The 288,358-nt window shown below is 39.9% G+C and overlaps 8 protein-coding genes, 3 long non-coding RNA genes and 1 other non-coding gene across 19 annotated transcripts in view; 8 read left to right on the plus strand and 4 right to left on the minus strand.

The window, feature by feature from the left end:
- The window catches only part of nr4a3 (nuclear receptor subfamily 4, group A, member 3), a 26,679-nt gene extending 21,506 nt beyond the window's left edge, over positions 1-5,173 (minus strand). Inside the window, exons 1-3 of one of the 3 annotated variants that reach the window (XM_008432624.3) lie at positions 4,743-5,173; positions 1,777-1,947; positions 1,072-1,153 (exon numbers count right to left, since the gene is read on the minus strand). In XM_008432624.3, the coding sequence (XP_008430846.2) occupies positions 1,072-1,135 (64 nt within the window). In that variant the 5' untranslated portion in view covers positions 1,136-1,153; positions 1,777-1,947; positions 4,743-5,173. Of the gene's footprint in view, positions 1-1,071; positions 1,154-1,776; positions 1,948-2,663; positions 2,841-4,742 lie in introns of those variants that run through there. The other 2 variants (XM_081617089.1, XM_008432625.3) reach the window with 2 other exon arrangements.
- Positions 5,174-8,170: 2,997 nt separating this feature from the next.
- LOC145547593 (uncharacterized) lies at positions 8,171-77,317 on the plus strand. Of its 3 annotated transcripts, XR_014083885.1 has the most exons (6): positions 8,171-8,406; positions 20,831-20,926; positions 28,133-28,183; positions 61,252-61,329; positions 69,644-69,820; positions 76,590-77,317. It is a non-coding gene; the product is annotated as an uncharacterized LOC145547593 (long non-coding RNA). The 3 variants fall into 3 exon arrangements; XR_014083884.1 differs by lacking the exon at positions 69,644-69,820; XR_014083886.1 differs by lacking the exons at positions 69,644-69,820; positions 76,590-77,317 and adding an exon at positions 63,756-66,207.
- Positions 77,318-79,839: 2,522 nt separating this feature from the next.
- Positions 79,840-85,102, minus strand: sec61b (SEC61 translocon subunit beta). Its single transcript, XM_008432623.2, has 4 exons — positions 84,943-85,102; positions 84,024-84,121; positions 81,079-81,183; positions 79,840-80,317 (listed from the first exon to the last, which is right to left on the minus strand). Exons 1-4 carry the CDS (start codon positions 84,943-84,945, stop codon positions 80,230-80,232), a joined length of 294 nt encoding a protein of 97 aa, XP_008430845.1. The 5' UTR covers positions 84,946-85,102; the 3' UTR covers positions 79,840-80,229.
- alg2 (ALG2 alpha-1,3/1,6-mannosyltransferase) lies at positions 81,671-88,963 on the plus strand. 2 transcript variants are annotated; one of them, XM_081597372.1, is made up of 5 exons: positions 81,671-81,934; positions 85,969-86,140; positions 86,835-86,972; positions 87,098-87,265; positions 87,738-88,963. In XM_081597372.1, exons 2-5 carry the CDS (start codon positions 85,970-85,972, stop codon positions 88,476-88,478), a joined length of 1,218 nt encoding a protein of 405 aa, XP_081453498.1. In that variant the 5' UTR covers positions 81,671-81,934; position 85,969; the 3' UTR covers positions 88,479-88,963. The 2 variants fall into 2 exon arrangements, with proteins under 2 accessions (XP_081453498.1, XP_008430844.1); XM_008432622.3 differs by lacking the exon at positions 81,671-81,934 and adding an exon at positions 85,277-85,513.
- Positions 88,964-105,218: 16,255 nt separating this feature from the next.
- frrs1l (ferric-chelate reductase 1-like) lies at positions 105,219-109,237 on the plus strand. Its single transcript, XM_008432618.3, has 5 exons — positions 105,219-105,771; positions 106,034-106,118; positions 107,031-107,169; positions 108,077-108,323; positions 108,403-109,237. Exons 1-5 carry the CDS (start codon positions 105,567-105,569, stop codon positions 108,573-108,575), a joined length of 849 nt encoding a protein of 282 aa, XP_008430840.1. The 5' UTR covers positions 105,219-105,566; the 3' UTR covers positions 108,576-109,237.
- Positions 109,238-109,602: 365 nt separating this feature from the next.
- Positions 109,603-122,176, plus strand: tmem245 (transmembrane protein 245). 3 transcript variants are annotated; one of them, XM_008432619.2, is made up of 18 exons: positions 109,603-110,299; positions 111,479-111,596; positions 112,035-112,130; positions 112,663-112,770; positions 113,274-113,453; positions 113,540-113,709; positions 115,594-115,617; positions 117,818-117,922; positions 118,010-118,092; positions 118,191-118,281; positions 118,370-118,468; positions 118,545-118,676; positions 118,968-119,090; positions 119,690-119,835; positions 119,912-120,012; positions 120,098-120,272; positions 120,780-120,974; positions 121,096-122,176. In XM_008432619.2, exons 1-18 carry the CDS (start codon positions 109,604-109,606, stop codon positions 121,148-121,150), a joined length of 2,697 nt encoding a protein of 898 aa, XP_008430841.2. In that variant the 5' UTR covers position 109,603; the 3' UTR covers positions 121,151-122,176. The 3 variants fall into 3 exon arrangements, with proteins under 3 accessions (XP_008430841.2, XP_008430843.2, XP_017164997.2); XM_008432621.2 differs by having other exon boundaries at positions 113,277-113,453; XM_017309508.2 differs by lacking the exon at positions 115,594-115,617 and having other exon boundaries at positions 109,604-110,299.
- A 2,935-nt stretch (positions 122,177-125,111) lies between these two features.
- Positions 125,112-183,512, minus strand: galnt1 (UDP-N-acetyl-alpha-D-galactosamine:polypeptide N-acetylgalactosaminyltransferase 1). The gene is made up of 14 exons (XM_081597647.1): positions 183,142-183,512; positions 160,612-160,724; positions 148,196-148,335; positions 147,936-148,104; positions 141,139-141,305; positions 140,495-140,622; positions 139,412-139,491; positions 138,931-139,101; positions 136,442-136,559; positions 135,587-135,767; positions 131,498-131,637; positions 131,305-131,403; positions 129,494-129,628; positions 125,112-128,398 (listed from the first exon to the last, which is right to left on the minus strand). The coding sequence occupies exons 3-14, from the start codon at positions 148,332-148,334 to the stop codon at positions 128,252-128,254; spliced, it is 1,674 nt and encodes a 557-aa protein (XP_081453773.1). The 5' UTR covers position 148,335; positions 160,612-160,724; positions 183,142-183,512; the 3' UTR covers positions 125,112-128,251.
- A 71-nt stretch (positions 183,513-183,583) lies between these two features.
- LOC145547744 (uncharacterized) lies at positions 183,584-189,082 on the plus strand. The gene is made up of 2 exons (XR_014084053.1): positions 183,584-184,518; positions 184,681-189,082. It is a non-coding gene; the product is annotated as an uncharacterized LOC145547744 (long non-coding RNA).
- A 7,652-nt stretch (positions 189,083-196,734) lies between these two features.
- ino80c (INO80 complex subunit C) lies at positions 196,735-199,828 on the plus strand. Its single transcript, XM_008432617.3, has 5 exons — positions 196,735-197,054; positions 198,041-198,154; positions 198,254-198,365; positions 198,482-198,549; positions 198,638-199,828. The coding sequence occupies exons 1-5, from the start codon at positions 196,866-196,868 to the stop codon at positions 198,767-198,769; spliced, it is 615 nt and encodes a 204-aa protein (XP_008430839.1). The 5' UTR covers positions 196,735-196,865; the 3' UTR covers positions 198,770-199,828.
- A 2,586-nt stretch (positions 199,829-202,414) lies between these two features.
- Positions 202,415-217,643, minus strand: LOC108167018 (uncharacterized). The gene is made up of 3 exons (XR_001777409.2): positions 213,443-217,643; positions 203,805-203,942; positions 202,415-202,929 (listed from the first exon to the last, which is right to left on the minus strand). It is a non-coding gene; the product is annotated as an uncharacterized LOC108167018 (long non-coding RNA).
- A 4,967-nt stretch (positions 217,644-222,610) lies between these two features.
- On the plus strand, positions 222,611-222,682 carry trnaq-cug (transfer RNA glutamine (anticodon CUG)). The gene has a single exon. It is a non-coding gene; the product is annotated as a tRNA-Gln (tRNA).
- A 34,462-nt stretch (positions 222,683-257,144) lies between these two features.
- On the plus strand, positions 257,145-271,043 carry LOC103478642 (transcriptional repressor scratch 1-like). The gene is made up of 2 exons (XM_008432616.3): positions 257,145-258,967; positions 266,305-271,043. Exons 1-2 carry the CDS (start codon positions 258,853-258,855, stop codon positions 267,030-267,032), a joined length of 843 nt encoding a protein of 280 aa, XP_008430838.1. The 5' UTR covers positions 257,145-258,852; the 3' UTR covers positions 267,033-271,043.
- Positions 271,044-288,358: the final 17,315 nt, after the last annotated feature.

A 288,358-nucleotide genomic window follows, 5' to 3' on the forward strand; every position in this document is an offset into this window, starting at 1 on the left:
ATTCGAATATTTAACATTATTTTACATTTCTTTTTTAAAAAATGTTTTATTTTAAGTAATTTAGGTATCTACACACAAAGCGCTAAGGCAAGCCTATAAACCAATATAACAGGCTTTTTTCTTTTCTTTTTTTTTTTTTAACATATATTCAGGATATGAGTCAAGCTCTATGCCTACGTGTCCCTGACGTCATCTTTTTTTTTCTTCTACACTAGAGTGACCATCTCCACAACCCACGTGGAAAAACACGCATGGAGCAATAAGGGCGTCATGGGGCCTTTCAGTGCAAAACCTAAATAGTTTTATTTCTTTCTACTGCATCAGAGGAAGAGGACGAGAGGAGAGTGCGGCGGTGGTAAAGTTTGAGGCTGTGCTGTGTCAGTAGGTCAAACCCCAGATAAGTATTAGTGTGAGTGCAAGTGTGTGTAAAAGACTCCCAGCACCTGCCATGTCCTGACACACCTCGCAGCAGCTCATTAGGCTGTCAGGAGAGTTTAAGTTTAAAGGTTTTTTGAGGCTGACTTTGCCTCAGGTGAGTTCAAGAAGAAGTGAGAAATATTAAAGATGAAACATTTTCACGTTGGTCTCTGGGAGTCAGATTAGTAGCTAATGCTTTTGAGGAGCAATTGTTACTATTATTATTATTATTTTTTTTTTTTAAATAAAAGCATGCACACACATTTTTTTTTTCTCTCCACCATTGACGTCCGGGATGTCAACAAGTATCTGTGTGAGCTCATTGTGCTAATAACATGTGCCCTCATCCTGAGGAGAACCTGTAGAACCACTTCTTGTCAAGTCTCAACCCTCACCAACACACACCCAGCTTCACAGATTCAGATCCTCCTCCAGACATGTAAGATTTCTTCACAGGTGAAATTCTGGTTTTCCGTAGACTCCAGCACCAACATTAAAATCTCCCTACACTTCATAAAATACAACCGTGTGTTTGTGTGCATGTGTGTGTGTGTGTGTGTGTATGTATGCAAGCAAAAGGACAGACAACCCAAGCAGAGTCAGACAAAAGGGGGGGTGCAGCGTACAGTGAGGCAAAGGGAAACAGTCTCTAACCTCGAGATGTGCATTTCAACTGGACAAACTGCAGCTGTTCCAATAACTGAGCGCGCCTGTTCATTGTCAGAATGCCATAGATCTAACAAATAAAAACATGAAGTTGCACACATCAATTAGAAAGCATTTTTCTTTCTTAATACTGTCAAATAAATACAAAAACAAAATCAAAATTCAGAGGCCTCTTTACACACATGAAGAATAAAGTTACAGATATGTGGTGAAAATACACAAAAGCAGACAGATGCATGTACATGACAAAACCTTCAGTTTGAGGGGCTCACTGTGAAGTACTGAAACGAAAGTGTGTGAGGTTCTCAAAAGAATACTGAAACACCCCACCCAGCACCAATCTCTTATCTTAATGACTGAAATGTCACTGACACCAACACTCCTACGCACACACATACTCACAAATCATACAACTCTTAATTCTTTTATTTGAACGGGAAAAAAACCTGGAGAAATTACTCAATTCGTGTTTGATTAAATTCAGATTTAAATTATGATGTAGCTTCTGACATATGAAATTCACTATCTGCCATCAAACACACCGCAAAAAAGGGCGCAGAGAGAGACAGAGAGCTGTCACTGCAGAAAGCATCAACTGAAAGAGAGAAAGAAAGAAAAAGAAAGAGAGAGAGAGAAAGAAAGAAAGAAGGATAAAGAGAGAAACAGAAAGAAAGACGAGTCTCAGCTGTGTACCTGGTGAAAGAGCTTCGCGCTGAATGGTGCTGGGTGTCCGGGGTTTAGGGGTGTCGTGGCTGCGGCCGGGGCAGGGCTCCTGGAGCGGGGAGGACTCGGCGGACGTGGCACAGGAGGGATCCGATCGCCGGGGCTCCGAGCTCGGCTGGGCGCGCTCTTCCGAACCTGTGCCTGCAGAACCACATGTGTGGGTTAGAAGAAGGGAACTGAAAGAAAAGGTGGGTGATGACTCCCCTGTGCAAGCAGCGATCATCAAAATCCAAATACACACACACACACATACGCACACACGCACAAAACAAGGAGCAAGTTTTGATATTATTATAGCCACATTTTTTGTAAACTTGCAAAACTCTGTTTAGCAAATTCCAAGAGTCGAAAAACATAATTAACGCTCTTAAAATGTAAACTAGGAAAATCTGCATATCAAAAATTATAATAATAAAAAAATCAACTCAGTTAATACTTGAATACGAAATTTTTTTATGAAAAATCAATTTCAACAGATAAAGTGCAACAAATCCCCTAAAATGACGCGAAGAGACATAATAGAGCATGAAAGGAGATGTCGGTAATAAAGCAATAAATTACAACCTGAATCCATGCAAATCTCCTTGGATATCATGGCAGACAAATATTCACATCCCATTATCAAACCCTGATTGATTTTAAGACTAAAATCTATGCTGCAAAGTAAATATTAGGAACCACAACTAAGGTCTATCGGTTCATTTCAGAAGTTGCACTTACGTGGGCGACAGGTTTCATTCTAACGCAAAAAAAGAAAAAAAAGAAAAAGCCCTCAAGAGTTATTATAAGATAACCAGAATGCGCGCACCAAAGAATTAATTCGACAAGAACAAGTTGTAAAATAAATATCTACACACCTATAAAGGTGAATATTTTTTAAAAATAGCGCGTCCGGGCCACCAGTTCTCCTGCCTCTGATCGCGGCCGTGCCAGTCCGCTCAAGGTTCATCCAGAGCGGCAGACTTAATAAACTGGAAGTGCTGGGAGAGTCGGACCCGAAACCTTTCAACCAGCGGGGCTCCTGTGTGCTGTGCGCCTCCAGCTCACTGTCAACTGCAAGAGGACGCTCAGATGCTGCCGGATTTCAAGACCCAGAGCGCCCCCTTTCTGTCGAACACTGTTTCTCATTCTCTCTCTTTCTCTCTCTCTCCTTCCTCTCGCTCTCTCTTTACAAGCAGAGAAAATCAGTGATACGGTTTAAGTTGTAAGACCACTAACTGTCATCTAGCGGGTTTATTTGCGTAAGTCACAACAATCATGACCATCATTTGGGCATTAGTGTCAACAATATTAATAATCTCCGCGACAGCCGTTGATTATTATTTTTTTAATTACCACTTTCTCCCAAACCAATCCCAGGTTTTAGAGAAAACCTTACAACTTTGCAACTATTTTTGTGCTTCTGTTGATCAAGATGTTCTTTTTATAGTCTAGAAACCTGATGCATCGTATCAAATGATACGGAAACAAACACAAATAGTTGTATAACATTTATTTGATTAGAGCTAATTTGGAACAATTAAATCATTATTCAATTAGGCGTATAGCCATTTGAGTGGGCTTTGGTGGAAAAAAGAGAGGAAAACACTCATGTTTGATAAGAGCATAGCAGGGAAAAGATGCTGCTGTTCTTACATAACTTCTCGAGGTAAAAAATGGAAACGTGCGTAATTGCGCTGTTATCTCCGCTTTTAAATGTTTATTAGCACATTTTCCACCTCAAAACTAAGACAGGGTCTGTTTCTCAAACTAGTCTCCACTCGCTTGTGCTTCGTCCTCAAAAGAACACCCCGAAGGAGGGGACCTGGCCCCAATAACGCGCTCACCCACCAGTAACCAAGAGAACGACACAAGAGCCGCAAAACACGCGCCCCGGAGCGCCGGTGTAGGCCCCGGTAGCCCCTCACACCAATAACCCCGGACAGACAGGGGGCAAGAGAAGGCTTCCAGCAAACAGAGGGAATATAAAGGCGAGAGAGAGAGAGAAGAGAAATATATGAGTACTGTAAATCAGCCCTGAGAGGGGAGGCTGTCAGAAGTGGCTGCCTCTGTGCGTAAAGTGTGCTCAAGCTTGGTGAGTTTTCCCCAGAAATGGCCCAAAGCGCAAAAGATATAGATTACAACGTGCTGTCAACATATGTCTTCAAGGGAAATTACTTTAGGTGCAAGAAATGTGGAAAAGCCAGTGACTGTGTGTGTGTGTGTGTGTGCTTTTTTTTTTTTTTACTCTTAGACCATATGGAATAATGTGACTGACCACTATAACCATTTGACCTAATTAGAAAGTCTTAATGTTTTTCCATGTACATAGATAAAAGGGACGTTTTAAGTTAATGGAAATACAGTCCTAGCATTTTCCATAAGAAACCAGCAAACAATCGCATCCAATCACACTACTGCCAGATTAATAATAATAATAATAAAAAAACACCATTAGCGACACATTTCCTTCATAAAACCCTAAGAGCCTAATATAAAAATGGAAACCAAAGAGTATTAAGTCTACTCTCCCAGACCCTGCATGAATGTAGGCTGGACTATTCTCCACTCAGACCCATTTGTGCGTCTGACTCCCCTCTTCATTGTGCCAGTGAGTGAGAGGCATCTCATTTCCATGACAACCAGAAAGGATATGATACCTTCCCGGCGCAAATTAAAATCGAATTCAGCCTCACTTGGAAACAACACACAAAGAAAGAGCCTGGCTGGCAGTGGAACACGTTCATATAGCAACAGGTCATATTCACACACACACACACAAAAGTTGAGAAAAAGCACAACAGGATGCCGGGGTTTAAGTTTAGCATGACATGTGGTTGAGTTAAAGCGAACGCAAACACGCACAGCTGATGGGGGTTTGTTATCTGTCAGCCTAATAGTCCATAGAAGTCAGAATACGAGCGATTCATTGATTCATTCATTCAGAGTTTACTTACTGGTTTGCTGTAGCGGTTCCGTCTTTACATGTGGTTATAGCCTCGCATGAAGTATCCCCGCTCCCATCCAGAATAATCACAAGTAATTGTTATAATAAAGAGGGGAAAAGTAGGTTTAAAAAAAAATATTCAGGAGAGACGCGAAGTCATCGGAGGTGAACTTTCGCGATCGTCTCAATTTTCTGAAGCACGCAAAAGAAGTTTGTTCTAAAAAAAAAACAAAAAAAAAAACAAATACAAAAATACAAAAATGATAATAATAATAATAATAAAAAAAAGCCCCAGAATCAATAAAAAATAAATAAAGAAAAGCTCAAACTCTTGCGTCCGCTCCTGGCAGCTGAGTGTTGTCAGAGCTGCTGGGTGCTTTTCGGAGTTGTAACGCGGCTTTGTTTATGTGCGCCGTCTGAGAGGGAGAAAGTCAAATACTGCATTTATGAGCGCTCTGCCTCCACATTAGAGCTCCTGGTATGCGCTACGTCAATGTGACGCCATGGGAGAGGTGACGTCACTCCCTCTCGCGCTCTCTGTACTGTACGAGACACATAAGCCCCGAGCGCGTGTGCCAGAGAGAGAGAGAGAGAAGAGAGAGAGGGTGGAGAGAGGATCAGTCAGACAGAGAGAGAGCTACACAGAGGCGCTGTTGGTTTGATGGTTAGAGGACAGGAAGCTGAGGGGGATCCGCTGGGTGAGCTGGTGTCTCAGCACTGTGCTGCTTCCACCATGCTCTTTTAAATATATAAACACTTTTTTTTTTTTGCTTTTTTGAAATATGAAAAAAAGAATTGTTGAAAGGTCACCTTGAATCTTCCAAACAACCACGACTTTCAGCTAATTATACTGTTACACTTTAAGATGGTTGCTCATGTTTCCCTTTTGCCACATAAGAGAGGTTAAGAGAGGTCAGCTCAGACTGGGTCTATCTGTGGAAACCAGTGAGAGCCCTGGCTGTAGGAGCAACTTCAAATATAAAATAAATACTTTCATTTTAAATGAAGGCATTTAAAAAGATTAAGTAAATGAACATAAAGTAAAACTTTCAAAAATGTTCAAAAGTTCATTATTTAAGAAGTTTACGAACCAGAATGAATGAAGAAAAGTTACTAAAACCATAAAAACGAGGCTCAAAGGAAACAGAAATATCTCAAATATGCTGCTACTCATGAATACCATCAAAAAAGAGGGTCATGTGTTGATTCATCATGATAGTTTTTCAGCTAAGCTCTTTGCTTTTTCTTCTGAGAATCGAGGCAAGCAATGGACCATATGGTCTATTTAATAACTCACAGTGTGTGTGCTAGAATATGACAGAGATAAATAACCTTTGAGGTGTTATGATAGTGTTTTAACTTAACAAACAGTAGAGATGTATTGAAACATCTGGGAGGTTGCATAAATAATGTTTGCATATGTTATGTCACACCACCAAGGCAGATGAATCAAACTGAACTGAAATTTTACAGTAAGTAAATGTGGTTTTGGCTTAATCACTTACTAAAAACTGTATTCTAATAACTAAATAATAGAATTACATGTTGAAAGTAAGGACGTTGGGCAGCTATTTAACACAAAGCAACCACAAGGGGATTTTAATCAAGATAAAGCGCAGAACTTTCTGCTTTATCTTTTTTTTTTTTTTTTTTTTTTGCAATCTGTTGAGTAAAGGAACATCAGTGGTGGAAGAAGCATTTAGATCACAGATGTGAAACAACGGGCCCCCATTGGCACAGACGTGCAGAGGGGCCCCCCGCCCACAGAGGAACAAGACAGACAAACTGAAAGAGACTCGACGCAACCGCAAACCAGGCAGCTACCATTCTCTTTGTTTTGTGCTTATTATTGGGGCAGCTCACAGTTTTACAGCTTCAACGTTTCGGTGTCGTCACTTGTCGTCTTTCTACGAGTTTCCCTTTCTATTGTTGCAAATTTCTGCAACTTTCTGTAATGAAATGTGTATAAGAGGCAGTATTTTGTCTGCAGCGATGGGTCAGTGTCAGTTTTTTATCTGATTAATATTAGGTATAAATGTTGCCATCCATAAAGTAGCGTAATATAAAGTACACAACATATTTAGCTGTTCGGAAAAGAATTTTGAAAAGATTTTCTGCATTTAAACGTTGCTGTCTGCCTTATCTCAGCATCTTGAATCTTTAAATATTTAACATTTAGATTCGGTTTTCTTCACAATTGTGTTAACACGTCACTTTGTAATGTTTTTTCCATGATCCGAAATGATCCGAATAGATTTTCTGCTATAAAACTCCTCACAATAGGATAATCTTCTGGAATCAGGCTGCAGCGTACACAACCTCACTGTGCCAAAGCACGTGCCAAATTAAAATTCTTAAAATTATGAAACAGCTTTAGGAGAAAAAGGGATTATCTAGAGTTGATTTTAGAAACACTGACGTTTAAATCGGATGATGGCTCAGCCCCGACATTTCTCATGATTTAAATATAGCATTTACTAAATTCTCACAAGTTTAATACCGTTCTAATACTCTTTGGATGCTGGTTACCTGGTCAGAGTGCCAAGACATCAAAAAGGAGGACCAGGCTAATTTTAACTTGGTGAAAATGACCTCAGTTGGGATTACATTTAAAAAACATAACTTATTTTATTGATTTAAATAAATATATGACTTAAAAAAAAATTTGATTCAGAAAAAAATAATTTTGTAATATATTTTCAATTTTTTAAAAATTGTTTTTAAAATCTTATTTATGAGTTAATTTTATTACTTTTAAAAACCAATTTTTTATATTTTTGCTACATTTTTCGGAATAAATGTGTTTTTAAACAGATTCATGGCATTATTTTCATTTCAGTTTCTGAACAATTTTATGATATTCTAAATGCATTTTTAAAGTTGATTTGGGACTTTGGTTTCACTTATATGTTTGAATACATAATTATCGCTATTACATTTTCCATCTTAATCGTTTTTGACACTGATTTTAATTGTTTTTATTTGCTTAAACATGTTTAATATTCTACGGCTGGGCCACATGTTCAGAAGTTGCCACTAATTTGATGACCGATATGAAGAGATGCATTGTCAGACAGCGTGCTCAACAACCACAAAATTAAAACAATCCTCCGGAGTAGCTCAACTGTAATTTTCAATCGCCAATCACGAGGCGCGTATTCTCGGGTCAACGTCCTCATTCCGACCAATGATGAGCCCCCAGGGGCGGGGCGGTTCTTGACGCACTGAGGTTCCTGATTGACGCAGGCCTAGTTGCTAATTTTAGCCGCTGCCTGTCCGACGGAGGCAGGGTGAGACTGCAGAGAGCCTATTCATTGTACCGGGGCGGGACCAACTATTTTAACGCCGCGATTGTGATCCTGCCAAGCCAAATATAGTCGTAGACAGGTATTTTTAGGCACAGAGTGTGTCCCCGTTTTCTCATCTGGCAAAGTCTGAAATGAGCCGCGGCTCTGAAAGTGTAAAGCTGTTTTTCGGCTGGATAGTTTTACAGTCAGCTGATAGCAGCCATACCCCAGAGAGAGAGGGAGGGAGAGAGGGGGTGGGAGACTAGCTGACAGGGGTAAATCCCAGTAACCACACAGGTTTCCCCTCACTCCGGGGGGAATCGGTGGAAAAGAGCGTAGATCCGAAGATAAATAGCCGGCACGTCTTCACACAGACACAGTCAACAGGTTTGTAAATGTGACGGCTTGCAGCTTCGCATAGCACCGCTGCTTCTCCACACTGCCAGGGGGTTAAAGTAGCCACTCTGCACCGCTGCTGCAGGAGAAGCTGCTTGCTCTAACAGACTTTAACGCACTTTGCCAAATTCTTTTTTTCCCTCCCCGTCTTCTGATGTTCCATAAAAAAAAAAGCATGTTTCTAAGTCTTAGTCACAGCTCTGATATCTGAGATATTAACGACTTCACCAAATAGTCGTTTTATTTCCATTTTTAAGATGTTGCTTCACTTAAATAAAAAGACAAAGTGTTCATTATCTCCATGAAAATGGATCCTTTTAGAGATCTCCACCGGCTCTGTCTGTAGCAGATAGAAACACACACACTGCCTGTTGGCTAACCCTCTTGTACTGCCTTTTTCTGCTTGCGAATACAATATTCTTGCAAATGAATATCTATGCTGTTAGTTTTTCTCACCTCACCTTATCAACATTTTATTTCGGAGATCAGTAGATAAATAATGATGGGGCAGTCCCACAGCATAATGCCACCATCACCGCTTTTGAACCTCAGAGGTAAAAGTTACAGTGGGTTTTACTTAATGGTTTATTAGTAAAGGAACAGGTGTGTATTAATGCAACCGTTTTTTGGGGGGTGGGGGAAATGCAGAAAACGATGTATAGTTGTCCTTAGCTGGGTCTGTCTTTTCTCAATCAGATGTCTCCATCTCCCAATTGACTGTATAAAAAACAATTGAAAATTTGCTTCGGGAACAATTGGATAGCTGCTCATATGCCCCAGGTCAAAAACAGCTACTGATGGCATGGTATGTTACACTGTAAACAACCCAACCAAATATTTGCAGAAACAAATACTCCATACAAGCATCTAAGCACCCACACTGACCCACATGCCTCCACCTGCCTAGTGCCGCGGCTGCCATGAAACGTGCAAGGAAATCCTACATTCCTCTTCTTTAGCCAAGTTTGTTTGTGATACGGTCACAGGGTGCAGGGATTAATATGCTGGCCAGCAACAGCCATTCATCCACATTGTGCCATAATTAGCCCCTGGGCGTGCAGATCACATGCAGCCAGACGTCAGGTATCCAGAGGGCTCGTTTCAGTTATGATTAAAGTTTAACCCCCTTTGCTGCCTCCCACGTTACTCTAAACTTGATTTCACCTCAGTTTGCAGAAATGTCTCCTCTGGTCACGGCTGGCTTGGATGTTAAACGGGGGCCGGGGTAGTGTTGCTCCTGTGGCGGATCCATGTTTTCAAGCTCTGATCTTGGTGCAGTCTTTATCACTAAAGTCTTCAGTAAATTATACATTGACCTAATTTCATCAGCATGATTTATAGAGCAGAATGTATCCTATAGGCATAGATCACAAGTTCCTCTGCATGTCCCATGTCCACCCTCAGTCCTCCCAGAATTATAAACTGATGCTTTGGTCATCAAAGGGCGAACTCTGGCTTATTTACAAAAGGGTCCTTCATTTGTTGCATTCCTGCTTTTGAATAGTAGTTCCCGTTTTTCCTTATCTTGTCATGATCTAAGAGTTTGCAAACAGACAATTCATCTCGCAGAGGTCTTTATTGGGCTTATCGTCCGTTTCCTGGTCATCCCCTCCATGTTTCGGTTTGTTTTCACCTGGCTTCTTCCTGCCCCTCTCCGGTCAGTTGGCCCGTTTGTGACTTCACCACGGTGACGTGTAATCCAGATTAACCTGCTCTCTTATTCCGCCAGACATGGAAGTGATTACAGATTATGACCGCGTCGCTTTTATTAGATTCTGATGTGTTGGTAATCAGCTGCGTCCGCAGGCATCACGTGTCAGGTGACTCACTCGCACAACTCTCCCTTTTCACACAAACAGCCACTTTATTTCTGCCTGATCTGGAGGACGAGGCATTGATTTGCATTAATTCCCTGAAAAGTCAGCGCACTCTTAAAATAATGCGGGCTTATCCACAAGATTAACTGGAGCTAAGTCCAAAGTTATGAACTTACAATAGAAATGTTTACTTTGGAGAAGCTGGTCTTTATTTTCTGATTATCTGAACAACAAAAAAAGAGGAAATATAAGCCTTAAAACTCATCTGTTGTTGTGGAAAGGCTTTCGCGCTCTGCTGCAAATCAGTGTCTTTTTCATGGGGATTTATTTATTTAAAAATCTCACCTTTTCCTGGAATCACATCTCTGCTCCCTCATCACTACAATTTAGATCGGAGCAAGAAAATCTTGATTTCACGGTGGAAAAATATTGCTTTCATTTGCAGCTTTTGTACTCACTCAATGCACTTTGTGTCGCGGTATTCCCATTCTGCTTTCTGGATCATCTTCTCTTTGTATCTGTGTGTCAGACCGTTCTGCTATTAAGAGTAAAACACCACCAGAGTGAAATCCTGCAGCTTCTGTGGAGAACTGTTTAATATATGCAGGCTTGTCATTGTTGTCTGATTAATGACAGAGGAAGTTGATCTTTTGTTTAAAGCCTGGGTCAGGTGGTGCATGTTAAACTTGTTTGTTTATCTGCAGTAATGCACCTCTACAGTCCCTTGCAAAAATACCATCACAAAATATAGCACAGTTTTGAAGAGGAGGGAAAATAATATATGGAGTGTGAGATGTTTTACAAATAAAGCACAGCATCCATAGATGTTCATAGATGGAGATTGAGTTAGCCCATAAAACAAAACAATATGCTCAGAGTTATACATTTTCCAATCTGTCATCTCTGAATGAAAAGAGAATTGCACAACTGCAAAGCTACCAAAGCGTGGCTGCACACCTAAACCGGCAGGCCGGGCAAAAGGGGGATTTATCAGAGAGGCAGAATCGATTGTGTTTCTGGAGGAGCTGCAGAGTTCATAGTTCAGGTGAGAGATGTCAAAAAGGCGAAGCAAATAAGAAGGTGCTTCGGGCAGATGAAGCAGAAATTTCCCTTAGTGCTTCTGTGTGCAACTCGCATTGTGCGGTGGAAACACCATTCTCACAGTAAAACATGGTGATGGTAGCATCATGCTGTGGTGGCTCTTTGACAGGACAGGAAAGCTGCTGAGAGTTGAAGGAAGAAGAATCTGTTAGAAGAGAGATTACAGCTGCAGTTCTTGATGGCTTTCGTCCTACAACCTTTACATGCTCCCTGCTCGATCAAATCTCTAATTTACCATTTTTTCAAAAATAATTCTGCAGCCAATTATTTTTTTTTTTTAGATTTTTTTCGGCACAAATGGAGTTTAGTTCACAGCAATCTAACAGGAAGTGGGGGAAGACATGCAACAAAGAAGCTTAGGATGAGAGTCAAACTCAGCCTGTTTGAGGTTTATATCCTCTGTATAGGGGGGCGCTCGCTCTGACCACTTCGCTACGCGACGCCCTGCCAATCATTTGACTTAGGTGTCTTGTGGAAGGTATGAATATGAAAATTGCAGAATAGCAGATATTGAGGACTAGAGTTGGAGTAACTGTAATTCAGACTGTGAAATAGTTGGGATTGGGGCCTTCCAGCATCATGGTGACCTGAAACGTGTAGCCAGATGTACTGCAGGATGAGAAGTGAGAGATCTGTCAAGACATGAAGATTGATATCCAGAGAAAATGCTTCCCATGCAGTCAGAATGAGCCTCAGCTATTCCGCAAAAATAGTCTCTAGAAATGCAAAATTGTCAAAAGTCTTGCTATGCAAATTGCAGTAAATGGTGATTCTACAACTTTTCAAAGAATTGGGTAAACATTTTGAAACCAACGCATCATTTTCCATCTACTTTGAGATCACGCACTGCTTTGCGTTGCTCTATCAGAAAACGTCTGTCTGTGACGTGAAAAAATGTAAAGAAGTCGACGAGCACCGAACAGTTTTTGCAAGGCGCGGTCTCACATGCAGGGCTCCTGGTGGAAATGTTGCACCAAGACACTGTGAACTCTTGTCTTGTCCCCAAGCAGCAGCAAAAAGTGATTGTGTCAGTTTGAATGAGGCCTCTATGTCTGCGGCCGAGGCACCGGCACTAAAGCACTCTGGTGACACTGGAGAAAGAGGAAGCACAGAAACAGTGGAAGGCTTTTATCTTTGTGTCACCAAATCTGCTCCAACTGTACGTCAGAGTGCAAGCGCGGATGGGGAGGAGGTGTGGGTGCGGGGGAGAGGCTTGCTGGCGCAATGGCAAGGCGCTTCAATGGTGGCATTCTTCCTTTTTTTTTTTGTGGCGACGTGCACACTCGTACACACGGATACACAAAGCTTCGCCAGGGGATTCCCCCCAGGAGTAATACGACCCATCACTACCTTATCACACCAGTGCCCAAAGACAGGAGAGGCGAGTGTAGCGAAGGAGGTTGCTAAAAGACTTTGGGTAGGAAGCGAAAATGCAACTCTCTGTGTGTTTATTTATTTATTTATTTTTGTATATTTTTTTTGGCTTTGAATTAATTTGAGTTTGTTTATTTGAATGTCTGCAACTGGGGACATTTTTTAGCATTTATGTGCATTCTGTCACTGTAAAATCTGAGCAAACAGATTCAGTGGGATGACTGTAAATACTAACTCTGACAGCAAAATTACCGCGGTGGCAGCATGAGAGGAAGTGGAGACAGTGGTGGGGTTTCAAAGGGTCCGTGACAAGACTCGGCCAGATTATCCCATCAAATCAGTTCTGATGTCTCTCCTCAAGCATGCAGGCTTCCTTTAAACGCCATGTTGATGGATCACACACTTATTACACATGCACTGATGAGTAGCAGGCAGGTGTCAGGCAGGATCTAGCGTGCCGTGACACATGAGGGTGTATTTTGTATCAAAACTGCTTAAACAGCCACTTGTATCTATAATGCTGACTCAGAATCTTGTGTTTGGATTTAAGACACAGATGTGCCGATATTTTTGAAGTAAAATAAGGTGAGGGGTATAAAAAAAGTACCATTTAGTTCTGCTACCTTTAGAGGCACATTATTGAGCTTGCAAATACAGTATGCCGTATCATGCTCTTCCTTTTGCGCACACATTGTTTATGTCTTTACGACAGAAATGATGAAACTGTGCAAGGAAAAGAATGATGGGGGAAATACTGGTAATCATTTGATGTCACAGTGACAGTCAAGCATACGATCCCAGTTTTATATTAATCTAACTCCGTTCAACCCCAGTCCTCCCAAGTCCCAGGCATCAGCCCTCACCTGTGAGCCCCCCACCAGGCCTTGCACTAGGAAGATATCCCAGTCTCTCTAGTAAGATTCACTTTTACCCTGTGGTCTTCCTGCATCAAGATCCCTGGATTTACCAAAATTGGATCTTCATCCAAAGTCAATTTGACTTGGAAGATCCTACCCTGAAGCCAGACAACATGTTTTTCAAAGTGAGAGGAATACTATTAATGGTTTTCATTTTTGTCCAGTCCATTGAAGTTGAATTCTGACCTTAACAGGGAGTAGTGGCTTCTTGTGTGACCTCTTGGATGAGTCGTTGATGATCCGTTGGAGCAATTTGATCCATTTCTGGTGTTGTTCACCACTGTCTCGTGCTTTTTCATTTGTGAATAATGGCTTTCTCTGTGGTTTGCTGGATTAACCACAGTCTTAGAAGTCTTAGAAAGGACTTTGTAACCTTTTGCTGACTGATGAATATCGGTGACCTTTTCTAATCTGCTTGTTAATTTCTCTAGATTGAGGTGTGGTGTGTTAGCTTTTGAGATTTTTCAACCTTCTTCATGTTATCAAACAGGTTATATTTGAATGATTTCACGTGTCTGGTAATGATTAGGACCAACTTATAAAAGTGTGCTTAAATACAGTTAATTTATGATTCAACAAGGAGGACAATTATTTTTCTCATACTCACCCTTTAATCTGGATAGTTGTTTTTCCCCTGATAAATGAAATGATAATTTGAAAACATATTTTTGCATTTAGGCAGATTATCTTTGTCTGGTATGAAAATTTGTTTGGTGATCTGAAAGATATGTGACAAAAATGTAAAAAAAAAAAAAAGCCCACAGAAGTAATCTTTGAAAACCAAATACTTAGTAATATAGAATTAAAAACTCTGATGTTTCAGAGATTTTGAAACATAAACATAGATAAATGACGCCTGACGGTATGAAACGTTTGGTTTATCGATGCACATAGTTTTATTATTAAATAATCAGCTTTTCTGTTCTGGTTCAGCCCCTGATATAATCTATGTTTCAAACCAAAACATGACCAGTCACTTCCTGTTGATCTGGACTTGTTCAACCACCAGTCAGACAATTACTGCGTTCCTGTGCCATGTACCAAAATGACAAAAAAACAAACATCATTGCTGTTGTCATTAAGTGTACAACCTGACGGTGGCGATTTTTAGGGTGCGTGGGAGTAATTTGTAAGATAGAGTCTGGAAATATGTGAACATTGGGCGTATGAGTCAGCTGGCGTAGGCAGTTATTTAAAAAGACATTTTCTTGAAGATTTGCAGAAACAGGAACATACATTTGTATCTATATATGTATTCGACTAGCACGGCTCCAGTGATGTGGTTTTGTCATTAGAGTTGAAACGCTGCAGGACTCCCCCTCTGAGGGACTTTTTTAGATCTGCAGATCAGATAAAGTGGCTGACAGAATCCCTGCCTGTCTCAGACACAGTCCTTGTCCACCTGAAAGCAGACAGCAGTGAAGACAATGACTAAGGAGAAGACGCTTGCTTGAAGTCAGTAGATAATTCTTACTGGTGGCTTTTTGAACTGTGTGCAGCTTTGGTTGCATATTTGTTCTTGTGAGAATCACTGGCTCTTCAAATCATCCATCCATCCAAATGCTCTTGCACACCTTTGTTAGTTTCACCTGTACTCTGTCCCTCTCTCTCCACACCCGCTCCATCAGCCCAGGTATCCGCTTTGTGTTCTTCTTCTGTCTCAGCATGAAACTATGTAGTGGCCAACTGGTGCTTCGCTTGCTCTCATCACTCAGACCAATGTCAATCTAGGTCACACATTGACCACGTGGGCTTGTATACGGGCAAACAGACAGTCTCGCACACAGCAGAGATAAACAAGTGGTTGCATTTCTGCGTGAGTCACAGCAGTCGTGGGCAGAGGTGGAAAGTTTCCTTGTTTGGGCTAATCCCCCTGCTGACACTTTTGATACTATTATTGAGTGTGTCATGTGTTTTTGGTCCCATGTCAGCTTTGTAGCTTCATCTTGAGCTGATAAAAAGGATGCAACTTAAGATAAATGCTGTGTAGCTATTTCTATGTCCATGTTCTGAACCGCGCAGCACTGTCTGGATAAAATGCATGCGCAGTTCTAGTCAGAGTTTTACCAACAGTAATTAAGGAAATTTGTGTTTTATTCATTTGAGCCATTATGTAATTCATTAGGAACTTTTTTCCTCCCGTCTGCAATGATATTTGCATTTTCAATACTTTGGTGCACAAATCAGAATACTTTTTTTTTTTTAAATACTCTCTCATCCACATGAAGATTGTTACACATGGGGCTAGATATAAACTAACCCCCTTATAATATTTGGCTAAATGTCCCTCAGCTGGTTTCACCTCAGTCTCATGCTTTTTGTAGCCTTGCACAAATTTCTAAGGTAAATTCTCCAGCTTTAACTCCAGAGTGTGTCAAATTTTTCATTCGTTTACCAGTTTATATCAGCAGCCAAACCACCATGCTTCATGGTGCAGCATTCTTCAGATCTCAGGGGTTAAAATTTACACCTCAACTCCTCCAAACTGTTGAAGTCAAAAAGCTCAATTTGTGACTGTGCACGGTCTGCAGTTCAATACTTAACATTTCCCAGTTGCTATTAACAGCATGCACTGTGTTTGTGATGTCAGGACAACTTGCAGCACTTACATATTCTTCGTGTCTTGTTTGTCACTCCATTGCCATTTATTATTACTACTGGAAACACTGCCCAACAAAAAAAACTGAAGAGTAGACGGGGCCCCGTCTTCTATTACCTCTTCACCAGGAGAAGCCATGATGACAGGAAGTGGCTAGTGTTTGCGAGATAGCAGCAACCTGAACAAAAAACATTGTAATGTTTCATGATCTTGAGATTTAGTACAATTAGAACTTGATAGACTCCAAGTAAATAACTTACCAACCCCAAATAGTCTTATAAAAAATGTTCAGAGGCTTTAAGGAGATGTGATAAACTTTACTTTATTTGAGCTAAAAATCTTGGAAACAGCAGTTGTTAAGAAACGGCTCTAGAAGGTTTTCCTAACTTAAATACATCTACAATTTTCCATTTGTAGAGCTACTGTACTTTGAATTTCTGATCTTCTGATCATTGGTCAATCCAGTCAGTACTGCTAAACCTTGTTTTTTTATGTTGGTAGAAAGAAAATAAAAGATTGAGATACTATTAATAATTTAATATAATTTGGCTGCTTTAAATTTGAAAATATGCTTGTTTATATTTGAGGAAGTACTTTTGCTTCTGTCGTCTCACTGCTTTTGTAATATAATTACAACCTAGAACAACAACTGGTCAAATAAACCACTTAAACTCTAGAGATAGAATAGCATTCATATCCATCGTGAGTGTATGCAACTAAACTATTAGTAAACTGAACAAACTGAACTAAAATCCTTTCATCTATTTGTGTTGCAGAAGAAGTCTGTTAGCATTTATTTATTCATTCTGCTATCCTCTTTTTATAATTAATGCTGGAGCAGACTCCAAAAAAAAAAAATCTTATTATTCAAGTTCTCTGTAGTTGTGAGCCATTTGTACAAATACACAGCAGAAAGAAATACCACTAATAAGATGGGTAACTGTGCGCTTTGTATCTAATAAGACTTAGTCTTCTGTTTTATAATCGCTTAGCTTAATTTGTGGATCAAAAGGAAATTCAAATGTAGTTATTTTGGCTGCAACAGTAGTAGTTGAGAGCATGTTTACACATTTAAATGACTTTCTCTTCTGGATTTTGGTGATGTCATTTTGGTTTAGGTGAAAGTTTGGCATTTTGCTGAAAGGATGAGAAAATTAACTAGAACATCATTGCAAAGGTTACTTGAAATTGAGAATGCTTACATGTTTAGCTCTTGATGAGATAAATCTATAAGCTAGTTCACTTTACATACAGAGATGACTTCATGCAGTGCTTAGCTGCAGCTGTTTAGATCAGATAGCTCAGACTGCGGTTGTTTTTGTGAAGAAACTGCATTTAAAGCAGTTTTTCTTTCCTTCTGTATGGCACATTTCTGATACAAACTACAGTTTTCAGTCCTGCTCACAGAAAACCACATGTTTGCTAATTTATAATGTAGCAGGAGCCAACAAGGAAGTCTGAAGAGTCTTCAAAACATCATCAAGAGACAATGTTGGATAATTTTATCAGGCAAAACAGCTACTGTACTGGGGTTACTTTTGCTTGATTTACATTTGTTTTACATCTGAGATTATAGAGTTAATGGCAGTTCTACACATGTGAAACGTAATTTGCATGTTGCATAATAGAGTGGCATTTAGTGCAAGCTGGTAAAGAATCTTCTTTGGGTTTTTCCAGCAAAGCTGAAGGCAGTTCTCCAACACAAATCACATTGTTAATGTCTTTTTCTGCAAATCCTATTCAAAGTTTATTCATTAATGCACTTTAAATACAACAGAAGTTTCCCATTGTGCTACATGATTATATAAAAACTGCTTTCTCTTATCTCAACCTGCATTTCTGGTTTCTGAACTGCATGTATGCGGATCAAAACTGACATATCACACGCTTCACATTATATAAGCATAGTTTTGTCTGAAATTTGCCATTTTAAAGGTGAAACTAACTCAGGATTTGAAAGAAAAACTGCATGTATTTCTTAACATTTTAATTCTTCATTCTCGCCTCTTGAACTAAGCAGTTCTTTCCACTGGCCCAGCAGTGACTTGGTACTTTGGAGGTTAAACATATAGAACTGGTATTGCTAGTATCGGTTTAGCAATGAAACCAGCAATGAAACCAGCTTGGTGAAAAAGAAAAAAAAAAATCCCCTGTGACAGAATTAAAAATAAGTTCATCAGATTAGCAAAGACGTCTTCAATTTAGGATTTACTGGGAATCAAGTCAACTTGAGAAAGAAGCTGAGTGTAAAAGAAAAACAAAAACATTAGACAATGCATGTTGAAATTGCAAAAAAGTTTGACATATGCAATTTTTCTAAAATTGTTTTATTTTGTGATTTACGATGCAGATAAAGTTTCAGATTTACTAATGGAAGCACCACAATATTAATCAGAAGATAAAACACTTTGATAAAACAATTGTAATTCGTTTAATCTAAATCTAAGTTTTACTAACGGCAGCATTCAAGGAGATCCAACCCCAAAGCAGCAGATAGCGTTCAAACTTATCATATTTCTGGTTCAGTTACGAATCCAATCATAATTAAGCTGGATGACATGTTTGACTGTAGGCAGCACTTTGTCTAAACGATGCACAATATGTCTATGTTGCATCAGCATCAGGTCTGAACAGTTTAGCTTACAGAGGAGGAACAGCAAATATGTTTTTGGAAAGAAACGTCTGATCACGAGTCGGCATGTGGCCGTCTATAATTACACAGTCACACTGTAGTCTGTATGTGGATGCTTTTTATTTTTACATGTAGATTCATTTTATTTGTAAGTTGACTCATTACAGGTCAGAATCACACTTCCCTCTGACATACTGGGTGTTCAGAAGAGGCACTTTCAAGTCTTGTTAACAGAACAGCTGACTGACTTTTTCCTTCTGTCAGACTTGATGTCAAAAGGTTTGACTGTTTCAAACTAACAAAAAAAAAATGTTTTTAAAAATATAGTTTTTAGAAACGTCTGTGTAGATCCCAATACTTATTGATGCAGTGCGGGTTAGAGGGCGGCTTACACTCACAAGGGCCATGACAGTAAAGTAAAAATTAAACATTTGAATACATTTCAATAGCAAGAACCACATGCACTTTTTAATTTTGTTTGACAGTCTTCACGCCCCATTAGTGGGGAATGGGTCAGCGTCAAACATTGCCTGAAACTGTGCACGAAAAATGCTCTGCTAAATCTGAAACAATCTGCTGCGTATGGCGACTGTGAGGGGATCTGCAAGAGGGTTCACACTTGGTGGGGGAAAAAAGAAGCAACTCATTGGAATAAAACAGGATTTTGGGAACCAAAAGTTGCTTCTCTTTTTGGACAATCTTGCTGTTGCTTTGCACATATCATTTCCAGGAAGACCTAATTGCTGGAGAAATATCTTTCTTATGAATAATCAATATGTGGTTTTTTTGGTCTTCTAGTACACTTGAAACAAGACAAAACGAACTTATAAGTAACTTTTCAGTAAGATATGCAGTTGTTTTAAGTAAATAATTCCTGAATATTGATGAAAAAGTGCTCGTTCCACTGGCATATATTTGAGCTTTTTCCTGAAATTTTAACATTTCACCGTTTCATTAAACACCACATGTTTAGTTTGGTTTGAACCATAATAGTTGGAACATATTTTATATGAATTGGTGATTTCGATGATCTATTGTTTACTTTTTTCTCAATTGGTGATTATATGTTTTATGCCTTTTTTTATTTTTGTGTTTCGAGATAAAGCACTTTGAACTGCCTTGTTGCTGAAATATGCTTAATTGATTGATCGATCATCTGCCAGTGGAACTAGGGCTTTTTCATCAATATTACAGAACTGCGGATTTAAAACAAGCTCCTCTATCGTGATGGAAAGTTACTTGTAAGTTAGTTTTGCATTATTTCAAATGCACTAAGGTATTTTTATTAGAAACTAGACAAACAGTGGTAACCTTTGTGTTTTTGCAGCTGTAGTGGAAAATCCAGTTCTTGTATGGCCCTCTAGTTAGCCTAGTTCTTCTTCTTTTTTGTTTTTGTTTTACAGAGCTGTTAACCGTTTATGATTCACCGCATTCAAACTTCATCTCCTCACATTCGACACCTGGTGTTAAACACAAACCAAGGTGCGGGAATATCTGCATCTCGGCACGCTACGGCTGCCATGTAGGTGCCAGTTCAACCATTGTTATTCTCTCAGCAGCCCTCCTCTCTGTGTGCGGGGTGAGGCACTCCCATTCATTTTTACATGAAAGATTTCCTGCAGTGAGAGGGAAACGTTGGGACACCAACTGTGACGTTCACTGAGCTGCATAGCGGAGGAGCAAGTATGTGCGCTTGCTGTTCCTCGTAACTGGAATTGCTGACTTGGTGAGTGAGAAATTAAGCCTGAAAGTGTTGACACAACTCGGCGCTGATGTAAGACGTCTAAAGGGTGTCACTGAGTCACGCATTATCTTCTCGAAGGTTGCAAATCAGAGTACGTTTTTACGTTTTTTTTTAAATTTGTGTGTGTGTGTGTGTGTTGGGCACGGTGGCTTGAATTGTTACAAAAAAGGTATCAAACCAAGCATGCTGTGCTTGTTGAGTGTGTTTTTTTTTGTTTCTGTCCTCCCACAGACGCTTGAAAATAACCACATTACAGAGCACCAGCTGCACTTCAGCTTTCTGAGCCTCATGGCAAGTGTGAAGGGGAAAAGGAAGAAGATAAATAAGGTAATTATTCCTGGAAACATTTAAAGAAGAAGCTCAATTATATTTTTGAATTTAGAAAAAAGCGAAAGGCGCTAACTAATGCTAACACAGTTAGCTCTGTTCTGTCTGACGTGCAAACAAACGCTACTATAGACCTGTGTCGATATTTAGTTGTATTAGATGTGTTTTTCTGCAGTAATTTCTTTTTGAGAAACTTAGATTTTTCATGCTGCAGTTGAATTTATGTCCAACTTGTTACATTTAGGTGCTTGATAACGCAGCATATTAAAGTGCAGTTTATAATTTGTTTATTACGGCTTAGCATTTTAATATCTTTAGGATTTCATGTTTTCCACATATTAATTAACAATCCAACTGTGATTTCTGTTTATCAGACGAAGGTTTTAAATTATTTTCTTTGTTTTTTGTTGTTGCTATCTATAAGAAACTTATTTGAGTTACTTGATTTACATTTTTGTTGGAATTTTGTTTTACAAATTAATTTAGCGTGATTTGTCTATCTTTTCCTAAATTTACTAAACAAGTCAGCAGTTTCCAATACACATGTGAGGAAAATGAGGGTATAAAATCCGACTACCTTTTGATTTTATACTGAACAAGAAATACCTGCCTCTGTACTTGTGCCAGTCTTTCATTTCTTCACTATAATAGCCGACTGTATCTTCAGACTATGGTAAAGAGGCTGCACTCTACTGCAACCAATGTCAATTTGATTTTTGATCAAATGTAAAGATCAAAACAAAATTGTAACGAATGGAGTGGTAAACATTTAGTTGACAGTCATACCAAAAAGGCAACATTTGCATTTTAACAATTGTTTATTATTATTTGCACTTCTTCCATCCACTCAACTTTCTATGAATATGCTTAGATACAGTACCCTGTGAACAACCAGCTACCTTTTCTGGCTTGCTGCCAGCTAGGAGGATGTCATTGACTATTTCTGAAAATTTGTCAAGTTAGTTGTTACATTATGCCATTAATATGTCCATTAGATAACAATTTTAGATTAAAATTCATATCATTTGATTGCCGTTATTTTGGGTTTTCATTATCTCTCAGCTGTAATCTTAAAAAATAGAATAAATTTCATTTTATTTGTTATAAATCTATGAGTTTCAATTTCTGAAACGAGTGACAAAAAAATGTTAAACTTTTTCACAATACTCAGATGTTTTCATATCTACCTGTATCCAATAATTAGTACACAATTATTAGCCAAGTCTTATTCTTGAGGATTATTTTTATTAATCATCAACTATGCAACGTTTTTGTGACTGTGTCCACGTAAAGGGCTTTGTGAAATCTGTTGACTCTTAAGATAAAAATGATTCAGACATATATAGGTTCCTTTTTTTAACTTTATCCTTTCTTGAAAAACACTTGCCTGTATTGCCTTGATATTTTAGACACAAGCTGTTCCACCACACCGTTATTTATGGCTAAACTCCTTTTAAAGCAGCAGCAGCAGCAGCAGCGCTTCAGGGAGCTGCACCTTGCTGCTCCCCATTGCTTCCAAGTGTACTTGTGAAGTTTCAGCGCTCATGATTGTACGCTATTGATCCTGTGGTGATAGTGGGAGTGAAAATTAGAGCAGCTTTGGCTCTGTCACTGGGCCGATGAAGACAGCACTCCTCCCCTCCCTTCCCAGCTGAATAATCTTCTTACTCACCGGATGTGATTCACCTATCTCACTCTGTTGGAAGAGCGCTGTGTTGTCTAAATGTTTGCTTGATAACGTTGTGTAGTGTTTGGAAAGTTCTGTGCCTGCTGGATAAATAACTTCTTCTGAGTTTCAGCCTTCTGTGCCGTCCTGGCTGAATGTGAGCAGAAATATGTTGGCCGGGGAAGTTTATGACTTTTGAGGTCAAACAGCTCAAACTAGACTAATAGCTAATTTGTTAAAGTTCATTTTATGCATCTCAGGACTTGTCTACTAAATTTTTATGTTGGAGTGATTAGTTGAAATAAATGAATACATAATTTTGGCTCTAAAGAATGGTTTCCTTTTACTCATATGAAAGTACTGCAACATTATCACAGGACTCATCATTAGTGAAATAATTCAGTGTTCTTTAAATTTTACTTCAATTTTACAGATGAGAAAAAATTAGTAACTCTTTAGAAATATTCACACATTGATGCCTAAAGCGAAAATGATTATATAGTGTTTAAAAACTGACTGAAAATGCGGCTTGAATTTCAGAAGTAAAAATCACTGCAGTTTGGAGAGTTTTGCACATATTTTTTCATACTTTTAAGACACATTGAGTGGATTGCATTGAAGTTCACTGACACAACATGCTAGTTTCATCAGAATTGGTAACGTTTGAACATTGAGAAAAACTGATAAGGCCTCAACTCTGACGTATTTCACCCTTCGGCGCGTTTGATTCACGTTGTTTTACTTATGCTCTCGTTCAGGTCGCTGATTCTCCATTTTTTAAAAACAAACTGTTCATGACCTGATCTGTTTTGGAAAAGTTACATGATATTAATTGAAAATGTTAAGACGCATGTCTCATGAAGCTTTAAAACGACCAAAGTGAAGTTATTGTCTTTTATTAGGTTGTGATTGGCTGTAAGGGTTGAATGTGGCTGATTCTCTTCAGAGCGTTTTAGCCAATATTTTGTGTTTTGCTGAACAATGATATTCAAACCAAACAGGAAGTGAAGCCTTAATAGTGACCACTACTGAGGCAACAGTAAGTTTTCCAGTTTGCCGTTTTCTCTGTGTACTTCATGTGTCCCACTGATGCAGAGAGGCTTTCTGAGCAGGCTTTGTTTAGCGAGGGACGATGGGCTTACACTAACCCACTTAGCCGATGTTTGGAGCCCCCCCTTCCACATCACGGTTTCTGTTCCACTCTTTACTCTTCATTCTTCTCATGCTGCCTTGATGTCACTGGTAAATTATCCTCTCCCTCTGCTGCCCTCTCTTCAAACTCCCCCGCTCATATCTTCCCTTGCTCTCTCTTTTCCCTCTTCACGCTCCTTCGCTCCATGAGAGGGGAACTTCCATTCTAGCTTTTACCCAGGAACAGGCTTTCACTGTGGAAAAACAGCCACATTATATGACCGGGACGGGATGTCTCTTCAAAAATAGTCCAAGTAAAAGGATATTTTTCTTTTTTAAAGGGGCAGCGTTATGTAATATGGATTTTTTTTTTTGGCTTTACATCATGTAATGTTATTCCCTCATCAAGAACATACGTACCTGGAGTGTTGCTTTGGCTCTTTGGATTTGTAAAACGCTTGAGGGAACCAAGCGCTGCCTTCGAGGACAAAGCTCCACCTCGGAGCTCCATTTTCGGAGCTGAGCCCCTCTTCCCTGCGACTCCCCCACTCAGCTCCTTCAGACTAGCGGCAGCAGCAGTTAGCAAACAGCTGGTGGAACTGCGCCTCTGCTGAGCTCATTATACGAGCTACTTCTCAGTCCAGTGCTCTGACGAACGTTTGTAAACGTTTGATAGAGGAATGATGAAAAGAGTGTCAAAAGGGCCTCTGCCTTCTTAAAGAGACAGACGCCCAATTACAAAGTCAAATTTCTTTTCAGTGATGTTTTACATTTATAGCATTTTTATAACAACTAAACTTAAGGCAGCACAAATACTTGATTGTGCTATAAAATGATAAACACATAGTATCGTCCCTTTAAGTAAAGTTTTTAGCGATGTATGCTGCATTTTTCAGCTTGCATGGGATTTTTTTTGACTACCAATAGTGGTGTTAATTTACCTAAAACCTTTCCACAGCGCAGCGCGTCTATTTTTAAACGTAATTTCCAAATACATTTAAAATGATCATTTCCTACAGTCAGGCACCCACATTCGACGGTCCATATAAATGTCTCCAACACGGAAAGCAAATGTGCATATTGGTCCGACTCTTCCTCTCATCTGCTCCTGAAAGACGGCAGCTATAATTGGCCACCTATCAGCCTTAATGGACAGACAACACACGTAGGCTGGAGCTCAGTCACACGCTTGAATACACTCGCACACACTCTCAGGAAACACAGCACGAGTCATCATATTCAAAGCAGATAGAAATAGACCCAGACTACATGAGGTAACCACAGTGGCGTAAGCAATACCATTACCTCAACAAAGATCTTGACCAGTAACCTACCATTGTGTGTGTGGCTGTGGGAGCCTCCGTGAAGGGCCAAAGATGTTCTTTTTTTCCAGGAAACGGACTCAGGCTTTTCATGAGGTATGCCTGGAACTTACACAATCCTTGCAGAGTCCTTCCTCTCCTCCTTTTTGTGTGTGTCTGTGTATCTGGAAGTCTTGAGGAGTTTTATGTATCTCCGTGAAAACTTGGGAGCGCTCCTGGCCGCAGCTGTGGAAATGCTTCGCTGGCCTACTCCACACAGTGGGGATAGCGGTGGAGACCCTGCGTAAATGAGTGTTTGGGTGGAGGGCCCAAACGGTTTAACTGAGAAAAAATGAGTAAAAAAAAAAAAAGCAGAAAGTGGGATTGCTTAATCTTAATGCAAGCTGTTATTTCTACTCCCTTTAGTTCAATGTATGCTTTCCTGGTCAAAATGTTCGTATGTGGTGCTGATGGATCACAATTAGTTGGCAGAGCTGCAAAATGCAGAAAGAAGAAACAAGAGCGAGTGGGAAATAAAGTATGCAAATTGTTGAAAACTGCATTCAAAATCAGGCGAGCTGTTAAACAGCCGGGCAAAAGTTTAAGGCCGTAGTCTTAAACTTTAAAGTTCTGAATCTGTGCAGAAATGTGTCTTTCCTGACATTTTTCATGCTTTCTACCTTTGAAACGGGCAAGATTGTTGAGATGCACAAGCAAGGCCTCTCGCCGGGCGCTTTCACAGAAAAGGTTGGACTAGTTTCCAACAATATCTTTAGAGCGACCAAAAAGGAAAGAAAAAAAAGTCCTGTACACGATTCCAATCAATTAGGTTCATGAAGATGCAAGAAGATCCTCGATCCAAATGCCAAAACACTGAAGATTGAAGAAATTGAAATCGATGTGTGGTTGTGAATAATTTTCGTACAACCTGGATACCAACCAGCATCACAAGAAACCAGTACTTGTAATTTTCTTCCCAGTTTAAAAATTTTGATGAGCACAGTAAAATCAGTGAGAGTGATTCAAGTTTTAAACTCTCGTTACTCAAGTTGCTAAACCATATGTGGCAGACTTATCTCTTGCTCTGAAGTCGCACCATTTTACAGAAGCAACATTCACACAGCAGGTGAATGCGACGCAAATCAGATTTTTCTCTTCTTTTTTTTTTTTTGCCCATAAGCGACCCATATCATAACAGTCTGAATGGCCCAATTCAGATCTTTTCACTCCCCCCCCAAAAAATCAGATTTGTGCCACTTCCATTTGCGGTACTGAAGTGGACACACATCCAATTGTTTTCCAAGTCTCCGCTGTCTGAACGTTCATGTCACATTTTATCTGATTTATGTCAATGACGCAAGACATGCATTGTAATTCTGCATCAGAAGAAGCCAGGCAGAAAATTTAGACATAAACAAAGGCTGAAAATGATGAAATCAAGACAGAAGTTTGTGTCAGTCAAGCTCATCACAATCCAAACAGACTTCTCCGCAGAAGTTGCAGTCGATGCTCCAAAAAGGCAGTTGCTGTTGTGTTTTTATTTTATTTTATTTTTATTTACTTCCTTCCTTCATGTTGTTACAGTCTTGTGGGTGTCGGCTCCCATTGATGAATGCATTTAAAATAGATTCACAAACGGCTGCAACCATTTCTGTAAACGTTGCATCAAGACCTTTTACATTGTTACTGTAATTTCTGGACTATTGAGAGCACCTAAATATAAGCTGCATCCACTAGCTTTGAAAATAAATAAAATATGGTGTCCAGATATTTACAAATAAAGATTTATTTTTTATTTTTAATGAAATATGTACTGGTAGCATACATAAACGTGTAACATAAATGCTTTTCCGAAAAGTGCCTACCAGGAAAAGTCATCATTTGCTATCTTTACCTTCCTCCTGCACATTAAAGCCACTAAACTCATCTTCTTCAGCGTTGGGATCGAACAGCCTTACACAGACACACACACTTCTTCAGGGTCTCTTTAGGGGTTGTTTTCCTCAAATTCGCTCTTGAACTTGAGCCGTCGTCTTCGCCAGGCAGCAGTCCAGCCTTTTGAAACCCACCGTATATTGGCTGCATCACAGTGTTCAAAGCTTGTGGAAAAAGTAGCGTCCTGTAGTCTGGAAATTATGGTAACTAATAATAAAACATTGCAAGCCATTAAATGAATAAACATGTCAGACTGGTTTTGAAAAACTTGACTGTCCTCAATGTGTTTTGTTCAATTTACTTCTCGAACCAGTGTGACAGGAACAGCGCGAGAAAGAACAAAACTGTGGGAATATTTTGTCCTGAGAGACGAATTATGACATCAGCCATTGATCTGAACAATGTGCAGCTTAGGAAATTGATAAATCAGAAATCCTGGTCTGTGTTCTCAAGCCGGTTTGCCAAGCGCTCTCAAAAGATCTTTTCAGTAGAAATGTCCTGCGAATACAAACCAATCTTTAAAGTTTCCAGTCTCTGCCTCTCAGGAAGCAACCAGTCGATTACCTCAGCGAAAATCAGCCCAATCATCTGGTCTTGAATTACATCACACAAAGTTGGTGTGAGTGTTGGAAGCTCAGTGGTCTTGTTATTAATCATGTTATAATGCTTCCAGGATTTTTATTTTTTTTGCAGGAACACGGTCAATAAAACCTGGATTGATTTAGTCATTAAGTTTTGCGAAGTGGAACTGGGAAATTCAACAAAAGCCACTTTTTACTTTATGAGCCAGCATTCAGAAAAATCTGAGTGTGATTTACTTTCAAGCTTTTACCATATTATATTTTTTAGAGAGTTTGTGGTTGTTGTGTAATATTTAGACTGTTCCCACAAAACATGACACATTATGAGAAGACAGACAATAGGGCACAACTCACTGTTTCGGTGTTTTGTTTTTAGATCGGCACAGAATTTGCATTGAATCTTGTGACAAATCATGTGCCACAAACCCACTAAAATTCAAATTTTTTTTCTTTTGAACTTTAAATTTCTCCTTTTGCTTTACGAAGCGTGAAACCTTTGAAGTTTACAAGCTTACTTTCAGAAGAAGCAGCTCGTACATTTGGATATGCCAACATGCAGATCTAATTTTTCTTTTTTCTCGCGTGCTGACAGGGACTGTCCTTACTTTGCATCATGGGAAGCCCCGTTTGGAGCAGTGTCCTGGTGAGGATTTGCATGCTGAGTGCTGACTGCAGGCTGTGGTAACTGTTCTCTGTAACAGCCCGCCTGATTTAACTCTGATCTGCCACTCTTCTTGACACTAATGCTCTAATAGGTGATTAGCTGTCAGAAGCTCTTGTGTTCTGCTTTTGATTCCCATGGTACATTGGAAAAGCATGCACCCCATGAGGCCGCATGCGTTTGCGTGCACAGATGTGTGTTTTACTTGTAGTAGGAACTGTTTGGGATTCTGTGCCGTGGAATGTCTGGGCAAGAACTCCCTGTTTTCCCCAGCGGAGCAGGCCATTCACATGCAGCTATCGGTACGCAGACTGAACACCCAGTGCTGCGGGCCTGGAAATATGTGTCCACTTCCATCTTCCATGAACTAAAAGCGGCTCCATGAGATCTTAGCTCATCAGTTTAACATCTGATCAACAGGAAGCGACCAAATCAGATCAGGTGTGCCTCTTCCCTGTATACTCAGGGAAGAGGCACTGATTTCTGTGTTCTTTGCTCTCGTTTTCTCTTTTTCTTTTCTTTTTTTCTCCCTCTTCCTTCTCACTGTAACTCCAGTTTGACCCCGTGACTCATCTCTCCCACACTGACCACACCAGTGCTGTCTATCTTACAGAGACGCAGCGCTAACCTAGACCCTCATAGGCACACTCCCACACTTTCACGCACACTCACGCCATTGCGTCACTCTCCTGTGGTGTGGCAAGTTACTACAGCGCAGCTGTTTCTCCTTAACTGCGCTGGATGTCAGAGCTTTGTTGTGTGTGATTGACTGACGTCTGGCAGCATTTCACATATGTGGGTAATGTTGTGCAGGGCCTCGTTACTCTTTGTGTTGAGGACAGTCATAATCGGAGTCGTCAGATGTGACCTCTTACCCTTCCATGACACACTGACCAGAAGGTTACAAATTAAAAAAGAAAAACAAGCACAACATTGCATTTAAATATGGCCAGTGTACGCCACACATTGCGTACACTGGCACTGATTCTGCAAATCTTTAGTGTTTTACTGGAAAGAGGCAGCATGATTACCTCAAAAAGATTTTCACTATTTGTCGCCATTGTGATATGGTGACAGAGAAGCTTCAATAGCCTACTCTGACTCAGTGGATCTGTGCTTATGGATGCTTTCTTAGAACAAGAAGGCGCTGGATCCAAACCCTGGAGGCCACAGACTGTGAAGTTTCTTTGCTCTTCTCCCCACAAGCATAGGATTTTTCCAGGTGCTTGAGTATGAAAACAGGTTAGGGTAAAGTAGCATGTGATTGAATAGTTGTGTGTCTTTGATGGACTGGTGACCTGTTCCAGTCGAACCCCGCCTACTGCTCCCTGACTGCAGGACAAATGCGCCAACGCGAGCTCCTCCCATTAACTCTGCACTGGAGAAAATGGTTACAGAAAATTACTGAGTAGATGTAGGTTTAGTTTGATCCCTGTTACCTAAAAAGAATAAAACAAGCACAAATATATTCATTAAAATAAGACGACGCCTTAAAAGAGAAGTCACTATTGAAACGAGACGCTTACAAGGTTATGAAACGCAATAAGTGAATAAGTGGCATTCATTGTTTCTGTATGTTTTTAACTGAAGAACCTTGTTCTGCTGAGGGATTTCAACACTCACATGGGTGGTGAGAGCTGGAGGGGTGTGGTTGAGAGGAAGAGCCACCCTGATCTAAACCGGAGTGGTGTTCTGTTATAGGATTTGTGTCCTCATCATGGATTGTCCATAATGAACATCTTGTTCAAGCACGGTATCCATATGTGCTCTTGGCACCAGGACAACCTGGCCACAGTTCTACTTTGTTTTCCTCTCCTCTGATCTGTGGCCGCATGTCTTGGGCTCTTGGGTGAAGAGAGGGGCAGAGCTGTCCACCATGACTTCAACGTACTACTGGAGGGGCGAGGTGAAGCACATCCTTGGCAGTGGCTGAGGCTCGGGTAGGTGGGTGGGTCTCATGCAGCCCCCTGACGAGATGCCGCCCTGGACAGTTGGAGCTGCAGGTTGCAGATCCTGTCCTAAACCTTGATGCATTTGTTGTCCTGCTCGAAGATGATCCTGTGACTCAGTCTCAACTCTTTTGCAACCTATAGCTGGTTTTCTACCAGCTATTCTGCATTTAGCTCCATCAGTCTGTCCAGAAACTCTGACCAGCATTTCTCTCCCTGTTGAAGAAAACAATTGTGATCATGTTACAGAATTATTCTCTGCACTCTGCCTAGCTTGTTTGTCCCATCTTCTGAATGTCATGTCAAACTCTAAATGGGATTTTTTTATGGATTTCTTTTTGTCACCCTTTCACAAAGAAGGCCATATTTGTGGCATGAATGACTAATAGTTGTCCTGTCAACAGATTCATGATGCTGTGCCGGGCGATCAAAGCCATTTGAGTCCAGTTTGATATAGTCTGAGTTTCAATGTACTGTATTCTTATGCAAACCTAAAACAACGTATTTATTAAACTCTTTTAAGAACCTAAATTTGGTTCTTAGGATGCTTAAAATCCTAAATTAATATTACAAGAAATGTTTTAAAAGTTGGCAGTAAAAACTTTTTTCATAAAAAAAAATATATATATCAGGCAGAAGTAAACTCATGTAAGAAATAAATGAATAAAAATAATACTTGACAAATTTGTCTAACTTAACTTGGAAATTTTTCTTTACCCAGGATTAAAATTTTCCCTAGTTTGTGTGTGTGTGTGTGTGTCCAGTCATGGTCACCATGGAGAAGTCCTACTAAGAATCGTCATGACAACTCCAGCCATCGACAACTGTGTTATAAGCCAAAACACGTAACCGTCTCCTACGCATCAGCACCGTTCACACATACGCTGATCCACACACACAACAGACGCCCACGCGCACGACGACGTATATGACAGATTTTAAACCCGAGTGTCAAAATAGTTACTTGTTTATGAGATAAAATTAGGAGAGTGTTTATCTTGCACAGATGGATGGTAAAGATGACAAGTCCTGAAGTGCTGCTACTTTTAAATCTGTCAAAGTTTTGTCTGATTGGAAAAGAGGAATAAAGATTTGTTTCCATCTCAAAAAGATGCTGAAAAATGAATTTCTTGTGAGCAGGTATTTTAAAAAATATTGAGTCTCAACATCAAAACATGCCTTGTTGAAATAAAAGTGCCAGCAGCAAGAGTCTGCGTCTGATAAAGCCTCCGGGATTCTCGCCACCAGCTCACAGCTCGCCCTGATCACCTCTTACAACAAACACACACGCACACACACTGCACAACCACAACCTAATGGTCAAGAAAGAAGGAACCTCCTCCGCTCCTGTTTCTGACCCATTTTCATGTGCAGGCTGCTGTCGAACAGCCCTGCCGCGCAGCCCTCCTTGTTTCCACTGAGGTGGAAAATGCTGGTGAAGTGGAGAGGAGAAGGGTGTGGGAAGGCAGGGGCCGCGGCAGATGAGCTTCAGGGTGGAGGAAAGTATCAGGATGAGTGAGTGCGTCCATTAACTCCCCCAGAGGTGCGCCGCAGGGGGGCTGAGGGATTTGCCCCTGCACTTGTGCTAAGTGTGTTTGCTTACGAGTGTGTTTGGTCATGTGTTAGTGGAAAGGTGGAGTTCTGGTTAAGAAACATCCGATCTCACTTTCCATCTCGTCTCCAGTGTCCAAAACATCAGAAAACTCTTCCAGTGAACCTCTTCCTTTTCTTTTCTGAAGCTACTCGGAGAGATACCGACTCTCCAGTTTGCTTATTGAAAGTGTTTTAAGTTTTTTAGCTCTGGTTGTAATTTTGTGGAAAAGTTGATCATTTTTGAAGTGAGGTTGAGTTAAAAGTTTATTCGTCACTTTAGTTTTTGTTTTTCAGTTGATATTTCTGTTTTTCAGCACATTTAAAATACTGCAAATCCTGGTTACTCTGTTTTTCTGTCTGTGGTTCATGTGTCCTCCTCTACTCTTATTTCCTCTGCAGCTATTTCCTGTTGCTACAAGTCAAGATTTTGTTCATTAAAAGGCAGATTAAATACAATCCTTACTTGTAAAAATCTACTAGTCTCCTTTATAGATTTCTTTGGCTCTTTTTTGTCAATCTTAACTGTTTCCTATTATTAAATGAATTTTGATATCAGAAAAATCTAACCAAAGTATATTCAAATAGAAAGGAGAAAACATGAAACAGTGATGCAGGTTTCACAGAGCAGTGGGCCTAACAAAATTACTCCAGGAGAGTAAATGTTCTTAAGTAAATTTACTTTACAACTAATAATAGTACAGCTAGAAAAAGACTTCAGAAAATGGCATTTATGGGAGTTACATGGTGAAAAGTTCCTGCTCCCATTTAAAGGCCTTTACATATCCAACTTTTAGCACTTAGTTGAATCACTACATGTCCCATAATGCATCAGGATAGTTCAGATTGTTGGACCCTTCAAACCTAAAAACATTTAGTAACCATTGCTTTTTCACTGAACGTTTTGCTGAAAAGTACAGTGCCTACGGATCAATTTTCCAGCTCTTCTAAGTTTGTGGCGCTGTTAAAAATAGCAAGTCATTTTCCAGAGTCAGAGTGAGATAGCTGCTTCATTTAGTCAGAGTTTAATCATCATGGAGATATGCAGCTCGGAAATGGAGCTGTTTGGAAAACTCCTCATTTGTTGATGCGTTCAAAGTGCTTGTGGGGAACTCCGGTCACTTGAGAAAAACCAAACTGCCGCCTAAAACTCTCGATGTGTGTGACGTACTTGCTATTTTTAAAACGTGTTTCCTAATTCAGCTGGTTTTGATTTTTTTGGTATTACTCATAGTGTGTGGGGTTGGAGAGGGTGTGGAGTGTCTTCTGGCAGTGACCGAAGGAGAGACCCAATCCAAGTACTTATTAGACCAACCCTGTCCAGGATTACGAAGGCATGTGGAAAATAAATGAATGGGTGCATATAGTTATACTTTGTAACACAGAATCCCTTCTTGCAAACAAATATATCAAATTTTACTTAAAAAAACCCTACATTTAAAATCAGTGACCTTGTAGTTACTACGGTGCTTTGCAAAAGTATTCACATACATGTTTTTTGACATTACAGCCACAAGCTTCAGTGTATTATAGATGATACATCACCACAGATGTGAGGACCTCATGAAATGCCGCGTTCAGTGTACATTGATATTCAGTCCCCCTTAACTCAGATGCTCCTAAATCAAATCCACAGCAAAGGATAATAAAGTTATTCTGGTTAGATTTGGCATAATTTGACATGCTATGCAGTATTTCCAGTGTTTTGCTATATTTAGCGCTGAACATCATCCTGAACACACCATTTCTGTGGTGAAACATGGAGGTGGCAGCATAATGCTTTGGGGATGCTTTTCTACAACAGGACTGTGGAAGCTAGTCAAAGTTGATAAGAAGATGAATGCAGCTAAATAGACGACAACACTGGAAGAAATCCTGATAAAAACTGTGGAGGTCGTTTACTTCCAGCAGGAAAACAACTCTGAACATACACTGAAAGTACTCAAGTGTAGAATGGCCCAGTCAAAGCCTAGACCTAAATTCAATTGAGAATCCACAAAACTGATTTCCACAAACGCTCAATTACTCAATTTGATTGAGTGCAACTTAGCAGAGCCAAGAAAATGCTTAAAAACTTTAATTATCTTGATGTACAAAGCTGTGATAGATTTACCCCCAGAGGCTTTCGGCTGCAATTGCAGCAAAAAAACCGGATGCTTCTGCAAACTTATTGGCCTGAACACAAATGCTCATAACCCTTTCCTCCCACAACTAACTACTGCTTTGTGTTGGTCTGCTACATAAAATCCACATAAAACACTATGCAGTGTGTGGTTACAATGTGACAAAACATAAAAAAGGAAGAGCTGTGACTGAGGCACAGCAGGACTTCCAGCTAATAGCTCAACGGTGAGAAATGAGCAAATGAATTTGAAATTTCTCGTGGCTTCTTTCAAATGCACATTCATAATATGACATGGAGCTTTAATTGTTCAGTGGTGGTTTGTGGTGATTTCGGTCAGTTTTCTGTGAAAATGAAGCAGGACAACTCACTGGGGTGCAACACCTGCATGGTGTTTCTCCATGTTTCACGAGAAAGAGGCCAGCTCTGTCGATACTCACTCAGTCCTGTGGGAACTGAGGTTGGAACTACAGGCCTGGGATCCGCAGCAAATCTCGCCACCTTTTCCTCTGAACCCTCTGGTCACAGAGTCAGCGGATTTGTGGTCCACTGATCAAGGTAGCGACACCACCCACTTGAGTCTCACTTGCCGGTTTCGTCCTGCTACCATGTGATGTAAATGGAAGTGAAAAAGGACACCCACTCACCTCTTTAGTGCCATGACAATCATATGACATCAGTTTTGCAATGACAAAGCGCTATTATCACCTGTGCAGTTCTGCTGGGCATTTCACACCACAGTCAGATGGGCTGATTGAGGCGGGAGGTGATGTGTTTTTTTCTTTTTTTTTTGAAAGTTGGTGTGGGAGCGTGCGTGTGCAGATAAAGTCAGAGCGATAATGTTGTCACACTCGCTTGTCTACCGGAACCAAAATTTGTCGTTCCACCACATGAGTGGAAACCAGTGGAAGCTCGTCGGCTGCACCCCTCGCCGCGTTTTTTCGAGATCCGCAAAGAGTCGTCTTGAGCTTCGTTTGCGCGTTGCATCACATCCACAACTGGAAGACGGCGTGGGCGCTTGTGGCAAGGAAGTGTGCACTTTCACTGGCTCCTCTGGTGTGCAAAAGTGTGTGAATGTTGTCAGTGTACTAATCCTGGAAAGAGAAGTGAGGCACTTCTGCTGTTTGCTAAGAATAGTCTGCAGTTTGCATCACTTCCTTTTTCTGATACATCATACATGCACACACACAAGGTTGAACAATTTCCTTATCTGGCTTGATGTGCAAGCATGTTCTAGGTGTATGTGTGTATCTGTATGTGTGTGCGTGTGTGTGTGTGTGTGGAAAGCAGCTTAATGTAATGGTACAACGTGTGGGCTGGGAAACAGCTGGCGACTCTAGTTAACGCACATGGCTTCATAAAGTGCAGCGATGAGGCTTACTGTACGTCCGTCCTGTCGTACTCTGCTCAGCCATAGATGCATGTGCAAGTGCGTGTGTGTGTGTGTGTGTGTGTGTTTGTGTGTCAATGTATGTGCGAGTTACAGAGAAAGAGTGAGAGTTGGAAAGAGATGCCTCACCACGTGACGCAAGTCTCTGGTGTTTTCCAAACCAAGGAAGTGGAACCAGCAGTGACGAGGATGTGATGTCATTATCAGGCTCTCTTTCTAAATCAACCTCGTGTTTCAAGATGCTTTTTTATTTCTTTTATTTTACTCACTTTCCTTTTGTCTGTTTTCATGTTTCCGTCGGTCTTTGTGTTAGTCCCTGTGTGTCTTTGCACATGTCCGCTCTCCTTCTGCTATCGCTCTTCATCTATTGCTTCTCTTCATGTTACGCTGCAGGAGAGTGGGCGTTTGCTGCTCTTTTTTTTTTATGAATGGGCCGTGTTGTTTACTCTCTGACAAAGCTATTTCTGTCAGCTCTGATGATGAACACATACAGTGTGACCACACCAACTTCCTCTTCGTTTACTCTCCGTCCGCTGGTTGGCTGAGCCTCTCCTCTCAATGGCAACGGTTTTGAGGTTGAGAGAGTGTGTGTTTTTTAGTTGTGCATGCGTATGCGCATGTGGGCCAGAGTGTTGAGGGGTCTCTGTGGGCTTCCTTTTTAGTGATAACTGATAAAAACATCCTGTTTCCAAGAGAGAGGCAATCTTCGTTCTGTTTTTTTTTTCTTTTTCCAAATGATGTCAGCACAGCCCACGCCGTAAAGGACAAATTTATATTTCAGAGTGTGACTGAAGAGGTGTCGCAGCTGTCAGTGCAATGCTTTTGTGTGAGAAGGGAACTGATATCTCCATCTAAATAACTAAGAAGACATTAGTGAACAAACTTTGTTTTACCTTAACAAATTTTAACAAATTCTTTTTTTTTTGTTTAAAAATTTTATTTATTAAAGATTGTTTTGAGCTGGAAAAGTTAAACCTTTCCTAAACATAAACCCTCATTCATGACTCTTCCTCGGTTTTTGTATTTTTATGAAATTTTCTTTTAAGCAACCTTTGCTTTCTTGATTTGTACCCCAAAAAAGAGATGCTTTTATTTCTAGCTTGAAAGTGAGAATAAAAATTACTACAGTACAAAATATTTTCCAGCAAAGACATGAGGCCATTTTTGATGGCAAAACCCAAAATGCAATATTTAATTTTTTTTGGTTAAAATAAACAAACAAAAACATGTTTTTGTCACAAATCTTGTATACAGCCAGTCTAAATACAAAATGCACTTTTAAAAAGCTAATTTACTTTTTCAATGGCTTGTTCCAAACCAACATTGCCTTATGTGAAATTATAATTGGCCTCCTTATTGAATCATGAATTTAAATTTACACAGTTTTGGTTCAGTTTCCATATATAGTCAAGAAATAACTTAAATACAACACGAAGTAGGCAAAGAGATCTGAAAAGCAACATGTAAATCTCCAATCTAAAAAAATCCTGAAAAATAAACAAAGCATTGCAGGGTTCAGTGAAGGTCAGTGTTCATGACTGAATGTTAGAGAGGACAAGAACTGAATCTGAAGTTTGCAAAAAATGGCTTAGTGATCCTTAAGACTAAAATATGCTGCAGATGGTGAAACAAAAGTAGAATATCAACAGTCAAACATGGTTCTGATGATTCTGCTTTGCTGCTTCAGAACCTGGAAACTTGACTCAACCGGAGCAACAGTGAGTTTTTCTCTCTAGCAGAATATTCTGAAGGATCTGATTAAGACATTGTAAGCGGACAACAATGTGAAACACTCAGTCAATTATTGCAGATGCTCAAGAAAGGCACAAATAATAAGGCAGCTTTACTTTGTCACAAAAATCCGAGGTTGATCTGAATTGGGTTTTTTTTCTCCTGATGAAAGAAATTATTGTAATTCTGATTTTTGTACATAGTCAGATTAGATTTGTCTGATATTACAATTTGTTTGAATTTTGTTACAAAAAAGGATAGAAAGAGGTAATCTGTTGGGGAAATAAATATGTTTTTGCTGTAACTTGCTTAAGGCTGAGCTGAGGTTTTGCGTTGTGCAGCTCTTACCTGGGGATGTTTGTGGCGGTGGTCGAGACGGGCTGAGGTTAATGTGTGAAAACCTGGGGCCTCTCAGATATTACAGGGTGAGTATTTTAGAAGTTGCGGTGAAGCTCCCATCAAATGAGACTGATAAAAGGTAACTGTTGAAATATTTTGGCATCATCCTCACCGTTTTATGGTTTTATAAGACTGACATATATGGTCTGTGGTGACGAGCAACATGCTTTCTAAACGACATAATCACACACACTTTATGAACAACTGATCCTTCCCAAAACACATTTAAAACGGCTTTATTTCCTAAATTTAATAATTAAATCAAACAAACTATAGTTTCATAATCTTTTCAAATAAACCCTCTAGTTCTGTTTCTCGCAGGGTTCACTCATTTCTTTTGCTGAATTTCAGTATTGACGTCTTCGTCCAGCCTCTCCGCGCGTTTGTATTTTTACGCAAATCTGAATTTGTGCGTTTGAACCGCGCCGAGGACATCCAGTTTGAGTGCTTCTCCTCCACTGCTCTTTCCGGTTGAGGAACAGAAGTTTTTCTGTCGATGGGGCTTATGGATCGGCACATTCAGCGGCTCTAACCCTCCTCCCCACACCACTCTCTCGCCCACACATGCAAACGCAGGAACAAAGTACTGTAGATCCAGACTTTTTTGTTTCATAGTCAGATGACAGAAAGGAGGCCTTTTACTTTTAAAAAAATTTAGAAGCAATTAAGAAAAAATCCTAATGTTAACAGCAACGTCTTGTGTTCTTTCACCTCAGAGAACACACAGAACCATAAAACACATTAATCTTTAGTATTTAAAGACTGGCACTGCTTTGGGCAGGAGACACTTTTAAAACCGTCTTCTATGCAAAGTTTTATGGCTTTTTAAAATTTCTGCCATTAAATGCTTATAATTTATTGTGTAGAATAAGTGCAGAATTTCACACTGGACGCTTTCATGTCTGAAAACGTCAGTTTACTGTGAGCTGAATAAAACTGCGGGCTTCAGATGCAAATGTGAAAACAGTTTATGGATTCAATGCTAAAACCAATTATCACTGTGCTTCATCACATGATGTAGGTTTTTGGAGAAATTTATTTGGACATAATGAACAAGTTTTGAAACTTTTCGTAAGATTGAAACTCTTTGTAAAGCAGGTCATATTTATAATAAATTAAGACTCACCCACATTCCTTCACACATGAAATTGCACAGAGGTGTTTCACATCCGGTGCAGACAAGGAGATGATCCTTACTCAGCGTTTTTGAGGAGGTTTGCAGCATTTAAACCTCAGACATTTTCTTTGCTGTACCCCTGACTGTTGAAGTGAGACTGAACACTATGGTGAGAAAGGAAGAGCTGATTATTTCTCAATAAGAATAACTTAATATTTACTGGGTTCTCCTAAATTTTCTAAATTTCTGCTTTTCACTTCACGCCTGTTTAATTAGTTCTAGCTTTTCTCGTTTGATTCAGTTGGAGAAGATCTTGAGATTTGCGTGAGTTTCAGACAATAACCTGAAGGACGATGAAAAGCAGAACCTCAACATGCTTTTAAAATTACTCTCAGTTACGCCAGCCTGCAGAGAAAACCTGCTCACAAGTTTGAAAACATGTGGAATATAAATACACAACTTATGCAAAATCCGAAAGATGGCACAGATAAAAGCGAAAGTGTTTCCGGACACAATTGCTGGAAAAAGTCAAACATGAAAACAACAGGAACGTGGCTGTTTATGTTCCTGGAGACACATAAACACGGTTTCCATTTTTACATGTGTTACTGCGCAAACAACTATTTGCATCTTTTTTGGCTGTTTTTACTCCATGTGTTGTTAAATTTATGACACCTTTTTATAACTCAAAAGTTTTTTTTTAGCTCATAGCATTGTTGTCTATTTGCATGTTTTTCTATTTCAGTATGTTGAGCTATTTTTTTTTACCGACACGGCTTTGAGTTTTAAATTTATACCAGCAAAATCTTTTTCCTGAATGGAGAATCAAATATTTGTTCCACCAGGACGGCAACAGAAAGTGTTTGCGGTTTGTAATTATTTATTCATAAAACCAATGTAGTTCTCATGATAAACTGTAGGCTTTGCTGCTAAGAAAAACAACTGCGCAACAGAATGAAACTGTAAAAACATATTTGCTCTCATTAATTTCCTCTGTTTTTCCCTTGTTTCTCTTGAAGTTTTCGGATCAACAGACAATTGCTTAAAGTAGATAACCTGAATAAATTCATATTTTCCTGGCAAAAATAATGCGGTCCAAACGAAGCAGGCCTTAGCGGAAAGTAAAATTGACCCTGTTGTTAAATCTTACATGAAGTGTGATTAACAATCCTTTTTAGTTCAGTTTGGTTCCCACAGAAAGTTCTCATTACTGACAGACCTATCAAATAAACAAACCAGGCTAATGCAGTTCAAAAAGCAGCACTTAATGTTAAATTACATAAAATTTAACATAAAGTCAAACATGATGGCGGTATAATCTGCTGTACAATAGTGATGTACCCTTTAATCCTGCTCTCAAAATCCTGAAGTACAAAATCCGGCCTTCAGTTTATGACCTTTAAGTTCTGCAGCAGGACAATGACACTAGCAAGTTCACCTCTAAATAACTAAAAATAACCCAAAGCAAGCAAATCAAAGTTGCTGAGTGACTTAGTCAAAGTTTGGATATGATTGAAGATGCTGCAGCTTAGTCTTAATCTAGCAACGTCACTCAATTAAAATATATAATATGTTTGCCAAAATGTATCCGCAGCCATGGAAGATACTTTGTACTTTTGGCTTATAGTTTGCAAATTTGTGCACATCAACAAACCTGATGATAAATTTTCTTCAGTTGGGGATAAATCGAATCATCTATTCCAATGCGTAAAAGCAACAACAAAGATGGCTCCCAAAGTCATAACTCTGACTGGGAAAATGGGAGTTCTTCCAGAAAAAAATCAGAGTTCAGGATCCAGTATTACTCTGTTCATAAACTGCAAAAACACAAAATCTTACCCAGTATTTTTTGTCTAATTTCTAGTGCAAATATCGTAGTACACTTGAGTTAAAACTAACTTACAAGTAACTTTTTAGCAAGATATAGGAGCTTGATTTAAGTCAATAATCCTTGAATTTTGATGAAAAATTACTGGCTCCACTGACAGATCATTTCACTTATAACTTGGGAAAATATCTTGTCGTAAGTCAAATAATCCTTTTAGGTTAGTTTTGTCTTACGTTTTTGCAGCTTAACTATAAGCTAAACACTCACATCTTATTAAACCAGCAGCACTTGTTCTTGGTGAAACAGGTCTTTCTTTCCCTGTGTCTTTGCTCCAGGCATGCAGTAATGTCGTGTGTGTGTGTGTGTGTGTGTGTGTGCATACGCGTGCGTGTGTGTGTGTTGCTGATGGAATCCTCTGCTCCATGCTGCCGTGCGAGAAGGAAAATGCCAGTCATCAGCTCACAATGACGAGCAGAGGACTGTCTCTGAGAGTGACGTCACAAATGCGTCCAACTCCGGCAGCTTTACTGTTCACACCTGGGTCACTGTAATCCAGGGAAACCCTCTCCTTCCCTCCCTCGCACACACACATTGCCACAATCGCTAATCCAATTAGGACAGTAGTTAGTGGCTGCCTGGCTCAGGCCTCCGCAGACGCACGTTGATCCAATTATCACCGGATGGATTGGCTGGGCAATCCCTGTGCTTCCCAGCTCAAAGGTGCTTAAATGGCACTGTGCCACCGCATCAGGAGGACACCACATACGCACAAAGGATTCCCCCTGCTATTTTCACAGACGTACATGCCAGTCGTGCAGTGAGTCAACAAAAGAAGAGGAAGAAGCCACGAGGTGACCTCCGCTCAGTCAGCAGGGCTTCAGAGATTGAACAGAAATAGCAGAGCTCAGCTGTAGTTGGAGGTTTTCCCCCACAATGACAAGCCAGGAACGGTCCAAGACAAACGCAGACGAATGGAAATCATCGAGAGGAATTAAAAAAACAAAACAAAACAAAACAAAAAAACAAGGTTGGACGACCTTGAGCTGTTGCGTATCTGCTGCATATTAGGCTCGGAGCAAGCACTCATTTTTAAAGTGCTAGAAGAGCATTGATATGATTTGTGGTGGGCGAGTGAGTGTGTATGTGTGTCTTTCATGAGAGCCTCTTCATTAAACAACAACCCAGAACGAGGCGCACTCCAAGCGAGGCCACAAGTCCGTTCAGAGGCTCTTACGTGGCCGTGTAGCGACGCTCTGCAGCGCTGTTACGTTCTCCTTTATCCTCTCCTCTGCACACAAACACACACTCACCCACTGCTCACTGTGGCAGCACAATGGCCGATCCTCTCCTGGTGTGACGAACCGTGCTGCCATGCTAAAGTCACACACTCACATGCATACTTCATGCAAACAGACAAAACAAAAAAAGAGGAAAGAAAAGGCTTTGGTGAGAGGAAGCTCATGAAAAGGTGATTGAGCGAAAGGGGAGTTAGTTGTGTCTGTCATGTGTCATGTCAGGCCCTCCTTTATGCTAATGTACTATTCATCTGTGTCATAGAACAATAATGACTCTCTGCGCAGCGAGCCTCATTGATGCACTCAGACCAGAGTGAAGCTCTACTGTCCACTTCACCGTTTCTGTCTTCACAGCTCCATCTGTCTATTTTTGTTCTTTTTCATCATGTTTTCTCTCCTCCTCGTACCTCTTTTCCCCCTGATTTGTGTCTCGATGCATTCGGTATTTCGGTCTTGGCTCCTTTGTCAGCTCTTGTCTGTATTTATTGTTAGCAGCAGTTAACAGTCCAGCTGCTATAACTTGACTCCTCTGATCAGGAGAACAGTCCATAAAGAAACCTTGACGTTTAAATCACAATATTACTTGGAAGATATACAATTTTTTATGTCTAACGTAGTTTGTTTTAAGGAGCTTGAGTATTTGTCAGAAAAGGACAAGCACATTGTTCTACTACTTCACAGCACTTTATTTAGTTTCCCTTTCAGATCAGTAAAGTATTTCTGAATTTAATATTTGACTTTATTTCACTTTAGCATCTTCTTGACCCTCTTCAGGCACCTTGGGAATCGTTAAAGTTGTGCCAGAAACATTTTGGATTCCTCCTCATTCAAGGCAGCGTTTTCAACCCTGGTCCTCGGATCCACTGTCCTTCACGTTTCAGATATTTCTCTGCTCCAGCACACCTGGATGACCTCCTCAGCATGGCATGAAGTGCTGCGGAAGACTGTTAATCACCCATTTATTAAAGCGTGGAGTCAAAGAAACTTCTGAAACATGTAGGACATTCTTTCCTGAGGACCAGGATTTAAAAACGTATTGGTTAAGGATAGTCATGGTTGTCACTCCAGGATTCAACATGTCTTCTTGGTTACTATGTCCAATACTGTCTGGTTGTTAGAAGTGTGAAGCTTCACTTTTACAAAGCCAGATGTGCCATCCACAGCTCTGGGCTGATCATCTGGATCCAGTATTTAACAAAGAAAACCCTTCTAGTTTGCATTCATGTCATACAGTGAAGTTTTTTATTGCTTATATTCAGTTTTATTCTGATTTTATGTCCAGTTTTGACTGTATTTTAGCTTGAATATGCTAATTTTTTATTTTTATTAATCCACCATGGAGTTGTTGCACATGAAAAGTTTTAATGACAAGGATAACCTGTTGAAGTGTGTGTGTGTGTGTGTGTGTGCGTGTGTGTGTGTGTGTGTGTGTGTGTGTGTGTGTGTGTGTGTGTGTGTGTGTGTGCGTGTGTGTGTGTGTGTGTGTGTGTATCTCGAGGCGGCCTATCAGCTGCCAAACACGGAAAAAAGATACAGGATCCAAACGGCATCCAGTGATGGAAGAATGGATGCACAGATGGATGGAAGGAGGCCGAAACCAGGCCAGGAGGAATTATGTGGTTCATGGAAAGAGATCAACATTAACAACAGGAAGGCAGTGGTGAAACCTCTGCCTGCACCTGCGAGTCCTGCACGCTGCTGCATGGTCACAGGTGGTCTGAGAGAAAGTTGGAAGTGACTGAATGAGTGAATTCATTCAGCTGCAGCTTCATTCTGCTGCTTGTGTGTGCTGGAAAGTCAAACTCATCTTGAGATTTCTGCCCACTAACAACAAAATCGAAGTGCGAAACTTCCCCTGAATTTAATTGCCAGGGCACGAATAAACAAGAACATGCTGTTATAAAAACATGATCAATTAAAACATTCACATAAAAATGTTTAACTTCAAACCTGCTGATCGTAAAAGCGGATGTCTTAAAACCTGGGACTTTGATGTTTGAAGAACTGACCCTTGTCATCAAGTTCTGTTTTATTCTGTTTTATTCTGTTTTTGAAGGGATTGGATAGCTGTGCCTTATGCCTGAAAGTAACCGTTTGAAAGCAGTAAAAGTTGGATTTGCAAGTTGAAAAAGTGCTTTTTTTTGTTAAGAGAGCTTTGTCCAAAATCATAACCCAGCAGCTTGCTGGCAGCCAGTACGACTTTTCTCAATACAACCTAATATTATAATATAAAGTGTTAAAACGCTCTCTACAAAAATATTTGATGTTCTCCACTCTGAGATACCGTATTCTTTACTCTAAGAGTCTGCATGAACCCTTGTTGATATCTGATTAGGCGCTTATGCATTAAAGCTGTTCTTTCAGATATTTTTATTTTGATACTTTCCTTCATCCTTATTATTGAGTTGTACTATCAAATGAAATATGTGTAACTCAGGTGCATTATACAATCCTTCCCTCTAGGGCCAGAGTTAAAGCTTTCAGGAGTGTTTTTGAAGTACAAAATCAAAGAATTTAGATTTTCTATTTCTAAAATAGAGTGAAAAGTATTGAACTACAGTATATGTGGATGTCATCGGTATTGAAAATATGTCTTGCTGTAAATCTCCGTTCTTTGACGGCTCGCGGTGTTTCTGAAGCCATTGTTCAGCGTGAGTGAACGGCCCATCTAACATTGAGAAGCTGAGGTTTCTGCTTATGGAGACGGGGGGATAGCACATAGCCCTGGGGAGGTTCAACGACGTAAAATGTGTGTGCGTGTGTGTGTGTGCCTAAGGGGAACTCGGGATGTTGATGCTGATCCATTCTGATGGACTCGCACACAAACAGAGTCAGTCTGTGACTCAGAGACGAGACGCCTGGATCCCCTGTGGGACAGCCTAGGGAAGACTCCCTCTCACACACACAGACAGGCGGACACACACATATACATATGCTTGCCAGGTTAGATATCTGCCGGAGTCACTCATGGACCTTGTTCATGCAGGAAAGAGGAATTAGCATGAACAAGGGAGTGTAGGATCATTGAGACGTTTGACTGCAATTCTTCAGAGACCGGAGCTGCACTCGAAGCATTTTATTGTGCTTGATTCATTTTTTTTTTTTTTTTTTACTGCAGAGTGTATCTCTGTGATATTACATTTGGACTTCTTGGGGGGCTTCTCGCTCACCTCTGGCTCACCCTTACACTGGCTTAACTGCATGTAAGCACAATGCTGTGTTCTGTTACTTCCTACAGCGTGGGCCATGAATGGTCCGTATTGAGCAGCTGTGGGAGTGCGAGGGTGCACGGCTGACTTCTCACAGGGCTCCGACAGCAGAGGTTCAGGACAAGACCAGAGGGTTCAGGGTTGATGGAGATGGATGATGAGGCTAGATGAGAAAAATGAGCTGGCGCTCAACTCATAGCTCTGAGCTAAAAAAACTTTGCCTCGTTGTTTCCCAGACTTACTGCTTTTAATCAGTCATTAAGACATGAGTGAAGCACATTACTTTAACGTGAACGAGGGTGCCCGCTGAGATGCGTGTGCACGCCGGGGTTAAAACACACAAACTCACACAAGGACAAAGAATAAGCAGGAAAGAGCCAAGGGGTTAATATGAGCTGTATGTGACGCCAACCGTATGCTCGTTATAATAGAGCTGCGAGCCTATAAGTGACAGATATTACACACACAATGGATTATCACTGGGCCGTTTTGAGATCAAAGCATTCTTTACAAGCCACTGCCCATTTGCAAGGAAAAAAGCTAAAGTGACCTCAATATTGGAGCTGTTTTCTAAGACAGCCGTTTGCGTCTTGGTGGACACGATTCTTTGAATTTCGCCGAATGAAATGTTCTGAGAAGCTGCGTGTGGCCACAGTGTTGTGCGTTTGAAATACGCAGAGATTTGAGGCAGTGTTTGTACACATATTCCTGCAATTGTTTTGTCAGTGGAAAACAAGACACAGAGCCTGAAGCCCGAGGCAGAAGTGACTGGAGGTTCCTGTGTGACTGAGGATTTATAGCTCGGTGTTTGCCACAATAGAGTGTCTTTTCACACTGTTCACAAGTTTTCAGTGGGCTGCAATCTGTTCGCACTTGAATTCATCTATTGTTGCTCTCACAGTGCTGTAGGTGAGGAATGGGAGCTGCTGACGGGGGGATTCTTTCCAGTTAAGTCTAAGTCTTTACCTCACTGCTTTAATGAGAGAAAGCAGTGACGTGTAGTATTGAAAAAATAAGACAAAATCAAAATTCAAATGTACACTCTTAGGACTGAAAATGAGGATAAATGTGAGCGATTTTTAGTTAGTTATAGTACTAGAGATGAACAGTGTATAGTACTGAGATGCTCAATTTGATCAGTTTCCAGCACTGCATAAATAAAATAGAATGTTTCCTCGTAACTATATGGCCCTTTAACTTAAAAAAAAAAACAAAACAAAGAGCGATGTAAGAGTTACCACACACCTCAATGGCATTTGATACTGCTAAATATAGCACAAGTACGTCTATTGTAATTGCCTTGAGAGTCTAAAACTAAACTCTTGGCTTCGGTAGTTGAGAAAAAGAAGGGGGCAAATTTATTCAGAAGAATCTGCATATGCAAATGTGGATAATAAAAGTTGTATAGATTGTGTTGGGGACGTCCCGATCGTGGCGTTTTTAAATAATCGGTTCCTGACGGAGTTCATGTCATGATACCTGTTGGTGGTGTGATTATGTCAGCCACATCCAGAGCAAGGCTTCAACAACACATTTTTAACATTTGATTTCTGTATAAAGATCTATTTAGCACTATACGGTAGTCATTTCATCAAATCTCGCCTTTCATCAACAACCAAAGTGTGTTTCAGCATTTACAAAGACGTTTGCACTGTAGGCGAGACTGTGATGGCTGCTGCAGTTTCCTGTCTGCACTACTAACAAGTATCCATAAACAGCTCTCCGTGTGAAAGCAAAGAACTCACAGAGCACAGCTGAAACATTGTCATTAACTTTTAGGTATCTGAAATACAAACTCCCCTTTTTTCAGTATCTTGTCAATTAGCTGGAGCTGCACTAACATATGAGTCAACGTGCTGGACTGAGTCAGATCGAGTCAGATTAAAACAGAGAGTGCTCTGCATAAAACACTTGCAGCTGAAAGTAATGAGAGTTTATTGAGTTCTGTTGAATCTAATCTCTTATGAAACCAAGCCTGATTTAAGTGGTGTATTGTCAAGGTATTAAGAGTAGTTTTCTTAAACAATTTAACCGTGTGTTTAAGCAGAATATTGATTCTGCACTGCAGAAACCTCTGTTAAGAATAAAATGATGTTTTCAAGAATATTAATTATAGGAGGAAGAGCAGGAGAAAGTGGAGTGTGTAGCCTCTTTAATGTGTTTTATAGCTGCTATATTGTCAAGCATGTTCATGAGATTGATTTAATTAATTGTATTACAGCATCAGGCTGGGCCTGTGAGTAGGTGGCTGTTGATGTTTTTTCTAAAATATTTAAAATAATTAAAGGTGACCAATTGTGCTCCCTTGACCAGGTTAGGTTAGGTCTATACAAAACATGCTCATTATATTTTTTGCACAAAAAATTATTCTTAGAAAATAGGATTTTCGTCTGGTCAGTTCTGCCTATTTTGACCTCCTTCGACCTCCTATTTTGACCTGGCCTTTTGTCAGTTAAATTCAAACATGCTGCTGCTGGCCACGCCCCCCAACTCAAAGGGGAAATAGCTGCAAACAGATGTGCATTTGCACAACTTTACATCTTTGAAAAGCAGAAGTAGAACCTCCTGCACAATTTACAAGAATGCATTAAGTGGTTTCTGAATGTAAAGTCAACAACAAAGCAAAGCACTTGTCTTTTCCAGCAGCCATTGTAGATGGCACGTGTGGTGGTAAAACCAGCTGACCAAACATACTGGAGTTCAGCTTGGGTTGCTAGGTAACGGGCTGGGCTTGGCCCGTTGCTAGGTAACGGGCAACGGGCTTGTGAGGGGAAGCCCGTTGCCTGGTGAGGTGAGGGGAGGGGAGAGGAGGGGGTGGTGAGGGGAAGTGCCTGCTGATGATTAATTTTCCAAACACCAAAAAATATTTAATACTGACTGGGTGGAGTTTTTTTAAGCTCCTGGCCTGTTTTCAGAAGCAGCAGAGACCCAATAAAAAGAGACCCAGATAAAAATATCTGCAATTATCTCAATTTTTCCATAAAAAGATTTTCACAATCTTACAATAACTAGGTCTGGATTAACTCTTTACATTTTAAAATGGGCTAATCAGAGTTTATTTGTCACTAAATTGCAATTTTTGTGACATCTGAGGAGGTCATGGTCAGGATCAGGTTCACCAGGCAGACACAAACTGCTATCTAAATGATGCCAGATGGCACAGTGACCCACCTCCTGGGACGTTTAAGTGGTTAAGAGAGTAAGAACATGGCATGCATACCTCACACCTCTCCCTGTCACACACACACACACACACACACACACACGCAAACACAAACACACACACAAAGCCTGTGGGATATGAACCAGGATGCAGGTGAAGCTACTTATGTTTATTTCTACAGCAAGCTGAGATGGACTCTCTCTCCCCCCACACAGAAATACACATAGTTACAGTAACCACTTATCTAAGCAATGCTTAAATTGTTGCTTTTACAACTTGTTGGCTGCGAGGCGGCATTCCAGGTCTTTCAGCTGGAACGTGAACCTGGGAATGACATCACATCTAACTTAATGGTGTTCCAGTCGCAAGCTGGAACACCAGAAGGATTCCCTCATTGTTGTGCTCAGCTATTATTAGCAGCACCAGTGGATAATAGAATATTACTCTTCACTTTATTTATTTAAGCAGTGGAGCGTCATCTTCACCATAACGAGGTTGTCCAGCACTGTGTTACTGGCTTAAGGGGACGCAGACGGACAAAAATTGTAAATCATTCCTGCGACATATGCAACTGTGTTTTATGAAGTTATTTTAATTTTGAGGTTGAGTTTAGACCAAACCTGGACTTGGGTGTCAAAGACTGAAAACTTGACTTGGACCTGGCCCTCAAAGACTTGATTCTTGGTTTGCTTTAAAGACTTGACCTGGATTACTGAAATGATTAAAGCTTGACTTCAACTTAGAATTGAAGACCCAGGAGTAAACCTCAGTTTGTTCATTATATATTTCGGACAACTCAATCTTGGCGCTCAAAGGTCTCAGGTTTGACTTGGATTTGCCCATGCAAGGCTTGAAATGTAACCTGGCACAAGACTTAAGATTTGACTTAGAATGGCCCTTAAAGACTGGGGACTTACACGTAGCCACCAAAGGATGACATTTGGCCTGCACTACCCATTACAGACTTGAGAAAGGATTGTGAACCTTCACTGAAATATGAAATGAGACTTGATTTAGCTTTCAATAACTTGAAACTTTATTTGGACTTGTTAATGTTTCTCCAATGTTGGTTTTAAGTGTTTAGGTTTAGCCCTGTTGGGGTTTTTGAACATGAACAGCCTCTGTAAGGTCAAGCATCAGCATCTCTAAATCTAGAACTTGTCTAGGTCTTCTGCTGTGCCAATCTGATATTTTGTTAATATTAGTGCTTAATAAGTACTGCTGTCACAACTTTAAATCAAAAGAGTGAAACTATTATAAAAATAGTATTGCTTTGCCCATCCAAACATGTCCACTTGAATCATGAATTGACAAAATAACAATTGTTTGGACAGCTGAATGATTTCACCAGCTGAACATCCAGAATCAAGATCACTTTAACAATGAACTTACCTGCAGTAGGCAAGAGAACATTTAAAAAACAAAGCATATATTCTGATCTGATCTAAAGAAATTTGAGCATCAAAGAGCTTTAGTAAGAAAATCCTTTGACTTTTAACATGGAATAGAATAGAATAGAATAGAATATACTTTATTGATCCCAATAGCTTATTCCATCCAAAGTGTTAAATATTAGTAAATACAAATGTAACCATGACATATAAAAGTTATAAGATATATATAGTTATAAAATATATATACGTAAGTGTGATATTGCAAGTAATTTATATATGACTATATACAAAAACATCTCAGTTCTCAGTTAGACGTGGGGGGAGTGTGTTAGCGCTGTCAGTCATGCTCATGTACTTGCTGCTCAATGTGCTATTGGCAGAGAACTTCATTATCTGCCATCATCTGTGGCTATAACAACAAGCCTGAGCATTCATGCAGGCTCCTCATGAACGCCTAGCAGATAACAAGGGTGACGGTGAGCAGCACATACACAAGAGTGATTGACATCACTAAGACCCTCCTCATGGCTCTGATTATTTGTTTCTGATTCAGCTGTGTGTTGCTGTCTTTAGCACTGGTAGAAGAAGGAGGAGCTTGAGTTTTTCACAGCTTCTCTGTGTCACATTATATTCTCAGGACTTAGTAACAGCTTTAACAAATATGTAATTTGTTAAATATGTTAAATTTGTTAACATATTTAACAAATATGTTATATATATATATATATATATATATATATATATATATATATATATATACACACATTTATAAGTTACCCACTGCCACAAGTGAGACTTCCAGAGTTTTAGATGTTGTTCTGAGTTTTTTTTGACATCCCGGATCAGTTTTTAATCCCCTCTTAAGAGTCGTTTTTTGTAAGCCGGCCACTCCTGAGACGGTTCACTGCTGCTCCGTGTTTTCGTTGTGTGTTGGATAACACCTCTAAACCGTAGTTTATTGTAGCCAGGAAGCCTTGGAAATGGTTCTGAAAGCGCTCTTGTTCTTGGATTTCTTTAGATTAAAGCGTGCTGGATCACTTTCTGAGATCTTTTATGGTACTTTGAGCAGGATCTCTGTTGAGGGGATTTCCACAGCTCTGGCAGTCTGCTACTGCATTTTAGTTTTCATTCAGGAAACTTTATCTGATATATAACACATATTTGATTAACCGAGACATTTAAGCTGACAAAATAGCAAAAGATAGAAGTAACCTGTAAAGGAGACGCCATGTCTAAATAACTTTGTAAAGCTACTAAACATCTTTAAGGCTAGCCAAGTAAAAACTCTCACATGAGACAAATCATCCAGTGGTGAAATAGAAGCATATTGAAGAGAATAAATCACACATCTGGACTGAAACGGACTACCAGAATTTAACTATGGGTGGACCTTCCCAAAATATGTAAAAGAAGAAAAAACACAGCCATTTATTGTAAATACGTAAAATTTTATTTGTTTACTGTATAACACCTTTCATGGTAAAAATAAAAAAAATCACAAAGTGCTCCACAAGACGTGTAGGAACATAACATCAAATTAAATTAAAAGCCTGCCTGTACAAATAGGCTTTTTTTGCAGCATTTTAAAATAATAAATGGAATAGACATGACGTGACAGCAATGGCAGAGGATTCAACAATCAAGGGGCAACAGCTTGAAACGACCAATCCTGACGGGATTTAAACCGAAAATGTGAGGCTAACAAAAGACTCAAAAATCAGACCCAGACTTCAGAGGTTGGACTGATCAGAGTATCCTGTGAAACTAATGTTTCATCAGGATCTTTTCATCAGGTGAAGTGATCAATGTTTCAGATTTGTTGGGATTTTGCTGCAACCATTTACATTAAACTATTCTTAATCTCAACCAAACAATTATTAATTGTTTAATTATTTAAACATGTCTTTACGGCTCGATGAAAAATGATTTACGTTAGCGAATCGGCATCAGACTATAAACATAGATCACATTCAAAATACCCATTGTTTATGCTTACATTCCCATGTGTAGCCCTGTTACCGACACAGTCAAACCTCCGTTGTCAGAGGCATAAAAACTAAACTCGGTAATCACTGTTGCTGCTTTCATCTGTTTTAAGCTCAGTTCTCGTCTTTCTCTTCACCTTTTCTCCGCATTCCTTTAATATGTGAACTTGTTTCTTTTTCCTGCTACATGACTTCACGAGTGTCATGGACTTTATTTTACTGCATCCCGGTTTACCATTAGGTAATTGTCTGCAGCTCTCGTCTGGAGCGAGGAACAAACCTGACCACTTAGGTATCCTAGGAATCCACTGCATCATCACATTCTGCTCCGATAACGCTGGAACTGCCCGATTCCTATCGCTGTGGATGTTGCAGCTGTCTTCTTCTCTGTAAGTGTTTGCCGGGATGTTTTGGTGTGTGGGAGTGAGATGTGTTGTGTCCTCATACCATAATAGGCCTCCCTGTGTAAGTGTCCCATAATTCTAGTCTCGTGAGTATAAACAACTCTAAAAGGAAGCGAAAGAGGAGGAGGTTTTCGCTCTAACTCATTCGGCTCGAGGTTTACACACAAAGTGGACCCTGATTCACCCTTGATGTCAGACGGCGAGGTTTCCGGAAGGAATTTTAGGCATCCCAGGAAACATCTTCCCAATTCCTACAGGCTTAGTATTAGACTTATCTTGTTCAGATCGTGAGCCAAGAAACTCTCTTTCCTTCACGTGGCGGCCAGAACGCTCTGATAGCCAGATGAAAAAAGCCTAATTCACGTTGTGACTGAGCAGCTGGGAATGCTGCCGTAATCCTGGCCGTGCCGAGCCACGAGCGACGGATTCCATCGATGAGGCTGAGGCGGCACGCACTCTCAGGAAAACCACAGAGGTAACAGGATATGTACAGGATGTTGTGCAGGGATGAGAGAAGGAAAGCGACTGATTTAACTCAAAGACGTGCTTTAGAGCTGTAAGCTGGATGGCGGCCTTCATGCGTGTTCGCCTGCTCGCACCAGCCTGTCGCGTAATTTTTCCACTGTGAGGGTAAAGTGAGGGTCCGCTCTCGGCCGTGTTTAAGCAACACAACACAAGCTGGTAAAGACAGAATAAACAGCGCAGGCTGTCCTTCGATGCGGGTGGCGGTTCATCGCACGGCCAGAGGAGAAAGCATCAATGAAGCCTCAGGCACTTGTTGCTTATCAAAACCAAAACAAACACAGACTTTTAACACGCGGCAAAGCAGTAGCAAGGTAGTTTGTTCTTTTTTTTCCCCCCTATAAATGTATGTATTTGATAAATGCGATCGGTAACAGAAGTACTCACTTTACTGAAGTAAAAGTGTATAAAAAGTGTCGTTTTAACAAAAGTAAAAAAAAAAGAATTACAATCAATGACAATAGGATGTTACATGATGTTTTTAGAAAATATCTTACAATTAAACTTTTAGGCTTTTGTGGACTTATTTTTTTAAAATCCTCAAAAATACGTGACTATAAAGAGATGCCCAGTGGTGAGTGGCTACAAAATGAGAGTACGAAAGCTGAAGATGAACTGACCCAAAGCCTAAAGCTATGAGATAAGAGCGCAAAAATAAAACGGGACGTTACCTCTCTCGTTTTATTTTTATTATTTTCAGATGAGGGCATGCTCAATTTGGTGCTCGTTCTGAGCTTATTTCTTGTTAATTAAAATTATTAAGTGTTTTATTTGTTCACTATGCTAATATTTGCTGTTCGAAGGACTCTGCTCTGCCTTCTTCAGTGCTAATAAAGAGAAAAGAGGAATCAACAACACTCGTCGTGGAAGATTTCAGAATATCCCAAGGAGAATCGAAGATGTTTGGGGAAAATTTATGGAAAGTAAATAATCAAACATCAAAGCAAGCAAATTAATGTTCTTATTGTCTATTATGCCAGCAGTTTATGTCTGCCAGTAACAATTCTGATCGTGTTGTGACAACTGAGTTTCGGTGTTTAGACTAAAGAGCCGTCTGAATATAATTTGAAAGATTTTACACTCATGTCTGATTTCCCGCTCGCCTGTTCACTCGATTTCGAGATCTCACCCTCCACAGTGAACGACGGGTGAGTGAGTGCTTTGGAGTGTGCGGCTCGTGGAGTGCTGCGCCCATGAAAGACTCTTCTACTCCCACTCAGTGGGAAGAGAAGAGTGGGCTGCTGTGGAATTGAGAACCCTCTCCGCCCCTCGCAGCGCTGGGTGAGAGCCACCGGGTCCTCGCTAAGTGCTGCCGGCCACTATTACTGTGAAAAGGACCCCTCTCTGGGGTGTCCTTTCAAGTGTGTGCTTAACGGGACACTGCTGAGAGCCTCGGCCAGCCAGCGTGATTGGATGTGTGTGTGCATGTGTGTGCTTGTGTGTCTGCGGCTGCATGTGTGGGCCTTTGCGTTTGCTTGTATAATGTGTTGCTGGGAAGGTTTGTACTGCTGAAACCAGATCAGGTATGTGTGACAGCCACTGCGTGAGCGTGCATTTATAGAGCGGCAAGTGTGTGCCAGGTTACAGTATTAATAGAAGGCAGTGTGTTTGTACAAGACACTAATAGCTGCGAGGCTGATATTGCTGGATCAGTTTCCATCACACTGTGTGGCGTAGAAGCGCCTGATTCAGCAGGTGTCTCCCCCTGAAACGTCCTCGATGTTCCCTGGCTCCTCGAATAGAGCCGCGGTGTTCTGAGCGGGACTCGGCCTTATGATGCGGCTTAGCTGCCAATCTAGCTGGCTATTAAATATGATCACATATTACACAATCGGAGGGATAGAAAAGGCCCAAACGGAGGAGGTCAAGCAAGCAAATCCTTACCCAGTAAGTGTTTTTAGATTTAAGGTAATCTTTGAATTTGATTGTGTTTCTTCTGACTGGAGGAAATGCTAACATTTTGGAGCGGCTCTGTCAAAGCCCTGAATTGAATCTGAGAGAGAATCTCTGGAGCGAAAAATTAGGGTGATGGCGAGGAGGCCTTCCAGCCGTTAACACTTGAGGCTCATTATCAAAGAGCAATTGTTAAAACATTTATTCCTTTTAAAAATGCTTATACACGGGCCAAGGCAATATATTTATATTTATTTGTAGGCTTAGACCAAATCTAGCCTGAGGACCAGACCGATAAAGCCCAAAAAACAATAAATCTCTTTTTTCCTCCAGGAAATGTAACCAAGACTAACATTAAATGAAAAGATTTAAGAAAACGAGGAAATAGTGTGGCACTCATGTATATCTTCCTGTTTCTCATTATCAAAGAATAATTGTCAAAATATGCAAAGAAAGCTGGTTGGGTTGATATGATGTCTGATTATTTAAAGACTGTGAAAACACTTCAGATGCCTATTTTTTATGAAAATGTAAATAAAAACTTTTTTTCTTAAAACGTAGTGCTCCTTTTTCATTTTTTTTGCTATCTTTGGAGAGATTACTACATTGTTTCTCATCAGAAACTTCTTACTTGAAAGAAAATGAATTGAAATCTAGGTCTGTCAGGTGTGTGAAAAAGCTTGGCTTTAACAATATTAACAATACACTTCTAAATCAGAATTATTACAATTTATTTTCCCAACTGACACTGAGATTTTTTGCCTTAAAAAATGAGAAAATGACAGAAATATTATAAAATAAAGGCAAATGATGCGCTACTGTAAAATATACCTGAATACACAAAGTATCATAAGCTATATGCCTATTTTCACCACGGTTTTTCAGTGTTGCACTGTTCTATTAAATACTAATTACTTTTTTAAAAGACTTTCTGCCTTTGAGAAGGTCTGTGAAGCCACCTCGATCGCCATTCTCCCTCCACAGAGCAGAAGACATGTCAGTCGACACTCTAGGAGTTGGAGGAAAACAAGAGGAAATACAGATTCACTTGTGATCACGAGGTGATCATGTAACAGAACCAAATTTGTCTTACATCTAAATAAAACAAATTCAATGCAAATGTAAGTAAAATGAGTAGAAAATGAATCATACTTCACACAGTCCGTTGTTCATCATTAGTCTAAGCCTCTGGGGCCTCGTGGTGAAGCTTTGCTCGCGGACCTGTGAGAGCTCTCAGTGGGTATCGTCTGCGCGGGTTTGGCAACGTTTACCCTCGAAACCTTTTGGATGGCAGCGATTCAGCTGCGGCTGAGCTGTTTTTGGAGTGCAACTTAATGGAGAGGGAAAGGGGATCCTGGAGTAAGTAGACAAAGCTGATTAAGTGAGTCTTGGGTTTCTCAACTGGTAAACCGTGGCACAGTGAGGGGTTTGAAATACCACAGAGGGTGCATGGAAGTATCCCTGCTGTTAATTTGGACGAATGTTTTGCCAGATGGTGAACCAGTATACAAAACCCGGTGAGGTTCATCGTTGGCATAAGTGGCATGTTAATTTGTGATTTATTTAACTGATACTTTTCCAGGGTGATAAAACGATCAGCTTCAGATGTTTTTAAAAAACATGAAGCTGCAAGGTGAAGCAGTAGGTAGCACAGTTGCCTGGCAGCAAGAAGGTCCAATGTTCAAATCCTGGCCTTTCTGGATGATGTCGGCACGTTCTCCTCATGTCTGTGTGGCTTTTCTCTGGGTACTCCAACTTCTTCCTAGATTGCAAAAACATGAGGGTTGATTGAAACGTCCTTGAGAGTGAATTGAGTGCATAACCTTAACTTCATGGTGTCCTTTCTTTTATCCACACATAGCCAAGATTATGCATACAGGCATAAGTATTAACACGCAAGTCCTAGTTATACGACTCCATTTCAAAACGAGATTTGATGCTTTTAGTTCTAATAGAAATAAAGATTTCAACCATCTGACCCAAGCTGTTTCTCTCAGAGGAAAGGACATTTTTTCAAATGATCAGAACCATCACTAGTAACCACTGCAGATCAAGCTAATCATGGACTGGAAGATGCTGAATCAGCTAACTACAAATGAATCCCCATTTCAAAGTCGCTGTCTTTACAAAAGAATCAAATTCGCAGGTTTCATCATGTTGGAGGACCTCTTGGTGAGGCTTTTTAAACCTAAGAGCCCAGTGCCAACGTTCAAGCATGGTGATGGAAGCATCATGCTGTGGGGCTGTTCTGCTGCCGTCTATACTGATCTATTGAATCCAGCAGAGGATTGAAGATACTGTGACTTTTTTCTACCTCTTTAACATCATCATCATCACCAGCAGCAGAGAAACACTAGGAAACTTTGATGAAGAGTTAAGAAAAATGCTGCTCTTCCTTCCACCATCACTCCCAGTAAGAGTTTTTGAACTGAAGAAACAGCAGAAGCTTTACGAATACAGTATTTTCACATTTTTTCTCCTGGCCTTGAATTAGGACTTTCTGTTTAAAAGGCTTCAAATACTTTTTGTCAGGCCTGTATCTGAAAAAAGGGAGACTTTGCACAGGTTGCCTCCTTCACATGGAGTGATGTCTTTTTATTGTGTGCAGGAAAGCAGATTGGGGTTTCCCTTCTGAAACAGAGGGCCTTCACCGAAATGAAGATGAAATCATCTTGATGCCAGCACCTGTTGCTGAAAAGCATATTTATGTTGTTTAGCTTCAAGAGGCTTTCACAGATGGTGGCGTCTGAACTGTGACCTGTCGACAGGCAACATGTTTCTCTTCTCTTTCCCCTGGAGGATTCTGTATCTTTCATTTCCTAAAAGGATTTTCAGGTTTTGATTCATCAGCGCATAGGAAAGTTGTCCGTTCACGAACTCTAGACGATGTGGTCGGTCGCAGAGTTCTGCACTTATTTCCATAATATTTTATTTTATTTTTCTGGTTTAATCTTTATCATGCTAAAGATTTTTGTTTTAATTTCTTGATGTAGGTAATTTGATTATTACACATTTTGTTCTTTTTTTACCTTCTAAACTTGATCTCAGAAGTGAATATTTTATATTTTATAAAGCATAACTCCTAAAGTAAAGCAATCCAGTCCTGCTTAATTTCCCCAAACATTTTTTTAATTTAATCTAAAAATTTTAAAGAATTGAGCTCTCTGATTTCTGCCATATTTATAGGAATATTTAGGGGCTTTTGTAGGGTCAACAGGTAATATGGTAAGATCAGGAGGTGTAAGAAGCTTCAAACTGATTGAGAGGGCCGCTGAGTTTTTCAGGTGGATCGTGTTGCCATGTGCCGCCGTGAAATGACAGGTGGTGTGAGCCAGTTGGAGGCTCGTGCGAGATCTCACACACGCACACACACACACACACACACACGCGCACACACACACACGCATACACACACACACACACGCACACACATCTGGGTGTTACACAAGCCTGTAATTACAACTTCAGGAGGAGGCCGAGTGGAATTGTGCTCACTTGAATACAGTATGGCGGCGGCACACATACGTGAACACTCTCACTTCACTTTACACACCATCATGAGCTGGCAGTTGTTTCATTTTCCACCTCAGGTCAGGCTTAGTTCATGCAAAGTGAGTGCGTGTGTGTGTGTGTGTGTGTGTGTGTGTGTGCGCGCGTGTGTGTGCGGGTGTGCGCGCGTGTGTACGTTGTAATCCTGCTCCAGTTTTATTTTTAAAGCAAGCTCAGACAAAGGCCTCTAGTCAGACCGCTCTGAGAACAGGACCTTGGGAACATGACCAGTGGCTGTTGCGTCATAGTGTGTGTGAGTGTGTTTATGTGTGTGACATGGGGAGCAAAAAAAGGGGGGAATCTGAGTTTTCTCCCGTAAAGAAGTTGCTTGTTAAAGCTGCTAAGGAACAAACAAGGAGAAAACGCTCCTAGAGATGGTCTGCCAGATGTGAAAGAGAGCGCACAGCTGCGGAAAAACACATCACAGCTTCTCCTGGCGAAGTGGATATTTGAATGTCAAAAGACGTCATGATTTGATGTCATAGGAAGGATTTTATTTGCTATAGGAGCAAGTGGAAGCAAAAAAACAAAAACAAAACAATAACCACACCCAGAAATATGTTCCCTACACTGGGTTAGTGAGGGGTAGAGAAAATGGAAAGGTAAAGTTAAAGAATGAAGTCCAGACAGGTGGATAAAAGACTGTAAATGCAGAGATTTTGATTAAATGACTAAATGACCGACTTAGGAGTCCATAGAAATATAAAATCGGTATATGAAAACTAACTGTTTGTGAAACCTGAGTGTGAAAACCACAAAGCCTGTTTCAAACTCCATGTTCTGATTTAATTTGAAAACTTCATCCAGATTGCTCTCTTGCATTTTGCAGCTTTTGCTGAAAATATTAACATAATCCTAAAGAAAGAACAAATATACAGGTGCATCTCAATAAATTATAATACAATCCAGGACTTTTTTTTTTTTAATTTCAGTAAGTGATTCAAAAGGTTTAACTCAGATGCTAAATGCATAACACAGAGGAAAAAATAATGGTTTTCAGAAAATCTCCAAAGATTTGAATGCAACATGAGAACAGTAAAATAAATAAATAAATAATGCTAAAATATTGTGGCCACTGATAGCCACTGACTCACTCCACTAGGCAGGTAATCCACAAGAAGTAATTGTTAAAGACTGGCTGTATACAAGCAAATTAGTGGAAAGTTAAGTGGAGGGAAAAACTACAATATGAAACAACGTGTAGGCAATAGGGATTGCTACAGCATTGAGCGAATTGTAAAGTAAAACCCATTCAGGAGTTTGGGGGAGATTCACAAGGCGTGAACAACAGTCTGAGTCGATCCTTAAAGAATCACCACAGGAGATCCAGGACTGATGTTTCTGCTGTTTGATTCCTGTTTTCATTACTCTTAACCAAAAACCACTTTACCTGGGCTGAGGAGACAATTTAAATGCTCTTGTTTTCTAATTTTTAACAGTTACCCAGAAAGATCAAAATTAATAAGTTATACTTGAACATTTGAAATAAGTTGATCTGCATGTTGAATCTGGAAAATAAAAGAGTTTCAATCTTGGAAACTGAATTACTAAGACAAAATCACTGTTGGATGATATTCAGATTGACACAAATCTGTAATAGTTGTTACTGAATACTGAAACCGTGTGATTGTTACCTTAAGTGTTCAGTAATAAGTTTGGTTGTCTTTACGGCTACAGCTGCGTCTGTTCATGCCCGAATGCAGTCTGGATTTGAAGGACATGAATAATAAAAATCTGCCCTTGGTATGAGTTTTTCTTGCAAATATACAATGGATATTTGTACTGAGGGATAAAAAAAAATTGGAGCTTTTAAATGGAAATTCTGATGAGAGAGGAAAGGAAAGAAGTAGGGTGAGGAAAGCTGAATTTGTAGGGCAAAAAAACAGGAGCTGCAGGAGGAGAAGAAAGAAGAGACACAGAACCGCTTCTTCTACATTTGTCTTTTCTCTTGATCTTTGGAAGCTTCCCAGACCTGGAGACACCGGAGTACCTGGGGAAGCCTGGCCTCACTTACATTACATCACAAACACACACACACACACACACGCACACACACACACGCACCCACGCACACAAACACACAGAACTAGAGTGTAATCTGTCCCATAGCTCTGCTGCCAACCCCCGTCTTTCCTTTCTTTCTTCCTCCTTTTCTTCTCATCTTTTTTTTTTTTCCAGCGTTCATGACGCACTCAGGCATAATGAAACTGTTAAGAAAAGTCCGGTCTGGGGCTGAGACCCAGAGCGGAGAGGGTGCGGAGGGAGGGGGGTGTAAAGTGACACTATGCCAAAGCACTATTTACAATGCGCCTCTTTAACACACGGCCTATTTATAGCTGCCAAATCTTTTCTCAGCGTCCGCCACACACTGTTGCACCGTCACAAGCTCAGGCATCAAATGGCACCGGTGGACTGGCTCGACGCCACGCTGCCGGAGAGAACACGCCTTATCCTCCAGCATGTTCCTCCGTGAGGCCCGGCCTCGCTGCGCTCCAACCGCCTTCAGCCCTCCACGCTCTGCCATTCAGGATCAGGACATTCCCCTTTCCTCCATTCACCGAGTGCGCTCAGCTTTTTTCATTCCTGCTCTCTCATTGGTCCGTTCATCGGATGAAAGGAGAGAAGAGGGACTTAAGTTTCTGTCATGACTTGTCTCTGTGTTTAAAAAAAGAAAAACAAAGAAAACGGGGCAGGAAGGCAGGAAGAGCAGGTGAGGTAAAGACAGGTGATTTACTCCTGAAACCCTGTGTGCTGTTACGTAAGAGCGACTCTTCAGTGGAGAGGAAGCAAAGAAATATTAAACATTTGAGCGATGTTTTTCAAAAAGTGTGCTATTGGTTCTGTTTGTGATTTTATTTTATTTTTATGTTATAAACTAAAATTTTGGGGTCTTGTGCTCATTTTGTTGTCAGACTCTTTTCTAAATTGTAATAGTGGAAATTTTACAGCGTGACTGTTTCCAATGAGATCACAAAAACAAACCAGATGTGAGCAACAAAAAAATCGCATATGAAATAACAACAGATGTATTTTTCTTCGTATTATTATCAATATTATTTAAACATAATCAATAGACTAGACCACATGTCTCAAACTCAAGGCTTAACGGCCAAATCTGGTCCGCCATAGCTTTTTGTGTGGCCATCCAGACTCCAGATGGCCACATACAATTGTTGTGTGTTTAAACATTTTATCAATCAAATCAGTGCAGTTTTGATCTATATACAGCTTTGGAAAAAAATTAATAGACCACTTAAAATGATCAGTTTCTCTAGTTCATATTCATTTAGAAACAACACCACCAGTGTTTTCAGTGGATTTCAGAACAGTGGAGTCTCTTGATGTTTTCCGGAGCTATAGTGCCAAATTACATAAATGAGATAATATGGTCTTACCCTGTTTCTACAAAAATCTACCATCATCTTCTTTGTTTTGTTCACATTAAAGTTGAGATGATTGTTCCCATGCGATGACACAAACTAACTCTCTGTCCGTCTCTGATGCACCCAGCAGCTGCAGACTCGCCTGAATGTTTCTGTAGAAGACAGGAGTTGGACTCGTGCTGCTCGTCTGAAGTGAAAAGGAAAGGTGAGAGTACTGTGCCCTGTGGTGCTCTTGTGCTAATGGCTACAGTCGTAGATCCAGGTGACTGTTGGATCTATGACACAGGTTGAGGAGTTTCTGACAAGGAAAATCAGGCTCAATTGTGTTAAAACCTGACATCTAGAACTGGCAGAGTGAGAAAAATGAAAATGTACTTGAGAGTTAAAAGGTTCAGAGTTGTTTTTTAAGCACACATGTAAATATGCTGCTGGCCTTTTAGGTTTCTGAACCAGAAGATTGTCTGCCCTATTCTTGCCCTGACCCAAATTTCAGTTGCATAAGAACCAATAAACCCATCTACGCAAATAATCACATTTATTAGCTGAAAACACGCACGCAAGTGAAAAGGATTCCTTGAAATTTTCTGTACACCAATGAAGACACCACACTTTGCCCAGAGACATGCTTTCACATTGTGACCACCTCCAAAACCGTTCAGTTTATGCCAGCTTGGGGGCAACGCTTGGTGTCTGCTGATCAAAACTTTGGCCATTACAAAATATATTATGTGCTTTGTGAGTGTTTTTTGTTCAGAACTTTTTGTTAAAAAGATGTTTTCATGATCACCATTTTGTGGTTTCCCTGCCCTCGCCTGCAGCACATTGCCTCTATTGATGTATTTTGACCTATTTTCATGTCAGATCTAGATGATGCAAAACAGATTACTAGATTACTTTATTTGGGTGGATTCTCTGTACTTTTGAAGGAAAGTGAAAATTAATTGTAGACCTTAGCTTCAACTTGAAAATGGCTTCAAAGTTTTTTGCCTCCTTGAGGGATTTTGGCCCAAGCTACATGTATTTACTACCCATGTATTTAGCCATTGTGTATCTGTTTATATTAGTTCATGCGTGAACAAAGTCGGGTACATTCAAAATAGCATAAGTATGAAAGTTAATTATTAAATTGTAAATTTTTAGGAGAACATGCAATAAGTATGATACAATTTTTCAATGAGGTTTTTTTTTTAGCTGCAGAATATATCAAATTGTGGCATTTCAGTACCCATATCTGCAATGTCACTACCCCAAAGGATTGTTTTTATGCAATATATTCATACTAAACTTGAGGACTTAAAGAGTGATGAGGATTGGTGTTATAAAAATAAATGTAGCTGAAATGAGAACATGAAGGGGAAAAAGTAAGAAAAAACGGACAAACAATATAATCCCAATAATCAGCAACAGTATCACAATGACAGGTTGCACAGACCTGGTCACCACTGCTTTCCTTCAGGATCTTGGCTTTTATAATCTAGATAAATAGCGTTGAACGTTGTGCTTGTCATGAAGATTGTGAACACACCTCACTTGAAAATATTCTGGTCTATGAAACATTTTTCTACTCCAACATGGCTTAGAGAAATGTAATAATCATTGGAACTTGTAAGGTATTAGGTATCAGCTAAGCAGAAATCTGCAAAATATAGCCAAGCAGGCCAAAAACTTATTTTGATAAAAAAGGGAAGGGCTAAGCAGGGATCAGCTGTAAATCCCACGCAGAATCATCAAACCAGCTAATAAGCTTATTTATCATAAGTGTGTCTAGTTGTCATGAGTCTAGATATTATCTATCAAAACGTAGTCATTTGTGCAGAAAATGCTGACAGATGATTTAATTATTACCTACAAATTAAAATTCTACATGTGAATGTAGGACCGAACATCCTGTATGAAATCTTATTTCGTAGCTCTTTGGCGTTACGTTTTCTGTGCCATCTGTTTCTGTCCCTGCGGAGTGTGACGACAAGGCGGGCTGACAGTCGAGGGGCCTTTAAACCATAATACAGGCGTGCGTTGCGTGTGCGGTTGAACCGCAATGCTGCTGCTCTGAACCCTGAACTGGCGCTGCTTCCCGGGCTCGATGACGCTCGCCTGAGCGTTGGTGTCATATGCGGCGGCGCTGGTGTAAGTTTGCTCGTGTGTTTACTCAACAGGGTGTTAACGTCAGTTGAGTAAATTAATGTTTATCCTCACGCGTGTCAGGAGAGAAGCAAGTCAGCGTGCCTACACCGCTTTGCTTTGCCACCATCTCTCAATGTCCACAAACACACAGATAGTTAAAGTGTCCTGAGTCAGCCCTTGTTGCGCCCCTGCGAGTCAATGTATGTACTAGTTGCCCAGCATAACCACAGCGCAGGGTTTTGGTAGTTTTCCATGCGTGTGGCGCAGGCCAGAGGGGGCGTACAGTTGCTCACTTGCTTTGGCTTTCCATTGTAATATCTATGGTGGGCGGTGTGAGAGCGTCACCACTGCTTCCTGTGCGCAATGCTTTACACGGTCAATCACACAGACTCGAGAAGATTTTACTGACTGTGAACAGTAAAAAAAAAAAGAGGAGAGCTTCATCACAATACATCCACTAATAACATGCCGCCCTCTGGGTCGTCCCTTCTCTGTTCCTTGCCGAAGCCTTTTGGGAGGAGACTTGCAGCCTTTTTCTCAGCTCTCCCCCGGGACTCTGGTCCAGCTGCCCCAGCATTCCCAAACCTCAGCCTGACTTCACTGCCCAGGGCCTGCACACTGACATCATCATCATCCAGACGTCCACGCACAGGAAACTCAGATCAGCGCACACGCTCCAGAGCGGGGACGTCACCGCTCGAGACGACTCACACACAGACACGCTGATGCCACTCTGCAGAAGATAAAGTTCCCATGACTTCTGGGCTGCGCAACCACTATGGATTTCACTTGGAGTCCATAGTGAAAAAAAAAAAATGCATCTGTGAACATTTATCGGGATAACCAGCCGGCCGAGTCCGATGCTAGCAGTTCGCAAACTGCAAACTAATACCCAAGGGAATGCGGTGCTGAAGAAGCAGGGAAAACTACAGAGCTCAGTTTATCACCAGCAGAATGGACTTCATACTGGTTTTGAGAACAAATCCATATTAAATACTGTACGGGGGCTGTGATTTTAGCTTTAGATGGAAATGATTCTTTGTCTCACGGAGTCTTTCATTCTCTGCATTAAACGCAAAGTGCTTCTCCGTCTCCGATGAACGAAGCGTCACGTAACGCACACATAGCACATCAAGAAATGTGTTGAACTGAAAAGTTAATGTGCTGCATGGAAGAATGCTATCCAGCACCTTTTTTTTACTGTGTCTTCTGCGCATCTTTACTTCGACACCTGTGGAGTCTCTCACAACTCTGTAACACCTGGTTTCAAAAAGTCCCTTCTAGATCACTGGAGACGTGTGAACGAACAGCTGGATAGCAACAGAAATGCTTTGGTTTCACTGGAAACTGGCCCAGTGTAAATGGGGCGTCTAGTTAAAGCCACTGTTTTCGTAATAAGTAAATGGACTTCTACGGGGTGTCATTCAGTGTGATTATAAATCCAGCTGTTTCACTTAAGCCCTCAGAGGTTCGTGAGAGAACAAAACTGAAAACATGGAGAAATTAACAGTAGGAGTTGGTTATAAAACTACATCCCAAGTTTTAAGCAACTCATGGAGCATTGTTTGATTCATCGTCTGAAAAGCCTGACTCAACTGCCAACCTTTTGAGACATGACCATCCGCTTATCCAGAGTCGGGTCGCGGGGCCAGCGGCCAGACCCCAGACTTCCCTCTCCTCAGCCGCTTCGGCTTCTCCTCCAGGGGGAATCACTAGGCGTTCCCAGGGCAGATGAGAAACGTAGTCCCTCCTGTCGGTCTTGGGTCTTCCTCTGACGTCCAGGAGACGTCCTGACCAGACGGCACATCAACTGGCTCCTCTTGAAGTGGCAAAGCAGCGGCTCTTCCCTAACTCTCCCTAACTCAGTGCAGATGCTGCATCACCAAGAGGTGAATTGTAATCAGAGTAGAGCCACAGCTCAGGTGGAAGAGTGGCAAGAACGAAGTTATTGTTAAAACCCACACTGTGCATCACCCTGAACACACTTTCTCCTGGTAGCAGTATCATGCTGTGGGAATGCTTTCTGACAGCACCATCAAATAGGCTGGTTATGTTTCATGAAAAGACTGATTGTTCTAAATACAGGAAGAATACATGTTAGAGGATGAAATAAGAGTTTCAAGAAATACTCTTGAAACTGGAAAGACCTTCCAACGAGGACAATGGTCATAAACATACACCCAGAGGTACAATAGAATGATCTAAGAACATTTATGTTTGAATGGCCTAGTCAAATTCAGGCAAAAATGTGGTGCAATCTATGAAATGTTGAAAAAAAATTTTTTTTGGTCAACTCTTATCTTATTTGTTTGTGTGTCGCTGTTTGTGTAGAAACGTTGATGACAAGCAATGCGGCTCGGGAATATTATGTTTAATGCAATCCATCCATCCATCCATCCATCCATCCATCCATCCATCCATCCATCCATCCATCCATCCATCCATCCATCCATCCATCCATCCATCCATCCATCCATCCATCCATCCATCCATCCATCCATCCATCCATCCATCCATCCATCCATCCATCCATCCATCCATCCATCCATCCATTTTCTTTACACTCTTGTCCCTCAGTGGGGTCGGGAGGGTTGCTGGTGCCCATCTCCAGCTAACGTTCCGGGCGAGAGGCGGAGTTCACCCTGGACAGGTCGCCAGTCTGTCGCAGATGTTTAATGCAATTCAAAATGTAAATGTAATTTCCATTGATCACTATATGATATATTGATAAAGTTATTGTAAGTGTGTTTTTAATGTAACATTGTTTTTGAGTATTTTGCTTTTAAGTTAATGCTGTTTCATTATTATCTGTTTTTTGTATCATGTATTTCCATAATGTTATTTTCCGTAATGGCTCATGTTTATCATATTGTGGCATGCTGAAACGTACTTTGCAAACTTTAAAATCCTTGTAAACGCCAAATAATTGTTATTATGATAAAAAAAAACTATTTGAGGATGAATTTTCTTTCTGTCTTTTTTGAATGTTGTGACTGAACCTGATGTGATTTCTGACTGTGCTGTTGCAGGAGATGTTGAATGAGTGAAAAACGAGGCCCAAAGTTCAGTCTTGCTTGGTCATCCTTCAAAGTGTGAGACTTACTCACCTCTGCAACCTTACATTATATCACCCAGATCCTCTCACTATTTACACATTTCCCTTCCACTGTTTTGCCTCCAGCCTTAAAGCCCTGCAAGTCAAGGTGTTAGAGGCACCTCGCTGTCTCTCGCTGGCTGCCATCCCTCAAGGTGAACGCTCTCCCTTTTCGTGTTCACAACCTTCACGAGTCAAACTCAACAGAGAGCAGGTAGGGGAAAATAATCTGCAGAGGGAAAAAGGTTGGATTCAAGAGATGGAGAGGAAGAATCAAAATAGGACTGGTAGGCTGAATGGCATCAGGCCTGATTGAATCCCATCATTGATCTCATGAATAATAGAGCTTCGGTCGCCATATGATTATATTAGACATGACATCCAATGACAAGCTATGATTTCAAGCTGTGCACAATCACAAGCGGATACGCTCTCACATGTGTGCATCTCCGTAGATAACCCTGACTAACCCAATATAAGATGTCGCACTGAGGGACGTCAAAGTTAAGCATAAACATTGGAAACCACTGGACTTTAAAAAAAAAGTCCAGATGATGAAGGCGGTGGGAGCAAAGTTTCTCAATTCAGCCACATTGTGGTTGATATCTGGACATCAGACTGTTGATGAACTATCCATTTCTTCCTTTGCTTTGTCGAAACTGGATCGTTGTGGCTTCACTTTCATGCAGCGGTGAAGGCAGCAGATCCAGAATCAGTTCTGGATCCAGTAGATTATCACACTGAACATATAAGAAAGCTCAATATTTCTGTCAAGTTTTGTTAGGTTTGCTTCACTGTGTGATTCCCCACTTGAAAGGGACAGTCTCTACGAGGAACTTTTAACTGGATTTCACTCAAACAGCCTTCGATTTAGCTGATCCACCTTTATTTTTGTATGATGGTCACCATAGTGAGTTAGCCTTTCAGCCACATAGGTGAAAAACCTCAAAAGAAACAGAAACGCATCTATTACATTCTAAAATTAACAACATAAATACATCGTGAAATAATCAGATTATTCCAAAAGTATAATAAATAGCAAATATTTTATAGTAAAAGTCAACACCAATAAATAAATTAGCATATTTATCAACATTTTGCTCAATATATTTTATATCTAGAAGATCAGGGTTTGAATTTCAGCATGAGGAGGCGGAGGTGATCTGGTCAGATGTCGAGTCCTCTCACGTCATTGAAGTATTTGTGTTAATTTGAAGTATTTGTGTTAATTTGAAGTATTTGTGTTAAATGTCTGTCCAGCTCAGAACAGTATGTGTAAACTGGGGCTGCGTTATTACTAGGTATGTTACTTGTTTCCTTCTTTAATATATTTTTTCTATTCAAGGATCAGCTCAACATTTGTGGCTTAAATCTTAAATCTGAGTTTCCCAACTGATCAGATAGTTGTCAGCTAAGTTAATCAGGCAATGAGAGACACCATCAGCTGATTATTGATTAATCAATAGTAATACAGCCACATTCTGTCGATTTCTGCTTGAGAATTTACTTGTTCATCCCGAAACATTTGCGTTCCTTTTGTGTACTGTAGTGTTGGAAATGTTGTTTCTTTTAATTACCATTTAATTAAGTCAGTTTAACCGCGATACGCACGTTTACATCTAGATGACACTAAATTCTTTACATGAATTCTTTCAGTGTTTTATTGGAAGCTTTGTGAAAGTTGTTGCTTAGTTTCTGTAGCACAAAAGTTAAATCAAAGTTGTTTCTTTTTGGAATAAAAATTGCTTACAACAGATTCATCAATATGAAAGAGCTTCATGAAATAATAAGAGGTTGTCTGCTAAACAAAGAAAGCTCCAGTGTTTTATTGTATTTTGCAGATTATCAATAATATATAAAGCAACGGTTAAAGTCCGATGCCGTGGCCAACTTACACACACACACATATGCTTCTTCTGCCATGTTTATTCGTGTTTACAGCCTGTCCCTTCTCATCAGCCATTCAGCGTGTCAAATCTATGTGAGAACAATGTGCAAGTCGGCTGTTTTTCTCCCCTAGTCGATTGTATCTTTGTGCTGCTTTCACCTGTTCTTCCTTTCATCCATGTATGCATGCAATCAGCTGATGAGAATTGGGACGAACAGGAGCCCAGAGCAGGTGAACTGGGGGAGCAGGAAAGAGGAAAAATGTCCACAACATGGACTCTTTTTCAAACTTTATTCAGACCGTCTAGGGCAGGATACTGCAGTTTTCATGCGCTCAACATTGACACGAATGTCAAAATTGAAATTAGGATTTGTACTAAAAACAACAAAAACACCGCCACAAGTCTTTTTACAAGTTTAAATAATCCTGTTTTGTATTTTACGCTGGATCATCATTGTATCTACGGGTTCAGTGACATGCCCACGCTGAGTGAGTGTGGGTTTTATGGGCAGCTGCCCAGGGTGGCATATCACTAATATGTTTTGTTTTTCATCTAAAAAAAACAAAACATATTAGTGAGCTGTGCCCTGAACACATTTTCTATTGTTTTTATGAATTTACAGTAATTTACCTCTACTTACTGCTAAGAATGACAAAGTTGAGATTTGTGCTTTGTGCAGAACTGCATTGCATTTTTTATTTTTATGTCACATCTGAGAGAATTTTCTGTACTTTGATTGGTTAGGAAGTTGCAGTTAGTATAGTTTATTCAAAGTTGGTTGGTTTCTCAGCAGGAACCCAGTATTTGAGCACTGCAAAGGTTTTTAAACTACTTCTGTTTTTGTTGTAATGTATTTTTCAAAGAGGCACTTTCACGATGCTCTTGTGTAAGTCTTGTTTTCTTGGTTTATTTAAATCTTTGCATATATATTTTCTTATAATCTCAGATATTTTTATGTTACGTATAATCTATAAATTACTTACGAGCACAGACAGGTAAAAGCATTGATATTTAACCGAATGGTACTTCTCGGTCCTCTTTCAGGTTTTGTTGGATTTTTTTCCCAGCCCCTTTCTAAATTGTTAGTTCTCACTCTTTTGTTGCTCTCCACTTTTTGCTTTAGTCACTTTTAATGTCATCTCAATACGTTACATAATAAATAACTGGATCAGAAATATCTTGCAATAGCTATTATTGGCAATGCAGAAGAAAGAAATCAGCTTCTTTTTTGATATTTTAGCAGCTAGTTGCATGTTTCTAATATTGAAGTTTTTATTCTATCTTCTAGAGCTTAAGGGATATCAAAACACATCCAGGCTTGCAGCAGGAAATACAGTAGAATCCAAAGCACCAGAGAAAGCAGCAAAAAAAACTGGCTAAACAGACAAATATATATATATTTCCTGTGACAGAAGATCCCAACAAACCCACACCTCACCCTGAAGCTACCTGAAGATTATGGCTTGAGGAAGGGGCCATTATCCATTCATCCTGACATGCCTGGGCTCAAATGTCTGCAAGCCCTGAAGTGGTTATCCTGATTACTGCCGGAGCATTAAGAGGGAACTCCCTACTGGGAAACGCAGCAGGTAGGCAGCTGTGAGAGAGCGATCAGATAATTATGACAGCTTTAATGTGTAACACAGGATTTATTCATACAGGTCAAAAGAGCATGGAGGAATAACAAATCTACACAATACAAAGCATGGCGTTAGTAGTTTATGTAATCTACTGTGTTGTTCAGGGCAACTGCAGCCTGCTGGCTCCCGGTGACACAATAAATGGAAGTTCTGAGGCTTGCTGACATAGTTTGTGGGAAACTTATGAATAAAATTACAGTTTCTTAAGTGGTGTGGACTAGCGGCCTACGGGCCCATTGAAACGGCAGGAACACTTGTAGGATGCAAACAGTTATGAAATCATGAGATTCATCCACAAATAAAGATGTTGGTCATGGTCAGGATCAAACTGCTGGGGGTGAAAAACGGATTCAGTCGATGGGCCCACAACTGAAGCGTTTAGGTTTCATAATTCACCACACCATACACAGGCAGTAACATGCTTTGACAGACGTGACTGAGTGAAAGAAATCACTTTTTAAAGAGTGTGTTGGAAATTATTTAGCTGTAATATGCAAATCAAAAATCTGGCGGCAGCAGCCGCTGAAGAGGAAGAGGTCATCAGGCAGATCATGAGGCTTTTAGGCTGAGCTAAAATGTATTGGTTCAGCAGTTAGACATAGACAATGATGTCTGAGCACTGAATTAGTCATTAATGTACACAGATGTACTTTTAAAAAGTTGCAGTCTTTTTTTTTCCCATCAACATCTTACACATTGTTTGTAAATCGCCTACAGAAGGAAAGAGCGTCTCTAGGCTGAAGAGCTTTTTTAGGTCAATAAACCCAAAGGTTTCCAACTTCTGCAAATGAATATTCATACAGAGGGCTGGTAAATGCAAGATTTTTGAGAGGTAATGAAATGTGATTTTGAGTGAAATCACATTTCACTCAAAATCTTGCATTTTAACATTTTTAAAAAATTTTTTAATAAAAAAAATGTTAAAATGAAATATGTGTCTTATTAAGTTATATAAGTATTCAGAGGATTGATAGTTTATTGAACTCTTTGATTCAATTTCTGGATTCAGTCTTTGTCTGAAGAAATGTCTTACTTTTTCCACGCAGCCCAATGAAATTCTTCCAACCAATCAGATTGTGAAGACAACTCAATACAGCTCTTTAAATGAGCCCACAGTTTTCTGATTAATCCTTTAGACTTTGGCTTCCAAGACTTACATTTTTCTCTCATGGAATCACACTGTTTTTAATAATTTAGCTGTATATTTGGACGCCGCTCTTCATCTTCACATTTTCCTTGTACAACTGAAGGCTTTTGGACGTTTGTAGATCTGTCCGTATCTTCATCGACTTCATGCAGCCACTCTCATCTTTGTTCAGAAATTTTTCCTGCAAGCAGAAGCCACTAAAAAAACACCGCCTGCAGCCGACAAACCTGCTTGTGTGAATCAGAGACAGATGCAGTATAAATACCGTGCATCTTTAGCATGCACACAAGTTTCGCACTTGGAAGTATGCCATGTATAGATGGGCCTGTTACAAATCCTGGCTCAGATACATTGTGTTTTACTGCAGTAGCAATAAAGATAAACATCGTTTTTAGTTTCCTACCCTGAGGGGAATTGACAAAGTTTGAATAAAACAGGATTTTTATTATTATTATTACACAAGAGCCAGGTGATCCCTGGGTACACCGTCTCTCTTACTCCCCCACCCCCCTTGTCTCACCTCTCTCCTCATTCTCTGGCCTGCAGCGCTGCACAAGGAGTGGAAAATCGACTAAAAATACCCCGCTCATAAACAACTCACAGACACACTCACACCCAGGCCAGGGATCTTTAATATTAGAAAGCACAAGGCTGACACCGGAGATGCTCCGCTCGGTGGGTTTGTCCTGTCCTTAAATTAGTCCAGTGACCACGCTGTCCCCAGCGGTCCGACATGATGGGTGAGAGGGGCCGGGTCTGTAAGGAGGGCTGCACACATGCTCATTACATCATGGCCCAGCTGGCGTAGCCCGCGTTCCTGCTGCGGTCACACGGGGCATCACCAGACCTGACGCAGCCTTATAGGAGAGAAAGTGTGTGAAACGACAGCAGGGATCAGTTTGTATTGAGACTACTGGGGATTCACCTCACTGTCAACCCCCCGCCCCAAAAAAAAACTGTTTACACAAAACAGCTTAAGGGAACTCAGTTTGATATGCTACAGAATGGATTTGCAAATAACTTATAATAGAATTATACAGTTGGTTTCTGTCTAATGCTGTCTTCTTTTCACAAAGACATACATTTCCTCCTCTGCTCCTTTAAAGTTTTCTCCAGCTCTCATCTGCGTGTTCGCCTGAGCCTCCACATTGTTCCATCCTGTTAAAGTCCTTTCATGCATCACAACATACCTGTTAATTTTCTTCTGGTTTTCTCCCACCGTCGACCGTCTCTGCTTGTTTCCATCTTCCTGCCGTTATTCGTAACTCTCTCCAAGCGACTCAGGTGTCTCTCTTCGTCTCTTTTCTACCTCTTTTCCTTTTGAAGTGTCTGTGTAATTGACTCCTTTTTCCTTTGTGCTTTTATCTTTGGCAGTTGAGGCTGTATCATAAAGTAATCTCAACTTCCCTTTTCAATTTTTCTTGTCTTGCTATTTTTAGACAATCTATTTCCTCACTTTTACATTATTTCTGTGCATCTTCCCCTGCCTTTTTTCACATTTTGTCACACTACAACCACTAAACTTCAAAGCGCCTTTTGCACTACATTGAGATTTTATGTCATAGACCCACATAATGTTGAGAAGAGAGAAAATGTTAGTTTTTTAGGGGGGATGGCTTCATAACTCTGACACTCCTAAATAAAATCCAGTGGAACCGGTTACTCATATGGATTTAATCAGTAAATAGAGTCCAAGCAAAAAGCGATAAGAGCTTTTCTTCTTCTTCTGGATGCACAGAGACTTGCAAAGGATAAACTTAAGGAGATGAATACTAGAAAATGTTTTTAGAGTTTTGTTTGTAAGACTGTATAATTTTTGAAAAACATTTGCTGTCCACTTCACAGTTCAGCACTAAGTTGTGTTGCTCTTTCATATAGAATCCATATAAAATGTATTTCAGCCTGTAGCAGGACAAAATGTGAAAAAGGTCAAAGATGAACACAGCGAACTGTAAACGTTCACATCTGAACATAAACACATGCACCATAATGTCTCATATGGCAAGAAAATCAACCATTTTCCCTCAAAGATATCAAAAGGCGCTTTTAAATGTTTATAAATATACGTATAGGTGGGTTGCCCCCTCTGGGTTTTGAGTCAATCTCTACTTCTGCAGTACCGAGTCCACTGCTCTGGTCGAGAACGAGTCGAGCCAAGTACAAAGCTCTCGATTTACCAGTCCGTCATCAAGGGGAAGCTCAAATTAAGAGCCACTGCTTCTCCGCATCAAGAAGAGTCGGTTGAGGTGGTTCTGGTCAGGATGTCCCCAGGGGAAATCCCTTTGGAGGTTTTCCCACTGGGATCAGAACCCAGGAAGACCCAGAATCCACAGACGGGCCTGTGAGTCCCAGGGAACGCCTTGGGCTTCCCCAGAGTGACCTGGAGGATGGACCTGTTGCCCCCACAGCCATATTTCATATGTAGGTGGAAGACATTGGAAGGATGTCTTTCCATGTATTCTCTCCATTTTCTTTAAATCCATGTGGCACTTTTATTTAGCAGCAAGTCAGGGTACGCTGCTGGACCTGCAGACTTTTAGGTTTATAAACGAGATAACTGAAATCCTCCTTATGAATGTCTAATGTTTGTTAAAATGCATGTGTGTGAAGCTGTGGAAAATGATTGATTACAATCACTGACAACAGCTGGAAATAGCTTTTTAAAATTGGTGCTAGAAATGTCTGTACCCTGAAATGAAACAAGGACTGTTGGGTTGCGGTTTATCTATTTTACTCTTGGGAAAATTAAATAAACTTTAATATCGTTCAATTGAAAATTAACTTCAGTTTCTTCCATACTGCGTACACCGAGTGGATGGGGAGCAAATTGAACTTTGGTGATGACTCTGGGAGAGGAGTTTCTGAATGGAGCAGACTCACGTCGACTCCGACTATTTCTGTCCGACGGAGCAGAGAATCCTCATCCGGAACGGCCTGCAAGCGTCCAGCACACGCTGTACACACATTCACAAATTCTCACTTGGCTGTGACCCACATACAGTTCATATGACAGCAGCCATGTGGCCCGGATCGCAGAATATGGAGTCAGATTACTTTACAGTGAGCAAGTTCTCGCCTCTCAGCAGATCAGACTAAGCTGCTGATGGCTGAGAGGTGACACCCGCAGGATAACAGTTTACTGCCAGGCTGCAGGTCTTGTGATCGCAGCAGCTGGACATATAAGATACATGGTTCTTAGAACCATTGTAAGAATGGTTCTAATTAATAATAGTCTGTTTGTGTGTTGTTGGTGGGAGCTGTAGCTTGGAGACAGCAAGACAGAAAAGGAAAAGAAACATCATCTCATTTCTTACTTTTCTCACATCAAATCAGACCTGAGTGAAGTCGGCCCGCCCCACGATCTTCAAAATCAGACAAAAATGGTGTCAGACATTTGTGCCGGTTTGTGAAGCAAAAATTTCCGTTTGTCCGCTATCATTTTAAAGATATTAAGAAATGGTTTCAGAGGGCATGAAAGGTCAACCAGCCAACTTCTTCAAATCAGACAACATTGGTGTCAATCGACTCGACTACGTTTGTGCTGGTTTGTGTAGCAATTTTTTTTTCTTTGTCCTCAGCACAAACATATTACCAACGTTTGACACCATTTTTGTCTGATTTGAAGGTGGGCCAACTTCACTCAGGTTCAACTTGGTGCTTTGTGACGGACCAAAGAAAGATGTCCCCTCAACACCATGCTGCCCTCCTCATAGGTCAGATTTGCCAAGGTGTTGTTAGGCTTTGACGTTTTCCCCTTTATCATTGAAATGTAGCCCTCGCCTTTACTATTTTAAGATTTTTCTTTCCAACTAGAATTGATCAAAGTAGCTGAAAAACGATGTAAAAACTTTCTGCGCTTTCATCTTTGGACAGGTCTCTGTGCTGGTTTCTGCTTTTGGGCATCAAACACGGATCAATTTCAGCCGAATGTCCATCCATTCCATGCTTTACCAACCAGGTGATCTGTTTAAAAACATATACATCACAGTTTGCACACATGCTAGACATAACTGCATGCAACAGTGGAGATCTGCTCAGCCTTTAAAGGAAACTTTCAAATCTCAAAACGTCTGCATCTGATGTTCTTCTACAGGACTGAGATCAGGTTGTTTTTTAATGAGAGACAGAGAAACATTGGTTCTCAAGAAACTACTAATAGTTTTATGTTTTACCCTCCGGTGACAGCCTGAGATGGTAGAGAGCCCAAAAACTGTACTCAGGTAGGAGTAGCACCACTTCAACATATTTTTGCTCAAGTAAAAGTGAAAAATAGTCATATAAGAAATTACTGAAGAGTAAAAAAAAAAAGTATTTGGTCAAAAAGTTGTTGAAGTATTGAGAAACTGATCAAAACCTTGATCATTTAATATAGAAAAAAAAATCTATAATCAAATGCAAATATAAAGTTATGTGGAAATTTTGGTGTTGTAAAGACCAGAATTAAAATAATTCATATAAATAACATAAATACAAAATAACAAATTCAGATTCAAACTTTTTTTTTTCAAATCAATTTATTTAAATATAAAATTTATGAAACCTTAACAAAAACTGCAGGTGTGTGTTTTTTTTGTGTGAAAACAAGCTTGTTCTTCATTCAATCAACTTACTCACTGCAGGAAAAGTTTTTGGAAATTATACTCAAGTAAGAGCAGTGATACTTCATAATAAAAAATACTCAAGGTAAAAAGTACAGCGTAATACTCCAAAAGTAATTACCCCCCCCGAAAATGTACTCAAGTAAATGTAACTGATTTAATGTAACTAGTTACTACCCAACTCTGGTGCCAGGTATGATTGGTATGAACGCGTTTCTACGTCAGGAACAATCCTTTTTAAAAAGCATGTGGTTTCCTCACAGGATATGGGTTTCTGGTGAAGAGACTCGGAGCGGCGGTGCTTTAAAGAACTGCATCCTCTCTTTTTTTATCTTTTCCTCCTCCTGTCTCTCACTCCTCTCCTTTTTTTTTTCCACAAGCGAAACGTCATCTCAACATGTATGCATTCAGGAGGATTTATATAGACGAATGTGATTGTCGGTGCATGACTGGTATTCATTGATCTCTTTAGTCTTTGATGAAGTGGAAAATTATATTTTTATACACAGAAATAAGAGAGCGGATGATTCTTAGGATCTCTACAAAATAAGCTAGAGAGTGAGGGAAAACTTAATTTTGTTCTTGTTTGCTATGTTATTTTACTTGAATGATTAAAAAATTAGAACGATCTCAATAAAAGAGACTTTGTCAACTATGATTTATTAAAACAAAGACATATTCAGTTGTACTATATTTGCCAACATATGCTTTAAATTTTATAGAATCTTTTCTTATTTTTTCTTGATAGAAAATTGTAGAAATTTCCCCACAAGCGCCTTCCGTCATTCCTTCCTACACCCATCCATCCATTTGTCCACCCTGTCTACAAAGGCCTGTCATAGAAAATTGAGATCCAACACAATCAGGCAAAACATTATAACCACAGTTTGTAGAACTGCAGCTCAAACCCTAAGTAAAGATTGACATTTCTTCATTTTTGTGACTGTCTCATGTTGAATCAATCTCTTAACAGAAGAACAGCTCATAGAAAACCGTTCGACCCTTCATGTAGACACGGCAAGAAAATGCCCTCCACTCAAACTGGCCACGAATCAGCCAAAAAGGCCCATGGTCCGCCAGGAGGAGCTGCAGAGATCCACAGCTCAGGTGGGAGAATCTGCTGATTAAAATCATACATTTCCTCCTGCATATCACCTTGAACACACCATCAGCATTGTGAAACGTGGTGGCAGCATTATGCAGCTGTGTTCGGCTCCGTCTGTCTTCAGTGGGGCTGAAAACAAGCACGTGCTTCACTTTTCATATTTTTACAGCAAAAAAAAAAAAGAAAGATGCAAAATCCATGCTTCCTTTTCCTTTCTCTTCCCACATTTGCAACTTCCTGTTGCTTTAACACACAAAATTTGAACAAAATGCAAGTTTATAGTTGCAACAATAAGAAGCATGACAAAGAATAAGGAAAGCTTTCCTCACTGCTCGACCGCTGAAGGAAACATCAAGTTGACGGGTGAAGATGCTGCCAGGAGGAGTTAGAAACTACAGGTTGCAGCAACAGGGGCGGCCGCGGTTCTCCACACTCTGCCTGCGCCTGTTTGACTCCTGATCTCAGAGGGGGCAGCTCAGCAGCGGCTGCTTCATATTTAATTGTTTTCGTTGAATTATTCTGGCCCACTGCCGTGTTGTGCCACCGTGAATTGGGCCACGGAGTCTGTCGGCGCATCTCAGTGTGTGTGTGTGTGTGTGTGTGTGTGTGTGTGCGCGTGTGTGTGTGTGCGTGCGTGTGTGCGTGCGTGTGCGTGTGTGTGTGTGTGTGTTTTCTGTGCGGACGACAGGGAGAGGGATGCCACGAACGATGGGAGCCTCGCGGAAAGCAGGGCCATAGCAACAGGATGAATTAGTGAACAGGCATGAAATGCTACGTTTAACACAAAGCTCCGGAGCCACGGCAGCTGGAGGTTTCATATTCAACACGGATAGCCTGGCGATGCAGGTTGGACCAAAAACACCCCAGCAGCTGCAACATATGAAGCTACGAAGAGTCCACAAGGTTTACACTGATAAATAAAATAGCGTTTTTGATCATGTCACTTCAGAAGTAAATTATAGAGGACACTTAAAAGTTCAGCATGGCTGTAGAAACAGTTTATGCTGCGCAATGTTCAATAATAATCATTTTTAAGAGTCACACATAGTGTAAAAGTGGAAATACCTTTTCCTGAGCGATGACAGTTTCATGCTGTAGTTGGTAAATGCTGACTCAGGACGGGTTGGTAAAATGGTCTGCAGCGCCCCCCTCAGGACAGACAAGACAGGCAGAGGCAACGTGCAGATGAACCAACCTGAATATTGCAACGCTACCGCCAAATAAAGTGCTGCTTAAATGTAAATTAAAGCACAATAATGTCAGTGTGGGGGACATCTGATGAAATTTACATATCAGGCCATTTTTAGGGGAATAAAAGAAAGAGAAATATACAGACAAGTTGTGGTGCAGCCTGTTGTTACACACCATGTCCATCCCAGCACACAAAGCTCAAATCACCTCAAACTGGTTTTTTGGACTTCGGTGGACCCCACAGTTACCAGATCTTATTCCAAAAAAATACCTTTAACAGATGGTGAAAAGGGAGAGTCATATGGATGTTCAGACGACAAATCTGCATCACCTGCATGATGTGATCACATAAATACGGACACAGATCTCTGGGAATTGTTTCTAAATCCTTGCTGAATCAATGCTGGAGTTTGATGAATTGATGCAGTTCTGAAGGTAAACAGAGCTCCAACTCGGTACTATCTAGTTGTACCTAATAACTTGGTACAACTTAGTAGTTGTTGTGTCTGAATCAGAAGAATGCATGGCCCGAAGGTGAATTTTATGATGATTTAAGCAAAAAGCAGAAAACTTTCATTAATTTGAAATAAAAAGATTTGGCAGACAGAAAATGAAACCAAAAATCTATCCCAATCAGTCTTTACATTGTGTTTTAGACAGGAAGTAAATTACTTTTAAAACTTAGGCAAAAAAAAACTAAACAAAAAAACATTTAGTCGCTTTTATCCATATATGGATAACGTCAAGAAGCCTGTCACACCCAATGGGACTGAGCAAAAAACAACTTTCTTGACCAATAGAAATCTTGTTTAAGGCAAACAACAACCTAAAGTTGAGAGAAGACAGCTCAGTTTGTGGCGCACCCAGCAGAGACAGCCCAGAGACCAAGGAGTCGTTTGTGAGCATAAACTTTGTCAGGTTAGGAAAAGTTGCTCTTTTACAGCAGTTTACTTTTCAATCACCCTCTAACAGTAAAAAAAATTAAAACTCCAAAGAAATATCTGCTTAGGTTTGCAAATTGCATGGTTAAATAAATCTAAATGTTGCTTCTGCTTTTTCCATCTGGATGAACTTCAGCAGCAATGGTTTCTTTTTTTGAGTGTCTGAGCAAAATGAGGACAACATAAGAATGCAGCTGCATTCTTTGTATTTTACCTTCTCTTCTGTCAAAAACGTTTGAAGCTTTAATTTAAAGCGAGATTTTAGGATAGAAGATATACCATACAACAGACATGCAGTGAGTGGCGTGACTGCGTGTCCAAGATGGGACTTTGACAGGGAAATTACTGCATTACTGTTAACCTCACATGTCAAACATGGGCAGAAGGAGAAAAGTAAGACTTGCACAATAACCTGGTGGGTAATACTTGTCCGTACCAGAGTACAAATAGTGAGCTGAACCAAAGCATAAATTATTTTTAACCAGGATTTTTGTCTTTGGAAGTACCTAATGTCACAATGGTCATTTGAAATGCAGACAGACTGGACTTGCCACAGAGAGCTTTTAAATTACACCATCAGATGCCTGTTTGTTAGATCTCCAAGCTGCTGCACTCAGACATTTTTCCTGACTTCTTTCTCCTCATTAAACACTATATAAAGAGTGGCACTCCAAAGCTAATCTCACTCTTCTGCACATTTCAGCTTTATTCTTTGCTGCCATGTGTTTGTTCTTTTCTTTCATGACTGAATAAGTCTTTAATTTATGGATCCAAGAATGAATATGACCATCATAAGATACAAGTTTGAACAAAATTGAAAAGCTTTGATAAATACTCCTTAAATCCTGGATAAAATGTCTATAAAAACATGCATTTTATTGGAAGTATAGTTCTAAAGTAACTCCGAGTCATCTGTTAGAAATATATGAAAATACATTTTGACAAAATGTTTGATCTTCTAGAAATTTGAAATAACCAACTCAAACTTTATTTTATTTTTTTTATTGTACAACTTTACAATCAATTTTTGTACAAATGCTGTTAACAAAAAAATGAAGCTCAGGCTATGAGGAAAAATGTTTACAGGGGGCCTGAAAACACAAATGTCCTCCATGCAGCAGGAGCAGGAAAACGTGCTGCTCCCGACTTCTGAAGTCTTGAGGTGCGTCCTCAACGCTTCGTCCCTCTGACCTCGGGAGTAAAAGCTGCATTCTGGTTACCATAGTCTGATCCAGATTCAGATGGTGAACTAATATGGCCACAAAAGTCCAATTTGAGAGTTGTAGTGATGGCAAAGGAGGAAACGTGTTCGTTTGTTGTTTGGTCCAGGTCCAAAGAATTAAGAAGCCGAGATGTCGGATGTCTTCAGGTGGAGCTTAGGAGCGGGTGTACTTCCCCCAGATGTGGAGCATGAAGACTGAAGCAATAAACAAGAGGCTCATCACCAGCACAGGTACAGGGCCGCTGTCAAAACAACGAGACACTGATTAAAACCCAGATTAACACACAAATCCCATCACTTGCAGTTGCTCCAACCAGGGGTGAGCATCTGATTTTATTGATGAGGTTTGGAAACGAGGAGGGGTTCTCATCTCTGAGAGCGAGGAGGGGAGGGGCGGAGGAGTGCATTGCTAAGTAGCAGCATTGCCATGCCAACCTCTGCCTGCGCTGCCCCTCCTCCTCTCCCACCGCCCCCCTCCCGTCAGAAGGCTGTAATTGAGTTGACCTTTCAGAGTGGATCCTTTAATGAAGCTTTGAGGCTGGCGTCTAATGCAGGAACAAACACGCACTCGATATACACCACTGTATGGCCGGCCTGCCCTCCTTCGACTGCTGGAGAGACGCACTCAATAACGACCACGGCACCATTGATCAGCCGCGACTGTTTATGGCCAGGAGACGGGATGTCTTCGCTAATATCAGAGCCGAGGATTCAGCAGAACATAAGTTGGAGGATCAGAGTTCTCCCAGCATGCACTGCGCCACCAAATAACTGCGCGCACGTGAAGAAGGTCCCAAACTCGGAGGCATCAATTGTTTTAGCAGAGAGTCACGTCTGCCCAATTTCCTGTCACTTAACGTCCCAAGAGTCGGAAATACTGAAGATTAGCACCTCTAAGTGAAGCATGTCAAAATGTCAGACTCGATATGCGAGTTTATAGGAGCGATTCTTCTATAGAGGGTGTTTTTATTTTATTATAAATTTTTTTATAAGTGGTACTCACACTTTAAGGCCTGGTGAGTCTTCAGTGTAGAAGCGCCACATGCCGCCGGTGCCGGCAGATCCTGTAGTCCTGGCTCCGCTGCGTGCGCCGCTGCTGGTAGCTTTTCTAAAAGGAGACATAAATGAAAAACAACTTCAATCCACCTACTATAAAAACATGTTACAAAACACATTTCATAACCAGCAAGAAAACTAGTTAAAAAAAAACAGATCTGTAAACGATAGTTGTACAAGCTACACTCCTGCTATCATTGGCATTTAAAAACCATTAACAGTAAATAAAAAAATATATATATTCAGAATTTAATCTTAATATAACTAGGAAGCAGACTGATTCATGGCTGCTTTGCTTGTGGACAGATTAAACAGAGGTTAATGAGGTAATGAAGAGGATTGGTGGTAATGGGTAATAATGAGAGAGAAGCTGCAGCGAGCCTTTTGATTACACTTTGATTAAGTCTACATGACAACATCCATCTACTTTAATCGATGAGGGGGGGGGGGGGGGAGGGGCACACAAGAACTAACCACCTGAAACCCGATGCATTTAATAAAAAAAAAAAAAAAACGGCTGGAAAGTAAGCAGTAGGAGCAGGGCTTTTTACTTTCACTTTTTCATGCAAAAACAAGAGTCAAAATGAAAATGTCATCAGAAAGAATTAAAATAATAATATAACATCTATGCATTTGAGAGAAAAAATAAATAAAAGTCAATATTTTGATGGAAATGAAGGATAACTGTCCAACAATCTGTTACAGGTGGCAACTTTCAATTTCAGAGTAAGAAGACCCAACCATCAAAGACGTCCTCCACTTTGACGTTTGGATTGTGAGAAGCGACACAAATTTGACTTCAAGTAATTTTCCATTTTCCACAATGATAACATTTTATATTATAACTGGTTTAAAAGCAGCAGGATAATCAAAAATTTAATTTTTTCCAGATTTTCAAATAAAGCTCCCATGTCTTATTCCAGATTTACCCTGTTATTGAAATGTTGATTTGAATACTAATTTGCAGATTAGAAAGAAGGTACAAACGAGTTATACCTTCTTTATATGTTAAAACTTCAACTTGAGACTTTGGACTAGGGCTCCACAAGATCTCAATCATCATCATCTTAACTAGCAACATCATTAAAGAAAACCAAACAGGATAGAGTTTCTTAGAAGAAATTGTTTTGCAAAATTATATAATCATTACATAAAAAAAAAACTTTATTTGAATGCATTAAAATGCAACTATATTTGAATGTACACCGTTGGATTTGAGTTGAACAGATATGACTGTATTGGAATGAATTGATATAAACTTAATTTAATGCTTATATAATTACACAAATTGAATCTTGTAAAGAACGTCGAAATGATTTGGTGTGAACTGGCAAGATTAAGCGTTAGTGTGAGCATTATTAATATCACCAAAGATTGACTGGAATTCACTATTTACTGGAGATCACATTAAAAGTAACATGAATTTAAGAATTTATTCAGACAGTTGGACAAGGAACAGCACCAGACACAGACGATTAAGTCCAATATACTAAAAGTCCTGTAGCATCATAATGACACATAAGATGAGTGAGAAAAACATTGACATATGGCGCAATATTAGAGATGCACAAATATAAAAATTTCAGCCGATATTAACATTGCTGTTATAGCTGGTAGCCGATATCCATCTATTTCCCTTCCTCTCTACACAGTGAAGAAATAACGAAACAGCTGACACCGATTCTCTACTTAAGTTAAACACTCCACAATACTTCACTGGATCACCATCCCTGTCAAACACGACTACCTGGCGAACCAAACTCCCCACAAACGGCAACAAGATGCAAACAAACATCAGTTGTTACCATGGAGTCTCTACCTGCCTCCAGTATTTACTTATAGATGTCAATGCAGATTTATCATGAATACCTACAACATATTGCCAAAATATTCAATAATACACATCAGTGTAATATAAAGTGCATCATCCAACTGTAATTTTGACACTTAGCAACTCTGTAAATAATACTGTAAACCTAAAACTAGTGCTAGTAACGTAGCACCAGTTTTGGCCCAAAGTAAAGTGGGAATCAGATGTTCTACTGAAGCCTTTGTCTAAACCACCCAATAAATTCCCAACCCAGCATCGGCCAGTTACTGGTATCAAGTACGACCCATAATTGAGGGTTACTGGAGAAAGTGCCTGAGGGAGCAGAGTTTTCTCCAGCTGTTTGGTGGATTTAAGGTATTTTCATTCCCTCACAAGATAAAAAAAAAAAACAAAAAAAAAAAACTCAGCAGCTTAAAAAAATTTGGTTTGTAAAAAGAAAACCAAACAGTTATTGAGTGGAGACTAAAGAAGCACCAACACCATTTTAAAGCTACAGTTGCCAATCTATGGCCGATACGCCTCAAAGCAGCCAACTACAAGCCGACTTCCTGAGCAGATAGCCCAGCTAATAAACCCTCTAAAATGAGCTTGCTCTACTTTTCTTACTCCATTAAGACCAAAACCATCACATGGTAGGATCATGTTCTCCATTTAGTTGGTGTTAATTTGATATCACAAACAGGTCATTTTACAATATTGATCAGCCATAGTTTGGATGGACATACTTTATTAAACAGCAAAACAATTCTTTGTTTTGGCGTAAATTACAGAGGAGCCAGTAATGTGAAAAGATTGTAGCAAGAACAGAAGTTATTCTGTTATTATTAATTGTATAAATTCAAGATTAGACGCTAACAAATGAGCCCTTTTTTTTACCTATGTAGTCCAAAGAAAAACCCTGTTTTCTTTTAAATCCCGGAGTTAAACAATAATGTAGACATGGATTGTTATACCTTACACTAGCCTTTGCTGAAACATGTCCCCATACAGAGAAGAGAAAGGAAAGTTTCTTGCATAAAAATTCATATTTTAGACATAACTGTAAAGTTTAGACTACATACCTTTGCCTGACTGTAGAGCCTGCAGCCCGGGGAGCCACTGTTTTACTGGGGGAACGGCTAGACGCCCCGACGTTGGTTGCACTTGCGGCTGGTCCAGGCTATAACAAAAAAAAAAAAAAGATAAATATGAGTGAGGTGAAATAAATGTGCTTTCCAAAAATTTCTTTAGTCAATTACTGTTTCAGTATCTCAAAGCCATACCTTTTAAACAACAATATTAGAGGGTTCAAAACGTGTATGATGATTTTTTAAAAATAATATTCTAACACAAGATTTCATAAAAGTAAAAAAGTGCAATATTACAGACCAGTGACGTACCAACAAACAACATTAACCAGAGTAATGATCGCAAAAATATTAATTTGGTCCCAAATATAATGTTACAGAAGAGGATTACATGTGTACTGAATGAGTAAATATTGGTTTATTTATACTTTCATAATGTTGAAGACTAAAGGCTAGATTACAAATTAAGTCATTCTGGAAATCCAGTATTTGTGAGAAAGTATAGTTTTGGGAATCTAGCATAAGCTGTCTAATCCCCGTATTAAATGACAGAAAAATAAAATCTATCCACCTGTACACATGCCTAATGGGGCAAACCAGACATATTCAATTATAATAAATCATAATAAAATTTAAAGCACATGCCTTCACTAGAACAGGTTTAGTTTTAAGCCGTAGCACTGTGATTACAATTTAACCCTCAACAGCAATTGTAGTCTTGTGATTGGTTATATAATTAATGTTAATAAATTAAGTATTATATAAGGAAATCGTATAAAAATTGTATGAATCTCTAAAGAATGGCCACGTCCACAGCTAACCTGCTAACTACAAAACGACCACTGGCACTAAATGAATGTAACTAGGCTAGCTAGTTAAAATACACATTTTTAGATGGAAATAAGAAAATTACCATTTTGTTTTATATTTCTTGATGCAGGTCTAAAGCGGGAGCCTCCTTTGAATCTGATATCCACGTCAGAAAAAACGCAGATTGTGAGCAAATTGGTCAAAACTTCTGAAGAGAGCTCACAAAGCTGACGTACGTCTAAAAAGGGACACGAAAGCTAAATTCAGGACCAGTGAGGGCGACCGAGTAGAAGCCTGACTGACTGAATAGATCCAACACAAAAAGACAAGAAAAAAAATAAATTACACAGCTTTATGTTTTTTATTTTTAATGATAAAAAATTAACTAAAACTTTTTCTTAATTTAGAAAAAAATATGCACATAATAAACTACCAATTGTTGAAAGGCAAATGACTGTTTCTCCTTGATTATGAGAGAGACGTGTCTCACAAGGGTCCACTGTAGGAAACTGACGCCATTGCGGTTCAAATGGGGAACTCAAATGAGTTTAAAGCAACAGTGAATCGGAACCAAAATGGCGGCTCACTGTCAGTTCTTCATCATAGTGGTGGCTGATCAGGCGAGCTTAATCGATGGTTTCTAAAACTGAGCAAGGTAGTGGAGAAATTGAAAGGTAAACATTTACGTATTTCATGTTTTGTTGAATGTTGCTTGGACTTTTGGTTGCAACAGCTCTCGTCAGGTTATGTGAATTTAGCAAAACAGTTTTGAGCCAGTGTCAATAATAGCACATATGTAAAAACGCCAAACTTTGGCTGAAGCAACCCTTTCATCCGTCAGTGCATTTTTACTTTAACCTATAATTAAAGACAAGCTAACTCTGCACGAGTTTATATGACGTGTTAAATGTCTGAGGTTTGCTTCTTGTTTTAAGTTAGGATTTTATTTTAAATAGCTCGTTTGTATATTTCAGTTCTGATTACACAAAAGTCGTAAGATTGACATTCTCTTATTTCTTTTTATGTAGTGGGGTTTTGTTTATTTAACAGAAAACATAACTTTAACTTTGTAAAACAGTGTTTTAACAAAATGCATACTCTAAATTCACTATGTTATTATTATGTACAGAATGGCTCGGGTGGTGTTTCTCCATCCGGATCTTGGTATTGGAGGTGCAGAGCGACTGGTGGTTGATGCTGCTGTTGCCCTAAAGTCTCAAGGATGCAGTGTTCAGATTTGGACCGCCCATTATGATCCAAAACACTGCTTCTCGGAGACCCTAGACCCAGATCTTCCTGTGGTATGTTAAAACTTATCTTGGTGTGTTTTTAAAAATAAATAAATACAAGAAACGGTACTGCTTAGGCTTACATGCACTCGTCATCTGCTGGAAAATCTTAGATATTTTTTGAACTTTTCCAGAGTTCGGTGATGATGCAACATAAAACACCAATTCGCTTTAAAAATGCATTGGTGCACAAGTTTTAATTTAATTTTAATGTAGATTTTCTCCAACAAGCTGAAAATAACACATTAGGGTAAAAAGCTATGCATTCTCATTATAGTTTGACTTTAAAATGTCTGCTTGCAAGTTAAACTTCAGTCACACTCTTTGAATCTTTCAACAAGCTTTTGGAATCATTTTGTCTGCTTATTTTGCCCTTTTCTCATAATAATTGGTAGGACTCATTTAATGCACTTGGTTTATTTGGCTTTTCAGCATCAGGTATCACTTTTTTCAGTAGTGTTAGATCAGAGCCATTCCATAAGTGCAGTATTGGCTTGCTTTATCTCCTCCAAAACATGTTTGGATGTGTGTTTGTGATCAATGTCTTGTTTTAGCAGCTGATTCTGGCCATGTTTTAGCTCCATTCCTGTTTTCAAATACTCTGAACAGATTTTGTTCTTCCTAAAAATACATCCACGTGTTTAAAAGTAAATATTCAAGACTTTCAATGGTCCAAATTTCTTTCTTAAATGTAATTGTATTAAAGGTGTGTGCTGGCGACTGGTTACCCACCAGCGTGTTCGGCTACCTGCACGCTCTGTGTGCGTACCTCCGTATGATTTATGTGGCCTTCTACCTGGTCTTTCTGAGCGGTGTGGAGTATGACGTCATCTTTTGTGACCAGGTGAGTTTATTTAAGCCGCCAGTGTCAGATCACTAAAACTCAGAGGTTTCAGCAGTGACGTCTTCTGTTTTGCATCAAATCCTATGGCTTAACACAAGTGTACATTTATTTACTTTTTTCTGTAGGTGTCGGTGTGTATACCGGTGCTGCGGTTCTCCCGACGCAGGAAGAAAGTTCTGTTCTACTGTCACTTTCCGGACCAGCTGCTGACCCAGAGGAAGTCAGCCCTGAAGAAGCTCTACAGAGCTCCTATTGATTGGTTGGAAGAACGCACCACTGGCATGGCTGACATGGTAATTAAGATTTAAAAAATTGCTTCCTTCCATAGGACTCTGATTTAAACCTCTGACAAACCTTAGGATGCACTTCATGTTAAAACCACACATAGTCTTTTTTATCTAATTGTAGCATAAAATATTATCAAGTATAGCCAAGCAGAAGCCAAAAACTAAACTCAGTCCTAGAAGGTTCCAGCCGTAGTTTTTTCAGGTGATTTACTAACCGCTAAGGTGAGTCCTCACATCTTGTCTCACCCCTTGTGGGAACCCCTTAAAGCTGAGAGACTGCAAACAGAGACCCCAGGATGTCTTTATGGAGTGATGAAGTCAATGGAGTGGTCATTTATTAGAAAGTTATTGCACTGGATTTTATTTTCAGGTATCACAGTGAAAGGAGGGTGAAGATTAATGCACAAATGAAGGTCTTCAAGCTTTCATTTGTAAAGACAAAAATGTATTTGAATGTATTTTTTATTTCTATTTTCAGATTCTAGTGAACAGCCAGTTCACTGCAGGCGTCTTCAGGGAGACATTCTGCAGTCTAAACCGCGTCCAGCCCGACGTCCTCTACCCGTCCCTCAACACTAACGCGTTCGATCAGATGTCCACGGAAGCACAGGGCCTGCAGGGTCTGCTTCCTGAGGGAGTGTCCCACCTGTTTCTGTCTCTGAACCGATACGAGAGAAAGAAGAACCTGGGCCTCGCTCTGGAGGCTCTGGCGGTCCTGAGATGCAGCCTCACGCCCCCTCAGAGAGCGGGTGTTCACCTGGTGGTCGCCGGGGGCTACGATGACCGAGTTACCGAGAACGTCCAGCACTACAACGAGCTGACTGAACTGGCCGAGCAGCTCCACTTGCGTGACTGCGTCACCTTTATGCGCTCTCCCTCTGACTCCGTGAAGGTGGTGCTGCTGCAGACCGCCACCGCAGTGCTGTACACGCCCAGCAGAGAACACTTTGGGATCGTCCCTGTAGAGGCCATGTACTGCAGCTGTCCTGTTATCGCCGTGAACTCCGGGGGGCCCCTGGAGAGCATAGCTGACGAGGAGACGGGCTTCCTGTGCGAGCCCACGGCCGAGGCCTTCTCTAAGGCCATGGAGAGGCTTATCAGAGACGCACGCCTACGCAGGGACATGGGACAAGCTGGGAGGAGGAGGGTGGAGGAGAGGTTCTCTCTTCAGGCTTTCTCAAACCAGCTCTATGGGTATATCGTCCAGCTGAGCAAGTGATGGGGAAGGAGGACGAAAACTGAAAATGTGGAGCTGAACAACATCTCAAAAACAAAAAAAAAATCTTACTGTTTTCGGTGTAGACTCATCAAGAAATGGAAGTCAATAATTCATTAATATTGATAACAATTACTAGTGATGGGAAAAAATATTCTGGCAGATTATTATGGGAAAATGTCTTTCTCCTCTGGCAGATGATTTCACTTATAACTAGTACTTTTTTGTTAATTTTAAGCAGTTATTGACTTAAAACAAGCTCCTATCTGGTGCTGAAAAGTTAATTATGAGTCAGTTTTGTCTTGTTTCAGGTGTATTCAAATATTTGTACTAGAAACTAGACCAAAAACATTAAGATTTTGTGTGTTTTTGTCATGTGAATGTTACTGCGCTTAACTTTTGCTTTGTTTTAATTTCCAGGATCCTTAAGTGTATTTTTTGTGTGTTTTTTTTTTTTTTACACATAAAATTATGTTGAGCAAGATTTCTTTAAACTTCCAGTGGTCTTTCTTAGAATATGAATTTAAAGCTTTTCCACTCATTTGAGTCCAGTATGTGTCGTGGTCATGACTGGACAGAAAATGAGCATTAAAATGAACCAAAGTCCAAAAAACAACAATGAAAGACCTCCAGAAAGGATGAAGAAGTCAGTACCAGTTTGAAGGATTACAAGAATGTCTGCCTCACTGAAAACGCAATATAAAGAGCGGCTGGAAACTTTTGCACAGGTCTGTATGTGAACTGAGCTGGGTGTGTATTATTAGTACTTCAAGGACAATTAATCAGCCTTCCCCATGAGAGGTTGCTGCGAGGCGCGAAAGCGATGGAATCCGTGTACCAATTAAGAAATGAGAAATTAGTTTACCTGTCCTGTTGCCGGAAAAAAATACCGCCTTTGAAGGTGTCTGTGTGTCTGGAACTGTGGAAAAAGTGCCGCAGCGTGGCAACCGAGAGCCTGGGAAATGAGTCTCCAACGAGGATTGATTATTGCGTGAAATGTTTTGCACTGTTTGTGTGTATTATTATTATTTTTTTTTTCCTCCCCCTTCCACGCACATTTTGTTTTTGTGTCTTTTTGAAGAGGAGCAGCGCAGTCATCACCGCATGCCATCGGGCAGCGCACAATCTCAGATCGATAGGTGGATGCTTTTCTGCTGTCCGTCCACAGCTTTGTTCCCCTTCCTGTATTCAGAGGACGCTGGTCTGTTCGTGACTCCTGCGGCTGCAAAAAAGGGCTATTAGCAGATGATGGAGAGTTGGGCTTTATTAGATGGGCAGTGAGCCTGTGTCTGGGTCATTATCAACGAGGAGAATAGCAGAAGGTCATTGTGTCTCCGCGATGGCCTCCTCTGGCTTCCTACTGTATAGAAATGCTCCTATTGGCATTCTTGAGGTCTTAATAAACAAGAAGACACATAGTTTCCCCATCTCCAGAGTCCCACTTCTGCTGGTGCATTTGTTGGCCTTTAATAGACTTCTGTAAGGATTTTGTGGGGGAGTAAGCAGGGACAGATACATTGTTAATGCTGTAAATAAAACATTCCAAAAAAAAAAAAAATGCCATCAAGGAAGTTTCATTTTGCTCTCATTTAATCACTGAGGGACAAAACACAGAGGATCTTAACTTTGTGCTTCCATTCGCTGTTGCATTATCATTTGGAGAGTCTGAGTTGTTTCTGAATGAGCTTCATTCTTATTTTTGAAGGGGATCTGTTGGGAAAAACACAGTGAAATTAAGATGTTTTTAGTGTTGCTTAAACAAATGCATGTTATTTTCCTGTGATTTTTACACAGATCTCAAAACTAAAAAGCAGTCAAAAAAAGTGGCATTTCTTACTCAGCAGTTGCATAACATTGAAAACATCTATTTTCTTATTAACTGTATGGAGAATCAAAAGTGCCACAATTTATGTGCTTCATTAGTTTTGTTAAAAAAGACCAATATAAAATACAAAAGAAATGTCATTGTTACACCTTTCATAAACTCATTAATCAGTTTGCAGCGTATCATAATTATTATTTTTTTAAATCCTGCATTAAATGCAATGAGGGGTTCCCCACAATAATCTAGATGATTGGCATGAAGTGGACTTCCTATGCAGATTAACCAATCAGATTAGAGCAGACTGATGGACTGCATTCATCATTGCTTTATGGTTCACAGTGACAAATTAACCATGATTTGAATTCAACAAGCTTAACAAATATTGCATTTAATTATTCAATCAAGTAATTAATTGCAATAATGATATAGTTGGGCTTTAGTTTATGGAATACATTTACTTCTAGTTTTATTTAAATTTAATTATAATATTTAATTTTGGCATATTTGACCCCTCATTCGTTGGAGACAACGTATTTTTGACTTTTTTTTTCCTTTTTTTTTAACCAACTATTAGAACCACATCAAGTATTTTACCAACCTGCTTGCTCACAGCGTGCCCATATTGGACAAATGTGGCAAAATGCTTGCTGTTGAAGTTGACCAGATCGTACTTGAACTCTTGATGCAGGAAAGTCTCGCAGCGACGCCAGACTGTCTCCGGTGGAGATGCAGTCAGGTTGTGTTTGTGGTTGTTGACCCTGATGCGAGTCCCTGCAGGGACTCGGATCTCTGGATCTCTGCTGATTCTGGTTTCCTTCAGGACCCGACCGCCTTTAGATTTAGGAGCCATCTGCTGAAGGAAGCTGCGGCAGGCCTGCTGCGTCATGTTTTCATCTGAAATTGAGACAAATATTTTTCACTAAAGCAAATTTACCATATGACGAGAGGTAAGAACAAATATCTTTTTTTTAAATAGTTCAAATAAAATGTGGAATCATTTAATATTTAAAGTATCTTACCTCCCACCCCAAAGTGGATGACATAACCTTCTCCAGTACTTGCAGTAGACACACCCCGATCAACCTGAAAAGAAAAATAACTCTGAGAGAAATCACAGCTTTTCTGTCACTTTTATTGTGGCACATTGTCTTTTGCCTTCAAAATTATAGCCAGTTTTTTCAAGACTTCCTCTTAGCTCATGAAGAAAGCAGCATTTTTTAAAAATGTTTTGCATGTTAAAAAAATATCTAACCTCTCGTGTTGCGATTTGGGAAAAACTGCTGCTCCAGTTTCCTAAGCGGTGCATAGCTGCAGGCTTGATGTCATCTGGTCGACTGTTTTCCTGTGAGTGGGTTGTGTATCATCTGACACGCGTTCTTTAGCACCAGATACCCTCAGTTGTAAATGCTTCAGGATGATATTGGGCCTAATAATTAACTTTTAAACAGCAATGTGCTCTATTTGTGTTTATTCTACCAGGTGGACACAAACAGCCTCAATGTAAAAAATGTCTTTCTCTTGCAGATCTCGCTGGTTTTAAGTAATTCGTTAAGTTTTCAGTCCTCACGTCTCGAATTGATTCAGACGTTCCTTCACAGTCAATTTCAAAAGCTGGGAGGCGCTGAAGCCGACGTTGTGGCCACTTGTTTTCCACAGCTAACAGGTATTATTTGTCCCCGTTGGTCCAATTAGTACCGCTGACTATGATTTAATTTAAAATAAATACCAAGATCCACCATGTGGAATATTTCAGATCAATTAATTTATATGAGCCTGGCGGGTTCAGATTGCTAATGTTTTCTGTTTTAATAATCAGCTGAGGTTTATTGTAGGAAAAGTAAAATCCCACTTTCACACCACTGATATTTGCTTTGAGGGTATTTAGACCGATCCTATCTGGTAATCAGTCAGGTAATTAAATATTATGTTAATTGAAATAATTTCAGTTATTAAGCAGTTCCTGTTAAAACAAAGCATTACATCGCCAGCCTAATTAAAAATAAAGTTAATATTCTTCAGGTGCTCCTTGTAAAAAAAAAAAAAAGGAATCAATGTAAGTATTGTGTTTGTAATAATTTTTCATTGAAAAGAAAAATAAATATTTAAGTATTTAACTTTTTGTTAAGGTGATAAAAAAAAAAAAAACTGGTTTTAAAAACATGCAACGTCCAGTTGTCTAGAACGGGAATGTCAGACTCTTCTACTGCTAGATTTTCAGGACGTGCATTGTCAAATGCTCCTGTACGCTTGTATTCAGCCCCCTTTACTCTGATACCCTTAAATAAATTCCGCTTTCTTCAGGAATACTTCAGTAATCTGTGAGTTCATTAGTAAATATGGAAAGAGTTTGGTCAAACTCCAAAACTACCGAGACATTATCATGGGTCTAGACTGAGCAAGGAGGGCATGAATCGAAGAAACAGCAAGAGGCCCACGGTTTCTCTGGAGGAGCTCCAGAGATCCAAAGCTCAGGTGGGAGATTTTGTTTACATTTAACAAATCTGGGCTTTTTGAAAGAGTGGCAGCTTTCTGTTAGCCATATCAAGCACAAGGAAGAAGACTGTCTGTTCGAATAAGACCAAAACGAATCTTTTTGTCCTACATGGTGGAAAACTGAGACAACGTATGATCATAAACATCTCAACGGTCTGCTATGATGTTTGATGAAACCTCCCAAATTCTGTCATCTCATATTTCTACTTTTACTTATTGTCGGTCAGTTTACTTGTCTTTTTTTTTTAAACGTATTTTTATTCTTTTTTTCAGAGATCATCTTAAAGGATTAATAAATGTGAATGTAAAAATAACTGATTACATTTGATGAAATTATAGTGTTACTAAAATATTTAAACTTTCCAAAGATCTGTCTGCAAAGATGTCACATTCCAGCACTGAAAACAATCATTTTATCAGTAATTACAGAGATAGAATTGCTTCAATAAGTTTGTAACATTCAGTACAGTTTTATACAGAAACAATAAAAAAGCAAAATTGTTGAAAGACAATGATTTGCCAGACTTTTGGGAAATGTCTCACCAATCCTTCACCAATCACCAAACGTTTCACATCCCAACTTTTTAGGCCTCATTGGTTCATGGAAATGGAGGCCTAAGGAAAAGCGATTGGACATTCAAAAGCTGCAGGCAAGTGGTGTGGGGAGAAGAGTGGATTATTTGCATATTTATAGGTATGCATAACTCAAATGAGGGGAAGGTATGGAATCACATCCAAGACATGTCTGAGCACGAGGGGATTACACGATATAAAAGAAAGATCTAAATCAAACATTTTTTGTTTCAAATAGTTTAATCACTGCACCAATGAGAATCTTAAATACTGACTGATATGCAGGCTAACTTGACATTTTTAACGAGCCGTTTGAATTACAGGCGCTGATGTAACTTAGTGAATAAGGAGAATTTAAAATGTTTTTAAATATAAACTAATGTTATAAATGCAAAATGCTTATTGGTCAGGATTTAAAGTGCATGTGTGTGAGTTCTTGCCTTGCGTGAGCAGAGGTATTTGTAAATCACGAGGAGAGCAGGGCTGCAGTGATTTAAGGCCCTCGTCGGGTTACATCCAAGCAAGACCACAACAAAAAGAGGCAAACACAAACAAAACCACACAGTTTCGCCCGCTGTGTGTTTTTCTTACGAGACATGAAGATGTGGTCTGCAGTTGCTTCCTCGCGCTTTAAAGACATGCTCTTTACATTTAAGTTGTGGACCGCCTCTCCGGCCCCTCCTCCACTCTGACTGCCCTGTGGTGAGGTGGTTATTAAGATCACGGTGCGTCTGAGTGGCAGTGATAACCGGCACCCAGGTGCCACTGGCACATGGTGTTTAATTAATTTATGAGACCGCGGGGTTGGTTTTCTAATTCCATGCAGCCGGAACCGAGGTGTGGCGTGGAGATAGCTGTGAAGAGTTTAGGTCTGGGTTTTCAGGCAAAGGCGAGGTGTGTGCATGCGTGCATGTGCGTGTGTGTGCGTGTGTGTGTTATGGTCGTATATCTATTTTGCTGGCAGTTTGGGAGCTGACCTCCTTGTTAGTGGAACATTAAACATGTACGGAATATTTTTACCCTGACTTTTAATCACGCCTTGTGATTGTAAGTTAATCATAGGCTAAATGAAGCTGATAATGAGAGAGGCTCCATAAGTGTTAATATATCAGCGTGAACTCCTCCTGCACCCTAACCAGGTCATGGACTGGGAGCAATGAAAACAGAGGAAAACATGTAAGACACAAGGAGAAACCAGCGGGAAAGTTTGACATTTTTCCGCTTCTTCTTTTTTTAATGAATCGATGCTGAAATTGTTTCATTTTATGCTAATAAAACAAGCACTTTTTAATCTTATGCAGTACCTTTTCTGCTTAGTCGTGCAGAAATCCTGGTTTGAGGATGAACATTCGTAACTTAATGTACCTTATAATTAATTGTCATGACTTTTGGTGTAGATAACAAAGCCTACGTAGGTGTTTGTAAACTTTAAACCTTGAGTATCCTTTAAATTTGTTATTTGGTTTAGAAAAAAAATGCAAATTGCATCAGTGTAAAATTGTTAGATGCAACTTGAGACTCTTACTAAACATACATTATACATTTTCTATACAGATGTATTCACCAATAATCTGATTAAAATTACTATGGCAACAATTATCAGGTGTGATAACTGGGATTAAGTGTCTTACACCCCTTTAACTACTACTGTGGTTGTTTAATTTCAGCCACACTAGAAGGTTTTTGAGACTTCATGAACATCAAGTCATAACCTCACATTCACACTTAAAAAATCTGTCCTGTCTTGGCATTTCAGGCACATCGTGTAAAGAAATTACTTGTCTACATTTGCCATTGCAGATTATGCTTATATGAAATGCAATTTTAGATTTTAGAGAAAAATCATCTAAAATACATTTAAAGTCAAGGCTTTGAATGACCTCAAGGAAGCTTGGAGATCTACTTATCAAGCCCTTTTTAGAGGATAACAGAAAATGTGTCAGTTTGAAAGAAAAATATTTATTGATTGACTCAAATGTCTGCATATTAAATGAGCATTAAATTTACTGTCCAGCCCATCAATAAAAAACCCCACACCAGATTAAATCAATAGTTACATAAAATAATCCTCATTTTCTCAAAGAATCAGTAGTACATAATGAAGCCGCCCTGGCCTGGTTTGAGCTCCAGATAATTTAGCATTTTTCTCTCAGCAGCTGCAGGATCTTTACTGAGCTGCTCTACATCTGTATTCAGGGCTCATCTTTAAAATCGCTTTTACACAGTATACATATGAGGGAATTATGTATTTCAGCCTTTACTGCTTCCATAAACTACTCTCATATATTAGCTTACACACCATAAATGTTAACACTACATGAGTCTTCACTGCACATCGGCAAACAGCCTCACCAGCTGATACCACAATGGAAACGAGTGATTTATTGAAGCTTCATATAACTTCTGTCTCTGTGGGAGTTCACAGTAAAAGGACTATAATCTCTGCTAGTCAAATGTTACAGATAGACTCTATAAAATAGGCTTTTACGGCCCAGGAACAGGAAGCATTATGACTTCCTCAGTCCTACGTGTTGAGGTCTGACACGTCTGAAGGCAGTAAAAACAGTAGAACAAAGATTTTTAGGCACAAATCTATAAAATATTAATATCTTATTCTCCTGACAAATATTTGGGAGTGACATTATAATAAAATTCAATAAAATCACAGTTTCCATCAAGTTGTTATTTTCCTCTCGTGAGCAGTGACATGTTAAAAAGTGAAAGATGTCTACATAATGCCTGAATGTGGTTTACAAGTTGTTGCGATGGATCGAGTGGCTTGGCAAAGCTGGACTTTCAGGCTAGTTTAGGTTTAATTTAAATTTAGCTTCAGCTTGTGTCTTTGTATGCTAAATAAATACAGGAACTGGCTCACCTGAGACACCACTTAAAGAAGAAACTCAAGAATCTAGTTTGAATTAAGAAAAAGAAAAACATAGAGTGACAAAAGCAGTCTAGAATTTAAAATAATTTGTGTTAGCTGTGATTTATAGAAAGAATGTCCTGTGGTGTGGTACTACTAGAAGAGTTATTTTCAATGAGCGTTTCACTTAATAGTTAAAAACACTGATGCTAAAAAAGAAAACTGGAATCAAAATAAGCATTACAAGACAGATTTTGTGACCATAAGCGTACAAATGTAATTGTTCTGCAGGCGTCAGGACAGTTTTTTATGCATAGAAGTCCAAATATTTCCACCAAATTAGTTTTCTAAAATGCAAACTTATTAGGTTGTTTTATGTCGTGTTTAATAAATTTGACTCTATAAGAGTCAGGAACAAAATATAACCAAATACAAGCTTGAGAAAGAAATTTAGTGCCAGTCTTAATGACTGAAGTGGAGCAGAATGACGATGGGGTTTAATTATCAGACACAAACTAATTATCACCTCTTGGTTCCAGCTTCATAATTAATGCACAAACATATCAGAGGCATTGATGTTTCTCTTCTCCAATGGGTTGAAGTATTCCTAACAGGCCATCAAATGTTGTCAACATCCTGAATCTTACCCAATTCAATCAATAGCCGCACAATCTATTCAGGGTAATCCGTCACAAAGATTTCAATCTATAATTTAGAGAGTTGGCGCTCTGCTTTTCGATTCATCTTTGATGTTAAATTCATGTCCCAGCTAGGCCTAAGTCTTAATTCGCTCAGATATCCTGACTCCCAGGCGGCTCTTCCTGGAGCAGCAGGGAGATGCAGAAGGAGGAGAAGGAGCGAGGGGGAGAGAAGACGGGGAGGAGAGAGGAAGAGGCACCAGGAGGACAGACCTCCCGCTGAACTTGGCCCGCTTCCAGCTCTCATTCAGCTAAGTAATCAGCTGCAAGCCGTTCAGTCACACCGGCTTTGAACAAACATATTAACATTTGGGTGCTCATCATGCCCAGGAACATGCCATCATTACATTAGCCATGCAGATGAAGGAGATGTATGTCTTCCCGACAGCCTGCATGGAGGAGCGTTTGTTCCTGTTAGCCAGGAGGCGAAGCTTGGTGGAGCCCTGCTGGGAACTGGTTTGAGGAAGGAGTCTGGTAAAGACTTAATGACCAGCGGAAAGTTGGGATTGTACCTTACGTTGTGGCAGGCTGATGTTCCATGTTAGACTATTTTTGATCAAATGAATTATTTAGATCATAATCAGTAGCTGAAACTGTCAAATCTATCAAAATCAGTTCTAAGAGACAAATCTTTTGATTTTTACTTAAAAAAGACAGTTATTTAGGAGAACTGAAAATAGTTGATCAATCAAAATGATTTCATGTCACATAATTTCTTATTTACCAGTTATTCATTTATGGAAAATAAGCATATACTGTAAAGCTACAGCATATACACGAGGATAATTAACACTGCAAAGACCCACCTCCTCCTGACTCTGATTGGTTGTTTTTGACCAGGAGCGGTGCATTTCTCCAGAAGGCAATAGTTGCACTTGGGGGTCATGGAGAAGTTTTTTTGTTTTTGTTTTTTTTGGCAGATTATGTCTCATATTTACACTGTTAGGACATGGGCAACAGTTTTAACAAATATGTAGACAACATTTCCTTTTAAATAAAAGTTACCGTACTTTAAGGACAGTCGGTGCAGCTCAAACAGATGTTGATACGGATAGCAGATCGTGGTGCTCCCTGATCAAAGGGTACCATCTCCCACATCCAGCCCAGGAGGAGCTCTCGGCCTGCGGGTCTGACGCCTCAGAGGTGCACAGCAGCAGCAAGCAGAGCCCCATGCAGCTGGGCTGGGATAACCTCCTGTGATTACACCCACAGGGGTGAATGTCAATCACGCCGTCTGCCTGGATGTGTGTATCAACCTGCAGGTGTGTGAGAGACAATGCCCGCGATGGCTTGATACACTCCTTGCATCCTCAGACGGCGTGTTGGTGCGTCGGAGTGTCTGTATGCCCGCTGCCCAGCGATGGCTCGCTAGATTGAGCTGTCAGTCGGCAGGCAGCAGATGAAGATTAATGGAGCGAGCAAACAATAAGAGGCTGGCAATGATCATAAATATGCTAATGGCCATTATCAATACACGCTCACCGACATGCATAAAAGAGAAAGACAGTGTGCGTGTGTCTGCGTGTGTGTACAGTGTTCATGCAGCAGAGATTTGGGATAGAAGGTGACTCAGGTTACTGAGTTAAAATCATCCCCCCTTCCCTCGGGAAGTTGCACAAACACACGCGCGCGCGCACACTCATTTTTAGACAGGCAGCGTGTTAGCTGCCTGATGGACGGGCGAGCCAAGCCTCCCATGTGTTATGTTTGAGCTACAGAAAGGGGAGATTGGGGCTTATTGAGGAGATGACATGATTGGTGTTGCATTAAAACGTGTTTATTTAGTGAGGTTTTTTTTTTTTTTTGCGGCGTGCGTGTGGGAAGGGCAGCGGATAGCAGGGATGTCGGTGCCAAGCCTCTGATTAAGACTACAGGATCAACTAATGGCACAATGAGAGGCTGATTAGGAGTGGAGAAAAAAAAAAAGAGAAAGCAGAGGGAGATAAAAAGCCATAGATGGACAGATCTATTCACTAAAACGATGATGGAGGCTCTTTGTTGTCTCATCCCATTCTGTTGCTCTCTGGGGTCCTTCCTGTCTCTGCAGCATACACTCATTTTTTAAATGAAAACCCTCTTCCTTTATCTGTCCTGCAGCCTCCCCTCCTCCCTCACCACCCATCTGGGTCACCCGGCACAAAAAGCAGCAAAAACACTGAGTTCAAACTAAATCCTGGTCATCCACTTCATCACTTGATAACCCACTTATTTTGCTACTTTTCACCCCACTTTGAATAGTCCATAGGGAAACAAGGGGTCTCTCGGGACCCTCTGACCTTCTCCGTCCTTTAACCACGCCCGCATTCCCGCTGTTAAACCGCGGCACACGTTCACTCTTTGCCCGATTCTGTTAAAGGGTGTAGGGTAGTGTCGATGGATGGAGCGTGCAAAGCAAACATGGAGAAGTGGTTATGATTGGGGCTAATGAGCTCACATGGGACACAGGGATGGAGAAGTCAAGCCTAGTTTAGCCCCCCCATCCCCTAGAGGTTCACTGGGACCCCTTAAGTCATGTGTGGTTTTATTTATGTGTATGGTTATTATGCACCTGTTCTGCTGAGGCAGTAGATAAGCATTCATGGAGCGCCTTGTAAAAGTGTTCGTACCCATTAAACTTTTTCACGTTTTGTCACTTAAAACCACAAACTTCAGTGTGTGTCTTATTTTGAGATTTTTACATGAAAAACCAATGTAAAAGCACTGCATAACCAAGGAGTTAAAGTTATTGGATAGATGGTTTTCAAAATATGTTTTACACATGAAAAATCTTAACGTGAGTAGGTATTTAACCCCTTTAACTCTGAAACTACCCAACTAAAATCCAGTGAAACGTTGTCCAATTGTGTGTCATTAAAACTCAGGGATAAATTCAGTATTTAAATTAAGGCCTCAGAGGTTTGTTACAGAACGTTATAGAACAAGAACCATCATCAGGGCCAGATGGAGAAGGTTGTTGGGAAGCGTAAATCAAGGAGACGTAGCGAAACAATATCCCAAATTGTGAACATCTACAAAGTATGACACAACTTCAAACTAAAGAATGACACTTTAACCGGTAGGCAAGAAGAGAAGCAAGTAAGAGTCTGGTATCTAAGATTTTTATTTGTTAAAAAGAAAACCTTTCTTTTTCTTAGCTTTCATATGAAATCCCAATAAAAAGTCTGAAATTTGTAATATGATGAAGTCCAAGAAAGTTCAAGGGATGTCAAATAACACCAAGCATTACCATAAAGCCATTGCTGGCTGATTGTTGCTGAAACTGAGCTGGAGGAACTCGAGACCGACAGATGATTGCCAACACTTCCTCTGTGTGGGTGTGTGACCAGGTGTGTGTCTCATTACCATGCATAGTGTGTCAGTGTTGTCCAGGAGCCTGAGCCTCCTCGTTTACTCCGGGGGGAAGTTATAGATTACTAGCTGCAGCAGACGGGGGGCCACCGGAGAGCCACCAGAGCCCACAACCCAGTACTGCAGGCTGGGCACAGCTCTCAGCTCATCAGCCTGTCTCTGGAGGCTGCGGAGCTTAACCTGGAGCAAGGCTCTGATTAACCAGACTAATGACAGTAAGGCCCCAGGCTCCCACTGCCCAGCACTATAATCACTTCTTAAGGCCCTGACCAGTCGGTGTGTCTATACAGAGAGAGAGCAGCAGTGCAGCTTAATGGATAACTCCACCGACAACAAGCATTTTAAGTCAGCTGTCAATACAAGCTTTGAGAGCCGCTCACACAGGAGGAGAGTGACGTACGAGAGGCTGCAAATTCAGGTTTTGTAAATGCGTGTTTCCATGTTTGTCATCTGAATATGAATGTGTGTCACCGCAGTCGGCGATGTTTAATGAGCGCCGATCAATGCCTCATCTGCGCCTCCTTATCGGTAAAGCAAACATTTCACCAGCACAGCGGACCCCTCCACCCTTTGGTACACACTGAGATCCCTACAGTCAAACAGCACAAACCAAACCTTGTGTGCAAACAGGACAAAGATGCTCCTGCCCCTGTCCCACTAATACGGAGGATTACTCTGTGAGTGTAATAAGTGTTCACTGGTAGGGACGGTTGTGAGGGCAGGAGGGGAGGGAGGTCTAGAGGGGAGAACATGCCAATAGTGCTTACTGTGAGCAGAGTGATTTCTGACAAGTCTTAAATGAATCCCTGTGGGTGGGCATCCCAAACCTGCTTTATGACTGTTTGTGTGTGAGACACAGAGACAGCGGCGGTAATAGCCTGGTGTTATAAGCAGGGTGAAGTCGATAAGTGATCTCACCTCTGCCTGAAAGAGAAAGAGAGAAGAGAGTTTAAAGTGCCAAGACAGCAGCTTGTCTGTTTCTGTTATTGTAGGGAATAACATAAACTGATTATCTAAAGATAATCCAGCATGAATCACCTAGTAGTGAAAGGGGCAGAGGATGAGAAACGGTTAGCTTCACTTTATTAAATATTTCCTTATAATGATCTTCTTAACATTTCTTTTGAAGTTAAATTTGGTCTTTCTTTAAAACTAAATCTAGAGAGTTACATTAATTTATTAAAAAAAGGCTAACAGTACTCTCATTTGGCAGAAAACAGGCAGGGGATAACCTGAAGTAATAGTGCCTTGAGTGAGCGCCTCCTTTTTTTTTTTTACTTTAGCAAACAGATTAAACATTTGACCAATTTTTAAGTTTGCTGTAATGAATGCAAAATGGATGTAGGATAATTTTGTTCAGGTCTGACTTGTCTTAGAATTGAGTTTTTAATGTTAAAAACTAAATCCAAAGAAGTCGTATTTCCACAAATGTGTAGTCATTGTGTAAAGCTCCCACTAACCACTCAAACAAATGATTGGCCATCTTTGGGGGATTAAAAAAAGAAAAAAAGGGCTTCACTGGAGAGAAAATACTTTTTTAGAACAATTCTTTGGTGTGATAAAATAAAATCCAGCTTTGATCAGGTAAACCTTTCCGGACCATCAATTTGTACTGAAGAAAAAAAGCTGTTGTAGTGAAGATACAAGCCTGCAGGGTCTCCTATTGACTGACAGCTCTCACTAAGCCATCCACCCTCCTGCTGATCTCCAGCAGCATCCCGGACTCACCTGCCGTGTGCATGCTCAGAACAGTGCGAGGCACAAACCATGTGTGCTCTGAGCTGCAGCTTCCCATGTGCAGGACAGACAAACCCATGCATGCTCTCACAGCAGCTGTGTTTCTGAATGGACCCAGCAGACATTGTTCTGCTGTCACTGACTCGTCTCATGGGCCCAGGAGACACACTGCTGACATTTACTACCTCTTTTGCACTCCCCCACAGCACACACACACACACACACACACACACACACGCACGCACACGCACGCACGCACGCACGCACACTCACACTCTGACTCTTTCCTTTCTCATTCTTTCCTTCTTTACACCATCCCCATCAAGCTCCTCAATCTCTCTCCCTGTGCCATGATATACGGGTATGGAGGTGAGGATATGTGTGTGTTAATGAGTGGCCCTTTAAGGCTATTAGGCTAAGATTGGTACGCCCAGAGTCCCTCATTACCCAGCAAGCATTGCCCCCCACACGGAATGGTAATTGGTACGCAGAGAGGGAGGGTCGAGGTAACCGTAGAAATAATAGGAGGATAAACACGGGATAATTGGGCGGATCGAGACCGAGAGGAGCGATTGATCAGGATGATTTGTGTCAGCGCAAGGGAGAGAGAGTGTGCGCAGAGAGCAGGGAGGTTAAAGGTCACAGTGTTGCATGTGTGCACATGTATGTAGACTTGTAGCGTCACCTCAGGGTGAAACGCCTTTATGTGCTCAAAGAAATGTGCAGAATTAAAATGTTCTAGTTGGCTAATTCATTTCAATGAAGTGGCTGTTTTTCTTGCAGGCAATGTGGCTCACAACCCAGGGCGCCAACGTCTTAGGGAGCAGCTCAGGAATTAAAAAAAAAAAAAAAAGTTATGCTACTTGCTTATTTGCTTGTCCATTGGAGAGTGGATCACATTGTGTTCAAAGCAGGAAATAATAAAACCTAATGTAAACATTCAACACCACTCTAAGACCAAACAGGAAGTTACAGCCGAACATCATGAAACCCCCTTCAGTTCATGTCTAATGCTCTGTTCAGATGGTATGGAAGCAAAATTCCGTTTAGTTTCTTTTCCAGATTAACTGCACAGAGGATGATGAAGAAAATAGAAAAAAAAATTATTAAGAATTTTTGTGTTAGAGGTTGAAGTTAGTGGAATGAGTCAGGTTTAAGTCTCGGACATTACTCAGTATCAGAGCGACAGCATGGAAGCAAATATTTATGAACTGGAAGCTGACTGAGAAAGAAAAAATGCAGCTGTAAACTTTTGATTGTGTCTGATTGGAGGATTACACCTCAGCACTGCTTAAATGGCTTTTTCTATGTTGTTAAATTAATCTGATATGCATTTGCTAATCTTAAATTTAAAAAAATGAAGATTCATACTTTCTCAAAAATATTGTCGAAACTTACTTTGGTATAGCAACAACGTGTAGCAACTGCATTTGACAGACTTGTCAACTTTTGCTTAATGTTTTCCTAAATGCACCGTTTGTAATTATTGAAATGTTTTCTCCATTTCTGAATTGATAAAAAAAAGTGGAGGTTCTTATTCATTTATTTTATTTATTCATTTTTTACACAAGACGATTTAAGAATTTGATGTTGACTTCATTTTAAAAGGCAGTCAGACTTCATGGTAGTTTCTCCACACAGTGTAACATCAGCATCACCTGCAGGATCCTTATATGAACAGCAAAGTTTACCATCTTTCTGTCATTGTTGAGATTTATTTTCAGCTTTCTTTCTTATTAATTTCTTAACACTCCTTATTTTCAACAAAATAAAAAAAAATGCTTAAAAATAAACTTATTTTAAAAAAACAAAAACTAAATATTTAATTTGAACTTATAATTTTTTATTTTTGGTCATTTCATTGAGGTTGGCATCGGCAGATTTTGTATCCAATTTGTAGTTTGAAATTGCTGAATGTGGTCGTTTCTAATTCTAAAATACCTAGAGTGAGATTAATTTTAGATGAATAACATTGATCTTTTCAATTCAAAGTTAAATGTATTTGTAATTTATTAATGTTCATTCTCAGTGGAACCCATAAAATTAAATGCAACAATTCTAGTTTGTCTTGTTCTCTTCAAAGTTTCGTATTTAAAACAAAAATCTTTAATTTACCTGAATATGGAAGGAACCTGAGAGCAAAGTTTAAACGGTGGGTTAATGTCGCCCTCAAGTGATCACAGCTGACATTGCAACAGCAATTTGTCTTTTTGCTTTCATGTGATTTTGAAATGTTAAAATCCAATAAAAAAGGTTTAGAACTTTTTTTTTGCTATGTTCTGTTAAGAAATAGTGGAAATATTGTCTAGTGTAATTTATAAAATTAAATATTGAAACATTTTTACAGCATTACACTACTTATATGATGCCACATTGAAAACAGCGATCAATATTTAGGGGGAAAATAAAGTGGGACTAAACACTGATGAAAACCATTCCAATTCTCAAAATACAAAAGAGGAATATTAGATTTTTCAGCATAACCTAACTCAAATAAATGTGGGAAGATGGTCTTTGTGGTTTTTCATTAAAAAATTCTTTCTTTCCTGTGTGTGGCATGTTTTTGAGTCATTTCTGTTTTTATGTAACATACGAGTATGTAACAGTACCAGAAGTAGACCTACAATGCCTGACAACATTCAGCATTTTTTGTCATGCTACAACCACCTTCACTGTATTTTAGTGGGATTTTATGTACTAGATCAGCTGAAAAAAATAGAAGTGAAGTAGAAGAAAAATTAAACATGGATGAAGAAGGTTTTCCACAAATAAAAATCTGAAAAGTGTGGCACACACATGTATTTAGTCTTCTAAATAAAAGAAATAAAAAAAAAAGCGTTTTGGCAAGTTTTGAAAATTTGAAAATCAATACGAAGTGCCTGCCTTTGGGCAGAAATTGAGTTTTTAGGTGTAAAGCGGGTATGGATATTAAAATTAGAAAACAATGTATCACATTCCTTCTACTTAAACAGCGAACTAGTTCGTGTCACTCTGTCAAATAAAGTCCAAATGCCCTGAAGTGATATACATGCAGAATAAAAAATAAGGTGTGTATTTATATATAAAAAAGGAAAAAAAAATTGGTTTGATCTGATCTGAACCAAAATGGTTCGCATTTTGTGTCTGCTGGGATTGTTGCGGAAACAAGAACCCTTATTGATCGGCCCTGATGACAGCACGTCGCGGCTGCTTATTGGCTGATACATGAGGACGGAACCATTCATCAAGCTGAGAGATATGACGGATTAAATCCAACCAGAAAGAATTAGGTTTTGGGGTTTCACTGCGGATTAGGGCCACGTTCCTCTGTTACGTGATTGGATTACAAATCTAGGTAATTTTACGAGAAATTAGCCTGATAATCTCACAGAGTGAGCGACGCCGCATCCCGTCCCATCTCTGTGAAAACAGAGACAAACGGCATCAGAAGATGACTGCGTGACGCCGCCATGGATGAATCCGCAACCATTAACACATTCAAACAGAAATGAGGACCAGCCTCGACCCTTCTTCCGTTTAGTGTTCGCGTATCACCTCCTGCTTCATTGTTAGTCATGGTTTGGTTGCGGAGCTTCGTGCGGCTGACGATAATGCTATGCCAGAGCGGATGGTGGGGAGTCGCGTCGAGCCCCACCGACGAAGGGGCGCTTCGCACCGGCCACGGCGACCACGGAGAGCCGGGCCATCAGGAGCATCACAAGGATTCCTACAGCACATTCGCCTCCGAGTTCCTGGAGTCCAGATATTTGTCTGATGATGGTAAGGATCTGGTTCTCTTTGGATGAAATCCAGGAGGGTATACGTGAAGAAAAATGTCAGCCTGCGGGGCCTAGTAAGAAAAACAAAAAGGGGAAACGTGCTTTGTGTTGAGTGTAAAGGCTGTTCAGCACCTAGGCCAGCTCCCTGCTGATCCAGTCTCCTCCTCACACACACCTACCGCACACAGCAGATGGCCTCTCCTCATTTGGTCCAGTTTATCATTAGAAACAGATGATTGCTGTTTTGTTTACGTATCTTGCAGGTTATCCATTCCCCACAGCTCCACCAGTGGATCCTTTTGCCAAGATCAAAGTCGGCGACTGCGGAGTTACCAAAGGCTGCATAAGGTCAGAAACATCACAGCCATTCATCCTCTGTTTCTAAATTGATGTGCTGCTGCATTTTATGGACGTCCTCTTATCCGAGCTATAGGGTGCCTTGCTATAAGATCCACTCTCCTTAAATCCTTCCCACATTTGGTGAAATTACGATCACGTGCATTTTGTTAAGATTTTGTGAGCTAGATCAACTCAAAGCAGAGTTAAAATTATACACGGTTTATTTTTCTTTTTAAATAAATAAGATGTCAAAAAGTGAGTCCAACGTTTGCATCAAGTCCTGAGGCAAATCTTTGTACTACTGCTTTTTGCTGGTACTGCTGCTGCAGCCGTGGGGGTTGGTTAGGGGAGGAGGATTTCTCTTTCAACTTGTACGATAAAGATTAGAATTTATCCCATTTTTATAAATACTTCAAGGTCAGTCTGACTGGATGAAGAGTGTCTGTGAAAAGCACCTTTCAAGTCGTTCCACAAATTGTCAAGTAGATTGAGGTCTGAGCTTTGACTGGTTCGTTTTAACACTGACTATGTTTATATCTGAACCTTTTCAGATATAAATGAAATATCTGGTTGTGTGTTTTGGGTTGCTGTCCTGCTGGAAGATAAACCTGCGCCCCAGTCTTATATGTTTTTATGATGTACTTTGTGTTTGTCTGCCATATCAAACCCTGCTAAAATTTAATTTGTGTTTGTAAAGTGACAAAATGTGAAGAAGTCCAATGAGCACCAACACTTTTCTAAGAAACTGTAAACCTAAAAATTCCTCATAGACTATTACTATGAATCTGAATAGGACGTATTCATTCATTCAACAAAATGCCAGAGTTTATGTCAACCTGATCTCTGACAATGCAAAGCCTTTATTGCAGAAGGTTTTGAATGTGTCTTTCCTGTTGACTGACGCGTCCTGTACACGTGCAGGTACGGGAAGCCGGGGTGCGATGCAGAGACGTGTGACTACTTTCTGAGCTATCGCCGCATCGGTACAGATGTGGAGTATGAGATGAGTGCGGACACAGACGGCTGGGTCGCTGTGGGTTTCTCCTCTGACAAGAAAATGGTGAGAATCTGTGCAACACCCGCAATCGCTTCTCCTGTTTGTAAATGTTCATATTCATATTTGCTATACTAATCAAAACATGCATTTTCTTTCTAAAGTAACGTGTCAGAAAATAAATAGTTTGCTGTTTGATTGACCAGGTTTGTATTGACTGTATGATAATGAAAAGATTGAGAAACAGCAAACATGAAGCGACTTTAACAGTCAGAATGTGTTACTCACTTACTTTTAGACAAGTTAAGAAAGGTTTTTTTTTTTTATCTTAGACATGTTTTTGTTTAAACATTTATTTAACAAACAAAAGTACAAGATATATGATTAATAGAGCCTCTTTCTGGGACTTTCTCTCTCAAACACAGTTTGAGAGAGAAACACAGTTTGAGAGAGAAAGTATTGTTGGAAGAGCTCAGTGCCTAAAGGCAGAGACTGGACTTCTACTGGATACACATCATTTTCAAGTCGTCTGATGGTGCAGCATGAATAAACACATGAGCAACATCTTTGGATACAACTTTTGTCGCTCCACACCGTCTGTCACTTCATCCACAAGTACTACATGACGCTGTTTGTTGCTACTCCAGTCAGAAACTATGGTGACTATGAAATATGCTTAGAAACTATTTACAAAATACTTACACATATTATTGTAATGTATTTATTCTGAGATTCGGTAAGGCTTCCTGAAATAAGCACGTATATTTTTAAATACTGTGTATATTTTTTCCTTGTAAAATGCCTTGAGACAATATTTGTGGCGAATCGGCACTACAACAATACGCAGGTTAAATATGTTGATATAGGTTTTAAAGAATAATTGGCATCAGCTAAACCAGCATCACCAGTATCCTCAAATTACATCACCACTAAACAAACTCTTTTCTTCTCTCGACGAACCTTTCTGACGCAGGGTGGAGACGATGTGATGGGGTGCGTTCATGATGACAATGGACGTGTGAGAATCCACCATTTTTACAACGTCGGCCAATGGGCCAAGGAGATCAAGAGGAACCCAGCTCGGGATGAAGAAGGAATCTTCGAGAACAATCGGGTGACCTGCCGTTTCAAACGACCGTTGTATGTCCCAAGAGAGGAAACGCTGGTGGACTTACATCTTTCCTGGTATTACCTGTTTGCATGGGGACCTGCCATTCAAGGTACGTAAGAAGACCAAAACATCAGTCTGACTTCTTTACAAGAAATTGCAGCATAACATAGTCCCCACTGCACCAACAGGTTCCATCACAAGGCACGACATTGACAATCCTCCGGTCAGTGACCGCATGATCAGCATCTATAAGTATGAAGACATCTTCATGCCCTCCACAGCCTATCAGACCTTCAATTCTCCAATCTGCTTGCTGCTCATAGTAGCTCTCACCTTCTATTTGCTCATGGGGACGCCATAATCAAGCACAGCCAATCACACTGTTTAGGAAGGAGTTGGTTGTTCAGCAATAAAAAAAACAAAAATGTTGGTTGCCATAATGAAATGTGTACTTTGCATAGATAAGGACTATCTTAGATGTATGGAACATGTTAGATTATAGAAGCATCACTCATCTTGACAAATGAATAAACATGTTATGGAGGAGAAATGTGCTTCAGATATCTGATAATACAGTAGTTTCAAATTAAACAGACTTTTTCAGCATCTTTTGATTTAGAAGACAGTGTTTACACAAGCCAATGGAAAATCTGGTAGTCATTTCAGGATCCTGCTGTTTGCTGGCAACTTGTGTGGAAACTTCCTGGAATGCGAAGAGGGAAGAAAAATTACACAAAAGAACGTCCTTCCTGTTCCCTCACAGTGTTTGTGTGGGAACAAGCCAACATCCTCCTCAACCACAGCAGTGACTTGCTTATAAAAGCAGAGAAAACACAACTGGCGATATTGTCTTACATAAGCAATATTTTATTGAACTGGTAATACTTTATTTCTGCATCATGCTGTTTATGTAGCATTTTAATCACACATTGAAATTCCAAAAAAAATGTAAATGTTCAGGACAGAAAATAAAAAAGAAAATTTAAGTATAAAATATAAAATAAAATCTTTTCTCTGTTTGAATCTATTGCCTTTTTTCCTCACACAGTACATGTCTTTGTAATAATTAAATGTACTCATAACAATGTGTGTTTAGCATTACGGACTGCTTGAAACACAATAGTTACACATCAACTTCTTCTTTCTATTTCTACCTTTATAACATTTTTTAGCAGCTGTTCAAAAAATTGCTCAGTAATTTATTCATTTATTTTTTTATAAAGTCAGGTTGTTTAATCGTAAACTTAATTTCTTCTGATGTGGAAAACTGTTTTGTTTTTGTGTGTCTGCTAAAATAGTTCTTTAGATAAACAGACAAAGAACGATAACAAAAAAATTATGAGGAAATACTGAAGATTCCAGGGCATGTTTCACTTTCCTACATTTCCCATGTTTCCCTGGAACAGTCGCTATTTCTACGTCATATGTTTTCCTCCGTCACGCGGCAGAGCCGTTGGAAGGACTACCCGGAGCAGCAGCGCTGTCATGGCAGATGAAGAGGAGTCGGCGCCGGAGCCCGCCGCTGTCTCTCCCCCGGGCAGCCCTCACAGGGGCCGGCCTCTCTCCGTCTCTTTCTCCGAGAGCGTCCAGCCGGCCGTCGGGATGATGAGCCAACTGCTGTCCCAGCCGTCCTCCCTGAAGTTCGACAAAAACATCAAGCAGGCCTTCTACAACACCGGGGCGATGATCTTCGTGGCTATCTGCTGCGGGGCGGCTGTCCTGGTGTACTTCATCCTGGAGGCCTTCCTCCGCCCACTGCTCTGGGCAGTGCTCTGCGGCACCTTCCTCCACCCTTTCAAGCACTCCCTGGCTCGGCTCGGCCGCTCGTGGCTCAGCGGCCTGCAGGACACCGGGACGCCCATCGTCGTGGGGACCCTGCTGGTCCCGGTGTGGTGCGTCAACTACGGGGTGGAGGAAATGGGCAAGCTGGTACTAAAGAGGCTGACGGTGCTGCTGGTGATCGGGGCGGGGGCGCCGCTGGCTTACTTCCTCTACCTCTTCTGGAGTGTCATCGGCATGCAGGTGATCCTCGGACATGTCTGCTGGGTCATCGGGGTGCTGCTGGACTGCTTCCACGTTGTGTGGGTGAGTTAATGCGCAGAGTCATCGGAGCAGTTCCTCCCGTCACGGTTCAGACAGAAAGCCTGTTGTCAGTCAGGGTGAACAAGTTCAGCTTCATCAGCTGAGCTCAAACTATGCCAAGAAATTCAAGTTTCTCCTCCAACTTGGTCAAAAACAGTGAACAAACACTTTATTATTACTTTATTAATCCCAGAGGATAGTTATAATGGGCAGAAATATAAAACAGTTATGTACAGCATCTTAGTTTTATATCAGAAAAAATACAAAAAGGGCCATAAGTTACTATTTGGGTACATTTAATTATAAAATATTCGCACTGAAAAATAAACATGTGATTTTTAAAAGTGTATTTGTTTTAGTGAGATTCTTAAAACATGGTACCCTTGAGCAAAAATACAACCGAATTACTGTAATTAGTGTACTAAAACGTTTTTACCATAATCTAAGTGCTTTTATGTAAAGTCGGAACAAATTGACTTTCTTACTCCTGTTAAGATAAAAGATTGCATATTACAATGTGACAGTTAACTTTTCTGCTAATATTTCAGTAGAGAAAACACGAAGATGTGGAAATAGTAACTAAATGAAGTAATATATTGGTTTTAGCTTCTTCTGTGCTGTGCTCTTTTAATTTACCTGGCCCTGCTTAGTACAATAACACACATATAAGCTTTTAGCATTTAGTTCATACGTAATACTGTAAGTAAAAGGTTTTAGATCAGCCTCACTTCAGACTTAATGACCATCATAAATTACATAAAATATGACTCAATTAAGCTCAGATCAGAAAGTAGGTTTCTTGGAAAACATGATTTAATTTTCTTGCTGCCTGATCTAATTTTCTGTATTTTCAGTGTCTAATTGATCAAAAATCTTATTATTCCAAACCTGCCCTAAAGAATAAACCCTGCATCCCCACAAACAAATCCAAATTAGATTAAATGTTCCTTAGGCTCTGTGGTGAGTTTGAATATGTCTGCTCATGGATAGAAAGTGGAACACCGGTGCTGCGAAAAAGTATTTATAGCAACAAACTTTGATAGATATGTTTAAGTTTATATAGAGAAAATCTATTAAGGCTAATAACTAGATGGAATAATAGAACTTGAAGCCTTATAGTGAACTTAAGGGAGGCAAGAAATCTCAAAATGTCTTGTTTGTTTTATTGTTGTGCTCCTTTAGGTGTGCAGTGTCGTGTTTGGCTACTTGCTGGCCGTCTGTCTCAAGTGGAGTCCCCAGACTGAGTGCTACCTGAGGGCCCTGGCGCTTCCCGTCTGGGCTATTCTGCTCTTCTACATCGGTGAGTCTGGACCTGCTCAGGCACATTTTCACATTTTTTCCACAGACTGCCTCTTTTTCCCTCTGCGGTTTGGCGGTATGAGGGGAGTTGAATCTCCCATATCTCACCCGAGTGCAAGAGGCGTAAGAGAATGTCTTGTCCCCACACGTCCCCTGGACTGAGCACGTGCGGAGTCGCATAGTAAGATGAGGAAGTCTGGCTGTATTTTTAGCACACTTCTAAGGTTAGAAAGCACCGCTGACCTTCAAGTGAGAAATATTAAAAGAGACTACAAGCTTTCCAGAAGTGGTAGCAACATTATTGTAGTGTTGCCAGCTCAAACAGAGCAAAACAACTGCCTGAAAACTCACATTTTTTAAAATCAAACTTATGACTGAAACATGGTTCTCTGTGTTTTGATACATCGTCATCACTCACATTTCTCCTGTCTGATTTCAGTGTCTCTGACCGGGTCGTGGAGGGTGCCGATATTTATGGTGGTGGTGGCGCTCCTCATTGTGGGCTCCCTGGAGAAACCCCCTGTTCCAGGAAAAGGTAAAGTCGTATGTGCTCAAATATACTTCCAAATATGGCAAACAAGAGGAAGGAAGTCATTTAAATACAGAAAACCGTCTGAGAAAAATGTGTTGATTTGATGATTATCAGAGATAAGTCAGGGCGTTCTTCACTTTCTGTCTTTTCAACTCACATACACTTCTTCTTCTTCTTTAGTGATAACAGTACTATTAACTATTACAGAAATAAATGTGTTCTTGAAAAACATGCAGATGCTCACTTGGAAAGAATCGTTTTGACTAGCTTTGTGACAGTGAAAAGGTCTCGTACTAAAATAACTCGGTATGAATTTGTCCTCCCGGTTTGTCAAGCACAGCCAGACCTCAGATTACGTTACAGCAGCTAGATACTTGGCCCACAGCGAGGTTTTGTGAAAGCAAACGAAAGGAGGCAGTTTGGACAATTGACCTCAGTGACGATGTAAAATCCTATTAAAAAACTGCACCGAAAATATTCACAGCTTGGTTTTCAGTGATCTCTGCCTGTGCTTGTTCCTTTTCTCGCTCCACAGGAGAGCTGCCGGGACAGATGCTCTCTCTGGCTGCCAACACGATTTTCATGGCCATTTCCTGCAGCAACCTGCAGCCAAAAGCAGAGTCCAGTGAGGCTTCCAGCACAGGTGGGGAAGCTCCTCTCCATCCTCTTGGGCTGGAGTTGAAAAACTGGTAGCATTGGGAATGATTCATTGTAGTTAGAGGAAGTACAGGAACTCCTTACAACTGTAAGATGTACTCCGTTACTTAAATAATTGTTTACAAAAGCGCCCAAGTTGTTTTATCACCTAAACTTGCTTTAAATAGTGCTTTGTTTATTAATTTTTAATAATAATTAGGTAACCATAGAAGGAAATTAGTTGCCTCTGATTTTATTTAGTGGCATCAGAGTAAAATTGGCTGGAAACTTTTCTCGCTTTATTTTTCTTCCACCTACCCATCATGCACTTCTCTTTGCTGGTTTCTCACATAAAATCACATTAACATAATCTGTACGTTTGTGGTTTTTACATGGGAAAAAAAATACAGTGAAGACTCGACATTGTACTTGTGTGTTTTCTTTTTACTTTTTTTTTTTTTAATTAGTTTTTTTCTCCCTTCCTTCCTCTCCACGACGGGGTGCCATCAGTAGGTCCCTTGCCCCTCACGCCGGGCTTCCCTGGCCCCCTAAAGTCCAGCCTCCAGCTGAAAGAAAAAAGCAGTCGGAAATCCAGCGACATCTACTTCATCTTGCTGGTCTGGGCCATCGTGCTGGTCCAGATGTGGCTCAACTTCTGGATCCTCCAGCTGCTGCCCATCCCTGTGGCTGGTAACACGTAGACCGCTCTCATCTGCCATCACTTTCACATGAAAAGATCCCCCGTAGTTACGTATTTTGCTACTCTGTTGCTTCAGTTTGGGTGTTGAAGAAGCTGATGGTCCGCTTTGGTGTGAAGAGCTTCGCAGAGCAGACTCTGAGCTTGTGGTGGGCCGTGTTGGAGAAGTTCGTACGGGAGCGCGAAGAGGCCTTGTTGCCTGGACCAATCAAAGGCCTCGCTCAGTTCCTGCTGCGCAGTGACACCAAGGTAATGCATTCTGGTGGTATGTAGTTACTTTGTATTCTGTATTTTATTTTCGCACTACCTGAAATTATCACAAAGTGAAACGTTATATTGCACCGGCACACATTTTGATTTTTCAAACTGTTTAGTGGTCACTTTATCCACAGAAGGTCTTCAGTGGTTAATAAATCAAAAATATGCTGGGTATCTGTGAAAACAGTTGCCCATTTAACCCTCGTTCTTAGATTGGAGCCTTATCACGGGCCTCTTAAAAGTTTAACAAAGCAAGTACGTAAGAAACTCACAATAGGCATGTTTAATACGTTAGATATTGTCCATAACTGCATTCTGGTTTCTAATTGGTTTCAGAGTTAAACACCTCAAAACATATGAGCCTAATGCAATGCTTTTTTTCTTTCTTTCTAGAATTGGCACATTTTGTAGACTGTAAACGACCAGTTCATATTTGTAGAAGTCTAAAATCTGTTGATTCACATTAAACAGAACACAGAGCATTTTAAATTACTTTTAGAATTAGAAAACTGTAGTAGGAATTTTCAAGCATTAATTGTCCTGTGCATGCTTAAAGACTTTTCAGTTTTAAGAAACAGCAAAGTTTTAGACTACATTTCATCAGTTTTACACCTTCACAAATGACATCGATGACACTGTGGTATCTGTTTCTCTTGACAACAGATATTTAGTCTAAACAGATGTCTCTTCAATACAACCTTTTGTTTCCATGCATCAATCAGACTCGACACACAGAGCTACAGTCTGCTGCAAAGTAACATGCTGCTCCTGCTGGCAATGTTTCCTTGCTGTTCAGTTTCCTCAATTGCTGGGCTAATGTTAGCATAGCATGCTTCCTCTCTTTTTTGTGGTAGAACTTGTTAATTCAGCTGGCAATACGCTAATGGGGTTCTAGGTAATGGTGTAGGGACAAAATGTGTTTATTGTGAGTTTACTTTCCTACCTCAACAGCTACATGCTTTGCTTTGAACTTTCATGAATTTGTTGACTAGCGTTTCAGCTCATTTTTGCAAAGCATGTGATAGTTTTGCAAAACATGCACTCAAAAATAGATCGTGATTTGAAAACCCAATCAAGCAAATTGAAGCCACATGAGTTTCCGTAGTCAATGAGTTGAGTTTAGTAAGGGAACTCTGATCCAGTCAAATAAGGACATCCCGAAAAATAGACTTGAGCTTTATTTTTATGAGTCCAGTCGTAACTGAAGACTGAAAAACCTGGGTTACGACCACTGATACTCATCTTTAATGCAGCCAGTTTCATTGTCAGGCTGTACAAGCGAGTTTACCTTGATTGAAACCTTTATAGATAACTTCACACTCAGTGTTGCCTTGTAGCTACTGATTTGCTATTAAGGCTCAGTTTCAGACTCTCATCAGAGTTATTTCCAGCAGCCGCTGGTGTGCAAAGTTTTAATTCACAGACTGTGGATGAACCAGCCAGCGCCAACTGGAGGAGACGGTGAAGTTAGACCTAAGAATAAGAGCTGAATGGGGAGCAAAGTTTGGCAGAATGCTGATTAAATGACCAGAAACGGTTTAAGTTGAGATCGTCACGCTTGCTGGTTGTTTTCTTTGCACTGTCGGATTGTATTACCGGTAATGTTTGGTGTCTCCTACAGCATTAGAACGAACACTGTAGACGTTTTATCACAGATCACTTTTGGATGCGGCTGTGTGTTTGCACCCGACCCTCTGTGTACAGCCTTTTATGAGATCCTGCCTGCTGCAGTGTGTCCACTCACTGCTTGTACCCAAACAGAGGATGTCTTCTTGTCTTAGGGGTGGGGGTTCAGGGGGGGGGGGCATGAGGCGACTGTTGCACATATCTCTCCAATAACAATCTTCCCAATGTCTCTTTGTCTCCTCCCCCAAGCTCTGGCATTGGCTTAACAAGCAGGTAATAAGTGCTTGTGTGTGAGAGTAAAGAATTAACCTCCGTCTTCATGTTGGTGTGTGTGAAGGAGTGAACACACCTGTTAGCTGCTCGGACTGGCTTCTTTTTTTTATCCTGCTCCATCCACTGTCATCTCCCTCTCATCTTTGTTTGATACATCGCTGCTTTCCTGCTTCCTGTGTTTTTTTTTTTTGTTTTTTTTTTTTGCAGGGAGCTGCAGTGGGGAGGTGGAGGTGGTACTTGTTGCCCCCCCCTCCCCTCATATCCTCCCCGCCCCCTTTCCACCATCTGTATCTTCCCTGCTTTGATCCAGCTGGCAGATTTGTTTTGAGAGACTGTGTGAGCTGCATGGAGACATGGCTGATGTAAAGAGGGAGGAGAGGGGTGTTTTTGATCTGCGGGTTCAGAAAGATGATGTTTTAATCATTATGAAGCTTCACTCTGAGAAGCTCTGTGAGAGTTTAAGCTTTAAAGCGCATGCAGTAAATTGTGTGATGGTCAAAAGCTCCTGTTACCATCCGAATAAATTCATTTTGTAACGGAGATAATAACTTTTACTCAAGACATGACTGCCTATCTGAAACATAGAGCTGTTTCAGATCATTTTGTTTGAGGCAGACGAAGATTAAGATTGATTGATTGATTGTTAACTGGAATGTACAGACTCAAAATAGGGAATTTGCTGAAAGGCCAACTTGCTCAGAGCAGTAATTAGGCAAAAACTGTATAAGAATATATACATTTTGCATTTAAGATACAACAAAAAAACACCTTAATCTGTGAATCTGTTACCCAGAATCCCTGTAGTGTAAGTTTTAGATTCAGATTCTGTAAAAGAAAAAAGCAATCACATGTTAGCTCCTTTTCTATCCAGTTATTCACCAGTTTATCTAAAAATAGTCAACAGATTAACTGTTTTGATGTTTATTGATATTTTACGTAGGTTTTTTTTCTGCCCTGAATGAAAATGTTTGTAAATTGTTCAATGTGTGAATATGCTACTGCAATAAACTAATAATTTATCTCTACCAGAGAAGCTTCGAAATATGTGAAAGGTGCTGTAAATACTCTTGTTTCTGTATCAATTCTTCAGTTGATTCAAGTTAAGCGTCAGTTTCTTCTAACAGGAACACAACTTGCTTAAAACTGTGATCTAATTTAAACCGTTAGTGGCTTTATGTATTCTGAGTCAGACATCTACTAAGAGTCTGTTTCTCTGAATATAGTATCACTACTGTAGCACTTTAAATTTGCACTAGATTTATAAGCGATTAGAAGAAATTTATATCATTAGGAACTTAATTTACTGCTTTAATCCTTTTTCATATGTGGTGAGTTTGTCCTTTTTGTAATAAAAATTGGTTATTGGGTTTAATTCACCTCAGTTTGCCAGATAAAGGTTTACACCTAAGGTGTCTCTAAATTTGCAGCTGTAGTGCAGCAGCTCCTGTACTGACCGCTGCATCATTAACCGTTCATGTAACATCAATGCACTGATGCGTCAGGACATCTAACAGCTTCCTCCACTCATTTGCTGTGGACTTCAATAAGTTTAATGCTTTCTGAGAGGAAATGTGATCATCAAAGGAAACACCTGAGAAACCTGAGTTTAAAACCCCACAAATCTGGAAAATAAATGAACCCTTGTTTCTGAAGTAATTTTTATTTATTTTTTTACACGCGTGCTGTGTGGGGTGTAAAATGGAGAGACCGACAGCTTCAAGATAAAGAGTTGTTAGATTTGGATCTGAGAGTCTAATGGGGTAATCGAACAAAAACAAAACGTTAAAATATAGTTTTTTGTCCTGAGTGATCTCATTACAGGATCTCTCCACAGTTGGGGACGTTTCCATAAGATCTTCATGATTCTGGGCTAAAGTCACAGCTATTTACTAACTCCTGAATCAGATTAAAAGTACGATCCATTTGATTTAGTCCTTCCCGGCTGGAATAACACACAGCTGATAAAACGTGGTTGAACCAACTGTTTTTTAAAACAGAAATCAGCTGAATCTGAAGATTGTAACTTGAGTTTAAGAGCATGAATTTTATGTTTCCAGACCTGCACACTGCAGGTTTAATAAATCGGCCACCTTTTACCTTTGGGTTTAAAATCTGAAATGGGGAAGACGCAGGTTTCTCCATGTGTCTGGTCACTGTGGTGTTGAACTCTGCTACAGTATCTTCTCTGTCTCCTTGCCAGATGATCGTGTGGCTGGAGCGATCGCTGGACAAAATCATCAGCATCTTCATCATCTTCCTCCTGGTCACAGGAACTCTGCTCATGGCTCTTCTGCTCACTGTTATGGTCAGTTTTTGTTCTGTATTTAACTTTCACACGTATCACGTCCAAACGTCTCCCTGGATACCAAAGCAGCTTCATCTTACGCCTTAGGTTCATCACGAAAGCGCTCACATCGTCGAAGTTGCCAGTAACCTCATCAACGAGACTCTTTCCAACCATCCAGAATGGGCCAAGTAAGGCATTTTTTAATCCTCTATCTTTGCTTTTTTTTTATAAAAACAATTTCTACATTTAATGATTGTTTTTTTCGTTCTTATGTTTCCTCCTCTAGTTTGCTTCCAGAAGCTCGTGTCGTGCAGAAGGCTCTGAATTCAGCTGCTACTAATGTTTATCAGCATGGGAGAGAATGGATAACACAGAAGGTTAGAAGGTTTGGTTTATGCTAAATGTAGAAAAAAAAGAAAAAAAAAAGGTCTGACAGGCTCAAGACAACTTTCGCTTTGCGTTTAGCTTCAAAAGATGTTGGGGGATAAGGTGAACAACACAGCGATGATCGAGAAGCAGGTGTTGGAGCTTTGGGATCGACTTTACCACTCCTGGTTCGTGAAGGTGTGTGACACCAGCCGCCTGTTAGTCTGCATGTTTTCGATTCGTATGTGGAAATATCATCCGCTCGTTGCTGCAGAACGTGACCCACAGCGGGCGGCACCGCGTGCAGAAGAACATGCCTCACAGACAGAACAGTTGGCTGGGGGACATCCTGGACTGGAAGGACATCGCCTCTTTCCTGCAGGAAAACATCGAGACGCTGCTGTCTGTAAGACCAGAATTTGTATGAATTTACAGATTTATAATGTATTCAGATTAAACACAGCCTCCTCCTGCAGGAATTTGTCTCAAGACGTTTGACGCATTTTCAACGTGCATCTATAAACCTAAAAAAAAAAAATGAAACAACGGATGAGCATGTAGAAGAACACTCTTTAAAATACCTGGACATTTAAAAAGGAAACTTGATCCGTACAGCTCTAATTTAACAGAGACTATTTGGAAATCCGGTTTCCCTCTGGATGTTGGTGTTTACCTTCTTCTTCTTGTTGTTCTGTAGATCCTGGAGTCTCTGTGGGTGGTGATGAGCCGGAACGTCGGCCTCCTCTTCTCCACCACCACCACCCTCTTCACCGTGTTGTTTCACAGCGGCACGGCGCTGCTCAACTTTGCGCTGAGTCTGGTATGAATCACTGGGTGAACCAGCTCAAAAACACTCAGGGGAGCTTTTCCTCCTTTGATCTGCTGCCGGTGTTGGGCTGATGAAAGATGTTCCCTCATTGGAAGCATCTCAGCTCACACCTTCCCTCGATAACTAGACTTATTCCGACATAATCCGAAAGATTTACACACTGCAAAAACACAAAATCTTACAAAGTGCTATTGGTCTAGTTTCTAGTTCAAATGCGTTAGCATGTTTGAAATAAGACAAAACTTAAAAGTAACTTTTTAGCAACATATAGGGGCTTGTTTTAAGTCAATAATTCCTTGATATCAGTGGAAAAAAAAATACTAGTTCCAATGGTGGATTATTTCATTTAGAACATGGGAAAATATGTTATTGTAAGTGAAATAATCTGCCAATGAAACTAGTATTACTTCCATCAATATTAAGGTACTAAGTGTACTAAGATATTTGTATCATAAACTAACCCAAAAATGCTAATTTAAATATTTCTTTGGTCTATTTAATAGATAATAAGTTAGTTTTTGCAGTGTTGGCCCCATTAGCAGGTTTTTATTCAGCTCCGGTGCTGATGTGTGGCCTCTGCTGCCATGCAGGTGATTTTCCTCACCACTCTGTTCTACCTGCTGAGCTCCAGCGGCGAATACTACAAACCCGTCAAATGGGTCATCAACCTGACGCCGCTCTCGCAGCCCGGACCCTCCTCCAACATCATCGGCCAGTCCGTAGAAGAGGCCATCAGGTTTGCGTCGCGGCTACGAATAATAATGAAACACGAAAGACCTTCCTTCACGTGACGGTCGATGTTTGCGTTACAGAGGGGTGTTCGACGCCTCCTTAAAAATGGCGGGCTTCTACGGCCTCTACACCTGGCTCACTCACACCATCTTCGGCATCAACATCGTCTTCATTCCCTCCGGTGAGTCCGTGTGTTTGCAGCAGATTGCGGTGTTGTTATTGCCAAACGCTCAGTGCTGAGTGGCTCTTTCGTTGCCGGCCCGCAGCTCTGGCCGCCATCTTGGGTGCCGTGCCTTTCCTGGGGACGTACTGGGCGGCGGTGCCAGCTGTGTGCGACCTGTGGCTGGCTCAGGGCGAAGGCGTCAAGGCCGCGCTGCTGCTCATCTGCCATCTGCTCCCGACGTATTTCGTGGACACGGCCATCTATTCGGATATTTCGGGGTATGTTCGCATGCACGGCTCTGAAAAAACAACAACCTGATAAACAAATCCAGATCTGGAACTTTATGGCTTTAAAATGCAAATATTGCAGCAGGTGTTTAACAAAGTTTTTTTTAATTTGAATGGGACTTTCCTAATTAAATAAAGGTCAAACTAAAAATGTATTTGTTTACATTTTTACATAAACTGCTGCTTGAGAGAGTCCTAAAAAATAGTGTCTTGCAGAAAAGTGTTGACACGCTTCAGTTTATTTACATTTGGTCACGTTGCATATTTAGGTATGTAAATTAACCTAAACATAAGAATAGTTGTCCTCTTCCTGGGTTTAAAGGTTTGTTCGAAAACATTAATGAACAAACAGCATTTGAAGACCAGGGAGAGCAGACAGACAGAGGAAAAACAAAACTAAACAAAAACAGACATTCATTCTCCAAATTGTTCAAAATGAATTACAACCTGCTTAAGTACATTATACATTTTTATAATGTATAATGTTCCTTTTCTCAGGGGCGGCCATCCGTACCTCACAGGCCTGGCGGTCGCAGGTGGAGCGTACTATCTTGGCCTGGAGGGGGCGATAATCGGCCCCATCCTGCTCTGCATCCTGGTGGTGGCAGCAAACATCTACAGCGCCATGCTGATGAGTCCCAGCTCCGCACTCCCCACACCAGTCCAGCCAAACTGGCCCACACACCCCATGAGGTACACACACACACACACACACACGCACACACACACACACACCCACACACACACACACCTACAGCTGATTAAACCATCCCAATTTAACCGGTTCTTCATTCATTGTCCTCTCGTCTTGAAGGACCTTTGCAGAATCCACTCCCTCCGTGCTGAAGACGACCTCTGACTCAAAGTGAGGGTGTGTATCCCCTGCAGAACGTCACACGGGTCAGGGACTCGCTTCCCGCCTGGCAGGCTCCAGAAGCTCGACCCGGACCAAGACGAAGGAGAGGAGGAGGTGCTGCGATTGCCAGCGCTGTCCTAGAGCGTCCCAGAGCCAGCAGACATCCTGATCCCAAACCCGGAGCAACGCCAGCACTCTGCGTTTCCGATGAGAAGCCAATTTCCATCATCTTTCAGAACTCGGTGCCTAATTTATTTTGTAATATTGAACAAACAAAAAAAAAAACTAAAATCTTACGGTGGTTCCTTGTAAGATGATATATTTTGTCTCCAAAGCCCCAGATTGGCTTTGTTTTGCTGCTGTGGCTGCGCAGCGTTTTGAACTCCCTACCTCTTCTCTCAGGGAGTCTGAAGGTCCAACCAGGACCAAGAAAATGAGCTTTGATGGTTTATTTCCTTCTTAATTTAACGAGCTACTCAAGTTCCAGTGATTCTAGCTGTACTTTATTGATAGCAGAGCTGTAACAGGACCCGGCTCAGTCTGCTGCGTTTAGTTTAATCATCTCCAGTGACTAGAGGTCCTATTTTCAGACACTGTACATCACAGAAATGTAGGTTGTTTTTTAACACTTTATTTATTTATTGAAGCTTAATGTTTTCAGCACATGCATGACCAAGCTTTAACCCTAAACCTGAGGCACGGTTACCTCATCCTCCACCACTTCCACACACTCTGCTAGGTTTCGGCAACTCTTGTCAGGTTTTGTATTTCAAACACTTTACTGAGAATTTCAGCACTTTAAAAAAAAAAAAAAAGTTGTTTACATCATTAGAGGCTTCAATAAGCAGGCAGTGTTGTGTTTGTACAGTGAGGTTAAACATTGATCATTCAGCTACTGTGTTAGCTATGTGAGGGAGGGAAGGAGTTGGACTAAAACTAACGGGCACAGAGTTTAACTCAAATACTGTGTTTGTTTCTTTGCTACCGTTGCTGTGTTTTTTATTAATTACATGCACTGAATAAACAGAATCTAAACCAATTTAAATTTAAACACAAAGTGTCATTTTCTTTTTCAAAATGGAACCCTGTTCTATAAAACCTTAAGTCAAATTGGTTTAAAAATTGTCATCAATTTTGAAACCTTTCCCACGGATTTTCAACTGTATTTAGGTCTGGACTTTGATTAGGCCATTCTGACTGACTAATGTAATTTGAGCTAAGCTAAGCTATCATCTTATCAGAGCTTGCCAGTGTTAAAGAAAAGCACCCCCACAGCATTATGCAGCCACTATTATGTTTCATTCTGGGCATGGTTGGCTCCTTCCTACCTGAGCTGTGAATCTCTGCAGCTCCTCCATGCTGAACCGCTTTGATCAATATTCTCCCTCCCCTGCATTTCAGCAGACCTCTGCTTTTAACTTTTTTTTAATTTGTAAAGAAAAAGTGTGCAAATTGACTTAAATCATTAAAAATATGTTAAAGAACTGAGCACAAAGTTTCAAACCCATTCAGAAAGAAAGTTCAAAACATTTAAACTATTTGAACAATAAGAGGAGCAGAGCTGAAACAATGCAAGTCTCCACGGGATTTCAATGCGGACTTTGATTAGGCCATTCCAATACATTTGATCTGAACAACTATTTGTCTATTCAGTTAAACTCTGACCTTCTTCCTTGTTTCAGCTCAAGAAGCACATCCCCATGGCATGATGCTGCCATCACTGCGCTGCGTGGTTTGTTTGCAGTGTCACGTTTTCACCACCCAGTTTTTTAATCACACTTGAGCTCCTTCTTCCACATGTTTGCTGGATCTTCTACATTGTAACAAACTTTAAAAGAGCCGATTCTCTGATTGATGTTCAGTTTATCAGATCTGATGGTTTAAGTGGGCGGCCATTTCCTGGTAGGTTTGCAAACCCTTTACTTGTGACTTGTTTTTCTAAAAGTGGCAGCTTGTCATCGCAGACCACAATTCTGACTTCTCAAGACATTTCGTTAGAGTTGATCAGAAGCTGTAAAGCACGTGACCAACCCAACTCTTTTTTTTTTTTTTCTTAGACGACCAGAGTCTGAACTTCCCTCTGTGTTTGAGGGAGCTGAGTCAGACTGTGTCATCTGTTCTGCAAAGGCTTTACAGATTGTCGATGCGTCAGCGCAGCTCCAGACAGATGGACAGAATAAATATCAAATCTGTGAAATGCTCCAACAGAGGCTGCTGCTGAAGTCACACATCCTTCCAGAAGAAAAACAAAATAGCCGGATGATTTACTCACTGCTGTCCCTGTCCTCGTAAAATTAATTAAGATTTGCTGTAAATGTTTAAATGAAGTGGGGAAATTATATAAAGCAGCATCCTGATGATCTCTGAGCCTCCTGAAGGGAACCACAGAGTCAGATGGGGCCTGGGTGAGCGACTGAGATCTTTAAAGCAAGGAGGGAAAGGGGCAGAAAGCTGTACCATGTCTTTACTTCAGTTCTGACTTCCTGTTTCATACCAACCTTCATCATCCCAGGAGGTAACTTTTATTTTGCTTCTAATTTGTAGTAGGTATATTTAAGTACATTTCTGAACCGATTCTAATGAGTTTATGTGATTCAAGTACAACGAAGTTGAGATTTAAGACCTGGAAGCCTCTGATTTTTTTTTTTTTTCTTCTTCTTCGGCAGACTGTTGTCATGTTCTCATGTGTCATGATCTGATATCCTCTTATCTCCAGTTGAAAATAAGTAGTAAAAAAGTGTTGAAATAGTCAACAAGTGTTTCCAAATACATGAACAAATAAGGAGACCGAAAGCATCTGAACTGAGAAGCTAGTTTCCAACAACACAAATCAACAACATCTGAAGGCCTCGACTCAAAGTAAACAAATTCACCCGGCTGCTCTGATCAAACTTTGGTATTCTGACTTTTCTCAAGAGTTTCCCCTCCAGGAAACGCAGCTACGAGGCATTTCTGCGCATCGTTCTGCTGAAGTCTGTGGCACAAAACCAGATCACAGATCTAAATCTCTTCAGTAGCAGAGTCATTAGTTTCATTTGCTCTTAGAGAGCCGGCGCTTCCTGTTTGCTTTCACTTAATGGTGGTGCCGAGCTGGAGCGGTGTAAATGTGTCATGCATGCATCCACCAGATGCTGCCTGGAAATAAACGCACAAGCATCGACACGTTTCGCAGGCCGCAGCGCTAAAAGCTGTTGTCTAATATGTCTTCCTGATGGCTCTCGTTGGACCCAAATCCTTTCAGATGAATAATTCATGAGGAGTTTGAATAATCCACTCTGCATCAAACGCTCAAGTCTGCGGCCCGGCTTCCTCTCCCTCTTCCCCCCCTTTCACACTGGACCTTCATGTTTATTAATAGGGCGGAGAACAGTCCCATCAGACTTCTCGGGTTTCAGCGCAAGCTCATTTCTCATGCGGCCGCTCGTTTCTCACTGTGGCGGAGATGAGAGATTTGTCTAGTCAACGTGCAAAAAAGGCTTACAGCGGCGGCCATGTTTCACACCGTCTGACCATGTAATTCTCAGGTTTTATTACGGCACTCTTTCAGTCACAAGGTAACTAAAGAGTAGCTGATCAAAGGAGTGCCTGATGAACGCTCCAGTAATATCCTGACACAACACTAAATGATGGAGGAAATTATGAGAGAAACGAGACCTGGGTCAAAGTGTTAATCCAGAAATTTAAAGGGGCAAGTTGTTGTTTACTAAATAAAAATGGCCAAGCATGGGTCATTCCTGCAGAGAACTGAAACTTGGAAAAATGAGCCAAATACAATACAAGGCTTTGGGAACTAATAAAGCAGGCAAATATTATGCTTAGAAAAAGTCAAATATCCAGAAAGAATCAGGAAAAATGTGTGGCTGCAGAGCACTTGGCTGGAAAACCATTTATTTAAACATCAGTTGGACTTTATGTATGTATTTCAGCTTACATCTGTAACAGTGACTCTATTGATTCAAGAAAAGCCCAATAAGTTTCACTTGTGCACCCAATTCTTGTTTTTCGGGTTTGGCGACCTTTATTCTGTCAGTTGCCAGAGACGACAGGTTACAGAGAGAGAACAGGAAGACGCACAGCGGACAGCCTGAGATGATCATCACAACCTGGAAGAGTAAAATGAATCATTAAACCCAAACGTTTAATCTGACATTCCTGCTGTTAATGACGACACGTTTCTGACTGGAGCTGCAGATTTTGGCATAAGTGGGAGAAAAGAGTTGGCAGAGATGAACTGCGATTATTGGGAAAAATAAATGCAAATGCAAAAAATCAACACACTCCTCGAGTTCTTCTGTAAACCTTTTCACCTTTATTTTCTACATTTGGATCAGCTCAGTGTGGAAGCCTGGACATGTCAGTTCTTTTTAACCCCGCTCTCTCTTCCCTGCCCCCCCGCCCTCTCCCACATGGGAACAAATGATACACTCCCTCGGTCTCACTATCAAAAACATCGTCACAGTCACTCGCTCAGATATGAAAGTCCAGTCGATGGCCTCCTCTCTCTCTCTCTCTCTCTGCCGTGTAAACCCTTCCTCCACTGGAGGAAGCTGAAATGTTTCAAACCTTTACAAAACGACTCCAGCTCTGACGTACAGCAGCAGGAGTGACAACACAACAAAAACAACAACAAAAAAAACACAGTATGATGGTTGAAATGATAATGACATGGTTCAGTTCTCTGAAATATGAACGTAGAAATACTGCCGGTAAACTTGCAAAAGAAAGAAAAAAAAAAAGACATGATTATGAATTCAGATATATCATCTGCTCCTTCTCGTCGCTCCACTCTCATCTTCTCACCGCTTAATTTTCCTAAAACACCAAGTAAACGCTGCTGATGAATCCTAACGGCAGCTGCAGAAATGAATACGCGCACACGAGACGTGCTGATCCTCGATCAGCTGTATGGGTTCTTCCAAAAACAAAAACAAAAATCACGTTTGACCTAGTAAACATGGAGCTGACAAACCGGGAGAAGAGCTGAAGAGAAGCACATTCACACCCGCACAGATGCATCCAACACACTCCGCGGCAGAACAGAGGCTCTCGGAGTGTATTTTCCGAAAAAGGTCGATGGGGCGAAAAGCGTTTGCGTCTCAGCAAACGAGATTCACCAATAAATAGTCGATTTATTTCAGTAACTCAAACTTTGTTGCACACAGTGATTCTTACTTTTTATTTTAACGATTACGGTGTCCAGCTAATGAAACCCCCCCGCCCCCCAAAAAAAATTCAGCTTCCCAAAAGATTTAAATATTACGTCAAACCAACAACAACAACAACACAGGGAAGATCGCTGACTGGATTGTTGTCTAGCAGAGCGACGCTGACAGCCTCCATGTGGATATGCCACAAAAGCTCATTGCTACAACCAAGCTGGCTGTTCAGAGATATGTATCCAAACATATAAATGGAAAGTTTAGTGGAAGGAAAAAAGTGTCAGAAAGACGAGGATAATCTCTGAGGTGTGGACCAAAGCCCTCTTCTCAGATTAAATAAAAGTTTGGATTTCATTTAGGAATCAGGTTCCCGGAGTGATGAGAATAAAAGTTGCTCCTTTGGGAAGTTTCCCCAGTCAGCAGTGATTTGGGAATCTACTGTCGTCTGCTGGTGTTAGTCCATTATTCCAAGTCTAAAGTCAGCACAGCTGTCTCTTAGAGCCCATCATGCTTCCCATTGAAAAGCTTTACTTCATTTACCAGCAGGACATGTTCATAAACAATCTGTGGAGAGTTATTAAGAGGATGAGAAACACCAACGTAGGCGAGATGAGAGCTGCCAGCCTGTTGCAGCCTCCGTGCTACGCTGCAAACGTTCTGCTGCAAAAATCTGCTTTTTTTGGTTCAACATAATATTTTAATTTCCAGAGACTTTGGGGTTTTATTAGCTGTAAGCCTGAAGTATCAAAAATAATATTTGATTTAAATCAACATGGTAAAGGAATCTACGCTAACGTAGTTTTGTTTTTAAAACTGAATTAGTGAAATATGTTTGATGATATTCTTATTTACTGCGATGCACCTGTATGAACTGCCTTTAGGAGAGAGCGTGTGGCGTTGTAGTGTTTCGTAGGAGAGTTTCAGACGGTTAAACACTACGGTAGGCAGAAGGTATCAGATAAATATTAAGTAGCTTGTTGATGTGTTTTTTCGCGAGTGCGTTGGCTGTACGTTGAACATCCTTAAAGAAAAACTAAAAATTACTGAAACGGTAGAAACAGACAAGGCATGTAAAAACCGGACATAGAAATCTGAAGATATCACAAACATATTTCTATATCTCTACATTTCTGCTGTTGGCAGACGTCGGGTTGAGTTTTCTCTCTCTTTTTTTTTTTTGTTTATATTACGTTCCCTCCCTCCTCAGCTTGGATGCTTCAGTCTATAAGATGAGATACCGAGACGCAACACCAGAGGGGGACATACACTGCTGCAAGACTGCAGGGAGGGGCTTTGACACGTCCACACGCACAAGACGTAATCTCTCTCTCACACACACACACACACACACACACGCAGTCAAACATGCATCCTTCTTCATAAGAGTTCACGTTCAATGTCCGTTATAAAATTAAATAAAAAACAAACAAACAGGAACTTAAGGAAAATAAAAATAAAATGTTCAGGCCGCCCCCTTCTAAAAGCATACATTCATCTCGGGTCAAACAGAAGATAAGTGCACGCACACACACACACACACAGACACACACGCACACACGCACACACACACTGATCGCAGGCAGTCAGTAAACGTTAAGTGATGAGCTGAGGGGAAGCTGTGTGCAGAACCTCCACTCCACGGTTCTAGAGCCAGTCACTCTTAAAATCTCTTCTTAAAAAAAAAACAAAAACAAAACAAATGTAAAACAACAGATATGGTCTCTTAGAGGGAGTCTCTACAGTCCTCTCTGTTCGCTCTGAGGAAGCTTAAAGACTCTCCGTCCTCTGGTCTCTGGCAGAGGTAGTACCGTCCCATCCGTCCTCCTGAATCCCCTCCGGGGAAGTCTCTGTCCTCGTGCCCGAGTTGAATAAAACATGCCCGCTCGTCTGACCGGTCGCTCTGGGCCGCTGTGTGTGTGTGTGGGAGTGTACGCCTGGGAGTGTGCGGAGTGCGGTCAGAAGACCTCGGGTAGTGTGACGTTGCGCAGCAGCCACTGTTGGGAGCGCGAGTGTGTGCAGTCTCTGACACTGGGCACCTGGCTGTCCTCCTCGCTGGCCTTGTCCAGGCACTGGTTGCTGTTGACGTGGACCAGAGTCAGCTTCTGCACAGACAGAGGGCGGTAGAGGAGCACATGTGATCCAGCTACAGAATAATTAAATTTTTTTTAAAATTAGGGACGCAAACAATTAATTGACTTGTGACTGATTGTCGATTAATGGCTTATTGGGTTAAAGTTTGTTCCAGTCGATTAACTAATAACATCCGCTTAGACCTCGTTTTAGTATTGTAGTTTGGCTGCCATCCAGAAGAGGCGCTGCAGGTGATTCCCAACCAGAGCTATTGATACAGAAATAAAAATGGCGGAGCCATTACCAGAACGGGAAAGAGAAATGGTCCAGAGTTCAGTGTGGGACTAAAAACGACCTCTATGGGATTCTGAAATATGAATACTCAACAAACTCCTTAAAGTGAAACTAACCCTCAAATAAACTGTGTCTAAACAGGTTATTTCAGGTTCTATCTTTACGTTTCTGTGCGAGTCTTCACGCAATTAGTTCAGTTCAGCATTATTTTGCTTAAAAGTTGCAAATGAGCGCTTCTTTTGCTCTGATTCCCCCTTGATGGAAAAAAACATGATGCTAATAAACAGGACTGATATTGATGGCGAGTTAATGAGAACTTGGTGGAAAGTTCTGATATTTCTACAAGAACAAACACAGGCTGTACTTCTGCATGGGCGTCTCTGTTAATGGGGAATTAAGTGTTTCACAAGTTTCATCTTTTATTTTTATGTTCAGCAACATAAGAGGCTCATGTTTGCTAGATGAGCCATATTTTATCAATATGTCTAAATTTAATGTTAAAAAAACATTTTCTGTTTATTCCGTCAGTATTTACTACAGCTGACAAAATGTTAACATTTCATTATGTTCCCCCCACCCCGCAATTCAGCGTATTAAGACGATCGATTCATTTAACACAAGAAAACTCTCAGGTTTTTAAGAAAACTGACACGCTAGTCAATCAATAAGATCTACCAGCTTTAGATTGATTGTCTTCATTAATCAAAAACTTGCATCCTGAGTTTGAATCCGCAAAATTAAGTGCATAAATCTTAATCTGAATGTTGCACAGCATCCAAATTCCAGTCTCTCAGTCAAGTTGAGCAACGTGTCAGAAATCCCTCCCCACTCACCACAGGATCGTATTCCCACAGCTGGTTGCCTTTAAGGTGATGACACTTGAGCATCATGACGGGTCCGTTCAGTTTGGAGACGTCTAAACACAAGTCATCTGTCCGGATCTCCTTGTTGGCTGTGTAGGAGAAAACCTGCGGGTCACACACACACACACGCACACCGGTGTTTTAAGGAGCTTATTTTAAGCTCATTTACGGGTTCAGCACCACAGTTTGAGCTCATAGGGTTAAACAGGAAACATCAGGTTTACTGTGACATCATGCAAGCATCTGTCTGATTTTAGCTTTAGTTTCATTGATGTTTCACTCCTAACGGCTCTCGGCTCAGAACGTCCTGAAGAAGCTTCAGGAAGATCGGACGCAGTCCTGGAGCTTACAGGAGTCATTTCACGTGAAATAACTCAAATTTCTGCTCTATAAATCACGCTGCTGTTTTATAGAGCAAGAGTCACAAATAAAGCCTAGCAAAAGCCTTCATACCTGTTGAACTTGTTCACATCAACAACCAGTAACAGCGGTCAGTCTGCTTTGCGTCATTGTCCATTTGAACGAGCCCAAGCTTTAACGTCCTGCCTGATGTTGCTTCGATATTTACAGATAATGTTCTTTCCTCATTGTGTCATCTATTTTATAAAAGGCACCAGTTCGTCCTGTTGAAAAACAGCCCCACAACATGATACCGTCACCACCGTACTTCACAGATGGGACGGCGTTTCCAGGCTTGCATCAGAGCCTCTTGTCTCCGCCGTGTTCCTACAAAGATGAAAGTCTTTGTTTCTGTGTGCATTTGCAAACTGCAATCTATCTTTTTACTGTTTCTTTTGGAGTAATGGCTTCTACCTCGTTGAGTGTCCCCTTCGGTCCCTGTCGGTACAGGACATGTTTCACTGTGGTTAATGACATTGCCTCACCAGTTCCAGCAGCGTCTTCACAATGTCTTTGGCTTTTCTTCTGGGATTGATTTGCACATTTTGGACCAAAGCACGTTAATCTCTGGGACACAGAACCTGTCTCCTTCCTAAGCTGAGTGATGGTTGGACATTCCCTATCGTGTTTATAGCTAAGTACTGTATGATTCTTTGGAAAGGTTAACGCAGCACCTTAAAGTATCTTTAAGTATTTTACTGAGGCTGAACTGGACTTGTGAAACTCCACAATTCTCTTCCTGATATTTTGGCTGATTTTTCCGACTTTCCCATGATGTTACACAAGGAAGCAGTGTGTACAACATACGGCTGTTTATGTCAAATACATAAACAGATGTGCCTCCAATTAATTAAAATGTGTCTGGAAACTTCTGATAGGTTAACTAAGACATGGCATCATCATCTAGGCTTTCCCTCATTGTTTAATGGAACAGCAATTATTTTGCTGAACGCAAACTTCTGAGTTTTAAGACATCAACAGATAAATCACGGACGTATACTCTCATTACTGTGGCAATTAGCAAATAGAAATTATTTTAATGATTCCAACAGAAGTTTAGTCTAATTTAACTTCAGACAATGAGGAAAAAAATGCTGTTTGTATCTTTCTTTTGGTTGTATGTAAACTTCTGGTTTCAACTGCACCTCACAGACAAACACAAAGTTTGTTGTCATGAAGCAGAAGCGGAAGAACACGGAGTCGGTATTTAACAGAACCACCCGTTGCCACAGTTACAGCTGCAAGATGCTGCGGGATCTTCAGTCTGGTAATTATGTTGTTAATAATCGCTGCAAAATGTTTCTGGTTTCCATAATAAACCTTGTACACATTTATTTTCAGGACATTTTGTTTTTTGCTGCAGCAGGAACGGCTTAACTCACCTGGTTGCCTCCCATGCCGTGGCAGTTGAAAATGCCAACCTTCTCATTTTCCTTGCGGGCCATGTTGTCCAGGCACTGGTTGGTCTCCACGTTACGGATCTGAGGCAAACCCACACAGATCAAAGTGAGGATCGGTTACTAAAGCAGTGTGGACAGTGGCGCGGTCTGTGTGCGCGCGTGTGGGTGAGCGTACCTCTCCCAGCGAGTAATAGTGCCGGGGGATCTGGGAGTCAGGGTAGACGTTCTCCAAATACCAGCTGAAGGGTTTACACTGGAGCTTTTGTCTCAGAGCAGAGCGAGTTGAGATGTCACCGTAGTCCACCTTGGTCACGCCTGGAGACGCAAACACAGACACCCACGCATTAACGTGGAGAACTGCCTGAAGGCGGTCAAGACTGCTGAAATGTTACTTTGCATGAAAAGTTTTGCTTGTAAACAAAAACACATGATGTGTTCCTAATAAATCTCGTCAGCCAAGCACAGTTAAATGCAGTCATGAATTTTGCTAACTCCATAGACTGAGCACACAATCCCCACAGTGAAACATGGTGGTGGCAGCATCATGAACCACGAAGCTGAAGATGGATGTGGCTAAATACAGAGCTACAGAACTTAAGGCTGGACAATGATCAAAAATATAGGCCTGAAGTGGCAATGGAATGGTTTACATCAAATCACATTCATGTGTAACTGAACGGTCCAGTCAAAGTCCAGACCTAAATCCATTTGAGAATCCGAAGAAAAGCTTTTAATAAAGGTTCGAAGACGCTCCCAATTAAATCTGACTGAGTTTGTGCTATTAGGCATAAGGAAGTGACAAAAACGTCAGACTCCAGATCTGCAAAGCTGGTAGAAACATTCTCCTAAAAACTTGCAGAAAAAGCAGGTTTGAAAAGAACTGAATTAGTCGGCAGATTAAAAATGCACGACGCGCTTTTTCGATTTCCCCGTCTTAATAATTTTTTTTAACCCAGATAATTCTTCTCTTCCCTTCATGTCACATTTATGCATAATGTTGTGTTATTTGTCCCATAAAAACCCAAAGAAACACAAGCGGGTTTGCGGCTGTGACAAATGTGAATATGTTTATGAGTCACTGTGTTTTAGCAGGCATTCAGCAAAAGTCCTGTGTGTTTAAGCAAGAAATTTAGTAATCAAAATAATGAGAAACCTTTTTACCATAATTTTTTATGTTTAATGTCACGTCAAAAGCAACAACATTCAACACCTGGTTTCCAGCATTCCTGCTTTTCATGACTTTATTTGGACGAGTGAGAGTGACGGGAGTCCTGGCGCCTCCGGCGAGGTGTAATCCATGAGGTCAGAGCTTTCTTTCTTTATTCTGTCATGTTTCCATGACAGCATGGATTAGTCTGACAGACCTGCCATGTTTGCGTAAGAAAACATAAGCAACAGAAAAAGAAATACAGAAGTGCGTTTGCGGAGGGTGTAAAAGCGGAGATGTAGTAATGAAAAGCAATGCATCTACAGCACCTCGTGCCGCCTCAGAATTACAGAGGAAGACGTTCTTTATTAAGTTTTCTGAGCACAAATCTTTTGGCAAATGTCTGCTGTCCACTAAGGTAAGTGCAAGCAGTTCAGAATTCATGCCACGATGAAACTATGCAAATATCAGATGACCTGGGGAGAACGCTCTTCCCTTGAAGTGATTGGCTGCGTTCCTTTCTGCAGGTCTCTCTGTCAGTCAGGCGGATGGACGAGCCTAAGCTCCCGTCCATCCCTCGGGATATCAGGACTTCCTTAACTTCAGCTCCTCTCTTCCACATTTCCCTCCTGTCTCGCTTGTTAAAATACTGGTACATTAATAATCAGTAATAAAATATTAACAGTCCAATGAGCCTTTTCACTGTTGACCGTAAAGCTGTCGGCTGACCGCAGGAACAGCTTCCTGTGGTTCTCGGCAGCATTCCATGCCAGCTGACGCTGGAAATCCATCCTCGGGTTTGTTTCCCAGCCGCCGTGCCAATCAGGAAGAGGAAATGTTTTTGTTTCTGTTTGCATATCTGTGCGTGTGTGTGTGTGTAAGAGTGTGTGTGCTTGGTAAGTTTTTAACCAAGTGCATTTAACAAAAATGCAATCAAAGATGCACGTGTGTCATTACTTGTTATTTTAATGAGCCTGGGTTTCCACAGATGGCATCGTGTAGTTCAGAGCTAAAATCTGGAGAGTTACCAGGCTGCTGGGCCGGTTCAAAGGTCTGAGCCAACGGCGGTGATGTAATGTTCTTGCTTTGCATTAAACATGATTTTTTTTAGACATAAAGCATACAAACCCCCATCTCCTTAAAACACAATCTGAAATAAATCTAATAGCCTCTGTAGTAGAGGTGGGTAACCAGTACATTATTGCCAACAATATTGTATTATTATAATCCCATGATAATAAAAATAAACTCTGATAAACCGACCATATTGCTGTGAGGGTTCAAATAATTCTTGCACTGTTGGTTGCACCGTCAACGTAGCATCACTGATACCATGTTTATGTTTTAAAGTAATTACTGCGCTCGTTTCAGGTAGCACCAGTCGGTGCAGAGAAGCAGCCTATTTGACCGTTCATCGGGTCAAGCAGCACCTTGTACCTCAGTGGGGTCAGGAGGGGTGCTGGTGCCTCTCCAGCTAACGTTCCGGGCGAGAGGTGTGGTCACCCTGGACAGGTCACCAGTCTGTCGCAGGGCAACACAGAGACACGCAGGACACACAACCATCCACACACACACACACTCACACCTAGGGACAATTTGGAGAGGCCAATTAACCTGACAGTCATGTTTTTGGACTGTGGGAGGAAACCGGAGTACCCGGAGAAAACCCACGCATGCACAGGGAGAACATGCAAACTCCATGCAGAAAGACCCCAGGCCGGGAATCGAACCCAGAACCTTCTTGCTGCAAGGCAACAGCTCTACCAACTGCGACACTGTGCAGCCTGTTATTGGTTTGCTTCTAAAAAAATTATTTTCCACAAGAACAACTTATACAATAAAAAGAATTTGTATGTCACATGGAAACATTAAATGTCTTCACAGCCTGCAGCACAAATGGATTATCTATAGCTGAGTAACTGACTACATAATCTCTTGATTGAATATTTTGAATTTATTATCAGTGACTCTGTCTGATCAGCAGGATCAGCTTAACGGCCTAATCAAAGCCTTTCTGACCACATTTAGCTCCCAGTATCTGTGCTGATCCTTCTGGTTTTGGGTCTGTGTCGGATCCACCCAGCACCGCTGTTGGAACTGCTTGTGATGGAGAACAACAACTAGTGCTGCCAACCTCCCCGTGGACTGAAACCATTTTAAAACACAAATTGAAAGCACTAACAAACCTAACAGTTTCTCTATTCCTCAAGGTCAAAGTTCGCATTTTTCATATCAAAATTTCACACTTACAGCCACTTTTTTAGACTCGTATTTTCTCAGGTCTCAACCCACTTTTATCAAAAATTTGTAAAGCATGTGAAGGACTTCTGGTAGGTATTTCTACAGTGGACAGGCTATAAATATGTAGTAAGAACCACAGACAGGAAGGAAGAGAGGAAAGAAAGACAGGATGGATGGAAAAACAGATTCATGAACGGCTCGACAAAACTGTTAGCTGATAGGATTGGGAACAAAATGTGAAAATATGAATTTTTCCAAACTTTTTCTTTTCCCAAACATCTCGAAAGCTGGAAAATGAAAGATCGTAGAAACCCAGAAAGGAATACGCAAACATAGCAGCAAGTTTACTCAGCTAACGCTTCTCGTGTTGGAGCCTCAGAGAAGAAGACGGATGCTGAAGGACTTCAAGGTTGTATGGATTTTAATATCTTCTGTACAAGTTTCTGGCTGAGTCTGGCGCGGTAAATATTTGATTTTAAACGACTCGAATCAGAATCGGAGACAAAAACTTTCGATCAGGTCATCCTGGCCACAACATATTATATACCATTATAGAACCAGTAGTACACTAGAGAACCAGTCTAAAAATGACAAAACACAGTTTTCTGTCATTTCACTTTTGGGCTGCCTCCCCATTTTCTGTGTGTGTTTGTGTGTGTTCAGGTAAATAGATCCTCTGTAGCATGAAATTACTTGCCGCCACACATCTTGAGCCGCCCTCCACCCCCACCCACCACCACCGCCACCGCCGCAGTATCACACCGTCACCAGGTTAATGGATTGATCACACCTCCCACAGAGATTAACCTCCACACACGAGTTCCTGCGTGCATATCTTAACGAACACAGAGACACACGCATCGCCGCCCGACTCACCAGGAGAGATGATGTAGAAGAAGTTCTTGAACTCATCCATCCAGACCTCTGCCAGGCGGCGGTTGTTCTTGTTGATGATCTGCCCCGTTCCTCCGGGGAACGTGTAGGGCGTCGCCTTTCTGAACACGTGGCCCACGTGAGAGCATGTGACGATCTCCAGAGTCCCTCCACACTGCCAGATCTGTGAGGGGGGAAAGTTTGGGAAAATGCTGTGAACCACGTTAAGGCTGCAGGAATCAATTAATCTGTTAATTGTTCTGATGATTAATTGGAAAAAAAAAAAAAAAAAAAAGACATGGCACATTCTACAGGTATTAACCATTTAAAATCCACAAGCCTTTTTTTATACAATATTAGGAATACATTAAAATACGTAATTAAATAAAACATCTAATAAATTACATAAGAAATGTTTTATTTTTTTCCCTAAAATTAATTCTTTAGTAAATTTGAGTCGCGTGCAGATTAAACATATTTACATAAAAAGGTGTTTTTTATCTTAAGTGCAAAATGTATGTGTATATATATATATATATATATATATATATATATATATATATATATATATATATATTTGTACAATTTAGGCTTAATTACTGCTCAGAATATGTTTCTTTTTTTCACTAAATGTTTTTTTTTGTCTCATACTCCAGTTAGTGACTAATCGATTACCAAATTAGTTGACTGAATTGTTTCAGCCCTGCGCTACATGTGCCGACTGTGGAAACGTTGGAGTCTGTGCCGTCTGTGCTATAACTGAGTCTGAGGTCCAGTCAGGATGACACCGTGAACCGTTCAGAAGTTGTGCCAGAACACTGAAAAACAGAGTCATGCCACTTGGCTGCGTTCGCTCACTCTGAAAGAGATTTCCAGGTTTTCTCCGCCCCAGATGTCCATGCCTGCGTCATACGTGCCGATCACCTGAAAATAATCCCTGTCTATGGAGAACAAGCCGCCCGCCATGGTGGGAGTCCTGGAGAGAGGAATAAATTAAGGAGTGAGGCTGGTTCGTGTCACTTCATTCCCCAGCAGCCTGTTTTCTAAAGGTCACTCGGTGTCTACAGATCCCATCAGAGCTTTATATTCCAGCCCCTGTTCTTTACTGTCTTCCTGTTATTTTCCATTTCTCTTCTTTCTTCTGCTGCGGCCTCTGGTGTTGTGATGGCTGTGTCAATGTTTAATGGCCTCAGTTCTCTTCCCCTTCACAACCCCGTAACACAATAGCTTCCTTTTTTTTTTTTTTTTTCTTTTAATAGAAGAGACCTGTTTTCGCCTTTCAGTTAACATCCTAAATTCAGCTGCAAAACAAAAAAACAGTAACAATACATCCCACAGAAATAAACCCAAATGAAATGGCTGGAGAATAAAAAGCGGGTAAAGAAAAAGATTAAAGAAGATTTTGATGTTAAAGAAGCAACTGTGGGATTGTAAAGAGGTGAAGACAGTATAATGAAGGGCTTCCTTTCAGCAGATGACACATCAAAGTTCTGCAAACTCTTCAGTGCAAAATTAAATCAGAGTTAGTTTTTTTTTTTCATGAGATTCAAACACACAACAGTAAAACAAACAACAGGCACTAAATTAAAGGGGAGCTCTGATCCTGAATGAAGCCGTTTATCCAAACAGAGTCTGTCACGTTCATAAAAGCGGCTTTTACAGCCCTCCGCTTATCAAAACACTGATGTCCACAAATGCTGGCAGCATAAGACGGCCACAAAAACTCCAGTCAGAGACGAAGCCTGTCGCAGTGTGAACTGAAATAGATTCTTATTCTTGTCTGGAGGAGTTACAGCAGTACCACACTAATATTTCCTGTATTAGAAAGCCTCAAAGTCATTTTTCTTTTCCATGCTGCTGTAAACAATTGTGACTTTAGTTGCTGAGATTTAGACTTTTATGATGCTCGTCACACCGCAACAGCAAAAACAAAAGGCTACGGTTTTCTGTGGGTTAGCTACTGGTAAGAAGATCCGTTCAGCTTCTAACTAACACACTCTACATTATTATTGCTTTATGAATCCCACCGTTGTTCTTGCAGAATTGCTTTACTTCTGATTTATGGCAACAGAAATGAACATATTTTTACTTTTGTAGTTGAAAGGTGGCGGTAACAGCATCCATTAATGATCAGGTTTACAAAAATGACTTAACAGTAAAAGGTCAATATTCGAAAGCCACAACTTGCTAGTTTTTCAACAGGAAATTCTCCCGCTGATGCCGTTTTCTTTCAGCTGCATCATGAAAGCTGAGCTTATCTGAGCAGACGCAGACTGCGGTGCTTTAGATGTTCTGGATGAGTCGGACTCTCCTGGGAAGGTTCACCGTTCCGTGGTTTTTCTATTCGTGGATAATCATTTCTTTAGTGGTGCGGGAGTCTGTGACAATTTTACATTTTAAGGATTTTTTGGAAGTTGAACAAATTACAGACAGAAGAATGCGATGCTTAAAAATAGTCATCAAACCTCAGAAATTCATAGTTTAAATGTTTGCTTAGCAACTTTTCAATTTTATGGGATTACATGGAAGTTATAAACCTTTTTAATAATCAAAGTGAGACATTTCAGTTTCATCAGAGGTATTTCTTTGGTTAATGTCGTCTCATTTTAACAAAAAAAAACCAAACAAAGCAGTTTTAAGTAACAAAGCCTCACTGCTGCGTGACAGAATGGGGTTCGTCTCCTAACGCAAAATAATCTTCTCTGCCCTGACACCACGACCCATTTTTCTACATTTTAGGCCACTTACGAGACACACTTAGGAAAATTCTGCTAAGTAGAACGGTGGAAAACAAGCAAAAACAAGGGCGCTGTGCAAGTTACATAAGATACATTATCTGAGTGACCTTGAAAAGTGGCGTCAAGCAAGCTTAGAAACAAGAGCAGGAAGCGCAGATGACAGACAGCAAGGAATAAACTCTTGATTTCTGCTTCAAGGTCTAAAGTGTGAGAGGCAGAGCAACAGGAATCATAAAGCGACGCAGAGTTCAGCTGCAAAACAAAGTTCAGCGTGTTCATCCAGTGCTGCTGCCCCGAAAGCATCTCATGATTAAGCATGTCCAATTGATTCGTTATATACAACTGCTTCACACAACTGCGAATGCCTGTCAGCAGCATTAAAGCTTACAGGGTGTGTTACTCCAAATAGCTGATGAATGGAGCGCGAGAAGGATTTGAAGTGTTTGACTATTTCATTTGGTCTCTTAGGGAAAATCTTTTCACACATGATTCAGCAAGAGAGAGAGGTCAGACTCAGCTGCACAGAAAGCAGAACAAACAGCCTGATAATCCTGCAGAAATGAGCTGGGAATCTACTGGAGGGGCTGTGGCGTGTAACGGCTCCCCCACCTGACGGGTAGCGTGCGGTCTCCTTTGCGGCGGTCCATCTCCCTCTGGGGCACGGGGTACCAGCGGAAGTTGAGCTTCCAGTTGAAGCCTCCGTACGTCATGTCGGACCCCGCCATGTACTCGAACGTGTCGTCGCTGATGACGTCGATGATGGGGCACACAACAGTTTTCCTGGAGGAGCGATCGGACAGACAAAAACAGGTCGACGTTCAAACACACGACACACGCAGAGAATGGAGATGCAAAATGCAAAGATCGAATAATGGGATTTCTAAATTTCTAACAAAAAAAAAAAAGTAAACCTTAGATCTGTAGATGTTTGTGAGCTCTTGGCAAGCAGTAAACAACGGTTTAGAACTGCAGACAACGATGAACTAAACACAAGGACAAGCCCCCTGCAGGCTCAGCAGCAGCAGCAGCTTACAGATTCTTTATAACACTTGGCACTAGTGTCCATGCGTCTGTTGTAATTTGGCCTTACTTGTCCTGTTTGATGCGGGCCAGCAGAGGCTCTAGCCACCCTGTGGTGCATTCACAATGAGCGTCCAGGAAGGTGATGACCTGAAAACCCAGCAGAAAAACATTAGACGGTCATCAGATGCAGGTCAGCGTATAATTAAAATCACAAACACCATCTTGGAAAAAACAGACATTGCTCTTAAACTTTTCCATGTTTTGTCTTGCTAAAGCCACAAAATGATCAATTTTAACTGCATGTTATGTGTAACCATGCTGGGGTTGATAGGTGAACCAAATTGGGAAGTAAAAGGAAAATGATTAGTGGTTTTGTAAATTTTGTACCTGGAAGAAAAATCTCAAAAGTCATGTTGCTTTTGTATTCAGCCCCTCTGAGTACCACCATTACAGAACCACTGTTTGTACTTTGACTGGACCATTCCAATGCTATGATTTAGATCATTTCACTGTACATCAGGCTCCATGTTCATGTTCATTGTCTCACTAAAAGAGGAACACCTGCTCCAGCCTCTACTAGCTGTTCTCATGGGGTTTCTTCATCAATAATTTGTGTTTCTTGTCACTCAAAAAAAAAGATCAGATTTGTGGAGTAAACAGTCTGTCCCACCTGAGCTGAGGATCTCTGCACATCCTCCAGAGTTACCATAGTCCTCTGTGCCATTTTACAGGTAAACGTATCGTTTACTGGGCCTGTCAATTTATTTTGTTTCCTAACAGACCTTTGATGTAGTAGCAGAACAGTTTTAGAATAAAAAAGAAATGCATGGCTTTCACATTTTATTTGTCAGAAATGTAAAAAATGTTGTATGCTTTTTCCCTCCTAATTAAGACACTACAATGTGTTGGTCAATCAAATAACAGCCCCAATAAGTTTGTAGTTACAGCATGACACAACATGGAGCAATGGCTGACCATACGTGCACACGCACACGCACGCAGGCATGCGCGCTTTCACACACACACACACACACACACACACGCACACACGCACACACACACACACACACACACACACACACACACACACACACACACACACACACACACACACACACACACACACACACACACACACACACACACACACCTGGCCGGTAGAGATGGAAGCCCCTTTGAGGCGAGCGCGGATGAGTCCGGACCGCTGCTCCATCCTCACCACTCTGACAGGCACTTCTAACTTTCTGACGTACTGCTCCAGCGGCCGTTTCAGAAAATCTAACACAAACACACCGAATACAGAAAATATGCAAACATGAAACAAACTCCTAAGCATTTGGATTACAAGCTGAGCTCTTTGTAGCACCAGAGATCAAAGGAAACTATGTGATTATGTTATGTGCTGCTGGTGTGTGTGTGTGTCTTGGCATGGATGTCTACAACCCTTCTACCTGCACAAACACTCCCCCCTCGTTCCACAGCATTCAACTCGAGGTCTCATAAGGTGCATCGTTGCTATGGTTGCAGCTGGGGTGGTGGGGTGGGGGGGAATGGTGGGTTATAACAGTGTAATCCCTGTGGCTGGCAAATTAAAGACCTAATCTCCCCCAAACAGGGATTACCAGCATGGCCCAGTGAGGGTTGGCACACACAGCCCTACGCAGACATGTAAATGTTGACTAGTTACACAAACACACACTTCAGAAAGCATGTACAGTAAAGCTAAATAAAAATAGGCTAAGCCTGAAACAGGAGACACTGTAGGAATCATCTGCAGTGTGGGTATGAGTTTACCTCTCTCGCTGGCATCGTCCACCAGGACAATCTCCTCCAGCAGTGTGTGCGGAGACCGATCAATAACCGAGTGGACGGTTCGCAGCAGTGTACTCCAAGCTTCATTGTGAAATACGATCACCACGCTGGTGCGAGGAAGATTATCGGGGTATAGCTTGTTCTTGCACCTTTGAAGGGTGAATTAAACAAAAAGAAGAGAATTTGTAAATCAACTGAACTGTTTTTTTTTTTACTGCGGCAATAATTATCAGGTACTTCAGAGATCTGAACAGGAAAAACTGGTCAGGAGAACTTCAACAATCCAGCCTCCCACGAGAGCAGAAATGAAAGATGGTCTGCGCCGCAGCTCAGCTTACTCGTATGAAGACGTCATTAAACCAATCAGAGCGTCTTCGGGTCCTGACCCTGTTAAAAGTTTATTCCCATCAAAGAAAACTAGAGATGAATAATGAGGTGGAAGCTAAACAGATATTCCCAACACCGGAGAGTGATGCAGGACAGATTGCAAGTCTGCAGGATGGCAGTTGATTAATGTTCCTAATTAGATCTCGTGTCATTATCATCGCAGAGAGGAGCTCACAGTTCTCCTTCTATGAGAGGGAAAATAATGAAATACCTACGAGAGAACAAGAAACGGATCAAACTGAGGAAAAAAAAAAAAAAAAATCTGGGAAAGTTTCAGTCAGAAGGTTACATCCGCCTATCATGAGGACAAATGTCCTTAATAGCAGACAATGAATGATGCTTATAAAGCGTTTTTTCCCCCCAAAAGTGGAACAATTACACTGCAAAGACGATTAATACATTTTTAATAGCTGTGGCTACAATGTAGCTTAGCAGCATCAGTGTGCCGCATTGATGCACACTGATGTTTAGAGTTGTCTTTGATTCATATCAACTGGAAGATAGATCAATATGTTTGATGGGTATTTGCTTGAAAATTTGATGATGGCTTTGAGAGAATGTTTATTAATGTTTCATAATTGGTTACTGTATCATGTTTCTTGTTGCTGAAATGTGCTACACAAATAAACTTAACCTGACTCATGCATCCTAGATGGATTTTAAATACATTTGAATCGAGTGCTTTAGGAAGGTTTAATGTTAGCCCGACTCATCCATTCCAAAACCAGTTTTGATTTGTGCTTGCAGATAATTGCTGAATGGAAAAACCAAACTGAGACCAAGCACTGACCGCCTGAGCCACAGGTTGCCCTTAATAACTTGGGCTAAAGTTCCAACTTAAAACAAATGCAAGTTTTAGCAGTTTCCTTAAAGCTTTACAGCTTTTTCCATATAAATTAACATCCCTTAGAAGATAACATATCTATCCTCTTTTTGTAAAAGTTTTGTTTTTCTTTATTTAAAAACCTTCAAGCATAAATAACATGGTGGATCTATAACATATTATTCTGTTGTAGGTATTTGTCAAATTGACTTTTTTTTTTTAAAAAAAAGGTTATGCAACATTTGCTGCTCTAGATGAGTTGTACTTATCTTGACTGAAGGGAAGAAATGTTTGTTGAGGTTGCAGACCACTGATCTAACCTCACGCTGTCATTCTTGAATAAAAATAAACTCTATGTCACCGACATCATCACGTAATATCTTCTGGAGAAGAGTTGCAAGATCCAAGGTGCACACTGAATTATTCGGCCATAACAGCAAAAAGTAAATCTGAATTATTTCAATCAAATATTCTTGCTCATGACTAGTGAGTGAAATCCGGTATATCTATAGAAATATCTGTTAACAGTATTCTCTGGGGAGCATTTTGAAGCCAAACACTGACACTAGTCAGTAACATTGTTTAAAGGCTATAAAGTTCTCATAAAACAACTGAGTGAATGTCCTTTGGTTGCTCATGTTTAGGTGTTTCCTGAGGGGAGGCCTAACTTCCTGCCTAGTTTTTGTTTTGAGTCCAAAGAAAAATACACTAGAGGGGCTTAAAAACAAAGACTGGATTTCACCGACAACAAAAGATATATTTCAGCCTTAACCCTGGGATTTTTTATTGGTTCTTATTAGAAGTGTAGATATACCGTTTAGAATAGCTCCAAAACAGGCAACATGCACCGATAAATAACAATGACATTAATGCGTATAAGCCTCATTGTCTGAATTCATTTGTTTATAAAAAACTTGGTGAATACTAAAACAATCTAATTAGTACAAGTATCAACTGTTAATAATGCTAATACTCTTCCTCACTTTAATCCTTCGCCTGTTTTACATCCTCTCTCCGGTGGACCTGGTATGTCAACAATGAATTTCACCATAATCATTTTTCCAATCGCCCTCGACCGCATTTCTGGGAATATTTAAAGAGTTTTAAGGTAAATTCTAAATTTTGAGGCAGTAACATTAGACTGCTAGATATTAATATCCAAACATTGCTTGGAGGTTTTGCCTCATCAGCTATTCTGGCCCTGCTGGCAAACATGCGCTTTAATTGAGTCAACAATACTCTGCAAAAAGCCAGCAGTGTAGTCGTGGGATCTATTAAAAGACAGAAAGAGAAGAATGAAATTAGAATATATTTTAAAAAGACAAAAAGGGTCAAGAGTCCAGGACTGGGAACAGCCCTCATTGCTTCAGATCAAATATGTTGTTTGCAGAAAACATGGGATTGACAGATTCTGAACAGGATTTCTAGTAAGTTGAACTTACATTTTGTTTTTCTTCTAAAAGTTAAAAACTAAATATAATAAAATGCGTTATCTTTAAAAGAAGTTGAACTGGATTCTGGTTGTACTTGAAAATCCTTAAAAGTGGTTCTATCACACAAAGTTAATTCAAATTCAGTTCTACCAGAGGACAAGCAAAGGCATCTGAGAAACACAGTTTGGGTCTCAGTTCTCTGAGCAGCGGGAGCGCAGAGATGGAGGCACAGAACCCAGGTGAAACTGTTGTTTTTCCTTGATATGCTGAACTCAGTAATAATAAGCAGCCCTCCCCCACCAACGAGATGTAGAGATGCATTGTTTTCAAATGATCTCCATTTAGCAGCAACTTTACCAAATTACGGTACATTGACAATGATAACCATTGTTTATGGTAGTTAATAAGGGTACAAGAAAAACAGAAGTCATGCAAAAACAAAAGTTATGCTAGCAAGTTTAACATACCTTCTGTTTCAGCAGCAACTTCTGTTGTGGCTTTTTCAATTTTATTGACCTTTCTAGGACACCATACAATCAAATAGGTTACACAAACTGCGACATGAAGGCAGACACCTGGGCGCTGCAGAGGACGGAGGGAGAGCTGAAAGTACGGGTATAGACTATGGGAAAATCAAGAGATGAAAATATCATTAATGTTATGAAAATGATATCGGTTGCAATAAATCCACATTTTCCTCTCGCCTCCTTTCCCTATCTGGCATTTTAATGCCACCATCTGCCTCTATGACCTTTAGCATCGATGTCATCTCCTTAGACTTGACACTTGGAAGATAACACCCAACATATATTGCATTTCAGACAATCGTTTGAGATATGAAGACCGATATTGTTCTAACAATAAACTTGAGACACACTGTGCATCCATACAGCCGAAAGGGTCATCGGTGTGTTTCCACCCTCTGTCCGTGAACGGAGGAATGATGCATGCTCTCTGATATGCAACCGTCTATATGTTACTTTGTCAAATCTCTATACGCAGCTCATTCATCAGCAGACGGCAGAAGTGATACCACCCCAGTGGCTTCCATCCACTGACAAATTCAGCTCTTTCAACAGCCGAATGGAATATGATCTCCCTTCCTCCATCTTCATAACTCCCCCTCCTCCTTGTGATCATCCCGGGCGCTGAAGTGCTTCCTCTGCCTGTGCTGCTGATTATGACAGAAGGAATGTAACAGCAACAGAGAGGAGGTCAAGAGTATACTTATTCTGCAGCTGCCTCAGGAGAATGTTAAATAAGACAAAAATTCTCAGCCGTTGCTGCGCGCATGAGTGTGTGCGCCCTAATATTCTCCAACGGAGAGAGGCTGATGAGTGTAGTAGATGATTCATAGCAGAACAGGGGAGTGTTGGGGCCTTTCAGCCTTCCTCCAGCCGATAAAGATGTTTTTTGTTTGCATGTTTCTTTCACACGTGAGGCCCACTCATTTATCACAGTTTTATTTGTGAATCGGCAAAAAAGGTGACATAACATGCCGAGGATTTAGAACAACAAATCCTTGCTGGGTGTGATGCACATCCGAACAGGCAGGGTGACAGAAAATTGGCTGCAGAGACGCAGAGACGCAGGGTAATGAGTTGAGGGTTGTTCCTCCAACCAGAGGATTGTGGGAATATTTGGGATGGGCGTGCAAACTGGTTTTAATTAGGCAGGATTGCTCTTGCACCGTTACACACCCCAATATGTCCACGACACTGAAATCAGTGTGAATAAAAGGGAAAGTTCTCCAAAAGGTGTGGTCATGGAAAGTGTTTTTCCTAAACTGGAGATCCACCCAGACACACTCCATCGAGATGGACTGGGCTCTGTAAAATGCTCATTTTAACGTTTGAGTGGCATCGATGTGAAGCTTCTTCACTGCTATGGTTTAATTTCCACTTATTTTCAGTAAACAAGCTGATCCACAAGGGTACACACAGACACACCCACACACATACATCCATAAATAATATGCACCAATATATGCATGCTTATACACAGCTAGGTGCACATTCCTTCTCTTGATATTGACTCCGTTTTATCTCCTAATTGGAAAAGTAGATAGACGAAAGGAAAGAAGAGTGGAAACACACCTGGTAATCAGCTCTCACTCAAAGACTGAAACCCATTTCATGGATCAATGTCCTCTGTCTTTCCCGTCTGCTCTGGTATGCGCATGCCTCTGCCTGACAGTCATATATGTCTCTCTCTCTCTCTTGCTCTGCAAAGCCCAATTACTGACCTATGTATGTTCCTCTGCACAATCAAAAAGAGACTGAAGGGAAAAGGAGAGGCGAGTTGTAACCGACTGCCAGAACCAAGCGTGACGTTTCTTTCATGACTCTGTCTGGACACATGCTGCTCTGCTGAATCTTGCAAAAGACAGAATGACCTGCAGCAAACAGGAACTAATGCAAACTTTGCATATGTAGCTACATTTATGGGCTTGAGTATTATATTAGTTTCCCTGGAAATTAATTATTATTATGTCATTCATCAGGTAATGAGGCATTTCCCTTAAAAGCCATGCAGACAAAACCTTCCTGTTCACTGGGGAACCTGTGGAGGACAAAGTGTTACTGCACTTCTGTGGGATGTTTTGTAGCAACAACACACAAGCCCGGACTTCCCTCTCCTGGTATCTCATCTGGTTTTACCATCTTCATTTTTGTGCACGCTCCAATTTCTACCTGATTTTTTCTTTTTTTTTTTTTTGCTTCAGGCATTTTAATCCAACAACAGCGACTTAAAACCGACACGGTGCCATTAACAGCATAAAGGCAAGAGGTAGCAAAATGAGAGTATTAGACCAAAAAGTTTGGACTGAATCAAAAAACATAACAAATAAAAATGAATTGCGTGGAAAATACTAAATTACGTGGAATCCAGGTGCGACTTAATTAGTCGGTGTTATCTGTGACTGTCCATGTGTTTTGCTTTGTTGTTTTTACAGTGATCTTCACAGAGAACGTGACATCACATCAGCTGCTGCAGCTTCCTGTTTGTCTGATGCGACTGAGAGGCTCAGCTCTCAGTCAAACTGCTTCACATCAGCAGACGCTCTGCGGACTCCAGCAGCGTCGGCCGAGTCAGACAGTCGCTAAGAAATAAATGATAAATGTCTTAGATGCCGTTGTTAGAACATTATAAAATATTGAGCTCATATCTTGCTCAGTTGAGGGAAGGACTGTGTCTATGCTTTGAGATGAAACACATACTGTTCATGCTACTGTTAAAATTGACTAAACATGTCTATTCATGACTGGCATAATCTTTGTGAAGATGTACAAAAATAGGAGTTAAATTAATCACCTTAAATTTGGGTTGTTTAGTGTTGAGATGTTTCACGTTAACTGATTAAATATGCTATCGGTGAAAGAATGAGTCAATTCTGTAAAACACACAATTTTTAAACAAATGGAAAATAGAAATAAGGAAGAAAAAAATCTATTTGTAAAGACAGAAATGACATGTGACCATTGATGTTCTCTGCTCTAGGCACAGACTGGTACTTGAGACACCTGCATGGTGCGAAAACCACATTAAATATCAAAATTATCAATAAAAATTACACTAAAGACCACACTAATTGTGACTAATCAACTTTTTCCTCACTGTTTTTTTTCCCATCATCATGTTGAGCCCAAATATTTTGCCTAAATGTGATCACTGTCAACGATGTGTTCAACAAAATCTCCAAGTTAACGTACCATTCAGATGAACCAGGTGAACAAAACAGATATTTGCCTGAAAACACTGTCTTTGTTTTTAATATGCATAATTACTGATGGCTTATATCAGACAGGCTGGAAAAATGCAGCTTGAATCAAAATGCAAGAATTTAAGAGCAGCTTATGAGCAACATATGATCTGCTTGAGTCCTAATATGTTCAAAAGGACTGAGCAGTGTAAGCACACAATTACCAAGTTTCATTAAACCTGACAATTCGTGGACATGTCTTTATTACCATGGTGATATTTTATTAACCTGCTGCCCTTCACATTTCATAATCGACTCAGTGGTTTGTGTGCGTGTTCCCTTTTTGTTTTTGCAATGTAACCTTGGGCACCGTCTGATAACAACTTCCAGTGAAACGCCACCGCATGTGACCCGTTTCTGAAAGCCAGCTCACCCCTCCAGACGAACATCAGGCAGTGAGCGGTTGAGCGCGATCATCTCAGAGGCCATGAGGTTGAACTGGTTGATCTTGAACATTTCCTTCATTTTCTCCTGGTTCTCTTTAGGGATCACCACCGGCTTCCCGCCTTCACCAGGCCCGTCCCGCGGTCTGGACAGGCCATCTACGATTCACAATCAAACAGATTTGATTTTTTAGAAATACCATTATATCACGCAGACCGTCAAAGAGTAAATGTGGGTTTAAGCACCTACCATCTCTCCCGGGCAGTCCTCTCTCCTTTTTGTCATCGCACTTGTTGCACTCGCTGAAGTAGAGCAGAATGAACATGTCCAGCATCACCCAGACCAGAGAGGTGGCTAAAACCACCTTACAGTAGGCAAACTTTCGCATCCTAAAAATGAAAGGACAAAGAATTGAAAAACATGATGGGGGGAAGATTTATTTTACTTAAACCACATTTTCTGTTTATGCCTGCTCTTTAAATGTAACTTGCAAAAAATGTATATCTGTCCCAATTACTGAGTTGATTCAAACATGCCTTAGAGGGTTGATGTTTATTGTGAAAGCGATGGTGGAGCAGAAATGGAAGCAGGAATGTATCCATCTGCATAAATCTCACTTTCTCTGCAGAGTGAGTTGTTGAGAATCCAAAGTATGGAGGTGGACTTATGGTGCCCGCCTTCATAAACCCAACAATGAAAAGTCAGCAACAGCCAAATAAAAAAAATCCCAACAACCAATTCTATAAAAGACAGACAAAAAAAACACGGCAAACCGAACAGACGCTGCAGAGCTGGGCTGACTCCTTTACAACAGTGAGAACATTGACATATCAGCTGGCACATCAGGTTTAAACAGTCATTACTAATTTTCTAACATTCTGCACTCATCGCAGCGTTGATTATTACAGTACTATAATGTTTACCGCGGAGTCGTGTTTCTCTCCGAGTCTGCAGTCAGGGCACAGTGGGGAGGATTGCTGTTTGTTTTAACGAGGTTGCTGGGAATATTACAGAGAGCTTTGATTACTGGAAGGTAAATATAAACCCTAAAGCGTACGTACATGATTGTGTACTGATGAGGAGTGATTTTTAAGACTTATAGAGTCTATTTACATTAAAAAAAAAAAACTTGACTTAGAAAGTTTACTTGAATACAAGTTTGAACTGTTGATCAGCATCCTTTTAGATTTTAATGTGAATAAAATAATAACCTCTGTCTACATCCTGGATGGTAAATGTATTTTGGTCCATAGTTCAGAGCTATTTATTCCTGATTTATTCAGAAAACCTCATGGGCTCCAAAAAGAACGAGCTCTGCTGCAAAACGACACGAATGGCGACACTGATTGGTGGAATCAGCCAGATATGATAGGAGTCCATAGCACAAAACAGAATGGGTCTCCATAAACCTGCCAAAAGAGATCTATGAGATGCACACACATAATAATTTCCCCTTTAGTATGTTGTAGGCTGAGTTGTCTGGATTATTTCAGAAAGAAAAAGACATTTAATCTGAGATGATGCTTTTCATGTTTTGCCTAAAGAGGCTAGAATGATTTTGTTTCCATATTGCAGGGGTGAAGCAATCCATTAATAATACATGGATTGTATTATTAATGGATAATACAATCCATTAATTGTATGGATTAATGGATTGTATTCAGAAAACGATCAGAAAACTCTGGTTTTCTGATCGTCCATGAAACGCAGCTTCTCAGCCATTTTGCTGCCGAAGAAAGAACAAGGCAGTGGAAATAAATTTCAGCCACCGAGAGTCCAGGCAGTTTCTTTAGAGACTTGTTTTTGCTACATGCAAGGAAATGAGGATATCATATTTTTTCTGTGACTTAAAGTCCAGAAAATATGGCACAGCACCTTTTCTGTTCATACAAATGCCACAGTGAATGCTGGGTGCCTCATGTGTTCAAACTGGACACTGTAAAGTTGTGACCTCATTTATTAAAATGGCCACTGAAGAATTTACAGATGTTGTCAATCACTGCTTAAAAGTACAGCTAAACGTAATATTAATGCCAAATTTACCATAAGTGACCCACTGGAGCGAATCAGACAGTTATTCAGATGAGAGTGTAATACTAGTGGATCAGCAGAGCTGTTGGAAATTTTGTGATGATTTCTAAATGTGAAAATATATTATATTGCCCAATTTTCACTTGTGGTGGACCTGTGTCTCTTTCACATGTTATTTTGAAATTTCATCATATTTAAAAAAAAATATTTGCACATTTGTATGATCCTCAGCCCAGTTTTGTGTTTTTTTTTTGGTTTCACTCTCTTTAAATATTTTTTTTTTCCAATATAGAAACATGACAATATTATTAACGGTACAAAATCATGATATGAAAAAATTGCATCATTACACCCCAACTAAACTTTACAATATAATTTGCCTTTTACATTTTTAAAACAAAGATCAAAGGAACATTAACATTTTTATAATACTACGCCTTAGTTTTACCGCAATATTTCTATCTGTTTTTTTCTATCAGCCATGTTTATGGGTCTTGCTTCAAATGCTACATCCTTACAGAGCCTCACACTGAGCGCTGTGCAAAGCAAACCGTTTTGTCCATCAGTCCAGAGCAGAAAAATGAGGCCTTTTTCTGTTTTAAAGGTTAACATCCCCGTAGGCAAAGTGAACACTGACGGCCGCATTACAGAGTGATGCTTTCAAGGTTTCTTAGAAACTTTAGTGTTCAGAAAAGTTGCAAAGCAGAAACTAAAGTGTTTCTATGAACCCGACAGAGTGTACGTCTACCCTTTATACGGCCAACGTACAAAATCGTTGTGTGCTCAGTGCAGTCACACACAGACTCACAGGTAAGCACACACAGCGCAGGGAGAGTGGCTGTGATAGTAATTGCTTTCTTTTGGTGGGCAGTGAAAAGACAAGACAGCCACATTAAAATTCCACTGCTCCTCTTTCCCTCTCTCCACCAGCACCATCTTTGCCTCTTTCTGACTGATTCTCTGCCTCAATGATCCCTCAGGTTGCTGCTGCACAAGCAGAGGGAAGAAAATTAACTTGGCCACAGTTATTTCTCTCATGCCCCTGGGAGGGGGGGGGGGGAGAAAAAAAAGTGTTTGTGCATAGCTAGCTTAGCTTAGCTTAGTTAAGCTTTGCTTAGGCAGCTTGGGAGGGAGGAAAACTGCAGAGCAGCATTTCTAAATTCCGGCTGATGGGATTCTGGTGACACAAAAAGGTGTGCGCAGCAGAAAACTACAGCAAAGACTTAGCTCCTTTGTCCAAGTTTGTTCCTCCTCACAAGCTCGTGGCAGCGAGCGAAACAGATTCAGTGAAATAACAATGCAGCACTCTGACCAATTGTGATGTCAGCCTCAGGGATTTGCTGTTTTTAATTAGATCTCCTCCTTCTACCAGTGGAACACAGTTCAAACAATATCCAGAGAGTAACAATCAATTTATATCACGTATTGATTAGATGATTAAAGCTCCATTGAAGATAAATATTGATCCATATCTCCAAGTTTAAGATACTTCTTTATTTTGAAATAATTTTTTTTCAATGCTGTTTGCCCTTAAGAACTTAGGAAAATAGCCAAATAATTTTGACCATTTGTCATTTTGTGAGTTGATTTTGATTTGTAAATTATTTATGAAGTGAATCAAAATCGTAACATGATGTATGATATTGTCATCCAAACAAATTGATATAATATTAGGTCGTAATAAGCAGGTGATTTACAGCCCACCTTCAGACTAAGAATCAGGCATGTTTAGGTCCACAGATAAACAGATAAACCTCTAAAAGAGGAGAAAGTGGCTTTTTCAATGCACAAACATCAACTAGCCAACAAAAAAATGAATTAAACAGTATAAAACATATCAATCAACACTTAAGTAGCATAGGCTTGACTATTATATAAACATACTGCAGCTAAACAACAAAGTCTTTATTAGCAATCCTTGAAAATGGATTTTATTTACTATTAATCTGATCGTGTTTTGGTTCAAAATCACAATTAAAATTTTTAGCTTACTGCTGAAGTCCACCAGATTTTTATTAACTTTTATTGTAATTTTTAATTGTCCCTGGTGTTACATTCATTAAAAAGAAAGGGCCCACAGCATCACAGATCTTCACCATACCTAAAACTGAGCATGACACGTTTTTCCATATATTTGTGATTGTTTCACCCCATAGATCTTTATTTAAATCTATGACCACCCTCGATGGTACAAAAGTTACAAAAATGGGGCTAATTAAAAAAAAAAAAAAAGAAAAACAAGACACTCTAATAGACTTAAAAGATTTTTAAGTGAATTTATTTCAATCATCTAATAACATGGACGTTTTCCCACTGAGTAAATTTACCCAAACCGAAATGTGATCATTCAAAAGATTCGTTTTCTTAACAGCTTTTAGGAAGACAATGCATTAGTCTGAGTTTGTATGTCACAGAACATGTTAGATTTAAAAATCTTGGCTGAAAGTTTGCAGATTTTGCACCAATTTAAGCCTTATGTGTGAAAAGTACAGGGTCTGCACTAACCATTGTAAATGGCGGTTTAACATAATCATTTAGTCTTTAATTTCACTACGACTGATATTTCCATTTTACTGTAGCTGGGACAGAAACTTTCATTAGAAATAAACACTGCACAAAAGACAGGTGTTATTCTGAGGACAGTATGTACCGACGGTGCGGTATTGGCTCAAAACGATGACAAATTGCCAGGCCAAGGGAATGCTATCAGATCTCCACACTGCTCCTGACCTTGCAGCTTTTCTAAATTTAATGTTTTTGTGTAAGCCACAGAAAAACACAAAAAAGTTTTTCAATCTGGCAGCATCTCCCAGACAATCCCTAAAACACAGAAAACTAGCAGTCTGGCTGCATCTAGAGATGTGTTCAGAGATGTTTTGGGGAAACGGTTCAGAAATCTTCTTGTAGAGCAGCTGCTTGGAAAATCCCCCATTCCTTATAAAAAATATAGGAGTATCAAATTGCTTCGCTCACTGTTACCCTCTAAAAAAAAATACTTCAAATTCCAGGATAATGGAAAGGCTGAAATTCAGTCCTCACCCTCCTATCCTCGTCTGACCGCCGCTGAACATTACTCTCTTCACCTTTCCTGCTAGACAAGGCGAGCACACTCTGCCAAACGTACAGCACTTCTCTTAGAAAACCAATGCTAAAAGCTAGCAATCCATCACAGAGCAACAACTGAATTATTTTGCTCAGAGTTTTTCTTTAAAGACCAGCGAAAAACACCTTTTGAAATCTGCTTTCGATTTGGCCTTGTGAATTTTTTTTCAATTCTCTATTAAAGCACTTCGGGTGCTGTATAAGCAAAGTTTTACTTGCTTACTACATTGTAAATGTGTTTTTCCTGAGTGTTATTTGACCTCATTGAATGGTAAAGAAGTGCTCCAGGAGCGGCAGAGAAGATGTAGATATACATTGAATAAAGTCACACACCTACACACATTCCCACTGCAGCGTCTGCATGCCTCTACGCAGCCTCGATTTGTAATCGTGCATGACAGAGGACACCTCAGGTCTCCTATGTGCTCTAGGCAGCCTCAGGCCTTGTTTCTATGTGTGTGTGTGTGTGTGTGTGTGTGTGGGCGTGTGTGTGCGTGTGTGTGTGCGTGTGCATGTGTGTGTGCTGCATGTGTGAGTGTGTTTCGGTTAAGTTTACGTCGAGTGCCCGTCTCTTTGAAGCTGCTCTTTAAAACAGACTGGCTCCCTCTGTCATTAAACAGACACAGAACTCTCCATCCCTCCGTCACCACATGCTCCCTGATTTATTAACATATCACGTTCCCGCTATCCTTCTCCTCCATCTCCAGGCTGGGCATCTTGTAGGACCTTTCCCAGCCACCATCAACCCCTTCCCTCCCCTCTTCCCTTTTCCTCTCTTGGTGATGTTGTCTTTCAAGAGTGGTTGCCATCACTACTTCCCTACAAGAACAATTTCCCCCTTCACATCCTTCTCCGTGTCGCTTTTCATTTTCCCCTCCTCTTCTCTAAAGGCTTAATCCGCCTTTAGAGATTGCACAACCGCGGTTTCTCACAGGCACTTGGGAAAAACTCAGCAAGAAGAATCGGCGCTTCTCTTGCATCACAATTTATGTCTGAATCTGAGGAGCCTCCCTTTTGAGGACTTTATGTTTATATGATTTAAACAAATGGGGCTGGGGGGGGGGCTTTATGAAGCAAGAATTGCCACAGATTTTTAATGTAGGAATTTATTTTTACAGACTCAGTTTCCCAGTTCTTAGTTCTTTACAAGAATTTAAGTTAGGAAGAAGGGAATGAGGGAGGAATGGAAGAAATGAAACAAAGGAGAAAAGAGAGGAAGGACAAGAAGAAGGAAGAGAGGTAGGCCATTATGAAGGAAAGAAAGAAGGAAAAGACAAGAAAGAAAGGGCTCAAAGGAGTGAAAAAGGAAGAATAGGAGCAAGTAAAGAAGGAAGGACACAGGGGAAGAAAACTGAAGGATAAAAGTGAGAGATGGGAAGGACAAAAGAAAGGAAAAGAGGGATAAAAAGGACAAAATGAAGAGTCAATAAATGAAAGAAATTAAGTAAAGCAAAGTAGAAAAGAAAAGAAAGGGCAGAAAGAAGGACACAGGAAGAAAAGGTCAAACAGACAGAGGTAGAACACAATGATCAAAGCACAGGCAGAAGAAAGGAACGGACAGAACAAAAAATAAAGAAGGGACAACGAATAAAAGAATGAAGAAAATGAGGGAAAAGGAAAGAAAAAAAAGAGGCCATAAATATGGAAGGGAGAAAGCAAGGATAAGGATGTATATTAACAAGCAGGAGAAAACAAAAGAATGAACTGCAGCCGAGACTTTTTGAGAACAGGATTAGAACAAAAATAAACACTTAGTTCCTAGTTTTATTTTAATCCAGACCTGCAAAATTCCAGACTTTTTCAGACTGCGGAGGAACCCTGAAAATTCACATGCTGCTGCTTCTAATTTCTAAGATAAATACAGCTGGCTCACTCACTCGCCATGATGAAAGCTTAGATTGCACTTCACAAACCAAATGCATGTAATTTTAAATCACCTCATTCAAAACTGACGACTATTCCTAAAAAAAAAAAAAAAAAGTGCATCTGTCTGAAGCATCTTCAGCGAATAAGAACCTGCAGTCAGGCTGTTCCCGTCTGCGAGCCGTCCTTGGGTCACACGAGCTTGATAAGCTCAATAGTTTCCAAGACAACAGTGATCTGAGCGCTGATTATCTGAGCAGCGGTAATGTCCCTCAACTGGAGCAGAACAAGGCGCAGGCTAATATTAGGGATGCAAAGCGGAACAAGGTGGCCTTCAGCTCCTTGTCTGTGGCTCCATGCGGAGGAACAGATACACGGCCGCCGACATATGGTGACCCGTCTCAGGTCATTTCATATCAGATCATAACCACGAACCGAGGAACGCAGAAAGGCTTCAGAGGACGAAGAAAAACAACGCCAAGATCGAGGCAGGATGGAGAGGGAGAGAGACGGGATACAGCGGTTCGGCTATGTTTATAATAGTTATGTAGAAGCGCATCTTGGTGTATTTCGGTTATCTGTAATAATTTTGGCTTAAATCCAACAGAAATACAAACTTCCATTTTTCAGAAAATGTGAATATAACATAAGATCAACGCAAAAATTATTTTAAATTAATACAGAACTTTGTTGGTCTTCACAGTCAGAGGATTGATGACTTGGCAACTTGCCAAGTCACAGACTGAAACCGTCCATAAAGAGAGCAGGCCAAAGACGATGGCTGTTCACAGAGCTCTGTTCCCAAACATATTATTAGAAAGTTGATCCGATGGATACATGCTTGTTTACTGCTTACGGCTGTTTTTAATCGCCTCCAATCTAAACACGGCTAAATAAAACAAAAAAGAAAAAAGCTAATCTCATATTCTCACCCAATACTTCAAGGTCCCATTTGTATAATTTAGGAGAACCTTTTCCCAAATTCCTATTTTAGCTACAAATGTTGACACATGGCCACTAAAAAAAAAAAACATACCAATTCAACTCTGCTAGGGCAAAGAGCAGAAACGTTTTTAGAAATAACCAGCTGCGAGTTATTCTGCTGCTTTTACATCGTCAGTCAATAAATCATGAGTTGGATTTTGGGGTCTAGATTTTGCTTCCACCATTAAAAGACGTGGCAGGTGTGTAAAACCAAAGCCAACTGTTCCGAGTCAATACTACTGACAGATTTATTAGCATGATAATGAGTGTTATGGTAATGCGATGCTGTTGGGACACGCATGTTTACTGGAGACCCTAATCAATAATCAATACCAGAGGCAGGGCTCTACTCTGTAAGCGCAGCTGCAATTTATCCTTTGAAGAAATTGTTCGATGAAATATTCAGTGTTGTTTTTCTAAGCATTTTCGATAGGTTACGCTCTGACACGAAAAGGTTTAAGATGCACTTTTCTGCATTTATATAATATTTCACAAAGGCAGACAATGTTTATTTTAATAAAAAAAAATATGATTTTTTTTGTTGTCATATTCTTGTCTTTATTTTGAGAAGAGTCATGGATGCATTAAAAGCTGTATAAAAGGTTAGGGTGACTTGCGGGACTTCTGCAACATTTCTAAAAGTAATAATAAGAAAAAGAAGTGAAATAAATTGACAAGTGAAGTTGTAGATTTGTGGGTTAAATAGTTTTGATCTCTGTTGCAGTGACTCCTGCTTTGCATGCAAAGGCAAAAAAGTGCAAGTAAAGTGTATTTGCCCCTTAGTGCAAGCACATTTTATTCCAATTCTTTACTGCAAGAAGAAAGTACATCCAGCTAACGCAGCTGGAAAAAGGAAAAGTGTTGGACTTTCTCCTGAGCTCTCAGTGTTTTCTTGCAGAGCCAGCCCAGCACCCCTGGCGGTAACCCCCACTGCATTGACTGTAGGATTTGCAATAATTAGTTGCGTCGGTGTAAAACAATTATTCAGTTATTTCTGTCCCAAAGTAATGTAACGGCTCAACAGTCGATAAGCACCGTTTGTTTTGGTGAAACATACCAAAAGAGTTCAACAGAGAGAAGAGCCAACCACAGCACAAAAGTCCCTGCTGAAATCGATTACCGATGCAAAACTTGGCTCCGGAGCAAAGTGGAATTGCACACTTCAATCTCCAATCACTGAGGCATTTTTGGCCAGAATCAATACACATTACTTTCACAGCTGGTGTTCTCTTAATGATTACAGAGAGCACCGCTGCGTGTCCCCAACAAAAAAAAAAAAAAAAAAAGAAAGGCGGACATGCTCAAAGACACACACTGAATGCATTAAAAAGAAATTGCGGCCGACAAAAGGCCCCACAAACCACTTTATCACGCCTTGCTGGTCAGATTGACGCCAGTCCGCTTCAGCTGCTCTTTTATTAAGAACTTCATTTTTTATTTATCTACTTCAATCTGATTTCTTTATTTACACAAATAATAAATCTGACACCATCAACCCACTGTGAAGGCGTCTCTTAAGTACTATTAGCACAAGCTCACACAGGCTGATCAAACCCCAACACATACAGCCTAAACTGTTTTTGCCCAGGAGAGTTTCGTGCCAGACATTACATGTTTGACTGTTGTTCCACTCTATTACTATAACAGCTCACAACAAGCAGGCAAGGCTTGAAAGGCTAAAGGCACCACAACAACATTTTCTTTCCTCCAGAAATGAGGAAAGAAAAAAGATTTTATTTATCAAGGGGGCAAAAGCTATCCTAACCAACCTGGTCCAGTGTGGAAAAGCAATTGCTCACATAACCTAATAACTGGGTGTGCCGCCAACAATCCCAATAAAGTGTGTGTGATAACTGGCATTGATGTGTGGGAATTTTGCCCCACGGCTCTTTGTTTAGTCATGTTGGAGGGATTTTTAGAATGACTGGCCGGTTAAGGTCTTACCACATCATCTCAGCTGGATTTAAGACCTTGTTTGTGTGGGTGCCACCTTTCCTAGTCTCCCCTGAAAATGATATTGTTAATCCCAGCGGGACTTCCTGGTTAAATACAGGTAACGTGAGGTTACAGAACAACAGCCAGGCATTCTCATTTGGGATTTTCTGAGCGGGATCCATGGCTCCATCAACCGAGGCGAGTCTCCAAGGTTCAGAAGCTCAAACGTGTCCCCGACCATCACACTACCACCATCACACTGACTTTTCACATGAGACATAATGTGAAAAATAACTATCCCAAAAGATGCACTTTAGTCTCACGAGTGCTCAGAATGTTTCCCCTCAGGGTTTTTAGGTAAATGTAGGATGGGCCTTTTCCACTGATGATCGTTCTTATTGAGCCGAGGGAGACCAGCAGTTCTCTATGTTGTTCTGGGATCTTTTTGTGACTTTTAGGATATGCATGGGATTATTTTGGTAGATGGACCATTTCAGAGAGGGTTTATTCTTTTTCCACTTAAAGAAAGTTTACTCAAGTTATCTTTACCTGATGTTATAATTAGTTTTACGAACTGAAATACTGAAAAATGACGACAGGATTTTCTTATTTGTTTAAATACCAATGAAAATGCATAAGAATCCAAACGATAGCACACTTAACGTTTGCTTTGGAGCTCATTAGTAAAATCACTAGGAGCACTGACTCAGAATAAGGTTTTTATTGCTGGGTGCAACAAAAGGATAGGCAGGTACTTTAAAGAGATCAACACATGGAAAGAGGTAGTTCAAATGTTTCACCCAAATTAGATGTAAATTACAGAGCAGAGAACTGTCTAAGTGTTGACAACAGGAAGATGGCAGGACCACATCTGACAGCTTTAATAACACTGTTAGCTCATAACTACAGTTTGTTCAGAAAGTCCAAAACACCCCGGTCCTATGACATCAGTGCTATGAGTAGGCAAATTAACAGCATTACTCATAACTCTTGATGCGGGAACAAGTTCCAACACAGAGCCGTCCAAAGATACCTTCATGTTTACTGTCACAGTTTCTTTCCCTCGTCGGGATTATCCAATCAAAAACTCAAAAGGTGTTTACCATGGCATAACATGCAGCCAGGCAATACTTAATGCTAACAAAGGTTGTAACGCTTCATAAAATACAGATGTTAGGAGCAAAATTTTAATTATCTGACGTTTGTAAGCCAGTTTGGTCGTTACTGCAGAGTAAAGAAAATAGAAAGAACAGCTAGTAATGCTTTATCTGCCTTGAGAAATATTTCCAAAGTGTCTTGAGATTTTCTCCAAATTTCTTAAACACAGTTTTATTAAACTAAACTATTGTTAGCCTACAGACAGCGCTGATCAGCAGTATGCTCCAGACGGAGGTAATAACAGTAATCTGATCACCCAGTGTTTAATCAATCATGCAGTGGTTTCACGACAGCAGAAAACGGGACTTGGAATTACATTTCATAATAAAACAGGATAATTTACATAAAGCCTTGGTGGCGTTGCTAAAGCCAACTTACTGCTCAACTGTGTTTGACTTTATTTTGTTATCTGTTAGGCAAAGATGTCAAAAAGGGGGTAAATGTCAAGAATTAGGATTAATTAAAGCTTTTAGAAACAAAAAAAGCAATAAATAGAAAAAAAGTTTACATCTTTGGAGTGTTTTTGTCTAGAAAGAACTGTTAAGTGAAAATCTAAACAATATTACCACTTCCAGGTTATTGTGAAATTGAAGTTGTTTGCCAACTGTGTCAAACAGTTTTACACCTAATATAACTATGTTGAACACCTAGTCTATTAAGTTTACTTCAGATGTGCTGATGACCAGTAACAGCCAAATACCAAAACCAGTTTCAAGCCGTGGCTAAATACTTGCTCCTCCATGGCAAAAGAGCTGTTAAGATAATAAAATAACCTAAATGTTTTGATTTAATTTGCCAAAACATCCACAAAGCGAGTTTCAGGAGGAAAAATGTTTTGTAGGTTTGTGTGGAAAGTTGAATTTAACTGGGTTTATTGCTTCCCTGCAATAAAGGGATTGTAGTTTTGTCAGTGTAATACCTCTTAAACTCCTCTCCCAGAACTACCAATGAACAGAGCAAATGAATGTCACAGGGGCATTCCTCAAAAAAAAAAAAAAACAGAAAAAAGATAGGAGAAGCAATGAATGAACAAAAGCACAGATTTAATTTAAGACCTACAGTTTAAAATGGGAGTCTCTAAAAGGCCTTGCAGAAACCTCGCAACATGAAGCACATTTTTAACAGAGTTTTCCCTTTATATAAAGAATTGTAGCATCAGTACATACGTAAGAATAGTATGAATATTTATGAGGTCCAATAATAGAAAGACAAAATGCTCATTAGCTACATCTGATCTTTAAAGTACCTCATTGGTAAAATTGAGAATTTTATATACTTTTCCTTTATTTATTTATTTTTTACAGTTTTTAACTGCAGAGACTTTTATTTTGTATGCACAAAAATAACAAAACGCAAAAATAATAGCTAATATTTCATTAAATTTGTGGAATTTCCTTTCTAATATATATGTCTGAGCAAACATCCTCTATAATACTAAGACGGTTATCTAATTATCTCATTATCTGATTCTGAGTAATTTAATTTTAATCATTACTTTTAGCCTGTCACTGCATACAACCACAAATTTATGCTTCACCACAGTAGAGAAATTTGAATTTGATCCCATTGTTCAGTTGTTGTGAAACTCCTACCTGTCCTAGTGACTCGAGGGCCTCTGGCCAGATGTGCAGGGCGCTCCACCGGCAGAGAGGGCCGGAGCCTCAGGGATCCCACTTCCTCCTTTACGTGTCACTCAAACATGCTCCTTAAACAGACAAAAGAGAGCCAGACAGAAAAATAAACATTTGTTTCACCGAGGATGTTAGGAAATAGCAGATATGCTGTGAAGGAAAAATGTTAACACTCTTGTAATCTCTAAGTCGTACAGGGAGGAAATATTTCTTAAATAGTAACAAACAGTTCATGGCAAGAGGCGCTGTGTAAAGTGTTTCACACATACAGTGCACCAAACCACAATCTTCACCTCAAAAAAAAAAAAAAGAAAACACAGAGTTCCTCACTGTGCACAACCTATAACAACCCTTAGTCACTCACTCATGGTGAAACTAGTCTTAATGTATCCGACTACGTTTCCATATATCAGCTCTTCCGACTTTGCTGCATCGTCTTCCACTCAAAAATGTCTAAATACTGACTTTGAAAAGTCATACATTGCTAATTAAACTCAGGGTCATCTCATAAATGCATCATCCTAAATCGTTCTACAACCATCCAAAGGTCAAACCAAGCTGGAGACATTTGGACGGCCTTAAAAAGGAAAAGAAAAAATGCACATTGAATGTCAAAAGGAGGTAGTGGTGGACAGAAATATGGGTAGACTGTTGATAAATTCCCAGAGCTGCTCACTTCACCGGATTAATCTGCTATTTTGGTAAAATCCACCGAGATGAGATGAGAGTGAGAATAATTCAACATGGGTTTATGTGTGTGTGCATCTCTGTAGCCTTAATTCTGGCCTCTGGCCTACTTTAAAGCCAAGTCTTCATCCTGGTCCACTGGGACTTGATGCTGCCTGTCTGCGTACAGTAAGAGTGTATTAGCTTTATGTTGCAAGAGCAGCCATAGCATAAATCTCTTCCTGCCAGCCTACACACTCCTGCAATAGTGGCAGTAAGAAGGATGTGCTGCAGTGCAGGTTTGCATCAGCTCATGAAGGATTCTGACCACTGAAGGTGTCGGTCTCTTTCACCCTGGGTGACTCATCACTCCTTATCTAACTTTGTCTTCTTCTCAATCATGCTTCTAAAGTCGTCTTTCTTTCCAACCCTCTACTAAACCTTCCCAAAACCACAGTGAAACGTAATCCATCTGCAAATTGGAAGAAAAACGAGTAAAAGGCTTCTAGAAATACTCTTGAAATTCCCAAGACAGACACAAAGTAAACCTACAGAGCCATACCCAACACTGCAGCGCGAATGGCAAATCATCTGTGTCTTTGCTTTGTCTGCACTGTAAACCTCTTCCTGTCCTCATTTCTAACTTATCTCATGCTGTAGGAGTGTGAAATGTCACCACAGGCACAAAGACTAAGAGCAGACAAGAAGAAACACATACGGTTCCACAGCTCTTTGCTTGAGCTACCGTTAAGGAAATGAAACTTTAAATTAAATTCATTCTTAATAACAATAGACGTTTTTTCCGCCTGTGTTTAATTAAGTTTCTATCCAGCAGTGCAGCAAAGGCATAAATTTCCAATCAAAGATGCATCATACATGAAATATTACCCTATACTGCATCCAAGCAGTCAGTTGTGATATATTATGTATTTCCACTCCTATACTAAAGCACCAATCAGAAGCTTCAGATTGGATACCAACTTCATCGTCACGTGGAAAAACTTTCTCAGTCACTTTAAATTTTTTTAACAAGTATCCAAAATACTACTACAGACAGGTTGAAAACCTGGCCTTCCACTTAAACTACTGACTCAGACAAAACAATGGACAAGCTCATGAACAATAGGCTCCATAAGATCATGAGATATAGATATAGTGTATAATAAAAATCACATTTAAACACAAAACGTTATTGGACTAAAATGATCTCTTTTGGTCTTTATTTTTCAGTACTATACTTTTATAACATCCTCACTTCACAGCTGTTCAGCTATACACTAAGAACGAACACATGTAAATCAAAAGGGTGGCTCTAACCACCTCCTACTGTTGCTTCAATCTCGGTTTTACGTAACGGTCCCTGTTAATAATCCAAAAGTCCAACAGTCTCCTCTTCTTCTCAGCCCTCTTTTCATTCACTCTGGGTCCACGTAGTTCCTGTCATGAATCCAAGAGGCCAACGACTGAGGCAGAAAAACAAATGCAGTAATAAGGAGGGGTTCGCTGGCAGACAAATGAAAAAGAAAATCATTCCTTTCTCTATGCAAAAAAAAAGAAGAAAAAAACCACACAACCACCCTGGACAAAAATTTAAGCACGCTTTACTATTAGCACCAAAACTGCCTTGTAAATGCAGAGGTGCTACAAAGCCTGTCTGAGTCTGAACACGGTTAGAAGACTTTGTTCTGGACCGTCTGAAAGGTAGCGTGGGCAGAACTAAACCCAAACAAGTAGTCAAATTAATCTTTCCCAATTCGCCGAGCTCAGAGCGAACCCTCTGAGCAATCAGTCGAGTCCAAGGCTTTATCCAAACTGTTTCACGGAAAAAGCCACAGGGGAGATATATTAAAGCTTTACATTCTCTGAGCAATGAACCGCTTGCAACGTGTGAGTGTTTGGTTCCCAGCCAGGATCTCTGTACGTGTTATGTGACTCTGTTTCTAGCTTATGTTGTAACAGAGGGAGTCCAAAGATGGCATCTTTTGTATTCGCAACAACAAACAGCGCTGCGCCAACCTTGGTCCAACTGGTTCGTCTTTTCTTTCAGTCAACCTCCTGCTCTGAAAAAGCCCTCCCTGAATACAGTTCTGGAGTAAAGGAAGGTGATGCACAGGCTGTTGCACTACACACACACACACACACACACACACACACACACACACACACACACACACACACACACACACACACACACACACACACACACACACACACACACACACACAAGTGAAATTCATGCAAAACAGACATTGGAGGAAAAGCAACAAAAGATGACAACAACACTATTACAGGCCACTGCAGTCATAGCTCACCATTTCTGACAGATTTCCAGGGGAAGCCCGAGTAGAAAAACAGGAATACCAGGAATAGAGTGTATAGAAAACACACATGAAGCAGCTGCTTGTGTCTCAATGGACACTCCATAATAGACTTTTGTTTTTAAAAAGATGCAAGCAAGGCAGGTTGGGGTTTAGAAAACCCTTTAAAAGCAAAGCAAACACTTTTATGAGCTAGCCAGAGGGTAGTTTCTGTTTTGCAAACGATCCTCAGCCACATAAAAGCATTTAGCAAAATCCCATCTGACCTGGCAGGATATTACTCACAAACTGTTTCTGGACACTGTTGGCTCATGTGACTGATTGACTGACTTTCATGTGATACATATTTATATGCATCACATGAGACTGACATCCTCATATGATACGGTCTCACACATTTGCCCAGAGGTAAAAATATATCTGGAGATGGGGTAAAATAACAACACAAAAAGCATCAACTAACTGCTATTTCATGCATGTGTAACTTCAGTCTTAAACTCTTGTAAGGGTTAAAAGTGGGGATGCAACAAGAAGCAACTCCTGACCGATACCGACTTTGGGTTTCTTTGAGCTCTAACCGGCTGATATTGATTTATCAAGTCAAGTCCATTTGCATAGCAACACGGCAGTTCAAAGTACTTTATGCAATAAAAACATAATACTGTAACAAATTATGAAACAAGCAATAAACATTACATTTAGTCAAATGCCATCATAAAAATCATCAAATAAATTTGCATTTATCTACTGAGTTCTCGTTTTTTTTATTAAACTCAAACAATATAAAGTACCTGCAGTTGTTTAATGTGTTTATAGTCTGATTATCAAATGTTTTCACCAGCAGATCACTGATCAGATCCAATTAATAATTGAAAGTTAGTTTGAGCTGTTTTTTTTAAAGAGAATAAATCAAATTACCCATTGACTTGAAGCCAGACATAATATGCACACAAACTCACACACACACACACCTAGACAGACCTTCACTGCTCTCGCTGCCCACACAGAATTTAGATTATAGTAGTTGAGATGCTAAAGCGCAGAGAGTGTTACAATGACAGAAGAGAAACAGAAAAGGGAGGAAAATGTGAGTTTTATCACAACAGATACAGTCATTGCAGTAGTCAGCAATAATCGGCATGCTTCTCTAATACCGTGCAGTCCTACTTTGCATGGTAAAACATTTACTGTGTGCTTGTGGGTCTGCAGATTTACAATATGCAGAAGAAAATGGAGGCAGCAGAGGAAGTGGAAGAATTAGGGAACAAAGGACATACAGGGGATAGATGAAAGGACAGAGTGACAGACAGAAAGACAGAGATCTAGTTCCTGTTTACAGAGAGCAGGGAACACAGGAAACAGAGCTGCAGGCCACTAGACCACTACGTGTGTAACCGTAAGCGACAAGATACACACCACACACACACACACACGCACATCCTTACTACCTTCAGTTGTCTGTGTCCTGAGTGATTACACGAGCTAGATCAGTCAGAGACTCTCCTATCTCTCTCCAGGTCCCTTGGTGACATCTGGAAACTTGTGATTTGTATTTGGTCCAAGTTCTGGCCAGCAGCCGCGTTAACAGGATCAGGCTTCAGAGCATGCACGTCCCCCAGCTGTGTGTTCAGAAGCTCCTGGCAACATTCCCAATGCAGAACTAAATTCTTCGTAGTTTTATGCAGTGAGAAATCTCCTCTTCTGACTGACTTTTGGCAAAGTGTGAATTGAATAAATTTTTTGAATATTGCTTTTTTTTTCTACATGAAAAGCACAAGATATATCAAACAGGGACGCAAACAATCGACTTACGATTAATTGTCGATTTATAGTTTATTAAAATAAGTTTAGCTACACTCAATTAACTATAAAGTCGGTGTGTAGACCTTTCAGTGTTGTCGTGTGGCCACAATCCAGAAGAGGGCGCTGCTGCTCATCCTGAAGTAGAGCCAGATGTAAGAGAAGAAGATGGCGGAGAAACGGTCCAAACGGTGTCCGATGTAGGATGCAAAGTGCACTTTATTCGCTTCTGTTTTGAAATATAAACACTCGACAAACTTCGTAAGTTTCACCTCTAATGGCGCTCATACAGCCGTGCTGCATAGTCGAGCAGCGTCTACTTCTCAACCACAACACGGGAAAATTGGAACATGGCGGAGAAAAACAAAATGCCAATAAGCACGATTGACTTTGAAGGCTTCCTTTCATGGCGTCAAGTTTTAACTTTCCTTCAAGAACCACAACAACCTGGTTACAGGCATGATGCAACAAGAAGGTAGCTGAACTGGAAGCACGACTAATAGCACAAAGTGCTGTTCTCACCACAGATTGTAGTCAGCTCAGACAGCAGAACTACATCACAGCTTCGGTCCACTTTTTTGACGCAGTGGACAGTGAAATGTGCAGTCCTGAACATCTCTCTGTTTATGAGGGATTAAGTGTTTCACTTATTTTATTCTTTTCATCTTTTATTTTTCTATTCAGTACACCGAGTTTCTTTTGCTATATTTCATAAATGTCTAAGTTTAATATTGTGAGAAAGTTGTATTAAATTCAGTCTGCATTTAATACAGTTGACACAAAATTATTGTTAAAATATGATGACGAGCTTCCTTTTTAAATTCACAGATTAAGAATAATTAGCCCTTTGTGATATGGAAAGACGGTAAACCTTTGATAAAAGAGGAAACTAAAGTTTGTAAGAAAATGGCCATTTAACAAATCATTATTCTATTGATAAACTCAGTCAACTTTAGATTAACTTAATTAACTGATAACTTGCAACTCTAATATTACATAAAAGCTAATTAACTTCTAAATAGCATTGTCTTTTTTCTTAAAACAATAAAAAGTTGAAAAGTGTTAAAACCAAGAAGGATTCAGGCTAAAATAAAAGTACAGAAAAGCCAAACTGAACCTCTAGCACTGACATTTTAACGACTCTGGAAAAAGTATGCTTGTTCACCAACTTAATTTTATATTTGCTGGCCCATTTTCATGTACTTAGAGGAGTACCAGAATTACCCTTGCTGTGTGCTATGCACCTACCTAATGGGTAAAAAAAAAAAAAAAACTTATTTTGAGAACCACTGCATTTGAATCGTCTTATCTTAATCATTAAATTGTCTGTTCTTATGGGAGATGAAATCAGAACATTTTAACAGGCATCTTCTACCTCTCCAAAAGTGGGCCATCAGCATTTTTGCAAATCAGATAACATCTGATGCCACATAACTGACATGCACGGTACACCTCAAGGTTCAGTGTTTGGATTTGTGACGTGTCTTAGACTTACATCTCTCCTACCATAGATAATGCAGTTTAAAAACAATTCAGTACATAATACAATGCAGTAATTAGCAAAGTTTTATCAGGATAAAACGTAATACCGCAATAAGATGAATTAAACACTCATTGCAGTCTTATTAGCAATAATATATTAATTATATGGCTGTAACTATATGGCTGCCAAACCTCTCTACTAAAAAAATGTAAAAAGTTGCTTCAGGACCAGTTACATTTAGTGGTGCAACTTTTTAACTAAGCATCACACATAATATCATATTGTCAAATAATCCAACTATAAAAATAATTCTAGCAATATTGGTAGTCTTTGCAAACAATCAATTTGTGTTCATCTTGTCAAAATAAAGTGTAATTCTTATGATTTTTTTTTTTAATCTTCACTATAAAGATAACCGCTGATTCATATTTCTTACTCCAACTTTTAGAAACTTGAACGGACAGGTTCTTCCTTTTTTCTCCTTTGACTTCCAGTTTTATTATTCCTCTGTGAAACACTTTGTGATATTATCTAAAAATAAACATAAGGATTCCAGTAACCGAATAAAACCAGAAAAACATTAACACTCCTCCGCACCCCATGCTTTCTTTTTATTCACACAAACATAACAACAAAAAGACATAATGACAAAACCAATATTGTGTCACATCATCCGATTCGGTCCGAGGCCGTGTTTCCAAAGACCGAATAGCTTTTTGGTTGCCGCAAAATGAGCAATCAATAAGTGGATGACATCTAAATATACACATGCGGCATCAAGATGAACTCGCACATGTTTCTAAAAGGAGCTGGTGATATCAGAATTTCATTTAAGCAGCTCCATCATGAGATCAATACCCCATGTCACTGCGTGCACACACACACACCCCTCGTCACACTAGATGAACTCCAATAAGCTTCCATTGTGCCTTCTAAATGTTCGGCAATAACTTGAGCTTAAAGACTTCAGGTAAAGCCCCTCTGTGAGCTCCTGGCATGACTAATCTGGCCATCCTCCTTTAAATCTAGCCTTATTAAGAAATCTAGTCTGATTAAGAACTCAAGAGATTTTCTTTCTGTCCTTCTATCCTATTATGTCTCTGTATTGCCCCGGTTTAATACGACTCGATCAACGCACTGTTAAACATGCCTGTGGTGCTCAGTTTCTTTTTGCACATGCTGTCAAATTTAAAACGTAGATGAGAACGAAATGAAACTTGTGCAGTTTCATTTCGTACCTCGGGGCGCCTGTAGATACAATGATTCATCGAGTCGTGCAGCTCCCCGCTTCGGCTTGCATTTACATTAACAATACCTTTAACTTGGTTGAAATTGCAAGAATGTGTTCCAACGCTCCACATTCTAAACAAATCGATCCGAGACAAACTGCTGGATTGTTTATATGGAGCTTAGCACCATGGGTAAGGCTTGCAGACACTTGCCAATTACAAACCAAATAGCTTTCGTGTGACACACTCTGATGGCGTCGTTGGATGGAGGAGGAGCAGTGTGAATGGGAGAAGCAGCCACCAGTGAGACTGCAAAGCCTATTTGAGGGGGTGTGAGAGCTGAAAGCATGCAGAAGGAACCCAAAATAAAAAACATACTGAAACCAAGGCGAAGAGTGTGATGAAATCACCCTGACCCTCTTGAAATGGGTGTGCGTGTTAACACAACAGATTCGATAGAGACGTCCCGGTGATAATCTGCAGATTGACCTCCACAAACGGAGGATCAAACAAACAAAACAAAATAGCCGAGAACAACTTCCTAATCATCCCATCATACTCCATTGTTGATGATTGCAGCACAACGTCTGCATTGATTAAAATCCCTCGGACAAGTCAAGGATTGGGTTTAGGATGTCGTCTAGTTTTGTGCAGCCCTCATGCTGCCTCATGTTATGAATGAGTGAATGGACAGATTCTTGTCGACAAACAGATGAGAGGGTTCTTTTTCAAGACACTACAAAATAGGTCACGTCTGTTAAATGTTACACGTTTAAATAAATCAACAGAAGCCAGGCGAGAGTTTATTTAAGGTTTTATTGCTCTGTGTGCCAATTCAGATATTCTTTTTTTTTTTTTTTTTACTCGACCGTGTTTGGTGTAAAGACGCAAACAGCAGGAATGGGGGGGTGCAGGATCACAAGAGCTAACGACGAAAACACTGACAGTCATGTATATCAAAGAAAAGTCAGGGGCAGACGAAAGAAATAAAAATGTCCAAAGGTCGTGATTTTTATGCATCGTTTGCAGGTTTCTTTATGAGATATTTTGTTGTGGAGTTCAACCATAAAACGTTTTTAAAAGGGACATTTAGCTTTCTTATTTTAAAATGTTTAAAAAAAAAACAGATTATTTCTCTTGTACATAATGTTTTAGTTTTTCTGTTACCTTTATGAAACTTGAATCATGCTAGAAAGCTGAAAGAATGAGAGACCTATTAGGAATTTTTTCCAATTGCTTTGTTTGCTCCATACTTACTAAATATGTTAGTGAATGGAGTTAGGAGGGTCAAAGTGGAATTTAGAAAAATAAAAATTGAAATGGTGAAATTTGGGAAAATAAAATTGATTTCATAGGCCCCTACACAACCCTGAAAACACCATCCTCGCTGTGGATGGATGAAGTCAAATAAAGGGCAATCATGAAAAAAACAAAACGTTTCAACTGAGGAAGACAAAGAAAAAAATGTACACTACATGTAAAAACAAAATAAGAAGAAAACCATGGATTCTTCCATGGTTCACAACTTTGTGTTGGTCTATCAGAGACAGTCTAAGAGGCACTGAAAACATTCACCAGTACTTAAAGTTAAGAAATCCTATGAGCTTTTGTGGTTGTTAAACCAGAACAGGCCAAGACAGACAGCTAGAAAAAAATAAGCAGCCACAGACTCCAGTAGTCTAATAGGAAAAGAATGTGAAACTGAAAACAAAAAGGAACCTGCTGTTAACACGAACAATTAAACTAAACCTAAAAATGTTCTGTTTCAGAATTAAGAAAGATTTATCTGGCTGAGAAAATACGGGGTCGATATCCTGCTGCTCCGTCTCTTCCTGGCCTGGCCACTCTGACCCAAATCTCCCCCTCTGGCAGATTACACATACAACACAAACACACACACACGCGCGCGAGTTCGCACACACACACACGCACACACACACACACTCTTCAGAGATAAATGATCATATAGCAACCGACATTTGTGGCTTGGTGGAAATGCAATTCCTCTTGGGTTAGCATGCATACCCACACTTAGAAAGCAAAACAATGGATGTGCTGTTCTGCAGTCCATCAGTCAGGACTAACTGTTGATATGGCTATCCATGTGACCGAGCCAGAACAACTCTACTCAAAGAGTCCTCAGAGACACAAACACACAGACACTTAAAGTAGCAGGATGGCAGCCGATAAGAACTTGAGATGGATGGCTGTGTGCATCCCTGCTGCAACTTTATCAGGGTCACCAAAAGACGGATGACTTACTCTGACAGAGTGCAGAGCTGCACAGCAGGTTCTGTCCTTTTAGCCCAAAACATAATACGTTGCTCATCTTCAAATGATATTGGAAAGTCACAAGTACTTTCTATTTCTGTTCGGGATGGAAATTTTGCCTCAAGGAATCCTTGACTGATCCCTCTTCTGTTTTTTTCCCTGAACTACAAATAGTTTACAACGAAATACATTTTTTAGGTGATTAGCAAGTAAATAAAAGTCATCCTGGAAAAGCCGACACAAGCTCAGCTGCCTGTGGCAATGCTTTATGCTGCATTACAATTGCTTGTTTAACATTTTAAATGGAGATGAACAATTGAGTTGGACATTTTTTTTCATTGCATTACAAAAACAAACTCAGTTTTCTGCCCATAAACACATCAATATTTTTTTATTTTTGTTTTACAAAAAAAATTAAACAGTGACGTGTTAATGGATAAATGGGGGTGATATACTCCATTTCTAATGAAGAACCTGTGCTTTTCTCTTTAATGAAATATTGTGCTTTAAAAAAGGCAAATACTACTTGCAGCAAAAGGGAAAAAAAACTACTGAGAAAAATTGGCTTAGCACAGATGAAATGCCCCAAAAACATTTAAAAAGTAGGGATGCACTGATATAAAAATTAGGCAAATATCAACAACCAATATTATTTTTGCCCATATGATCAATGACTGATATTTACAGATAGTATTATATACAGTACATGTATTTTCCTACTCACTGAGACTGAGTAGCACTGAGCACTGCAGACACTGCTTCTTTGCTTCAGTTAAACTTCCCACAATCCTTTGCTAACAATCTAACTAATCATGACCAAACAAATACCACATAACCAACCCCCATCCATCCTGAAACACAAATGGCAACCAGATGAAAAAAAAAGCAACAAAAAAACATCAGTTATTAATATCAACCCAGTTTAAACACCTCACAGGAGGCACCGCCGCTACCTCTCTATTCATTTCCTGTGGAACTTGTGCAGCAAGGCGACAATCGCTTCCTCTCCTCCAGCCAAACGACCAGCAAAGTTTGTCCATGTAAATTTTTTTAAATTTCACACTTAGACATAGTGCAAGTCTATGTGAACATGTAAGTGTGCACTGAGTGAACACTTAGATGTTCACACACAGCCTTGCAACGCAACACAAGAAAGTTGAAAAATGTTGAACTTTGGTCGCTGCCGTCACCATCGCATCCCGTGTGTCAAACATCGGCCAATGCCAATGATAAAGCCGATATGTTGTGCACCCCTAACGAATTAGTAAGAGAAATACAACATGTGGAGAGACTGACATGCAAAATAAAGACTAGATTAGGAACAATGGTGAAGCACAAACATTTGAAGAAATAGAGGTGTTGAGAAATCATGCAGGCTTTGTTCTGGGTTTTTTTTTCTTGCTTTTTTATAGGAATGTTTACAAAATAACTAAAATCCGTGAATTGACGATGTCACGTGTGTTATGTGAATAGGTGATGAACAGTTGCAAAACTAAAAAATGATTTGTTTACTTGCTGATATTTGTCTTCATAAAAGAAATCCCCTGGACTAGTCTTAAAAGTTGACTTCCAAACAGTAAAGACGCATCAGATCCAAGTATCACCACTAATTTAAATAATCCCTTAAATGTATAAAGTGTAAAGCATCGTCTCTCACATATAAAGTAGTCTGTATTAAATAATAGCTCCCTTTGATAAAAAAAAAAAACACCACTGCTTTTGTGAATCTAAAAAAAACTGTAGTAATCTAATTATAGTTGACTATTCCCTTTCCAGTTATGCAAGTAAAAAACACAATACATTATAACTCAGACAGTATTTTGAAGTTATTTTCTCTGATCAACAGATTCTGTCCCGTGGTTTAGTTGTGTAGCAAACATATCAGACACAGTGTGAGCTGACATGCTCTTTTTATTGCCTTTGTTCAATTTTATGTGAATGTTTTTAATTTTGTTTAGCATCTTGTTTTTGTTTTTTGCTTTTTTTTTTTTTTTTTTTTAACTAGACGAAACTGAAGTTTCCCAGACTGAGGTTGGGAAACTTCAGTTTTAAAATGTGCTTTATAAATAAATTGTATTTTGATATCCATTTATTCCTATTTAGGAATGTATCAAGATTCCCTTTTAGCATGTTACTAAGACATTTCATTTTTAGTAAAGATAGTGTTTTTGTAAATTAATTTATTGTAAACAACAGGGTAAGATAAACAAAAGAACAACACTGCTAAGAACATATGAAAAGCCATCAAGAATTTCAGCTCTTTTAAAGAAGACGAAAGATATAATCCTCCAGGCCAGGATGATATTTCCATATTTGCCATGCAATCATCTCTTTATGACTCAGCAGAATTTATATATTTGCTTCTAATGTTGCCTGGAAGGAAAGGAAATCCAGGCGTAAGAGTCAGCATAGAAAATAACATGTTCCTGTTGCCAGACGTTAAGTGCTGCATATAAAGGCACATTAGTGGTGCAGGATCACAAAGACGAGAGCTGAACACGATCTTCCAAGGTTACTCAAGGTGTTTTGAATAAAATGCGACAAATCATATTTTTTTCTACTTTATTTAAGTGTTCAAGGTGACTCTTCAAGCTTTGTGTGATTCATACAAAGAACCTCAGGATTCAGCAAATCACAGCAACGGTAAGCTGAGGATCGGGACTGGTTAAATCAATGGCAAAAACAGGCATGAAAACATTTATTTTCAATGGTATTTGAAATCATCTTCCACTGTCAATACCTCTGGAACAGAAAGTTTCCATTTATGTTCTCTGATCTCCAAGTATTTCACACAAAATAATTGTCTACTTAGGATAAACTCGGAGCACAACCTCAGAATATCAGCAAACCATTAACGCTGGCAAAACTGCAAGTAAAAACTATTTCCACATTTGAGTAACTTTCAAAACATTATTCTTATTCATTAATAGTTCTGCTTTCTATTAATGATTTTGCTGAACATCAGCCTTTTACTCCTTTGTTGTGAGCAGTAAATTCTTTTTTAGTCTGGATGTAGAGCTATTGTTCATTACATTGGCTGAAGTCACTTGATTTCTGTCTCTGAAAGTGACATTTTTGAGAGCAAAACACCTGAAGTCCAGATAACTTTTGCTCAAATTTTAACACACCTAATTATTCGTGCACATTTGTAACAATAAGTAAAGAAAAGAAAAAAAAACCTAAAGAAATATGCAGCATATGTAAACATAGACACAATACTGATAAATTGTATTTATTATTTATAGTTTTTTGATTAAAAAGATGAATAGGTGCAACCCGACTTCATCGTATTGAATTAAAATTATGACGGGATAAGTCTGTACAGATTTATGTTAGTGATCTGAATCGTTTCATATGTTTCAATTCTTTTGGTATTGAGTGGATTAATTCAGTTGTATATTTCTATGTAGAGAAATTAGATATGACTTTAATCGTCTTGCATTGTTAGTGCCTTCAGATGACTTGTTGTGAAATGGTGCTATATGAATTAACTGAACAGAAACGGGTCAAGAGTGGAACGGACACTCACAGCACTATGACCAGACAAAGCCCGGTCCAACATACAGTAGGAACAGAATGCTGATGTACTGTTGATGTTTTAATGCCGCAGGTCTTTAAATCCTTGTAACATGTCACCGCAAACTCAACAGAGGAGTCTGCGATCATCTTTGAAAGAACACAAACAATGATAAAACATTACCCAACAAAGAGCGTCATATAATTTGGGGCAGCAGACTGCTTACACTGAGGAAGCTAAGAGATATTCCTGCTGAGCCTTAATCTAATATTAAACTATAAGGGTGTCTTTTACCTTCAAATGAGCTCGTGATGCTTTTGCTACTTAACAACGTTGGGACACAGGCATCCAAGCAGAGAGCAGAAATAGCCCATTAAATCCTCCTCAGAGAAGAACCAATGCAGAAAACAAGAGACTGCAGCTAGGAAAAAAAACCTCTGCTGAATACTGCGCTAAATCCTATTTCCTTATCGTTAAGCCTGCAGAAACTCTGTGTCCATCCAGCTGAGACACACCGAGTGTGACAGCCTCTGAATCATCTGTAAAGGCTCTATAGGCAGTTTAAATATTCTCTGCCGCAGCTGAGGTTTGCTGCTCGTTTTTTTTCCTCCTTCGCGGCTACAACATTTTCCAACAAGGCTATTTAAGAGGAGTCAAAGTGCAACGAATAAGGCAGGAACAAGTGAGGTCACCACATGACATAACCCAAAGACCGTTCTCCTCCCACTCAGCTTAAAAAGCATGATCTCCTCAATATAAAATTAACCTTCACACGCAGTTTTCAGGGAACATATGTGCTGAACGCACGCGTGTACTACCAGGATTTACGTGTTTGTGTTGGCCTTCGGCTGGTTCCAGTATGAGAGACGGCAGCACAGCACTGACAGGACTCCCTGGTGGCGCTGGCTGACCCACTTCGACGCAATACTATCCCTAATGTGACCTGCTGCAGAGCAAGAGGACACACACACACACAGAAACACACGCATACACACACACGCACACACAAAAACATACCAAGGAAGCGTCTGCTTACAACTCCTAAAGGACGGCCAGCCAAAAAAGTGCTAAACACTCCCTACGGTTTACTCTTTTCTCATCCTTCTCCTCTGAAGATCATCAACTGAAGTGCTATCTGATCCAGCTGAACTACCTATCTACATCCTGAGCGACCTCCTTTAAGATCTACTATTAATCCAGCCCGTCTGTTTTAAGTAGGGGAGCTGATATAACAAGATAAGCATCTTAGAACAACAAACAAGCCATCAAAGCATGTTTCTTTAATTGAAGCGAAACAAGACGAATCTATATTAAGCACTGAAATATCACAGTGGCCTGGGTTTAACCAATTAGGATGTGAAGTAACGTATGACCGCTTCTGCCATTTCGGAGCTGACGCAGTGCAACAGGAAGGTGGGAGCTTCATATAACAGATTCATGTGTTAATTGCAATGTCTGTGTTAGTTGTGGAAATCCTCTCAGACTGCAGTGAAGTTCCCTGAAGTATTTGCTTTGCAAAACGTACTTCACCACATATGAAACATATTCATGGTAACAGTACAAGCTGCTACCTCTCTCAGCCTGCTGTAGATACGCCAACTCCCACTAATGGGTTCTGGAAGGTGAAAAAAACTCATAAGAAAGATCTCTTATGAGTCTGTATATGTAGAAAATAAAGGGTATTTTCAGATTGTAAAAATTAACTAATATGTGTGAGGGGAAGACAAATGTGTGCCCACTCATGCATTATCGCTGTGCTGGGAACTACTTGTCCTGATACTCCCCCAAAAACATTTGCTTTTTACTTATGTGCCCTTTATGTGAACTAGCATAGTGCTGCAATTTGAGAGGATTACTGCCAAGTTCAGCCTCATCATTAGTATCACATCATTCTGGCTGCTCATAACTTTGCGGCTGATTTCTGACCTCCAGTTTTTGTAATGCTTTCTCTTCCAAGAACTCCCAACTTTTCCAAATCCAGCCTGTTCCCTGATAGACAAGAGGTTGAAAGATAAGACAAATCGCCTTTACTGTAGTCTGTGCAGCTTCCTGCTATCTGCTGAACAGTCTCTCTTCTGCAGCCCTAATGAACCTCTGAACGGTCTCGGAGTATTGTAGAAAGTACAGCGTCATTTTAAATAGCTCCTTACATCTCTTTGAGACTTACGTGGTCGTACTGAAAATGGATCGTATCAACTTTGCCTCATTCAGTGTCAAGCAACCCCAGCACAAAGTCTGAGTTAATAGTCAGGGTAGAACAAGCTTCAACCAGTCACAAGTCAATTTCTCTGTGTATTTCTGGTTTTATGGAAATATTTTCCAGCAGATTCCCCTGAATGCACCAACAAATGATGTCCTGGGAATCAGCTTGAGGTTCTGATCCAGCTATTACCATCAAGAATCACTGTAGCTGACTTCACACAACTCCAGTTCTCTTATCAAACTTTTGTCTATTCATTGTTTGACAATCTTCTGATTGTCTTTGCAAACCAGTATTGCTAACATGTACACAGCTTGGAGCAATTTCATTTATTTCTCTTACCCCAGAGTATTTCATGTTCAACAGCTGGGAACTTGACAGAGAGCATCTCATTTTACATGATAATGGAAGAAAGACAAAAATGAAGTGATGATGTAAGGATTCAAATCACAAGTTGCTTTGAACACACTTAGGTTGGTTGTTCACCTGAACACAGCATCATAGAAACTAGAGTTACTAAAGAGACGATAGTTGATCATTTGAAGCATTTCTCAAATAACACTAAAGTCTAGCACCACCATTTTCTACTTGCACCTCAAAAAATGTATAAAATCGAAGTCCTATCCTGACCTAACAAATGTCTCAGCATTCAAGACTTAAACATGTTGGTTTACAGCTCAGTGAGAAAACCGCATCATTCGTCTCTCACACCAATAAGAGAAACTAAGTGGTCTGACACCATCTAATTTAGAAAGCTTAAAGTCCTAAATATTCAAAATTTCAGACAAGCAAAAAATGTCTGAAATTGCCTTTCTGTGTAACCCCAATAAATTTTCTAACAAAATATAGAGAAACTTACGTTTCAAGTTACGTAATGAAACTTACCACTTCCTATAATGATCTGTGATCATTTTACCCAGAGCATTAAAGTGCTGCACTTTTGCTTATTGTTTCATTTTTTTTAAAGTAGTCTGAGAGGAAGCAGGTAGCGAGAAGAGGGAAAGACAACTCAGTAAAGAAACTGAAGACAGGACTCAAACCTGAGACGTTCGTATCGAGGTCTATAGTCTCCGTATACGGTGGGCCACTCCAACCATTGCTCCAGGCGACGCCCCACTCTTCTGCGTAATGTTGAACCAAATGTTATAGTGAAGCATTCTGGTTTAACTCTCATCAGCTGACTCTTAACAGCAGCAGGAAGTGATCAGTTTAACCTCCATTACGCAAGAATTATATGTTTCCCTGTTTTATTGGTTCTGCAACAGCCAACAAAGAACTATTATTGTGCTGAAATGTTTCAATAGCCATGGTTTTAAATAGGTAATTAGACTAACGAGAACATCAATCAGTGATAAAGATTAATTTAACATCTAAACAGTGTCTGGCAGTTTATAATCTAAGTCATGCTGTGCAGGGCAGATACCAAACGTCCAGTCAATTGAATAAAGTTTTTTTAAGAGTTGTTCAGAGGAGCAATTGTGCTTCATGCTGGCAGGACTGCAGCTTTCAAAAGTGAATTGAGGGTAACCACACCGCTTTATCCATTAGGAAAGACTCAACCACCTTGCATTAGTGGGTTTAGTAGCATTGCAGAATGCATGCCAATACTAAAACTGCCATGAAAGGCAAACGTTAACCAGCTTAATCAGCAGGGAGATCAGGCAGTCATCCAATGTGCTGAGAGCGGCTGTTTCTATTTATTTATTTTTTTTTAAGAAAAAGCTCAAATAAAGCAAACTAAATTAGAAGTTTTGTATCTTTAAAAAGAAAAGCCCAAAGCCTCTGCTTTGGGAAACATGGCACAGCATAAACGTTGGGTGCTTGCACCCAAGTTTGCAGATGTCAGCAGAATACTTTTTTTCCCCTCAGATGATTAATCTATCACAGCAGTACAAGTAGTTTTTAATAAGGAAATCACTGAACGTAAATCACATAACTAATTAACATACAATTAGATCTAAAGACCCCCAAAACCACTACTTCGCGTACACTGACCAGCCATTTTATTAACTACACTTGTTTAATTAATGGAAATAGCAAATCACGTAACAGCTGAACTTATTTAGACGTCTCAATGTGGTAATGCGTTTTAACTTCAAACTGAGCATTAGAACTAAGAAGAAATTGAATTTAAATAACTTTAAATGTGGCATAGTAGGTGCTAGACAGACTGATCTGAGTATTTCAAGCAGTCAGAATGGTCCGAATGAGAGATGTATAATTATCAGCAGTTGTGCGGACAAAAACAACTTCTTTCTTATTCTTCTGATTAGAATATCTTGACTGTCTGACAAGATGGAAAGACAACAACAGATCGAATAACAACCAAGCTGCCGTATGTGGAATACCTTCACTAGTTATAATACACTTTGAACCTTGAAGCAGATGGGCTACAGCAGTTGAAAGACTACACCTGGTGTGAGAAAGATGAAACTAAGGTTATAATTCAAACAGACTCACCAAAATTTGGCTTTACAGATTCAATAAGTACTTCATGGTCCGATGTGTTTATTTTAATCAGGAACATTCAAAGGGCAGGACTCTGTTGGTGGCCCAAAGTACCAGTTGAGCATTGTTTATTTGCCACAGTCCGCTAGCATTACTGCTGCCCAGGACCATTACTTTATGACTGCAGCGTATCCGTTTGATGAGACATCTAGCAGGATGACGTTCCATGTCACAAAGCAAACTCCTCTCAAACCGACTTCCTGAATGTGCCAATGATTTCACTGTGCTCCAGCTGCCTCCGCAGTCACCAGGTCTCAAGCCGGTAGAGCAGCTATGGAAATTCACGTCATGGAGATGGATCAGGCATATCTGCTGTCATTTCAATACAGACCAAAATTTCTCAGAAATTATTGTGACAAATTGCTGAACATATGTTCCAATACTAACTGGGTGTCCAGTCAATAGTAACAAAGTGTACCGAATTCGCATGGAATTCAAACACATGTTAATTTACAATTAGCTTTGATGTGGTCATGCCAATTGAAGTTTTTATTCTTTGGCTGAATAGTTCTTTGGCTTTTATGTTCAGAAATCCATCACAACAAACATGCTAGAGAACAGAGAGTACTTCTTCACATTTTGCTACGTTGTGAATGGTTGAATGAGCATTTTAAAAGGGAAAACGAGTGCTATTAAAAAGTACCACCTTGAAAGTTGTGTTCAGCAGATCCAAAACATACTGAAAAGGTCGTCAACGCAGCTGTAGCAGGTTGCATTCCCAGGCCAGGCCATTGAGCAAATGTCTTCCTCTTCTCTTTGCCCCACTTCCTGCCTGTCAACTGTCAAAAAGGGGGCTAACGCTACAATTTTGTAGGATAAAATTGTACCTCCCAAAGATAACAAAATATAGCTTTTTTTGTAAGTTTCTGGGACAGAATGAGAAGGGAAAGCTTTACATCAAGTCTCGGTATCTATCCCAGCAATGTTTATCCGATTATAGCTGCTGTGAGCGATGGCAATGTAACAAAGATGGGTGACCTAAGTTTTGGTATGAGGTCCTGATGCATGTGTCTGTTTGCATGTGCGTTTAATCTGGCCGTAGTCTGGATGGAGGAACAATGGCATTCCTGTGCTCGGAGCTCCAGGTGGCTGTGGAAACCGAATCCTTAACCAAGCCTCCTGGCACACAGAGTCCCGAGAGCGCCGAATGCTGTTGCCTCCCTCCAAAGACATGGGCCAGAATAGAGCTATTGTTTCAAAGCCACCTCAGCGCAATAGGAGGACCAAAGACATGCTCGATGTTAAACTGAGTAGATATTAAGGATTGTCATCTTTTACATGATCAACTGAAACTAGGTAAAAGCATGAGAACATACACATCTTAATGTCATACTTCACATTGTTAAATGAAATCACTTGTTGAAAATAAAAAAAAACCTAATCATTCTGAAACCACAAATATCGTTATTGCACAATCAATGCAAATATGATCACACACCTAAATGTGCTAAGTGAGCTACAAACCACATGTGATAAACAGCCAGACTTTCACATCCTGTACGTTTGACACCTTTTACCCAACCCTCCTGAAGAGAGAGAAAAAACCCAGACATTATTCAGAAAGCTTAAATCAGTCGTTGAACATCTGGACATACAAGCACTGCACATGTGCTGCGTCCTGGCTGCAGGGTTAACAAAAAGGGCAGGAAACACATCTACCAACTTCGACGGCCTTGAAATGAGGAACATGATTCATTTCCTTTCAATGCCTGACAGTCGTGTTTTACTGAGCTCAGTTGTGGAGCCCCGAGGTGATATTTTGACACAGTCAGGACAAAAGCATTCATTTGGTCGAGTTAAGTTTGTTTCTGTGTTGTTCAGCTTCGCCCCTCGCAAATTTCGGTTCAGATAAAATGTGTAAAAAACATTTCCTTTTGGGCTCCACAATATGTTGCAACACCACTGTAATCAATATGCAATTTGCAATGAATTGCTTGGACTGCAAAAAAAATGCTAACTAATTATTTAGACCATGACTGTAATATGTGTTACATATAGTGTTGCATGACTGTAACACTATATGTTAGTATAGTGTTAAGAAACTACAACTAAGTTGTTTCAAAGCTAAAACATTAGATGTTGGGCAAAAGAAACTGGTTGTTGGTTTGGAAATAATTGATTAAACAAGCCAATATCACCTTGTTCAAAGATCCTCAGCAGAACAGAGAGGAATTCACTCAAGATTTTTGTAGCTGTATGTGGTGAGTCAAGCAGCTCTTAAAGGATGAAGTTACATTTGTTTTAGGTGAAGGTTGCTAAGAGAGTTATAGCAGCTTCTGAAAACGAATTTACCCTAGTATTATACCAAGAGACAAAACACCAGATATAAAATTGCCCCACAAATGTTTGTGTGTGTCAAAAAAAGAAGAAAATTACTATGGCTTGTGGGTGCATAAGGTTGACCACAGTGTAATTGTAGAACGTATAAATAATGCTGATTTCTTGTAAGCTTTAATTCCATATCTGAAATGTTTTTATCTTACAAGAATTATTGTTTCCCAACTTAGACACGCATTCCACTTTTGTTATTAAAAGCCTTTATAAATAGCTATTGGACAGATTCTTAAGAGTTTTGCAAAAAAATTTCAACAATCCCAAAACATTTGAGTTATTTTTCTAACAGTTTTACTTTGAACATAAAAAGGCAGAAAGAGACAATTTTCACACTTGGTAATCATGTATCATCACTGCCTCTGGGTATCTAAATATTACAGCGGTTCTTTTGATTTCTCAGAGTTTTGTTGCACTAACTTAATTAATTTCTTTTGTTCATTCTTGAGGGATGAAAGGTAATCACACTGATTAAGTTTGTTTACACCAGAAAAGCACCAATCAATCATTATCATAGCCTCTGATCAGCAGGGGACACACTGACCTTTCTTTTTTATCATATTTATTGAATCAAAAGTAAAAATTCCCATAATTATTTGTCCATAAATACATGAAATGACAACAGATACTATTATGGACTTTGTTGACTTTAATAAACGTAAAAATAACAGGTTAAAGAATGCTTTTAATGAATGGGGGTGACCTTGTAATTCTTTCACTTCCTGTTGGATTCAAAACAACCATTTCTGTCAAAAAAAATAAATAAATAACAGGCAGAATATTATTTCTCTTTTGTGTGTTAAAATGATCAAACTCAGAATTAAGAATCTGTTCACTTTAAATTAAATTGCACTTAATTAAATTACAACGCTCATCATGCTTTATTGTCACAAAGAGTAGCTTAGAATGACAAAAAAAAAGAAACACTTGGAAGAGTAAAATGTCATTTTAGTGTGATGGTAAGCTGCAAACAAATTAAGTTTAAGAAATCTGCTCATCAATCGTTGTCCCAGACCTCAAAATCAGACCTAGATCTTTACACTTTAAGTGTGAGAACCTCTGCCGCAGAGGATAAAAATATATATATATGCTCAACTTTTCCTCTCTTCTTAAGAGACATGTGAGAGCAAAATTAATTTGTTTCCTGTCAATCATATGTCTTCATCCTCTGCTCAGCATCCGTGACTCTCCTTGGATTGATGGCGAATCCACTTTCTTATCTCTTGAGATAATTACAGCATTGTTAATGCATGCTCACTAGAGCACAACCCTTCATTACACACATTCCCTGACATGTCAAGCTCTGACAGTCCAAATCAACTCCAATAAAAGGTTCTCCAAGTGATTCACACGCTTACAATGTGATAAAGCTAAACGTTCTGATCACTTTGTTCCCCCCTTTTTGTGTCAAAGCTGAGCTGACCGCTAGCAGAGCCCTACACAAAAGGTCAAACTCTAGTTTAGGGTTCATCCTCCCAACTTGTAATGCAACACTCCAGCTCTAATGTTTCAGGGGGAGGGAAAATAGGAAACGACCACCAGGAAGAGTGCACACACACACACATTCTGCATTGTAAAAGCATGACGATCAACTTTGTGCATGTACTCCTTCCTTTTCTGCTCCTATGCATACACATGCAGACGGGGGTAGGGCAGCAGTTACCTGTCACAGTCATCTGAATCAACCCTTACTAAAAGTTACTGCAGCGAAATGCGGCAAATGTGCGACGATTTTTTTTTTTTTTTTTTTTTTAACCTGACAGTGGCCCAATTCACCGCAAATCAGCACTCAAGGTTGAACACGAAACGCCAGATCTTAATGAGAAGTCTTCAGGACGATGGCTTTCTGCAAACGCGTACAGTCCGTGGAAAGTATTTGAAGGTGTGTTCGCAGGAAAAGCAAGTGTGGAGACATAATGCGAGTGGTGAGGTGATAATCAGCGTGTTAAACGGTGAGGCGCATCACATCCCAGTTGCTCGGCTGCTTCTGTCAACAAGAACGCTCCAGCTCAGCCAGCCGAAGCTCCACTCCGCTGCTGCTGCTCCTAGATACCGTTAGAACCTCGCTGGCCAGCGGCGAAAACCAGGGGTGGAACATGAGGCTCCAAAAAAAAAAAAAAACAACAACAACCATAAAGAACGTGTTTCCACGCGTTTTGTTCGCTTACCTGTCGTGACGGGTCACGTCAATCTGCCGCCGTGGCGCAAAAGACCGCAGGCTAGCTCCGAGGCAGAAAACTGACGTTGATACGGTACAAAGTATCACCGCTAAGTTAGCGGGCTAGCTAGCTTAGCGAGCTAACGATGTGGGGAGAGTGGCTCCCTGAGAACGGTCGAGACGAACCAGGCACCTAAAAATTCAGCCAGTCTGCGCGTCTCTTTTTTTTCTGATCTAAAAGGACGCCTTCCAGACTCAAAAATCGCTACAACATAATTAAATCCATTTGAGAAGGCTGGGGGTGTGAGTGTCAGTTCAGTCTTCAGTGCCTCTGCTGCGCCGTGAGCGCTGCTGTCTCTCTCCCGTGTGGACGTGCTGCCTCTGCCGCTGTCTGTCTGACTGGGAGATAGAAGCCCGGCTGGCTGCTGATGTGCACTGGCAGCATCTCTGCTCATCCCTCCCTTGATTTCCTCAACCCGGAAGAAATACTACAACTGATCCCATCCTCATATTACATAGATGCGTGTGAGATGGCAAAGATGCGCTTAATGCCTGGTTTGATTAATTAAATTATGCCTGACTGACAAATAAGGAAAAACAAAAAAATCATCCCTCTTCAGATTGAATAATGGAGCTGAAGATTAGCTGCATGAGCAACAATAATGTGTCAGACAAAACCCACAGTCACATCAAGGTGTTTCAAAACATGACACTATAAGGGGATATCCACATAAAGGGTCTTATTATCAAGTCAAATCAAAGGGGTTGAGGGTAATGTTTATTTCTAATTAAATTAAAAGAAAATGCATTGTAGGTGATAACACCAAAGTAAAAGCAGCATAATTAATACTGTGGAAAAGTGTTTATGCGTTATAGATTCTTCTGTTTTTGCTTTTTTGTAATACTTCAGCGTTTCAGATTATCAAACAAATTTTCATATCAGACTAAGCATGACCTGAAAAAGTAGTTTCCAAATGTTAATACATTTCATTTCTTAAAGATGGGCCATGGGGTTATTATGTATTTTTCAGGCACATTTGCCCCTTTTCCACCGGCTCTACTTCAACAACCCGGCTCGGCTCGGCTCTGTTTCGGAGTGACCGCGTTTCCACCGGCCCTTCTCGGCTCTGTAGCAGGGTACCGCCTCCTGGTGGCGGGGGGGTGTAGCACCCCGCCTCTAGGCTCTATGTGCTGTGCTTCGTTACATGCGACCTAACGCGAGTTGTTTTTCTGATACAAAAGAAGACAGAGCTGAGCTATTTTTTTATAGCCTGATTTTTCTGAGACTTCAAGAAAATGTGACAGTGGGAGAAATGCTGCGATATGGTGAGGAGGAGCTGATCTCCGCCTTGCAGCGGGAGGAAAGCAGATGGCTCAGACGGTTCAGGTAAGCTAACGACGATTTTTGTATTAAACGACATAAAACTTGTAATAGTCCCGATTATACAGGAGCTAATGTTAGTCAGGGTGTTGCAAATAACTTAAAAATGTCAGAATTAATTCATAATATATTCCAATGTGTTTTCATGTTGGCAAACTGCCGCCGCAGACCATCGTGGTTTTTCGTGCAGTCTTTGGGTTGTAGGTCGTCTCATCAGTGTCCGTCTTCCTGCCAGTCGGTGTTTACCTTCAGGATGTCCAGAGACCTTCACCTTCCTGGAGCAGGAATCACATGAGCTCAATATGCTGATGAAACATTTCTGATAAAACAAAAATGTGTCTGATGTTCTTACAGAGTTGAAGTGCATCAACAACCTGTTGTTTGTAACTTCTCAATATGTTTAATTATGATTCACCTGATGTCCAAGTTATACCGAGAACAAATAGAGCTTTATTCCTTCTAATCTGACTAGTTCCTCTTCCATGTTTTCACATTTTGGACACCAAGAATTAATATGGAGGCGAGGTCTAAATGGCCATCCCAGCGCGCAGTCTCTCTTCTCAGTGTGTCAGCGCTCGCTATGAAGCCATGTAGCGATAGCTAGCAAAACTACTACTAACACTGCACACACGACGAACTCTAACTAACACACTAATAGTCTAAAACTAAAAGATTTCTGCAGAAATTTTACGGGGCATGCCAAAGTGTGCACGTTGGCTTGGACCCAGCGTTCTGATGCTAAAAATAATCATTAATGCTAAGTTTAGCTAAATCATAGTCAATAACCTGTGGAGAGGCAGAAGCATGTGGACTAGGCTGTACCATTCAGGTACAGGTACAGCTCATGCATTAATGTTAAAATTAATGCATGAGCTAAAATTAGCCAAAATGCTAATGTTAGCGTGAAGACAATCAGTAGCATGTGGGGCATCATTCGCATGTTGTCTGTCATTGACTTACTCTATTCAGTATAATAAACATTGTTTATAAGTAAGAAAATTAGCTAATAGCTAACTTTAGTAGAAACGCTATTGGTAGCAGAATTGGGGTAGTGAAAATGCTAATGTTGTAGTAGTGAAATGCTAACGTTTGTGCTAATGTTTGTACTAATGTTAATGATATCATGAATATCATGAAGAAAAAATCATAAAAAAGCTTAACATTATTGCACCGCTGTAGGCGGTGCTCTAACGTGAGAGAAATATGCAGGCTTTTATTTTGAAACTTTCAGTAAGCTTCATTTTAATAACCACACTAATTCAATGTGTAACAGTGGTTTCTTTAAACCAGTCACATAGAAACCAAAAGAGCAATTACATGATGTAAAAATTGTCAGGGCTATTATTTTTGAAATTTTCAGTAAGCTTAATTTAATTTTAAATGGCCACACAAATCCAATATGTAACAGTGGTTTGGTTAATCCAGCTATATAATGTCCAAAAGAGCAAGTAGCTCTAAATGCCAGCTCAGCCCTCCTCTGTAATAACCGAGTGTTCCACCATGTTGTAGTTCTGACCTTTTGCTCAGGCCTCTGTATTAAAGTGTTCCACCATGTTTAGAACTACAGAGTCTTTGTAGTCCAAACCAGCAGCTCTGACTTTCTCAGTATTCTGTTGCTATAGCGATTAATCCTCAGCCAACTGCTGTGTGTGTGCTGAGCAAGGCAGTGCACTAGGGGGCAGTGAAGTGCTAATCTTTGTGCTAATGTTAATTAACAAGGTAGTTCACTATCCTGAGGGGAAAAAAAAGGTAAAAAAGGCTAAATATTATTGCACCGCCTACGGCGGTGCCCTGACGTGAGAGGAATATGCAGGTTTTATTTTGAAACTTTCAGTAAGCTTCATTTTTCGTTCTACCTAGCAACAGACCGTCAACACATTTTCATTGGTTGTTTCGAAATGTGGTACATTTAGACCCCACAAAATAAGGCGGAAATGATCGATCTTATTTCTGGCTTTATTTTGAATAACCACAAAACCAATATAAAAACACCACTTTTATAAATTTTGAAGTCCGTGCTGCCCAACAGAGTTGAAATGAAAACTCGGTATGCGTCCGTGTTATTACGAAGCCTTATAAATGCGTCACATGCTTGTACGCTCCACAGCGGGCAGCGACAGCATAGGGGTAAAAGTTTAAACTCAGTCTTAATTATCACTAATTAAGGTTACAGGTTTTTGGACACATTTTCTCATTTTCTTACATTGAAGATTCTCCAGGAAGACAGATAAACAGTGAGTGAATAGAATGATTGTGTATGAACTAGAAACTAACAAACAGGATTTGTATTTTGGGTTCTTGTTAATAGCTGCCCTGATAATAATGTCAAATTGTTTGGTTTGCTGAATAATGTATTCAGTTTTGGATGGCTTCATTGGTAATCTACAATGTTAAGTTCAGTGACATATTTATATAATATAATGTTATTTTCATTCTGGCTAACGCTCCTCACATTTTGGGAGGATTGTATTAGGACCTTGATATAAACTACAGTACAATAATGTGTGGAGTGAGCATAAATAAAGAGACTTCGCTCACTGAGACACAACAACTTTTATTTTTCTTTTGTTTGTCTCAACTCTCCATGGAGCGCTGCCATCTCTGCTGGTAGCTGCTTCCTGCTGAAGGAGATCCAGGTGTTCTGACGGTTCTCCATCATGTCAGCCATGTTCCTCTTCTTCTGCTCCCTGGGCAGTAATCTGATTACTTTTCCCAGATGTTATAGCTTATATCACATAAATGTAGATAAATAACAGAGCTACTAATGTGGATGTTACATACAAATAAGGAATTATTTCAAACAGACATGTTACTTTATATATACATGCAAATGTGAGATGCACTGAATTTATTAGTTTATTCATTTATTTTACTGTTCATGTATATTATAGTTCACAGGTACCCCACCCAATTTGTTTTGTTTATTGTAATAAGTTAATTCCTTCAGAACTTTATTTTGTGTCTGTCTTGTGCTGTGATCGTCTGTACTAATATTTCCTATATGTCATTGAATGTGTCTGTTTTACGTGTGTTCCTTGAACGTGCCGTTTTGCGAGCCAGTTCTGTTTTCCGACTGCTCAGGAGCGTTAGGCACCAGGTGTGACAGCCTGAGTTTTCTTGTGTTAAGGTAAATAAAACCCATTTTGATTCACAAAGACAACTCTGGACGTCGTCTTTGCCTGATCCCAGCAACACAAACACTTTTTTTTTTTTTTACCACCCAGCCTTACAGAACTATAAATAACTGGAATAGTTGTTTAAATTAAAGACAAAATGTAATTACTTGTAAGTTTTAGACCTATGCAGGCATACAGCCATGGATAAAATACCACTATCGTTTTCTTCAGGTTTATTGTTCAATCTGCAATTAATAATTCATAACAATTTGACTAGAGAACTGATATTTTACAATAAAATGTCATATAACATGTTTTATTATCGCACAACGGGGGAAACTCAGATGCAACAGCAAAATGAGAAAATCGGAGCGCATAGATTCACACAAAGATAAAAAAAGAGAAGGTAACATGCTGTACAATATTAAGTTATTTATATTCTATTTCATGATACAACCAGATAACTGTGTTGCCTTCAGTTGTTATAAAAATGCTGTGTATCAAATACGACTTAGAAATTTGACTTTGCCATGTAACACATTGAAACTCGCCTCTTTAAAAAGTTCCTACTCTTTCCGACACTCTGCCTTCAGCATGTCACCCCAACAATGGTTCTTCATGATCCTGTTTACAGTCATTCTTTGGAGGGTTGGACTGAAAGTAGTTTATTTGATGAGCTCAGCACAGGCATAGTTTCAGTAGGTGTTTGCTAAGGGCTACTGCTGCTTCGCTGGTCGAGCTGAGTGGGGGGCGCAAGGGAGGAGAGCTCTGTTAGCAGAAGCTCTGCTGGGAGCTTAAGCTTCAAGGCGGAGCTTTGGGTAAATATGTGGCGCCGCCGCTTTGAATGAGCAAGCGTTTAGACACCCCCAAATGCCTCCCCTGGGAGATTAAAGGATTCCTCAAACATGCATGAAAGAATCAAAGCAACACTCCATGTATGTTTCTCATTAGGGAATAACAATAAAACATAGTATAAAACTTGATTTTACATAACACGTCCCTTTAAGAGAAGAAAACCAGACACAATTCCTTGTGGAAAAGATATCTCCCCCGACGTGCTTAGAACTATCCCATGGATGTAATTTCCCTCCGTTCTCTTCATTATTGTTGAATCATGAACATCGACCTCAACTTGACAAGTAAGGCCAGCAGTGTTTTAGATGTTCTGATTTTTCAAGGACGTTTCTGTAAGCTGACCACTCCTGAAGGCGCATCAGGTTTTCTTCAGCTGTGGATAATAACCATTGCTGCGGTTTGCTGGAATCTCAAAAGTCTCAGACCTTGCAACCCTTTTCATGCTGATAGATGTCACCATCTTTGTCTGTTCTTGAATATCTTAACGTTTCATTGGAGAAATGTGATTCTCTCTCTCTCTCTCTCTCTCTCTCTCTCTCTCTCTCTCTCTCTCTCTCTCTCTCTCTCTCTCTCTCTCTATATATATATATATATATATATATATATATATATATATATATATATATATATATATATATATATATGTATCAGCTCATTAACTTCACATTTCTCCAATGAATATTTATCAAATGTTATGATTAGAAGGTTACGTTTCTTATACTTTGTTTTCCTGTGGTTGGCAGTAGAAAATTGATAACATAGGAATAATAACTTTATATCCCTTTTAACAGGTTACACTTGATTCTGCTGTGGTGCCTGTGGAAACAAAGTGCATGACGTTTGTGCTCAGGTGGGAAAACCCTGTGGATCACATGGTGGGACTTCTGCTTCAAACTGCTCACTACTGAATACCATTGCCTCTGTCATCCACCAGTTCACTGTAGACTGGCACACACCAAGGACCCTACATGGATGTCTTCTTAAGTTGTAAACCCTGAGTACATACTGTTGAAATAAAATTGATATGCCTTTTGTAAATACATTTTCTCTGTCAATAACTTAAATTGTTAACTGTGGTAATTATGTTTGTGTAATGTAGTAACCATGTACAGTGTTTATATAATTATTAAATAGATGTTTTAAAGAAACAGCCACACACCTTATGTTTTTGATCCATAATGGCAGCTTTAATTTTAGCATTTCCTCTCCTCCACATACTTCGTTGCCAGATGTGTAAAATTTACAAAAAGAAGCAATTTAAATGTAAAAGTTGCACATATGTCGATTACTCAAGAGAAGCTATTTGCAATTGTTTTTTTACAGAACTCTACACAACATCAATTCATTTATTAATAGATACATATAGATATTAACTACAGAATAGATACACAAAGATTTCATTTCTAACAGCTGCTACCAGTAGTGAGTGTTCATCCAAGAAGTGTGACTTCCAGGAGCAGGGAGGCTCTGTACTGGTTTCTCCTTTTAAAACACAAGAAAGATTATAGTTTTACTAAACACGTGATTAAATAAATAAGAAGTTATCCACCTCTTTCAGCAATATTTATAGTTGTCGCCAATGTAATAAACGCCTTCCTCACCTTTAATCAAAGATACAGACTTTTAGAAGCACTAAAGTCTCTACACCATAAGTCACCAAGTCACCATGTGGAATACAATAATTAAAACAAATTGTTTTTACAAGAAATTTGAGACTTGGCATCTTCATTACAGAGTAGCACAGCTGCTTGTGTAAAATACAGGATTTGTGATCTCGCATTGTATGTGTTAAACAGCCTTTAATTTACATTTTAGAAACCTTAGAAAAGGAAAAAAGAAAACCTCTGAATATTGTTGTCCTTATTACCTACTGTTTTCCAAAACTACGATATCTTTACTGTATTAGCACAGAGTTAAATAGGGACAAATCTCACCCTCATCTAGGGCTTCTGCACAATAGAATGCATTTCTAATCTAGTATTCATCAGGATGAGACGTAGCATTTTAGTAGTTAAAGCTTAGCTTCATTTACAATATATAAAACCTTTATATAGGAATATCTAAAAATAAAACTACAACGCACTTCTGGAGTATGTGGGAAGCAGCGGCAGATCTCAAGGACCATAACCTTTATGGGCCACTACCTGCAAACAAACCATCAATCTAAAAGGAACTCAGAAAGAGCCAGGGGCTTGACATTTATGGCTACATTCTGAGAATAAAAAACTGAGCAGGAGTAAAAGGTAACAGAAGAAGAAAAAAAAAATGAATTAGTTTCTTTTTTTTGCACCAGAAAGAAAAGTAGAACTGTCTGTGGCAAACGGGAAAGTTACAGAAAGCTATAAATAAGATGTCAGTGGCATTGCTCACTATTACCTCCTCCATCAGGGGAGCGCTTAATCGTCTTGACTGCCAGGTACAACCTTTTTAGGTACGATTTATTGCCAGAATAAGAGACGCATTTGGGAATGCTTAGATTCTTGCCAACGCGAGTAGCAAAGCTATCTAACTTGACTCAGCAGCTTCATTTTCTTCTGATGTTCCCAATTTTCCGACTCATTTGCCCCGACAGTAAATTCTGTTTCTGATTGGCAACACAGCCTCCAGGTGCAGCTTTGTGATGAATTCACAGCGGCTAATGTTTCTGATGTGTGAGATATGGCTTGAGTACACATTTTTAGATCTACAAATTGGTGTGTGTGAGTTGGGCGGCATCACAGACAAACCGTTGTTGGACTTAATGATGTCACTGAGGAACTATTTGTCAATTTCATGACTCGACTCTGAACCTGGAGAAAACTTTCTGCCTTGGCGTGATGAGATTTATGAAAGAGCTGCTGCCACTCTTGTATAGGAAGCTAGATTTAACAGACAGATTTAAATATGCAGTATTACACAATTGGCCCCTGGTATAACAATATAATATGCAAAAGGAACAAACACCTTTAGAGTTATTTGTTGTTTATGATTTCTTATTTTGTTTTGAAGAGAACATTTTGCTTTGGCTTAGAATTTAAGGATGATATCAAGTTTTTCAGCACCTCCAGGCTGCAGACTTGTCATTTTCCAATTATCTTATTAAGCCACAGCTAACAAGTACCTGCAGGATTTTCCAGCACTGCCAGATGGACCAACTTGGTTGGTATGATGTATTCTAGTTGTTGTAGAGCCAGTTATTTGTTATTGCTTACTTTGTACCTGCCTTGTATATTCTCACCACTTAATGGTTCAGACTACTCTGCAAAACTCACCAGGAAAACCTCTCCTGCATTGATTATAGAGTAATCAATATCACATACAAACATAAACGTTCGCTCTGACAGCTGAAGGAGGAACAGCTTATCCTGCTCTCTCTTGTCCTTTCTGATAACTTTGCCTTTGAGTTATTTTTAAAGTCACCGTTTTTATAGTTATATTTACATTATTGACATCATAACTGAATTACTTCAAACCTAAGGACTGTGGGATTTTCTTACTTTTATTTTTACCTTACTTTTTACCTCCCAAGTTGAACCAGGGCAAAATGCTTCCGGCCGATCCCAGGGACATTAGCAGTTTTACAACGACTTCAGTTTATAGAAATGAAGATTCAACGGCTGGAGGTGAACTTTGAGATCAACACTACCTGTGGAAATGAAACAACTCTTCCTCAAATCAACGGAGAGATTGTACAACACCCCGCACCAAGCAGCTCACTCCGGAACGCTCAGGGTGCCAAGCCGAAAAAAAAATCTCACGCTGCGGATCCCATGAGTCGACCAACAGGGAAAACCCCTCACCCAAAACACTCCAGGCTGTACATGATAAGCAAATTATAAGGGGCCGGTCTGCGACTCAGAGGCCGGTCCATACTCGGAGGCCGGTCCATACTCGGAGGCCGGTCCATACTCGGAGGCCGGTCCATACTCGGAGGCCGGTCAGAGGCCGGTCCATACTCAGAGGCCGGTCCCGACTCAGAAGTTGTCAGCAGCATGGCAACTGTTGCTAGGGGTAGTAATAATAGCACGCAGTGAGCATGCGCTATGAAAACAAATAGAATCTGTGGGCACTAAATAGATATTCCCATAAGTTTGAACTGGAAGTGATCTGCGCAGCTTCACCAGAACAGGGGGGCCAGGGAACCATTGGCCCCTCCACTTTACCGCCGTACCCATTTTTATTTGTTATTTGGGTTCTATCTCCTAAAAGGCATAGGGCAAGTGTCAAACATGTTGAATTTTTTTTTCACATTTCACTCTGCAACCACAAATGTCATTGTCTTTATTTGGGTTTCATATAATAGGCCAACAAAAATTATTTTACAAGTTATGATTTTTTATTTTTTATTTTTTTGCTGAAAATGCAAACGAAATGATGAAGAAAACGTTTTCTGCCACAGTGTAGTTTATGCACTCATACGCTGTACAGGAACTGGATATATAATGTTGCATATAATGGGAAAAGAAGATTTTCTTCACACATTTATTTGTCACTGCTTTAAACACACATTTTTAAGTTAATGCTCCTTATATGCAAACAACTACAAACAAATTAGTTTAGGCCACCATGTGCACATGTGCCTGAAAGGAGTCTGAGTTAATCTACAAAGAAGAAAAAAAAGTAATCCTCCAGAAAAGCAAAGATGATACCCCAAATAGACTTTCAGCTGTTCCTACTGAAAAAGAGACCTGAGAAAACAAAAACCTTTTTGAATTATTTTATCATAACAGGGATATTTTAAAGTTCCTATCAAAGTTGGGGGGAAAAAAATCCTTCATCCATTTTTTGCTCATTGTCCAAAGAAACAGTTGAGCTCCCTCATTTCCAGACTCACTCCATGTAGCCATAACATTAGCCATTAAAGTTTAATAATGTTCCAAATTAGCTTTAACAAAGTCTCTGTACATGCTTTATTTATATAAGTGACAGCAGCAGTGTACCAGTGTTGAAAATGCATAAAACATTTAGAAACTCCTTCCCCTGGATCAACATTCCCCTTTGTGACAACAGTCCTCTAGACACCAGAATGACTAGGAAATAAGAGTAGCAGGACTGCCTCTGTGTATCAGCCGGTTTCCCTGTGACAATATGTTTAACAGGATATCAGCTTCTCAGAGTTAATTAAGTTGTTCTCAACTGCTCAGAAGCCAGTGTGTTGAATTTGGATGTCACAGAGTGTTGTGAGGGCTGACTGAACGATGACAGGTTCCTCCCTTTGGGCCAGTGTAGACGAATAGATTAGCTACAGGCGCTCAACCTCAAAGATGTCTGCATGAAACTGCTGTGACAGGATGACAATGGAATAACCATGTAACTTTAATGTATCAGAGGAAAACCAAGAGCAACGCCAGCAGACTTATGACTGGTACTCAACTTAAATTCAACCAAAACAGTAAATTTACTTCCATTTCCACCATTTTATTCATCTTATGAGGCAAAGATATCACCCAACTGTAAGGAACCCATGCTTTTCTGGTTGAGAACTTTGGCCTTGGGCTTAGAGGATATCATTATCATGCGTGGCTCTGAATGTCTTTAGTGTAGGCTCATGATCTTTGCTTCAACATGCTGACAGAACCAATTTATTTGGAAAAAACAAAGATGAAAGCCTGGAGTTCTCAAACCGGACACAGTCCTCAATACAACTACACCTTCAGACCAAGTCTAACTACACCACAAACAACAAGCAGAGCCCAACACTTCTTTTGGAACAGTCACTGACGATGTGCCGAGAATGTGGACACAGCTCTCGCTCAGTGTGTGTACAAGGACCAGATAGCTCTTAAAAACAACCACGGCAAAGTGAACAACACAAAATGTCTCAAGGGACATCAGAATTGGTCTGAAGGTATTTGCAGACACTCAAAACACATATGGACTGAACAAGCAAAACTCCTTTGACCCTTTAGCAACTCCGCAAGTGTAAAAGTCAGGTCTACCATCTCTTAACAAGAATTAAACCCACACTAACCATCCTGAATCGGCCTGAGCGTCTTCTCCAAAAACCTGGAGCAGAGGATTCCAGAGCCATTCCCTGGTAGCAAGTATCCTGCTTGTTTTAGTTTGTTTTCTGGTTCAACACACATGAATATTGTAATGATTTACTGTCAGGCCCTTGCTAGACCTGATCACACTCTAATGAGATAATTCAGGCATTTTAATGAACTGTATCGGCATCTAAAACCTGTAGGAAACAGATCCTTAACGAGTAGAGTTGGACTCCCATGCAGGCAGGTAGGACAACATGGTTCACAAGTACATAATGCTGGGTCACTGCAACATAACCAGCCAACTAATATCGTGTGATAAAGCGTGTTATATAAATAAAACATATTTTTATCTTTTATTTTAGACTGTTTGCTTAGTAAGAACGTTTCAACCTCAGTTTGATTATTGTGCCTTTAAAATCAGCTTTTTGATGTGTAACACTTGTGTTGCACACTAATCTTGCAAGGACATAAGTTTTATTTGCATGTTCCTTTGAATAATCTGCTGATACATGCTCTCTTCTACCAAGGACATGTGTAAGAAATGACACTCCCTAGACTTGTATACTTAATTAGAAATTTTGTAATTCAAATTATATTGTTTCTGCAAAATAATAATTGATGAAGCAGAAAAATCCCAAATGCCCGTTCTATGGTTAAATAATTTATGACTAAAAGCTTTTTCAGATTGTGAATCAGATGTACAGTTTGAAATAAATTATTGAGTGAGTCCAGAGATTTAAATAAGCAGCTTAAACTTTTTTAATACTTACTACAAAGAGGAAAAATGTGTTATCTGCAGAGCTCTGGTCAGTTTCTTAACTCTTATAAAGATTTTTTTTTTATCTGGTACTAACATTCCAGGCTAAGACAAAAGCAGAAAAAACAAAACAAAACAAAAAAACGGTATCATTTTCTGGTTGGCTCGCTGACTTTATAATACACCTCGGTTTCTAACTGATTTTTTGCAAGTAGACAGTTAAATCAAACAGAAACTTAAAGGATTCTGTATTTTCCAAGAACATATAGAGCCATAAAAATGTATAATGGAAAACATTCATTAGTTTTGTACAAACATTTTGCCCTGTTCATTGACACAAGAGGGTTCGTCTAGCAGCCAGCAGATGAGCTCAGCAGTACATCCTGTACAGGATGTCAGTCCATGACACAGTTCAGAAAACATACACCTACTGGGCAATCACAAGGGGCCAATAAACCCAAGATGAAGGTAATGCGTCTGGACTTTGTGAGGAAAGACTTAACCTCATACTGCACCTTGAGCCACTGAAAGACTTATCTTCCACTGCAGTGAATAAACAATATAGCTAACATTTACACCTGAGGATCTTTGCTTGGTTATAATATTGGTTTTCTAAAGGCTTTTGTATTTCTGACAGTAATAAGAAAGGCATTAAAGATGCATTAAAAGTATATCATCAGCAAATTTAATGCAAAAAAATGTTTGCAGGGATCACTGATTGGAATGTATTTATATTCAAAAACTCCATTTGATTCCGATTAGCAATCTGGCCCATTTTGTGTAGCATTAAAATGATAAATAACTGTTAGCAACATTCAGACTATAGAGATATTTTTGTTTCTGCTACATATCCACTTATGTTTGGACTTATATTCAGTATTAATTTCTAAATACTTTTTTATTTTAATAGTGTTTTATTTATTAAAATTGTACCTCTGAACAAGACTACTTTGCACTTTGAAAAGTAAAAAAAAAAAAAAGTTTTGGTTTTTGAGTGGAAAAAAGTTCTTCAGTGCAGAAAGAGAAAAGAAGAAAACATTCTTACTAAAAGCTCCTTGCTGACTGTAAGGTATTCTGACAGATGTGAAGCTTTATTATATGTGTTCAGCAATACAATAATTTAATTATTAATTATTTAATTGTTATTTATTTATCTGCATTCAGAAGTTGTTTTCTTTGGATGCTTTACTCCCTGCAAACACATGGCGGCAGCATCAATCCGTGGACAACATCTTGTTTTCTTCTGAGCATTTGTCATTCTCAATTTTAATTTTGTCTGCTCCTAAACTGAGCTTAAAATTGTACCTCGGTAAAAGCGGGAAATTTACATTAAAATGTTCCACATATCTTCCACCTACATGCCGCTAGTAATATCACATTACAGATAATTTAGCCACTTCGCATTTGTCCATTTGTATCTTTGCTGTTGCTTCCCCTCTCCCCTAGAAATAAAGTAGGTAAATAAAGCTGGAAAACATTTTCCACTTTATTTGACAATATTTAAGCTGCACCCTTTCACCCGGAAGTGTATATGTTCTACATCCGGGTTAGGTACTGTTTACTATAAAGATGACAGTGAGCTAATGCTAAGTTTGGACAGAGAAAAGTTGGTTCGCAGTGGCATTATTTGATGAAATCATTGCACTTTTAGTTAAAATGGCAACCCAAATCCCAATAACGGTGAGGGCGCAACCTGCGACCGCAAGTGCTGCGGCTGTCCGGGGGAAGAAGCGTCCAGGCAGCCCGGCGGTGTCAGGCGTTCAGCAGGCCACAGTGAACAGCAGCATCAGCGGCAGCAAAAAGAAGAAACCCCCGCTGACAGTCACACCAGCCACACAGACGCAGGTAAAACCAGCGACTCGCATACGGAGATGGAGCTTCTCCCGTCACCAATGCATTCATATAAGCAAACTTTAACCTAATCCAGTCATGTTAAATGATTAGCTCTTCTCCCGAGTTAAATGGTATACAATACACGAGTAAGTCTTCAGCAGTTTTGAGAAGACTTACTCATACTTTATTTTCTCACAAGATGACAGTATTTTTCAGGAAATATTTCCCTTCGTCACAATCTAGCTTGCTAAAATATCGGAGGTCCCCTTTCAGTTCTGTTTGAAGAGTTTATTTTTTATAGCCGATTTTAGATGGATCCATCTTTTCTGTGTCCTCTTTCCTTTTCTGCGTGTCCTCCACGATGGTTCAGTATTATCAATATTTTCCAACACAAAATTGTAATTCTAAGATTATCCCATTTATGCAAGATGGCGAATGACTAAGCGTTAGCTGGTTTTACATTCAGATTGATTTCTGTTCTTGGTTGATGTATTTATAGATGAAAAATGATGAATGTGTTTAGTTTGGATGCATTGAGTGAGCAGAAAAAAAGTATTTTCAGCACTTACTTTAACTGTTCAATCCAAGCCGGCCTGAGATGATGACTCATTGTTCTTTTTCATCGAGAAAGCAGAATTAAAGTTATTGTGGGCAGAATAAGAAAAAAAAAGGTTAATAAGTTATCATTGGTCTTGTAAAAGAAGTATGCCGTTATTCTTTTTGCAGGGATTTATTTCTGAGTATATTTGTCCCATAGTTTTTTTTTGTTTTTTTTTTACTGTAACTAGATTTTTAGTGATGCAGAGATAAACAGTAATTTTAGGCCAAATTTAATACATTACTATTTAATATTTTATTGTTTTTAAAGTAATGAGATAAAATTGGTTTTGGCTACAAAATTTCTTGTTATAAAGTAGATTAAAGTCCTAATAAGAGATCTAAACAGCATCTAACATTAATATGTAACAGACCATTCAACATGTTTGGTATGTCTTCAGATAACTGCAGTCGAGACCGTGGTGGAGATGAAGACAGTGGGTTCAGTGGACAGCACTCCGACCACCACAGAGACTGTCGTAAAGGCTCCTCCTTTCAAAGACAACACGTTTATGGTGAGTGCCGTCAAGCCAACTGGATTACATTTATCCCCTCCTTTTACTTCTCGTTCAGTTTCTCTGCATTGCTTCTGTTTTCCACGTTCATTTCGGCAGCACTCAGGGATTGGTGGAGCAGCAGCCGGCAAAAAGAACAGGACCTGGAAAAATCTTAAACAGATTCTGGCGTTGGAGCGGACTTTACCCTGGAAGCTCAGTGATCCCAACTGTGAGTTTAAATAGTTAAAGCAGTCATGCTAAATAAAGCTGACTAATAGTTTTAATAATTGAAAGATGTCTTTGCTCAAATCACTACTACATTTTCTAATTCTTCTATGGTGTCAGATTACAACATCGATGCTCCTCCCTCTTTAAAACCAGCAAAGAAATACTCAGACATCTCTGGCCTACCTGTAAGTAATCAATCAACCAAGGACAACATAACTGTATTCAGTTCTTGTCGAAAGCAAAATCTGAAAACAATCAAATGCATCTCTCCAGGCAAACTACACAGATCCACAGACAAAGTTGCGCTTCACATCATCTGAAGAATTCTCCTACATCCGTCTCCTTCCTACCGATGTGGTTACAGGCTACCTGACCCTTCGCAAGGCAACGTGCATCGTGCCGTGACCGGCGAGCACAGCTCAAAGTTTAAAAACCTGTTGCAACCAGCGTTGGACTCGCTGCAGTGGACGTAGCAGCAGAGGAACAAGGCATGAATGTGGGGCCGCAGGAAGTCGCTGCTGAACTTTTGCACTGCAGTGACGAAGACAGCAGTCAGTTATTACTGATGACATAGAAGAAGAAAGACTGTCAGTTACTCTAATCTGTTCTAGTCAATCTTTTGGGGGTTTCTGAGACTGTGTGAAGTCATTCCAGCAGAGAATATCCAGCAAACATTTTTAATTTATTAGTGCTGCAGAAAAATGTTAAGCTCAGCAAAAATGCGTACATTTCCTTAAGTGTGATGAGGTGTTTTTCCAGTAAGTACTTGCTAAACTTTGGATAATTAGAATGGCTCCACTTGGTAGTGCTTCTGTTAGAGTTCCTCCTCAGTTTCATTTATGTTCATACATTCCAACAAGGATCAGAGAGCCTTTGGTTAAAATAGAGACCCACAGCATGACAGATCCTCTGTCATACTTAACAGTGGGCATTAGGCCCTTTTCCTGTTGTTCATGTTTGGATTTCATGCTAGACCCATCTGGAGTGTGTCACTCTTAGCCATATCTAACAAAAAGAACACGGTCCTAGTTAAAATCCTAGCAGAGGTTGGCAATCTCCAACTTTACGTTTGTGATTATTGGACATAAAAGACTTTTTGTTGAAATGCCTCTCAAAGAACCAACATGGCCTCAAAGAACCAACATGGCATCTAATGCATATTATGGAGACTTGGTTTTCTGCAGTTTCATTTCAGTGATTGTAGTGAGCTTTAGAAACTCTCTTTACTTTCCTGACCATCCTCCAAACTTTGCATGTAAACAAGATGAATGTAGATTCTCATCCAGCCTAGCTGCCAAAAGCTAAAATAAATGATTGGCATATTTTTACCTCAGGGAAACAGGAAGTCATACATTTCTAATGAAAACGTTGATTACCTTAGAAGTGCTTGGTAGTGTTTTTTTTTTTCTGTAAAATATATTGAGCATGAATAAAGTCAGTGTTTACAAACCTGTTGGAAAAGCTGCTTATCTCAGTTTTTGGTGATGTTTTAATAAGTTCTGTGATTAAAAACGACCTTTATATTAAATAAGTCACTGTTAGTTGTGTTAAAATATATTCCTGGTTCAACATGTTTATAGAAGAATACTTTGTCATTGCAGTTACCCACGACAAAGTTATTTCCAGCTTCCTCAGAAAATTCAACTTGTCACCTAGTTAATCTCCACAGGTTCACCTATTTGTAGAATTTGCCCTCTGACTCGTACTGTGAGACTGTGTCATTAATCACATTAGGCAGGGGCCAGAATGAAAGAGCAGTGTTTCTCATGAGGGCGAGTCCTTTTTATGCAAATATAGAGCTATAAATACACAAAGATAATTTTGGGATTCTTTTCCTTTTTATTCATGGCTGACTAGTTGGCACAGAGTGTTTTAACAAGAAAGCATATTGCAAAATTTTGGAATCCCTGTGTGTCCTAAACCTTACACAATGGGTAAAATAAATACTTGTTCTATAAGGAAAAAGGTCTATAAGGAAAAACCCAAATATTCCTCTGCAAGCCAGACTGCCAAGCTAATTCTGAGAGTTAAAGTGATATAAAGTCACTCATTCGACTCTGGGGTCTACTTTTGCGGCTTTCTTACTGTGGCGCATTCTGGAAAAGCTCCAGCGGGATTTACTGACGAGGCATCGTAAACTAGGATAGCTGACTCTTGGCAATGTGGAGGAGGAGAGCTCAGACTCCTTCACTTGATGGAAAGAGAACCGAGCCTCTGACTGAGATGAGCTGGCTCTCATCCTGGACCCTTCACTCTCAGCTACAAACTCCTCCAGTCCACAATCCAACACTGGAAGAGCTGTGTTATCTAAGACAGCCTTACATCGTCCAGAATCATCCCACATCTTGGGATTAATATCATCCACCTTTGTTGCCACGTTGATGCTGTTGAAATTACTGGGAATAGGAAGAAATATAAGTGACTGTTATTTACGCTCAGTTCAAAGCTTCATGCAAAATCCTTGCCCCGTTGATGAGGATGAGAAAGGTGCCCAGAGTTTATTAGTGACCTAAAGGCATTTGGTTCCACACTCCTTAAAGATGATAAAATCATCTAGCAGTGCTTACCAGTAAAATTGTCATTTTCATTTTCATGTAATGTGTTTTTTCTTGATTTTTGATTCAGTTTCTCTCCATTAAAATTGAGCTGGAATGAAAATTAAAGACTGAAACCATTTCAGCAGGAGATCGAACAGGTTTGTTTTCTTTTTTCCTGGGCTGTTTATAATGGCCACCATGAAATGCAAATTCTGATGAAAACAAATGAGAAGACTCGCTCATGGCTGAGTGTTATTTCCTTCTGGTCTGAACTCGGGCAAAGCTGATGAGGGCAGTATAGTATATCTGTTAAAGTCAGAGCAACGTTTTCATTCCTGCTGTGGCATCAAAACCTCAACATGGTGATTAATGAACAGTGTCAGAGCTTTCCACTACCCAAGCACACAAGGCAGCAGAGTGTGTCCCAGTGCAGCAGCAGGCAGGTGTTTGTGCTCATTGGGGCTTCCTTTCACTGTTTGGGTTGTCCTGAGTTTAGACAAAGAGATTTTACGTACGGAAGTAACATCATCTAAGAGGCGCGGTAGTCACACCTGAATATTAATTATTTCAACCCTTTTTCTCCAACAGTTTGTTTTTGGTGACTTCTAAAAGAAATTACTGCTCAAAGATGCAGTTACAAAGTTCCACCACCTGGGTGCGCCAAAGTTCTGCTCATTGCGCCACCCAATACTGCTGAGTGTGTTTGTTATCTGCACAGTAAGCCTGTAAGGTCAGGGAGTTATTTATTTATTTACCGTTTGGATTTGTATTTATTCAGCCGGAGTACCTTTTAAACAAGTGCTTGTTGATAGATACCGGTGAGAGGTCACTAATGAAATCCACATTACAGAGTCAGATTGTCTCTGTAATGTGGACGAGAGCTCCAGAGTGACAGAACAAATGACTATGTCTGCTTTAGTGTTCCGTTTTTTGCGGGGGACTATAAGGATGCAGTAGTCATCTGATGTAAGGTGTCTGTCCATTTAGAGCTCTCTGAGTCAAAAGCAGAATCATGAAATGCACTCAAAAAATATAACTAGAGTCAATGTAGCTGCACTTGCAGTGGAGTCAGGGAAAAAATGGGAAGATTTAGTGAAGAGCCTGCCAGCAACGTTTTGGTCTAGGGAAGCTTTGGTTAGACAGAGTTTGTTACAAAAAATCCAGACAAGAAGAAACAATAGACTGAATTAAGATTTCCATCTCAGCACGAGAGACAATGGAGCTAAGCTTGGCTTTTGTTTCTCAAATTGTAGAAACGGGGTCAAACCGGAAATTTAACACGATTATCAAGCGTAAATCCAGAGTCAAAGGTTATCCCAAGGTTTCAAACAGTAAATTGGATCAAAAGGCTCAAGGATCTCCTTTATCTTTTTTCTGGAATAAACATATTATCTGTACTGTCCTCCAGTTTCAAATGATGGTTCAAAAAATGCATTATTTTTCAGAATGCTCTATTTTCTCCTGAAGTTGAATTACACGCCTGTGGACTCACACTCAACAATCAGGTGATTAACAAACGCAATCTGCTGTACTTAGTTTTATTTAGGGGTATTAAAGTAATACAAATACACAATGTTTTTCAAAAGTTGGTTAATTTAGTCGTGTCCTTCCTCTCCACACTTACAGACTACGTTGTTTCGGTCTTTCTGATTCCAACAAAATACCTGGAAGTTTGTGGTTGTTGACAACAGGTGGCAAAGTGAACTTTCAGTACAGCCTTACACTGCTGTCACAGTTTATTTAATACAGACACGGGCTTACACAGGCAACAGACCACAAAGAACCAGTGACAGACTTTCAAATCTGACTCACAAGCAGACAGAATAAGCTGGCTGATGACAATCATTACTGATTTTAGGATGGATGTGGAAGTGGATGTAAGCAGTTGAGAGCTGCAGCTCAATCATATAATAACCATCATTATGACATTGATTGTGATGCACATTGAAGGCTCGTCTTGGAGTGATGGAGGATTCAGCACCTGCTGCACTGCAAAAGAGCTGTCATGGAGCGCGCACAGTAGCTGACCTGAAATCAATGAGACAACCATCAGTTGTTTTTGTTTACAAGTGTTTGCTCCACTGAACTTCTGCAAGCTCACGCTGCACACTGCAGACACTCTGTTCTTTATTTACACACAGCCCATCTTTGGGCGTTAGTCATTCTATTACTAGTTGCTAATCATGTTAGATTTAGTGCTGTAATCATAATGACGCTTATGCACTGCTGTAAAACCTTGAGTAACCGAACGTAATGTGAAGGTCCTGAATCACTCTTTTTTTTCCCTATTGTCTTTTAAGAGGAATTAGGCATTTTTCTAATTTTCAAAGTAGCCCTGAGAAGTAGTTTCCAGGTTCGCTTGAAAGATATTTTTTATTAAAAGCAATCAAGGAAAAATAACAGGTAAGACCAGGCATTTGGTGGTTAACAAAAATATTAAGCCGAATCCAAAGCACTGGAGTCTGACTGGAAGGACATGAGCACACAGGGAATAGCTTTCTCTGAACAATTAAAAAAATCATTGCAGGCAATAGAGAAATAAGTCAATGTCAGACAAGTGTAAGTTAAGACAGGTTGGACTCATGTCTCGGCTAGTCAAGGACACAGTGGTGTCCCTAGATAGTTCTCAAAGTGGTGGCCAGATGGGAGCTTCAAATAATTTAGGGTTGGCACAGCAATCTCTTCTCAACACCTTCTTACAGCCCTTTTTTCCCCCTCAAAGAAATAAAATACTCGTTTTTATAGATCCAGGTTATCTTCATCTACAATTAAAATTGGGTTCAAATGTGAAAAATGAAACTGTGACAAATGAAGTTACAAAGACAAAATTCAATCAATCAGGGAGCAAATACTTTCTCTCAGCAGTGTGCCCCTCACCATTTTTCTCCCATCTCTCTTTTTACCTTCGCCGGCATCACGGCTTCCTCATGTGTGAGGGCGTCTTTAATCACTGCTCTTCTTCTTCGACTTCATGGTAAGCCTTTGCCCTTCACCACCTTCATCGGTCTACTTCGTCACCTCTTCTGTGATTTGTCACCGCCCTAACAGGGACAAACCACATGAAAAGTGACTTTTTGCCCAGAAGTGATCATGCTGTGGCTGCTCGCACAGTATCACAGTTTTATGGTTCATTTAACCAAGAAGAAACACTGATCGCTGTCTCGAGGAGGCCTACGGCAGTGATTTTCCTCCTCCCGCTTCGAATGCAAGCAGAAGCAAGCGGCCCCGGCTCCCAGTTTTTATTGGGCTGTAGAGGTCAAACTACAAGGTGTCATCAGATAACTAATCAACTCATTCAGATATCATTACACTGGGCTAAATCCCTGTTAATCCCACAGAAGATTGAATCAGTTTTCCCTTGCAGGTCAGCTTGTTTCTCTTTGTGTGTACGTGTACTTGCATGAAGGCAAAAGGGACAAAGAGAAAGGTAATTCTTCATGTTGATAGACAATGATTGTCCTTCAGTGAGCAATATTCGCCATCTCCTCTTTGTCCTTCCCTTCGTTTTCCTGCCGGCTCCTCTCCCTCCTCTTCTGGCTCTTATTTAGTCTCCAACAGTTGATGCCGTTCTTTTGTACTAATGTCATATTTATCTTTCAAATGGTCCGTTTCACCACCGGTACATCAGCATATATTTTTGTGTAAGACACATTTTTCTCCTGTTCAAACTGTAAACAGTCACTGGCATTCAATAAAGAAAACCTGACTGCATCTGCGGTCGTTGAGAATGTCATTAAGAGTTTGGTTGTAATTAAGTTTTTAATAAACTGAAACGTGTTAGTAGGTATTAAAACAACCTTACAGGGCAACTACTGAAATAGTGGAGGAAAAAAAAACACTTAATCCAATTCATTAGGATTCTGTGCAGTTTGGTTTAATTTAATCCACTTCAAATTTTTGTAAATCAGTTTTGACGTAATTAATTTCAGTTTTTTTTATTCTTGTCCATGTGACATAACTCAAATCGTTTCGCTTTGCTGTCATTCAGCTCAGTTCAATTCAACTTATTTCTCTTTAATAAGTCAGTTAAAATCAAAGAAGCTCTCTTTGATTCAGCGTGGTTTGATTCAGTTCAATGTGGATTCAGTTCGGGTCAGTTCATTTCAGTTCAGTTTAGTTCAGTTATATTCAATTTAAACCGATAAGGTCAATTAATTATTTATTTATTTATTTGTATCTGATTTAACTTTACTGAATGTGAGCTAACCGAAACCAAATCTGTTCAATTCAGCTCGGTTCAGATTAGTTCACTTCAGTTCAGGTTGGTTCAACTCAGTTCAATCAATTCAATGCATATAAATAATTTTACAATACAGTCAAACAACAGTTTGAATACTTCTAAACAACCAGAATCGGTAAAACAAGAAGGTTGCATCAAATCTTAACATTCCTCCGAAACAAACGTGGATCAGCGAAGCAGAAGACCAAAGAAGAAAACTTCACCCAAACCAGGCTCCGATATTTTGTCACTTGCCTCAATTGCATTGGGACTGCCACCTATTATGAAGTAAATGGAACAGCCTGTATAGACAGAAACCCGCCTCCCTACCTGTCTGTCTGCTGGATTAGCTCCATCCATCAGACAAACCTAGATTCTGTTGAATATAGTACCGTTGTATGGAAACAGAGGTAATAGCAGGGATGTGACCCTGCAACCTTCTCAACGACAGATGAAACCAATCTCACCTACCAGAGACAGACCATCTATTCATACCTACCTACCATGGTGAGTGTATACGTGTGTGTGTGTGTGTGTGTGTGTGTGTGTGTGTGTGTGTGTGTGTGTGTGCGTTTGTGAGAGAGAGTGGGATGATAATACCCATCCATTCACACTCCTGCTGGTGATGCAACTCAATGCCTCACTGTGCCTAAAAGCTATTATATGTCAGGAGTGAATTTGTGTGTTTTCAGCTGTTTGTGTGAGCGCGTGTGTAACTTCAAACCTGTGTCTCAGAGCAGATATTTTATCACCAGCTCAGCTCTGAAAGCCAATTTGCTGTCTGATGGCTGTTGTTTGAATTTCAGTCGCCATCTCGAAAAATGATCTCGTGTGACTTTGAATGAACTTGTAAATACTCATGTTTCTCCAGGAAGTGTCTGATGCCTCTTTCAAGACCATTTTACATAGAACTTTTTTTATTTATTTATGCAAAACTGAATCAGATAGTAAAAAATGGGAGAGTACGACTTTGAGTTTTATTCGTTCATAACAAAAATAAAATCCTGTAACTGTAAATAAATAAATAAAAAAACCAACTGCTTACTTGCTCTGAATTGTCTAAATTATAGTGGTGGAGAGGAGTTTATATCAATAATTCAGAGGCTTTATGAGAAAGACTACGTCCAATAACTGCTGTTTTACTGCGTGTCTCCAAGCCATTTTTATATATTGGATACGCTGCAGAGAAAGAAAAGAGATAATTGGATTGAGTTTTGGGGTAAAACAAAAGTTACAGGCTCAGTATGTGTGAATGTGTCGGTTTAGACTTATTGTTTCTTTTTTTTTTTTTTTTTTACAACTCTGGCCCACTGTGTCCTTGAAGAAGAACAACTTCTCACTGATTCTTCCAGATAAAAAAACAAAACGAAAAAAACATAAATAATCTCAGATTCACCCTGTAAGCTTGAATGTGTCCATTGCCCTCAGATACATGTGTGAATATATAAGGAACAGATTGAGACAAATGCACATGGAGAGAAAAAGCAACCACCCCAAGTGCACCTACAGACATCCATTCAGATGCAGAGCTAGTGTTTAGAGGGAGTGTGATGGTAAATGAGGTGGGAAATGACGAGTCGGAGATGTTGGAACATTCCTTCCCCTGGGAACCTTTACAGCGGCCTGACAAAGACGAGATGGATCAGGACAGACGAAACCAAAGCTTTAGAGTCACAGCAGAAAACGCCGCCTGGTGGCCAGAATATGATATTTTTTGTAACGCAAAGGACAGTGGGTAGCCATGGGAGTAGAATTTTTCTCTTCTTATTTTTGCTATATTAAAAAACCAACACCATTTTATTTCAATTTTAGAACAAAATCTGAAGTTCATAGATTGGGGTGAAGTTAAATACCCAGTCAGCACACATTATTTCTACATATTTTAAGATATCTAATACAAAACACGTAAGAAAATACCAAAAGTGTCACGATTTATGAGTATTCCGTGTTTTTGTTTCTCACTTGCTTTTGCATTCGGGTTATTTTGGGTTGTTTATTATTGTCATCAAGGTTTTTCTCTGTAGATTCAATCCTTTGTGTTGAATTTCTTAGTTCTTCCTTGTGCTCTGTTTTCTCTATGTTTTGGCTTACACTCTTATTTTGCTTTTCTTATCAAAAGCCAGAAAAATAAATCAAGTTAGCAGTTAACAGATTTACAAACAATTTAAATGCAACCAAGACAACTCAAAACGATTAAAAATGTTTCAATCTAAGTCAATCGCTTGAAAAAATATCCCGTTGGCAAATTCAAGCTGTGGATTAAACGCTGAGACCAATATTTATCACAGGTAAAAAAGCTACAAAAAAAATAAATAAAATTAACGTAAACATTTTTGCATGTTCCCAGAACATGGAACTGTGTTTACATTAAATAAAAATACACACAACTAGAAAAAGCAGGTCTCTTCACTGATTAGAGGAGAAGTCAGATGGTAGTTGAATCAGAGTACACAGGATGCTTCAATTCTAATTTGTATTTGTTCTTAACAGGGAGTCAATGGGCCAGCAAAAGACCCAAAGCATGACAAAGCCCACATATTGATACCTGTTTGGATGTCTGGACAGGATTCAAACTAAACAAGCTGGTTAGGGTTGGTAATCAGCAATCGTCTGGCTTCAAATTTGAGTATAAGGTGAAGGTAAACAAACATTTTCACCTTTGGCCAATTTAAAGTGTGCAGGAACACAGCATTCCATTGTTTTGTTCTGGTACCTGTTCTGAAACCGGTAGTAAGTAACATTAGTCAGCACTAACTCAGCAGTATAAAGTTCCAGATACAGGACATGGTATTTTTCTTTTATGGCCACGGCTAATATTATTATCCCTGGCTTGACTGCTGTAGCAGGTCACTTAATTCTATTGGAGATGCATAAAGCCTTCCTCTCCTCCACCAGACTCCATTACAATCGGGTCTTATCTTCTCTAATATGCTCTGCTGTTAATGAACAATCAGTCCTGTTAATGTCCTGCTAATTAATGGCCCATCAGCCTCTTCAGAGTGGTAATTAAGTGCCAGTTGAGGCGTCTAATTGGCATGATTTCTCACTGCATCAAGTCAAGCCTGACCCTCTTGGGACACAGGAAGTGAGTTATAGCGTCGTCATCCAAGTGGAGGACTTTCACAAAGAATGCTGACTTGCTCATTTAAGGAACAGAATCCTCTCGCTAACCTGAGCAGTCGCCAACTAGGAGAGAGTGTCGCTTGACCAACATTGTGAGGGGGACAAACTGTCAAGCCTGAAAGAAGCAGTTCTCTGTAGAGAAGAAGACGTCTTTTTAATCAACACTTCCCGAGCCGTAGAGTAAGATCTATTGTGGCTGTGAATTTAATTATTGAACATTAGGGTTAGAATGGAAGAAATCCATTATAAGCTGTAACAACCTTCTTGGATTTGAATATTACTCATTTTTATTACGCAGTTATAAACTCATAACAGTTATTAAGATGGCTGTTGTTGCCCCCAATGAATCTGAGAAGGGTTATAAGGCTGTTTCTAAACTATTAAATTCATAATCCTAAACTGAAATAAGATCCGTCCATCTGACCACAAACTCTGGCCAGCTTCACCTGACCCTGCTATGCTTCATCACAACACGATCCTGGCACAGTGGTTGCTGTGGGATGTTTAGGTAAAGCTCTTGGGTTGATTTTCTTTTATTTTTTTTCCAGGTTTGTATTTTTGATCATTTTTTATCTGTGTTTGGCCTCAGTTATTTCTCGTTTTCTGATTTCTTGCTTTGATTTAGATCAGCCATTTTCGTCTTTTCTTTTCGATCAGCTGTTTTCTTTGTAGTTGTTTATTTCAGCTACGTCACATTTTTTGTTTATACCTTGTGCTCAAGTATCCTGTATTTCTTTTTAGTTTTGTTCTGCTCATTCCCAAGCTTTCCTCTTTCCTCTCTCATTTCCTGTTCCTCTCTCTCTCCCTCAGCCTGCCTCCTTCTCACTCAGCTGCACTCTGCTTCTAATTAGCACCAGTCCATTGTTCTACTAATCGAGTTCCCAGTATTTTACCTTCCCTCTTCAACTCAGAAGTCACTGGTTTCTTCCCATTTTCTCATCTCCTGGTCTCTGATGGTGCTGCTTCTTTTGCTCCCTGTGTTTTACTTTCGATAATGTTAAGCTGTTCCAGCTACACTCTTCATTAAACATTTCATCATCAACTTCCCATCATGAGTGGGAGTCCAACCATCACTAAAACCGTGTGTAGTAACAACTTTCCTCTACAAATAGTGTTTTGCATGTTGACCAAAAGGTTTCGGTCTGTGACCAGACCACCATTTTACTCATCTTTATTGTGTCCATTATGTGGCTTTTGATAATGTAGCTGAACTTCCTAGGTAACTTAATAAAAGCATTCCTTTTGTTCCTCTTTCACAAAATCCTCATTTTTTTTGGAGTGCACATCTAATCATAGTCCTGTCAAATGACTCCCTTTCTTAAATTGTGGATCTTTTTTAGGTCATCTAGAGTTATGTTTTTTTGTTAATGTTTTCAGATTATGTATTTAACAGAACTCTGTGAGAGGATTAAAGCTTGTAACATTGTTTTATAACCCAATCAGACTTTCAAATTCTCCCTGACCTGTGTGCTGTGTTCATTGGTCTTCTTAATGATGTCCATTCACTGTGCCACCCTTTCTGATGGTCTGCTACATAAAATCCCAGTGAAACACATTGAAATTCTGGTTGTGAAAAACTTTGACAGGTATGAATACTTTTAGAAGGCACTGTATGAGCTGTAAGAAATAAAGAGGCATTATTAAGATGCACAATTCAAAGTAGCTTCCCTTTCTAAATGAAATTGAGACAAGTGGCTTGTCATCCATACACTGCCAGTAAATAAGGCTACCAAACAAGCTTCACACATGGCTGATGAGGAGCTCCTTCACTAATGAGGAAGAAATACTTAAGATAGCAGAAGTTTCAGCAAACATGGGTTCAAATCCAGACACAATCGTGATGCAGACTCACATGGCTGGCTGCTAGCTGTGAGAAACTTGGTTAATTAGACTGACTCTTAAAAAGAAAAGGAGAAGCCAAAGGTTTGGGGCAAACTTTGAGGAAGGAGCAGGCTCGATATAATACAAGCTAACAGTGAGAGGTGGCAGTTTTCACTCACATATGGCAGAGTGGTTGTGCTTCAAGCTGTTGGATAATGAGTAAAAAGAAAAAGGGGGGATGGAAGGATAGGCAGGCGGATGAGGATGAGCGATGAGAGAGAGGGTGGCTGCAGAAAAGACATGGGAAGGAGAGGATGGGGGAAACAGGGGTGAGGTGCTTCTTATAATGAGGGGACTGAAGAGACAAACACCTGAGTTGAGATTGAGCGAGAGAAGGTTGGAGGCAAATAAAGACTCCAATTGGCAACTCCTGTACACACACACACGCACACACACAAGCGCGCGCACACACACACGCACACATGCGCGCACACACGCACACGCGCACACACACACACACACACACACACACGTAATCAGGCCCACACTCCGATGCACAGAGTATACCAGTTGCTTGAAGCACCTTTGGATAATAAGAAACACAATAAGGTGGTTTTTATAATGAGAAACAACAGCTGAACCACCGATGGCAGAGAGAAGAGGAGAGCGAAGTGAAACGGTGCCAACGGACAGCTCCACTTACTGTACAAAACAAGGCTCTGCACTGAAATGGGAAGCTGCCATATGACACCCATACTTAAAAATGGTCTTTAAAAATGTCTTAGTAAGTGGCCAAATGTAATGCATTCCTGACTAGTACATGACAGATACACTAATGGAGAAAAAACTGTGCAGCATATTGTGGTGTAACCTGGCAGAACAAACACAGAGAAGTGATTCAGTTGTGCCATTATCATTAAAGCAACAGATCATGTGCTTGTTGGCATCATCTTTTATGAAGGAGTTACTGTATCTTCAGAGTCAACCACCAGTAAATGCTGAAGGTCCTGAGGGTATTAGGTGTTATACCGGTACTTGAAACATGAGAAAAACAACATGGGATGTGCTTTTAGTGATACATTTTTGTGTTATTCAAATTATTTTCCATAATGAGTGCCCCATATTTCTGCCCAGTTATAATGGGAAATGTAAAAAAAAAAAAAAAAAAAAAAAAGCCCTTGGGCTGTATGAAAGCTACATATTATCTTAGTATGCTGCTCAACCCTACAGTCAAACTTGTGGACAAGGATAAATAGAAAGTTTTGGGACCGGAGAGGAAAATGTTCTGGGTTGTATAGTTAAAATGCACCGTGAAATTCTTTTTCAACTCTCTACAATGGCATTTACAGTTAAATAGAGACTGTAGTGGCAGCTGCAGCTGCCTCTGTGTGTGATGTCACATCCTCTGTGCAATGTGTGCAGATCTCTCAACAGCTGCCATGCGATATAGAGTGCAGCTAAAACACTAGTCATTAATTTCATGACATTCAAAGTAAAATGTTTATGAAGCAAAAAAAACAGAAAAAAACAACTCCAATGCTTTTCTGTAATTTTTGTCTGCACAGCATTTTCTTGAAACTGCACAAAAAGCTGAGTTATCAACCTTTTGCATCAAAATGGAGAGTTCATCAAGTATGAAAAATCCTTTGCAGAAAAATAGCATGTTTTCTGAAGAAAGTGTGTCATTTATATCTTTTTATATCTTGCATATATGTCTGCGGCTGCACAGTGGCGCAGTTGGTAGAGCTGATGCCTTGCAGCAAGAAGGTTCTGGGTTCAATTCCCAGCCCTGGTCTTTCTGCATGGAGTTTGCATGTTCTCCCTGTGCATGCGTGGGTTTTCTCCAGGTACTCCAGCTTCCTCCCACAATCCAAAAAACATGACTGTCAGGTTAATTGGCCTCTCCAAATTGCCCTTCTCTCCTTATATAATATTAACACAGCAGTTCAGAAAAGGAAGCATGGGGGTTGTAGTGTGATGAGTTGGGACTGCTTTGCTCCTTTAGGACCTGTATGACTTGCCTTAATTGATTAAACCATGAAATCTGCACTTAACTAGAAAATCCTGCAGAGGAATCTCCAGCTATCAGTTTTTGACCTGGGTTACATGCAGGACAATAACCTAGAGCAGGGGTGGGCAACTCCAGGCCTGGAGGGCCGGTCTCCTGCAACTTTTAGATGTGTCTCAACTTCAACACACTTGAGTCAAATAATGAGGTCGTTAGCAGGACTCTGGACAACCTGACTGCACTTAGGAGGTGATTCAGCTGTTTGATTCAAGTGTGTTAGACCAGGGAGACATCTAAGAGTTGCAGGACACCGGCCCTTGAGGACCAGGATTGCCCACTCCTGACCTAGAGCATGTCAGCAATTCCACCTCTAAATGGCAAAAAAAAAAAAAAGAAGAAAGAAACTAATGTTTTACAACTAATTGCCTGGTCAATGTCCAGAGTTAAATTTGATTGAGGTGCTTTAGCACGTCTCATCACTTTGACAGGTAGAGGCTCTACGTTTAAAAGGAGGCATGACAACAAAATGAGATTGCACTGGCTGCAATTATTTAAGAATTGCAGCACACATTTGCACCAACACACTGACAGAAACGATGTTCTCCAGGAGCTTTTAAACAGCACCTGCTGGTGCATTCATCTCCTTTTGCTACTTCACCCTGCTGAGGAGACACCAGGAAAGGTAAATGTTCATTCAAACAATTGTTAAGTTCAAACTGAGCCAAAAGAAATCCTAAGAAACAAACAAATTGACACTTTTACCCACGTTGCTCCGGTACAGGAAGGATGACCAGTCCTCCCCGCCCGCATGAAACTAACTAAATGTCAAAATGTAACTGAAATAAAGAACTGAAACAAGAAAAAATTGGTTTGCAAATCAATTAAACACAACATAATATCGATCTTATTTCATCAGTGATGGTCTCCATCATATGCCTCAAATAAGTTGGTCATGAAAAATCTCTCCAGTGTTGTTGGAGTTTTAAGAAATTCTGCAAAGAAGAGTGGGGCAGCATTTATCCACAGTGATGTAAAGAACTGTCGAATATTGCAAAAAGCATGATGAAGCCCCACTGCAAAGAGTGGCACGACCAGTTATGGGGTTTGGTGTAGCAAATCTTTCACAGGCAGGTTGGATTGGATGACAAAATTATTTGATACCTTTTTTTAATTTCCTCAGGTAATCTTTTTTTGAATATGATAAAAATTGATGGAAAAGAAAAAGCAACAACTGAAAAACTGAAGAAATCTGTTTACTGAATAGTGTGTGTGTGTGTGCGTGGGCGTGTGTGTGTGTGTGTGCGTGTGCGTGTGTGTGTGTGTGTGTGTGTGCGTGTGTGTGTCTTTGATCAGGAAGCACTCTAACCCACCTCTTTTTTCTTCTCTCCTGGATAAGCACTTTGTTGTCCTTGGGAGACTGCTGGTGCTTGGCTTCTCATGCACACTCGCCAGGCGCTGTTCCACTGAGCTGTGCACGTGAGGTGACCTTCCTTTGCCTCTGGCTCCGTCACGCTTCTGTGGACTACAAACACACACACGCACACATACCTGCGGAGCCTCGAGGTAGCACACACAGAGTCCCCAGCGAATGTTTCAAACTGACATTCTGTGTTGTTCACTTTAATGGACCAATAGAAACACAAACTACCACATTTACCCAGATGAACCGCCACACATTAAACGTGCCTCCCTCTCTTCACACTCACACCCAGTCACTCGGGCACACAACGCTTTACCAGGTAACATCCTCCATTTCCGTCTCCAGAGGTTTTTATCAGATGTCGGTCACGTAGGTGTCTTGGCAAAAACATTCACCTTTCACCCTCGAAATCTTAAATCTGCACAGTTCAACCCCCTGTGCAGCAGAGTTTATCAGTGTGAGATGGTGGGGAAGATGCAGTCAATGCTGTAAAACTGTCAGAAATCTGTGTGTAATGTCTAGCCAACCCTACATGTTGCACATTCACTGCAAGGAGAAGGGGCGTCCCAGTTCTTATGTGGCAACAGGGTCAGTGATAAAGCTGTCTAGTCCTTCAATCTGAGATTTTTGCATCACAACAAAAATGTTGTGGGTGTATCATAAAGCCTCCCTGGGTCCATTCTGTTTAGCATAACTAACTACATCCATCAACAACCTTGCAAATGTTACACTCGGACGCCTTAAACAAGCCAAGCACATAAAACCATGATAAACTAAACCAGTGTTAAGCAGTTTGTCTCACATTGGCTTCTGGTTGCGGATTGACACCAGTAAAGTAAAGGCAGGTTAACAATGAAATGTGGGGTTCAGATTTAGGTTAAACTCTGGAGAGGATGTTAAAAATTATTGGGTTTAACTTGGACACTTTCACAAAATCTTGTTTCCCTAACCCTAAGCACAATCTTAGCCTAAAAATAAAGCATTTCTTCCATGTAATTTCTTCTGTCTTAGCATGATATTGTGTTGCACAGTTTGGTAGAAATTAGTATTTTCAGCAGCTGCTGCCCTTCACACTTTTATCCCTTGAACAAAAACTGATTATGTGTTAAAAATGTGACTTTCAGCTGCTTTCATTTGCTGTGTCTTCCACAGCCACTGGTTGCTAATATAAAGTATTCTGGTGACAGCATGGTTTTGACACACACCGGTGTGTCTCAAAGTCACACCGCTGGTCTGAGTCAGTGCTGAGACATCCGAATGCTGCTACAATTTTTAGTTTTCTTGACTGGACTCGCCACAGAGGGCTTTTATGTTCCCGGATTTTCTCTCTGTTCAGTCATGGAGAAAATGTTTCAGACATTCCCTCCTGACTTGCTCCTCCTCTCCAGATATACACAGCGTAAATATTTGTCTTATGAACTTAAATTTGAGCTGGAGACTTTGCAGTGCGTATTTCTGAAGTCTGGATATGGAAACGACAAATTTAATGTGAGCTACAAGCCCAAACTTGACTAATAAGAAAAAGTTGCAAAAATGTGTGTGAGCGCTATCCAGGCCTAATATATCTGTGTCAGACAGAAATCATGTGCCTTGGTTAGACAGTTCTTAATGACAGAAATGGTGTTGGGTGTGTGATGGCTGTTCTCTCAGCCCAGATGTTGACCTCGCTGTGCAGGCAGCAGAAAATCACCTCGGGTGTCAACGTGGTTATCAGGTCTGCACTGACAGATGCTCATTAGAACATACAAGCAGACATGCACAAGCCTAGCTTTTCTCACACATACTGGGTGATGACTTCACAGTTTCTTGACATGTAGAAAACCTTCTTTACACTGAATGTTGCACATATGGAAACTGGTCAGAGGACGACTTAGAATGTTTTTTTTTTTTCCTTTGCAGATTTACTTTTTTGCTAAATATAGGTCTGGTCAGATAGCAATGCCTGAATCTATCCAGCTATTTTTTAAATGTACCCAATGTGTAACTATTTCACTTCACAGTTTTTGGTTGTAGTGCTTGTAATATTTCAGGTCACATGGTGTTGCAGTGAACCACATAGACACCGTAAGCTATTTCGCTGCCATTTAAATCTACATATCCAATCCTGACATGAGATGTGACAGAATAATCTCGTGCTCACACTCACTCCCTCGTCGGCTCCAGAGTTTCTCTACCCGGTTTTCACTCTTGAACAGACTGAAACACATCTGCTGCCACGTCAGGTTTAAATATCTGCCTCTACATCTGGAGAAAAATGTGTAATCAGATTGTGGTGATGCTTTGATGTAGACCGCAGTGGGAGAGCGGACTCGCAAAAGCAAAGGAGATGGACTTTAACAGAAAGAACAAGTTATTTGTTCAAAGTGTTGCTGTGTTGAAAAGAAAATGTAATTCAACAGGTCTAAATGGAAAATGAGAATGTACACTGACAAGCAGCAAAAAGGAAAGTGATTTTCAATCATGAAACAAATACATTTATTAAAGAAATATGCATGAGACATATTTGATTTATTTGCAAATCTTCCCTTCTATAATTTTCTTAAACTATATAATATTGTCTTGGATCTTGACTTGAATATTTACAATGTTATTTATTTTTTTCCCCCGTTTTAATCCAATGGCTAAATTCTAACTGTAATTCTTTGGTATTTCTTGTTTTTAATGTAATTTACTGCACTGCTGTTTCTCCATTTTCCCATAGAGCGCCTTGAATTACCTTTTGCATGAATGATGCAACATAAATAAACTTGCTTTGCGTTGCTTTTAATGTATTCCCACTATAATCTAAAACAAAAAAATGACATGGCTCCGGTACGTTTAGTGGGCCATAATTTCTCAGACTTCTTACTTCTGACGCTTTTAATTTGGAAGCAAACTCAAAGGTCCATGAATAATTGAAACTTTAAGGAAAAACAGCAAAACTCTTTCTTCCCCCCCAAACAAAATCAGAGGCTGAGAGCTTTGTGAAAATGCTTTTTGCTTCCTTTGGAGACATGTTACTCTCGGTGTTTATTTAATCAACCACATTCACTTAGGGTGTTTTCTTATTTCAAGCAGCAGCTTTGGGGAGATTTGTTTTAAATAAACAATTTCTTCTTCAAGCATTTCACACAAATTAAATAAATGTAGAGGCTTGCAGTACGCCGTGAGAAAAGAGACAATGTGGTATGATCAGAATCATCTCAAATATGTACAGAAAGGACGTTTCTGACTGTGTTTTAATTATGTTAGTGTCGTCTTAGTAAAACCAATAAAAGAAAAACAAAACAGATCTTAACAAATGAATAACAAAGCATTACTTATCCATAAATGTAATACAATAAAATGCAAAAACTATGAGTTAAAATAGTATAAAATGGGCTGATGGAACAATACAGACTTTTTCAGCTTTTACACTAGGTCACACACTTTTCTTGTACAGTAGGAACAATGAGCAGACAGCCAGGTGTAAATAATCCTCCAGAGGCATCTGATTTTTTATTCATGGCTTCATCTTATTTTGCTGGTTCATTGTTGTGTCTGTCGCAGACTCCTCCCTGGTGGCAGTGTTGCTCATGAATATTAATGTTCCGAATTAGCATAATAAGATGCAGCGTTATCATCATAATAAAGGCCTACTGTATATTGGATCTCTAATGGGATACTAGACCTCAGATCAAATCTTTGACCCCCCCACCCAAAAAAAAAAAGAACAAAGATGATTTTATGGACAGGAGGCCAGGAGCAAGGTGCACAGATGTACAAAATCTAGATGTTTAAACATGCAGGACATATATTTTTTTAATTTGTATTTATTTATTTATTTTTTTAAGCTATGCTTCTCTTTATGAGCAACAAACTAAACATGTTGCCTATATTGTGACTGTTAGACTACGTGTTTTTGTTTGATGTTTGTGATGGACTCTTTTTTTTTGTTGTTGTTTTTTGTGTCACAAACACAAACCACTCCCCTTTGTCTCCCCAGCTCATATGTCTCTCAGACACCCAGCAATCCACACGTTTCCACCCACCCACACAGAATAATGATAATTATCTAAACCACAGGGGGGTTTGCCAGCTTTGAATCTAGATTTAATCTGGCCTCAGACTGTCATATTTACAGCAACACTTGAGTGTACTCACTCAGATCAGACTCACACACGCACCCCCCCAGCCCCACACACACACACACACACACACGTGATTGCATATGTGCATAAATTCACACTGGGCCACATTCACATTACCATAAGCTTGTATGGTCAACTTATGTTCAAAGTCCCTCCACATAGACAAAAACACCAAAAAACACATGTGAAAATAATCCCCTTTGCCCCCCACTCCTGTGTCTTTCTCTCTCTCACACACACACATGCAGTCTCACATGCCGCCTGGCTGTGTCCTGTGGTCTGTGTGTGCTGATAAGGGTTTAATCCTGATTGGAGCCACGGTAAAAGGCTTTGTTATGAACACTAAATAGACTGGCCCTCGGCGAGCACACTGGGACTCTGCTGATAACGTGTGCATAAACACAGATGTGCACAAACAGGGATGCACGGAAACACACGTGTGTCCTCATATGGACACAACCTCTACACATGGAAGGCCTGTGTGTCTTAAAGAAGTATTAACTTTACCTGTAGAAATGCTCATGCCTACTGACATATGTCACTGCTTAAAAACAGGCTCACCTGTGTGTATGCAGACATACACACACACACACACACACACACATATATATATATATATATATATATATATATATATATATATATATATATATATATATATATATATATATATATATATATATAAATAGATAGAGAAGTATATATTCATAGATTGGCATCAATATATTCAATTTATAGATATACATAGATATCTATATATAGATTTATATGTATATAGAGGCATTTATATATATATATATATATATATATATATATATATATATATAGAGAGAGAGAGAGAGAGAGAGAGAGAGAGAGGGGTATATGTTTATAGATTGACATCGATATATAGATATACATACACATCTATATATAGATTTATATATATCTATAGAGAGGCAGATATGTATACATGTTTGTATATAAATACATACATTTCACATATGTTTTTATTGTTTATTTAACGCCACATGACTGTGTTTTTAATGATGTAAAGCACTTTGAAATGCCCTGCTGCTGAAACATGCTATACAAATAAAATTTCATTGATTGATTGATTGCCCAGAAAGACAGTTTTCAAATTTTTTCCCAGTTTATATCGGTTTAGACTTTTAAAATCCTCTTTTTGTTCCACGTTGTTTTCATCTTCTTTCTCTAAATCTCCCTCTAATTAATAAAAGTGGTTTTCTGATTTTCTGTTTCGAATTAGAATTAAACATCTTACAATGGATGAAGATGACTACTGATGTCGTTGAACGTGGGGGAAGCCGGAGTTCCCGGAGTGAACCCACACCTGCATGGTGAGACATTTCCCACCGTGCAGTCCTGTCTTTTCAATATTAAAATGTCCAATTAAAAATCACAGTAGCTTTTTTTCAAATTACCGCCAATTACCAAAAAGCATGTGGCCCCGCCCCTTTTTAAAATCTAATCTTCATCATCAGTTGATATCTATGCTGGATGGACTTCTGTCAGGTATTTTTTCCGAATCTGGCTTTGTTGTCTCACTGATTGAGATCAAGTGTTGATCTGTCTCAATCGGGTTTAAAACAGTTTCCAGTTCAGATTTTTTTTAACGAAGGCTGTTTGATCCCTAATTGTTTCTACTGTAGAAACTTCTTGTTCTATGTTTGCTCCAGAAATGTTTTCCTTACAGAGGCTCTCCAGTTCAGATGTTCTCGTTGCTGCCTTTCTCTTGATCTTTCGTTTTGATTTCTTTGAACGTCTTTTCTCAACCTGGTGGTCTCCATTCTGTTGTGCTATGGAGACCGTTTCTTCTTCAATCCCCTGCAGTACTTCACCGATGGCTGTTTCATTCGTGTGAATTTCGCTTTTGATGATCTTTGTCTGGTCTCCAACTATTTCAGGTAGTGAAAGTTCTTTTTCAATGTCACCAGAAACGTTTTCATCATTGACAACTTTCAGTTGTTGCTGCCTTTCTCTTGATCTTTCATTTAGATTTAGTTGATCGCTTTCTCTCAACCTGGTGGTCTCCATTTTGTTGTGTTATGGAGACCATTTCTTCATCTATCACCTGCAGTACTTCACCGATGGCTGTTTCATTCGTGTGAATCTTGTTTTTGATGGTCTCTGCCTGGTCTCCAACTATTTCCTTTACAGAAAGTTCTTTTTCAATGTTATCACCAGAAATGTTTTCATTACTGAAAACCTTCACTTCAGATGCATGTCTCATTGCTGACTCTATGCTGTTCTCAACTGTAGATCTCTTGAACACTTTTGTCTGTCGATCCTGATGTCTGTTAATTTGTGTTTCAGAAGGTTGTTTTCTAAGCAGTAAAAACAGCTCAGTTTGCGTTGAAATGGTTTTATAAACTGGTTCCAAGTGAAATCTGTTCTCCACCACATCCATCTCCGTTTGCGTTGATACTGATTGACGGACTGGTTTCAAGAGACATCTGGTTTCAGGCACATCCATCTCCGTTTGGACTGACACACATTGGTAAACTGGTGAGGTTTCTTGTGATTCGCTCTGAGTCTGAACTGAAACCATAGTACTCTTCTTCTGTCTTCTCTCTGAGAGTAATTTCCTCGTCAGATCTTTTAGCTGTTTAAGTTTATCGTTTAGTTTCTGATTTACATCGGACATGTCATTGAGCTGTTTCATTAAGTGATTTTGTACTTCCATATGTGCCAATTCAGACTCCTTACATTTGGCTTCACACAAGACTTTTACATGACTTGTCGTTTCCGTAGAGTTGGGCAAATTCTCAATTTCAATTAAACCCTCTCCTTGAACATTTTCTGCTGTTTGATTAACAGGAACCTCAGTTAAGTTTCCAGTTTGGGTGTTGTCCATGGGTTTTCCCAGAGATGGATGTTTCTCCCCTTTTTGATCCAGTGTCTCCTGAAGTTTCAAGATGGATTCCTCTTTGGAGACCAGCTGTGTTGCAGTGTTCGTAGAATAACCTTCCTTTTTCATGGATGCTACCTCATCATGTTCTTTGGCCGGCATTGAAACATTTTTGGTTTCAATGTTCTCAGCAAAAAAATCTTATATCAATGCAAGGTTCAGACTTTGGGAACATTTTCCACAACGTCTTTTTTTCGCTTTTGGGCAAACCTTCCTGGTGACTTTGATTTTCAGACAGAGGACCGTTGATGTCACTGTTTTCAGCAAAAAAAGTCAGATCAATGCAAGTATCTGGCTGGGGGAACAATTTCCACAACAGTGGGGTCTTCTTGTTGCGCCTGGTCTTTGACTGTTTTTCCCCCTTCTGGTCGACTTTCTTCTGTGTTTCTGTCACGGTTTTCTTTTCGGTCTTTGGCTCTGTTGTAGAAATCACAGTGTTCCTAGTAGAACTTTCCTTTTTCATGGACGCTACCTCATCACGTTCTTCAGCCAGAATTGAAACATTTTGGACCTCAATATTCTCAGCAAAAAAACTTATATCAATGCAAGTTTCAGACTTTGGGAACATTTTCCACAATGTCTTTTTTTTGCTTTTGGGCAACCTTCCTGGTGACTTTGATTTTCAGACAGAGGACCGTTGATGTCACTGTTTTTAGCAAAAAAAGTCAGATCGATGCAAGTATCTGGCTGGGGGAACAATTTCCACAACAGTGGGGTCTTCTTGTTGCGCCTGGTCTTTGACTGTTTTTCCCCTTTCTGGTCGACTTTTTTCTGTGTTTCTGTGACAGATTTCTTTTCGGTCACCGGCTCTGTTGTAAAACTAACAAGTTCCTTTTCGCAAATCTCCATCTTAAAGGAATCCTCCTGATCATCTTCGTCTTCAGGCAGAGAAGTGTTCTGATTGATAACAGTTTCAGTGCTGGACTTAGAGGACTCTTCCTTCTCTGGTGTCTTCTTCAGTACAGAGATCGAATCCTGTTCGGTAACCAGTGAATCGTCTTCCGTTCCAGTAGTTTCAGCTGGGGTCCTTAGTTCTGCGGGGCCATATTTCTCCAACCACAAGGACCACGGTATCATTTTCACCTTCATCTTGTTACGCCTCCTCTTCAGTGGCTGTTCCTCAGACTTAGAGGGCTGTTCTTTCTCTGTTGTGTCGACTGTCTCCTGCTCTCCAGCGATGGACTCTTCTACACTGATCAGTGAATTGCTCTGCTCAGTGATCAGTGAATTGTTAAATGGTTCCTGGTGGTTCTCGTTGGACTCCCTCTCGGGTGGCTGTCCATCCCCTTTTTGCAGTGCATTGGCGCTCGATCCATTGTCAATCACCAATGAAGAGTCCTGCTGTTCCATATTTTCAGTTGACATCGTAAGCTCATCAGATGCATGCAGCGCCCACCAGGCTGCAAATGACATCTATTTCCTACATTATCTACGGTCTCCCGTTTTTATTTTCTTTTGAAATCTGGGATATAGCTTCATCTTTAAGAAGGATTTTCACTCTCAGCATGTATTTGAACTTCTCTCTTTTATTTACTTCAACACAGCTCACAGTTTTTAACCAATTCCATAGCTTTCTGTGTACTTCTAAATCCAAAAGTTGCACCTTTTCGGGCCTGCTACTGCCTCTAGTGGCGTGGGGTGGTAGCACAATTAATATAAATACGTCACTAAATGAGAATAACACAAAGTCTTTATTTTATTATTAATTCTGGCATTACCTCTAGTTCAGGGCCCCTATGCATTGCATACAGTGCATACCCACTTTTTGCACCTCTGTTTCAGGTGAGTTTTGGTCCCTTGGCTGATGACCGCAGACATTTGTAGGTTAAAGGTCACCACTCAAACCTGATTGGCTCTGAGCAAATGACAAACACAGAGGAGAAGTTGAGTTTCTGTAGTGTAGTGGTTATCATGTTTGCTTAATAAGCAAAAGGTCTCTGATTTGATACCAGACAGAAACTGATTTTGTACGTTGTGCTTCTCACAGGGTGAAATAAGACAACAAGAGTCTTCAGGTTTCGTGATGGTTCATTCACCAATCGACTTCAATGTAGGCATCTTTGAAATCAAGGCTCCCTTACTTAAGTTCCCCCTTGGTGGTTCTATGGTATGATGGTTAGCACTCTGGACTCTGAATCCAGCGATCTGAGTTCAAGTCTCAGTAGAACCTTTTGTCTCTGCTCCTGAGATCTTCAATACAGTTTTTGATCCCAGGCTTAGTTTATGGACCATAATGTGAAATTAGGCACAAGTACAAGTCTGACAGTTTGTTCACCAAGTCACTGTGCTCTCTGAGAGGATCTATGGTATAAGTATTTGACATTGTTCCATGCCCATCGTTGACATTAGTCTCTGACAACTTTTGGATCCTTTACCAGGAACACCACAACAAGCATGAGTTTCTGTAGTGTAGTGGTTATCCTGTGTGTTTAACACACAAAAGGTCTCTGGTTCAAAACCAGACAGAAACTGATTTTGCAGAAACTGCAGCGCATACCCCAGGGGTGTCAAACTCCAGTCCTTGAGGGCCGGTGTCCTGCAACTTTTAGAAGTGCCTCTGCTGCACCACACCTGAATAGAATAATTAGGTCATTAGCAAGGCTCTGGAGAACTGAGGAGGTAATTAAGCCATTTGATTCAGGTGTTTTGTACCTGTGGCACATCTAAAAACTGCAGGACAGCGGCCCTTCAGGACTGGAGTTTGACACCCCTGGCATACCCACTTTATATATATATATATATGTGTGTGTGTGTGTGTGTGTGTGTGTATGTATATGAAGTCATATATATACATACACATATATATATGTGTACGTTTATAAACACACACACACACACACAGACACACAAACAGTGCATGGACTCGTTGCATCAGAAATCATGTGCCTGCCTGGATCTTTGCATAAATGTGTGTGGAGTTTATCAGTGGCTTGATAACACTCTGGAGAGCGGTGAGTGTTGGCAGACTCTCGACTAAATATGCTGTAAATAGACTACTAATAGAGGAAGAGAGATTAGAAGAGAGCTGGAGAGGACAGTAGAGGAGAAATATGAAAGAGAAGAAGAAGGAAATGAGAGAAGAATATTAATGTCAGAGGAGTCTCACCTCTGACTTTGGCCAAACGTGTGAGGATCCTCCGTTCCTGACATACCTGTAGAAATCTTTCACCAGCTCTCAGAAGTTCACATTTTCTACCACATATTTTCATTTTACTACCCCAAGCCGGATTGTGGATGTAAATATCCAGGTGGAAAACTCAGAGATCCCTTTTACAAAGCAACACTCTTTATCTTCCCGTGGAGGAGGCTAGAAATGATAAACAGTCCCTCCTGTGACGTTTGGGTCTTTCCTGGGGTCTGGCTCAGGCTAAACATGCCCAAATGATAGAAGGTAGGCAGGAACTATCCAAGTAATGCGAATGAATGACCTCACCTTAGTTTTTTCGAACCATCTTGGGAACGACTCTTCAAACTCCTCATGGACGATCAAAATCATATCCTTATATCTCTACAAAGAAACAGTTTCTATCAGTCGCATCTGGGATCCTGCTCTCTTAGTCGTGATTAAAATCTTATGGCTGACAGTAAACATATAGGGACCAGTAAGCACAAGCTTCACCTTTTTGCCCAGTTTATGTTTTACTATGGCCTTCTGCACCAATCTCATTAGAGAAACCCCCCCCACAATCTTCCCATTTACAGATGAAATCACCCTCACTCTTCAACAAGATACAAAGGTACTTGAACTCTTCAAAAGCAGAAACTAACCTCTGTCTTGAAATTATCATTTCACATTTTCCATTTGAGAATCATCATGACCCTAAACACAGAGGAGCGGAGTGAAACCCGTGACGGTCAACAATCCCGTGTCAAGTTCAGAAGACGAAGAATCACATCATACGCAACAAGGAAAGATCAGACTCTGAGGTTGCAAAGCTGAAAAATTGATTTAAACCGCTGCACATTCAGATTAGATTGATGACAAGGGGACCTGCACTGCCATCTATCTGCACACTGAATGGTCTAGCATAGGGAAAGCAGCCCTTTCTGAAAGATTTGAGGTATAGTCAGAAGTTTTTTAGATGCCTACTATGCAAAAATGAACTGGAAAAGCAAGTTTCATGACTCCAAGAGGGTAAAGACCTCATCCATTTTCCCCCAGTCTGGACAAAAGCCACACAACTTCTCTTGTAGTCTCAACAACAGGAGCAACATTTAACAAAGGAGGCTCTTGAAAGTGTAAAACTGAAATCTGTAGTGTTGATTGCCTTGACCAAAGACACCAATCTCCTTTCTCCCAACTGCTTGATGAAATAGAAATTAATTTCAGGGAATAATTGTACAATGAAGCAGTGTTGTAGTACTCTAAGTCGGTCTTGGTCTCGAGTTCGGTCTCGACCGCATTTGGTCTCGGTCTTATCTCGGTCTTGGGCGTTGAGGACTCGGCATTTTATTTCAAGACCAGTCAAGACCGCAACTGTGAAAATATCACTAAACGTACAGCATACTGTCCAGTTTATTTGTTAACATCTTTGTTTTCAGTGGATGCAAAAAGCACCGATTAAAATCCAAGCAATTACGTGTTTCTGTTACTCCCTCTCCCCTTCCCACCCTTCACTCGCCCGCAGCGCTCTGAGACATGCGCAGTGGTTTCCTCTCAGCGGCAGAAGAGCTATCTAATAGTCAGTAATAGATTAGCGCTGCATAAATCATAAGAAATCCGATGGCTACAGCTAACTCAGCAGCGCTTCGCTTTCACAGACGGTGGGGACTACGTCTAACTTTTTTCGTCACTTAGAAAAGAAGCTCAAAGGAAGGTAAGCTCCGTTGACGTCATGTTAGCAAAGCTAGCTGTACAGAGACACCTAAGCATTTGTGATGAAAAAAGTCACTCACTGCACTGAATTATTGTGGAGGTGTTGACTGACTTGTCGTATTTATGGGACAACGCTGTGATCAAATGTCTGCAATATAGTGACGTGACATTCAGGAACAGTCCGATTTTTCTGAACGGCTCTTTACTTAGAAGATAGGACTTGAGTGTCACTGAGAGCCATTCTATCAGATTACCATACACTGTCAGAATAGCATACATCCAGGGAGTACCATGCCTGCATTCACATTAAGAAGTCCGACAGAGGAGTTGTCAGTTCACCATACGCAACAAGTTATGACAAAAATAAGTCATTAAATTGTTTTCAATGATAACTATATAGATATACGTTGTCGTGGTTTCAAAGTGTATTTAAAGCAGTGGTTCCCAAACTTTTTCTCCTGGGCCCCCCAGTGGTTTCCAAACTATTTCTATGACTTACAAATAGCTGTCTGGTTGAACGACGTGTGTGGGGGTGAATTCTTATAGACTCCCTGTTCTACTCAGCCCCGGCTCCAGACGAACAAGGGGAGGGGATCAACTTTTTTGGGGGCAAAATGAATCGTAGCTGAACATAGACAACAACACCAGTAGCCTACAAGCTACTTGTTAAGTTTAAGATGCTGTATTGAAATTAGCTAGTCATCTTTTAGCTAACTTTACCTGCATCCAACAGCTTTACTCATCTCAGAACTGTGAAAAGTTCTTTGCGTTTTGCTGGTTTGCTGCCATGATTCTAACACACCTGCGTAGCTCTGCACAGCAGCATCAGGTCTCCTTCACTGCCGCACAGGTCTAAACCCAGCGAGAGCGTTGTAGTGCTCATGTTGCGTTTAAAGGCGGCTCGGAAAAAAGGGTTACAACATGTTAACAACGGATTAAACAGTTTTAACTGCTGATAAAAGTCACAGAGGACACAGATATGGGAAGTGCGGAAGCCCCTACTGTATCAAATTGACAGAGGAATAACAGAGAGTTGGCCATTCTACAGTAAAAACCCAGTGCATACAGCGTTCCTGTTTTTTTTGTTTGTTTTTTTTCATCCAGACGGGTTCCCGTGCCCCCCCCACCCTCTGCAATGGCATGGCAACCCCCTAGGGGGCACGCCCCACAGTTTGGGAACCTCTGATTTAAAGCAAGGTCTGGCTGCAGCTGCAGTCAACTGCAACACACACCGTGTAAAACTCATTAACCTACTTAACCACTAAGTCAGGATGCCATACAACTGTTAATAAAGTGTATGATGATCTACATCATGATTCTATGTTGCTGATTAAATAAAATCATATGGTACTGACGTGTCTGACAGATATAGCCGTGAGTTTGTGCTAACCTGACAGAATACCGTTCTTTGTTCTTGTAATGCTCTGCGTACACTGCAATAGCTATCATTATTTTATTTAATTATGTACATTGATATATTTTTTAATTAACAAATAAATAAAACACAAGAACGAAAGAGCATGCAGATTGCTCTTCGATTGTTTTTGTTCAAAGTGGCAGCTGTAATGTCTGCTATGGTGTCAGACTGCCTGGCTTCACATAGCGGGAGAGAGGGAGAGAACAGTCACGGTGAGCTCCTTGTGGTTGGTTACTTCTTGCTTGATGCTCCTTGGTCAGTGTTCATAGTTGGGCGTTATTTACCGTCATGGCATTGCCTCAATTGCTATATTTAATGGTGCAGACAGTGGTGGTTTCTGACATGAGCAACATGGGCGCCCAGGGCGTTATGTTTTTAGGGATGGCACGAGACCGCCGCAGATTGTAACACAGAGATAGAAGTAAAGCTTCTATGGTTAGATTTATTAAGTATTAATAAATCTATGATTAGATTTATTAAGTATTTAATATCTAGGTGTTTTTATGGTAATATGGATCTTTCAGATCAATTTGAGAAGCAATTTTGATTATATTTCTCATTTTGTCGCGTCAGTTAGTGCGGGCCGCTGGTCTTGGTCTTGACTTGGTCTCGGATCCTAAAAGTCTTGGTCTTGTCTCGGTCTCGATACACTATGGTCTTGGTCTTGTCTTGGTCTCGGGTTAGGTGGTCTCAACCACAACCCTGCAATGAAGACAATGATAACAGACCACAAACTATTTTTCTCAGCACTATTTCCTGTCCATTTGATTGACTCTCCAAGGAAAGGTAATCTGTAAAATCCACTCACTTTCTTCCTGAGGTCAATGTGGCTGCTCTTGACCTTTCATCACTGTACTGTCTTTTGCCCAAAGGTCATTAGATGCATCATAGTATCATTATAGCTCTCCCAGGAGGTTACACCGGGGTCAAGGTTGCTTCTCATGGTCAGAGTTGAAAGTTATGTGCTCCGTCACCAATAACAAAGAGGAAGTGAGATCCATTGTTGGCCACAAGTTTCTCCCAATGGTATTAAAGTAAGATCAAGAGTGTTCCTGCAAGGATGTTGGTTTCTATGTGTCAGGTTTAAAAAAAAAAAAAGAAGAATAAATTACACCTGCAATCTCCATTGCCCTTTCGACGTTGAATACACTCAGTTAAGATGAATGTTCAGTTTGTAAAATTCAGTCACGTGTAGGTTTTTCAGGTCATGCACACAAGCTTCACTGTCTCAATCTAAAGCATTTTTGCTTTGCTCTGCAGTTGACACAAACCCACAAATACTTCCACATTTGCTCACACAGATACACCTATAGCTCTGCATGCGTTGTTTGCAAACAATCCTCAAAAAATATTACTTTCACTTCCATTTACTGAATAAAAGGTTTCGTAAAAATGCAGATGTAATTGACTTGTTTGAGTTTATGGATTGCACAAAATAAAAGGAGCAGCTACAGTTTGAGAAAATACTATCGTCTACAGTTTGACCTGTTTTTGTGAAGTCAAGTGATGTGCAACACAGTTATTTTTGTTCATTATTTTTACATTTGCATGTGGTTTTAATGAGTTATTAGCCTCTGATCCAGAAGCCATAGTTTCATATACTTGTGGTGTTAAAAGTTGCATCTAACGTTTTGACTCAGCAACAGTAGCAACAATGGCTCTTGGTCAGATTGCTCCATTGCCAGTTTGTCCCCATATGTCATATCACACTTTGTTCCTTTGTTTTTTACGTGTAAACAAACCTCTTTTTTTTGTACCCACAGACCAGTTTAAAAATCTTTATTATAGCTTATATAAACTGTATATCATTATCTTAAAAGTGCATTATCTAGTTACCCATTTATTTGATTTGGATCTCTCTTTGGGTCCACAGATTCTAATCAAATATGACAGTTTCAGAGCCCAGACCAAAACAAAGTGACTCTACCAACCTCTCGCAAGATTAGATATTATTTATTAGTGTTGAATAGCCACATGCCTCACTAGTAGAAGAAGACTATGACTTACTTTAAAATTGTACATTCTCAAAGTGTGTGACCGGTGGCTGAACAAGGCTTTTATTGTAGTACAGTACTTAGTCAATATCAACTGGGCTGTTATCTTCCAAACTCTTAAATGTTTGGAAATAGAAAATAAACGTAGGTGTTGAGAAGTTCCTGGATATAATATGAAACTTCTAAAGATGAAATGCATGTGTTGAAGTTTCAGAAGTTTTTTTTAAACTGGCTGAGTGAAATTGTTTCATTGTGGAAACATGACCTTCTAAAAATGAACGTCCAAAGAAAAATCTGTATCGGTATTTTTTTAAATTATTGACTTTTTTCCTTTATTAATGATCCTCTCCACACACAGCTCCTGCTTTATTTGAAATCTTTTTGTCTCAGTTAGTTTCTTTCTCGATTTAATTCTCATATTTATTTTATCTTCCATTTTTTTCTCTGTCCTAAATGTAAATCTAACACCCCGTCTCACCCCTCCTTTGTGTAACCTTGGAGGGTAAAGCTCCATTGACATCTGCTTCATAAGTATTCAAGACTCAGTGGCTTTGACATTAATCAGCCTACAGTACATTATCTCCCCAAGCCTCTCTTGCCCCCCCCAACAATCCCTTTTTTTTCTCCTGCTCTTCCACTCATCCTATCACCCCTTCTTCACCTCTCATCTCATCTCTCCTCTCCTTTACCTTTGTTGCCCTCCTTTTTTGTCTCGTCTTTAAGCTGTGTCCTCAGCTCCTCTTATCATGTCTCCCACCTTTTTTCCCCTCATGTTTTCTTCCCAGAAACTGATAACAACAAAAAAAGAACAATGCTGAGTAAGTTTGTTTCTTACCTGAACATCCTCCTTTTCAGATAACTTGTTCTAGTGTTAGGTAAGAATATTAAGACAGTTATAGTAATGCATGATAGCAAGCTCACAAACAGCCAGTAGCAAGACAAGGAGTTATTTAACCCTTTAACTAATTTAAAATTTTAAAGCATCGCAATCATAAATTTCCACTAAAATGGGACACAACTTCAGAAAGGTTGTCACAAATTTGGTCATTGCCAGATTCATTAGACTTTAGTCCATAAATAATAGATCATTTATTTAGTTGAGTTGCCTACAGTAAAGCAAATAAAATGCATTGATATACACCAGTTTTAGAAACCGGGAGTCTATTTATTTCACTCATGATGCCAGCTCAATATAGCAATGCATATTCAGGGAGCAGCATTAGTTGTTTATTGAGATAAATTTAAGTTCATTTCATGATTTTCAGTATCATAAAGCTAATTTACCGCCTGCTTTGGACCATCACCATGGTAACATATAATGAAAACCTAATCTCATCAGGGCAGGTTAAGTTTCCCCCAACAAATCATTTCCAGTTTACCAATCAGTGCTCTGAGAATATGAACGTATGATAAGGAAGATGGTGCTTCAGCAACACCTGCTTTTCTCCTACATTATGGTATTAACTTGGGGCAGAAAATCTAGGGGTTGACAGCCAGCAGCAGAAATTATCCTCACTTTAAACAGAGAATAATTACTAGAAACATACTATAAGAAACATCAATCCAAAGCTAAATTGAGTAGAGATTGTTCATATGAACATAACAAAAGATTAAAATTTGGGAACTTGATGGATAAATTAGAAAAATTGGACAAAATTGGCCATAACTCTCACTAGAAGGTGGCAGCAAAGTTTTTTCAACACGGTGCTTTGTATGCTTGGAATAGGCACCAATCAGCATCAAGGATACATGCATCATGTTGACTGGATTAAGAACAGAAGTGGTGTGGGAAAATTTGCAGAGCTTATAAGGGGTTGAAATTCAAGCTTCAAGCTTAGAAAGATACAGTAGCATTTCATTAATGATAAAAGAAAAAGGAAAAGGATACATTTTGGAGCATTGTCTGTTTTGTGAAACTCAGAAGAAACTGAGTCAAGGAGCAAAACAAGCACACAAGGTCTTTCGCCAAATACTGACCTAAAACTAATAAAAGTACCAGTATGGTCATATTCTAATAATTAGAATATTACAGCAGAGCTAATTTATTTCAGAAACTCAATTTATTAACTGAAACACATCATGTAGCTTAATTACACACAGGCTGATGTTTTCGAGCATGTATCTGTGTTAATTATGATAATTTCCCACTTGCAGGTAATGAAATCAAGACCTTTATAATTAGAATATGACAGAAGACTCAAAAAGAAAAAACAAAAAACATGAGTCATAAGAATCCATGTATTGAATATGACTAAACATAGGAACGAGGTCAAAGTATTTACATTAATCCAGCAGATAAAATGTGGAAAGAACTGAAGTGGGCAGTTTAATATCCTAGATTTGAAGCTATTCTTTGTGTAGAAATGCACAACAGATTCTCAAAGGAGTTTATTTAATACAAGAGGATCAAAGCAAAATGTAAACTGAGCCTCATTAAGTTTTGTCAGGCCCTTCTCTAATTTGTTTTGTATCTCACTATTTATCCTCAGATATACAATCTGATGAGATTTAAGATCAGAATTCTGCAGAACTGAAGATAACACTACAACATGGGTTCTCAGCATAATTTTTGTGGATTATAAATAATGTGCATATGTGTCTTGATAATAATGGTGGTGAGTGCTGGTACGGCTTGTGTAACAGCTGAGAGATCAACCACTGTTTTCATTGGAAATAATGGCCTTGACCCACAAAATGCTGAAAGCTCAACATTTGAGTCTGCAATTAGGGCATCCACCCACTGAGACACACAAAACATGTCTGAGTTTCCTGTTTTCCGAAGGCATTATTTTTTCCACCTCGGAAACTGCGAAGGGGAATTAACAAAGCATCAAATGAATGTTCTTCCTCAATGGCTTTACGTTTTGAAGTCTGCGCTGCACTTTGGAGGTTTACTCAAACGAACCGTCCTGTCAACAGGTGTGTTATGGAGACGTACGTTATTATCAAAATAGCTCACAGGGCAAATATCGCAGAGGGAGTAGCTTTGGAGAGAAGATGAGGACAAGACGAGGTGTATGGCTGTCACACAGCTCCCAGATTATCTCTGTGGTGTGATCTATATGCCTCTGCTGCTAGCTAACAAGGGATTATAAAGCTTCACGTAATCCTGGATGGGCGGCCTGGCTCAGGACTCTCACTGCTGCTGCATTAGCGTTAAGCATTAATAGCACCCTGGTATTAGTGTTCTCAGCTAATAGTGTCCCAGAATACATTAACAACTAATAATGTGATGCTGTAAGATTAGCATTAAGTCATTATAATGCCTTAGCATGCATTACGGGCCTCGGTGTGAAGACTTGCTATGTGTTGATGTCGGTGCACAATAAGTGTCGGCATGTGCAGCGGAGTGCGTTGGCAGAGGAACGAAAGATGCAAATGTATGGAGCGATAATAGAAGGTGACTGAAGACACAGAGGAGCACAGAACTGGTGCTGGACCAGGAGAGGGGTTTAGCAGAGTGTGTGGAGGCATGAATTAATGATGCAGGGGATCATGCACACATGCTGACTTTTTGCACAAGCATAAACACAAGGTCATCAAACAAAGGATGGGTTGATAAGAGTAAAATCTGACTGAACATGTTGCTGTGAAGTTCTTCACGAATCACAACGACACAAATGCTGGTTTTTCTGATAAAGCTGTTTTTGATTCCAACAACTACCTAATAAGACAAGGATTAAAACCTAAAATTAATTGGAATATGTCTTCAATAACACAAGCTGCTGCTGCAGTGCCAATGAGCAACACCGCGTCACTGGCCCTGTGGTTGCAGATCCGACCAACTGGACTGGCCCATCTAGATGTCATCGCAAGGCCTAAAAGCAATGAATTGCTCTAAATGTATGACAGCAGATACTCAAACCTAAATGACTCCAGTCAGATTAGGAACAAACAAGTGATTACAGCTCTTAATATTTAAAACCTTTGGTGTTCTCGGATATTGTTGCACGTTTAACGTGTTTGTGTGGAAAGGGCCAGACAGACAGACAAATGCTAAAAAGACTGAACTTACAAGTGTGGATTGTTGATAATGAGCTCTAGAAAGGTCAATGAAGAAGAAGATGAATTGGTGTACAGACAGTAAAAATGTGGGGGAAGCAACAAAGAAGAGAAGATAAGAATAAAGGCTGAAAGAGAGAGCAGACAAAGAGGGTAGATGTAGAAAAAAAAATGCAGAAGGGGGGAAAAGATAAACACTTCACAGAAAGAGGTATAATCATGCAGCTATTCAGCAGAGTCATTATCGGGCTGCAGGCTGTTCGGTTCTTTACAGAAAAGCAGCAGGAGTTCAGAGGAGCCTCTAAACCACCCACAGTCACATACCGGGAAAGGTCCTGCCAGCCACGGTGCTATCTTTAGCCGCAATTTTTAAGTGGCATACAACTCCGTCTCAGATTTTCTCCCAACGACCCCGGGAAGTAAAAAAAATCAGGATTTCTGAACTTGCAGATTAGTCTGTTTATTCTTGTGGAGGTGTTTAGCTCCTGAAGAGGTGGAGTTGATGCCCATCCAAGACACGCATAAGACAAGCAGTATGTAGGATATCAGGGGAGGAACAAAAAAGAGAGAGCTGATTAGTTCTTTTTTCTTTTGCTATCAGATGTTCAAGGATAACATATGTTAATGAATGCTCTTAATGATGCCATAGATTACTTTGCTAGATGGCTCAGGACGGCTCAGAGCCGAGGCTGAGGGCAGCTGTCCATGTGTCTCATGGTCGCCTCCCAAGATGGTTGAACTCACAGCGCTATTAAAACCGCGCGTAACTACGGGTGGGTTTGTGTGTATGTGAAAAATGAGAAATCCAGTGTAATTGCCCTGTCTATCCATATCCGCCCACAGCGCCGTGTGGGACCCAAGCTAAAGTGGCTGCAACTGCTTTAGAAATAACTGCTTAAATGGCTGGAGGGAGTTGTAAAATACCCCTTTGTCTCAGCGGCCACATAGCTTGGTCTTAAGGGACCCATTTACTCACAAAAACAAATAAAGAGCAGAGAAAATCTTTCTTAGTGCACATTAGTGGGATTTTCAAAGAACTGTGTTTTGGAGAATTTCCGTGGAAGTTTTTTTGGAGTGACATGATTTGGGTTTCTCCTCTGCTCCGTGAAAGGTTTATATCATTCTTGGAAATCTCAAATGTCTGGGCTGTCAGACTGCAAGTGCACAGCAATGTGATTGCGTCTGCCTTGTTAAAAGCGATACTGTGACACTTTCAGTCTGTAAGCCAGTGAAAACAGTGTGGAGAAAGTTTCTACATTCGAAGCCTGTTGTCACTGGACAGCTTGTATTGATTATTAGTGTAGCGCTTATCCCTAAAATATACATTTTTACTGCCGGTTGAACACAGAATCCTTCCCCACTTGACAGCTCTAGAAACCTTTACTGATGGTGAGAAGCACAATGATTTATTATAAGTCAAATACGATGTCAGAAATGATAAATAACTTTTCCTTTTAATGGTGTGAGGTTGTATCATAAAATGGATCATCATTTACTGTAAACCTTTTAAATAAGTGTATAACTCAACAACAAACTTCTAACGCTTTACTGAGAAATTACCATCCATCCATCCATCCATCCATCCATCCATCCATCCATCCATCCATCCATCCATCCATCCATCCATCCATCCATCCATCCATCCATCCATCCATCCATCCATCCATCCATCCATCCATGATGGATGGATAGATGGATCCATCCATCCATCATTTGCTGAATCAATATTAAGCAAAAATCTTCATAAGGTTATGCAGTAGTGCTAATTGTAGCTTCTAATTTAGTTGTTTTCTATTTTAGTTGCACAATTTGAATTGCTACAAGACGTAACATCATAAATCACCATGGTCAACAATATTTTCCTGAGACTTTTCTTTCTTTACCATTGCACAATGCTTCCATCGCTCCCCATGAGCTTTGTCATCTCAGCCACTAAAGATATTCATCACTTGTTGCCAGTTAGTCCATCCAAAAAGTCAGTTGTGTTATTGATACACAGTGTCAACATGGAAGCTTTAAATATAATGTCCTACCAGCTAGTGCAGTAATCCAGTTTTACCCAATCGCATTAAATCATTAACCACAATTTTTTTTTTTTACAAGGGTTGTTTACAACTCACACCAAAAGACAATAGAAACGTTCTGCTTCATTTCAGCACACCGAATGATTTTAAACAATAAATATGCTTACATTTACTTCCCACTGTGAGTGTGAGGGGAATCGCCAGTTGTGTCTTTGTGTGATTTATTTACAGTCTGGATGCAGGAAGGCATCAACTGCAGGTGGTGGGGACCGCTGTGTGAGGTCTGTGAAAGCGTTGGGACTGGGAAGGAGCCCACAGCTGGACCCAGAGCTTGTTGAGATGGAAAAAAAAAAAAAAAGACCGATTCATGCTTTCACATTAGTCTTCAAAAGTCTACAATGGCACCAGTAAAGTCACCAGATTTTGATGCAAATCGCTTTTTGAATGTAGCGACAAAGTTGTTATTCAGCAACTTTGCCGCCGCACTGTTCTCCTCCACTGGAAAGCACAATGTTGTGGCATCGCAATCTATTCTCTATAGCCCCTTTCACAAAACACGCTTCACAATGGCACGTTGCTGAACGCTCAGGGTGTTTTGCAAAAGGCAGAAGCGGAGTTGCTGAGGCTTAATTGTGTGATGTAGCAGTTACAAATGATATAAAAGGTGTGCATTTGATACGCAATGTTTCTCGCTGCCAACTCTCAATAAACGGGCATTGCTAACATGCAGAGAGACAAAGATGGTTATAGTTTCTTTTGTTGCAGTTCTGCTTGAAAACAAAACAAAATAAAAAAAGCTATAACATGGAGTTTTCTGAAACTTATATCAAGTCATTCTTCCTTTGATTTCAACATGCTTGATCTATGTGTCTTTGCAAATTAGTGATGGAGCATTTTATGAAAAAGGCTTGAATTTATAGAACAAATCCAGAAATATGTTGAGCTCAGCACATATTTGTCTGTGGATTTCCCTGCCTTGGGAAAAGCTGCTAGGATAAGTAGTTCCTGGTTCTTACCAGTAATTAATTCATTAATGTAAGAGTTTGGTAAAATCCCATGGTTTTTTTATTTTGCTTAAAATAAATTCTTGCATTCAAATAATCAGAATTGGACTGATTAAACTGGAATGTGTGTTACTGAATCTTATAAGTCTTTTACAGTAGAATGAATTTGACTCATTGTCTGTTTTGTAGAATCTGGTTTTCTTGTACTTGGAGATGACATTTTGATGAATTGCTGCTAAAAAAAAAAACCTCTGCTTTCTCGCTTAGTAAAAACATCTAGTTTTTCTTTCTTTAAGACATTAACAGTTTATTTTAATATTCTGAATGTCCTATAAGTATAGACATAATGGGTTGTACATAAAACACCAGAGGAAGTGTAGTGCAGAGAAACATCCTCACTGCGGCTTGATGAAACACATTGTTTGAGTTATATTTACACAGGCGCCTTTTGCCATTAAGTGGATCTTTGTGCATTTTGCTGAACATCACGGCACACTCACGCAGTATCAGGAGTAATTAATCAAATCCTGTCACCAATCTGTAATCATTTACATCTCCGCTCCTTATTCTATGTCTGGCAGTTTAAATTTGCGTGACAGAGTGTGTGGGTGTGTGTTAAAAAACTGTATGCGAGACACCTACACCATCTGGAGGATAGAGGACTGTGCGCGACCATGTTGCCGCACAGAGGGGGTTCTCCTGAAAACACAGACACTCTCTCCAACATCCCCCCTCCAGGCTGCAATGCATATCACAGACATACAGAGAAATGCACGCGCAGATTTATGTGTTCATTACTAGCCGTAATCACAGCCTCAACCGCACACCTGTGCTCTTGTCTCGCGTTACACGCTGCAAGGTGTGCACGCGCGAATGTGTGTCTGAGTGAATGTTACAGAGTCCTACTGAGAAATAACTTATTTCAGAGCTTGAACTTGATCAAATTATTTTTCAAATAACATAATGGGAGTAATGCCTCCCCTGAATTCCACCCAGCCAAAGCTGCACAAAGTGATTCTAAATAGAGAGAATTAAGGGGCATAGCTGCCCTCCTCTGGGGTGGATCATACATATTAATCACTCTGCAGGATCTGCAGGATGCAGAGTGTCCTTTTGGTAAAAATACTTTTATTAGTAAAACAACCATTATTTATAGTTTTCTAAAGTTCTGCATTTGGAATAACTGTCTTTCTAAGCAACCACAGAAAACAAGAAATTTCATTAATTTCTTTTACTGTTTTTTGGGGGGATTATTTAGTTGTGTTTTTTTTTATTTGCATGTTCACACGTTCAGTTTGATCTGGTCAATTTCTTACAATTAATTAGCGTCAGGGTGCCTCACCCCTCTACCGTTTTATATTTTTGCTATTTTGTTTATTTTGAAGAGCTGTTGCCTTGCAGCAAGAAGGTTCTGGGTTCGATTCCCGGCCCCGGTCTTTCTGCATGGAGTTTGCATGTTCTTCCTGTGCATGCGTGGGTTTTCTCCGGGTACTCCGGTTTCCTCCCACAGTCCAAAAACATGACTGTCAGGTTAATTGGTCTGTCTAAATTGCCCCTAGGTGTGAGTGTGTGTGTCCATGCTTGTTTGTCCTGTGTCTCTCTGTGTTGCCCTGCAACAGACTGGTGAAATGTCCAGGGTGAATCCGCCTCTCGCCCGGAACGTTAGCTGGAGATGGGCACCAGCAACCCTCCCGACCCCACTAAGGGACAAGGGTGTTAGAAAATGGATGGATGGATGGATGTTTATTTTGAACACAAGATTTTTTTTCAGGTACAGAAAACAGACATTTCATGACATTGATGTGTCAATTTGAACCAAAGGTCCTCATAAATTAGCATGGTATTTCAGCCAATTTGCACCCACTTTGACAGTAATCTTCTGTAATATATTCATAGTTTACTGTTTATTGCATGTAGAAAAAAAGATAGACATCTTTTTGAAAGTTTACTAATACTCTCACAATTCGAACAAAAGTCAAAGTAGAGCAAATGAATATTCAAAAGACAAAGCACGGTAAAAAATTACTGAGATTTCAGAGAAAAACAAGTATTTCTTTATCAAAAATCAGGACCAACTCTGGATAACCACCTCATCTCTAATATTTCAAACTTCTTGGTACAACAAACCAATCATTTACATTTTGTTTTATATAACAGACGTTGGTCAAGCGAAGACCTCCTCAACACAGGCATGTTAAATGTACAAAGTGTGCAACATCTTTTGTCATGTTTTCAAAAATATCCTACGTGATTTATTGAGTACTGGCATGAATTTTTGAGCAACTAAGCTTTAAGTATGGTACTTAAATAAACCAAACTTTATATGTGGCCACTGATTCGTGCCTAAGGAGAATTTTAAGATTGTTGTCAATGTGACTAAAGATTTGGAGATAGAATAATTTGAAAATTCAAGGTTACAAGAAGTTCAAAATGCATACACAAACTCAGAGTATCCTCAGAGCCTTGGTCAAATCGCACTTTACTATTCTGTTTCAGAAACTGGAAGTCCTCAGCAGTCTCCTTAAACTGAGATGCCTATTGAGTGTGCAATAACTCGGCTGACAGGGTTTGTACAGAAAGTTTGCTCGGTTATGCTCAGAGATCTTAAGTCTTGAAGAAGATGCCAACATGCCTTTAATTTAGTGAAGTCCCACGGCAAGAGAAGGCTTAGTATAAAGAGCGATGCACTCTGAGGCAGCGCGCACACTTGAGGACAATAGCCTTGATCACGGAAACTCTTCAAAATTCATCAGCGCTTGGAAGTGTGATTTATGTTTGAAAGAAAATCTTTCACAGGGGAGCAAAGAAACACAGAAGGATGCAGTAGCCGCAGCCTGGAGGCAGGGGTTCCCCCTTTTGATTTTTCTCCAACACACATCATTACTGTAATTCGGGGACGTCTTTGGGAGCGGTTTCAAAAGAGCAAGCTGCAGCTGGGACGTTTCAGATGCCTCAAATGTGCTCGTGTGAAGATCCTTCAACATGAGAGAGAAGGCTGGCACAGCCTGCCTGAAGTTCAACGCGCTCGCCGTGTCACGGAGAATTTATGCATTGATGTAAACATCAACACACGTTTGTGAAAACACATTTATTCATTATGGAGCTTTTTTGTAGTGATGCGCAGTCCAACACTAAGCTTGATCTCAGTTCACAAACACGGTTCATGTTACAGTCTCCTTTGTGTCCTACCTTGCTGGACAGCAGATGTGCATTTGTGTGTAAAATAGGGGTTCTTTCATCATTAACATAGAAAAGAGACCCACACAAACAGATCAGTTACAATGAATGTCTTTTTTTTCTCCCTCATACATATGTATGCAAATGTGTCATTGTGCCTTTTTGAGTGTGCTTTTCACACTATTGTTTATTTGTTAATCCCATCAATCCATTCACCAAACGCCCTTGTAGCTCCAGTAGAGTTTGGGGTGTGTGTGTGTGTGCGTGTGTGTGCGTGTGTGTGCGTGTGTGTGTGCGTGTGTTTGCGTGCGTGCTTGCACTAGGCAAGGTGTTTGCACGAGCAGACGGTGGATGCATATCTCTCTATTGTGTCTGACCCCCTGCGGACAGCCAATTATACTGGTGACTCTGCTCAGCCACCCGCCCATTTAAATACAATTACAATGACATCCAACATCAATAAAAAAGATTGTTGTGCCGTTTCAATTATTTTGGTGTTACAAAGCAACAAGAATCTGAAATGTATCATTACAGCTTCTACTAACCAACTGTCTTGTATAGATTTATTTATTTTTTGTTCAGTAAATTGAGATGTGTGAGTATGAACATGGTCACAGTAGAGTAAATATGATCATTATACTCCAGTAAAAAAAAAAAAAAAAAACGCACAATAAAAAGTTTTATCCTGTATATTAAACAATAATTATACTAAATATGATGACAAACATGGAGTCTATTTAGGCCTTTTATTACACTTTTTTCAGTCTGAGGTGAATGAACGCTTGGGACAATGGACATGAACTGAATTATAAAAAGCACTGCATTTCTTGCTGATGTGAAGGAAAGAAAAAAAAAACTTTTGCTCAATCTAAAATTATGATGAATTGTGCGTGGTAAAACACAGGCAGATTCTGTGCCCTGGAAATCAAGAGTAGAGAATAACAGCATAAAACAGATAAGAGAAGAATAGATTTTTAAAAACTCCTGAGAAAGAGGAGGGAGACAAAATCAAAGAGCATTAGCATAGACTCGCTCTGTCTCCAGTGTGTCCCTTTACCACCGTGTCTAACGAGTATCCAATGCTCTGCCTGACAGAGATAAGGTGTGTGTGTGTGCGTGTGTGTGTGTGTGTGTGTATAGTGCCAGTGCGTCTCCCTAAGGATTATAGTAAGACAGAGAGATGGATGTTTCTCTCAAACACCAGCTGATTACAACAGACAAAATGCACAACAGCTGAGCAGTGACCACATGTCAAAATATAAAGTGCAGACTCGTTGTTGTGAGTCCTGGGATCTTACACAAACAGACCCCAATGTAAAGCTGTGACCTTTGAACTTGGCTCAGTCTGACATTTGTCAAAGTCTGAAAAATCATTACAAATGAGGCGACAGAGCTTTTCTTGTTTTAATTGAATGCATGATGGAGGCGTTTAGGGAATTGCGTTTTTGGAAAATATTAGCTTAAACGTTGAAAAAACTTGACTAAACTATCTAAATAAAAACATTGCTCTAGTTTTTTGTGTGAATGCAAGTCGGGACGAGCAACATTAATAATTACACAGGAAATGGAAAGATTATTTATTTATTTTTTATTGGCTCCACAGCAGTTTCTCTGTATCCATCAAGTGTCACATTTGCTGGATGTACTTGCATGTTGACAGCTGATGTTTTTTCTTACAGTAGCTCAGTGTAAGATGTGACACTTTCCCCTCTTGGGTCATGCAGTGTCACCTTCACTTCTCTGTTCTCTGCAGCAGCATAACTTTGTTTTTCCCACTCCCATAGCTGAAAGTTGAAAAGCTTGTTAGGACTTTGTGTGTGTTTCAAACACGCACCTTTCCTTCGTCTTAGAAGACAAATTTAGACAATGGATTTATTTTTATGACAACGTCTGTCAGAGGCAGAAGAGAGAGGTTTCAGGAGTTTTGACAAAGAGGCTGAAGTTTTCTTTGACAAGTCCAGATATACAGTATATATATATTTTTGGTCAGTAAATTAATTGAATAAAAAAGGGGTTTTTGAATAGGCTGGATGACTGCGTGAATAATTTCACCTTTTATGTTTGGTGGCCATTTCTGGTGAAATGTTAGATCTTTGTTTTAATCTCTTGCAATGTGAACATAAAGTACATCTTCTAATTTGTCTCTGCAAATAAATAAGTAAAAAAAATATTTTTTTCTCTCTAAAACTGACCTCCTTTTTGTGCTATGATGAAATTCAGAAAAGAAAAAAAAATCTTTACAGTGGTTCAGATTAATATCTGTGTGCAGCAGAGCAGGCACCGCGGCTTTAAGCCAACTGTCCTCTCTGCTCACACACACAGAGCCAACAGCCAATTAAAGCCCTTGTTCAGGTCCAATTAGGGTTATTGGTGGGGGTAATGCTAAAGTACGATGGATAGTTTGAATGGAAATATGAGGAATCTCCCATATTTTTTCCTCTTTCAAGTAACTGCAAGCAACAAACATTTCCCCCCTCATTGCTACTATTAAATTACTTACGAAAAGCTGATGGAGCAAATTTACACTTGCTGTTTTTTTTCCACTGGTCTACATGTTCCAAGTTCACATGATGGTCATGTTGAGCCGCCTTTGCTGAGGCTTTCAGCCAAGAGAAGTAGTGGAAAGCCATCAGTCAGCAGCTCGAGCCAAAAAGTCCCTCTGCTCTGCAGCCCGAGCCAGACAGAGGGTCAGGCTTGGGTCAGAGGGGGTCACGACAGGGGTCATGTGTCAACAGACTCACTCAGTGACCAGCAGTGGTAAATGTCAAACAGGACTGCATGGACACACACGCTCACCGTTATGAGTGCCAGCCTGCTCCAACGGTGACCAGTGACTGTAACTGATTGTGTCTGCTGCCCAGACCTTCATTTATCACCCGATTTGACTGAGCTGGGCAGAAAGAAAAGCCAAACGGAAACCACTCCAAATATCATAATGACCCACTCAACGCCGTCTCCTAAAGAACCGAAACTCTGCTGTTATCTGTATAAGCTAAGCGATCACGCATAAAGAAATCTCAACGAGATAAAAGAGATGAATGCTGCTGTACAGAAAAAAAAAAGACATGCTCAGGGAGTCCTTTTTCGATGCTAATCTTTCCCCCCCTCTCTTCTTCAGGTGGCCTCCGAAATCATCATAAAAGAGCAATCGCAATTACGGCTTAACCTCTCTCTCCCGTTTCGGTGCTCGCAGTCACAGTGTGCGGGATGCCACAGCAGAGTCAAAATAACTGGCGTTTCACAACGCTCACGCGCTATAAATTCCTCACAAATAACTCTCGGGGCCCCCACAGCGATAAAGTAATTTCTCCATCTCTCCTGTTGGGGGCTTTCGGGACGGCGGAGGGCTGTGATAATCTCGTAAACAGTAGCTGTGTAGATACGGGCCATCTATTATGGCCGGGAACAGTAGCGCAGATAGAAGCATTTATTATCGGAGACAGCAGACGATACATTCTCATTCTGTGATACTACTGCTGACAGACACAGAGCGATCCATCTTCGCCGCCCGAGCGCAGAGAGGATGGAGCGACAGATGGGGAGTAAGAGAAGTACAGCAGGAGTGTAAGGAGACTGACAGGACAGAGACAGAGAGGGGAAAATATAGAGGGTGATTAAATTAATGCGCGCGTGGAGAGGCTGAGGATGGAGAGAAGAATTATTATTGGTCTGGCCTGCATTAGATCCTCCTCGGCCCCGTCGAGGTCACAAACAATCAGGCGTACTGTAAATACTGGAGGCGCACGGAGGAGGTTTTCAACTGGTTGATATAATTGACAGGAAACCAGTTCAATGTTTGCCTGAGGAGGGAAAATAAATTGGAAGATGGAGTGGTTTTATCACCAGGCGGTTGTTTCAATGCTTTTAGTTATATTTTAGTTGAGCTCCACACTATATCATTCACAGGTGTGGAGACACAGGTGCAGTTGTCTATTATTATGTTTTATGTAATTTTCAAATTGAAGCTAATGCAATTTTATATTTAGATTACTGTAGATGTCTACATCTGTTTGGCTGTTTGTTGTTTCTTTCTTTATTTTTTGTTTGCCCTAAATATAGTCTCTATTCTATTCTATTCTATTCTATTCTATTCTATTCTATTCTATTCTATTCTATTCTATTCTGTCTAAACCTACAGTTTACGCAGCATATTTCCCTTCGATACCTGCTTATTTACTGATTTTTACATATCAGCAAAAATGATTTTCTTATTGCTGTCATTTCTATACAATGTGACATAAAATTATTTGCGTTGGCTTGGTTGCAAAACACATTTTTTATTTTACTTCACACTAATGGCTAAAAAGATACACCCTGTTATACTTTTGCCATACTTGCCAGTCTTAAAATGAGGCAAATATGTTCTGACCTTTTTCAATCTGTTCTGATGGATTATAACTTGTGGCACTTCAAGTGTTTTAACGTAAATGTAAGACCGAAAGGAATAGCTGAAATAGAAACAGCAGTTTGGAGGTAGGTGAGGCTTTGAGAAAGCTTTTCCTGAACATTAGTCTGGTTTGAGCTGCTCCAAAACTCATTTCGATTAATGTTTTGGCTCATTGTCTCAATTTGAACAACCAGTAGTCTTCAAGTTTCAACCAGCTAGATTTTCCTTCAATTTCAACCTTACACAGTGCATCAGTGGGATTTCTTTAGCCCAGAAAACACAGGAAATGTCTTTGGTGCGCTTGATGCATTTTGAAGGTAGCAATATAAACATCTTAAAATCTTTAATTGATCAACTATAACCTGTGATTTAAGGAGGCAGATCTTCTGAAGCGAGGTAGGAAAGTCCTAGAAGCTGAGCGGTGTTTGTGCCTGGGACCAGTGGCGATTTACTCTAGCGAGCTGTGAGTGTTTTGGTATCTGATATCTTGCTCTATATATCCATGAATGAGCGAGAAGTGGGGTACAGCACGGCTGGGTTGCCAGAGCATCACAGGGAATGTTTTGTACCAGTTTTTATAACATCTGCTGGATGCAACACCACAAATTTAGAAGCACTTATAGTAACCTAAAAATGTTCTTGGACTATTACAAGCCTCAGGCATGCAATTAAACATAGATCTTTTCTCATTTTTAATCACTGAAGTCAGAAATCCTCTCCCCACAGGAAACACACATCCGTGCGAATAAATAGCAGAGGTTTGGAGCGTATTGGATTTTGCGAGTTTTTTTCCAAGCCTCTTTCAGGTGCAAAACTGTTACAGTTCATTTCAGAAACCAAACATTTCATCTCAACTTCAACGCAGATCCATGAGATAAATATTTTATGATTTCATTTAAGTTATATCTTCATGCCCTCAGACTTTGTGTGATGGCTTTCGTAAAGCTTTTGGTTCTACGATCAAATTTATAAATGTTGATACAAGCAGGCATTGTTTCTGAGAGCGCTTTACAAACCTGACTAATTTCTGACTGAAGAATGTCCGTGGTGCGTTTCACGTTTCACGCAGGATTGAAACAGGTTTTGAGCAGATCAAAAGTCTTAGCAGTGGCATGAATGAGGTTGCAAACTGGGTTATTAGATTCAGCTGAAGCATACAATTATAAATCCTATATTTATGTGGCACGTGGACACATAAATATAGGATATCCCTGGGTGGTGGGAAATATTACAACTCACCAAATTGTGATTGGTCATTAGTTTTCATAATCCTGAATATGACCCCGATTCATCTTTGTTGATAACTTCTTCAAGCACGCTTTCTGCAGATGATACGATCTTTTAGCAGCATCCTCCGATCCACCTGTTTGAGAACGCTTAAGTGATTTAACAGGTGGGGGGAAAAAAAAAAACACTGTTTGAAGGCTGAAGCTACATGGTTGAGATCTGAGCTCGTTTCCTCTATCCCAAAAGAGAAACAGTTTATCATATTAATTAGTGAAATTTAGAAAGTAGTGGGTGTTTGTGGTTTCAGAGCCATTGCTCGAGGCGTTTATGTTAAGCAAAGCTGACTGCGACTTGACGCCAACCACGATATTCTAATTTTACTCTCAGGAAGGAAGCTAACTCCTAAAATAGAAAGCTTTTTACAACGCCTTGGACGGGGCCGTTTCCTGGGCAGCGCTAGCCTTGAGTCAGGTGAGTGCTGGCAAATGCTAAACCTTTTATTTATCTCCTGCAGGTTATTGGCATCTAAGCAAACCCATACTACGAAGGGACACGGCTCTCCTGGCAGGAGTTCTGCTGCGTCTTCGGAGAAAGAACAAAAGAGATTTAACTAAAAACTGAATTAATAAAAAAGATAAATAATGGAGAAGTTGGCGGACATATGATAAAAACAAAGGGAGGATGGTGGAACAAATCCAGGTGATATTTTTATGCGTTTCCCCTGATTTTTTTATTTTATTTATTTTTTGTTAGCTCAGAGCTTTGAGTGGAAAAGAGAGCAAGCAGAAACACAGAGAAAGCTGAAGCTTATTATCAGTGTGCAGATGAGAGGAGATGCAATTAAAGAAGAGCCATATGGAGGATCATATGGTCATTTTATAATTAGCACTATTTTAAAATAACACACAAATTTGCCTATATCAAAAGTAGAGAAAGCAAAGTCTGACTCTTAAATAACTTTTTTTAAGGAGGGAGAATTGAGGAATCTCACACATGGTACGATCTGTTGCCCTAAATTTACACTAATTAGCAAACAGAAGCCTAACAAGCAACATACTTCATTTCTTTTCTTCTTTATTATTTGGCCGCCTTGTTTCCAGGTATTGAAACATTGTATTTGGTGAAAAGAAATTCTCAATGATACAACAATCTGTGAAGGAACATTTTAAGGCTTAAAGATGAATGAATCATTTCGTGGTGACCTCATTAGGGTCTCGCATCACGTTTCCTTTAATGAAACCGGGCTTCTGTTCACGCTTGAGAACACAGTTTTGTTATTTTTGTCCAGTTCTAGTGTTCTAAACGACAATCCCAGAACATGACTCCTCCGCCTCTGTGCTCGACAGCTTATGGTTCAGGTGGGCTGACGTTATGGCCCGACATCGTTTCTTTTGTTGACAAAGGAATAATCGACAAACTCTTTCTTTACGCTTTGTATCAAGTTAATGACAGGCAGAATATTACAAGAAAAATGATTGTAAAAATAGCACCTGTACCTGCGCATCCTATAATGCATCTTAACGCAACAGAAATATCTGTATGAATGAAGCAAAAATAACCACAATGTGGCAGAGCGTGGAGGAAACTTAAGCAGCGCTTTTGTGCTACTCTTTATTGAGCGTTTTGTATTTTTGCTGACCACTGCATGACCGGACCTCACACTGTTGACTTGATTTATAATATGGTAACAATCCTAAAAGGCTTGTTCTTTGTCAGTGGAGAGGCATTAACGCTAATTTTGTTTGAAAATGACTCCGGTGCGCTTTCCTGATTGATTTGCATCACCCACTGCGTCTCTAAGGTCACGGCTGATGTCCTTCCAGTTCGGTGTCGTGTTAACGCTCACCTGAATCCTCCACGGCTCCAAACTGTCAGACCTTATGTGTTTTGGTCTCTTAACTCCCTGCTGAAACAATAAGGTCAAACTTTTTGCCTTTTACTGAAAGTAGAGCCAGACTGAGCTCCCCAAATCTTTCTCCTCAAATCATCAATCAATAATTGAAATATGGTCTTATTTGAATAAAGTTAGTCTGCAATTCTGGTAAATTATTCCTTTTAAAAGACATTCAGAGAACATAATTAATCAAAGTACGTCAGACACCGTAGTGCAAAAAAACTGGATCAGAAACAGAGCACCTTTATGAATAGCTACAATCATTTATTCCCCGGGGGGAACGACCTATATGAGGTAGTTTGTTCATTTTTGCTGCATAAACCTAAACATGATTTACTTCCAGCAGTCTGGCTCCTTTGTGCAGCTCTGCTCCTGCATCCTTGTCATCCATAAAAGGTCACTGCTGCACAAAATGCGCGATGCTGGCGACATTTTCACGTAACTGTCTACACACGAGGGGAAGCCCTGGAGACAAACCTTACAGCTGTATCCCAAGAAGAAGAAGGAGAAGAAAAAAACAGTAAGGTCATCCCGCAGCAGCCATCTTTACAGCTCAGCCTATCAGGTCATTCTTCACCTCTTTTATGTGGCAGCAATCAGCCTGTTTGAATCGCTTTTCATGCTCACAACTACGCCATAAATTTCAAATGAGCCTCATGGCTTAATCAACAAAACTACTTTTATCAGCTACATTATTCACACACTCTAACTAAATGTTTAACAACTGGACTCTTCAGGGAATGAGATGAGACAACTTTTGATTTTCCTGTTTTTTATTTATTGCAAAAATAAACAGAAAATCAAAAGTTAGCAATTACTTTATTAGCAATTCCCAATAAAGTAAAATAAAATACAAGTCAATAACTAGAAAAGAGTGTGTGTGCGCTGTAAAAAACGTTTGTCTTTTGTGGACATTTAATGTTCTTTGCACATTAAAAGTATTTTAAAAACAGGTATAAAAGCTCTGGCAGGTTCATAATTATGACACGATGAACATTCAGGTTAAGGAGTTAATTCTGCATTAAAAGGGAAGAAGGTGATTCATTTTCAGGATGCTGTATTGTGTCTTAATGTCTTTGTTTTGGCTGAAGTAAAGCTTTACTCAGACTAAATAGAGTATTTAGTAGGTCAATTCAAAACTATAATAATGGAGTTTTTGGAGACAAAAGTTTTTTTTCTCTCCATTTATGTGAATTAGAATACTAATTCACTGTATTAGAATAGTTCATCAAGAGTTCTCTATCGATTATTGTTACGATTAATCGGAAATCTCTCTCTCTCTCTTTCTTATGCTGCTAGCAACAATTCATAGGGTGAAGTCGTTAGAACACTGCCCAACAAAAATAAGATCCGACTGGAAGAAGGTGCGCTAAATAATAAAACACAATTTAACGAAGCTTCGAGGCAGATACATTTTCCTCGAGGGACTTTAATAATCGAGACACTCGAATCGTTCGAGGAATTGCTGCAGCCCTAATGTGAACGTAGCTTTGACTGTTGGTCTCAAGTTTTCCCACATTTCCTAATAACAAGTGTGCAAATATTGGCGTTGTTCTTAAAACATCACATGCACAGTCAAGTTATACATGTCATCGATGGAAAGAGCTGATTCACTGCCAGGCCTATAACTTTGTCAGATAGACCTCATAAAACTGAGATCTAGAAATGGGTAAAGGCTTAAAACTAAGAAAAAGGCACATTATGTAGGAGGAAAAGTATGATTATGCGATGGGTTCACTTGAAGTTCATTTCATTTCTTCCTAATAAAAGTGTGTTTGTAAACTATTCGCCCTCCGGGGGCCAAATAAAGTAGATTTAACTGTATTGACACAACATTAAAGCCGTTGAACAGGCGTGTTGGAATAGTAATGTGTTGTCCTGCTGATGGAACATCAGGCAGCTGCTGGAGCTGCAGCAGAGCCTCAGGGTTAGAAACGTACAGGACGGAGTGGTGTGTGTGTGTGTGTGTGTGTGCGCGCGCGCGCGTGTTTCTCTGATGGCTGGTTTTGTCTTTCTGTAATCATGTCTGCTGGTAGCATGTGTGTGTGTGTGTGTGAACATGTGTACATGTGTATGAGAGACAGATTGCTTGTGAGCGAAGATAAAGAAACACATAAGAAGCAATTTTGGCGTGGAGGCAACAAAAGGATGAAACCACATTGGAGAAACACTCAGGAGAAAGAAGTGAGAAGAACCCCCTGCCACTGAAAAACCTGCACAATCCTGCCTCATTTTCTCTTTTATATATAAGAAACTATTCTGATCCAAGTGCACTGAGAGTTAATATTGCGTCACTGGAGCATTGTGTGCAAGGAAAGGTGTTTCAACAAACTGAAGTATGTTTCTCAGTTGTGGTTTGAATTGTTCTAAGTTAAGACCACAAATCAGCAGCAAACAATAATTTGACCATTTGGGAGTGATAAAAACAAGTAATGTGCAACACAAGAAGCCGGGACCATTAGAAAAGTCGTTTTTGGAGTGGCTAGATGAGGGCAAGCATATAAAAAGTACCCACAGATTACTGTCTAAGGAACCCCAGTTTCTAACCTCAAACATCAGAAGAAGAAAACTCTTCAGAGCCAGTTGGTAAATCACACGTTGGAGCCAGAACAGGAGTAAACAAGCGTTGCTTGTATTGGAAAGCATTTTGTTTTTAATGCCCTGATTTACTGTCTAAGAGCTGCTTCTTTTTTCACGTTTTGAGCACTGCAAAGCAACCAATACCCAACTTTTTAACAACAAGTTTCGAAAAGCAACATCAAAACAAGAGACTGAGGATGATCAAGTAACTCTGAGGCTGTTCAACTCCAACACTGAAGAAGATGAGGTTAGTGGTGTGAACAAAATCGAACTCCTCTGCCTGGAGTCTTACTGCAACACTGCAAAAATGCACCGCTCCCGGTCAGAAGCGACCAATCAGAGCCAGCAGGAGGGTCTTAGCGCTGTCAGTCATGCTTGTGTATATGCTGCTCAGTGTGCCAAAGGTGGAGAAACAATTTGCCGTTAGAAAAAATCTGACTATCTGCCATCATTAGTAGCCACGCTAACTAGGCTGCGCTAGTTATCAAGGCTCTGTTGTGAAGAAGTAGCTGTAGCAAACAAGAGACGGAGAAAAAAAGGTCAGATTCAGTTGCTGAAGAAACACAGGAAATAAAGCCAAAGTAAACATTAAAAGCCTGAACTTGTGGAATATATTCACGGGATTCCTCAGAAAGATCATGTTAAAAGCAAAACAAACAATATAATTATTCACAATGAATTTAGATTTTTCTTTTAATCATTACAGATTTTAGTTGAATATATTATTGGATTAAAAAAAAAAACTTTCATTCTCACTCATAATAAGCTCTGTCAAATCTGCTGTGATTTGAAAGTCTTTGTTTGCTGTGACACCAACACACTTTGTTGTGATGTGATCCAATCCTGGAACAAACGAACCCTAGAAACATCAACTTGATGCTGCGATGGCTGCCTTTGTACTGAACATGAAAGGAAGCTAAATAAATAACGTCTGCTTCAAAGCCAATACTTGCGTTTAACCCAAAGCAGAAAAAAATAAAAATAAAATGATACATGTCTACTCATAAAATTACCATGAAAATGTTCATGTACTTCATAGCAGGTCAATTTTGTTGTTGTTTTTAAAAAAATGCCATTTCAATGATTTAATCACAGAATCTCTGTTTAAGAATTTGTGCTCCTAATTTCTTGTAGTTTGTTTTTGAAAGAGACATAAAATCTCACCGAAATCTCAATAATTAAAACCTTTTAGTTTTAATTCTTGGTTTTTTTTTGTGTGCATTTTTGCGTTTATTCTCTTGGCTGCGTGTTTAAAATAACTTAATAATTGGGGCAATGTGAAGAACAAGAGAAACCTGTTATCAGTAGTGCAGCTCCTTTACTTGAGTCTTCTCTCTGTCTCTGAGCCCTTTTGATTGTTTTTCCTTTTCTCCGTCCCGCCACGTGTTCCTAAAATATGTATCTCTTGATCACATGTGACATTATGGAATAGGCTTGTCTGAGGCAGGTAATGATTTTTTAGGTTTTTTTTTTTTTTTGCTCTTATTTTAGGGTAGAGAGGAATCGCAGTTGTACCGGTTTTTCGGGCCATTTATTACCCTGCCAGCTCGCCACTCAACTGTCTGAGTAAATGCAATCTGTCCTGATTCACACAATTACCCCGAGATGGAGAGCGGAAAAGAAATATCTCTTACAGTAGTATTGTGGGTCAGAAAGAGTTTAGGGAAGCACACAGCGAAAGATAAAGAGAGCAGTCACACCAGAGCTTTGGCACAACAACCAAGAAGTTTGGATCTGCACAACGGCTGGTTCTCTAGAACCGAGCTTACTTCTGGTCTAATATCAAGTTGGACTTCATTTTCAAAAAGATCCTAATCAGGCACTCATAAAACAAGGTGTACTCATCAATGCTGCAAATTTTGTCAGATGCAAATCAGTGATTTTAAACACCCAAAAGGTGCTCAGAGATGGAGATCCGGTCATGGTGGATTTCAATGGAGTGGAGTTAAACTCATTAAGATATTCAACAAACCAGTTTGAGGTGATCAGGCTGCACGACCTGTTACTTCACCCTGCTGCAGAAAAGGAATGTACTATGTTGAGAAAAGGATAAGATGAAAATTATATGTTTGCAAAAAATCGATCTGGATGGTCATTTATAAATATGTCCAAAAATAAGTTTCACATCTCAAAAGCAGTTTGGTGGTCCAGGTTAGTCGTCTTCACAGACACCATCTTCCAGTTTTTACACGAATCCCCTATCCATCACACCAGAACCAGAATCAGAATCAGACGACTGAATTAACTCCTCAACATGTCATCAAGCTCTGGAGAGGACTGTAATGATCTATTCATTTCACTCAAGTGGAACAGAGACGGTGTTTGTCAAGGACTGGAAGTGGAGACGTCCGGTTTAGACGTGTATTATGGGATGAGTAAAAGAGGCAAATCACATTGTCCTGCATGGTGTTTTCTCATCTGGGCAGCCACAATAACATACACATTTATATATATATATATATATATATATATATATATATATATAGCCAACAATGAATGCCAAACAAATAAAAAGCCAGTTCTGCAAATCTCACAATCACAGCTCCAACACTGTGATTGTGTTGACGGGCCTGAGGACACTGAAGGCAGCCGAGAAGGTAATTGGAGTGTCTGTTACTTCGGGATCTATTTCAGAGTTACTTCAGGAGTAAGACTTTGAACATTGTTAGAGACTCTTCTCACTTTTTGATGTCCTTCCATCAAGCAGACGATATCACAACAACGAAAGCAGACCCACTAGACTGCTGGCCACCTTTCTGTCTCAACATGTTGATGTGCTGAACTCCTGTTCAGACTGAGATCTTAACATCACTGCACTTCATTTGCAGTGATGTAAACTCTTTCGTTTTATTGAATTCCATTTTACAAGTGATGAAGTGACGCTAAATTTGATTGATCGACTGATTTTGCACTACTTTATCATACATTTTAATAACAGCATTACTGATTTTAAATTGTAGATTGACATTTTAAAAAGAAACAAAAAGGACAATCTCAGACAGTTTGCAGCACTTGTTTTTACAATATCTTGTGAAAAAAGACTAAATGAACAAGATATATGTTTGCTGATTTTCCTGATGATAAAATAAAAATATTATTGCTGTAGGCAGATTGAGGCTAACTGTTTGTCCCAGTTTCTATTCCTTGTGAATCATAATTAAAGGCTCATTTAATCTTTGCTCTCAGAGAAATAAATTGAAAAGGGGAGCAGCTGTTGGAGTACTAGTTGAAATTGTTTACACCGACTGAACATGTGTACTTATATTGGTGCAAAATAACATTTCTGAAGGTGTAGCATTGGCTAAACACCACACAGCTCTGATGTTAGAGCTTCCTAAATAAAGAAGGTGAGATTCAAAATCATTTAGAAAAATATCGTCCTCTCCTCTCCTCTCCTCTCCTCTCCTCTCCTCTCCTCTCCTCTCCTCTCCTCTCCTCTCCTCTCCTCTCCTCTCCTCTCCTCTCCTCTCCTCTCCTCTCCTCTCCTCTCCTCTCCTCTCCTCTCCTCTCCTCTCCTCTCCTCTCCTCTCCTCTCCTCTCCTCTCCTCTCCTCTCCTCTCCTCTCCTCTCCTCATTTTGGGACACTCTATCCTGTGCTAATGTAAGCTGCATTCTGTTTCACCCAGTACAGCGAGAGTCATCAAAAACTGCAAAGAAACAGGCCACATTTCTCCCCTAGCCCAGCACTTCTGCATGTGTCTGCAAGTGTGCATGTGTGTATGCTTGGATCTTTGTGTGTGTGCGTGTGTGTGTGTGTGTGTGTGCCTGATGAGAAGAGCTGCTCAGCAATATTTAGCGTTACTGCGACAGAACAGCTTTAGGACAGAACAAAGCCTCACCTTCACAAAAAGACCAAATGAGAGGCAAAGAGAGAGGAAGAGACAGAAATACATTCTGACTTTCCAGGCTACATGTGCGATGTTTTGCTTTATTAACAAACAGTGTGTTGTGCTAAAACCAACCGGTTTTTCCCGACACACATGCTCACTCCTGGATAACACAGGAACACAATTTCAACAATAAAACAACTTGTTTTTTTTTTTTATCAATGTAAGATCTAAAATACTATTCTAGCTTCTTTAAAACAATAAAACATTTCAGTACTGCAGAGATTCACAGGACTCTGAAGGTAGTGCGTAAAGAACACCAACAGCAACGTGCGATGAAAGGCCATCATTTTGGCAAGATTATGTATCATTTCATTGGGCCAATGTAAATGTTCATGTGTTCAGACTGAGAAGACCTTGTACCAAACAAATCACAACTATCCTATCCTCTGACTTGCAGGGTAAAATAATGTGGAACTCATATTTCAAGGATGTCCCTGTTAGTCGGTGTCCTTTTAGGATTCACAGCCAATCGTGAGATATTAACAAGTACACACATATAGTCACACACCAGGCCGCGCCAACACACCAGTCGTACAATTACAGATCAATGCCATGTCAAGGCCAGTCAGCTGGTAAATGTAGTTAGTTTCCAGACACATTAAAACATCTGTTTAGAAGGTGATTGGAAGAACAATCTATCCCCATTATTAATGAGATCAGCATTGTGTTACTGCTCCGGTTTCAGTACAAAGAGGTTTAAGAACCGGAGTGATTTCTAAACACAGATCTGCTCAAACTAAAAAAAAAAAAAGAAAAAGAAAGTCCCGTGTACAGTATGAGGGCTCCATAAATGTAAAGCTGAAAACAAAATCAACGTTAATGTGAAACGCTTGGCTTACATGTCTTTTGAAGGACGTGTCTAAGCTCATCCATAATGCTGTGATTCACAGGTTTTCCTCAGTTGCTTCGTTGCATTTCTCAGATCAGAACTGAAGTTCAATCAGTTCAGTCTTCAAATCATTGTGTCACTTGTGCTCATTTCTTTGAACAGTTTGCAAATGCTTTTGTACATATGATTATGTCCAATTCGCCGCTATTTCCTATATTATCAATTGCTTATGTCATGTTGATCAAAATGTATTTTTATGGGTCTTAATAGTCTTGATCTCAACAACATTTAAGAATACGTTAATTGCATTGTCTACATATAATATATTTAAAAGATATAGCAAACTTTGTTTCCTCTTCAGTGGCGGCATCCACACCAAAGAGTGGTGTTGCAGTGTGACATGTTAGTTCAGATGTTGTTGTTGACAGACTGGGAAAAAAAATTTAAAAAATTGAACATTTAAATTCCTCACTGACAAGCAACCAGTAAACGTTCCTCCAGCTGAACATGTACAGGTTTTCATCAGCAACTAGTTTCTCAGAATACCTACTAAAAATGTGGAACCTCATAAAAACAAAGTCATGAAAACCTTAGAATTTTGCTGCAAAACATAGCAGATAGAAAGATCGAATCTAGACAGACAGACTTTTCATTACACATTTTCTCACAAGTACAAAAAAAAGTCTAGCATGTGTCCCCAAAATAAAATGTGGTGATACTGAAGTGTGATGATGACAGCATCTGAGACTTTCCTATTTTGGCTTCCGTTCGCACTCATGTGTGCTGCAGCAAAACGTTGTTACTTTTATCTTTGGAGATTGCACTCAAATGCTCCATTTGATGCAGAAACCCTCAGAGACATGCTCTCATTTTCAACACGAAGAAAATTATTTTCAAAAATGCCAAATGTCAAGTTTTATATAGTCAATATTTAAAATCAGAACGGTTTGTCAAATAAAAAGTGTGGAAAAAAAAAAGAAAAAGAATGTTCCGGGTTGCCATCCACTGCTTTCAAATCTCTAATATACATAAACGTGTCTGATGTCTGTGCATTCTCATATTTTTACTGACTATGTGCGATTTCTCTCCACGTGTATGGCTGTTGGGCTGTAAATGTGTATCCACACAGGCTGTAATGATGATGAAATATGTTGTTAATGTTGGGGGTTATCTTAGTCAACTGGCAGTGGCTGTAAAGGCATTTGTGTGTTGCGCGTCGAGCCAGTTGTGCGTGTTTGTGCGTTTAATTGGACCTCCCTGAGCCAGTCTCCAGGTGACGGGACTCATCTGCTCTTCTCCTGATTAAGAACAACAGATGGACGGGTAGGAACACACACACACACACACACACACACACACACACACGCACGCACGCACGCACGCACGCACGCACACACACACACACACACACACACACACACACACAAGCAAATCTCTCCCAGTCATGATGTATCATGGAAAACATTGAACACACATATTCTACCTGTCATGTTGGCTATAATCTATAGAAACATGGAAAGTGGAACAGTGAAGCATCTTGACTTCAACAAAACGTTGCACACAAATCCTCTGCTGCCAGATATCGATGCATCAGATTTGCGTCATTCAAACAGCGGCTCGGTTAGCTCGTCTTTATCATCATCATCACCTTTCTCATCTTCCCTTCCGACTAAATAAACTCACCTCCGTCTCTCTGCTGTCCGTCTCCGTCTGCCGCCTTGGCAAAGATTATGGTTATTTATTTCAACGCTGAAGCAGCAGATTAAAAACAAACTAAAAAGTCCCCCCCCCCCCTGAGACAGATGAGGCTGAAGCATGTAAAACAACCTACAAGCAACATATGTTTCTATTTCCACTGCAAGTTGTCATTGCAGAGGGTGTAGCACTGCTATGAAGCTCCAAGAGTTTTCATAACATTGACGCACAAAATAACGTATATAAAATTGAGCACATGAGCACAATATGCAATATCAATGTGTGTGAAAAGCCAAGTTATCAATTAACTTTGAATGTGTTTGTGGCAGACTTCAGCGATCATTTAAAACACATTCATGCAACATTTTGTATGAATATCATTTTTTTTCAGTTTAACGTTTTATGAGCCATTCCTGAATCATTTTTGTTTGCCAGAACTTTGAAGTAAGAATTAGGAAAGAGGTGTTGTGCAAATATTTGAGCGGCCTCAGGGATTTGAGCTTGCACATAGCTTGCATAGCTCACAGAGCTCAGTCAGCTTGTTAAGACTAGACGTTGTACACAGTCATCACACAGAAAGGACAGATGCTGCAGATTTCAAAGTTTCACAAGTACTCAAACCTTGTCGCTGCAAGCAGCAGCAGCAGCAGGGGCTCCTTTAGGAAAGAAAGATCCCCTTTTGGTCTGAAGATGTAAATAATTTGGAGCAAAGAGGGAAATGCAAATATCATTTAATAGCAGTTGGTTCACATTATCTTAGTTAAAGAATTTGTTGACATAAACTGAGGTCTAGAAGATACCGAGGAAACCTTCAGGGAATATTTCAGCAAATTGCTATAAAGTGCTTATTTGGGAGAACTTTCTTTTAGCAATTCACTAAAAAGTGCCTATTTAGTGTAACTTACTTCTAGGAAGCTTCACGCAGACTCCAGAGTTGCAGTGCTCCAGTCTGTCAGGTGGCTACATCTGCAATAATATGACATATCGGTCATATAAAGAATGTTGTTTTCTGTACAATTGCACTGATATTCAATGTCAGAGCATCAAACGGAGCCTCATGTATTTTGGTAATAAGACATCCAGTGCTCTGATGGCCTTTAAAAAAACTTTCTGGCTCTGATAATAAAGATTTAGACTTAAAATTATTTTCATTCAATAAAGTTTATTTTCAATTTAAAATAAGAGGTAAAAAAAATACTAGAACAAACGGAGTATGTGTTCTGAAAATTTATTTTTTCTGTTTTTTAAAAAAAAAATCATTAATAATAAATTAAGATGTTGAAAATAACTTCTAACCTTCTCAATGATTGATGCAAAAGCTGGCTGGTGACCATCTACATCATTGTCTTTTTTAGAGGATTTAGTTGAGCTCTTGCTCATGTTTTTGGACTGTGGGAGGAAGTCGGAGTACCCAGAGAGATCCCCTTCATTAGAAACCATGATCAATGTTCCTCCAGCAGCAACTCATATGATACAAGTGTTTGTAAAATGGCATGACTGCAAAAATCTAACGCAGCAGCAGTAAAATTCAAGTAGTAAAATATTTCATAGCAGTGTGTGTCGTATTGGGCATAATGTTTGATGGCGTTAACCTTGTGTGTACTGGTGGGTCCAAAGAAAGACAAACTTAGCAAAACTAGCCCAATGCTTTTCTTTTCTTTCTTTCTTTCTCTTTCTTTCTGTTTAAATTAAAGTTAATCCATATGGGTGCATGCTGTAAATTAAGCCTAATTGAATACAAACGCATCACATTTTCATTCCCATTTTAAAGCACGTCAGTCTCAACAGGGAACAGAAAAGTTGAAGAGAACAGTAACTCTGAAAAAGTTCATTCAGTTTTACGTGACATTACATTTGTTTTTCCCCACATAAAAATCAGAAATAGTTGCAAGTGAACCCAGTGTGACCCTGGAGCTGATATATCCTACCTCCATATTAATCCGGTGGTTAGGCTACTGTAAAACACTCCATTTGGTCTACTCCCTTTTTGCCTTCAGGGCTACATTAATGATAATTACTAAGCTCTCAGCATGCCAGTTAATATCCCCCTTTAAAATCCTTGTCATCACAGAAAAAAAGGAAAAAGAAATAACTAGAAATAAGCTTAGTAGTAAAAAAAAAAGAAGTATGAGTCCCACAAAAATTATGAACAATGGAACAATCTTTAAAGAGCATGTTTCACGTTGAGATAGCTAAATCAAGTCGACGAATGCTTGAAAAAAATAATTTCCATTCTTATCTCCACAAAACATGGCGTCTTGCCTCTCTCTCTCTCTCTCTCTCTCTCTCTCTCTCTCTCTCTCTCTCTCTCTCTGACACACACACACACACACACACACACAATGAAGAGAAGGAGAGCGAAGGAGAGTGAAAGACAGAGAAAGAAAGAGAAAGAGGGGGTGATAACAGCTTCAATAAATCATCCGGGCCAGTCGCCGCTCCCAGGGGATGCGGGATGGATTAAATTAAGCACTCTCTCCACCCTCGTGTCTATCCATCCGTCCATCTCTCTCTCTCTCTCTCTCTCTCTCTCTCTCTCTCTCTCTCTCTCTCTCTCTCTCTCTCTCCCTCTGTCCGTATAAATGCCAACAGCTGATCGCGAGACGGCACACTCGCGGGAACAGCTCGAAGCAGCAGAAAGAGAGAGGCGAGGGGAAGAGAGTGAAGAGAGAGGGATCCAGAGAGAGAAAGAGGGGGATCTGTTGATTCATCGGAGTCCCTTTTTGAACAATTTTTTTTGACTTAAAGGGATATAAAGGACTTTTTTTTTCGTTAAAGGGAATTTTTTTATACATAAAAGCACTCTAAGTTATTATTACATATTTTTTAAACCTCTGATTTTCTTCGCATCCCTCCCTCGTCCTTCCCCTCTTCCTCCTCCATTTCTTTTTTTAGAGAGGCCCGGGCTTTGCGAGGTGTCTTCCATCGCCTTTTTTATATTCATTTTTTTTATTTTATTATTGTTCGAGAGCCTTCAGTCTTCCGTTTGTCCGCGAGCGCAAAAAGCACGAGGCACCCCCCCTCCTCCTCCTCCTCCTCCTCCTCCTTCTCCTCCTACTCCTCCTCCTCTTCCTCCCTACGGTGGGAGCTGTCCGGTGCTGAAGTTGCATTTCCTCCCATTCCTGCAAGAGGACTGGACCGGGCCAGGCAGGGACACTCAAGCAGAACAATAACTCTTTTTGACCGGATAATTCGGCAGCTCGGCTCCCGCCACCACCTGAAGACAATCGGTCCCTCTGCTCGGCGTGTTGACGGACGGACGGGATCGCCACGCTGGCCAGGCCGTCGGCGAGGGGCTTTGCATCCGCGAGAGTGTGCGCGCGTGTGTGTGTCGCTGCGTCCGCGTGTACGTTGTGTTTGTGGGAGCGTGCGTGCTCGCGTGCGTGCCGGTGTCTCTCACCATCATGCCAAGGTCTTTCCTGGTGAAAAAGGTGAAACTGGATGATTTCTCCACCGGGGCGGAGTTGGAACACGCCTACCGGCACAGGACAGACCTCAGCCTGCGGCTGCATGACAAAGGTAGGTCAGGCTGCCTACACAGCGCGGGACTACAGGTGTCTCAGATACAGATCGATCCCAGTGAGGAGGAGGAGGAGGAGAGGGATGCAGTCAGGAGAGGAGGGGGTTATGTTTCTGCAATAAGGCTGGTCTATAATGCATGAGACAAAGAGGTGGATTTACCTGTTGGGTCTTGAAGAATCTTTACCAGAGCCTTACACATATCAGAGCTGCGGGTTAAAAGAAGCAACAATTCACGCACAGACCAACACTAAGTCAGATAGAAAGTTTATCTAAGCTACAAGCATGGTATTATAACCAGTATGGGCAAAACTGGCTGGTACGCAGCGCCATGCACAACAAACTGCATCAACTTTCTCAGCAGCTCGAACTACAGCAGCTTTAAAAACTCCTGCCTGGTTTTATTAAGCCCCTGAAGAAGGATCTCTCTTTCTGCGAGACACTTTAACAGCAGAGGAAATAACGTTGTGACAATTCATATTTCTTTACAAAAAAAAAAAAAAAAAAGATGGTTTTATTAAACGTGTTCTTGTTTTTAGCTTGTTTATTTTTTATCAGCTTATTTGAGTCAGATTTCTTAATAAGTACTTGCTTTCTCGCTGTGTTTGTATTTTTTTTGTTTGTTTTATTAAAACAGGTCTCTTGTATATGGGATTTTGGATCTCAGTGAGATAATCTGTATAAATCATAGTTAAGTAATAACAAAGACAACAACCAGAGTGATCAATTTTAAGGGATGCAAGGCTGTGCAAACCTATCCTAGAAGAGCACAGAGAAACCTCTACAGGCAGGTCGATCCTTGATTGCAGTCGACCATAAAACATGACAAATCTGGACGTCTTCTTGTGTCTCCTGGGAGCTCGGCCTTCCCTGGTGACAGGAGCACAAGTGCAGTTTGCATTGCCCTGAAAGAGGCACTTCCACAAAGTTTTTTACAGAGATGGACTAATGGGAAAGGCCATTCAGAGTATAGAGTCAGCACAGCAAAACCTAAAGCCAAAACATTTCTTTTCAGTTCGAGTTTTAAATACTGTATTTGTCCCTGGGAGGGTAGCTGAAGGCACACAGAGCAGCTATCGGCAAACACCTCAGCAAACTGCACAGCAGCGCTGTTTGTGTAAAACTCAGGCAGAGAATCAGATGGAAATTTACCAGCTGTAAACAAATTAACAAAGGCAAATATGGACAGGTTGAGTGGCTATAAACGGAAAAGTTAATTATGGGAACAGCAGATTGTTAAATCTGTTGTGTGTGTGTGTGTGTGTGTGTGTGTGTGTATACGCAGGCGTTCTTGTATGGTGTCTCGAATGAGGGTGTCAGTCTGTGTGAGGGTGGCGATGGGGAAGCAGAAGTGTTATGATGTCATGTATAGGTAGGCGGGGGAATGAGTGATGTTATACCAGGAGGCATCCAGAAGTGTAACGCAAGACTGAATAAAGTAAATAAGAAGATGCTGCAATTCAGCAAGGTTAAAACTGTAGAACTAAATAATAATTTGGATAGGGGGAAGCAAATTTTAGGGGAGGCTATTGCCCATTATACCCCCCCTTAGTTTCACCACTGGCCCCAACATGCATTAGTTAGTAATCTGTTTAGAGAAATCCCCACCAGAGCTGGACTTTCAGAGACGCCATGACTCAGTCATCTAATCTAATGTCCCATTTGTTGCTGCTTTTAACACATCGTTTGTGAGAATACATCATTTATTTTTTATTGCTTCAGTTTAAACAAAATGCACCTTTTTTTTTTTTTTTACAAACAGATACGTTAATGGAGAACTTCTCAATGTGTCTCTCCTTGCCTGTCGGTGGTCATAATGTTATGCCTGGTGGGAGGGTGTGTAGCCAGAGTAATGGGTTTTTACTGCATTCATCTCATCTAGTGGGACATTTTGTAATATCATCATCTTCATGTCATGTTTTTATAGCTGGCCACACTTTCAGTCTGGTTCTTTTTCAAACCCTTCAATAAGGTGGGTGTTGTAGTGGGACAGCCTGTAATCAATTATTAGGGAACGACTTCAGACAGCACAGAGTTATCGCATGGTCATTAACACTTACTTATGTCTCATTCCCTCAATCAGCTATTGAAAATATATCAAAGTTAGATGACACAGCAGCCTGTAAGAGATTTAAGCTCCACAGGACTGGGAGAGATGAGAGGAGCAGGTGGACAGCAGAAAACATGGAGAACTCGTCAGCTGAAGCGTTTTTTTCCTGCAAAATGTAAGACATTCTTCACTGGATTTGATCCTGTAGCATATTTGTTCTCCTCTTGGAGTTGGTCTGCGTAAAGGTCACTTGTGAAATTAACTCAATCAAGAGCTTCTCGCACGCTTCGCTAATCCTTCCTAATGCTCAGCTGGGACCTTCTTGCTCCCACGCAGAATAATAAGTAACGACAAAAAAAAAAAAAAAAAAAAGATAAAGAGAGCCGACGTGCTTTTACTTTCCCGCTTCTGTGAAAGAAAAAATGCACCATTGTCAGACGTGCTCGGATGGAGACGCAACAGAATCACCTCTTTGGTGTCCTGGAGGTTGCAGAAAACGAACAGATAAAAAAGAAAAAAACAGGGCATTTTATTCACGTTTGAATCTGTTTGATTTCCACCTCAGACACACTGATACACTACACAACAGGTGCAATATGAACAGCTTAACCAGCAATTTGGTAGCTTACATTTAACCATGTAACGAGCTTCTCCAAAGCCTCTGCTGTTATCAGACAAGCTTGTATATTAAACTGACCTTACCGGAGGCTGATCCTCTGACACGCTCTACACCGTTTCCGTGCACCAGGTGTTACTGCTCTATTTTTGCAATGTTGGCAGATTTTTTTTTTTTTTTTTGCACGCTGGTTTTCTCGCTCTGGATGATTCACTCTCTACCTGCAACAGCTACCATAATATTAAACTGTCACATAAGGACAACATTTTAAAAGGGAGAATTGACGTAACCTTTTTTTATTTTTATTTAACCGGGTAAGGCACAACAACTTAAATAAATGTCAGAAAATGCAGATTTTTTCAATATCACTCTGCTTACTGAATGGTTTTAAAAAGTGTGACCTAGTTTTGTGATTTTTTTTTTCCCCATTCATGTGTAATTCCCTAGTCTTTTGCAGCCATGTAAATATTGCATCCAAGGAGATGCAATTCTAGGAAAGGCATTTATTTAACAATTTTACAAAGAATGTCTGAAGCAGAAACATTTACTTGACATTTACAGCCCGTTTCCCAGATAAGTCCTAACTCTCTTTTGGAGGTAAAAAGCAGAAATGCTGTTTACAAAAATGAGACATTTGGCAGTAAATGTACTGAATCTTGTTGTAAACGTTTGGCCTAATCATCACATTTCAGCTTCTTAACAAATCTGGCCTTTGCTACAATCATGACAGTGAAGCTGATTATTTTGAACTATATGAAAACTGCAAACCTACCCTCATACCTTAAGAGTGTGCGACGCAGAATAAACAGCTTTATTTCCAGCTGGGAATCAATGACAGATTGTTGCACGCCAACGCTCATGCTCCATGCCGCCAATCCTGTGCTTCTAAAGCAAAAAAACGGCTTTTTAATGTCGAGGTTAACAAGCCTAACAACCTGCCTGGTTTGACACTGGAGTGCTTTCTGTAACGCAGTCTGTCTCAGCCACCTTTTGTCTCCAGTCTCTTACCTCTGATTTTAGCAGCTCAAAGCAGCTTCTTCAAACATCCCCACTACAGAGGGCCATTTTAGGAAAACTTTCGGTCTGAACATGACGCCTTTTAGACTCATTATTTATATTTATACCCCATCCGCGTTCTGCCTCGGTGTAAGCGTCGTCAGTGTGTATTCTCACGGGACTGCAAACTGCTGTTATTATATGCAAACAGATATGTTTGCCACATGGGATTTGTTGCTTCTGTCTGCCGTTCCTGCTCCTCCCTGAGACTCAAACAAAAACTGAACTTTTTTTTTTTTTTTTTTTACAACCATATAACCTACAGAACACCTAAACCAACAATTGAACAAGCATTACATTTTGATGAGTGCCGTCACCAAAATAAATAGACATCATTAAAGGAATAAGAAATCCTTATGGTTTTATCAGGATTACATTGACCGAATATGACTGCACTGATTGAGTTTTTATGAATTTGTCTTTAGTTTAGATATTTTAAGGAACGACTTTAAGTAAGTGTGACACATAAGAGGTAGAAGTTCAACAATGGGCGACTTCACAACTAATGTTCAGCTTTACTGGATGTTTGTAGACATTGTTGTGTAGAGAAACCTGAAGGGGAAGCTTGGATCATCACTGAAGCAGACCCAATCATGAGAGCATAAAGTGGATCTAGATGAGAGTTATATTGTTTATGTGGAATTTCCAATTACTAAAAAAAACGTGTAGTGAGAGTAGATTCATGAGTGTAACTTAAATCTGTCTAAAAATAAATTCCCACATCTAGAAGTTTTACACATTTTCTCACCTTACAGTAAAATCTTTTAGTGGGATTGAATGTGTTAGAGTAGAGGATAATTTGAAAAGGGTGATTCACGTTTTCTTTTTTCTTTTTTTTTTTTTTTTACGAAGACAGTGTGGTATAAATTTAAACAATCTTTTTTCTAGTCCTCCTTAATAAAACTGAATGTGAATAAATGCCCACATAAGCTGTGTAATTAATAAACAGAGACATCTGTTCTGTCAAGGCTACAAAGGTTTAATGTCAAATCAGCTGAAATGGGTAACTTCCACACAGTTTACATTGTGTATATATATATATATATATATATATATATATATATATATATATATATATATATATATGAAATAACACTCAGGATCACATGAATGTGCAAAGATTAAAATTAAAAATAAAATGTATAGCAAAACAAAACAGCATTAGCTAGCAGCACAACTAGGCTCAAAGATAGTGGATCCGAATATAATGCATTAAAAGTTTAAGGTAATTTACAATTTGTTCATGAAGATAAGGCAACATTTTTTCAGTCTTCTGCAGCTTAATATGGTAACTTATAGGCTACCTATATAGTGTAGTCCTTAAACATAATTGAAATTCTATATGTTTTACCAGCTTTGTGTGAATACAAGTGACTTTTGCAACCACTTCCAGTAAGACCAGAACACAACCAGTTCTGACTCTCAGGAAAAAAAAGAAAGAAAAAAAAGAAATAGTTTTAAGAAAAAATTCTTAATTTTTCTGTCAAGTCAAAAAAGCACAAAGCCAACAGGTCACTGCACTGACCGAAGCTGCGCTGACTGCGAGCCAGTGGTCACTGTAGCATCGACCCCGTTCCGCGCTGGATCAGTCCGCGGTGCTGATTCTTGTTTTCACACGCTAAATCAGCTTCTTTTTCCTCAGGTTCAGGGTCAGCCTGTGTGCATTCATCTTTTAGAGGGAGAGTGTTTTTAACTGCAGCTCTTGAGGGCCAAAGGGAGATGTATTGCTAAATTAGTTCAGGACTCACACTGCGGATCCTTTCAAGCAGCCTCTCCTGGTCACAGGTGTACAGCGAGGAGAGACAGATGCTCCGACTCATGAAAAGGAAATTCAAATATATATATAACTTTTTTAAACAGATGTTTGACACACGCTGAAATTACTGCTGTTTCACTGATTGTACGTTGATTTCACACGTTACCACTTATGCAGAACTTGGATACAGTTGCTGCGGCATTATTACAGCACAGATACCGAAGGACTGCAGCTGTTGGTGCAGGCATGCTGTCACACCTGATGCTTTTAAACACTATATTATGTTAATATTTGTAACTCTGCAATTATAATCATCCATCTACTACCCACAGTCTTGAATCTTGAATACGTTTTATTGCCTTTTTCAATGCTTAAGTACATTTTATAGCCATTAATAATAGGCTAGTTTGTTTCTTCTGCCCTATATTTTTAGATAGTCTTTAACGTTTTAAGCTTTTTATTGAGTGCCTGATTGCTCGTGGTTTGAGAATGATGAAGTGCTTGCTCTTTTACTGCCACATGTAATGACAGGAAGGAATATTTGATTTTCTGAAATAACAATGGCTAATCACGTTGGGTTTGTAAATCAACAATGGAGGTCTGCTGTATGTTTCAATTACTGTTTCAGCCGAGACTACATAATTAGATGGAAACTTTATTCATCCCTTTGGGATTTACCCTCAGGGAAATTGTAGAATTATTATATATTATTATTTAATTTTATAGAATTATTAGTTCAAATAAAAAAATCTGGTGCCTCAACAAATTCGTGCTTGATTAGTTTTCATGAATTCTGTGTCATTTGTGCACGTCAAAACATATATGCTTAAGAAATTTCAGGTTTTCATGACTCACTGTCTTTTAGTACTTTAATGGTTTTAATCACCGATAGTCGCCACTTTTTCCCAGAGGAGCCATACGTGCAGTAATAAACTGGTATTATTTTTATCATCTAAATTGCCGTTCTCTGGGAGTTTGCTGAGGATTTTGTCAGTGTGCCTCTCTGTACTCAACAGGCGGCCGTGTTATGTAGTGCCATGCAAAAAAATTCAAACACCTTGGACTTGTTCACATTTTGTCCTGTTGCTTTTTCATATTTTAATGTTTTTCAGTTGGATTTAACGGTTTGTGGCTTACAAAAACTGTGGTGGCAGTATCATACTGTGGGGATGCTTTTCTCCAGAAACACCAGGAAAGCTAGTTGGAGTCAAAGGGGAGACGGATGAAACTAAATCGAGGGAAATACTGGAAGAAAAGCTATCGGTCTGCTTGAGGCTTGAGACTGGATTGGAGGTTCACCTTACAGGACAGCGATAGCACAAAACATTCAGCCAGAGTTACAATGTAACAGTTTAGATTGACATGTTTGGTAGATTTGTGATTTTCTGTTCACAGACGATCTACATCCATTCTGACTGAGTTTGAGTTATTTTGTTATTTTAGTCTATATATCTGCAAAGCTGTTGAAGAGATGACCCAAAAGATTAGCTATAAATGCAGAAAAAAAAATGCTTCCAGATATTATTGACTTGGATAGAATACGCATGCTACAGTTTTCAGAGTTGTTTTTGTGAAAACCTTTAAAAACCAGGGATCATTTCTGTCCATCTCACAGCTGCTATTCTGTGGGAACAGCTCTGCAACATGGAGCCGTAATGACATGCATTGGAGTCTGAAGTTGTAATGTGACTGCGTGAAGGTTCAAGGGATATAAATAGCTTAGCAAAACAGCGTAGATGTGTTTTCTTTAGTGTCTGACAAACATATCAAAGTTCTTCAGGGACAGTAACATTAATGTGCATCATTCCTAACTGTGACTCATACTTTGGTGTGACACTATTTTCTTGTTCCCACCTTAGCGGCCTACATCAGTGACTACATCAGTCCTGTCGTGTATGATGGTGAGAGCGATGGCGGGATCAAGGTGCCCTCTCCTGACCCTCTCTATGACGGTATCCACAGCGACTACGGTGCCCCCGACTCGGAGTCTCCGGACAGCCCGGGCTCGGAAATCACAGACGGCTACATCAACGGCGACGCCGCGGTGAGCGAGGGATACACAGTCGACGCTTTCTTCATCACCGACGGCCGTTCGAGAAGGAAAGCCCTCGGTAGCCCCCGGAGCGTCCAGAGGCACACCTGCAACGAGTGTGGCAAGACCTACGCCACGTCTTCCAACCTGAGCCGGCACAAACAGACGCACCGCTCGCTTGACAGCAAGCTGGCAAAGAAGTGCCCCACTTGCGGGAAGGTGTACGTGTCCATGCCCGCCATGGCCATGCACCTGCTCACTCATGACCTCAAGCACAAGTGCGACGTGTGCGGGAAGGCGTTCAGCCGGCCGTGGCTCCTGCAGGGCCACATGCGCTCCCACACCGGCGAGAAACCATTCGGGTGCGCCCACTGCGGGAAGGCCTTCGCGGACCGCTCGAACCTGCGCGCCCACATGCAGACGCATTCGGCCTTCAAGCACTTCAAATGCAAACGCTGCAACAAGACCTTCGCGCTCAAGAGCTATCTGAACAAGCACTACGAATCTGCCTGCTTCAAAGGCCCCTTCTCCCCTCTCGGCCCATTAGACGCATGACAACCTACAAAGAGATCAAATGAGGGACAAAACCGCAGACACAAATTACCATTATCCTTAAAGACTAAACTGCAGACGGTATATTTTTGGTCAGAATGCGACCTTGCTTTCCCTCCTTCTACCTCCCTCACCTGCCCACTGCCCCCTCTTCCCCCCCCTTTCCCTTGGAGCCTGTCCACAATGACGAATACGATGAAGATAGCACAATTTTTCTCCTTGAGATTTTCCCACTTAAGGATTAAACTGATCGACGCATGCACTTCCTTGAAATCACGTCACCTCCTTTTTCTCTGTCTGTTCAGGGCAGAGACACTGATATTACTGCAGCTTCCTCCTGGCATCTAGATATAATATGACTACATATATTTTGGAACATTGATGATGATGATGAGAATAATGACAATAGAAAACATATAGCTACTAGTTTTCTCCATGCACTGAAATGCAGTGAAAGTGTTTTTTTTTTCATTCTGATTCTGCTTTTTGGGGGAATAGTAATAATAAGAATAGTAATAATAATGAGAATAATATTAATGCTCTGCTGCACCAAGTGACCATAATCTCTCCACCTTTGAGGTAAAAAAAAAATATTTATGTATTTATTTATTTAAGCAATGTTTCTTTTTATTATTTGTTGTATATTTCTACTTGATTTGACGACAACAGATGCTGTTTATTTGCACTTTAAGTTCTGGATATGTCTTTTTACCACTACAGGCCAAAGCATATGTCACTTTTTTTGCGTACGATTTTTTTCTATTATGTTGTTTACTTTCTTTTTTTTTTAAATTAACATTACTGCATGCAAAAACGAAAAAAAGAAAAATAACAAAACCTATGCCAACCACATAAAAAAAAAAAAGCTTATGAATTTTTGCCAAAATTCCTATAGATAGAACCCGAGGGCAATATTTTTTCTCTTGGAGCCTCCATAGGACTCGTAAAAGCAATAATCACCTAATGCATGGAATTTTATGATGAAGTTATGAAGTATTACCTACTACTGTATAGCAGTTTGAAGAATCAGGTATGTTTTACTTCACCTATAGTCATAAACTGAAAAATACTAACATTGCAGACATCAGGGATCATGCCAATGTAGTGTTAGAGTGACGAAAAGAAAAGTCCCGTTTTTCCTTTCTTGTTATGCACTGCCTGCCTCTTAGTGAGTAGAACTAATGTAGGATTTAGGCTTTGAGAGGCTGGGATCAGCTGTCTGCTGGGTGTGGGGCCTATTGTAGGATAACTGCTGTGCGATTGTGACATCCCTAGCAACTTTCTGCATCATCCTGTCAACGGATGGACATCATGGAAAAGTACATTTATTTCAGTAATTTGATTCAGAAAGGGAAACGTTAAATGATAGGGATTTGCTACACACTGGGTGATATGTTTCAAGCATCCATTTCTGTTAATGTGCTGAGCTCATGAAAAGTCAAAGTATTGTTTCTCGGAAGCCTACACAGATAAGACTGCTGACTTAAAGAAGACAGTCTTGACATTGTCCGGAAAAAGTTTAAGTGACTGAAAGTCATTGCTTAAAGAGTATGCTGTTCACAAAGTGCTTAATCCAAGGCATGGTGATGGGAAGTTAAGTGGAAGGAAAAAGTGCGGTAGAAAAGTAAAGCCCAAGCAACAGGGTGATGTATAACTTTTAAAGAATTGTTACACAAATTCCCTTCATGAGTGTCATAGAGTTTCGCAGAGTGTGAACTATGAGTACAGTTTTTGTATCAAGAGATATTTCACTCTCCAGTTTCTGTAGGCAGTCACTCCCATCACTGTGTAGGTCACAGCACAATATTTCTGTATTCAAATGCTTTTTTTTAATTGCTGCTATGCAATAGTAACATTGACATTTTCTGGAAATAACAATTTTGGATTTTCATTAGCTGTAAATTGACCAAAAACAGCCAAATTATATGAATCAGCTTCTCTTTTTTTTAGCCCAAATTACTGAAATAAATCAACTTTTTTGCAATAGTCTAATTTACTGAGGCGGACTTATTACATTTTGCTGTGATATTCAGCGGGAATCACACTGAGATTTTGCCATAAAATCTGCACAAACCCAAGCTGGGAGGCAACACGCAGCTCTCAGCATGCCTTATTGGAAAAACCAAGGCAAAGTTTGGTGCATTGCTGAAGCTAGACTGAGGTCAACTCTGACTCCAATGCATTATTCAGCCATCTCCCCCTGAGCGCTTCCACAACATTAACTGTGCATTCTTCAACAACAGGCTGCACTTTGACCGGCCAGTCTGGTTACAGTTCACAGTTTCATGCTGCAGCTGCTGCATGGAACGGAGTCTGCATTGTTCTGCAGCAGGCCCCCCCCACCCACCCCCACCGGGCCGCCCCGTAGGCTCACTTCATGAGTGATATACCTGCAGACAAGTTAACTTGAATCAGCTCTGACCCCATAAATCATTTAGTTTCTAATGTAGGTGGTCAACAGCAGTGATGCTGAACCCAGATCTCTGCAGCTCAGAAAGGTTTTTTTATTTTTTATTTTTCCTTCAGATTCATGGAGCTTCCCATGAGACAGACTGAGCACAGACGTGCATTTTTAGATCGTACTTATGTGAATCCGTGACACTATACAGTTTGTGCATATTGCAAGCTTGAGCAGAAACATTCAGAAATGAGTTAACAAGTGCATCCATATGCATGCAAGCACACAGTGCCTGATTATAAGCCATTTGGAATAACAAATCCGTCTGCAGCTACGTTTAGCTATGTGGATTGCTGAGCCTTGATAATTACACTGCTTCCTGAGGACTGATGCTGTTTGGAGATGTTTTTGACAGAGGGCGTCTTAAAGATTACACAGACTAAGCTTAGTTTTCTTAACTTGTTACAAGAGTGAAAGAAGAAAAACCTCGCATAAATTTTGATGCGTCTGCAATGATGTTCTGAAGGCACAAAGCCTAAATCAGAAGTGTCAGAAGTGCGAGAAGATAACATCTCACACTTCTGACTTCTTTATCTTCTACAATAACGGCTGAAAAAAAAGTGTTGATGAGATCTTGGTGAAAGATACATTTTTTTTATTATTATTAATTTTTGCAAAATAAGAATGTGAACCAGCCAGTCGTGGTCTTGATCTGGACTTCAGTCATCTAAAATTGATCAAATCATTGATCGTAGATCACCATCTTTTTGAGGCCCTTTTTGCTTTTCAGTTTGTAATTTAGAACAGCTTTTATGTACAATACAGACAACCTTTTAATTTTTGCTTCAGCATCGCAGATGATTAAAATGTTTTTATAGCAAAATTTGTACAAACAAAACAAAACAAAAAATGCAGCCTTTATATTTCTTAGTTTAACTCAAAGGTCTAGCGATGTAATAATCAGGACTTCTAACAGCCATAGCAACCGAGTACATGTGATGATGCTCAGACTCCGTTTCCCGTCTTAATGTCTCAAAGTGTTGGTTGATAGACTTTGCACTCTATTCTGTCTTCTGGGTGTTTGGCTGAAACTCTGGTGAGGCTTTTCAGTGGTTTTAAAGCAGAAGGAATACTTTATGAAGTCTGTCTGCTTGAGTCTGTCTCCTGGTGAGCTCCTGATCTGGCCTCTTTAAGTACTTCCATTGTAGTCATCTCCACCTTTAAAGAAAGTAGCACAATGAAACTAACTAGAAATCAGGTAGAGAAGAATTATATAAAAAAATAAAAACTTGTACTAGCTTGACCTCTCTTCTTCTTCTTCTTCTTTTGTATTTCCAAGTTAAAGAATGATGATAGCCTAAATAATCATTTATTGCAGGAGGGGTTTGTAAAGAATCCTTTGGATTGAGACGTTTTTATGCTGTATAGCGATATCTGACTTACCTTAACGCAGGAGGGCTGGATCTCTGTTCCAGAGTGAGAATCTCCTGTGAGTTTTCTTTTTTTTGTTTGTTTTGTTAAGTTTTTTTGAGCCAGTATTCAGACAATGTAAGCACAATGATCACAAAGCATTTTGTGGCACTTCATAATAAAGAATAATCTTAATCAACCAAGGATATTTTGTTGTAGCTCTGTGTTTTTGTCTTTAGGTTCAAGTTCTCTTTTGAGTCGTTGTAAATGCTCGGCACAGTGCCGCACTCTTGGGGGAATATTATAGGTCGTCTCTGCTGTCTAAGTAGCTTTTAAGGCAATTCATACCGATGTGCAAAGTTTTCTTTTCTAGTCAGAGGAGTGCTTGGTTCATTTACACAGAAGAAAAACACTTGACTCTGAGCTAAACAGCTCTTAGTTTGCATTAGCTTTGTCAATATTGTATGTTTAAAGAGGCGCTGAGCTGACATTAATTCACAGCAAGCTTGTTAGCATTTTTTAAGCTGCCTCTACTGTTAAATACTGCAGTTTGATAATGCCTTAAAAGGTGTTTAAAGAGCGGTTTGGAAAAGGGCATGGTTAGAGCTCCTGCTTCAAGTGCCTTTCCGTTGGTTTAAGTGCAGAGAAACTTTCCCGATCACTGCTCAGAAAGCGTATGAAATTGCATTTTCCCTCCGACTGCAATTAGAAACACTTGTTCATTTGCTTCCCACAGCAAAGTCATAGTGTGGTGTAAATATCTCATGGCATATTCTTTATGTGAAGACGAAAAGGAAGAGTTTAGAAAATGTTTCATGCTAAACACACTCGTTTTTTTTTTTTACTACATTCTACTTTCTTAAGCTTTTGTCACATTGTGTTTTATCTTGCTGTGTATTTTGACAAATCCAGCGACGTGCTTATAGAGGTGTAATAAGGTTGTATTGTCCCAATAGTTAGACTTTTATTTGGGAGCTCACTTCTGGTTGCGCTCTGTGTTGATGACTTTTACAGTTTTTTGCCTTCTGTGATTGTTGCAATCGGCTTTGACGTTTTAACCAGTAAATCGTCAAAGAAATAGTTCAAACTGTTTAATAGGAGGTCCTCTTCAAATCTACGAGCAGTTAATGTTTTATCGACTCCCTGGGGGTGAGCGCGTATAAATTTATTTAATTTTCCTGGAGCTAACCGTTAATAAAAGCGGCGCCAAGAGCATGAAGGTAGACATGAAGGTAGACACGTAATGAAGTATTAAACCACTGTCACGGTTGTGTTCGGTCTTTATGATCACCGTATTTCTCAAGCTACGCTACGACATTTCAAATCCTCAAGTTGCCCGCTAGAGAAAATGCCAATGTTGCACAAACAACAGTTCATCTTTCGTTTTTCCATAAGCGCAGGTGGTGACACTAAGGTGGACTGCAGGGCTGTTACTGAGAAATACAGAAACAGGAGCTGAATCCAGAGCTCCTCTTGTTTGCTCTGCAGCACAGCTGTCTCTGACAGGAATCTAGATGAGCAGTAAAACAAAAAAAAGTTTCTCTAGCGATTTAAAAAATCTGGGAAGTAAGGGCAGTAAAACAATGCCACTTTGTATTTCGCAGAAGATGGAGGTCACATTCTACTCATGATCTATAGAAACTTTTTACTCTTGGGAAAAATGTCAGAGTAAATGTTGGGAGTGGGAAATTGACCTGGATTTCAGTAGAATTTGCACTGATAGCAGTAATATTTAGCTGACAATCTAAAATGAACAGAGGTGAGAACATTTTCACCAAAGCTAAAAAATTTAGTAATGGAAACGATTAAAATTCAACTCACTCACCGTGAGAGTTGAAACCGAACAATTTTACATGCGTGCGAATAGAAACCCTTGACGATGGTACGTATTGTATGCAGCAAAATGCTGAATTTACAATCATCCCTCTTCTCTAAATGCTGCTCTCTCATTTCCTGCAGCCTGCAACTCATCCTTTAGTAAAGCTGCAGTTCAGCCTTCTCCCCATAAGCATTCACACTCCAAATCTATTTTTGCTTTTCCAACATCTGTGGCATCCACTGCAATAAACTATGTACAGTATCAACACTAAGCTACCTGTGCAGCTTCAACAAAGAAAGAATGCAGCCCCTGGCAGCTTTATGAAGTACAGTGTATTTGCCAACCCTCGACAGAATATTGGTTTCACAGTAGCTGCATGAAGTCAGAACAACAACTGCCTACACCCATGAATCACCTTCTTCTCTCTCACTCCTGTCTTCAAGCATCTCCTCTCCTCATATTTTTCCTCTCATCTTTTCACCTCTCCTTTCTCTTCTCTCGCATAATTTTTCAATTTTTTTTCCCCCCCTCTCATCCAACCACCTCTTCTTTTCCCTCTCCAGCAGAGTCAAACCAGGCCATCGGGCCTTTGAGGACCTGAAAGTCATTTAACTCCTGGTAGATAATAAGTCTTAGAATATAGCTCTTCTCAGATAATAAGCTTTATCACTTGATTGCTCTGCACGCTCCCTACTGTCTTTAGATTCATGTCCAGGGACCTACTTGAGCGGATCGCGGTCTTTCTTTCCTGGCAAGTCAAATGAACGGGTGTGTGTGCATGCATCACTCAGGGCACACGCGCGCGTGTGGATGTGTCGTAGGAGGGAACGAGCAAGTGCTGAGGATGCAAAATAAAATTAAAATACCAAAAGGTCAGGTGTGTATGGAGTAGATGTCCGATTAGTGTGGAAAGTTCATCTGTTGGGGGCTGAAAGTCTGTGACTTTAATCTCTTTACTTTATCTCAGTTTGAATTTAACCAAATATGAATACCTCCAAATGTTTCAAGGTTTCACCCTCGTTTTGCTTTACTGTTCCTGCTTTGCTTCTCGTGTTTCCTGACATTCCCTCAGCTCTATCTTTCTTTCCTTAAAGCAGTGAACTCTCAGGTTTTCTTTTGCTCATCGTGGCAATAAAGACTGTTGTCCTTTTATGGAGCTGTGCAAGCGCAAAATGAAACTTCTGAATGTTTGGCTTAACTTGTGCAGTCAGACACAAACGGATTCAGAGCAAAAGATAATAAAACATTTTAATCTTACCAAGTTAAATGGGGGAAAGTCTGAATCTTTATGGAGCCAAACAATCGAGATCAGCCGCTCCGTGAGATCGACTTTCCTGCAGAACTGAGCAGAATCAAATTGGGTGTCATAGTGTAACGTTTTATCAAGAGGAAGCTGCTTGTTCTTATGCTGCTGGTTATGCTTTTCTTTGAAGACTGTCACGTCAGAAATTTCACTTCCTCATCTCTTCTCCCCTTATCTTTTCCTCTGTCTCCTTCTACACTTTTTCTTTTTTTTCTTTTTTTTTTTTTACATTTGATGAAATATCAACGCTATAACTATTATTAATAGTAGGTAGAAGGCAAGAGGCAGTGTCCATCCTGGACAGATCACCACTTCATCAACAGGCCACACAGACACACACTGGTCAAACAATGCATGCACACATAGGGACTGATAAAAAATAGACAATCATGTTTTTGGACAATGGGAGGAAGTCGAGGTACCCAAATAGAACCCACACATCCGCAGGGAGAACATGAAAAAACTCTGTGCAGAAAGCGTCTGTGCCCCAGGCTGGGATCTGAAGGCAGAGCCTTTGTGCTGCATGGAAACACTGGCACCAATTAGCATAGGCTCATCTGTAAAAAATAAAATAAAATAAATGCAAATAATAAGGAAGACATTTTGAAATAATAATAATAATAATAAAAAACAAATTATATTTGAAAAATTGAATAACTGTTCCAATTTTTCAACCAAATTGGAAACCCCCTTCCCCCAAAAGTTTTTCAGTGATATTTGCCATAGATGAGGTATATAGGTAATATGCCACTTCACTAAAGTGATGAAGATACATGCCTTTACTATAATACAATAATTTTACTAACATGATTTATTGTGTACACATTAAGAAAGCAAGTAGGACTGAAATAATTTGTTTTTCCTGTAAGGTATTGCTTAGTCAACAGATTTAAAGAAAACAATTAAACACTGAAATGTACACAGCTCTCTCCGCATCTTATGGCAACACACTGGCAAAAATGCATGAGAAAAATGGATTTTATTCATATCTGACTCCTTAAAAGACAATATTAATACATTTCTCAAAACATCAAGTCTATTTTTTTACCCTCCTTATCAGTCTCAATTTGCATAGAGAGGAAATAAAATTGGCTCCTTGTCCAACCTTGTTTCTCATCATTTGAAGTTGCGTTAAACTCTTTGAATTATTTCAGATATTTTAAGCGTTTAAGCGAAGCGACATATTTCTCGCCATTTCTTCACTTGTGAATATCAACTCACATCTGTCTTCATCTCAACGGCATTGAGCGTTTCCTCATAATCTGAAGTCAATTATTACCAATTTGATGTTCAAATGACTCAAACCACAAACTGCTTTATTAAGAGCCACCAATCTGTACTGCAGCACCGACTGACCCGGTTGGATTTTTCTCAGTACTTCAGTGTAATATTATGCATCAAAAATGATATACGAGTTTATTTGAAGGCTTTTTACTTATCTATACCAGGGGCACTAATAAACGCAGAGGGGACTGTAATTCTTAACAGAAATTGTACTGAATATAATTGAATATAGAAATAATATTGGAGCGTAGTTTCAGATTAAAAACCCTGATATGCAACACTGTCTGAGAAACAGGGCAAGTCGACTGTTGTACTTTCCAGCACTTCTGCACGCTGCCACAGAGTGAGCGGTAAAACCTCCAGACATGATGCATGACGTTGAGAGCAAAGCAGCGTAGGACAGGGTTGTGAATGTTCTCACCGCTTCCCAGGTTGTTTGTAGAAACGTCAGCTGTCATCAGAAACATCAGCAAGGAGACAAGTGCTGTTCACAACTGCGGTAGGTGGAGGTGCAGAGTGCAGAGAGAAATGTTGGTCCTCAGTGTGGCCCGCTCTGCTCGTCACCGTGTCGCTAAAGAAAGCAGCACCGAGTCAGATGAGAATGTTTTTCAACAAAAGCTGCTACTTCATTGATTCACTTTCCGTTCCTTTAAGAACAAGGAGTAAATATAAAGGTTTGTATTTCAAAGAGATATTGTAAATGCACAATAAAAAACGTCAAAGAGGATTAGCAACTAGCAACGGCTGAATTATCTATTCCTAAGAATAAGAGGCATTAAAAAGGTGTAAAAAAAGAAAAATTCACCATCTCTCACCATAGAAATAGAAGCCATATATGCATCGACATAAACACCAACATGCCAAGTACATTTTGCAGTTAGTTTGTTATGTCTGCCATCGAGATGAGAAGCAGTTTGTTGAACAAATGTGCAGAAAAGCTCAAAGAGCTACAAGCACGTTTAACATGTGAAGAAACATCGTCTTCATCATAATTTGGCTAAAAGTGAGTTTTTTCACCTGCAGCAGATGACTCAGTGTTACCAAACCAAAAATATCAGATTATTGATGCAAAACATAAATGTCCACAATATCAGTCAAAAGACTTAACATCGAGAATAAAATGTGCTTTTAGTTGGCACAACACAGGAAGAAATAAAAGAGAAGAAGAAATAAAATACAGCAGGTGCCCCAAATAAGCATAAGTTGTATTGTAAGTTCTAATTTAAAACTTACTCAATCTTTTTTTTTTTTCATTTACATACAAACATGTTTAACCAAAATGTACCAGACGCACCACTAACTATCCATAAAATACTTTTTCTTTTTTTATTTGTTACATAAAAAGATCTATCTCAACTGTAGTATAGTTGACACCACACCCTTTATTACATGTTGCTCAAGTTTTTTATTTTTTCTCCAATATGATTATTAATATAAATTGCATTATATTTCATTCATAAATATATTCGAAAGACGTCTTATTTGTAGGGAAGGACTTAATATTTTGCTGAGCGTTTTGTACACCCAAACAAACTCTTGTAAAACTATACAAAAACTGAGCCATTTCTATTTCTAATAGTTTGCAAATTAGATGCAAGTGGTATAGATTAGTTCTTCAGACTTTTGAAGCGACACCTCCAGGAGGTCAATAATTCAGTCAAAAGGATCAGATCCACTTCTCCTGTAAAGATGTGGCGGTGATGAAGGTTTTTAAACTCTTGCACATTTACTGCATCTTTCTTTCTTTTTTATTTATTTTTTTGCTTCGTCATTGTGATTGGTATTCCACTGGCTTTTCCCGCACTCACTAAGCTTGATCTTTGAAATAGGGCCACCAAAGTTAAATTAAAGAATCCTTGGATTTATCAAACTTTGTTTGTAGTTTATGACTCTGCACCGGCGCTTTAGAAGTTTTTTCTGTCTCCTTCGACTCAGTCGGTAAAGAAAAATAGATACTCGAGCTGATTCCAATTCAGCTCACAGTTTCTACGTGTTAACTGGAGTAATTTCTTTTGGCTTCTGGATAATTCTTGCTCAGAAGGAAGAACTGCTAGAAAGGCAATTTATGAAATAAATTTGACTGTATTTTATTACAACTAGTATTGAAATGCACAGCATATCTGTCTCACCTTTCAAAGTCCCTTGTTTGGTGCTAAAGCACAAATGGACAGATTTATGATATAAGAGGAGACTTGACCTTAGAGATTTTATTTATTCTTATTATTGAAGCCCTTATAGGGCAGTCGTCATCTTGTAGATTTTGTGCTCCCCTGTGCATGGCTTTGATTTGCGTTAATGATTTCTTTGCGTCTTCACCAACACCACATTGAAATCTGTGGATAAGTTCAGGTGAATATTTTGGGGGTTTACAACTTTACTTTTTTCATCTGTCAGCAGCAAACACCGAAAGTCTTTTGCCTCAACCTCAAATTTACCCACTAAAGTGACTCACATGACATTTAAACTGCAACTGTTCTAACTGCCTGTAGAAGGTAAGCTGTGCAGCATTGCTAATGCTAGCTTCTAGAAACTGGGAAATGTATGGGAAGATTAAGTTTCAGCTGTCTTGTAACAAGAAGCATAGGAACAAACCTGTCCCAGCGCTGCAAAAAGAAATGAATATTCCCAGGAGAGTCAAATAAATCCTCATAGAGAGCAATTCTTCATGTAGGAGTGCGCAGTGGTGGAGGTTGTAGTCTCTGTAAACAGTGTGGGCATGCACCAAAATGATAGTGAGTCTAAGGCTGCCACATGATGCAGGTTACAAGCATGAATTTCACCAGTTGTTGCTGTAGCTGATGAGCTGCTGCTGAGGCATAAATGAAGCAGCTAATGCTGATGCAACCGAGCAGTCTGAACTCAACACTCCATCGGTAATGAAGTGCTAACGACAACTCTATAATGTCGAAACCACACATGGATGCACACACACACACACACACGCACACACACACACACACACACACACACAATCACCGAAAATAGTAGAAATTATTCAGCGCATCTTTTAAAAATTTATGGGCGTCTTTATTTGACTTGGATTCGGGATGAGAGCATGGGCCTGCCTCGGAGCTCTGTAGTTAAGCAAATACTCCCTCGGAGAGCGCAAGAGAGGCAGAGGAACGGGCGAAGGAAAACAAGAGAAGAGAAAAGATGGAGAGAAGGAAATGAGACACAGGGAAACAGAGAGAGACGAAAAGCCGAGACGGGGAGGGAGAAGCACGGAAAGGATGGAGGGATGGAGGTAGCTCAGGGAGCAGAGGAGGGAGACGTGACCCAGATTGGGAGCCTAACAGCAGCAGCAGCTGAGTGAGCCGGTGAATCTTTAATAGCGGAAACCACTCGCACGCTAACACACACACACACATAAACACATTCACAAATCCATCCAACCACCCCCATCCCACACACACACACACACACACACACACGCACACGCACGCAGACACTGTTGACTGTGACTCTTGTTGCTGGAGTTAAACTCAAGCCTGTTGAATCACTTTATGTATGAAGAACAAAAATGGAGACCATGCAGTCACGCAGTGGTTGAACTGGTGGTTCTGGGGAGTCAGACAAGAACATGAGCTCTACTACACAGGTGTGCATTGTGAAAATCATTCATCCAGTAACTGCTCTACTAATGTGAAAAAAATTATAAATATATAATAAAACAAAATGTTTCTATTCAGATCATAAAGATGCTGAGTGTTTTGTGTTTTGGTGGAAAAGCCACAACATCCAGGATCTCCCTCAAAGCACTGTCATTGTAAAGATACAATTATTTAATTCGTAAATATTCTTATGTTGGTTTTGGTACTTTGAAGGTTCTCAATTTGAGTTACGTGATGCTGAAAGGTTTGATTTTCATGACAATCAGTTTTTTCATTCGAGTGTTCTCCAATCAGTTCTCTTCCCTTGTCTGTTTCAGTGTTCAAGCCATTCCTTTCATTACTTTTTCTTAGTTAATCAGTCCTCTGGTGCTTTCCCACTCCTGATTTGTCATTCAGTAATAATCCTCCCAGTTTTTAAAAGTCCAGGCCACTTTAGTTAGTGTCAGGTTCATCTGCTATGCTCATGTTGACAGCTTTTCTCGGCTCATGTTTATCTGTGTCTGGCGCTTTGGATTTTCTCCCTGCCATATTTCCACATTTTGCAATTCTTTTCAGCCTCCATGTAAGTAATTGTCAAGTTTTTTTGTTGTTGTTTTTTTTAATCGGGTACAAAAGGTTCAGTCTGTTTTGCTGCTGCAGAGTTTCTGCAGTCAAAGAACAGCAAATGAGCATCCAATGGACCAGAAAGGCCAGCAGCTACTCTAAACTTGGCTCAGTCACAGGTTACTTGATTGCTGTTGAGCTGAGAGTTTTATTTTCATTTTAAAAAAGTGTGTCTGTGCTTCAAACTTTTTTTAGTAAGGACATGTGCAGAAGTGTTAAAACCTGCAATGCAGCATTTACTAAAAGCACATAATTCATAAAGTTTGTGCTATTTTTCTCTTTCTTTTTGCTTAATTTATTAGTAGTTGATACAGGCAAGGAAGGAAGGAAGTTAGTGATACACCACTATTTTTAAATCTCTGTTTTTGCTACCTGTAATGTTAAAAGCCACCCATTCCTCATAACACCATATGTGTGTGTCACAGCTTGGACTTCGAAGGGGACCAAGTTCCTCACTTGGTTTGGTAGTTAAGGAAGTGCAAAGCCATTGAAGGTCAAATGAGTGGATCAGGGACTGGGAGGGCAGAGCATTTTCTCGTTTTCAGTGGCCAATCTCGATGCTCCAAATACCGTAGTTAAATCAGAAGTCTCTGAATCCCTCGCTTCCTTCGCACTGTTCCTTTGTCTCTGTGCGTTTGCCTTGTTTCAAAAGTCACATCTCTTGTTTATGATTTCTGCTCAAGTGAGTCACCCATCTGTATCTGTGAATGTGGTTGTGTGTGTGTGTGTGTATGCATCAGGCTGCTATTTCAGCACTTTCTAGCACTATCGATTCAAACCAGCCTGCAGGGGAAAAACCTGGCCCCTTACAGCCAGCCACACAGAGACACGAAAACACTAGACCTGACACACACTCATGCTGTTATGTATTACAGAGACACAAATGGAAACATAGGCTCACACTCACAGTCATCCACACACTCCTATTATACAAATAACATGTAGATATCAGGTTTATGACCTTACTGTACCGTGAAGGAGACATGACCACACAGACTTCCAGCGTAACAACCTGTACTCGCAGAGCCGGGATCAATTAATGATGCTTCCTCATGAACAAGGGGCGCCTACAGTAGTGCGCAGTAGGCTGAGGTCTTGAGTTTGACTAATTATGCTTTCAGTTTAATAGAAAATGAAGTGAAGAATCAGTTAAAATGGAAATCAAATCAACATGTTTCTCAAGACGCTTGGCAGGTACGATATTCCGGGCATTTTTGGCATAGCTTGCCTCATTACGTAATCGCAGACTGACTTTATGATGCGCATAAGGGTGGTACCATCTGGACTCAATGCTCTTCTTGCTGCTGGCGATAATGATTTGAAGATTTGTTTGAGGATTAAAGCACATTAAATTTATGACCAGTTACACGCCTCCTCGATGATCTTGCAAATTAGAGATGCACCGACTGGAGATTCAAATTGCCTGATTTTCAGCATGATTGGCCTTGGCCAGTGATCACCAGGTCAAAAAAATTTTAAAATAATGTATTTTTTATGTTTCCTGCCTTAAAAAGGCCACACGAAACGTGTCTGCAGTTCCATTTAGACTCCAAGAGAGGGCAAGATCTAAAGCAGATAGCAGGGAAGCTAAATGGAGTACAGCAGCATCGCTTCTATTTACGCTTTTGAGCTTGGACATTTGGAAATCCTAGTCAAGGTTAAATTACAGTTTGTCTATATGAAATACACAGGGGAATTGGTTTTATAATGCTTTCTAAGCTAACTACTTATAAAGATCCTTAAGATAGTGGTAAATAACTTCATTATAATTTAGTAAACAGTCTGACTCAGTGATCATATGATGAGGCTAGACAGGGCGGTAGCTTTAGGAGAACTAATGAATTTAAGTTAAGAAAAAGAATTAGTAGTGGAAAAAATGCATGTGGATAAAAATAAGCATTTCCAGAACTACTTACATAATATTGCCCTTGATACTAATATAAAAATCTGTCAACTCACAGTAGAAAGGCACGTTGCTGTTATCCCATTATGTGTTAAGAAATCGGTTTTGACTTATTTTCGCTATTGGCTGATCAAAGTTATGAGAAATCTATAATCGGAAATCGGCCACAAAATTCTGATCGGTTCATTACTGCCAGTCCACACGCAGAAAATGCTATTGAAAGTGTTTGAGTACTGTATGTTCGTGACCTTCAGTTTCACTTCTATAGGCTCTTCAGTGAGCGGAAAGACTTACAGCAGAGGACTGATGACTAATGCTGCTCTAAAGCCTCCGATGTGTGTGTGTGTGTGTGTGTGTGTGTGTGTGTGTGTGTGAGTCTAAGTGAGAGACAAACAGAGAGTGAAATTGAATATGTTAACATGTGTCAGTTTTCAAGGTTAAACCATTTTTGTGTGTCTGTTTACATACACACACGTGATGGCTTGTAGCAGCATGTGTAGTTATTTGCATCTGTTAATAGGAAAGGTATGAAATGTGTGTGTTTGGTGTGTAGTTTGCCAAGTGATGTCTGTTCAAGAAAATCGGTGTTTGTGTAACAAGCCTAAACGATGAGTGAGATGTGAGTGCAGTTTTCCTCGCAGCCAAGGTCGTCAACGTGAACGAACGAACGCACGCAGACATCCGGGGGACCCCTCTCCTGGTTACCTGCTCAAAGCGGGACCCGCTGTTGTATTCATATGTTTACTCTCACGATGACAAACTCGGCTTCCGGGGTTTGAATAAAGGATACGCAGCAAGTGAGGGTCAAACCGACGGAGCCACATCACAAACTCCTGTAGTGTCGTACTCCTCCGCTTGCTGACCTCAGCTCAAAATAGAACCAGGAAGTAGCTATTTCAGGATCTCATTTCCAGTCACACCGGGGGGAAACCATAATTAGCACAACATCGCCGTTTCTTTGACTGCCCCCCATGGATCCTCAATTATGTACCGAGGCTTTGAACGTTCGCACTACTGCAGCTGTCTGGACTCCCTCTTTGGAAACAACACTTTGACGTGGTGACAGTAGTGACAGTAACTAAAACAAAAAAGGAATTAAACTTACACAAATTCTTAATGTATAATGTATTTGTGGCATACTCTTTGATAAACAAAAGTTTTTTGTTTTTTTTACTTTTCTGACCAGATGAGTCTTGGAGTCTTTTTCTTTAACCAATAGTTCATCCTCTGAAATGTCTCCAGAAAAAAAAAAGAAGTGTTTTATTTGCATAATCACTCATTGTTACCGTCTCACAGTTATTGTTTTGGGATTAGAGTTGCAATATTGTGAGTCTAAGCGTCGTCTGACTCACATAATCAGAGTCGGATTTTATGATGTGCTGAAGGACCAAATCATCTGGACTCCAAGTCTCCTGCTGCCCAAGATCATTTGGAGGTTTGTTGAGGTCGACGTGTTTTACCGTTGCAGAAAACTTCACCCACTGAATATGTTTTTGGAAAGTTTTATTGTGAAAACGGAGGTTTGCACGTGTACTGTCGAAATGAATGTAGCTGCCACCGTGTTTAGAGCAACAATTATTGCTTGGTGGATAAAATAGCGACAGAAGTAAAAACAAACTACTAAGGTTTAAAATATTGTTAGCACATGTTCTGCATGGTGGAAAGTCACTTCTTGAGGTCATTTTTCCAACAGTTGAACAATTATTCAACAATTATGAATTTAAGGAATTAAATTTGTATTTTAATTCAGTTATTTCATTTAATTTAAATAATTAAATTATGAATCTGTTTTTTTCCCCCAATTCATAATTTAAAGGGTTAATTTATTAATTTAATTATTTCAGTTCATAATTTGTGATCATGGCCAGTAAAACTATAATCAGAAGCTCAGAAATGTAAAAAAATAAATAAATACCTCAGTGGTGTCGCTCCAGCATTGTAATCCATATATCCTCTCATTTTTTTTCTGATTTGACATTTGGTAAAAATATAATCTAAAACTATATTTAGATTCAAACTCTGTCTCAAAACTGCTAGACAATTGATTGTCTATGTAATTTGTGTCTTGTTTCCATTTCTGCTCTGCTAGTTCCTTCCTTCCTTGTACATTTCTCCTGCTTTTCTCTCTACAGTGTCCCAAAGGATCTACATCACTGTCATTGTATCATTTTATTTACCTCCTGCTCCCTCCGCTTGTCCCTTTTTCAATGATTTTGTCTTGTGTCTTATTCTTTTTTTTTAATGCCTGTTTTCTCAGCACTTGGCAGTGTTTCTGTCTCCTCTGCAGTCTCTGTGTATCTACAGCCTGTTTCAATACTTTCCTGTTGGCTCATCTTTCTGTACATTCAAACAAACAAAGCAATACTTTAGGTCCAATCGCAGGAAAATCCACTCTCCTCCAGATTAAAAAACCCCCAAAACAACCAGAGAGTGTTAGACGGGCTTTAAAGATACTCTTTGTAAACATTTCAAACTGCTGTTAGAAACATTTTACTCATATTGACATTCGATGCAAAGACGTCAATGAGACAAAACCCTTGACAGTCAACTCAATCCATCAATCTCATAACTTAACCACGAATTAGAAAAGGCAGACTCGACACACAAAGTTGCAAATTAGACAATGTGTCTAAATTTATGTAAAAATAAATAAATTATATATCCTGTTTGATGAAAAAGCTACAAGAAACCAAAGCTTATTTTGACTCAGAAAAGTTGAATTAAGAAAATGTTGGGAGAGAAAAACCCGGTCGCTAAGTTCTAACAACGCATCAGTTCAGTTCTGCCACTCCTGTCAACTGAAAGCAACAGTCTTTTACAGCATCCAGCCGGATCATTTCTGAAGCAAAAATTAACCCCCAGTGGGCCAAGAGGAAAAAATAAAAAAATAAAAAAAATAAATTGGTGCTCTCATGGAAGGGGAAAGTGCCACACAATGCATCGTATCGTCCTCTCCAACTAGTTCACCACCATAGCATGACACGAGGTCTTAAATTTGGTACTGGAGGATGATTCTCCAGTTTTCTGCCTGGAAAAGCAGAAGCTGTATGATGCTGTGGGCTTTCAGGATGACGCTACCTTCGAAAAGTACGCTCCTTCAGCTGATGGTGCTGAACTTGTTTAACCAGAGAGAAGGTAAAGTTGTAAGGAAAAAGCGTTCTCATTTGCGTTTGCTTCTGTGCTGCAAATAGCAGGACACGTTCCTAAATATTCATCAACAGTTATGTACCAACATCTCTCATTGTTGCAAGAAGTAAAAATCCATGTTTATGCAAATGCCTCCGAGTTAGAGCATTCCCCATTCCCCCAGTCGAGTTCATTTGCTAGTAAATGAAAACTTGCCGTATAATCTTTGCTCATAATGCACTGCTTTGGAAACTGATTTAACAGTCATTATAGGAGCATCAGTAAAATGCACAGCAGCATGTCCTGGACTAAAAGACTGGCTTGCAAATAAATGTCTGTTAATCTCTCTCTCTCTCTCTCTCTCTCTCTCCTTCTCTCTCAGTGTGTGTGTGTGTGTGTGTCAGCAGTCAAGTGCGAGTCTATATAGTGTTCTCTATAGTTATGCTAAAATTGGTGTATAGTTTTTTTTTCTGTAAAATGGGATCACAGTGTAAACGGCTGCTCGCTAATCTGAGCTTTAGCTCTTTTCAATAGTTTCATCCCCTGTCCTTGTCTTTCAATAAAGACACTTCAGGGTTTCTTTTTCTTAGAGAAAGCCTTATTCCAGTCACAAAGATGCACACACACACTCCTGTTTCTTGTTAATCTTTATTTGGAAAATTTAGACCAAGGGGGACAGCATTCAGATGCGTTTTCCACTGACACATCGCCATCCCAGACACAGTGACATCACGCGATATCTGGGTAATTGTTTTTTTGTTGTTTTTTTTCTAGTAAATGTGAGACAATCACAATCCCTTTCTTATTTCTTAGCCATTGGAAAGCCGAGGAGAAAATAGAAAGCCTAAATTCTGTTTTTGTTGTTGGATTGAGTTCTTTGCCAAACTGATTATTTCCCCATGAGTGGGCGGTGAAATGCCTGTTTTAAAACACTGGCAATCTGTGACAATGTTTCAGGTTTTCCCATGTTATACAGGCATACAGCATAAATTATTTTGTTATTCATGTATATGTCCTTCTGTTTTACAAATAACACTCTATAGCACCTTTGGTTCATAAAAAAAAAAAATCATCTTTCTTTTGTTAAGGTTTAACCTTTGTTCTCTGCACCCGTTTAACTTGACAGACCACTGCAGCAATGCTGCTGCAGGTACCAGACTCTATTTTAAGATATTATTATTTAACACAACTTAAATTTGGAATAACTTTACAACAAAATCTGACCTTAAAGTATATGATGGTCTGAAGCTTCCTGTATTGATACTGTATAAATCTGATTAATTTAGTCTAAAACTGAAAATGGTTTGATTCTTGACTTTTTGTACAAGTATGGCTCCTCAGCTGATTTTAGTGAAACCCAAGAGAAATATTACTGTTTGTTTGTTCGTGAAGTAAATAAAAATGAATGCAGGGTGATGCACTTTATGGACCTCTAAAGTACGAACATGGATCTGGTAATAAAATCAAGTGTAACATGACTCTCAGGTTCGAAAGACAGTTGTATTTATTAAGACACTGTGCTGGGTGGCCAGGTTACTGATTCAAGCTAATAATGCAATTATCTATTTTTTATTGTGATAGCCTCTAGTGAAAGTGCTTTTGCCCTTTAGCTCAAGTCAAAATTTGAAGCAAGTGAACCTTACGCAAAAAAGCCCTGGTGAAACATTCAGTCAGAGGGTTAACCTGTAGATTTTACCTCAGCAGTTTACCTGTTTACCCAGGTAAACAGGTGTTATCCCAGTGATCTGATCCCAGTAAACATTTTGGTGCCTCGTTTATCCAGTAAACAACTACAACATGATGCCACCACCATGCTACACAGCTGGCGTAGTGTATAGTGCTGAACCTTCACTGAGAGGAAAAATATTTTGGTTAAAATGATTGAAAGTTGGACAATACCACAGGAAAATAATCTAAACCATATCAAAAGTTACTTTGGAATAGATAATGCAGTCTAACATTCAGCTGTTTTTGGAGGAGGGGGAGCTAAACCATAATCCCATTAAACATCTGTGAACAATGCTTCAAACTATTTTTTAATGCATGGGAACTAACCACTTAAACTTAAACAATTGTGCAAAGAACTTTGGTCAAATATCCAGCCAGAATAAGTTTTTATATGTTAAGTAAAATGTGTGGGAGTCAAGGTGTAATCTGCTATGAGGCACTTCCAAATACTGATGGAGGACTGTGTGTGTGTGCACGACTCTGAATGTATAATTTTACCCTGTTGATAAAAAAAGAAAGAGTCGTAATTCAATTTAAAACACGTCCCAGGTTGTTTCACTTTTCACGTGGTAAATGCCCATCATGGGCGGACATAACGACATTAAACTTTGGAGTAGGACTGCCTGTAATTATAGTTCTTTGTGTCTAGACGTTATGTTGGTAACACGTGGGCTATTTAATGCCTACATATTGATCCACACTATCCATTACTCTCAGTCCAAACAGGAAACAAAACTTCAAATCACTGTTGTCTGAAAAAGTTGATCGAAACACATTGTACACATACGTGTCTAAGAACTAAAAGCAACAACCACCTCTGGATTTCCTGTTCAATTTTTCAGTTTTTACCTGTCATTTCTTTGAATATTAAACTTCCCTCAGACGGTTTTTTAAGATGTGAAGCAGAAGCGTAACTTCAGCTCCCACACTCGTTGTTACGTCTGCTCCCCTGCCTGTCTGCTTCCCTCTTTCTCCAGCTCCCTACATTTATCTAGTTTATCTTTCTAGCCACAGAAGTGTGGAGATCTTTCTTCCACTTTTCTTCCACCTCGCTGTCTCTGACGGCATCTCCGCTTTAGGACAGAGATAATTAATCTAAGATGCAACTCTGAGCCCCACTCCTTGTTTACATCTCCCGTGTGTGCTGTGTGTGTGTGTACACCAATGTGTTTCAATTGAGTGCATGTCATACATGTTTGGTGTGGTGTAGTTTTGCAAATGTGTGTGCAGTTGCGTGTGTGTGTGTGTGAGAGAGAGAGCAAGAGACTTGCTAATTTGATTAACGAGTGTAAACAGTTAAGCTAACGGTAATGACTACCAAGCAGCCTGCTGCTGTAGCCAGTGGGCTTTATACTGATTACTATCATCATGAAGATAAACCCATGGAGCAGGGAGTGTGTGTGTCTGTGTGTATAAACACAGCAAGCCAGTGGGCAGTGTGTGTCTCTCTGTGCTGTCTTATTGTATGTGTGTGTGTGTGTGAATTGAATGAGTGCTACAGGGCTGCATGCATTTTTTTTTTTTTTTTTGAGTATGTGTGTGTGCTGAAGCCACTTTCTAATCTATTACAGCTCAAAGAGATCTTCAGCTGACAAACAAAAGCTGCCATTAGTCTTGAAACTGACTCATAAGCGAAACACCCCACAGGTTGCCCACCTATAAGGCTCTCAGGACACCACACTCAATTTTGTTCAATGCTCTGAATGAAATCATGTCTCTGGCCATTTTAAGGTGTCTGATTATATTGCCAGTCAGACCATATGAAGAATGAATGGCCTCTACTCTGTTGGAACAATCTATGTATGAGTAAAGTGCTTCTCAGTTTTGTGTCCAATGTGTTTTTGGGGTTAGCTTTACCGTAGAGGTTGAGTCAATGCTATACAGTTTTGGCTACAGCTGAATAGGTAACGATGGTGTCCTGATTTACTAATTGCATGCTCAGAAAAGAACGATAAGAGTAACTTCTTAGCATGAATTCAACACTTTTCATTTCCTTTGTCCATTCATTGACTTCCACTTATCCAAGATCAGGTCACAGAAGAAGCAGGTCCAGAAGCGAAACCTGGAAACACAAAAACCTACCAGGAAAGTTTAGAGCACTCACTGCTGATGAGCTTCATGCAGACGGCGATTTCATTTTCCAG

The sequence above is a fragment of the Poecilia reticulata genome, chromosome 16 (genome assembly GCF_904066995.2).
Source record: "Poecilia reticulata chromosome 16, P_reticulata-male-v2, whole genome shotgun sequence".
NCBI lineage: Eukaryota > Metazoa > Chordata > Actinopteri > Cyprinodontiformes > Poeciliidae > Poecilia > Poecilia reticulata.

What these genes read in the sequence shown, in the direction of transcription:
- LOC103478642 (XM_008432616.3), top strand. Translation starts at nt 258,853, where the DNA reads ATGCCAAGGTCTTTCCTGGTGAAAAAGGTGAAACTGGATGATTTCTCC. An exon ending in CCTGCGGCTGCATGACAAAG is followed by an intron (nt 258,968 to 266,304) that starts GTAGGTCAGGCT and finishes TTCCCACCTTAG; the next exon opens with CGGCCTACATCAGTGACTAC.
- alg2 (XM_008432622.3), top strand. Translation starts at nt 85,473, where the DNA reads ATGGTTTCTAAAACTGAGCAAGGTAGTGGAGAAATTGAAAG. An exon ending in TAGACCCAGATCTTCCTGTG is followed by an intron (nt 86,141 to 86,834) that starts GTATGTTAAAAC and finishes ATTGTATTAAAG; the next exon opens with GTGTGTGCTGGCGACTGGTT. An exon ending in CCACTGGCATGGCTGACATG is followed by an intron (nt 87,266 to 87,737) that starts GTAATTAAGATT and finishes TTCTATTTTCAG; the next exon opens with ATTCTAGTGAACAGCCAGTT.
- frrs1l (XM_008432618.3), top strand. Translation starts at nt 105,567, where the DNA reads ATGGTTTGGTTGCGGAGCTTCGTGCGGCTGACGATAATGCTATGCCAG. An exon ending in CAGATATTTGTCTGATGATG is followed by an intron (nt 105,772 to 106,033) that starts GTAAGGATCTGG and finishes CGTATCTTGCAG; the next exon opens with GTTATCCATTCCCCACAGCT. An exon ending in ATGGGGACCTGCCATTCAAG is followed by an intron (nt 108,324 to 108,402) that starts GTACGTAAGAAG and finishes CTGCACCAACAG; the next exon opens with GTTCCATCACAAGGCACGAC.
- tmem245 (XM_008432619.2), top strand. Translation starts at nt 109,604, where the DNA reads ATGTTTCCCTGGAACAGTCGCTATTTCTACGTCATATGTTTTCCTCCG. An exon ending in CTCTTCTGCTCACTGTTATG is followed by an intron (nt 117,923 to 118,009) that starts GTCAGTTTTTGT and finishes CTTACGCCTTAG; the next exon opens with GTTCATCACGAAAGCGCTCA. An exon ending in TGGCCCACACACCCCATGAG is followed by an intron (nt 120,975 to 121,095) that starts GTACACACACAC and finishes CTCGTCTTGAAG; the next exon opens with GACCTTTGCAGAATCCACTC.
- ino80c (XM_008432617.3), top strand. Translation starts at nt 196,866, where the DNA reads ATGGCAACCCAAATCCCAATAACGGTGAGGGCGCAACCTGCGACCGCA. An exon ending in CACCAGCCACACAGACGCAG is followed by an intron (nt 197,055 to 198,040) that starts GTAAAACCAGCG and finishes GTATGTCTTCAG; the next exon opens with ATAACTGCAGTCGAGACCGT. An exon ending in CAGACATCTCTGGCCTACCT is followed by an intron (nt 198,550 to 198,637) that starts GTAAGTAATCAA and finishes GCATCTCTCCAG; the next exon opens with GCAAACTACACAGATCCACA.
- galnt1 (XM_081597647.1), bottom strand. Translation starts at nt 148,334, where the DNA reads ATGCGAAAGTTTGCCTACTGTAAGGTGGTTTTAGCCACCTCTCTGGTC. An exon ending in ACCTGGAAATCTCTTTCAGA is followed by an intron (nt 135,768 to 136,441) that starts GTGAGCGAACGC and finishes CCCCCCTCACAG; the next exon opens with ATCTGGCAGTGTGGAGGGAC. An exon ending in ACGGCATGGGAGGCAACCAG is followed by an intron (nt 129,629 to 131,304) that starts GTGAGTTAAGCC and finishes TGTGACCCGCAG; the next exon opens with GTTTTCTCCTACACAGCCAA.
- sec61b (XM_008432623.2), bottom strand. An exon ending in GGCTCTACAGTCAGGCAAAG is followed by an intron (nt 81,184 to 84,023) that starts GTATGTAGTCTA and finishes GTCTCCTTTTAG; the next exon opens with AAAAGCTACCAGCAGCGGCG. An exon ending in GACTCACCAGGCCTTAAAGT is followed by an intron (nt 80,318 to 81,078) that starts GTGAGTACCACT and finishes TTGTTTTGACAG; the next exon opens with CGGCCCTGTACCTGTGCTGG.